Genomic DNA, 288,358 nt, shown 5'->3' with positions numbered 1-288,358 from the left:
TTTGGGAGCAGATCTCCAGGCCTGTCTTCCAAGGTGCCTCTGGGTGGGTTCCTATTGCCAACCTCTAAAATATTCTGCCCTCACTGATGAATCGGTGAAACATTTCATAACATGGAAGAATCTGAAAGGCATTATGCTGAGTGAAATTAGTCAGTTGCAAAAGGACAAATATTGTATGAAACCACTATAATAAGAACTTGAGAAACAGTTTAAACAGAGAAGAAAATAATTTTTGATGGTTACAAGAGTAGGGAGGGAGAGAGGGAGAGGGGTATTCACTAATTAGATGGACAAGAACTTTTAGGTGAAGGGAAAGACAACACACAATACAGGAGAGGTGAGCACAACTGGACGAAACCAAATGCAAAGTTCCTGAATAAACTGAACTCTTTGAAGGCCAGCATAGCAGGGGCAGGGGTTTGGGGATCATAGTTTCAGGGGACATCTAGTTCAATTGGGATAATAAAATCTATTAGGAAAACATTCTGCATCCCACTTTGGAGAGTGCCGTCTGGGGTCTTAAATACTAGCAAGCGGCCATCTAAGACGCATCAATTGGTCTCAACCCACCTGGATCAAAGGAGAATAAAGAACACCATAGACACAAGGTAATTATGAGCCCAGGGACGGAAAGGGCCACATAAAACAGAGACTGCATCAGTCTGAGACCAGAAGAACTGGATGGTACCCGGCTACAACCGATGACTGGCCTGACAGGGTACACAACAGAGAATCCCTGAGGGAGCAGGATTACAGTGGGATGCAGACCCCAAATTCTTGTAAAAAGACCGGACTTAATGGTCTGACTGAGACTAGAAGGACCCCAGAGGTCATGGTCCCCAGGCCTTCTGTTAGCCCAAGACAGGAGCCATTCCCAAAGCCAACTCTTCAGACAGGGATTGAACTGGACTATGGGATAGAAAATGATACTGGTGAGGAGTGAGCTTCTTGGATCAAGTAAACACATGACACTATGTGGGCAGCTCCTGTATGGGGGAGAGATGAGAGGGCAGAGGGGGTCAGAAGCTGGCTGAATGGACATGAAAATAGAGAGTGGAGAGAAGGAGTGTGCTGCCTCATCAGGGGGAGAACTAGGAGTATATAGCGAGGTGTATATAAATTTTTGTATGAGAGACTGACTTGATTTGTAAACTTTCACTTAAAGCGCAATAAAAATAAAATAAATAAAAATTCTGCTCTGCCCCAACCTGTGGAATCTTTGTTTCTCTTTCACAGGCCTCCAAAGTTCAGAGGGCCTCGATCAATTTAACACTAAGAGGGGACTTCGGATATCCTAGAGGATTGGTGCCTAGGGTTACCATCATATCACTAAATTATATATTCAAAAATTGCATGTTTACTGTTTTGAAAACCTATTTATAACATAATTTTGATGGCAAATGCCTTTAAGATTCCAAGCAAGAGATTTAAAAATGAACTTTTGAAACACACTGACTTTTTGAAACACATGCATATTCAGAGAATTAGAGGTAAAAGTACAGTATCTGCCAAAATGAAGATTGAATATCAATGTTCTGTCACATTCACTAGAGATGCCAAAAGATTGGCATTTTCAATGATAGATGTTTCATGCTTATGCAATAGTCATTTATCACAGAAGCTCTAAAATGCAATCTGGAAAGTTTTACCAAATCTCTGCCTCTTCTTGACTTTTTTTTATTATTAAAGGTATAAAATCTATAAATCTATGCTTTCGCTGCATGGAGCACTAGTCAGTAGCATGCCTTGCTTCACATTATCCATGTCAAAACTTGAGTCACGTGAAAGAAGACGGATCCTAGGGCACTTGCGCTGAGAACAGCTAATGTTAAATGCTGAAAGTAGGTACCACTTAGTTTTGCCAGGAGCTGTGTTCTAGGTGCATAGTGGGTAAGTGCTACTGGTGCTAACCAAACCGTCAGCAGTTGGAATCCACCAGGCACTCCTTGGAAACTAGGGTCAGCTCTACTCTGTCCTATAGGATCGCTATGAGTCAGAGTAGACTCAATGGCAATAGGTTTGGTGTTCTAACTGCTTTTCATAAAATATCTTATTTAACCCTCCAAACAACTCTGTATGGTATTTTCAGTTTCACCTAGAAGGAAACTGAAACTTGGAAAGTTCTAGCAATTTACTGGAAGTCAGGACTAGCTGAGCCAGGAATCTTCACCACCACTGAATACTTTGCCCTCGCGCCAAGGAATTACATTTGCTAGTACTTCAAACGACTTTTTTCGGGAAAGAAGGAACATCTAAGGGTGTTTAACTTTTAGCAACTTTTCTGTCCAGGTTAGTTTAGGTCAGTGGTTCTCAAATTTGAGTGTGCAAGAGAATCCATGGGAGGGCTTATTAAAATAAATAGATTGCTGTATGCCATCCCAGATTTTCAGTAGGTCTCGGGTGGAATGAGAATTTGCATTTCTAACAAGTTCTGGGGTGGTACTGATACCGCTGGTTAGGAGACCACACCCTGAGAACTATTGCTTTGGAGGTTGTAACAAATCTACTGGAAAAAGTGTTGGTTGGGGAAGAGCCATAACTCCTTCCGTTTTTTAGAAGCCTGGGCTCGATTTTTCCCCAGCAACTCAGTCCCCAAACTGTGAGTGTGTTCTTCAGTTTTGGAACCTAATTCCCGCCCTCGGGTCAAGGTCCCATTCTGCCGACCCTGGGACGACTGCGCACAGAGAACACTCCCGCTCCTCGGCGATCCATTGCTTTCTCTGTCCCTCTACCTTTCCCCCGCCTCAGGCCGGCAGGCTTTGGTCACGCCCCCAACGGCCAATTCGTTCGCAGGTCACTCTGGGTTCCTCCGCCCACACACTAATTCCATAGGTTGGGCCAGGCTGATGCGCTGCTGCCCGAGCAGTGGATCGAGACGTGGCTCCCAGAGCGGAAGAACCATGTTGGACTTCGCGATCTTCGCCGTTACCTTCTTGCTGGCGTTGGTGGGAGCGGTACTCTATCTCTACCCGGTAACCGCCGCCTATACCCTCACGGGTCCGGCCGCCGTCCCAGCCTCTCTTTTGCCTGCATCCACGATGCCTTCCCTCAGCGGGCACGAAGGGCGGGGAAGCTCCTGCTCGGTGACCCCAGCCGAGTCACGTGACGCCTGGCCGGGCGAGCGAGGGGCAAGCGCTGAGTGGGGCGGTGCTGAGGGAGCGACGACCCCGCTAGCTGCCCGGCGCGGAGGGCGTCCAGTTCCGCGCCGCCCGTACGGGCGCGCAAGAGCCGAGGGAAAGCTCGCGTGATGCCCGGAGTCTCCGTGCCAGTCCTGGGCTTAGCTGAGGATTGGCCCTCGAGTCCGGCCTCACAGCGCCCTGCACCCCCACACCCGTTACATGGCGGGTCTGAAGAGCTTTGGGCGGGTTTCTTGCAGCCAGTCTGTCAAACCTGAATTCGGTTTGCTCGTGTGTCTGGGAGGAAACGCCAGGGTGCCACTCCTTCCTCCCTTTCCGAGGACTTAACAGTGGGGGCTCACATTTAATCCTTACTGGAGGCTGCCATCATTTTTTGTCATCTGTCATTCCATCTGTCCATGGATCTGTTATTACTGGAATTCAAAGCCCTGGAGATCCGGACCCGCTCTTGCTCCTTGCAGGGCCTCAGAGGCAAAATGGAGTGATGGAAAGAGCACTGCTCTGCCAGTTAGTGTGAGCTTGACTTAGCTCTTTAATTTCTGAATCTCATTCTTCCCCCCTTCTTTCTCTGCTTGCTTTTTTCAACCTCAGAGCATGGTTGGAAAAACAAAGGAGCTAATGGATGAAGAGGCGTCTGGAAAATATGCTCTACAGAGCAAGGTGGTGGTTTTACAGTGAAAGCGAAAAGTAGTTAAAGGTAGTTGAACAGGTCCAAGTACATCACTGATAATGGCAATTACATCTTCTTAAGTGTTCTTTTTAAAACTGGTAAAATGGATTAGACTAGACTATTGCAACTACAAAATTTGGAACTTCTGATATATTTTATTTTCTGAGAAACTAAACATTTAGTGGTACCAGGTGTCGAATTTTGATAATCTTTAGATGAGATGATTAGCTAGTAGCAATGATACTGTTTATCTCTCAACTAATGTTTGTTTCTGCTGTGTGACAGGCACGATCCATGAGCTGGGTGGGAATACAGCAGTGAACAAGCCAGATGAAAAAATTTGACTAATACATTCTCTTTGGGGGGAACACAGTAAACAAAATACATAGTATGTTAGATGGTGTCATATATTGAATTATGTCCCCCCCAAAATGGGTGTATCAATTTGACTGGGCCATGATTTCCAGTATTGTGTGGTTGTCCTTAATTTTGTGATTGTAATTCTGTGTTAAAGAGGATTGGGGTGGAATTATAACACCATTACCCAGGTAACATTCCTGATCTAATGTAAAGGGAGTATCCCTGGGGTGTGGTCTGCACTACCTTTTATCTCAGGAGATAAAAAGGAAAGGGAAGCAAGCAGAGAGTGGGGGACCTCATACCACCAAGAAAGCAGTGCCAGGAGCAGAGTGTATCCTTTGTGCTCTGGGTCCCTGTGCAAAGAAACTCTTAATCGGGGGAAGATTGATGAGAAGGCGTACAGAGAGAATGCTTTCCCCTGTAGCTGATACCCTGAATTTGGATTTTTAGCCTACTTTACTGTGAAGAAATAAATTTCTCTTTGTTAAAGGCATCCACTTGTGGTATTTCTGTTATAGCCAGCACTAGATAACCAAGGCAGATGGAGTTAAGTATGATGGAGAAAAAGTTGAGGGGAGGGTAGGATTGGTATTTTAAGTAGGATAGTCAAGAGATGTGAGACTTGAAGGAGGTGAAGAATCAAGCCATTCATTGAGAAAAGAGGTCCCAGGGAAAGAATAGCAGATGCAGACCCTCGGGAAAAATGCCTGATGTGTTCCTGGAAAGCAAAGGACAAGTGTGGCTGGAGTGGAGTAAGTGAGGAAGAGTAGGAAATAGAAAGGTGGGGGTTAGGGCAGATTTTAAGTGGCTTTATAGGCCATTTTAAGGACTTGACTTTTACACTGGATGGTTTCAACAGAGAAGTGACATTTAAAATATAAAAGAATTAAAATTTGCATTTATTAGTTAAATTTTAAAAGAATGTTATGAGTAGATTATGGGCTTGAGGCAAGAATGGAAGCAGGAAGAGAAGAGACTATTGCAATACTTTTTTTTTTTTTTTGGTGAGAAATAGCATTGGCTTGGACCAGAGTAGTAGCAGAGGTGGTGAGGATTGGTTCATTGTGAGGGTAGAGCCAACTGGATTTTCCTGTGTTTTAGATGTGGAATATGAGAGGAAGAGGTATCAAGGAAACTGCCAGGGTTTTTAGTGTGAGTAGCTGGAAGAAGAATGGATTGACTGCAGGGAAGGTCATAGTTTTGTTGTTACTGTTTTTTGTTTTAGTTTGGTGGGAACTAGTGGGGGTTCATAGAAATTAGGAGTTTGATTTTAAATATTCTAGGTTTTAGATGTATGGTAGACATCCAGGTAGAGATGTTGAGTAGGTGATTGGATATGTATGTTTTGAGTAAGGAAAAAGGCCAGGCTGGGGATGTAAATTTGTGAGTTATCACTGTATATATGGTATTTTAAACTTGGAGACCAGCTATGATCACCCAGGGAGTGTAGATACAGGAAGAGAAAAGGTCCGAGGACCAAGCCCTGGAACTCTGTAATGTTTAGAGGTTGAGGAGAAGAAGAGGAGCCGCAAAGGAGACTGAGAAGGAACAGCCAGATAAATATAAGGAAATAAAGTGCTTTAAGCATAAGAAAGTACTGTAATCACCCTTAGTTGATTTAAATGAAATTAGTAACATTAATTTTAAGAAGAGCAGATTCATCATAATGATGGGGGTAAAGACCTAAATTGAGTGGGTTTGGAGATATCAAGTGCAGACAACTTTAGGATTTTGCACTAAAGGAGGTTGGTGACTAGAGAGAGAAGTAAGGTAAAGGAAGTTTTTAAGGTGGGAAAGATTATATTAGTATGCTAATGAGAACTATCAAGTCAAAAGGGGAAAATTGATGACATAAGAAAGAGAAGAGAATTGCTAGAACAATTTTCTACAGTAGGTGAGAGGAGAGGGGATCTAGTACAGGTGTGGAAGATAAGGGGAATATTTCATTTGGAGTATCAACAGTTCATCTATAGAAATAGGGAAGGTGGAGTATAAGGACACAGATATAGATAGGAAGGTAGCAGTGATATGGGAGCATGTGAAAGTATCTACTACTTTCAGTGAAAAAGAAGCAAGATTTTAAGTTTCTAGTGAGTATGAGGAGTCCCTTGGTGGTGTAAATGATTAAAACGGTGCCTCAGAAGAAAGGCCTGGAAAATCATTGAAAACCTTACAGAACACAGTTTTACTCTGACACACATGGGGTACCATGAGCTGGAATCAACTTGACAGCAACTGGTAGTGAGGATAAGGGATTTGAAGAGAAAGAGTGAAATAGTCATCTAGAAGATTTGGAAAATGAATGAACTAGGGAAATTTGTAATTCGCAGCCAGTATACTTGACATTCATGAATTTAAAGTGAGACTAGTCAGCATGGCTGTTTATCTCTGGTTTTGTTTTTTTCCAGCTGTGTTCAGCTCTGAGTACAGGTGCAGAGTTGACAAAGTGTTGGATTTAATCAAGGCTAGAGGTTAGACTCATGGTAATAGAAATAATGAGAGGGAAAGGAAGTGGTTGGAGATTTGGGTGCTTGATATTAATATTCTGGAGGTTTTGTCTTGACATTTGGTGATGTCAAGTTCTAGAGTATGATTATAGGAATGAGTGGCTGAGGTAGAGTAGAGGTTTGGGTAGGGGAGAGATGGGAGATAGGGTCAGGAAAGAGGACAACCTCTTGTAGGAATAAGAGACTGGGAAATTAGGGAGGTCCTGGGGATGGGAGTTCTTGGTTTCTTGTGGTGTCTGAGTAATAAAAAAGATCATAAAAAGATTATTCTGGATGGTCTCGAGGCAGATGGTGCTGATGTAGCTGTGGTTATTGGGGAGATTGAAGTTTTGCAGGGTCTTGCAAGGTATATTCTGAATTTGGGATTTCCTTCATCATTTTAGCTATTTGGGAAATATGGATGCAACAAAAGGCAGGATCAAATTTTACCTGGAATTCTGGGGCTTACCCTTTATTTCTGCTGATGGAAGTGTGGAGGTTGGTATTGGATCCATTTTACCCAGAGTATATAGAGTTCTGAGACTCCCTTTTCATGCCTGCTGATGGAGCTATGAAAGCTGGGCTTAAGGGGGTGAGGAGGGGTTGTAGTGTGTATTTACACAGTGTTAGGGTGTATTTATTCCTGCTTTTATCACTAGTTTTTCCCAAATATTTCAACCGTTCTATCATAAAACCACTTAGTGAAATTGTCCAAATATTCAGACACATCAATTATGTATTTTTTCCCCTAAGACATCCTTTGTGTAGCCCTCCATCATCATCCTTCCAGGGTTTGTACTGGTTACCTTTTGGGTCTGCTGCATGACTGTTGTCCTTTCACTATTATTGTAGGGACTCTCTTCAGTTGTGTTGGATATCCCATTTCCTGAATGCCAAATATTTCTTTGTTTTTTTTTACCCTTCATTTCCTTTATTTGCTGTAGTACATCATTTTCCATGAGCTTTCTAAGGAAGTGTGGAGGGGAAATAAATTTTATGAGACCTTGCTTATCTGAAAAATTTCTCTATTCTGCCGCACATGTGAATATAGTTTGGCTGGGCATAAAATTCTCGGTTGAAAAAAATTTCTCTTAGAAATTATAGAGGCTACCACCGTTTTCTAGCCACCCCTCCACCAGCCTCTTGTTCCATAATCTGCAATCCTGGGATCTCCTTCCAGAGGGAGAAGTAATCATGGGAATGAGGAGGACACCTAAGGGGTCTAAGGGATCAATATACAGACTTTTTACCAGTTGTTGGAATTCTTCTATCTTTACCTTGTGTATGATCCTGCCTTTCTGGCACCTACAGTGCGTATCCGCTTGCTTCTTGTAGGAATTCTCAGCAGGCCTCCAGAGGAGGCCTTTCAACTATGTCAGTTAATCACTTTTCCATCATTTTAACACCTTCTCAAAACTGGTTGAAATGTTCATATACTGGCTTCTCCCCTATTCTCTTTATCCTTACTGTTTTCTCCTTTCTTTTTTCTTTACTTTCATTTTAGTGGGATTTCAGGAGGAAGAGGAAAGTAGATTAATGTTACCAAATCACCATGTTTAAACAGAAATCAGGAAACATGTTTTAGTCATTAATAATTTAAGTTAAAAAAATGAAAGTTACATTTTTTTAATGCTAGTATCTTTTTTTAAATGCGGGGTCGTCCATTTCTTTTCCCCACTATTTATAGTATTAAACTTGAAAAGTTTCCATTATTGATGAGACTGAAAACAAAAACAAACCTGTTGCCATCAAGTGGATTCCCACTCACAGTGACCCTATAGGACAGAATGGTACTGCCCCATAGGGTTTCCAAGGAGCGCCTGGTGGATTCAAACTGCCAGCCTTTTGGTTAGCAGCCATAGCTCTTAACCACTACGCCACCAGGGTTTCCTAATAAGACTACAGGACAAAATTATACATTGTAGGTTTCACTGTCATCAGTTAAATGCAAGTTATGTATACTGTTGCTGAGATAGTAATCTCATACTATTTAGTAGAAACTGTAAAACTCTTCACTTAGTACCATTCAACCAAGTATTTCTCTTTTGGAGTACATACTCCAAGGTTGGGAAAAAACAAGAGGAAAAAAGTAAAGTTGTACAAAGATTTTTATAGCAGTATTTATAATAAATGAAAAAAAGAAATAGCCCAGATGTTTTATAGTAGTACAGTAGGAAAATGATTAAGCAGTTCTGGCAACATGATGGACTACCGTTTAGCCTTTTAAGTGTTCAAATAAATGAGGATTGATTGATTGATACAATGTTAAGTAAAAAAAGGCAGAGTGCCAAATAGATAAACTCTGATTAGTCGTAGTCAGAATATATTGACAACATTCAGAATTGATTCTGGAGTTTAACATTTTAGGTTATTTTTTTCTGTAAGTATTTTTTGTATATTTAGTTTAAGAATTATTTGATAAAAGTTTTATTATAAAAGTAAAATAAAAAATTACACTGACTCCAAAACTCAGCAATCATAAACCCAGTACGAAACTGTAAAAGATTAAAATTTCTTAAAATTTTCCCCAGTTCATTATTTAGGGGTTGTCCCTTTAACAGTTATGCGTTCTTAAATATATTTTTATACCAGGTACCTCACTAACTATATGGCACTGATAATAATGAATTTGCATTAAAGCAAAAGATAGTGACTATCACATTGTTATTTTGGTAAATTCTATGACTAGAAAGAGCAAAACTCTCAGGAATGAAAACTGTTATAAGCATAGGTTTTTATTTTTTAAGCCAAGCCAGGTAGGACCATGTGTAGACTAGAACAAAGAAAAATGTGCTTGACTATATATTACTTGATATAAAGTAGATATAAATTTTTCAAATGCCTTAGTTTGACATAAACGAAGAATATTAAGAGAATCCTTTCCATACCAAGAAGTCATTTTTTATATTTTAAGATAGAAATAATTTCTTAGATTCAGCTGAATTGGAAAGCCACCTTTTTAAGGTCCTGCAGATGTCTTGGGAAAACACATTTGATTTATGGGATGTATGATAATTCATTATACTAAACTATTTTTTTATTTTTCCTTAAGGCTTCTAGACAAGCTGCGGGGATTCCGGGGATTACACCAACTGAAGAAAAGTGAGGAATTGTTTTTTTGGAATCAGCAAAGTCAACCCTTTATTTTAGTATCCAAACTAAGTTATATTTTTAGATTGCTCAGTTTATTTAATTTCTTTATATATTTTAAATTGGGTTATTCTAAATTTACATCTGGGCATACAAACCTAAACTTTATTAAGAACAGAAAGGAAGGCTGTGTAAATCAAAACCGTTAATTGCTTTCATTTTCCCAAGCCAGAGAAAGTAGAAGATAGACAGGATTAAGATAAAAGGTATGAAGAAAAAAATTGCCATACCTGATTTGATGATTTTCATCAACCTGTGATATCCATCGATATCTTAGAATGAGTTGCTGCAGAAGTTGGATAGTTTTCAGTTTCCAAGTCACATGTTCCTTGTGTAACTTTTTTATTTGGTGGCGCAGTAGTTGCTAACTGAAATGTCGGTGGTTCAAATCCACCAGCTGCTCCGTGGGGGAATGATGTGACCATTTGCTTCCATAAAAATTACAGGCTAGGAAACCCTATGGAGCAGTCTACCCAGTCCTTTAGGGTTGCCGTGATTCAGAATTGACTTGACAAGTTTTTTTTGTTTATGATGTCTGTTGATATCTTAGAATGAGGTACTGCAAAAGTTGAATAGTTTTCTAGTTTCTAAGTGAGATGTTCCTTGTGTAGCTTTTTTATTTGGTTTCAAGTGATAATGAATTTTCAAAATGTCAGACAAATCCATATCTAACTATGTAACTATAGAAACATAATGAGAAGTCAAATATAATGGAGTTTTGGATTTTGCAGTAATTTGAATTTCATGTGCCTTTATTCCCATCTATTAACACGGTTAATTCAGAGTCATCTGTTGGTTTTATGATTCTCCCAAAGGAAATTAATTATTTTGTCAAATGATGGTCTTTTCTCAGAGATGGTAATCTTCCAGATATTGTCAGCAGTGGAAGCTTGCACGAGTTCCTGGTTAATTTGCATGAGAGATATGGGCCTGTGGCCTCTTTCTGGTTTGGCAGACACCTTGTGGTTAGTTTGGGCACTGTTGATGTACTGAAGCAGCATATCAACCCCAATAAGACATGTAAGTTTAATTTTCTTTCTAATTAGGTGATCCTTATCTTTTAAGAATAACTGTCTAATAAATGAAGAACTATACATTCTTAAATAGAAATGTTGTTAGCTGCTGTGGAGTTGCCTTTGACTCTTGGCAACCTTGTATACAAAAGAACAAAATGTTACCTGGTTCTGCATCATCCTCGCAGTTGTCTAGCATGTTCAAGTCCATTGTTGAGGCTATTGTGCTAATCCGTCTCACTGAGGGTTTCCCGTTCCCTTATTGGCCCTCCGTGTCATCACACGTGGCACCCTCTAGTGATTGATCCCTGATGTGTCCAAAGCAAATGAGTAAGACAGTGTTCTGTTGATCTATAAGGTTTTCATTGGCTAATATTTGGAAGTAGATCACCAGGCCTTTCTTCCTAATCTGCCTTAGTCTGGAAGGCCTGGTGAAACCTGTTTACCATATATGACTCTGATATTTAAAATACTGGTGACATAGCTTCCAGCATCATAGCAACATGCAAACCACCACTGTACAACAAACCGATAGATGGGTGTAGGAGATAGGAATAGATAACTTATTGAATGATTTATACTATGTGTCAGGGATTGTGCTGAAGTCTTTATATTCATTACCTCATTTAGGACAAACTATTGTAAAATGATTATTTTTTTCTTCAATTTATGGATATATAATGAAATCTCAGTGCAAATTCCAACAGGATTGTTTTTGGAAACTGAAAGAAGTAGTTCCAGGGTTCATCTGGAAGAGTAAATGTACATGAACAGCCACAAAAAGCCTAGAAAAGGAATACTAATGAGGGGAAGGAATACTTATACTATACAGTGAATTTTAAAGCTAGAGTGATTTAAAGACTCTTGTATTGTGGTAGGACTAGACAGATCATGGAATAGAATAGTAGTCCAGGGGACAAATCAAATATTTATGGTAAAGACAGCATTTTACGATAAAGGGGAAAGGTAATAATAAATGGTTTTGGGAAGACTAGTTAGCTATATTGAAAAACAGAAATCTTGATCCCTGCCTTATTCTTCATGTCAAAATAAATCCTAAATGATTAAAGTATAAAGTCATAAAAGTAATAGATACATGGTTAAATATTTTAAATTTAGGAGTAGATAAACCCCTTCGTACCATGACACAAGACCTAGGAGCCATAAAGCACAAGATAAATAAATCGATCTATATAAAAATGAAAATTTTCAGTACAATAAGCACCTTAGCAAAGGACAAGAGATGGGGAAATGTTGGCCCCACAGTGACTGAAGAACAATTGATATCCTTAATATCTAGTAAATAATTATTACATTTCAGTAAAGAATAAGGCACTGTAAAAAGATTTAGAAGAGAAATGGGAAAATATATACCGCATATATATAAACATACACACGAAATCTAATAAGGAAAGAAAAATGAAACACCCTCATAGAAAAATGGGCAAAAAAAACAAGGCAGTTCAAGAAGGAAGAAATACAAATGGCCAATAAACAAATGAAAATATATTTCACCTCACTAAAAATCAATGGGGTGCAAACAAAAATGAGATTTTTAAATCTAAAATGATAACAGTGAGCATCTCTGTTGAAGTTTAGGATGAATTTTGCTTCTTCATGTTTTCGTGTTTAAATTGTGTACAATGAGCATGTACCTTTTTTGTGAAAACACATTATTAAAGAAAGTTTAAAAAGAATGAAGGAAAAAAATTAAATCCAGCTAGATAATTTTAATCATAATAGTGATCACACAAATGTGCCCATTTTGCTTTAAAATCAGTGGAATGGATTATTTTGTTGTTAATCAAAGGTATTGTAGTCATGTAGGTAGAAAATTGATGGAAGTATTAATGACTTACACTGTAATTCTGAGTCAGGATGTTGTATTCTTGCCAATTTCCGTTGCCTCTTGTGCTGTTTCTTTTTAGGAAAGACAGTTAAGGGAATTGTAAAGAAAATCGCCATCCTCTCACCTATGATCACTTACATCCCTTGGTCCTTTTTTCTCTTGCTGGAGAGGTTTTATTGTTTTTGTTTTTTTGTGGGGAGAAGGGAAGTTTTTTGTGATTATTTTGATTGTTCATTTAGAAATACTCAATTTGTCTGTTTCAGCGGACCCTTTTGAAACTATGTTAAAGTCGTTATTGAGGTATCAATCTGATGGTGGGAGTGCAAGTGAAAACCACAAAAGGAAAAAATTATATGAAAATGGTGTGACTAATTCTCTGCAGAGTAATTTTGCTGTCTTGCTAAAGGTAAGGTAGCAAGTAGTTCAGCCTGAGTACATTGCAATACAGATAATAGTATACTTTTTAACTATTGACATATCCTGCCTTTGATACTCTTTTTTTTAATTTTTAAAAATATTTGAGGTTTTAGGTGAAAGTTTACACAGCAAATTGGGTTCCCATTTAACAGGTTTTATACAAATTGTTCCGTGACATTGGTTACAATTTTCATAACATTACAGCATTCTCATTATTTCTGTTCTGTTTGTTCTGTTTCCATTGACCTAGCTTCTCTGCCCCTCCTCTCTTTCTCATCTTTGCTCTTGGGTAAATGTCGACCATTTGATCTGGTATAGTTGATTGTTCAAGGGAGCACATTCCTCAAAGGTGATATTATTTATTTTATAAACCAATCTATTATTTAGCTGAAAGGAAACCTCGGGAAGTAGCTACAATTTCAAGTTCAAAGGGTATCTTAGGACAGTAGTCTCAGGGGTTCCTCTAGTCTCCATCAGTTCAGTAAGTCTGATCTTTTTTAGAAATTTGAGTTTTGTTCTACATTTTTCTCCCATTTTATCTGGCACCTTCTATTGTGTCCTGGTCAGAACAGTCAGTAGTGGTAGCCAGGCACCATCTAGTTCTTCTGGTCTCAGGTTAGAAGAGGCCATGGTTTGTGTGGGCTGTTAGTCCTGTGGACTAGTTTCTTCTTTGAGTCTTTGGTTTCCTTCATTCTCTTTTGCTCCAGACAAATAGAGACCAATGTTGTATCTTAGATTGCCACTTGCAGGCTTTTAAGACCCTGGAACCTACTCACTGATACCTGTCTCTCTAAGCTGACTTTTATTTTCCTGAAATTCTAAAACAAGAAAACAAACAAAAAACTCAGACAGAGAAAAGCAAAACATTCACCCTCCAAAAGAAAAAGCAAAAACCCTAAAACCTAGACTGTTGGAATGATGAGGATGGAAAGAGCATGAAGTTTGCTACATCAGTTGATTTGTCCTTTGTTTTCAGTCAGACTTTAAGCCAGTGGTTCCCACCTGAAATACACCCTATTGTTGAAAATGCAGATTCCTGGGCCCTTACTCAGATTTATTGAAACAGAATCTCTGGGAAGGAGGACCTGACATTTTAAAGACACTCCTCAAATGATAACAGATTTTGAGAACAACAATATTAATCCATACCAGATAGCCTCTTTTCCCTTTTATCCTTAAAGATGCTTAGCTGAACCCTGTGTGCTGTCTGACAGTTCTGTGTCCCAAACGGAGTACTACAAACCTTCACCCTTGCTTTAGTATTGCCAGTCCTATGCTTTGCTTCCATGTACATATGAATTTTTCAGGTTTCCTCCTGTTATCGACTTATACTTTTATTCCATTGTGGTCAGAGAAGATACTTTGTATGATTTCAGTCTTCTTAAATTTATTGAGACTTGTTCTGTGGCCCAAATCTCATGGTCCCTCCTGGAGAATATTCCATATCCACTTGAGAAAAATGTGAATTCTGCTGATGGATATAATGTTCTGTGGTTGTCTGTTAGTACTAGTTGATTTATTCAGTTACTCTGTTCCATATTGATCTCCAGTTTTTCTGTTCATTAGTGAAAGTAGGGTATTGTAATCTCCAACTATTCTTGGGGACCCATTTGTTTCTCCGTTCCATTCTGTCAGTATTTGCTTCATATATTTTGAGGCTCTTGTTGAGTGTGTATATGTTTGTAATTGTTATTTTCTTTCTGATGGATTGAACCCTTTATTGCTATATATAAGGTCCTTCTTTGTCTCTTGTAACAATTTTTGACTTGTCTGTTTTTTCTGATATTAATATAGCCACCCCAGCTCTCTTTTAGTTACTGTTTGCATGGAATGTCTATTTCCATCCTCTTACTTTAAACCCATTTGTGTCTTTGAATCGAAAAGTAAGCCTCTCGTAGGCAGCATGTAGTTGGTTCTTATTTGTTTTTTTTTTTTTTAATCCATTCTGTCTGTCTGTGCCTTTTAATTGGACAGTTTAATCCATTTACATTTAAAGTAATTACTGATAAGCAGGTAAGGACTTCTGCTATTTTCGTATTTGTTTTCTATATGTCTTACACTTTTTTTCGTTCCTCAGATCCTTCATTACTGCTCTTTTTGTGATTTTTTTTTTCTAGTGTATCATTTTGTTTCCCTTTTCTTTTTCTGTATTTTTAAAATTTTTCATAGTGTTACTTTGGCTATTACAATTAACATTTTAACTTTATAACAATCAATTTTGAATTAATACCAACTTAGTTTCAATAACATACCTAAAGTCTGCTCCTTTATAGCTCCATTCCCCCTTTATATTGTTATTGTTACGAGTTATGTCTGTATACATTGTGTGCCCATTAATATAACTTTATAATATTTAAATGTATTTTTCTTTTACATCATACAGAAAAAAGAGAGAGAGAAAAGGAGACTTACAAATCAAATACACAGTACTACTGAACATTTCTTGTAGGGGAGGCCTACTAGTGAGGAGGTCCTCAGTTTTTGTTTATATGGGAATGTCTTAATTTTTCTTTCATTTTCGAGGGATAGTTTTACCATATATGGAATTCTTGGTTGATAAGTTTTTTTTTCTTTCCACTGTTTAAATATATCATCTCACTGCTACTGTGGCCAATATCTATGCCTTTAATTACTTTCAGCAGAAGCCACCTGTAAGTTTCCTATTTCTTTGCATGGAGTTGAGACAGCTGAGAAAGTCGTAAGTCACGTGTTTTTTCTAGAATTGTTTTGAAGGAAAAATTCCATGCTTATTAAGAAAAATAATGTTTTCTGAAGCAAGCAAAATTTGATATTTGGTAACATGAGAGTAATTTTTCAAATATATTGTGTTTTAACCGTTATTTTCCTGTTTTCTTCATACTTCACTCAAATCTCAAAGAATTCTTTTAAAGTATATTGTTCAGTTCATTAATTTTGATACTTGGGAATCATTGAGGCTTCCCTTCCCTTTCTCAAAAAAAAGTTTTATGTTCCATATACTTCAAGTTGGCGTAAACCTATGTAATGCTAACCCTTTTCATTTTGAGTATTTATTTTGCATTTCACAAAATTTAATTCTCTGTACTGTGACAAAAAGTTCACAGAGTTGATATGGGGAATAGTTTAAAATTGAATTCCTGTCATGGGAGGGGCTTTGTATATGTTACCTTACAAGATTCTTACCAGTGTGTGAGGTATGATCATCCATGTCACAGCAGCCAGGCAAGGTAGGAGTTGTCATTTCCATTTAACTGATGAGTCAGTTGAACCTCTGAAAAGTTAATAAGCAAATTGCTCAAAGTCACATTACTTTTAAGTGACAGAGCCAGAAGTAAAACCAAAGTTTTCTGACTTCAAAGCTTGCCCTCTTTTTTGTTTGACACTGCTTTTATTTCACAGGAGATTTAATAAATATTTGGTGAATGAAGAAATGACTAAGAGACTCTGAGAAGTTCCTGTTACTTGCTGAGCTTTTCTGAGATTTAGCCAGAGGAGATAGTAAATCATTGCGGTTCTCTGTTCTCTTTTCAGCTTTCAGAAGAATTGTTAGATAAATGGCTCTCCTTTCCAGAGTCCCAGCATGTTCCCCTCTGCCAGCATATGCTTGGTTTTGCTATGAAGTCTGTTACGCAGATGGTAATGGGTAGTACCTTTGAAGATGACCAGGAAGTCATTCACTTCCAGAAGAATCATGGCACGGTAAATCTAGGGATGAATTTAAAATTATTCTTTCATCAAATTGGGTAGTTGAATGATGCAGACTTTGTCTCTAAAGTGGAAAGTTTAAGATTCTGTGGTACAGGTAGTCCCCAGCTTATGACAGGGGTGTGTCCTGACGACACGGTTATAAGTTGGTTCTGATCTAAGTTGAGTACCTCTTTTTTTTTTTCTTTAATTTTTCATTATTATTGCCTTCTATTATTAGTATCTTTATAAATCCGATCTTTAGTTGTTTTGAGGGGTTGGAAACATTGCATATAAACTTACAGATGTATTTTAATACATATATACCTACATATGTATTACTAATGATAAGATGTACAAAAAAAAAAAACCGGTTGTAAGTGCGGTTCATCGTAACTTGAATACATCATAAATCAGAGACTACTTGTATAGAAATTTCCATGTTTTGTGCTAAAACACAATGCAAGCAAAATTAAGTGTGGCCTTCAAAAAAAATTTAAGCAGTTACTTTTTTAAAACAATTTTTGAAATGTAAAAAATGTATGATGAAAAAATTTTTTTAATACTTCTCAAGTATGTTATAAAATAATACTAAGAATTTTTCAAATATTTATCCATTGATTAATAAGTTTTATTTCTTTCACCATGATTTGATTTTGTTTCAGAAGTTTTGAATTATAATCAATTTAAAATTTTTTCGCCTGCTGCTTATCATCTCTAAACCTTAGACTAATTTTTAACCTTTTTTTGGATCTCAACCAATATTTATCAGCATCTCAGGTGCAATAAAAATTTGGAATTATCTGTGAATTTTTATTTATCCACTGGTACCATTATAATAAAAAATTGATCATACTGCTGTACCCTCCTCCTGTTCCCATTCCTAGTCCCTTTAAATTAAAGTAGCTTTTCATTTTCCAGGTGTAATAATTTGAAGGGTGCCTTGTTTGAAATCATTAAAATATATTTGTAGCCTATTTTGAGAGACTATGATGTAAATGATTGTGTCCAAAAACCAAACCAAACCCTTTGCCTTTGAGTTGATTCTGACTTATAATGACCCTACAGGACGGAGTAGAACTACCTCATAGGGTTTCCAAGGTTGTAAATCTGTACAGAAGCAGACTGTCACATCTTTCTCCCACGGAATGGCTAGTGGGTTTGAACTGACAACCTTTCAGTTAGCAGCTGAGCGCTTAACCCTGTGCCACCAGGGCTCCAGTGATTGTGTAGCCCACTTAAAAAGGAGATATTATCAGATCTGTTGGTGAGAAAGCAATTCCTCAGTTATTAGCTTAGATTACTTTGTATTATTTAGAAAATCTACTTACTAAATATTTTGCTATTTTCAGGTTTGGTCTGAGATTGGAAAAGGCTTTCTAGATGGGTCACTTGATAAAAGTACAACTCGGAAAAAACAATACGAAGATGGTATGTTTGGTCAATCTTAGTTTTTACTAAGGACGAATGTATGTATATCCAATTTTAACAGGGTGGTCTCTGAATGGTGGGATTATAGGATATTTATGTTTTTCCCTCTGTTTTATATGGTGTCTGTTTTTTTTCCTAAGAGAATAAAAAGCAGTAAGTTAGTAAAAGAAACTCTAGCATTCACTGCAGAATGGGGGTGCTGCAGAGCTAGCACAGCCTGTTAGGGCTTATGGAAAGTGTAAGGGTATAATGCTAAGGAAGCAACTGGACAGTACATTTCATTTCTTTTTATTGTGCTTTAAGTGAAAGTTTACAGTTCAAGTTAGTTTCTCATACAAAAATTTATACATACATTGTTATATGACCCTAGTTGCTCTCCCTATAATGTGACAGCACACTCCTCCTTTCCACCCTATATTTCCTGTATCCATTCATCCAGCTCCTGTCCCTTTTTTGCCTTCTCATCTCACCTCTGCACAGGAGCTGTCCATTTAGTCTCATGTATCTACTTGAGCTAAGAAGCACTCTATTCATGAGTATCATTTTATGTCTTACAGTCCAACCTAATCTTTGTCTGAATAATTGACTTCGGGAATGGTTTCATTTCTGGGCTAACAGAGAGTCTGGGGGCCCTCTCTTCCAGGGTCCCTCCAGTCTCAAACAAACCATTAGGTCTGGTCTTTTTACTGGAATTTGAGTTCTGCACCCCACTTTTCTCCTGCTCTGTCAGGGACTTTGTGTAGTGTTCCTTGTCAGGGTGGTCATTGGTGGTAGCTGGGCACCATCTAGTTCTTCTGGTCTCAGGCTGATGGTTTATGTCTCTGGTTTACATGGTCCTTTCTGTCTCTTTTCCTTGTGTCTTTGATGTTCTTTATTCTCCTTTGCTCCAGGTGGGTTGGGACCAATTGATGTATCTCAGGTGGCTACTCACTAGCTTTTAAGACCCCAGATGCCACTCACCAAAATGATGCAGAACATTTTCTTAATAAATTTTGTTATTCCAGTTGACCTAGATGTCCCTGAAACCATGGTCCCCAGACCCCCACCACTGCTACTCTGTCCTTCGAAGTGTTTGGTTGTGTTCAGTAAAATTCTTAGCTTTTGGTTTAGTCCAGCTGTGCTGACTTCCCCTGTATTATGTGTTGGACAGGACATTTTAAGAGCCATAAATAATGGATGAAGTTACTAAAAGAGGAAAGCATTCATGAAAATAGTTTTGTAGTACTCTTTCTGCAAGTGAAGAACCAGAAGGAACTGAAATGTCTAACAATAAAGAATTTGTTGAAAAATGAATGATATTTTTAATGATATAAAATAGATATTTTTAAAAATATATACAAACATAAATAATTCTTGCTATTATAACATCCAGTAAAAGAAAAAAAAAACTCCAAAATTGTTTGACATTGATAACAACTTTATAAAATTTCCACAGAAAAATGGAGTTTTCATTTAAGATAGCCCTCCAAAATTATTCTCCCTTGTTCTTTTTAGAAGTAAAGAAGGTAAATTGTAAATGCATAGACTGCATTGAAATATTGGATTATTTTCATACGTAATAGTATTCCTTCATAGTATTCTTTCTCTTCATTGATTTTTCAACAAATATTATCAAATGTGCCAGGTACTATTGTATTCATAGAAGGCAAAAATCTCTTTGACTTTTTAGCAAACACTTGCAAGACATGGAAATCGGTCATGCAGATTATGTGGATATTCAAATGTCAAGGGAAGACTATTCCAGTTAGAGGAAAAGTAATTACAAAGTCTTTGAGGTGGGATTCTTGCTGGTGTATTTGAGGTACAACAGGGAGGCCAGTATGGTTGGAGTAAAGTGAGTCAAAATATAAATAAAAGGAAAAGAGGTCAGGAGGGTTGGACAGAAGGACACATTTTGTAAGGCTTATAGACCATTGTATGACTAGGCTGTTACTATGAGGTAGGAAGCCACTGGAAGTTCTGGAAAGAGGAATGATATTATCTGAGTCAAACTTTAAAAGGATCACTTTGGCTGCTTTGATAGACTCATAGAAACCAACAGCAGAAGGAGGGAGACTAATAAGGATATTGCAATGAACCAAGCAAGGGAGAGAATGTGGCTTAGGTAAGGTGGCAGGCAGCAGTGAAGGTGATAAAGGTATCTACTGTATTTTTTTTTTTTTTATTGTTAAAAAATGCCTTTTATTCCCAAGCCGGCATTGGAATCTCAGTACTTTCTTCCATCTCCTCTACATCTTCACACTAATCCTTTCTTTTCCTTTTTAACAACTTTACTGAGATAAAATTCACGTATCATACAATTCACCCATTTAAAGTGTACAGTTCAATGGCTTTTAGGTATATTCACAGATATGTGCAACCCTCACCACAGTCAATTTTAGAACTTTTCTTTACCATAAGAAGAAATCCCATATCCTTTAGCTATGGCACCGCTAGTCCCACCCTCTGCAGTCCTCAGCAACCACTAGATTTACTAATTCTGGACTTTCATATAGATGGAATCATACAGTATGTGATCTCTCGTAACTGGCTTCTTTCACGTAGGATACAGTTTTCGGGGTTCACCCGTGTTGTAGAATGTACTTCATCCCTTCTTATGGCTGAATCATATTCTGTTGCATGGATACACCACATTTTGTTTATCCATTTGTCTACTGATGGACATTTGGATTGTTTCTACCTTTTGACTATTAGGAATAATGCTGTCATAAACATTCATTTACAGTTTTCCATGTGGACATATGTTTTCATTTCTTTGGGGTATATAACTAGGAGTGAAATTGCTGGATCATAGTTCTACTCTGCACCCATGGGGTCACCATGAGTGGGAATTGACTTGATGGCGACTAACAGTAATAACAACATGGTATGTTTAATTGTTTGAAGAACTGCTGGAGTTTTCCAAAGTGGCCGGACCATTTTACTTACCCACCAGCAGTGTATGAGGGCTTTGTTTTTTCCACATCCTCCCTCACACTTACCTGACATTTTGATTCTAGTCTCCTACTGGGTGTGAAGTGGTATCTTATTGTGGTTTTTAATGACTGGTATTGCAGAGTATCTTTTTCATGTTTTTATTGGCCATTTGGATGTCTTTTTTGTTTATCCAAGTTCTTTTACCTATTTTCTAAATTAGTCATTTGTCTTTTTATTTTGAGTTGTAAGAATTCTTTATATATCCTGGTTACAAGCCTCTTGTCAGATATATGATTTTTAAATATTTTCTCCCACTCTTTGATTATCTTTTCACTTTCTTGGTGGTGGTCTTCGATGCACAAAAAATTTAAATTTTGATAAATTCCAATTTGTGTACTATATTTTGAAGATAGAACCACCAACATTGGCTGGCAGATTAGATGCAGGGAGAGAGAGACGGAGATGCCACCAAGCATTTGGGCCTGAGTAAATAAGATGGAGAAACTGGAGAAATGTGCAGTTTGAGGGGACAAAGATCAGGAGTTCAGTTTTGGGTATGTTACGTTTAATATGCTTCATATGTTCGAGTGGAGGTGTTGAGTTGGTTATTAGGTATATGAGAGTTCAGGGGAGAGAGGTCCTGATTGGAAATATGAATTTGAGAGTTATTTCTACATCTGTATCTACCCCTAAATGAGTAATACATGATCTGGGAGAGAACGGAGTTAAGAGGACAAAATTTAGAAAGCAGATGCATAATATCAAGGGAGGGGCATATGTATGGGAGGCTTCTTGGATGTAGATGCTGTTCAGCTTCTTGCCCTGGGTGGTGGTCATGTGAGTGTTTGCCTATAATCATTCCATAAACTATACATATATGTTTGCTCTACTTTTTTTTTGTATATATGCTGTATTTAACAAAAAGAAGGAAGAAAAAGTAGGTGAGTTTAAACATAAATTAGTTTTCTTGTTAGTTACTACTCTTTTACCTTTGGAAATTTTATTCTGCATATGGTAAAATTGTATAGAATTATTTTTAAAAATCTCAACCTTCACAAATGCTTATATTCTAAAATCTTTTTTTTTTTTTTACTAAGCCCTTACGCAACTGGAATTGATTTTAAAGAAAATCATAAAAGAACGGAAAGGAACAAACTCTAGTCAACATGTTTTCGTTGACTCCTTAGTACAAGGGAACCTTAATGACCAGCAGGTAATGCAGTTGTTAAATGTTTATCAAATAAAACATTATTAAACTTTAATCCATATGCCCTCCTGAAATTCAATGGGTCTGTTCTTTTTTATTGTGTAAGTAGTACAAGTGGTTAGTGTCCTTCTATTTAGCTCTTTGACACAGCTCTGTATTATTTAATATTTGAATAAACAAATATCGGGCCAAAAGTCTATGATCGTAAAAGAGGAGAAAGACTTATATAAGCCTTTATAGACTAAGCCGCCCTGCCTACATGTCCAGGTATGGTAGGTTGGCTTGTTCACAGGGCATGTCTGTTATCCTAGCACACCACTGCATTTGTGGTGTTGCTAGGCAAAGGACAGAAGTGGAGCCATTGTTGCCACAATTGTTCATTACAGAAATCTTCTGCCCTACCCTGCATATGCTGGTTAACTTTTAGTGCCTTGCAGACAGAGGTGGTTTTGGGTTGTGTGTGTGTGTGTATGCGTGTGCATGCAGAAATGGAATCAGGCTCCTAGGAGACTGGCAGCCTTTTCTCCACTGTCCTTGAGGATTCCCTGCTGCATCAGGTCAAGCTAGAAGGACGCACCGAGCCAGTTGGTTTGCCAAGGTAGACCATGAACAAATAATACTGTCGACAAATACTTATTGCATCAAAAAGCAATGCAATGTCTAGGTTGGTCTTCACATACAGATTTTGTTTTGGTGAAAACATTGTAAAGAAATAAGATATTTTTCTTTCCTTGACCTTAACTTTATACCCTGGGTTATTTTAGTAGGGCCAAATATAGGCCACTTTACATTTCACACCTTCTAAATTTAGTTTCGTTTCCTAGATCCTGGAAGACAGTATGATATTTTCTCTGGCCGGTTGCATAATCACTGCAAATTGTAAGTACAAATTGATTTCTTTTTAGATGGATTATAATATATGTGAAGGTAAAGCTATTCTAAAATGAGGGAAACACTATTCTTAGGACCTTGTATAAAAATTTTCCTTTCCTCTTTTTCTTTTTAAAGGCTTGAATCATACAGTATCTTTTTTTTACTCCAGGCTCCCTATGCCACCTCTGAACATTGCCATAAATTTCTTGACACAGCTTTATGGATTGTGAATTCTAGTTAGTACCTTTTAAATGAACTGCTATTGACACCTTTCCAACTGGAGCAGTGAGCTTTTCAATTTCCTGCTGCTGCTTTTCACTTTGATTCCAATCCAGTCTGCTATTATTAAGGTCTACCAATGGAAATTATAGGCCACAGGGATCATGATTTAAAAGAACACCTCTGTTAGTGGAATTGAAGGTGATTTTAAAGATTCTAAAATATGTGATGTTTCTAAGTTTCCTCATTGGTTTTTAGTATATATAAAAATTTGTATATAGACATAAAAATACACTAATTTAAAATGCTAACAGGAAATATTAAAACATCAGTTTCAAATCTAGACAATTTATATTCACTTGAAGGATTTCATTCCCACATCTTTCTGTTTAAGGAAATTTTCCAGAACATGGTGAGCACAAATGAAAACTTCCCATAAATTTTTCTTCTTTGTAAAATTTTTGACATCTAGAGATCTCTAGATATTATAGATTAAATGGAATTTAGGTAAGCGTGTGTCAAAAGTAATGTATTTAATGAAACTTTTAAAAATGTTTTTAAAATTATTACATTAAAAAAAAGTCCTTAAAAAATCTGAATTGTTTGTGCTTAGACACCACAAAAAGTGACCATTTCCAAGGTTGAGTTAATATTTTAATCTTATTTGCAGTTCTAGGGGGGAATTTTTAGAGTGTTACTATTTCTTTGTATGTGGGTTGGATATTTTTTAAAGGCGTCTCTAAAGTTTTGGAGACGCAAGATAGGCAGGAAACTTACAGCCCCTACTCTGCCACTTACTAGCCTTGGGCAAGATACTTAACTCTGTAATTTCTCCTTTCCTAAAATGAAGGTGCAGCTCTAGATAACCTCCAAAGTATCTTTTAGTTGTGTAATTGTGTCTTGTTCATTATTTTTATTTAAAGAAACTTAAACTGGCTTAAAAATACATTTTTAAGCTAAGACTACTTTTTTTAATAGTTATACAAAAGAACCAATGTTTGAGAATCTTAAGCTTAAATAGTTGTATTAATTTTAAGTGATAATGTAGTCAGCAGGGCATATGAGTGCCTACTGTTTGCAAATCCTTATTCTAAATCCTTCAGTATACTCTATATTGTAAGATTGTACTACATGTACAGAGTATACTCTGTATACAGAGTTTTCACGTCCTTTGTGAAATAGAAATTCTGTAGAATACTCAAAAGACATAATAAAGAAGCATATGCAGACCCACCTGGAGCAAAGGAGAATGAAGAACACCAAAGACACAGGTAATTATGAGCCCAAGAGACAGAAAGGACCACATAAACCAGAAACTCTATCAGCCTGAGAGCAGAAGAACTAGATGGAGCCCAGCTACAACTCATGACTGCCCTGACAGGGAACACAACAGAGAACTCCTGAGGGAACAGGAGAGCAGTAGGACACAGACCCCAAATTCTTGTAAAAACACCGGATTTAATGGTCTGACTGAGACTAGAAGGACCCCGGTGGTCATGGTCCCCAGACCTTCTGTTAGCCCAAGACAGGAACCATTCCCAAAGCTAACTCCTCATACAGGGATTGAACTGGGCAATGGGATGGAAAATGATACTGGTGAAGAATGAGCTTCTTGGATCAAGTAGACACATGAGACTATGTTGGCATCTCCTGTCTGGAGGAGAGATGAGAGGGCAGAGGGGGTCAGAAGCTGGCGGAATGGACACAAAAAGACAGGGTGAAGGGAAGGAGCATGCTGTCTCATTAGGGGGAGAGCAATTAGGAGTATATAGCAAGGCGTATATGAATTTTTGTATGAGATACTGACTTGATTTGTAAACTTTCACTTATAGCACATTAAAAATTAAAAACATGCAGGGTAAAGTTAAGAATGAACAATCACCCATGTGCCTTTTCTAAGCTGTAGGCTGGATAATTATCAAAATAATTGTATGCCACCAGGTAGGTATTGATTTTTTTGATAATAATATTTAGTGTAGAAAGTACATAAAGTGTCTTTTCTAGGCATAGGAATTGGATCATAGGTGAATCAGGTAAACAATAAAAAAAAAATAACTTTGAGACAAACTCAAATCAGCCCTTAGCTTAAGAAAGAGGTTGAAAATACTGTAAGCATATTAAAAGTTACCTGACATAGAAAAAGTAGAGCTGTAGGTAGCGTCAGCTCAAGCAGAGTCTAGGGAAAGGTAATATATTTTCGGATGGTTTCATTCTTTGATTAGATGAAATTATAGTGTATTCCTGAAGGAAATACCACTATTCTATTTCCTGTGTTTTATGTTCATCATGTAATTTTCTTAGCTTTATTTTCATTTCCTCAGTGAATATAAGCCATAAACAGTTTAAGCAAAAATAAGCCATAAACCATGGTTTTCCAGTTTTGGTGCTCATCAAAATAATTGTGGTATTTGTTAAAAATACAGATGCCTAGATTCCACCCCAAACCTAATGATTCAGGATCTGTGGGTGTGGGGCTGTGGCATCACCCAGCTCCCCAGATGATTCTGAGAAACTCTGTCCTAAGCAATAACAAGTCACAGTTCTAGAGCCAGTATATCTACAATTATAAGTAAAAATTTTAAATGTTGATTTATACGTAGGTCTGCAGGTTTGATTTGTGTGAATCATTTAATTAGGGCTTCTGAGTGAACTGATAAATCAGGGTTTAGATTTTACAAGGTTGAGTGAACCAGATAATCCATCACAGTCATTAACATTGAACACTTCCCAGATATTCAGCTTCATTATCATTACTATTTTACCTAAGGTAAAATGTATTACGTAGCTTCAGTTACTTGGCACTTTTAAGAATGAGAGCTTTCAGATTGTAGTATCTTTTTGATAGTTTTCTGTAAACACTCATGTTCTGTTGAATGAAGTACAAATCCTGTAAAGAACTTTGTTTTATTTTTTGGTGGCATGTGTATATCTTCTGCGTCAGGAAAAGAAAAAAAAGTAGTAGTAAAATTTTTTCTGATTCTGCCTCCAAACCATTAGTTAGCTATTTTCGTTTTTATTAATATGATTTTCCATCTAGTATGCACCTGGGCAATCTGTTTTTTAACCACCTCTGAAGAAGTTCAGAAAAAATTATATGAAGAGATAGACGAAGTTTTTGGGAAGAGCTGCATTACTCCAGCGAAAATTGAGCAGCTCAGGTAAGAACACAATAAACCCAAAACCCACTGCTATTGAGTTGATTGCGACTCATAGCGACCCTATAAATAAAATAAAATAAAACAAAAGGAAGAGAAAATTAATAGAAGATAAAGTTGCACTGGTTTAACTGTCTAACTTAAAGTTAATGCTAATATCCAGGAATGCTATATGTTTTTATAAAAATCGTTGCTGTCGAGTCAATTCCGACTCATAGCGACCCTATATATATATACACACATGTTTTTATAGGACTTAAAATATTTACATAAAAATTCTAATAGATAATCTAATTTTGTTTTTTAATTTATAAGGTACAGTACCTTATATGAAACCTTTAAACTAGCTTGTATAAAATAGAATCAGTGATGTAGAGTAATCGTTGGTGAGAATGCAGAATGGTACAGCCACCTTGGAAAACAGTGTGGCAGTAACTTACAGTTAAACATAGACTCACCACGTGATCTAGCAATTCCATTCCTAGGTATTTACCCAAGAGAAATGAAAACATATGTCCACAAAAAGACCCATACGTAAATGTTTATAGCAACATTATTCAGAGTATCCAAAAACTGGAATAAATTCAAATGTTCATCAAATGGTGAATAGATAAACAAATTGTGATATAGCCATACTATGGAATGTTACTAAGTAATAAAAAGGAACACAGCATTAATACAAACAACAGCATGGATAAATCTCCTTATGCTAAGTGAAAGAAGTCAAACCAAAACACTACTTATTGTATGTTTTTATTTATATGAAATTCTAGAAAATATAAAACTATAGTGATGGTAAGCAGATCATGGGTTCCCTGGGGCCAGGAATGGAGATGGGGTGCTTGTGTACGATTACGTATACAGTTACTAAAATTAATCAAACTATATAGGTAAAATAGATGATTTTTTTTTAATATGTAAGTAATTCCTCAATAAAAAAAGATTTTAAAAAACAGCAGCTGTGACTGCTCAGGGATTGGAAGTCTAAGAAACTGAGTAGCAAGTAACCCTACCTTAAAGCATATTTCACCTATAGAAGAAAATACAGGGGTATAGCCATTGGAAAGAACTAGAAGCCATGGGCTTCCCAGGGAGGCTTCTGTTACAGATTGTTTAAAATGTTGGAAGTTTTATTTATGACACTGAGTAGAACTTCCTTTTATTATAAAAGTAATACATACTTTTTAAAGTTTTTATAAAACCAAAATGTTTCCGTAGTCAGATTATTTGTATTTTTCTTTATGGTTTCCGTCATTGTGTCATGCTAAAATTAAAGGATTTTTTTACTCAAAAATAATAAAAATATTGTTCTGAATTTTCTTCTGGTACTTTTACAAGTATTTTTATTTGCTTAAATGTTTATCCACATGGAATTTATATACTATAGAATCACTATGAATTGGATGGAATTGACTTAATAGCAGTGAGGTAATGTATAACATATCTTTAAACAAGCAAGACTTATGGGAATATTTCAAATTAAGCAGGTTATGGAAGTTGTTGAATGGCATTTGTAAATTGTACATACATTGAAACCATCTCTCCCAAAATACACATTTTCAAAGATTTTTGTTTTTTAACAGTTACTGTCGTCAGGTGCTTTGTGAAACTGTTCGAACTGCCAAACTGACACCAATTTCTGCCCGGCTTCAAGATGTTGAAGGGAAAATTGACCAATTTATTATTCCTAGAGAGGTACAAAACATTTGGTATATGTAACTCATTCAGTTATTCTCAGCTCTTTTAGTGTGTATTTTCAAATTGTATTGTTTAAAGCACCCAATAAATGTTACCTATTACTAAAAACCCTGGTGGTGTAGTGGTGAAGAGTTTGGCTGCTAACCAAAAGGTCAGCAGTTCGAATCCACCAGGCACTTCTTGGAAGCCCTATGGGGTAGTTCTACTCTGTCGTGTAGGGTTGCTATGAGTCGGAATCAATTTGACGGGAATGGGTTTGTTTTTTATGGGTTTTTTTTGGGGGGGGGAGGCGTGTTACTAGGTCAAAGATAGTCAGTTTAAATTACAAAATAATGGGTGCTTATTTTAAAGTTAAAACAGCATAAAAGAAAGTCTCTTCTCCCCAGTTTGTTAATGCACATTGTTAACAGTTTAGTGTATATTTTTGTAGACCATTTTCTATGTACGTATATTAGTATATGTGTGTGTGTACGTATATACATATATATATGTATTTTAAAAACTAAAGGTTACTGTTTTTATATTATATATTTTTCTTTTTTTATTCAGTATGTCATGGTTATTTAGTATCACAGTCAGCTGATACAGATCTGACTCGTTAGTTTTACTGGTTGCATAGTATTCCATTGTGTGAATGTACTGTGATTTATTTAAGCAGTCTCGTTGATGGTAGTTTAGATTGTTTTTTTTTTTTTTCCTGTAAATTACATACTTATTCATGTATTGGATACAGTCTTAGAAATGGAGTTTTGGGGTCAAAATGCATGTATACATTAAATTTAAATTGTTTTCCAAAAAGTAACTTATATTTTTGGTAATAATGTATGAGAATACCTTTTCTCTCTAAATCCTCATCTCTGGATTTATGAATCTTTTACGTATCTTGTAAGGCTTGTAGGAAAAATTGCTATCTCATTGTTTTAATTTGCTTTTCCCTGATCTTGGAGAGATCAAACAACTTTTTATACATATATTAACTGTTTATTTTTTTCTTTTGTGAATTATCTAATTGCATCTTTCACTGTTCTTGCTAGTGAGCTTATATGTCTTTTTGTATGTTAGGAGTGTTAGCTACATCAGTCATATGGCAAATATGTTTTCCTTAGCTACTATTTGTCTTTTACTGTTGCTTATGGTATTAGGTTTTTGTTTTTTTACTTGATGTTGGTTTTAAATTTTCATGTAGTTTGTTACTATTCCTTTATGTTTTCCATATTTTGTGGACCTTTCATCATCAAAATGATGCCTAATGTTTTCTTCTATTATTTTATGCTTTTATTTCATACTCATTGTTTTAAAGGAGCATTTAGAATGAGTTGGCTTCCTGGGAATCATTTTGTCTTTGTTAGGCTTTGGCCAACTAGGCTGATTTATGTATTTATTTATTTTGCAGACCCTTGTCCTTTATGCCCTTGGTGTGGTACTCCAGGATCCCAGTACTTGGCCATCACCGCACAAGTATGAAATATCAAACATTGTCTTTGTGATGTTGACTTTTACCTCTTTTTATTTCTTTTCTCAGTTTTGAGGAGAAAATTAAATATGTGACAATTATACAATAAAAGAAAGCTACTGCCTTCCCTTTATATCTTCTGGTCACTACCTTTTCTCTTCTATGAATATGGTGTTACACTTTGCCTCTTCTATTATCACTTCCGTCCTAAGATTTGTTGTTTAATTACCTGATCTCTACAACTGTCGTTTAATTTCAGCGAAATTTTGGGTATTGCTCATGCAATTTCTTTTCCTCCTTCTGTCAGTCTCTATCTTCTACTATTCAGCTATTCAGCAGAATTCAGAAAATAGTCAGGTGTCCCATGAGCCCCTCAGTGATGAAAATTTCAGTAATTAAGTTGGGGAAACATTACATACCGTATCCTCCTCTTGTGTGTTCACAGTGCTTATTAGCATATTGAAGGCTCATGATTACTTTGGTGATTCTCAGATATACTTGACCAGTAGTAACACCTGTTGACAGAACTTTATTCTGTGGATCACATTTTGGTTGGTATTAGATGATGGAGTCCCTGGGTGGCACATATGGTTAAACACTCGGCTACTAGCCAAGAGGATAGTGATTTGAACCCACCCAGAGGCAACTTGAAAGACAGGCCTGGCTATCTGTATGTGAAAGGTTACAGCCTTGAAAACCCTATGGAGAAGCTCTACCCTGCACACATTGGGTGCCATGAGTTGGAATCAAATCAACAGCAACTGACAACCTCAGCAATGTAGACGATGGGTAGTCATTGAATGGTTTTAAGCAGGTGAGAGATAAGGTCAGATATAACTTTCAGAAACATACCTCTGTCTTGGTCATCTAGTGCTGTTGTGACAAATACAAGTGGATGGCTTTAACAAAGAGAACTTTATTCTCTCACAGTCCAGTAGGCTTAGAAGTCTGAATTCAGGGCGCTAGCTCCAGGGGATGGCTTTCTGTTTCTGTCAGGTCTGGAGGAAGGTCCTTGTCATCAGCCTTCAGTTGGTCTGGGAGCATCTCAGCACAGGAACCTCAGGTCCAAAGGACGCGCTGTGCTCCCAGCGCTGGTTTCTTGGTGGTGTGAGATCCCCATGTCTCTGTTTGCTTCTCTCTTTTATATCTCAGAAGACATTGGTTTAAGACACTATCTAACCTTATAGATCTCATCAATATAACTGCCACTAATCCATTTTATTATATCATAGTGATAGGATTTACAACACATAGGGAAATCACATCAGATAACAAAATGGTAGACAATCGTACAATACTGGGACTCATGACCTAGCCAAGTTGACACATATTTTGGGGGCATACAGTTCAATCCATGACAACATCCTTCTTATAGTTTGAGGAATACTTTGAAAGAGGCAAGGATGAAGACAGGATTTTACAAGAAAAGCTGTTTTTGTGTGCTTGTTTTTTAAAATTAATGAATTAAGGCAGGAATATTGGCTCCGAGGCTGGATATTTTTATGTAAAGGATGATGAAAGCCTGCCTTAAGACAGTGATGATAGCTCTGGAAAGCAAGGGGGATGATTTCGGATGAACCAAATTGGATTTGTGTAGAAAGGAGAGGGAGACCATGATGACTTCCAGTTTCTTAACTTCATGGAATAGTTGAGGAAGATCAGCAAGGGGCCCAAAAGTAGTATATTTGGCTAATGTTTTGATCTTGTCCCTTTCTTCTTTTTTGATGTGTGCATCTGTTGCCATAAATTGACCTCTGAGGACTGCCTTTGCCGTGTCCCAAAGGTTTTGGTATGATGCGTTTTCATTCTCATTTGATTCTAGGAATTTTTTGGTTCCGTCTCTGATTTCTTCTGTTACCCATTGGTTTTTAAGCAGGGTGTTATTCAGCTTCCATGTAATTGATTTTTTCTCTTACCCTTCCTGTTGTTAATTTCTACTTTGATGGTATTGTGGTCAGAGAAGATACTTTGTACTATCTCAGTGTTTTGGATTTTGTTGAGAGTTGCTCTGTGGCTTAAAATGTGGTCTATTCTGGAGAATGTTCCATGTGCATTGGAAAAGAATGTGTACTTAGCAGCTTTTGGGTGGAGTGTTCTGTATATGTCTATGAGGTCAAGCTGGCTGGTTGTGCCCTTTAGCCCTTCTGTATCTTTGTTGAGTTTCTTTCTAGATGTTCTGTCCTTTACTGAGAGTGGTGTTTTGAGGTCTACTGTTATTGTGGAACTGTCAATTTCTGTTTTCAGTGCTGTTAGAGTTTGTTTTATGTATTTTGGATTCCTGTCATTGGGTGCGTAGATGTTTATTATGGTTTAGTCTTCATGATGGATCGTCCCTTTAATCATTATATAGTGTCCTTCTTTGTCTTTTATGGTGGATTTTGTTTTAAAGTATTTTGTCTGAGATTAGTATTGCCACTCCTGCACTTTTTTGGTAGTTATTTCCTTGATATATTTTTTTTCATCCTTTGATTTTTAATAAATTTACATCTTTGTTTCTAAGGTGTATCTCTTGTAGACAGCATATTGATGGATTCTGGTTTTTTTTAATCCATTCTGTCGCTCTCTGTCTCTGTATGGGTGCATTTAGACCATTTACATCCAGTTTAATTATTGATAGGTATTTTATGAGTTTATTGCTGTCATTTTGTTGTGGTGCTAACATTTTTTGTGGTGCTAACATTTTCTTTGTTCCTCTTAGTCTTCTGTGCTGAGTTCCTCTTGCTTGTGGATTTCTTTTTTAATTTCTTTTGTTTTTATTGAGACTTTATGTTTTTCTTCTTTATTTTAATAAGTAGGTTTATTAACTTTCTTTGTGGTTAACTTGAAATTTGCCCCGTCTTCCATGATTTGAACCAGTCTGCTATTACTTCATATCGCCTTGCATTTCTCTCCATTAGAATGTTCTGTACCTATACTGCTTTGTCCTTCTTTTATTGTTCTAATGTTGTTGTGATTTACAGATGAACCTCTCCGGTTCCCTGTTGCAATTCTTTTGGTATTGGGTAGTTCTTGAATGTTCATTTCCTATGTTGGTGTCTGGCTGGTACAATCTTGCATCCTAGATTCAGGCTGTGGTCTGATATTCGTTTGTTCTCAGACTGAAGAACTCCGTTTCACAATTCTTTTAAGTTTGGTTTTGTTTTTACATATTCCTTTTATTTATGTTTATCTGGAAATGTCCTAATTCCACTATTATATTTGAACGAGAGTTTTGCAGAATATATTATTATTGATTAGCAATTTTTTTCTTTCAAGATATTATATACGTCACCCCATTGCTTTCTTGCCTGCATTGTTTCTGCTGAATAATCAGAGTTTAGTATCATTGTTTCTCCTCTGTACGTGACCTTTTGTTTTTCTCGAGCTGCTCTCAGGACTTTGTCTTTGGTTTTAGTGACTGCAATTATGATAAGCCTTGGTGTTTTTCTTTTGGGGTCTGTCCTATATGGGGTTCATTGAGCTTCCTGTTGGTCAGCTTTTCATCATTCATATTAGAGTTTTCTGTCAGCAGTTCTTCAATTATCCTCTCTGTGTTTTGTTCTCTCTCCCTGTTCTGGAACTCCGATCACTTGTAAATTTTTGTGTTTGATTGTATCCCACATAATTCTCAGGGTTTCTTCATTTTTCTTCATTCTTTTTTCTGATTTTTCTCAGAGTTGTAGCCATGTGTTTGTCTTCAGTTTCACTGATTCTGTCTTCCATCATTTCACATCTGCTCCTCAGCCCTTCTATAACGCTGTCCATTTCTGAAATCTTGTTGTTTATCTTTTGGATGTCTAATTGTTGTTTTTGTATGATTTCTAGTTGTGAATTTATTTTGGCATTTTGTTCCTGTATTATTTTCCTGAATTCTTCCATTTTATTATCTGTATTATCCATGAATTTGTCTGCCTTTTCCATAAATTTGTCTCTTTTTTCCATCATTTTTGTCTGCTTTTTGCTTCAACTCTTGGGTAGCTCTGAATATTAGAGATTTGAGTTCCCTGTCAGGTATTTCTAGTGCCATTTCTTCTACTGGAAAGTCACCCAGTGTTTTATTTTAGATGCCTACTGGAACCATCCTGTCCTTCTGTGCTTTTTTTAATGTTCTGATATTGTCTGCTGTCTTCGGGACATTCAGTAGTTCTTTTCTTTGTTTCTTGATTGTAGATTGGTTTGTTTCATCCTGCTTTTTGTTTTATTTGGTTATGTCTGAGCAGGCAGGCTGTGCGTTCTTTGTTGTTTGCTGGTCTGTCGTCATGATACTTTTCACCTCCTTGTCCAATGGGCAGGGCCGGTCACTCAGCTATGCTATAGGGCAGGTCCAGCTGAGGGGGACGGGGTGGGATGGGTTGTTTGTGGCACATACTAGGGATGACAGGGTGGGCCAGGAATCAGTGCTGGGCAGGTTCTGGGAGGCTGTGCCTGTGCTGTTTGGGGGTGTGATGTTCAGTGCTTGGTGCAGGTAGGCGGAAAAGAGGGGGGAGGTTGTGATGTGTGTGGAGCTAATAGGGGTATGGGAAAGAGGAGAGAGAAACGAGCCAAAAACGAACAAAGGGAAAATAAATGTGCTAAGGGAGCTTGCCGTTGGAATGGAGAGATCAGAAACTGAGAAATGCAAAAAGGAAAAAGAAAAAAAGACTAGATAAAAATTTGGAAAAGAAAAGCCCCCAGGAGTCCCACCGTTGGGGCCACAAAGACGGGGAAGTGGTTCCCAGGCTGCGCAGTATAGCATGGCTAGAGGGGGTATAGATGTTACACCACACCAGGTATTCAGGAGACAGGAAAAGAAGGTAAGTAGAGAGAGATGAGAACTAAGCAATGAAGAAAGAAAGGGAAAAAGAGAGAGAGAGAGAGAAAAAAAGAAATGCCCTCAGGGGTCCCACTTAAGTGGCTACACAATTTGGGGGAGTGGCTCCTAAGCTGTGCAGTGTACCCTGGCTAGAAAGCGCTCCCAAGCCACAAAAAGAAAAAGAAAACAAAACAGAACAAAGCAAAAAAAGCAAAAGCAAAAAATGCCCCAGGGATCCCACCAGCATGGTGTTGTGGGCTGGGGGAGTGGTTCCCCAGTCGAGTGGTGCGTCACAGCCTTTTAAGAAGTAAAGATGGCACACGGAGCCAGGTGTTCGAGAGAAAGGAGCAGGAGGTGGTGGGAGGCACAGAAGAAACCAAAAGAGATGGAAAGAAGCAATACAAGTTCAGGGGGCCAGCCAGTGTGTGGGGGGCGAATCCAAGCAGCCTGACGCCAGAGCAGTTGCCTTATGGCCAGGAGGCTGCGGCTGGCCGGAAGCAGAGGAGGCCAAGGAGGGGAGAAGAAAGATGGGGGTTAGGAAAGCGTATATCGCCCATTAGCGGGTGCTCTGTCTCCTGCTGAGAGCTTCTTGAAGCTGCGTTCCCATACTCCCTGTCCACTGATCTCTGATGTGGGTGGGGCGAATCCAAGTGGCATAGATGCTGTACTTCCCAGCTGGCAAAGCCATTACAGCCAGGCAGGAAGCTTGGAGGTAGAGCAGCAGAGAGAGGTTGGGAGGTGGGAAAGCGTGTATCGCTGGTTACCAGGTGCCCCGTCTCCTGCTGGGAGCTCGGTGAAGCTGCTTTCCCATGCTTCCCTGTCCGCTGATCACCGACAGAAATCTAAGATGGCAGATCTGTGCTGTGTTAGCTGCAAAGGGGCCCTCCACATGTATCTTTCCTCGCCGTCTGCCCTCTGTCAGTTTCTTACTCCATTCGGTGTTTGGCTGACTTCTTTATCTCTTCATTTGACACTTCAGTTTCCAGGAATGATGTTTATCTCTGTTTTACTTAGTTTTTTGGGTCTTTGCTGTGGAGGACGGTGTGGTGCTTCTGTCTATGGTGCCGTGTTGGCCCGAAGTCAAGAGCAGTAGATTTGGGAGGGAAGATAAAATTTTGCGTGTGTTGAGTCATAAACATTTAGGTGGCGATGTTAGTTCTCTCTTTAGGTTAGAAATGTTAGGTAGGCTGTTAGGTATATGAATCTGGAGTTTGGGGGAAGATTTTGTTGAACAGAATTCTGTTATTAAGGATTTAATTAACTGTGAAATTTAAATTTAATTGAAAGTGAGTTTTTATTAAGTGATTGATGCCTGAGATGGAAATTATTTTGCATTTCTTTAGAATTTATATTCTTGCTAAACCTGCCATTACACACAGTTATTGTTGACAGTAGGAAGTTCCCAGTAAATAAATGGATTGTTTCTTTTAAAATATGTTTACTTTAAAACATATCCTTACTCTGTGAATTTCTAGGATGTCTTTCATTGGTCTTGGAAATATATAATCACATTTTTTTGTGCTAATTTTGCTATTTCAGCCTTCTAGTAGTTAACCTAAGAAACAGTGCTTTGTAAACACTCATTTAGAAAGGACAGATAGAATAAATGATAAGCTTCACATATTACAAGATATTGTGCCCTCCTAATTATTTGAAAAGTTTTAAAGTTACTTTTAAATTCTCCTTTTGAACCTGTGAATTATTAGAGTTGGCTTACTGACAGCAACGTGGCTCTTATACATATTTTCTACCTTTTTTCTGTAATATTCTGTCCATGAAACTTACAGTTTGGAGGTGGTTGTTGTAACTAACAGCATTCCAAAGAAGCATGAGCAAAATTGGGTCAGATTTGATCGGTAATGGTAGCCCTTATTTCCCAATGAGCCATGTTCTTAGGGAATTGGGAAGTCTAGTTTATTGCCCAGTTTACAATTTATGTACCTGTTGAGATGTACTTGATAATTCATAGTAATGAATACAGAACATAAACAAAAGTAACCTCCATTGATTTTCCAAAGAGCAAGGGGGTTCACAAATGTCTTATTTGTCATGTATTCTGAAAGTATTTGTTTGAAAACACTGTAAACATTGCATAATGTTCCTTTTATAAAGGAAACAGAAAACTAGGTAAAGGAGTTTCCTTAGCTACAGACATAGCAGTTACTATAAAACCGGTATTGCCATATTGGTCATTACCTAAGGCATAGCTTTGTGACAAGGTAATTTGTGAAAATGCATAGAAGTTATATAGAACTGTGATTCTATTTATCCATTGTTGCAAAACCAAAGAACTATTCAAGGAAACTATGGTCTTTGCCTTTTGTCTTTTCTAGCCAAATCTGTTAAGATACAGATTCCGTAATGATTGTATTGGCATGTGTATCTAAATTGTCTTTCCAACCATAGGAATTAGTGAGAATCTCTTGGGTAAATCCTTGCTTAATAGTTACTGAACCAAGTACCTTGTCATAAGTTCTTTCTTTCTTTGAACTTTTTATTTTTTTAATAAATTATAGTCTCACAAGAAGTTATAAAAATAGTACAAAGAGCTCTATGTATACCTTTCACTTAGCTTCCTCCAAGGATGAGATCCTAACTGTACTATAATATCAAAACCAAGAAATTGACATTTGTACGTTACAATTAACTAGACTCCAGACCTTACGCAGTTTTCACCATTTTTTCTTAACCTCATACAGTTGTGTCTATGTGGCTATGTAATTTTATTCTATGTATAGATTGGTTATAACCACTACCACAGTCAGGTGCAGACCTGTTTGATTGCCACAAAGAATTCCCTCGTATTACCTCTGTACTCACTTCTACCCCCTGCCCATCATCTCCACACCTCTCCCTCTTTGCTGCCCCCTGGGAACAATGAATCTGTTCTCTTTGTTATTGAGGTTGTCTTTTTTCACTAAACTTAATGCCTTTGAGGCCTGTCTAGGTTGTTGCATGTATCAACAATAGTTCATTCCTTTTTATGTCTGAATAATAATCCATTATATAGATGTACCAGAGTTCAACCATTTTCCCATTGAGGGACATCTGAGTTGTTGCCAGTATTTTGCTGTTGTGAATGGAGCTGTTATGGACATTTGTAGCACAGGTTTTTGTGTGACCATAAGGTTTCATTTCTGTGGCATAAATGCCCAGCAAGAGTGCAGTTGCTGGGTTGTATGGTAAGTGCATGTTTAGTTCTTGTGAGAAACTGCCAGATTGTTTTCCAGGGTGGCTGTACCATTTTCTGTCCCTACCAGCAGTGGGTAAAGAGATTCTTTTTCTCTGCATTCTCAGCAGCATCTGCTATTACCATTAATTTTGATTTTAACAGTTGTAATAGGTATGTAGTGATATCTTATTTTAACTTTAATAAGTTTTCTTTTTGAGTAAATAATTGACATTAACATATTTCTTGCTATTAAAAAAGTCTAGATATGATTTATTTGATTAAAAAATGCATAGAAATGCATTACTGCTGGTACCATATTGGCAGTGTTTCAGAGCAAGGAACCCTGGGTCAAATTCTATGACTTAAATGAGTAATAATGTAAATATGATTCTGTAATGAATGATGAGATATTACTAACTTTAAAAACCTGGCTAAAATACAGTTGTCAATTCTGAAAAGAATGAAGGCATAAACCTCAGTATGTGAGATTAAATTTTTTTTTTAATTGTGATTTAGGTGAAAGTTTATGAAGCAGATTAGTTTCTCATTAAACAGTTAGTACACAAATTGTATTGTGACATTGGTTGCCAACTGCAATGTCTGAACATTCTCCCCTTCTCCACCCCAGGTTCCTTGTTTTCATTCTTCCAGTTTTCCTGTCCCTTCCTGCCTTCTCATCTTTGCTTTTTTTGAGCTGGTGTGCCCGTTTGTCTTATATACATGGTTGAACTATATAAAGCACATCCCTCATGTGTGTTATTGTAAATTCTTTCTTCATTTTTCATTTTGGTTTTATTTTTAATATAATGCTTTATATGAGGTGTTTTAAAAAAATAATTTGAAAAATCAAGTTTGATTCTCTTTTAACGTGAAAATACATAGTTACTGCCAGATAACATTTTGAATATCAATTTTCAAGAATTGCAAAAGGAAAACTGATTAAATTTCATGTAATTTTTATATGTACATTATAAATAGAATATATTCCAAAAGTGAAAGATAATCCATGTTTTATTTTGTTTTTAGAAAACAAAAGAATTCCTTTTTTTAAAAAAATTTACTCATAGAAGAGTTTCTCTCTTTTAAAAACATTTGTTTTTGAGAGGAATTTTTATGTTTCATGGTAGGTAAGTTGTTTTGTTTTTAATATATCCATTCCCCTGTTGACTTTTAATAGAGTGAAATTCTATAGGGTTAAAAAGAAATGTTCCTAGTCTCTCTTTCTTACTTATTAATAAATTTGATTGTACTATAATTGACAAATACAATTTTGAGGCTGGAGCCTCTCCAATTTTAAGAAATAAGTTTTCATTGAAAAGTCTATGTAAAATGCCTCACATATTGATAGATGGTCTCATGCAACAGGTATTGTAAACACTTTTTTTTTTTCATTCAAAGTATTAGTCTGTATTTTTATTTTCTGGAACCAGTTAAAATGGCACCTTCTGAATTAACTTGAGCTGTAAGACAGAGGCTCCCCTGGCATAGCCTTGGGGGCCTTCACAGGCTGCCCCAAGCCTTCCTTTATTTTTTTTTTAATTGAAAAAATATAGCCAACACATTTGTCAATTTAACTTTTGTCACTTGTACAATTTATTGAAGCCATTTATGTCAATTGTGCTATGCAGCCATCACTGATACCCACTGCCATAGGCTCTTAAATTCTCAAATTAAAAAAAAAAAAATTCATTAGGTGATTTTGTATGATTTACCCTTACATCTTAAAATAATATGAATCTGTGTTGCAATCTCATTTCTTGCTGGTTTCAGAGAAATATATTTTGCACCTATTGTTTAGAAATAATGTAATTTGGGGACATAATAGGTGACATTTAAATATAGTGTGATAGCACTTTGTATTTTCAGTAGCTTTTAAGCTTTATTACATACTTGTGTTCTCAGATGTGTCAGTATGTAAAATGCTAGTGGAGCTATGTGGTGACTAGCTCCAAATCTTTTTAGGTTTGATCCAGACCGGTTTGATGATGAATCAGTAATGAAAACGTTCTCCTTGCTTGGATTCTCAGGCACGCAGGAATGCCCAGAATTGAGGTGAGATAATAGAGAAAGCAATGCGAAGAAAAAAAAATGCCAGACTCTATAATTTTGATGATCACTATTTATGAAAAAGTATAATTAAGGTATTAATTCTGTTACTGGCAGAATATCTTTCATAACTAGTTGACTTTCTTCTTGACTAGGTTTGCATATATGGTGACCACAGTACTTCTGAGTGTATTGTTGAGGAGACTGCGTCTACATTCTGTGGAGGGACAGGTTATTGAAACAAAATATGAACTGGTAACAACGTCAAGGGAAGAAGCTTGGATCACCATCTCAAAGAGATACTAAACTCTTAATGCATTTAATTAACCTTGTTAAATGGACTGAGGAAACTAACCATTTAGAAGATCTTATGGTGAATCCTTTTATAAATCAAGTATTTTGCAGTATAAACAACTATTAGTATTTTATTATGTAAATTTGTATTTTTATGTATCCGATTTTCTTAAAGTAGGATGTACATTTATACTTGTTGCACCAATATATTGATAATTTTAATGGGGTGCTGTAGCTTTCTGCTCTTCAATTTTGTTTTTTTCACTTTTTATGCATTAGTTTTGTATTATTTTTCTTAGTTTGATCTTTAAAATTAATACTCTTGAAAAAAATTATTTTATAAATGTTTTGGAATCATGTCTTATGAATATTCATAAAATAGAGACATAGTCTTAAATCCTTTTCATACTTTCAATAAATCAACTTAAAGGGAAAGAAAAAAAGACTTCCCATAATTTTTATTTATTGGGTTAATGCTTTTATTTTCTGGTTATAAATTATTTTGTGTTATAATCATTTATATTCAGCTTGAATACTTTATTGAGAATTTTACCTTGTATATTTGCTTTTTTTTTTGCCTCTCCAGAGAGCAGTGTTTTTTCTTCATTTCATCACTTACACTGTTCATTTTGTATAGTTCTGAATCACTTGGATAATAATGTTTGTTTCTGAATGTTTAGAAGTGCCACTCCTAAGTGACAAGCCAGGATTCATGCTTGTTCTTCCATTTGGCTGGAAGCTTTAGCAGCACTCTATTACTCAACTAATTCTCATTTGTAGGAAAAGGGAATTCCTAAATTTGTTATTTATTCTTATGTCATATGTTAAATATAATTAACCTGTGATTAAGAAATGAAGGAGCACTCACCAAAAACAAAAATCTCAAAAATAAATAAGGAAAAAAAAAAAAACTGAGATAGTTGAAAATATTTGCAAAAATACATGACAGGTGGACACTTGAGACTGTGTTGGCATCTTCTGTCTGGAGGAGGGATGGGAGGATAGAGAGAGTTGGAAGCTGGCAAAATTGTCACGAAAGGAGAGACTGGAAGGGCTGACTCATTAGGGGGAGAGCAAGTGGGAGTAAGGAGTAAGATGTATATTAACTTATATGTGACAGACTGACTTGATTTGTAAACGTTCACTTGAAGCTCAATAAAAGTTAATAATAATAAAAAAAAAAGATATGAAGTGAGATTAGATGTCCCACAGAATGTGATGGGACAAAATAACTCAAATAAAAAAAAAAAAGTGACAGCTAGGAAAAAAATATATATATATATGACAGAGAGGGGTAATTTTGCATAAAGAGTTCGTACAAATTGATAAAACGTGCAGTAGCTACATGGGTAAAGACATGAACAAACAGCTTTTGCAGGAGGAAATAACTAATAAACTTTTAGAAAAATGTTCAGTCTCACTAGTAAGCAAAGAAATATGAGGGCTACTTCAAGAATATTTTAAGTATCTTCAGTACTACTAAAAAGCACTGGTAAATTTTATATTTAATACTTTATTGATATTATTACATTTTGGTCACACTGCTTGTGAAGAATTTTTTTAAATATATTTTTCTTCAAGACAGCAATTGAAGGAAGTATACCAAGAGCAGATAGAAAGGAAAGGAAGTAGAATGATAATTGTTTGCAAGTTAGTTTATTTTTAACAGACCGTTGAATTTCATTTGTAATTGTAGTTTCAAGAATGTACCCCAGTTCTTAATTGAATGACTTTCTGTTGTGTTTATGGCTAAATAGCTAAGACTTTAGACCTAGTTACGACTGGTCAACATAGAATTTGATTAGATGCAGCATTCATTTCTGGAAAAAAAATTAATTTCTGAAATAATTTAAATTCTAAAACTTTAAGTGAAATGTAGTGTTAGTTACTAGCACCATGTTGTTTCTAAAATGGCAAATTCTTCAGCTTATCTTCCTCTCACCTGTCATTTTCTGTGGTTCTCTGTATATAGAACATCTTCCTTTGTTATTCAAGTTCCATGAGTGGGTTGGAAACTGGCAGTGGAAGGTTAGAGTAGGCAACTGATATGTAAAACAGGTGTCAGTAAGATCAGATGAAATGAGAGAAGCGGAATTTGAAAGCGAGACAGAGTTGATGAGCCATAATCAGGGCAAAAATGGGGCAGCTGAGCCAGAGCCCAGGCATTTGCATAATTGCCAGAAAATGAGGCAGTGTATAATTACTAATAAAAAACAGAGTTAAGGAAAATAGGGCATATTTTACCCATAGTTACACTATTAGCTTAAAGCATTTAAAAAAAAACATATCCCAGAGAATTGTGACAAAATAAAACTACTGTTAATCATGAACAAACTAAGTTAGACATTCACTGTTCTATTTATCTAATGACTAAACTTTTAGTAGCTTCCTGCCACTGATGGTTCATAGCATGACTCACATGGCTTTTTAATTGATATTGAAGTGAATAATTTAACTTTTAAAACTTTTTTTAAGTTTATTTTTTCACTGCTTGTGATCTGCATTCTTTTTAATAGTTCAGAAATTTATTGTTAAAAACAGCAGACAGAGCATTCTTTTATGAACTGAAAGGGCTCTTCCACACTTTGTGATAATCAAATTTAAGGCAGAATTAATTCTGTATGAGTTTGGGAAAAGTTCATATGCTGTTTATTTGGCATAGTTCTGTGCCAAATAAACAGTACTTTTTTGAAGTGTACTTTTTTCACATGTGGTTATCAGATTAAAAATTGCCTAAAAAGCCCAGTTCTACTGAGTGTTTGAAGTTGAGGACATGACCAGTAGCATCAAGGAGTAGTTTAGTAGCTGCAAAAAGATAGCCAGGAGAGGAATAGACACCATTTTCAAGGGCAGATTTTTAAAATGTCAACAAATTGATACTAGTGACCTCATTTTTCTTCTTAGCTAGTACTATGCCTGTTTTCTAAGTAACCAAAGACCAGTGATTAAGGTAGAAGGAGAGGAGCTGGGAGGAAGATATGATAACAAAGCAATCACTGTTACTACAAAAGTCAGGAAATCAATACAGCCAAAAAGAGTTCGAACAAGTGGCTTTGAGCTGTTTTCAGTGGCCTGCAGGAATAAAAAAACAGAATGAAACTTGCGGTAATAGTTAAGGTGAAAGTAGAACAAGGGGCTGTTATATGTCTATCTCATTTAGTCCTTAGAGCATAAGAGAAGGCCCAGTAACAAACTGAAATAGTTTTTCATTCCTGCTAGAAGAAATATTGTAAATGAAGATAGGCAAATGCTAGATGGAAACAGTAAGTAAAAGATCTGAACTCTAAATTTTCTTAATGTCTTCAGTGAGGTTTATTGGTGTACTTTGTTCTTTAAGGGAGAATTAAACAATAGTTGCAAATGGTTTACTGATGGGATTGTACAGATTTAAAAAAAAAAAAAAAGAAAGAAACCCAAAGAACAAACAAAAAACCTCTCAATAACAAGAAGAATAGAAAGATTCCCTAAATAGAACCTTAAAAGCAGTAATATCCAGTCTCATTAACTGGCATCAAGGTGTGCTTTCCATAGGGATAATATGCCACAGATAATGAAAAATATTGCACTTTGAGTTCTTTGAAGGTATCTTCCACATCTCTTGTTCCATCTTTGAGTTTTTGAGCTCATTAGTTGATGGCTAAGTCCACACATATTTCTAAGGAGGCCGTACTGTATTTATCTTTTGTTCCAATCTAAAAAAAATTTTTTAAGTACGTCAAAAAGCTTGATACCGTATCAATGATGTTTCATGTTATTCTTCCCTTTGACTGAAACTACCACATGAAATAGTTTAAACCTAAAAATAAATTATTCAGTAATAAAATGACAACCCAATAAAAGAAAAAGACGTGAGCAGACAACTCATTAAGAAATATAGATGAATGGCTAAGAACACATTAAAAAGTAATTGACTGCACAGATCATCAGGGGAATGCAAATACCAACCAGAATGGCTGACGGACTGGCAATATCTCACGTGGATGCGGATATGGAGCCATCGGAACTGTCATGTATCGGTGGGAACGTAAAATGGTGCAACCGCCTTGGAAAAACGTCCGACAGTTTCTTACAAAACTAAACGTATGCATTCCATGCCTAGATACTTATTCAAGAGAAATGAAAATATGTCTGTAGAAAGACTTGTACAGGAATACTCAAAGCAGCTGTGTTCATAATAAAAAATTAGCTAAAAGTAAATTATTTAAAAAGCAGTGTAACAGCAATATGCAAAAGTTTTAAAAAGGAAAAATAATACTCAACCCCACCGTGTTTACAGAACTCTTTTTTTGCTAGTTCCACATGCATGTATGTATTTACTTACTGCAATCCTAACAGTATGGTCTACTTTTCACTTAAGAATTTTAAACATTTTCATTTGTTCATTTCTATAAAAGTCTCCAGAGAAAAGGCTTTTGAATATAAACCAATTTAATGTTTGGTTTGTAGAATTTTATGACATTGAACAGATACTTGTAAAATTTGAGTTGAACATCCAGGCAATAAACCAGGAAATGACATTCCTTCTTACCGTTTCACTCCTCATTTAATCGTTGTTGGACAGTTGGTGGCTATCTTTTTAGAGACTGAGAATGGATCTTATTATAACCAAAAAAAACCAAACCCAGTGCCGTCGAGTCGATTGCATGTGATAAAATGCTGTGAGCAAATTTGCACATATATCCTTTTTGGTAATTTTTAAATACATTTATATATAAAATACTTGCAAATTCTTATTTTAACTTTTAACACGATAGTTGTCTTAGTTAGCCAGTGCTTCTATAACAGAAATACCACAAATGGATGGCTTTAACACACAAATATATTTTCTCACAGTTGAGGAGGCTAGAAGTCTAAACTCAGGGCACCAGCTCTACAGAAAGGCTTTCTCCCTCTGTTGGCTCTGGAGGAAGGTCCTTGTCTCTTTGAGCTTCAGCTACTGGGCAACCTTCAGGTGGCTTGATATGTGTTTTCCTCTATCTCTGCTTCCCAGCTTGCTTGTTCAATCTCTTATATCTCAAAAGAGGTTGACTTGACCTACACCCTACACTAATCCTGCCTTGTTAACAAAAAAAGCCCATTTCCAAGTGAGATTATAACCACAGGCATAGAGATTAGGATTTACAACACATATTTTGGGGGGACACAATTCAATCCATAACAACAGTAGAGAACAAAACTTTGTTACTTCACCCTTGTTTAACTGTATCATACATAAAATAGTAAAGTTTAGCCTGTCCCAAAGAAAACAAAAAAAAATTTTTTTTTAATTTTTATTGTACTTTAAGTGAAAGTTTACAAATCAAGTCAGTATCTCATACAAAAATTCATATACGCCTTGCTATATACTCCTAATTGCTCTCCCCCTAATGAGACAGCGTGCTCCTTCCCTCCACCCTCTCTTTTTGTGTCCATTCCGCCAGCTTCTGACCCCCTCTGCCCTCTTATCTCTCCTCCAGACAGGAGATGCCAACATAGTCTCATGTGTCTACTTGATCCAAGAAGCTCATTCTTCACCAGTATCATTTTCCATCCCATTGCCCAGTCCAATCCCTGTATGAGGAGTTGGCTTTGGGAATGGTTCCTGTCTTGGGCTAACAGAAGGTCTGGGGACCATGACCACCAGGGTCCTTCTAGTCTCAGACCATTAAGTCTGGTCTTTTTATGAGAATTTGGGGCCTGCATCCCACTGCTCTCCTGCTCCCTCAGGGATTCTCTGTTGTATTCCCTGTCCGGGCAGTCATTGGTTGTAGCCAAGCACCATCTAGTTTGTCTGGTCTCAGGCTGATGTAGTCCCTGGAAAAAACCAATATTTTTGAATGAATTAATTAATTCTTTATTTGGGTTTTCTATTTTTTTTTTTTTATACATTTAGAATAAAGTAAAGGAAATTATTGAAGTTACTTAATAGTTGAAAAAGATTTCCAGGTAGCCAAACTACATCCCATGCTAATAACGTCTTTGTGATACGCCTAGTTTTCCATTACTGGAAATGTTCAGGATGTTGTGTGGCCATGTTTCAGAGATTTGTGTGTTAGGTGTGAATATAGATTTATAACAGACTATTGGAGTCCCTAGGTGGTGCAAATGGTTGAGCGCTTGACTACTAGCCAAAGGGTTAATGGTTTAAACCCACCCAGAGATGCCTTGGAAGACAAGTCTGTCAATCTGCTTCCAAAAGATCACAACCTTGGAAATCCTATGGAGTACTTCTATTCTGCACACATGGAGTCACCATGACAGAATGACAACTGGATGGCAACTAATAACAATAACATTTTACCACTAAATAATCACTGAACCAGGAAATATTTAAGGATCTGGATTTTTTATGACATTAACGAGAGCAAACCGTGTACCATGGAACACTAGCCCGTGAAATAATCTGAGAAAAAGATCTAATTATATTCATTCTCAGATCATCCATACTACATTCTTTCTCAAATGTTTATGATACACATTAATACACTGGAAGTTCTGTAAAAAAAAATATATATATATATATATTAAGTTGGTTTAACTCTGAGTGTTCCGAATGTATTTGATGAAAGTATCCCCCCCCCCATCACACCTATCATCCTGTGAAACCTGTATTTCACGGAAGTTGTGTTCCATAGAACCCATTTTGTTTGGCATGATCTACAGTCAAATAGGAGTCTCTAGGCACATCTGGGAAACCCTGGTGGCGTAATGGTTAAGTGCTACAGCTGCTATCCAAAGGGTCAGCAGTTCGAATCCACCAGGCGCTCCTTGGAAACTGTATGGGGCAGTTCTACTCTGTCCTATAGGGTCACTATGAGTCGGAATCAACTCGACGGCACTGGGTTTTGGTTTAGGCACATCTGTTTTAGCTAGTTCCTTAAACTATGCATGGTTCAGAGATTTCTTTAGATTAGGAATGACCATAGTTTTAGAAACAAACCACCTGCACTCCGTATTCTCTCACTTCCTTACCTCTGCCTCTTCTCTGTAAGAGTGCAGCACCCTCTGGTTCTACTGATTTTTTCTTCCCTTGCCCCAACTCTTCCATTCCTACTCAAAGAAATGAGACCCATTTAGTCAGGCAAGTTTATCGAGAGCTTGGCTGCTAACCAAAAGGTCAGCAGTTCGAATCCACCAGCTGCTTCTGGGAAACCCTGTGGGGCAATTCTACTCTGCCCTATAGGGTTGGTATCAACTTGATGGCAACAGGTTTTAACGGGTTTATGGGGCACAAAATAACTTATAAATCATGGTGGGTTGCTATGAGTCGGGATCAACTTCACAGCAATGGGTTTGATTTTCCTTTGGTTAGGTCTTATGCTAGGTCTCATGCTAGGCACTGGGGATATAACTCAAACCAAACCCATCGTTGTCAAGTCCACTGTGACTTATGACAATCCCACGTAGCAGTGAAGAAAACAGACATCATATTATTACTACGTTCTCTCTCTTCTGTGCTGCACTCCCAAGGGGGAACCCCACAGCCTCTTGTCCAAAAACTCTACCAACTTGAACTTCCTAGCATTTAGGTTTGGAAGCAGCTCAAGGACCCTTTGGGTTATTGTCTGAAAGAGACATAAGAAGAACTTGTAGATGCTACCTAGCAAAGAACACAAGAGGGTTCAGTTTTAGGCTGTAGTGGAGAAGGAAGCACAAAGAACTGTTGGGGGTTAAACATTATTTTTGTTTTTTCAGTGTATGAGCAAGAGAAACTAGGTATCTTGTCAAGGAAAACTCAACATCGATGCCGATTAGGAATGCTGGAGAATGTTCAAAGTGAGAAGAAACAAAGCTAAGAATTGGGTGGCTAAGTTAAAGAGCAATCTTTATTACAGTCATTTGTATGAATTGTTTAATTATACTGCAGCACCAGGTGTGATCAGCTTTCATGATGTGTTGTTTATGTTGCAAGGTCCTCAGCTAACAGAAAATTGATTTTTAGAGCTTAAAAGGACCTTCTAGAGATTATGGCATAGCCTGCTCACAATTTAAAATTTTAAAGGGAGAAGTCTAGGTCTGCTGGGAGTAGAAGAGTAACATAATTAAAATTTTCTCATATAAGGCCTGGTAATGTGTGCTTAAGTCTATGCTGCTATTGTCATATGTTTCCAAGGAGGTGCAGATTCAAAAGGAATTGGAAAAAAAATATTCTTGATACAGAACCTTTGAGGGAGATGCAAATGTGTGTTGAATGCTAAATTTACTTAGATTTAAAAATACATATCTTCAAGCAAAGTTGCCATGACAACCTTTCTTAATGTGTACATAAATTTTATGTCTGTCTCTTTGAGAAATGTACCACAGTGCCCAATTCTTGTGACTAGACCCTGGATGGTGCCCTGTAGAAACTATGTAAAATTTTGGAAAATGCAAAGCAAACAATATGGCAGCTCTGCAGCAAGGTGATCCCATCAGGATAAATGTCATCTTCTCGCCATGATCAGAGAGGCATGTGACTTCAAACCCAAGATGAAATTTTGGATTGAAGTACAACCAGGAATCTGTTCTGAGTTTCTGTTTTTTCTTACCTAGAGAATTTATAGGACAGCCCTAGGAAGTTCGGGAAATTCTGGACCAAATCTCTCGATTAGCCCTACAACTGATCTAGCCTCCCTGGGAACTTCCAAATCTAAACCATAACTGATATCATAGGACCACACAGAGCCATTAAAGATTTCTCTACAATGGGCATGCCTGTGCACAGAGCCATCGCAGAAGTTTCTTTTGGCCTGGACTCCAATACTACAATGCTAGAGAGATACCCTTATCACACCTCTTCATTCCTTTTACTCCATTTTACATACCCTTGCCTCTCAAGCTTTATTCTGCATGTCAGGGGCTAAGGAGAAGAATAGCAGGATTTTAGAGACGCAAAGTTTAGGATGAAGGAATTTTCATTCCCAATTCTGGAAATATGAGTTTACTAAGCAGTGAAATAAGGGGATAGTCACTGGTATTGTCTTCTGTCTTGATTGCAAAGATTTTTCTGCCCTAAGACGAAATGGGATTTCTGCCTGAAATACCATCACAGAACCGTATGATATATTCCACTGATATGATGAGTCATTCACTTATTTATATGGGTAGACATTTAGATAATAGCAGTAGTTAACAGAAACCTGTGAAAGATATATTGTTAATTCCTGTGGAGGAGGAAGGAAGAAATCCTACTGATGTATTTTAAATGTAGTTAAATTCAGTGTTCCCAGCCATTTTAAATGTCAAGATTATTCTGTTCTGTTCCTTTCTTTCCAAAAAGCTACATAAAATTACTTTGACAATTAAAATTGTGAATCAGCTGCTTACAGGTAACCTCTTCTATGTTATATTTCCTGAAAATAAGCTATCAGTGCCCAAAAATATCCTTATTCCTAAGCATATTGTAAGGAACCCTGGTTTTACAGTGGTTAAGCAGTCAGCTGCTAACAGAAAGGTTGGCAGTTTGAACCCACCAGCTGCTCCTCAGGAGAAAGTTATAGCAGTCTGATTCAGTAATGATTAAAAAAAAAAAAAAAGCAAACCCGTTGCTGTTGAGTTGATTCCAACTTACAGCAACCCTGTAAGACAGAGTAGAACTGCCTCATAGAGTTTCCAAGGAGCACACCTGGTGGATTCATACTGCTGACCTTTTGGTTAGTAGCTGTATCTCTTAACCTCTATACCACCAGGGTGTCCCTGTAAAGATTATAGCCTTGGAAACCCCATGGGGCAGTTCTACTTTGTCCTATAGGGTCGCTGTGAGTCAGAATTGACTCTACAAGACTGGAGCACTTATACACTGTTGGTGGGAATGTAAAATGGTACAACCACTTTGGAAATCGATTTGGTGCTTCCTTAAAAAAAACAAACAGAACTACCATACGATCCAGCAATCCCAATCCTTGGAATATAGCCTAGAGAAATAAGAGCCTTTACACAAACAGATATATGCACACCCATGTTCATTGCAGCACTGTTTACAATAGCAAAAAGACGGAAGCAACCAAGGCGCCCGTCAACAGATGAATGGATAAATTATGGTATATTCATACAATGGAATATTACACATCGGTAAAGAACAATGATGAATCCATGAAACATTTCATAACATAGAGGAATCTGGAAGGCATTATGCTGAGTGAAATCAGTCAGTGGGAAAAGGACAATATTGTATGAGACCACTATTATAAGAACTCGAGAAATACTTTAAACAGAGAACAAAATATTCTTTGATGGTTACGAGATGGGGAAGGGAGGTAGGAAGGGAGAGGGGTTTTCACTAATAGTAGATAAGAACTACTTTAGATGAAGGGAAAGACAACACATAATGCAGGAGAGGTCAACACAACTGAACTAAACCAAAAGCAAAGAAGTTTCCTGAATAAACTGAATGCTTCGAAGGCCAGCATAGCAGGGGTGGGGGCTTGGGGACCATGGTTTCAGGGGACATCTAAGTCAATTGGCATAATAAAATCCATTAAGAAAGCATTCTGCATCCCACTTCGGAGAGTGACTTCTGGGGTCTTACACACTAGTAAGCGGTCATCTAAGATGCATCAGTTGGTCTCAACCCACCTGGAGCAAAGGAGAATGAAGAACACCAAAGACACAGGGTAATTATGAGCCCAAGAGACAGAGAGAGCTACATAAACCAGAGACTACATCAACCTGAGACCGGAAGAACTACATGGTGCCTGGCTTTAACCGATGACTGCCCTGACAGGGAACACCACAAAGAAGCCCTGAGGGAGCAGGAAAGCAGTGGCATACAGACCTCAAATTCTCATAAAAAGACCAGACTTACTGAGCTGACTGAGACTAGAATGACCCTGGTGGTCATGGCCCCCAGACCTTCTGTTCGCCCAAGAGAGGAACCATTCCTAAAGCTAACTCTTCAGACAGGGATTGGACTGGACTATGAGATAGACAATGATACTGGTGAAGAATGAGCTTCTTGGATCAAGTAGACATATGAGACTGTGTTGGTATGTCCTGTCTGAAGGGGAGATGAGAGGGTAGAGAGGGTCAGAAGCTGGCCGAATGGACACGAAAAGAGAGAGTGGAGGGAAGGAGTGTACTGTCTCATTAGAGGGAGAGCAATCAGGAGTATACAGCAAGGTGTTTATAAATTTTTGTACGAGAGTCCGACTTGATTTGTAAACTTTCACTTAAACCACATAAAAATTAAAAAAACAATTACAGCAATGGGTTTGGAACCACCTTGTACTATACAAATATGACTTATTACCGTACACCATGGTGTTTAGTTAGCAACAGTCAACTGATGAGAAACAGATTGTTATAAAGGAAATTAACAAGCTTTAGAAATCAGTTAATATTTGGCATATAGGTTTAATGGCATTAATGCATAATCTGAAAAAGCTTTACATTTCAAACTCTGCAATTAATGTTATTAAATGAAGGTCAGTATAGCTTTCAGTAATAAAAACTCAGTTAATCCATTCTAAGCCTTGAAGTTTTATAAAATCTTCAGCATAACTTAAAAGTATGAACAAAATTAGCTAATCTTAGATATATAATTTTTGTGAATCGAATGATCTGCTGTAAAGAAACTGTTATCTATTTTATGCTTTAGCTATGAAATTCACTTTTTTTGTATGAAAAGACGATTTTAGTAAGAACGTGTCTGTCAGCTTGTTGTACTGTGGCAACATGTGTGTTGCTGTGATGCTGGAAGCTATGCCACCAGTATTCAAATACCAGCAGGGTCACCCATGGTGGACAGGTTTCAGCTGAGCTTCCAGACTAAGACTAGGAAGAAGGAGCCAGCAGTCTACTTCTGAAAAGATTTAGCCAGTGAAAAGCTTACAAATACCAGTGGAACATTGTTTGATATAGTGCCAGAAGATGAGACCCTCAGGTTGGCAGGCACTCAAAATACAACTAGGGAAGAGCTGCTTCCTCAAAGTAAAGTTTACTTTAATGATGTGGATGGAGTCAAGCTTTCAGGACCTTTATTTGCTGATGTGGCATGACTCATAATGAGAAGAAAGAGCTGCAAACTTCCATTAATAATTGGAACCTGGAATGTACAAAGTATGAATCTAGGAAAACTGGATATTGTCAAAAATGTAATAGAACACATAAAGATCAATATCCTAGGCATAAATGAGCTGGAATGGACTGGCATTGGTCATTTTGAACCATACTATCATATGGTCTACTATGCCGGGAATGACAACTTGAAGAGGATTGGCATTATATTCACTGCCAAAAACAACATTTCAAGATCTATCCTGAAGTACAATGCTGACAGTGACAGGATACTATCCATACGCCTATAAGGAAGACCACTTAATACGACTATTATTCAAATTTACAGACCAACCACTAAGGCCAAAGATGAAGAAACTGAAGATTTTTACCAACTTCTGCATTCTGAAATTGACTGAACATGCAATGAGAATGCACTGATCATTACTGGTGGTTGGAATGTGAAAGTTGGAAACAAAGAAGAAGGATTGGTAGTTGGAAAATATGGCCTTGGTGATAGAAATGATGCCGGAGATCACATGATAGAATTTTGCAAGACCAGTGACTTCTTCGTTGCAAATGAATGGCATAAATGGCAACTATATACGTGGACCTCGCCAGATGGAGTACACAGGAATCAAATGGACTACGTCTGTGGAAAGAGACGATGGAAGAGCTCAATATCATCAGTCAGAACAAGGCCAGGGGCTGACTGTGGCTTAGACCATCAATTACTTATATGCAAGTTCAAGCTGAAACTGAAGAAAATTAGAACAAGTCCATGAGAGCCAAAGTACAACCTCAAGCATATCCCACCTGAATTTAGAGACCATCTCAAGAATAGATTTGACACGTTGAACGCTAACGACCAACGAGCAGATGAGTTGTGAAAGGACATCATACATGAAGAAAGTAAGAGGTCATTAAAAAGACAGAAGAGAAAGAAAACACCTAAATGGATGTCAGAAGGGACTCTGAAACTTGCTCTTGAACATCGAGTAGCTAAAGCAAAAGGAAAAAAATGATGAAGAGCTGAAGAGAAGATTTCAAACGGCAACATGTGCAAAGACTTGGAGTTAGAAAACCAAAAGGGAAGAACACGCTCAGCATTTCTCAGGCTGAAAGAATTGAAGAAAAAATTTAAGCCTCAAGTTGCAATACTGAAGGATTCTATGGGGAAGATATTAAATGATGCAGGAAGCATCAAAATAAGATGGAAGGAATACAGTCACTATGCCAAAAAGAATTGGTTGATGTTCAACCATTTCAGGAGGTAACATATGATCAGGAACCAAGGGTACTGAAGGAAGAGGTCCAAGCTACAATGAAGGCGTTGGCAGAAAACGAGCTCCAGCGATCGACAAAATACCAATTGAGACGTTTCAACAAACAAATGCAGTGCTGGAAATGCTCACTGCTTTATGCTGAGAAATTTGGAAGACAGGTACTTGGCCAACTGACTGGAAGAGTTCGATGTTTATGCCTATTCCTGAGAAAGGTGATCCAACTAAATACGGAAATTATTGAATATCACATGCAAGCAAAATTTTGCTGAAGGTCATTCAAAGTGGCTGCAGCAGTACATTGACAGGGAACTGCCAGAAATTCAAGCCGGATTTAGAAGAGGACATGGAACCAGGGATAGCATTGCTAATGTCAGATGAATCCTGGCTGAAAGCAGAGAATACCAGAAGAATGTTTACTTGTGTTTTGTTAACTATGCTAAGACATTTGACTGTATGGATTCATAATAAATTATGAATAACCTTGCGGAGAATGAGAATTCCGGAACACTTAATTGTGCTCATTAGGAATCTGTACATGGATCAAGAGGCCATCACTGGAACAGAGCAAGGGGGATACTGCATGTCTTAAAGTCAGGAAAAGTGTGTGTCAGCGTTGTATCCTTTCACCATACCTATTCAGTATGTATGCTGAGCAGATAATCCAAGAAGCTGGACTACATGAAGAAGAACGGGGCATCGGGATTAGAGGAAGACTCATTAATGACCTGCATTATGCTGATGACACAACCTTGCTTGCTGAAAGTGAAGAAGGATTGAGGCACTTACTGATGAAGATCGAAGACCACAACCTTCAGTATGGATTACACCTCAACATAAAGAAAACAAAATTCCTCACAACTGGACCAATAAGCAACATCATGATAAATTTAGAAAAGATTGAAGTTGTCAAGGATTTCATTTTACTTGGATCCACAATCAACACCCAGGGAACCAGCAGTCAAGAAATCAAAAGACGCATTGCATTGGGCAACTCTGCTACAAAAGACCTTTTCAAAGTGTAGAAAAGCAAAGATGTCACCTTGAGGACTAAGGTGCACCTGACCCATGCCGTGGTGTTTTCAGTTGTCTCATATGCACACAAAAACTAGATGATGAATAAAGAAGAGTGAAGAAGAATTGATGCCTTTGAATTGTGGTGTTGGAGAATATTGAATATACCATGTACTGCCAAAAGAATGAACAAATCTGTCTTGAAAAAGGTACAACCAGAATGCTCCTTGGAAGCAAGAATGGTGAGACTGCATCTCACATACTTTGGACATGTTATCAGGAGTATCAGTCCTTGGAGAAGAACATCATGCTTGGTAAAGTAGGTCAGTGAAAAAGAGGGAGACCCTCAACCAGCTGGATTGACACAGTGGCTGCAACAATGGGCTCAAGCATAGCAACAATTGTGAGGATCGCGCAGGACCGGGCAGTGTTTCATTCTGTTGTACACAGGGTTACTATGAGTTGGAACCGACTCAACGGCACCTAATAACAACAACGAAGAATTGAAGAATTTTTATTCTTCAAAAACACACCTTTCAACAGAAGTGGATGACAAATGGGTACTATATATGTCCAGTGTTCTATAGTCTTGCTTATCTTGTTGAAATTCGGCTTTTGCCGTATCTATAATTTTCCTTAATATGGCTGTGTTTTATGAGAAAATTTTTGGTATTAGGAAATACATGTATTGCTACTGACTTCCTGAAAAGGAGAGATTTTTTAAAAACAAATTAATTTCAGAAGATGTATATTCTTTCCAGTAATTTTTAAACTATTTCTTAAAATTTGTAATTTATATTTACACAGCTGTAACACATGGGATGCTCTATTGCACACTGAGACTTTTTCAACAATTTGGTACATTTTTAACCATTAAGTATCACTAAAATTGAGACCAAAGCTTATTATCACTAAAATTGAAACCAAAGTTTCCAATGATAAAGCTTACCTAAAAGTGAAAAAGCTCAGATTGCACCTTTTTTTTTTTTTAATCTCACACAGAAACTTTGTTTCAAAAATTTAGTATGCTCAAAATTTCTTCACCGGTGATCTTAAATCTAACTAAGAACCAGAAATGTGTATAACCAAAAAATCCCTTGCCGTAGAGTCTGTTCCGACTTGAGGTGATCCCATGTGTGTCAAGAGCAGAACTGAGCGCCATAGGGCTTTCAATGGCTGTAACGTTATGAAAGTAGATCACCAGGCATTTCTTCTGTGGTGCCACTGGGTGGATTTGAACCATCAACCTTTCAGTTAGTAAAAAAAGCCAAGGGCAAACGATTTGGACCACCCGTGGACCTAGAAATGTGTACAAATAATATGAAAATATCACTGATTATGATTTTTCTTATTTGGGGTAAGAATGGGAACTCAATTAATCATGCAATTGTTTGAATGAAAACTCTGCATTTCTCCTGAGTACTGTGTAATATCTAACAGAGAACTTAATTACATAAAAAGGAATTGTGTTAAATTTCATTGTATTTGTGAGCGTATTACTTTAAAATGTCATGAAAGAGCTCTAAAATAAGATTTGTTTCTGAAACTTCCTTTGTTCCACTCTCCCATTTACTAGCCATGTAGCCTTAGGCAATCACTTAACTTTTCTGAGTTTCATATTTCCTCATTGGTAAAATGTTGGGGTAGGACCTAGATTTTTCTAAGGTACCCTCCAACTTGAACATGCCATAATTCTATAATATACGATGAGGAGCAATTGAAGAAATGGGTTCTGTTAAGCCCTAAAAAGAAAAGAAAAAAAATAATGAATGGCTTCAAGTATCTAAGTATGCCTCATAAAAAAGGAATTAGCTTTTTTTTTTTTAACAAAAAGTTATTTCTTAAGTGTTCAGTAGGCATTATTAGCATCTATGTGCCAAGTGTTGTGTTTGTTGTTGTTGTTAGGTGCTGTTGAGTCAGTTCCGACTCATAGCGACCCTATGTACAACAGAACAAAACACTATCTGGTTCTGCGCCATCCTCACAATTGTTATGCTTGAGCCCATCGTTGCAGCCACCCTGTCAATCCATCTCATTGAGGGTCTTCCTCTTTTTTGCTGATCCTCTACTTTACCAAGCATGATGTCCTTCTCCAGGGATTGATCCCTCCTGATAACATGTCCAATGTATTTGAGACGCAGTCCCACCATCCTTGCTTCTAAGGAACATTCTGGTTGTATTTCTTCCAAAACAGATTTGTTCATTCTTTTGGCAGTCCATGGTATATTCAATATTCTTCACCAACACCACAATTCAAAGGTGTCAATTCTTCTTCAGTCTTCTTTATTCATTGTCCAGCTTTCACATGCATTATAAGGCGACTGAAGACACCATGGCTTGGGTTAGGCGCACCTTAGTTTTCAAGGTGACATCTTTGCTTTCCAAGACTTTAAAGAGGCTTTTGTGACAGATTTGCACAATGCAATGTGTCTTTTGATTTCTTGATTGCTGCTGCTCTGGGTATTGATTGTGGATCCAAGTAAAATGAAATCCTTGACAACTTCAATCTTTTCTAAGTTTATCATGATGTTACTTATTGGCCCAGTTGTAAGGATTTTTGTTTTCTTTATGTCGAGGTGTAATCCATACTGAAGGCTGTGATCTTTGATCTTTACAGTTAAAATAAAGAGAAGTTTGATTTGTCATGTTACAATGCAAAAGAAAAACGTTTTAAATTATCAAACCAGTGTGGAACCGCTAACTCCATGACTTTTAAGCAGGTTTGGTAAATTTCTAACTTCTCTTGTTGTTTTGTGCCCTCAGTCAATTCAGCCCCATAGCAACCCTATAGGACAGTGTAGAACTGCCCCATAGAATTTCCAAAGCTGTAATTTTACGGAAGCAGATTGCCCCATCTTTTTTCCAAGGAGCGGCTGGTGTGTTTGAACTGCTGACCTTTCTGTTAGCAGCCGTGTGCTTAACCACTGCACCACCAGGGCTCCTTTAATCCTCATTTTTTGGGACTGTAAAATGGGGATAATAAAACCTACTTTTTAATATTTAAGAGTTAATTTATGTAAAATGCTGAATTAATCCTGGCACATAGTAGGAATTAAGCAAGTTACCTGCTTTTTTTCTCTTTCTCTACAACTGTTAGTCTTTAGTACTTGAGAGGGCCAAAACGATATACAATTTATGGATTTTGTTTATTAATTAAATAACTTAGCAAGAGTAGTACAATAGCAACACAGAACCTAAAATAGTGTCCTTTTTGCCAGGGTTATTGATGATAATGATTGAAACAGAGAATGAAGGTAAACTGGAAAAAGTTTTTACAGTTTTGTGGAATATCATGTAATTTAAATGTAAATGGAACTACCAACTACTCAGTTGCCCAAGCCAGACACCTGTCTACCAGCATGGATTTATCCTTTAGCTTCCACATGGAATCATTCACTAACCCCTAATGATTTTACCTCAAATATTTCTCTTATTCCACCCACTTCTTTCATCGCCCCTCCCTGAAGATCACCATCATTTCTTACCAGGATTGCCCCTAGAGTCTGCCTTTAGCAATACTTTCCTGGTCCTTTCTCCATAATGCATCCATGCTAAATTTACTTGATGAATGAATAAACGAACATTCTGAGTTTTCCAAGATCAGAGGAAGTCATTCCGTGTATAATGGTTATACTATAATTTGATTTTTGTTTGGCCTGTTTTGAGCCTGAACCTAGCAGTGCTTGTTTTTAAATAGTAGCTTTGTGGTTAGCAAAAAATAGTTACTTAACCAGTTAAATGAGAAAAGATGAGTTCCTGGATGGTGCAAATGGTTAACGAGCTCTGCTGCTAACTGATTATGTGGGAGATTTGATTTCCATTCTTGGTGGAAATTCCCCGCTGCCAGCAACTAGAATCATAGACCTTCAGATGGAGAAGGGCAGTTTCATTGGCATCTCCTGGGTTCATTGGCATCACCTGGGAACTTATACTAGCTGCTGTCAAGCTAATTCTAACTCATGGTGACTGCACGTATGTCAAAGAACTGTGCCCCATGAGGTTTTCAATGGCTGATTTTTTTGAAGTAGATCGTTGGCCTTTCTGGGTGGATATGAACCTCCAACCTCTCACTGAGTAGCTGAGTACTTTAACCATTTGCACCACGCAGGAACTTCCAGTGGACTTGTTAAAAATATAAATTACTGGGCCAGGCCAAATGATCAGAAATTCTGGGGGTGGAGCCCATCAATCTGTGTTTTAACAAGCTTTCTAGGTGATTCTTATGCATGCTCAAATTTGGTAACTACTGACCTGAGTTTGTTTTTTTCAGCTAAGAAAACTAAGGTTCAAAGAAGTCACAAATTAGAAAAAGTATACACCAGCTGCTCCTTGGAAGCCCTATGGGGCAGTTCTACTCTCTCCTTGTAGGGCTGCTGAGTTAGAATCTTAGAGTGGGCTGCCTTGCTCTCCCAGTGATTCCCAGGGTGATGAATCATCCCTCAGGGAAATCTGTTTGTTGGGCTAATTGATAATCAGTTAAAAAAAATTTTTTTTTTTAATTTGAAAGGATGCTAGGTGGGAATAAGTGTAGTAAGGGAAAAGTCTGCCTATAATTTAACCCACCTTGTAGGCTTCTTGGAAACCCTGGTGGCGTAGTGGTTAAGTGCTACAGCTGGTAACCCCAGGATCGTCAGTTCAAATCCGCCAGGTGCTCCTTGGAAACTCTATGGGGCCGTTCTACTCTGCCCCATAGGGTCACTATGAGTCAGAATCCACTCCACGGCACTGGGTTTGGTCTCGATTTTGTGGGCTTCTTACAGTTCAACGAGAAAGAAAAATGACTGTAGGAGGGCCAAGAGATCAAAAGAGCAAGAACAAGAGCTGAAATAATGGATCCTGTTCTAAACTACAAATGCCTAAAATGGTACACCTGGAGTCAACCTTGACTTTCCCCAGTACAAATAAAAGTCACAGACTTAATATCTCAGCAGTTGTCAGGAGTTTCAGTTATTGAAGAATGACATTCTGAAGGCTACTTAGATTTAGGGAAAAAAAGATACATATAAGTTGAATACCTGGAGAAGAAGAACAGAGTGATGTAACAACTCTGCAAAATCAAAATTATCTACAATTTTTGTAGCACTTCGCTTTTCAAGGTGCTTTCACATAAACTTTTATTTTATCCATGTAACAGCCCTGTAAGGAAGAAAATTAGTACCAGCAAAACCGTTTTCAGAATTTGAAGTACTGAATTCTGGAAGAAAAAGACAGCGACGTTCACAGAACCAGGGAGATGACAGAACAGGCTGTCAGTGAGGAAGAGAACCATGGAAGAGGGCAAGCACAAAAAGCTGAGCTCCGTGTGCTGTCACACAGTAGGGAGAGCAACTAGGGTCACACAGCAATGTGCGTATAAGTTTTTGTAGGACAAACTGACTTGAATTGTAAACTTTTACTTAGGGCAAAAAAGAAAAAAAAAAAGCTGAGCCCCAGGGGACGGGCAAAGGAAAACAGCTCTGGTGGTCAAGTAAGTGCAGTAAAACCGAGAGTACAGGAGATCTGGGATGAAGAAGCTGGAATTTACTTATCCGTACCAAAACGGATGAGCTTTAAGATGAAGAGAAAAATGAAAACTGAGGCGGCACTTAAAGCTGCACGGAAGTTTTGTGAGTTTGATCCCAGCCCTGAGAAGATGTGATCTTTCGCGGAGGATGGACTCCTCGCCCTTCAATCAGCAGCAGAGAAAAGCCTCGATCTGCACAGGGATCCGGCCCCCAGGGTGAGAATAACGCCGAAAGTCGTGGAAGACGCCGGCGGGATGACAGCGGAGCAAGATAGCGCCTACTTGACCGGCTAACAAAGGCGTCCGAGCGGACTTCCCCGGCAGCGGAACTAGCGGGGGGCCGAAGGGTTAACCGCGCGCCCGGCTCCCGCGCGTATCCCGGCCCCCACCCCGCCGTCGCTAGGAGACGCCGGAAGTGGGGGAGGGGCAGGCGGTGCGGCCGAGGGTGGGAATCTTTTTCGGGCTCCCGGGGGCGGAGGGAGGGGAGCGCGCGTGCGCGTGCCCGGCCGGCCGTCGCCGCGGTGACCGTTCTCGCGGTCCGTCGGCTCGCGCCCCGCCCCCGTCCACGCCGCCCCCTCCCCTGTCGCGCGCGGGGGGTGTTTTTCGCTCCGGCGGGTTGCCGCTGCCGCCTGTGCTCCTCCGCTGCCAGCCTTGGGTTTCCCTGGCGCTGCCGCCGCGGCCACTTCTGCGGTCTGTATGAGGTGAGAGGAGGATGTGAAGATGGCGGAGCTGCAGATGCTGCTGGAGGAGGAAATCCCGGGGGGCCGCCGGGCCCTCTTCGACAGTTACACGAATCTGGAACGGGTGGCCGATTACTGCGAGAACAACTACATCCAGGTGCGACGCATCCCCCGGGCGGGGCCGTCGGGCCTCGGCGGTGAGGGGCGTGCGGAGGACCCCCTGGGAGGGGGCCGCGTTCCCGGGGTCGTCGGGAGCGGGCGGAGGCCGCCGCGGGAGAGCTGGCCGGGCTGAGCCCCTGACGGGGGGGTGCAGGGTGAAGACTGGGACAGGGGATGGAGAGTGGGTGGGAATCCTCGGCAGGAGGAGATTGTGGCTTTTAAAACATTTTTAAAAACCGTGAATCAGTCCTCGGCGCGGTGCGTGTGTCGTGTCCCCGCCTCCTCGCTTCTCCTGCCCTCATCCGCCCCCGCACTCGGTGCCGGTCTGTGTTCGGGATGGCAGGGGAGGCGGAGAGTGGCATTTTCTATTTGCCAAAATTCTGCTCCCCCACGTAGGGAGGCTGTGGAGGGGAATGATAGGTCACCCCCAACCCTCAAGCACTGAAGGATTTTTAAGGGGCTGTGTTGCTGCAAAGTAAAATACTTCGGTTTTCTATTCATGTGAATGCCTCAGAAGACCATTTTCCCCCTTTAGGTCTAACGGGGATACGGTAGAAGAGCAGTTGTCTCTTGTTGGAAATTATTGCCATTTTTCTCCTTATGGGAAAGGGAAGCTGCGTGATAATGAGCTGCTCTCCCCCCCGCCCCCCCGTCCTGTTAGATTGGTAATTTTCCTGAGAGAAAAAGGATTGTGATTGTTTTTTTAGAGAGAATTAGGAAAATGAACCTCATGGTTTAGTATTCCCGTGATTGTTGGTTTGGCACAGGGACTCATAGTGGTAACGGTGCGTGTGTGGCATGTGTGTGTATGTATGTATGTGTATGGGGGGGGTGGAGGAGAGTGGCTATTGGGTGAGATGAGATCCAGCTGCTCCAGGATAAAGCAGAAGATTCTTGATTTGGGAAAAAAAAAAGTCCTTTAAAAATTATTTGAAAGACTAGCAGGATAAAACGCACAGTTTGCAAATTCAGCATCTTTTGTTTCCTTGATGATTTATTCTGAATTACAGGTTCTGCGTCCATTTTTTTTTTTCCTTCCCGTTTAAATTCTCTTGGGATAAAGGTGGAAATGGAAACTGTTAAATTGTTTCTTCACTCTGACCTTTTTTTCTTGCTTCCACCTCCATCTCTCCAGGCATCTTTCTTAACATCAGCTATACTGGGAAGCATTCTTAAGTCTTAGAGTAAATTAAAAAACAAACCCAAGTGTTAAAATATATAAGTTCATAAGTTTTGTAAGGAGGGTATGGTTAATGGTGGTAGTGTGAGATTTTACTTGATTAGACATATACTGAACTTTGTTTCATGTTGTAGGGAATATTTCTGTTGGAGAATGAACCAGACATAATACAAGCTTTTTCCCTCCAACGAGGCAGTTGAAAATATGTCTAATTGGAAAAGGAAGGCTGTGTCTTGGGTCAAAGATTAATACAAAAAATACAAATGTCTGTATTGGCAGGGTACTTCACTGATACTGAGTGAGGTCAGAGAGATTCAAAAGTTTAGTTTCTCATTTTTTCACTAAATGTATTTGAATGTCTTTGTGCTCAGCACTGTGCCCACGGAGTGCCTAAAAAAGATCCTTTGCCATCTAGTTGGTTCACGCTTACGACGACCTCATGTATTACAGGGTAGAACTGCTGCATAGGGTTTTCTTGGCGATCATCTTTACTGAAGCATATCACCAGGAGTTTTTTTGAAACACCATTGGGTGGGCTCAGACTACCAATGTTTAGGTTAGTAGTGGAGCACAAACAGCTTGTGCTACCGAGGGGTCTTATACTTAGTGCCTACAGAGTTTTATAGTCTAGTTTTTAGGAGAGGCTGATGTGTGAGCAAATTAATACCATATAGGTCTGTGACGGCTGGGGTAGTTCTGTGAACCAATGGGACAGAGTAGAAGTGCCCAGTAGGGTTTCCAAGGAGCGGCTGGTGGATTTGAACTTTGACGTTTTGGTTAGCAGCCATAGCTTTTAACCACTGCACCAGCAGGGCTGCATTTTGATTTGGTGATTTATACTCTGTAATAGACTGCAGGTGGAAAGAAAAACTGGCAGAAGCTATGCTAGTCTCAGAAATTCACAATCTGTAGGAAAGGCAAAACCTAAAGGATTGAAGTGTTAATTGCATTGCCTTGTGCTCCGTATTATGGGAAAGAGTTGTAGTCAAAAGAGAAATTGAGGATGGAAAAGTGATTGGGTGTGGTTATCACCAGTAAGTAATAAAAGAAACAGATTTGTATCTCTTACGATTGCTACATAAAGATAAAAGTAAATGGATTAATAAAGCCAAAAGGGTACAGGCATCAGTGATTGTCTTCTTTTTATATATTTTTTGTAGCTGAAAAAGAGGACCATTACTGCCACCATTATCTGTCTTAGCAATAGGACTCAAAAATTAGTGTGGTGATGTTTTTAAACCCAGTGTATAAATATTGATGTGATAGAAATGGATTTGGGTTTTTAAAATCCCTAATTTCTACAGTTTAGCATTTGAAGTAGACTTTACACTTTTACTTCTTAGATTACCATCTGTTTTAGGATTCAGTAGCTATATTATTGACGCCCTCTCTCACAATGACAGCTCTTACTTGGTTTGTTTGTCGTATAGTTGATAAATAGAACATGTTGCGGTGGATTTGTGCTGATCCAGCAGCACATTTGGCTGGCTTTCCATGTGACCAAAGAACTGACCAGGGAGGGTTTTGATGTTGCCTGTGACCCTGCAATAGATGGAAGTTAATTGGTGGGATCAGAGATCCAGATGGTCAGTTTAGCCTTATTATAGCATCATGCCCTAACCAGTAGCTCAAATTAACTAACCCAGCACTCGTTTTATTTTGCGAAAATGTAATTTTTGCCTGTAAAGCAGAATAAGGAGAAATCTGTTGATCCTTTGTAGTAAATGGTAAAATTTGTTGTTCAGCAAAATCTGTGGTAAATCAAAATATTCTAAATGTGGGTTGTTCAGTGTGAAAAGTGAGCAAAGGAAGGAAAATGATTGCTCTGTCCTTTTGGAAACGGCTGTATGCTGTTTGAATTATTTGTCTTATAAAAAAAAGTACCGTTCAGAAATACCATTTGCTCTGGAAGTGATCAGACATTGCCTATATTAACGTACACTGAATCTGCAGATACAGCAGGGTTGTAAATACTAGTTTTCCAGTTTACTGATGCAGTTAACCTTAGAAATTTAAAAATCATCTTTAATAAAAATTTAGATTATTTTGTTTTATTATTTTAACCCTTGAAAAATGTGTGAGAATTTTTTTCCTAAAATGTGATAAAAAATTATAACCAGGTTGACTTTATTTCCTGCCTGTAAAAACGATTGAGTAATTAAGGACATTTTTTGAATGTGTTAAGACTTGTGTGTCTTTTCTTCATTTATTAATATAAGTATACAATGCCTAATATACTAGGAAGTGTTCAGGAATAAAAAGAATTCTTTTGATTGACTTGGAATCTACACTTTTATGAATAGGAGAATTTTATAATATTGTCCTTTTAGGAGCCCAGATGGCACAGTGGTTAAGTATTTGGCTGCTAGCCAGAAGATTGGCAGTTTGAAACCACCAGCCACTCCTTGGAAGCTTTATGGGGCAGTTCTCCTCTGTCCTGTATAAGTTGCTGAGTCAGAATTGACTCCATGGTGATGAGTTTGTTTTTTTGTGTGTTGTTGTTGTTGTTGTTTGCGGTCCTTTTAATGTTTTGGTAGGAGAAATAAGTTTATATTTGTAACTTTACCTATAGTAAACCTGGAAAGCCAACTTGTTTGTATTTGTTTTTCTGTTAGATAAAAGAAAATTATTACTTTCTGTGACTGATAATTCACATAGATTCATAGTAAAAACTCCATTGTCCATTGTTTGGATTAGGAGTAAAGTCATCCCATAACATGAATTCCCTCAGAAGAACAGAAATTAAAAATTTACTCTAAAATTGTATTTGGCATATTTGTTTTGAATGATAAGAGACAATCCATTAGTAGCTTTCTGTTTTTCCTTTTATTAACAAAGATACTCCCAGAATTCATTAAAAATTGCATGAAAGTCCCACTTTGGAGAGTGGCGTCTGGGGTATTAAATGCTAGCAAGCGACCATTTAAATGCATCAATTGGTCTCAACCCACCTGGAGCAAAGAAGAATGAAGAATACCAAAGACACAAGGTAATTAGGAGCCCAAGAGGTAGAAAGGGCCACATAAAGCAGAGACTGCATTAGCCTGAGACCAGAAGAGCTAGATGGTGCCTGGCTACAACCGATGACTGCCCTGACAGGGAACACAACAGAGAACCCCTTACGGAGCAGGAGAGCAGTGGGATGCAGACCTCAAATTCTCGTAAAAAGACTAGACTTAATGGTCTGAGACTAGAAGGACCACAGAGGCCATGGTCCCCAGACTTTCTGTTAGCCCAAGACAGGAACCATTCCCAAAGCCAACTCTTCAGACAGGGATTGTACTGGATGGACTATGGGATAGAAAATGATACTGGTGAAGAATGAGCTGCTTGGATCAAGTAGACACATGAGACTACTTTGGCATCTCTTGTCTGAAAGGGAGATGAGAGGGCAGAGGGGGTCAGAAGCTGGCAGAATGGACGTGAAAAGAATGGAGGGAAGGAGTGTGCTGTCTCACTAGAGGGGGAGCAATTAGGAGTATATAGCAAGGTGTTTATAAATTTTTGTATGAGAGACTGACTTGATTTGTAAACTTTCACTTAAAGCATAATAAAAATTAGAAAACTGCGTGAAAGGCTTATAAGGGGATCATAGAATAATGGCTTATCAGTCAGTTTCATAAAAAATTATTGTAATATAAAGATTCAAAAATTTTATTTGATGAAACCATTAGAGTACCTGCCATTGTTGAAAAATTATTAAAAAATGCAAATAGGTATTAAGAAATTAAAAATTGCTTAATCTTTTCAGAACTCTATCTCCATTGCCATTTGCTGCCCAGTTGATTCTGACTCATGGCAGCCCTATGTGTTGTGGAGTAGAACTGCTTCTTCCATAGGGTTTTCAAGGCTGTGACCCTTTGGAAGTAGGTTGCTTATATCCCCATTTTAAAAACAAACTAAACCAGTTGCCATGGAGTTGATTCTCACTCATGGTGACTTCATAGGTGTCAGAGTAGAACTGCGCTCCAGAGGGTTTTCATGGCTGTAACCTTTGGAAGCAGATTGTTAAACCTTTCTTCTGAGGTGCCCTTGGATAGGTTTGAACTGCCAATCTTTCTGTTAGTAGCCCAGCACTTAACTCTTTGTTCATCCCAGGAACTCCTTTTATATCCCTATAAACCCACTGCCGTGGTCAGTTCTGACTCAGAGCGAGCCTATAGAACAGAGTAGAACTGCCCTGTAGGCTTTCCAAGGCTGTAAATCTTTACGGAAGCAGACCTCCACGTCTTTCTCCTGCAGAGCGGCTGGTGGGTTCAAACTTCCGATGTTTTGGTTAACAACCAAGCGCTTTAACCACTGCGCCACAAGGGCTCCTTACTATATCCGTATACACAACTATACGACATCATTATTATTTTTTACAAAAATGAATTTATGTTCTATATTACCTTCTATCTCTTGCTTTTAAAAGAAACTTTTAATGATGCTCTGGTGGTGCAGTGGTTAAGTGCTTGGCTGCTAACTGGAAGTGCAAAGAGTCGAGCCCCCGCTCCGTAGGAGGAAGATGTGGGTTTGGTTTGGATTTTTGGTTTAGGCTTAACTTTCTTTTTTATGGATGTCATACAGTATACCAGAAGGAGGATGTTTGTGTTTATGGGTTGAGTTCTGTATGTTCTCACAACTGGAGGAATCTTAAGAGTACCTAGGATGAAGATGGAGGAAGAGGAGGTTATTTGAGAGTAACAATTTGACGACTGATATTTACATTTTTCTCTCTGATTTTTTGTCTTTTCTTTACCTCCACAAAGAGGAGGGAACTGGACACTAGGCTGACTTGGGGAGGCTGAATTCCCCTAGATTGAATGAGGTAGCTCAGCTGATCAGAAGTTGATAAAGGTTTATTATCCTCCAAGAACTAGTCCTGACTTGTCAATAGAGGCATTTGGTGATTGAATTTTCAGTGATAAGTCAGTCACTATCAGAACCTTTTGACAAGATTGTAAAAAACAGGCTAAATTACATTGAGCTCCTCACTCTCTTTAAAATTTTGTCATCTGTCCACTTCCTGCTCCTTCCTCAGGGTGCTTGAAATAAAAACCCGCTTGCCATTGAGTCCATCCCGACTCATAGCGACCCTATAGGACAGAGTAGAACTGCCACATAGGGTTTTGGCTGGTGGATTTGAATTGCCCACCTTTTGGTTAGCAGCCGAAGTCTTAACCATTAAGCCACAAGGGTTATAGCCTCATAATTCCTTTATGGATTCAAGAACTCCAACCCCATGTATTTTGCCCTTCCTTGAAGAGCTTCCTGGTATGAAATTGTCTTTTTCCGAACAAGTTATAAACTTTTTGTTTACTTTGTCTTCTTATGCTGGTATGATTGTGTGACTGTATGATGTTGTCGTTAGCTGCTGTTGAGTCATCCCAACTCATCGCGGCCCTGTGCACAGTGAAAGGAAATGCAGCTTGGTCCTCCGCCATTGTGATGATCAGTTGCAGATCAGACCATTGTGATCCATAGGGTTTTCATTGGTTATTCTTGGAAGTAGACGGCCAGGCTTTCTTCCTAGTCCTTTTTAATTTAGAAGCTCCACTGGAACCTGTTCAGTATCATGGCAGTACACAAGCCGTATAACAGATGGGTGGTGACTGTGCATGAGATGCATTGGCTAGGAATCGAACCCGAATCTCCAGCATTGAAGACGAGAATTTTACCACTGAACCACCACTGTCCCCATGAATGTATGATAGGTTTGGTTACCTCAGGCTCTTTTTCCTTTCAATAATTTTTATTGTACTTTAAGTGAAAGTTTACAAATCAAGTCAGTCTCTCACATAAAAACTTATATACAATTTGCTACATATTCCCAATTACTAACCCCCCTGCTCCATGAGACAGCCCGCTCCCTCCTTCCACTCTCTCTTTTCATGACCATTTTGCCAGCTTCTAAGCCCCTCTACGCTCCCATCTCCCCTCCACGCAGGAGATGCCAACATTGTCTCAAGTGTCCACCCGAACCAAGTAGCTCACGCCTCACCAGCATCCCTCTCCAACGCATTGTCCAGTCCAATCCATGTCTGACGATCTGGCTTCGGGGATGGTTCCTGTAGTGGGCCAACAGAGGGTCTGGGGACCATGATCACTGGGGCCCTTCCAGCCTCAGACCTCTTCTTTCCTTTCCCAGAGAGTAGTTTATAAACCAAATTGATTTACTTATGCATAGAGTATATAGAGTGGATATTTTTGAGCAGGAGGTTCCTTTGGTGTTTTCTTTGCTTTTAAAATGTAGGGAATTTAATAGTATGTGGTAGGATAATCTTTGGGTGGATGGATGGGAATATCTTGAAAATTATATTAGCTTATTTGTAGACATTTTATTTGTTTTTATTGTACTTTAAATGAGGGTTTACAGAGCAAACTAGATTTCCATTAAACAATTAATACACGTACTGTCTTGTGACATTGGTTGCCAACCCCACAGCATGTCATTACTCTCCCCTTCTTGACCTTGCGTTTCCCATTATCAGCTCTCCTCTCCCCTCCTGCCTTCTTGTCCTTTCCCTTGGGCTGGTGCGTTCATTTTGTCTGGTTTTGTTTTATGGGCCTGTCTGATCTTTGGCTGAAGGGTGAACCTCAGGAGTGATTTCAGTCTAGAGTTAAAAGCATGTCCGGGTATTTGTAGACTTTTGATAGTTCATGGTTGAATTTTTATAGGACTGGTTAATAGATTGGCTTCATAAAGTGGCAGATGCGGTTAACACATGCAATGTTGAATTCCCTATTACTTTGTGTATTACTTCCTTCTCTAGATATAAAGATCCTAGAAGCTAGAGTTATATATTAAACTTTTAATATCATCCCATTGGCCATGAGACGTTGTACACATAGTAGGCACTGAGTAAACAGTTGTTGAATGTCATAAATACATACTTGAGTATACTAGAGCTTATGTACTGAATTATTTTATAGACTGAATATAATTACCTGTAAATTTATAAGTTTTTTTCTATTAGATATTTTAAGTGACATTTATACTCTCTGAGCATTACTTGGAATACAGTTATGCAGCCATTAGCTTTCAAGGAAAGTTGTTTCACTTTTTATTTGTCTTTATACAAGTAATATATGTTGATATAGAAATTTCAGACCACAAAGGAATTTTGCCTTGAATCCTTTACAATATGGAATTGTTTCCTCATTTGATTTTTAAGTGAGTTTTATTGAGATGTAATACACATAGAGTACAATGCAACCTTTTTAAGCATACAAGTCTATGCATTCTGACAGACTTGTACAGTTATATGAACACCACAATAAAAAAATATTCCTTGTGCTTTTTGTAGTCAACCTCCTCTCCCCACTCCCAGACTTTTGCAGACACTAATGTTTTTTGTTCTTATAGCTTTTGCCTTTTCCGTAGTGCCAGGATCTATCCTCACACCATACACAAAACAAATTCAAAATGGGTTAAGGACCTAAATGTGCAATCTTATTATTGTTGTTGTTACGTGTCATCAAGTTGGTTCTGACTCAGTGATCCTGTGTTACAACAGAATGAAACACTGGCCAGTCCCGTGCCATCCTTACAATCATTATGCTTAAGCCCATTGTTGCAGCCGCTGTGTCAGTCCACCTCGTTGAGGGTCTTCCTCTTTTTCGCTGACCCTCTACTTTACCAAGCATGGTGTCCTTCTCCAGAGACTGATCCCTTCTGACAACATGTCCAAAGTATGTGAGACGTAGCCTCGCCATGCTTGCTTCTGAGGAGCATTCTGGTTGTAATTCTTCCAAAATAGATTTGTTCATTCTTTTGGCAGTCTGTGATATATTCAATATTCTCCAACACCACAATTCAAAGGCATCAGTTCTTCCTTGGTCTTCTTTATTCATTGTTCAGCTTTCACGTGCAGTAGGAGGTGATCGAAAACACCATGGCTTGGGTCACGCACACCTTAGTCCTCAAGGTGACGTCTTTGCTTTTCAATGCTTTAAAGAGGTCTTTTGCAGCAGATTTGCCCAGTGCAACGTGTCTTTTGATTTCTTGACTGCTGCTTCCGTGGGTATTAATTGTGGATCCCAGTAAAATAAAATCTTTGACAATGTCACTTTTTTCCCCGTTTATCATGATATTGCTTATTGGTCTAGTTGTGACAATTTTTGTTTTCTTTATGTTGAGGTGTAATCCATACTGAAGGCACTGGTCTTTGGTATTCATCAGTAAGTGTTTCAAGTCCTCTTCACTTTCAGCAAGCAGGGTTGTGTCATCTGCGTAACACAGGTTGTTAATGAGTCTTTCACCAATCCTGATGCCTTGTTCTTCTTCATATAGTCCAGCTTCTTGGATTATCTACTTAGCATACAGATTGGATAGGAATGGTGAAAGGATATGACCCTGATGCACGCCTTTTCTGACTTTAAACCATGCAGTATCCCCTTGTACTGTTAGAATGACTGCCTCTTGACCTATGTACAGGCTCCTCATGAGCACAATTAAAAAAAAAAAAAAAAATTTTTTTTTTCCAATTAAGTGTTCTAGAATTCCCATTCTTCAAAATGTTATCCACAATTTGTTATGATCCACACTGTCGAATGCCTTTGCATAGTCAGTAAAACACAGGTAAACATCTTTCTGATATTCTCTGCTTTCAGCCAAGATCCATCTGACATGAGCAGTAATATCCCTGGTTGTGCGTTCTCTTCTGAATCCAGCTGAAATTTCTGGAAGTTCCTTGTTGATACATTGCTGCAGCTGCTTTTGAATGATCTTCAGCAAAATTTTACTTGCATGTGGTATTAATGATATTGTTCGATAATTTCTGTGTTTGGTTGGATCACCTTTCTTGGGAATAGGCATAAATATAGATCTTTTCCAGTTGGTTGGCCAGGTAGCTGTCTTCCAAATTTCTTGGCATCTTCTTTTGATACTTCCTGAGACGTTTAATATTTTCCCTGTAGAATCCTTCAGTATCGCACCTCAAGGCTTGAATTTTTCTTCAGTTCTTTCAGCTTGAGAAATGCAGAGTGTGGTCTTCCCTTTTGATTTTTTATTTCCAGGTCTTCGCACATGTCGTTATAATACTTTGTCTTCTTGAGCCGCCCTTTGAAATCTTCTGCCCAACTTTTTACTTAGTCATTCCCTCCTTTCACTTTAGCTACTCGACATTCAAGAGCAAATTTTAGAGTCTCTTCTGGCATCTACTTCGGTGTTTTCTTCCTTCCTGTCTTTTAATAACGTCTTGCTTTCTTCACGTATAATGTCCTTGGTGTCATTCCCCAACTCTTCTGGTCTTCAGTCATTAATGTGGTCTTTGGTCATTAGTGTTCAATGCATCAGTTCCATTCTTGAGATGGTACGTAAATTCAGGTGGGATATACTCAAGGTTGTACTTTGGCTCTCATTGACTTGTTCTGATTTTCTTCAGTTTCAGCTTGAACTTTCACATGAGCAGTTGATGGTCTGTTCTGCATTCGGCCCCTGGCCCTGTTCTGACTGACGCTATTGGGTTTTTCCATCATCTCTTACCACAGATGTAGTCGAACTGACCCCTCTGTATTCCATCTGGCAAGGTCCATGTGTATAGTTACTGTTTGTGTTGTTGAAAAAAGATATTTGCAATGACGAAGTCGTTCGTCTTGTGAAATTATGTCATGCGATACCCAGCGTCTTTTCTACCTCCAAGGCTATGTGTCCAACTACCGATCTTTCTTTGTTTTCAACTTTCGCATTCCAAATTCCAATAATTATCAGTGCATCCTGATTGTGTGTTAGATCTGTTTCAGACTGCAGAAGTTGGTAAAAATCTTCAATTTTTTCATCTTTGGCCTTGGTGGTTGGTGAGTAAATTTGAATAATAGTCATATTAATGTACAACCTAAAACCTTAAAATTCTTAGAAGAGGATGCAGTGGCAATGCTGTGAGTTCTAGCTTTTAACAGTAGATTAATATAATACAAAAGCACAAACAGTAAAAAACAAGTGGGACCTCATAAAAATTAAAAATTTGTTCATCAAAAGACTTTACCAAAAAAATGAAAAGCTAACAACTGGGAGAATATCTTTGGAAACCCTATATCCAGTTGGAAAAAAAACAAGAACAGAGCCATTGCCATCAATTGGATTCTGACTAAGTGAGCCTGTAGGATAGAGTAGAACTGCCTCATAGGGTTTCCAAGGATCAGCTGGTGGATTTGAACTGCTTACTTTTTGGTTAGCAGCCATAGCACTTAACCACTGTGCCACCAGGGCTCTCTGTATCCAATAAGAATCTAAAAATCAAAATGTATTTAAAACTTCAACAGCTTAACAACAAGAAGACTAATAACCCAGTCATAAAATGGTAAAAAGGACTTGAGTAGACATTTTACAAAGAGGATACGCAAATAACCACCAAACACATGAAAAGATCATTAGGCATCAGAGAGATGCGAATCAAAACTACCATGAGATACCATCTCACTCCCACCAGGATGACTAAGATGAAAAATAAACAAAAAACCAAACCCGTTAAACCAAACTCGTTGCCATTGCATCAGTTCCGAGTCATAGAGATGCTATAGAACAGAATAGAGTTGCCCCATAGAGTTTCCAAGGATTGTCTGTCGGATTTGAACTGCTGACCTTTTGGTTAGCAGCTGTAGCACTTAGCCACTGTTCCATGAGGGTTTCCAACAAAACACAGGAAATACCAAGTGTTGTTGAGGATCCGAGGAAATTGGAACCCTTATCCATTGCTGGTGGGAATGCAAAATGGTACAGCCGTTGTGGAAAAAAGTGTAATAGTTCCTCAAAAAACTAAAAATAAGAGTTACCATTTCATCCAGCAATTTCACTCCTAGGTGTATACCCACAAAACTTGACAGCAGAGACTCAGAGACTTGTATACCAGTATTCATTGCAGCACTATTCACAATAGCCCAAAGATGAAAACAATCTAAATGCCAGTCAGGAGATGAATGGAGAAACAAAAACGTAGCACATACGTACAATGGAATACTACTCAGCCAGTAGGAGAAACAAAGTCTTGATGTTGTTAAGTTGTTAGGTGTCACTGAGTTGATTGCGACTTATAGCGACCCTGTATGCAACAGAACGAAGCCCTGCCTGGTCCTGTACCATGCTTACAATCCTTGCTGTGTTTGAGCCTGTTGTCGCAAACCCCTGTGTCAAGCCATCTGATCAAGGGTTTTCCTCTTTTTCACTGACCCTCTACTTTACCAAGCATTATGTCCTTCTCCAGGGACTGATCCCGCCTGACAACATGTCCAAAGTACGTAAGATAAAATCTCACCATTCTTGCCTCCAAGGAGCACTCTGGCAGTACTTCCGAGACAGATTTGTTCGTTCTTCTGGCAGTCCGTGGTATATTCGATGCTCTTCGCCATCATTATAGTTCAAAGGCATCAATTCTTCTTAGGTCTTCGTTATTAATTGTCCAGCTCTCACATGCATATAAAACAACTGAAAATACCATCACTTGGGTCGGGTGCACCTTAGTCTTCAAGGTGACGTCTTTGCTTTTTAACACTTTAAGGTCTTTTGCAGCAGGTTTGCCCAATGCAGTATGCCATTGATTTCTTGACTGCTGCTTCCGTGGGCATTGATTGTGGATCTAAGTAAAATGAAACCCTTGACAGCTTCCAATCTTTTTTCTATTTATCATGATGTTTCTTAACTGGTCCTGTGTGAGGATTTTCATTTTCTTTATGTTGAGGTGTAATGCATACCAAGGTTGTAGTTTGATCTTCATCAGTAAGTTCTTCATGTCCTCTTCCGTTTCAGCAAGCAAGGTTGTCTCATCTGCATATTGCAGGTTGTTTATGAGTCTTCCTCCAATCCTGATGCCGTGTTCTTCACATAGCCCAGTTTCTCAAATTATTTGCTCAGCGTACAGATTGAATCAGTATGGGGAAATGATACAACCCTGCTGCACACCTTTCCTGATTTTTAAACCACACAGTATGCTCTTGTTCTGTTCACGACGGTCTCTTGGTCCATGTACAGGTTCTGCATGAGCACAATTCATTGTTTCAGAATTCCCATTCTTTGCCATGTTATCTATAATTTGTTAAGATCCATGCAGTTGACTGCCTTTGTGTACTCAAAACACAGGTAAACATCTTTCTGGTATTTTCTGCTTTCAGCCAAGATCCATCTGACATCAGCAGTGATGTCCCTGGTTCCACATCCTCTTCTGAATCTGGCCTGAATTTCTGGCAGTTCCCTGTCGATATACTACCGCAGCTGCTTTTGAATGATCTTCAGCAGAATTTTACTTGCGTGTGATATTAATGATGTTTGATGATCCTTCATTTGGTTGGATCATCTTTCTTGAGAATAAGCATAAATATAGATCTCTTCCAGTCGATTGGCCAGGTAGCTGTCCTCCAAGTTTCTTGACGAGTGAGCGCTTCCAGTGCTGCCCCCGTTTTTTGAAACATCTGAGTTGGTATTCTGTTAATTACTGGAGCCTTGTTTTTTGCCAGTGCTTTCAGTGCAGCTTGGATTTCTTCCTTCAGTAACATCGATTCCTGGTCAGATGTTGCTTCCTGAAGTGGCTGAATGTCGACCAGTTCTTTCTGGCATACTGACTCTGTGTATTCCTTCCATCTGCTTTTGATGCTTTCTGCGTCATTTAATATTTTCCGTGTAGAGTCCTTCAGTATTGCAACTCAAGGTTTGAATGTTTTCTTCAGTTCTTTCAGTTTGAGAAATGCTGAGTGTGTTCTTCCCTTCTCATTTTCTGTCTTCAGGTCCTTGCACATGTCCTAATACTTGTCTTCTTGAGCTGCCCTTTGAAATCTTTTGTATAGCTCTTTTACTTCATCATTTCTTCCTTTTGCTTTAGCTACTCGACATTCAAGAGCAACTTCCAGAGTCTCCTCGAACATCCATTTTGGTCTTTTCTTTCTTTCCTTTCTTTTTAATGACCTCTTGTTTTCTTCATGTATGATGTCCTTGATGTCATTCAACAACTCATCTGGTCTTCCATCATTAGTGTTCAACACGTCAAATCTGTTCTTGAGGTAGTCTCTAAATTCAGGTTGGATATTCTCAAGGTTGTGCTTTTGCTCTTGTGGACTTGTTCTAATTGACTTCAGTTTCAACTTGAATTTACGTGTGAGTAGTTGATGGTCTGTTCAGCAGTTGGCTCTTGACCTTGTTCTGAGTGATGATATTGAGTTTTTCCATCTTTTCTTTCCACAGATGTAGTCCGTTTGATTTCTGTGTATTCCATCTGATGAAGTCCGTGTGTTAAGTGGCAATTTATGTTGTTGACAGAAGGTATTTGCAATGAAGAAGTCATAGATCTTGCAAAATTCTGTGTTCTCTGGCATCGTTTTTGTCACCAAGGCTGTATTTTCCAACTGCCGATGCTTCTCTGTTTCCAGCTTTCACATTCCAATCACCAGTAATTATCAGTGCATCCTGATTGCATATTCGGTCAATTTCAGACTGCAGAAATTGGAAAAAATCTTCATTTTCTTCATCTTTGGCCTTTTTGATTGTTGCATAAATTTGAATAATAGTCATACTAAGTGGTCTTTTCTTGTAGGCATGTGGATATTATCCTGTCGCTGGCAACGTTATACTTCAGAATAGATCTTGAAATGGTTTTGACAGGAATGCGATGTCATTCCCTTTCAAGTTGTCATTCCTGGTATAGTAGACCATATAATTGTCTGATTCAGAATGGCCAATACCAGTCCATTTCAGCTCACTATGCCTAGAATATCTATGTTTATGCATTCCATTTCATTTTTGATGATTTTCTGTTTTCCTAGATTCATACTTTGTACATTTCTTGTTCCAGTTATTAATGGATGTTTGCAGCTGTTTCTTCTCATTTTGAGTCATGCCACATCAGTAAATGAAGTCCTGAAAGTTTGACTCCATTCACATCATTAAGGTCCACTCTCCTTTGAGGAGGCAGCTCCTCCCCAGTCATATTTTGAGTGGCTTCCAACCTGAGGGGCTCATCTTCCGATACTATATCAGTTATTGTTCTGCTGCTATTCATAAGGTTTTCACTGGCTAATTCTTTTCAGAAGTAGACCACTAGGTCGTTCTTCCTAGTTTCTTTTAGTCTGGAAGCTCAGCTGAAACCTGTCCGCCATGGGTGACCTTGGTGGTATTTGAATGCTGGTGGTATAGCTTCCAGCATCATAGTAACACAAGAAACCACAGTATGATGAACTGACAGATGTGTGGAAGTTTATTCTAGAGGTATTGAATTTTTCTGTAGATTTTAGAGATTTGACCTTTGTTGGACATATCATTGCCAACATTTTTTTCCTAGTTTGTAGGTTGTCCTTTTACTCTTAGTGAAGTCTTTAGATGAGCATAAGTGTTTAACTTTTTAAAAATCTCAGTTATATAGCTTATCTTACGGTATTTCTGTATTATTAGTTATGGTTTGTATCCTATCTGTACAGCGTATTAGGGCCCCTTGCGTTAACCTTATTTTTTATTCCTTGATCTTTTACATTTTTGGTTTTATATTTAAGCCTTTGATCCATTTTTGAATTAACTTTTGTGTATTGTGTGAGGTATGGGTCCTGTTTCATTTTTTTTTCACAGATGGACATTGAGTTTTGCCAGCACCATTTGTTAAAAAGATTGCGTTTTCCCCAATTAATGGACTTTAGATGTTTTTTGCTGATCAGGTGGCGATTGGTGGGTGGATTTACATCTGGATTCTTGATTGTGTTCCATTAGTCAGTGTTTCTTTTGTTGTACCAGTACCAGGCTGCGTTGACTACTATAGCTGTAGTTTCTGAGATCTGGCAGTGCAAAATCTGCTACTTTTGTTGTTCGATAATGATTTACTTATCCGAGGCCTTTTTCCTTTCCATATAGTTAATGATTAGTTTTTCCACCTCGTTAAGGAATGCTGTTGATGTTTGGTTTAGCATTGCATTGTATTTCTAGATTGCCTTGGGTAGAATTGACATTTTTACAGTGTTGAGTCTACCTATCCATGAGCATGGTATGTTTTTCCATTTATGTAGTTCCTGTTTGGTTTCTTGCAGTAGTGTTTTGTAGTTTTCTTTGTATAGACCTTTTCCGTCCCTGGTTAGTTTTATTTCTATATATGTTATTTTTTTAGGGGTTATTATAAATGGTTTTGGTTTCCTGATTTCCTTTTTGTAGTTCTCTTTATTGGTGTATAGGAATCCAACTGATTTTTGTATATTTATCTTATATTGTGCTAACCTGCTGAATCTTTTAGTTAGTGTAGTTTTCTTCTGGAGTCCTTTGGCTTCTATACTTATAGTATCGTATCATCCATGAATAGGGTTAGTTTCACTTCTTACCAGTTTGGATGGCCTTTATTTCTTTTTCTGGCCTTACAGCTCTAGCTAGGACTTGCAACACTGTGTTAAATAGGAGTGATGATAAAGGGCTACCTCGTCTTGTTGTTCTCAAGGGGAATGTTTTCAGTCTCTCTCCGTTGAGAGTGATGTTGGCTGTTGATTTTGTATAAAAGTGACCCAAACCGTTGCCATCGAGTTGATTCCAACTCATAGCAACTCTACAGAACAGAGTAGACGTACCCATAGAGTTATAGGTGTCTTTTATCATGTTGAGGAATTTCTCTATTCTTATTATATTTAGAGTTTTTGTCAGGAATGGTTGTTGAAGTTTACAGAATGCCTTTTCTGCGTCTACTGAGATGATTATGTGATTGTTTTCTTTATGAAGTGGATTACGTTGGTTGATTTTCTAATGTTGAACCATCCTTGCATGCTTGGTGTGAATCCTGCTTAGTTGTGGTGTGTTAATTTTTTGATATGATGCTGAATTATATTGGCTACAATTTCTTTAAAAGAATTTTTCCATCTATATTCATTAGAGATATTGGTCTGTAATTCTTTTTTTGTTGTGTCTTTGCTTGGTTTTGGTATCAGGGTTATGGTGGCTTCATAGAATGAAGCTGAAAGTATCTTTCCTTTTTTATTTTCTGAAATAGTTTGAGCAATACTGATGTGAACTGTTCTTTGAATATTTGGTAGAATTCTCTAGTGAAGCCATTTGGACCAGAGCTTTTTTTTGTTGGGAGTTTTTTTGTTTTGTTTTAATTTTTCAGTCTCTTGCTATGGGTCTGTTCAGATTTTCTACCTCTGTTTGTGTTAGTTTAAGTAGGTATTGTGTTTCTAGAAATTTGTCCATTTCCTCTAGGTTTTCAAATTTGTTAGGTTATAGTTTTTCATAGTACTCTCTTATCCTTTTTATTTCAGTTGGGTCTGTTGTAATGTTCCACATTTCATTTCTTATTTCAGCTATTTGTGTCCTTGTTTTTCTTTTGTCAGTTTTGACAGTGGTTTGGTGATTCTTTCCAAGAACCAACTTTTGGTTTTGTTGATTCTTTTCTATTATTTTTTATTCTATATTTCGTTTATTTGTGTTCTTCATTATTTCCTTTTTTGGTGGCTGTGGGCCTCTTTTGCTTTTCTCTGTTCACTTGAGTTGTATAGCTAATGTTTTGATTTTGTCCCATTCTTTTTTGTTGTGTGCATCTGTTGCTATAGATTGACCTCTGATCACTGCCTTTGTTCTATTCCAAATGTTTTGATATGATGTGTGTTTTCATTCTCGTTTGATTCTAGTAATTTTTTGATTGCATCTTTTGTATCTCTTATTTACCCAGTGGTTTTTAAGCAAGGTGTTATTCATTTTCCGTGTATTTCATTTTTTTCCTTTCTCTTCCTGTTATTAATTTCTTCTTCAATGGCGTTGTGGTCAGAGAAAATGCTTTGTATTATCTCGTTGTTTTGGATTTATTGAGGGTTGCTTTGTGGCCTAAGATGTTGTCTCTTCTGGAAAATATCTCATGTGCATTGGAAAAGAATGTGTACTTTGCTGTTGCTGGGTGGAATGTTCTGTATATATGAGGTCAGGTTGGTTGATTATGGCCTTTAGATCTTCCGTATCTGTGTAGTTTCTTTCTAGATGTTCTGTCCTTTAGCAAGAATGGTATGTTAAAGTTTTCTCCTATTATTGTGGAACTGTCAGTTTCTCTTTTTAGTACTGTTAGAGTTGTTTTATGTATTTTGGAGCCCTGTCATTGGGTGCTATCATGAGTTGAACTGTGTCCCCCTAAAATATCTGTCAACTTGGCAAGGTCACGATTCCCTTGCATGATTGTCTACCATTTTATCTTCTGATGCGATTTCCCTAAATGTTGTGAATTCTATCACTGTGGTGTAATAAGATGGATTAACGGCAGTTATATTGACGAGGGAGACCCTGGTGGCATAGTGGTTAAGTGCTACAGCTGCTAACCTAAAGGTCGGCGGTTCAAATCTTCCAGGCGCTCCTTGGAAACTCTACGGGGCAGTTCTACTCTGTTCCGTAGGATCGCTATGAGTTGGAATTGACTCAACGGCAGTGGGTTTGGTTTTTTTTGTATATTGATGAGGTCTACAAAATTAGATTGTGTCTTAAGCCAATCCCTTTTGAGATATAAAAGAGAGAAGTGAACAGAGGGACATGGAAACTTCATGCCACCAAGAGAGCAGCACTGGGAGCAGAGCGTGTCCTTTGTACCTGAGGTTCCTGTGCTGAGAAGCTCCCAGCCCAAGGGAAGATTGATGACAAAGACTTTCTTCCAGAGCCGACACAGAGAGAAAGCCTTCCCCTGGAGCTGACACCCTGAATTTGGACTTGTAGCCTACTGGCCTGTGAGAGAATATACTTCTGTTTGTTAAAGCCATCCACTTATGGTATTTCTTTTATAGCAGCGCTAGATGACTAAGAGAGGTGCGTAGATATTTATTATGGTTATGTCTTCATGGTGCATTGTCCCTTTAATTATTATATGATGTCCTTGTCTTCTATGGTTGATTTTGTTTTGAAGTCCATTTTATTTGAGATTGGTATTGCCAGTCCCACTTGTTTGGTTACTGTTTGAGTGATGTAATCCCTGGTGGTGTAGTGGTTAAGTACTGTGGCTGCTAACCAAGAGGTTGGCAGTTCAAATCCGCTGGGCGCTCCTTGGGAACTCTATGGGGCAGTTCTACTCTGTCCTGTAGGGTCACTATGAGTTGGAATCAACTCGACGGCAGTGGGTTTTTTTTTCGGTTTGGTTTGCTTGATATATTTTTTTCTATCCTTTGATTTTTAAAATATATTTTTATCTTTGTAGGATGTGTAGACAGAATATTGATGAGTCCTGTTTTTTTTAATCCATTCTGTCACTTTCTGTTTATGGGTACATTTAAGCCATTTATGTCCAGTGTGATTATCGGTAGGTGCACATTTATTGCTGTCCTTTTTTAGCGCTCACGTTTTCCTTGTTCCTTTTACTCTCCTGTGCCGAATTCCTTTTGTCTGTGGATTTTCTTATAGTTTGTTTGTTGTAGATTTCGTGTCTACTGAGACTTTGTTTTTCTTCATTTTGATAAGTAGACTTGTTAATTTTCTTTGTGATTACATAGAAATTTACCACTCCCTTTCTAAGGTTGAACCAGTCTTTTATTACTTGATAACGCTTTAACTTCTTCTCCACTTGGAAGTTCTGTCCTTACACTGTTTCTTCCCTCTGTTATTGTTCTCTCATTGTTGTTTACAGATTGACATCTCTGATTCCTTATTGTAAATCTTTTAGTTTTGTTTTATCCTTGAGAGTTCATTACTTAGATTGATACCTGGCTGATGCTGTCCTGTTTGCGAGATTCAGGTTGTTGTCTGATGTTGTATGTTCTGTAACCAAAGGACTCCTTTTAATAATTCTCGTAAGCTTGATTTGGTTTTTATGTATTTCCATAATTTTTGTTTATCTGGAAATGTTCTAATTTCACCATCATATTTGAGCGAGAATTTTGCGGGGTGTATTATTCTTGGTTGGGAGTTTTTTTCTTTCAGGATTTTGTATATGTCATCCCATTGCCTTTTTGCTTGCACGGTATCTGCCAAGTAATCAGAGCTTAGTCTTATTGTTTCCCTTTGTATTTGAATTTTTTTTTGAGCTGCTTTCAGGATTCTTTCTTTGTGCTTGGTTTTGGTGAGTGTGATTATGATATGTCTTGGTGACTTTCTTTTGGGCTCTCTCCTATATGGGGCTTGTTGAGCTTCTTGGATGGTCAGTTTTCCGTCTTTCATGATATTAGAGAAATTTTCTGTCAGCAAATCTTCAATGATCCTCTCTTTGTTTTCTGTTTTTACCCCTTATTCTGGAAGTCCGATCATGCACAGATTTTTGCTCTTGATTGTATTCCACATACTTCTCACGTTTTCTTCATTTTCTGCATTCTTTTCTCTAATTTTTCCTCAAAGTGGTATCCAGGGATTTGTCTTCAATTTTATAGATCATATATTCTGTTTAAGATTTACTCCTTAAACCTTCTATTGTGTTGTCCATTTCTGAAATCGTGTTTATCTTTTGGATTTTTAATTGCTGTTTTTGTATATTTTCTAATTGTTTATTTATTTTGACATTTTGTTCCTGTATTATTTTCCTGAATTCTTCCAGTGCTATGTCTGTGTTTTCTCAGATTTTGTCTGTCTTTTCCAGGATTTTTTCTGTTTTTCCCTCAGTGTCGTCTGTGTTTTCCTACACCTCTTTCCTAATCTCTTGGAGAGTCCTAAATATTACAATTTTGAATTCCCTATGAGGTATTTTTATGAGGTAGTTCCAGTACCTTTTCTCCAATTTTATCTTTTTATTTAGGAGGGTCATGCTTTTGATGTAGCTGTTTGCCTAATCGCAAGTGGCTAACCAATTTTTCACACACCATTTGTGGAAAAGATCCTTTTTCCATTTAATTCTCTTGGCATCTTTCTTGAAAATCAATTGAGCATGTGTGTGAGGGTCTGTGTGGGACTCTGTTATGTTCCTTTGGTCTATGTATCTATCCTTAGTTCATATCACACTGTGGCTTTATAGTAATTTTTTAAATCAGGTAGTATCAGTCTTCTACTTTGTTTTTCATCACAGTTTTAGCTATTCTAGATTGTTTTTATTTTCATATAAATTTTAGAATCAGCTTTCTGGCATTTTGAGTAGAATTGCATTGAATCTGTAGGTCAATTTGGGGCAAGCTGACATCTTGATAGTATTGAGTCTTCCAATCCATGGACTCTTTATATTTTAGTTTTCTTTGATTTCTCTTGTTTAGCATTCACATTGTGCACATACTTTGTCATATTTATCCAAATTATATCATGATTTTTGGTGCTATTATAAATACTATTTTAAAATTTCCAACTTCTAATTGTTCATTAGTAGTATTTAGAAATAGAATTAATTTTGGTATATTGAGTGTATATCCTGTGACCTTTCTAAGCTTACATATTATATCTAGGAGCTTTTTTTTTTTTTTTTGGAAGGTTGGGATTTTTTAAAAGTAGATTATCGTGTCATCAGCAAATGCGGTTATTTTATTCCTTTCTAATCTTTTTCTGTTGTCTTTCTTGCCTTATGGCATGGGCTAGGACCTCCAGTATAATGTTGAATATCGGTGATGACAGCATATGTTTTTCACTTGTTCCTAATCTTAAAGGGAAAATGTTCAGCCTTTCACCATTAATGTATGATATTAATGATAGGATTTTTTTTTTTGCGAATGCCCTTTATCAGGTTGGGATGTTCTCTTATTCCTAGTTTTCTTAGAGGTTTTTTCTCTTCTTTCTTTTTTTTTTTTTGTAAACCATGAATGGATTTTTTTTTGTCATATGCTTGACCTTCATCTGTTGGGATTTTCATTTTTTTAAGACTGTTGATAAGGATAAGGTGAATGACATTGATTGCAGCATAGATTTAAAAAAAATTTATACTTATAATCAGAAGTTTTGTCAGTGAAGTAATATGTATTGTAAATTATAGGATATTTTTACAATAAATAAATTTGTACTAACATCTAGGAATTTTCTATAAGAAGCAAATTTAGACAAGCAGATGTATATTGACTACTATTTATGTACTCTGTTACATGCTGTGTTTGCATATGCAAATGATTGTTTGTAAGGCCAAGAGCATTATTACAAAATCTTAAATGTCTCTCATATTAGTATCATTAAAACAACTTAAAAAGTTGAAAATATGTGGGTTACATTAAAATTAAACCAAAAAAACCCAAACCTGTTGTTGTCAAATTGATTCCAACTCATAGTGCCTGTGTACTGCAGAGTAGAATTGCTCCATAGGGTTTCCAAGTAGTGGCTGGGGGATTCGAACTGCTGACCTTTTGGTTAGGAGCCAAACACTTAACCACTGTACCACCAGGGCCTCATATTAGAATAAGTTTTAATTTATATTGAAGATAACGTAAATTTAATGGCTTTGTGACTAGAAAGTTACTTAACCTCTCTGTGCCCACACTTTTATTGTCGATAAAGTGGTATACTTATAACAGCTACTTTATAGGGTGGTTGTGAAGATTAAATGAGCAAATACAGCTAAGTCACTACATGTTTAATCCAATCCAAGAGTCCATCAGATGTTAAGATACACCATTATTTTATGTGCCACTAAAAAGCAATAAACATTCCCACTTAAACTGACACAATGCTAAGATGCATTTTAATTTCAGTGATGTTAAACTAGGAAAAAATGTCTTAGAATCAGGGATACATGGTATATAAGTGTTTGTCGTTACTGCAGTCATTATTAATGAACATTTGAAAATTTATATATTTTATCCTGTGATCTTTTTATACCACTCTTTTGGGGCATATGTCTTTTCACTGCCCCCCCCACCCCCAAGATTTTGATAGGTCGAGATCTGATTGTATTTGGGTTCAAAGAGTTTGTGTCTGGTGCTAATTTTGCATATTCTGTTGAATCACATAGGGTTGCTATGAGTCGGAATCAACTTGATGGCAGTGGGTTTTGATTGACCTACGTGTTTGTTACGGTTGGATTTTTCTAGTTGAGCTTCTTATCACAACTTTTATGACTAAAATATATTATGTAAAGTAGTTGACATGTACAGGCACACAAATAGTTGCATTGTAATTTTCTTGAAGTAGTGACACACTAGTTATTGATGTCCTGGGCTAAAGGGCTTTACACTGAAACTTAATTCCCTTAGGGTGCTGTTTCTTTCTTTCTTTTTTTAAATTGTGCTTTAAGTGAAGGTTTACAAATCAAGTCAGTCTGTCATACAAAAATTTATATACTCCTTGCTATATACTCCTAGTTGCTTTTCCCCTAATGAGAGCACATTCTCTCCGCCCTGTATTCCCACGTCCATTCAGCCAGCTTCTGTCCCTCTCTGCCTTCTCATCTCCTCTCCAGACAGGAGCTGCTTACATAGTCTCATGTGTCTACTTGAGCTAAGAAGCTTACTCCTTATCAGTATCGTTTTCTATCTTATAGTGCAGTCCAATCCCTGTCTGAAGATTTGGCTTTGGGAATGGTTCCGATCTTGGGCGAACAGAAGGTCTGGGGACCGTGACCTTCAGGATCCTTCTAGTCTCAATCCGACCATAAGTCTGGTCTTTTTATGAGAATTTGAGGTCTGCATTTCACTGCTCTCCTGTTCCATCAGGGTTTCTCTGTTGTGTTCCCTGCCAGGGCAGTCATCGGTTATAGCTGGGCACCATCTAGTTCTTCTGGTCTCAGGCTGATGTAGTTTCTGATTTATGTAGCCCTTTCTGTCTCTTGGGCTCATGATTATTTGTCTTAATTTTTGTATAAAAAAAAAAATTTTTTTTTTTAGTTTACTTTTATTAAGATTTTATTCCTATATTGAATTTCAAGCAAAGTTTTTCTTCTCAAACCACAATTAAGCTATAGTGATTTTCCCAAAAAAATTGATTTGTAGCCAAATCATTGAATTAGTTAATTGTAGAAAGCTTTATTTTGTCTAAATATCCTAAGATCTGAACTTCAGTTTTACCTTTCCTCATAATTAATGTTCTTTTTTTTCCTTCTATCAGAAAATGAGAAAGATGATATTTTGACTCCTGCCTTATTTAAGGTTTGTTTATAGATCGAAGCTACACTGGTTTTCAAGTAATATTTCTTCTTCTGTGTGAAACTCTGGTGGTAAAGGGAATTAAAAACAGCCAATAAAAGTGTGATTCCTGTTCTTAAGACACATCTAATTTTATAATTCTGTAATGGAATTAGTTCCAGTATACAAGTAGCCATACCGTTTAGTAAGTGGCATGTTGAAGTTGGAAACCCTGGTGGCGTAGTGGTTAAGTGCTACAGCTGCTAACCAAGGGGTTGGCAGTTTGAATCTGCCAGGCGCTCCTCGGAAACTCTGGGGCAGTTCTACCCTGTCCTATAGGGTCACTATGAGTTGGAATTGACTTGATGGCACTGGGTTTGGTTTTTTGTGGTATGTTGAAGTTAGCCTCTGAAGTAAAATGTGCAGTGGGAACTCAGAAGAAGGTCTAATTCAGTTGATATTTATTGACTTTCACTATGTGACAGCCTTTCTGGTAAGCTGAGAGAACATAGGAGAACAAGAAAAATAATAGCCTGTGTTTTAGAGAGCTGGAAATAGAAATCGTATAAGGATTGAGATGTCACTTTTGAAATACTTCAGACTTATTCTGAACAGAGAAATTGTGTATTATATAACACCTAATGATTAAGACTCTTAGGTTTCAAAATGGGAAATTATATGTACTTGCTTGTTTAATTGCTGAGTATCGGTAATGAATTTTGGTTTGGGAGTTTGTGTAAGGCCTGGCAGTTGTGCCAGGAAAATTCACATAAAGGATGTATCTTTTTTTTTTTTAAATGTTTTCATGATTTGGTAACTTGTATGTTTTCTTAGATATGTAGAATTTGGTCATCAGCCAGGTGATCACATATTAACATGAAATAGAAGTGATTTGAAAGAGGAAAGATGTAGTCACTGCATCTTATGTAGGAGTAAATGCAGTAAAGGTTCAGTCTAGTACTTTCACTTTTATTCATTCTTGATGAGTGTAAATATACCTCACATTGAACCTGAAAAGTTCTTTGAAACTCAGTCATCATTTTAATTGGTATGAAGCCTGCAGGAGGTAATTAGCTTAAGAAAAGTCATGGTGAAAAACATACATAATTTATATAGAAGTCTTTTATAAGAGGAAGTATCTATGGAAGATTTTTTTTGACATGGTTAATTATAAGTTCTGTGCTGAGGGGATATAATTAAATGCTGTATGTTAGTAGATTTATAAGCCAAAACTTAATATTCAAACCTAAATTTAAAAATGAGCACAAAAATTATTTTTAAGTTCATCAATTTTGTTTTTATTCAACAGTAATTTAAGATCACCCCACCTGGGTAAAGTGAGGAGTTTCTTTTATTTTTAATTAGAAAAAAAGATTTCTTTAGTACAACTTTTTTTTTTCCTGAATCATTCAAGTTGCTGACCTGATATTCCATCACTCCTTACACTTTTGTGTGTTTTTCCTACAAACAAGAACATGTTTCTACTCAAATCACACACACACACACACACAAAATCCAAAACCAAACCCATTGCCGTCGAGTTGATTCCAACTCATAGCGGCCCTATAAGACAGAGTGAAGTGCCCCGTAGGGTTTCTTAGGAGCAGCTGGTAGTTCGAACTGCTGACATTTTGGTTAGCAGCCAAGCTTTTATCTACTGTGCCACTAGGTCTCCACACCACAAAACAACCATGAAAATCAGGAAATTAACTTTGGTTTTCTGAGTTACCTGTCTGTCTCCATTTCATCCCTCAGCTCTCTCCTGCTAAAATATATTAGTAATCTCTCCATTGTCACTGTAAAAGGCCTGAGATTTTGCCCTACCTGCAAGTTCACGGGTTAGCCAACCATTCTTTCATATTGACAGAAGACACAAGACTCTTTGGTCGGAGAGAGGACTTTATTATTCACGGCAATAGTCAGAGCATGAGAATTGTCTTGTGCTGTGCTGATTCCTTGAACCAACCCAGCTCTCACAATGTGATATGAAGAAGGTGTTATGGATTGAATTGTGTCCCCTCCAAGTGTGTGTCAACTTGGCTATGCCATGATTTCCAGTATTATGTGCTTGTCCATCATTTTGTCATCTAATGTGATTTTCCTATATGTTGTAAATTCTACCTCTATGATGTTAAAGAGGTGTGATTAGAGGCAGTTATGTTAATCAGGCAGGACTCAATCTACAAGATTAGGTTGTATCTTTTTTTTTGCCTTCAACAAACACTTTATTTTCTCACAGTCTAGTAGGTTAGAAGTCAGAATTTAGGGCACCAGCTCCAGGGGAAGGCTTCCTCTCTCCGTTGGCTCTGGAGGAAAGTCCTTGTCATCAATCTTCCTCTGGTCAAAGAGCTTCTCAGCACAGGAACTTCTGGTCCAAGGGACACGCACTGCTCCAGGCACGGCTTTCTTGGTGATACTAGGTCTCCCTGTCTCTCTACTTGCTTCTTTCTTTTTTTTTTTTTTTATAATTTTTATTGTGTTTTATTTCTTTGTATCGCTGTATCTTCCTCTCCATATGGAAGGCGTATGATTACATTTCTTAGTCCCTCTTTATTATTCTAATGTTGTCTTCTTTTATATAATAACATGGCTGTTACCCTGTTTTGAGCTTTTTTTTTTTTTTTTTTTAATAACCTTGCCTTGTTTTTTTTTGGATTTCCCTGTCTGGGTTGACTTCTGGTTCCTCTGCCCAGTGTTCTAGTCTTGGATTGATAACCTGATATTATTGATTTTCTAACCAAAGAACTCCCTTTAGTATTTCTTGTAGTTTTGGTTTGGTTTTTATGAAGTCCCTCAACTTGTGCTTATCTGGAAATGTCTTAATTTCACCTTCATATTTAAGAGACAATTTTGCTGGATATATGATTCTTGGCAGGCAATTTTCTTCCTTCAGTTTTTTAAGTATGTCATCCCATTTCCTTCTTGCCTGCATGGTTTCTGTCGAGTAGTCTGAGCTTATTCTTATTGGCTTTTCTTCATAGGTAACTTCTCGTTTATCCCTCGCTGCTCTTAAAATTCTCTCTTTATCTTTGGTTTTGGCAAGTTTGATTATAATATGTCCTGGTGACTTTCTTTTCAGATCTACCTCATGTGGAGTTCGATGAGCATCTTGGATAGATATCTTCTCATCTTTCACGATATCAGGGAAGTTTTCTGCCAACAAATGTTCAACTCTTCTCTCTGTATTTTCTGTTATACCTCCCTGTTCTGGTACTCCAATCACTCGTAGATTATTTCTCTTGATAGAGTCCCACATGATTCTTAAGGTTTCTTCATTTTTTAAAATCCTTTTATCTGATTTTTCTTCGAATATATTAGTGCCAAGTGATTCATCTTCAAGTTCAGAAAGTCTAGCTTCTACTTGCTCAATTCTGCTCCTCTGACTTTCTATTGAGTTGTCTGTTTCTGTAATTTTATTGTTAATCTTCTGAATTTCTGATTGCTGTCTGTGGATTTTTCCAGCTTATTAAACTTTTCATTACGTTCCTGAATAATCTTTCTAACTTCTTCAGTTGCTTTATCTGTGTGTTCCTTGGCTTGTTCTGCGTATTGTCTCATTTCCTTCCTGATGTCTTGAAGGGTTTTGTATATTAAACTTTTGTATTCTGCATCTGGTAATGCCAGGAATGCACTTTCATCTAGAAGATCCCTGAATTCTTTGTTTTGAGAGCCTGTTGAGGTGATCATGGCCTGTTTCTTTATGTGACTTGATATTGACTATTGTCTCCGAGCCATCTGTAAGTTATTGTATTAGTTCATGCTTGCTTACTGTGTCATAGCTGATTGCTTTGTTTTTTTTTCGTATACCCCTCTGGGTTGCTTGAGTGAGCTAGCTTGATTATTTTCACCTTTGGAGCTCTGACGTCTGGTCCCCAGCTGGCTAGAGCTTTTATCAAGTATATCAGTCTAGGAGTCCATTCAGTTTTCTTGTATGAATTCAGCTCAGGTTGCCAGGTAGCTGATCATCAAGTGTGTAGTACAGGCTCTGTCCTACAGTCTTAGAGGGGCAGGGGTGATTGGTGTGTATTCCAGTATCTGATTGCAGCAGGGGGTCACACTCTCAACAAGGCAGGGGCCTGAGAACCGACCCCCGAGTGTCTGTGAGGAAAACACATCCCTGTTCCCTAGAGCGTGCAGGTGGTTGAGTTCTGCAGACGGACCACGGGCACCCAAAGTTTTTGGTTGTAAGGACTGGGAGGTACCAGTTATCTTTGGACCCCTGTCGCAGGCGGCTGGGTGACCTGAGTGGTGCTACCAGTCCTTAGGTCCCTGATGTGGGTAGGTGGGGACTTTAATAGGCAAAGTAATGTCAAACATCAAACACCCTCCTCTCCACCGCACAGCTGAAATGGTTGGAGTCTGCCAACAAGGGCCTATTCTCCCAAAATAGGCCCACACAGGTCCATGCAGAAGGGAAGGGTGCTCAAAGTCCACGGATGGCTTACACTTGGACAGGAGCTGCTTCTGTCCTGAGCTCCCCTGGTCAGTGGAACTAACAAATTATCTTTTCCCCAAATGCAAATTTTTTCCTTCCCCAAGGTCGGGAGGATGGCTCTAGGTGCTCCTCAGGGTCTATCTCAGGCCCAGGGAATTCAGCCGCTAAAGCCGGTTTGCGGGGGTGGGTGGTAGGTTGTGGTAAAATATATGCAAGTACTTAGCTTTTGCCGAGAGCGCCGTTCTCCTCAGGTTCCGGAGGTGTAAGTGGGCTGTGTGGCTGGCTGCTTCTCCCTGAGGAAACTGTGGCTGAGTGCTAGTACCGGGGCTGCCGCCGCCGGCGCTGCTCCGGGAATGGTGCCTGAGGGTTCCCTGCGATTCAGGTCCAGTAACTCCTCTCCGCTTCTGAGCGGTCTCTTCCTCCCCCTGCCCCTCAGTTTGTTTTCTAAGGTTGCCTTTGAAGTTCAGGACTCCCAGCTTGTCACAAATATACTCATTTCACTTGTTTTTTTGAGTCTGTTGTAAAGAGGGCTCGCCGGAAGCGTCTGTCTATTCTGGCTCCGCCTCCTAGGTTGTATCTTGAGTGAATCCTTTTTGAGATATAAAAGAGTGAAGCAAGCAGAGAGACAGGGTGATCTCAAATTACGAGGAAAGTCTCACCAGGAGCAGAGCGTGGCATTTGGACCTGGGGTTCCTGTGCTGAGAAGCTCCTAGACCAGGAGAAGATTGATTACAGGGATCTTCTTTCAGAACCAACAGGGAGAGAAGGCATTCCCCCGGAGCTGGCGCCCTGAATTTGAACTTCTAGCCTCCTAGACTGTGAGAGAATAAATTTCTCTTTGTTACAGCCATATGCCTGTAGTAGTTCTATTATAGCAGAAATGGGCACTAGATGACTTAGAGGACCATGGAAGAATCCTGATTCTTTTATAATGGTCAGTGAATATGCATGTGCTTTACCCTTGAGGGAGACAACTATCTCTGTTCTTTGCTCCGAAGGGAGACACCATCTCTATCTTCCAAGACTTTTTTACATAAACATTCTTGAGAAAATAGTCTGGAACAAAGAAAGTCAGTGCCTCTGCTCACTAGATGTGCAAAAATGTAAGAGAATCATAGAGAATTGTCTCCCATTGTCAGTTTCAGTTATTTTTTCCCCAAGGAGACATATTTCTGGGAGCCCTTTAACATTTGTCTCCAATTTAGATTGTTAGGAAATAGGATGGCGCTAAAAGAATTACAAGTGTTTTATGTTTACAGGTACAGAATATCCTTAACAGTTTGCCTGCCTTTCTTTCTTTGGAGGAGAAAGGCATCTGGAAAGTTTCAAAAGGTAAATGAGGAAAGAAGAGTTTTAAAACTTGGGTCTGTTTTTTACCATACCCAAAGCCATCTCTTCAGACAGTGATTGGACTGGACTATGGGATAGACAGTGATACTGGTGAAGAATGAGCTTCTTGGATCAAGTAGACACATGAGACTGTGTTGGCATCCCCTGTCTGAAGGGGAGATGAGAGCGTAGAGGGGGTCAGAAGCTGGCGGAATGGATGTGAAAAGAGAGAGTGGAGGTAAGGAGTGTGGTGTGTCATTAAGGGGAGAGCAATTAGGAGTATATAGCAAGGTGTGTATAAATTTTTGTATGAGAGTCCGACTTGATTTGTAAACTTTCACTTAAAGCACAACAAAAATTAAAAAAAAACAACAAAAACTTAGGTCTGTTTTTTAAATGCACAATTCACATCATATTTCTTACCAAGCAGTTTTTTTTTTTTAATTAATCTAAATTAAGTATTCCTGTAAAACTTGTGATTTATCACTTTCTAGATAGGCATGCTTAATTAGTCCAGTATAAAGTGACCTACTTCCAAATATGTTCCAGAAAAGAACCATGGTATTTTATAGTTGAAAATAATCTAATAATCCAGACTTTTCAATGTAATGTGTATTTACTAAGTATTAAAAAACAAAACTGACTTTCAAGGACAAGTAAGATAGTACCAGAACTAGGATAAGAACCCAGATGGCCTGATACCCAGCCCTCACGCATCCTTTATATCATCCACTGTTTTCTACAAACATTAGTTTGGCTTTGGTAGTAGGTTTCCCCAAAACAGCCAAACATAGTCTTTGCAAAGAACTAAACGAAAACCAAACCCATTGCTGTCGAGTCAATTCTGACTCATGGCAACCCTATAAGACAGAGTAGAACTGCCGCGTAGGGTTTCCAAGGCTGTAAATCTTTACTGAAGTAGACTCCCAAATCTTCTCCAGTGGAGTGGCAGGTGGGTTTGAGCCGCTGACCTTTTGATTGGCAGCCGTGTACTTTTAACAATTGCGCCATCAGGGCTCCTTCAGCAAATAACTAGGTGGCCTTATTTTCTTAATCTCAAAAAAATGATCTATGATCAGTTGTCTTATTTCCAAAATAACCTCCTTTTTTCTCTGGTTTCTCCTGACACTTTCGCTGTGGAGGTGAATATCAATTTTATCTGCCTTTGTTGTTTCCAGTTTCCCTCAACATAGATTGTCTAGGAAGATAACATAGCAAATTGACTATTTTAAAGATGCCATGTTATTGAAAATTGAAGCCAGTGTAGGTGAATTTATTAGTGTTATGGATTGAATTGTGTCCTCCAAAAATGTGTGTCATCTTGGCTAGGCCATGTTTCTTAGTATTGCGTGATTGTCCACCATTTTGTTATCTAATGTGATTTTCTTATGTGCTGTAAATCTTACCTCTTTGCTGTTAATGGGGCAGGATTAGAGGCAGTTATATTAATGAGGCAAGACTGAAACTGCAATTTTAGGTTGTATCTTCAGTCAGTCTCTTTTGAGATATAAAAGAGAGAAGCAAGCAGAGAGACAGGGGGAGCTCATACCACCAAGAGAGCAGTGCCAGGAGCAGAGCCCATTCTTTGGACCTGGGGTACTTGTGCTGAGAAGCTCCTAGTCCAGGGGAAGATTGATGATAAGGGTCATCCTCCAGAGCCAGCAGAGAGAGAAAGCCTTCCCCTGGAGCTGGCACTCTGAATTTGGACTTCTAGCCAACTAGTCTGTGAGAGAATAAATTTCTCTTTGTTAAAGCCATCCACTTGTGGTATTTCTCTTATAGCAACACTAGATGACTAATACAATTACTTATTAGCTCAACCGTGTGAAGGAACAAGAAGGACTAGAATCAAGGATTTAAACACACTTAGAACTCTACCTCTCATTTCTGCTTTTCTGCGTATTCGCTTTATCCTTTGAGATCTGTGTACTCCATACACTGTGTGACATCCTTACATGCGTTTCAAACCACATATATTATTAGTCCTGTGACCTGAGGAAAAGGAAATTCCTTCTTCTAGAATGAGTTTGAAAACTCCAGGGAAGAATCTGGGTCATGATCCTATGCCTTGAGCAAAATCGCTGTGGCATAAGGTGGGCAAAGGTATTGGAATTTGTCCCGGGTAGGTCAAACCCTAGGGAATGGGGTGAGGAGGAGGTGTTTCTTTTCCCTTTTTAATCAGGATGGAAGGAATACTACCCAGACAAAAATTTGATCCACTGTAAGTTAAATAAAGATTTCCATGAGAAATCACCATCAGTCTTTTTAGGTGTGCAGGTATATTTTCCTCATTTCCATATGAACTTATAACACCTTCTGATTACCCAGTTAATAGATGATTTTTCAGTGATTACATTTTCATTTGACTTCCTCTGAGTGACATTTTAATTTCACCAGTAGAACTGTCTGCAAATCACATTGTAAGATGGAAAACCCTCTTGGAAAAGTTCTCAGAGCTAGCTCATCTCATTTATAATTAAGATTCACAATAACTTAAAAACCATAGGGAGCTTTCTTTTGAATTTGTTTTTTTTTTTTTTTTTAATAACTTTTATTAAGCTTCAAGTGAACGTTTACAAATCCAATCAGTCTGTCACATATAAGTTTACATACATCTTACTCCCTACTCCCACTTGCTCTGCCCCTCTTGAGTCAGCCCTTTCAGTCTCTCCTTTCTTGACAATTTTGCCGGCTTCCCTCTCTCTCTATCCTCCCATCCCCCCTCCAGACAAGAGTTGCCAACACAATCTCGAGTGTCCACCTGATATCATTAGCTCACTCTTCATCAGCGTCTCTCTCCCACCCGCTAACCAGTCCCTTTCATTTCTGATGAGTTGTCTTCGGGGATGGTTCCTGTCCTGTGTCAACTGAAGGTCTGGGGAGCATGGCCGCCGGGATTCCTCCAGTCTCAGTCAGACCATTAAGCTTGATCTTTTTATGAGAATTTGGGGTCTGGGATCTCCTGCTCCCTCAGGGGTCCTCTGCTGTGCTCCCTGTCAGGGCAGTCATCGATTGTGGCCGGGCACCAACTAGTTCTTCTGGTCTCAGAATGATGTAGGTCTCTGGTTCATGTGGCCCTTTCTGTCTCTTGGGCTCTTAGTTGTCGTGTGGCCTTGGTGTTCTTCCTTTTCCTTTGCTCCAGGTGGGTTGAGACCAATTGCTGCATCTTAGATGGTCGCTTGTTAGCATTTAAGACCCCAGACGCCACATTTCAAAGTGGGATGCAGAATGGTTTCATAATAGAATTATTTTGCCAATTGACTTAGAAGTCCCCGCAAACCATGTTCCTCAGACCCCCGCACTTGCTCCGCTGACCTTTGAAGCATTCATTTTATCCCGGAAACTTCTTTGCTTTTGGTCCAGTCCAATTGAGCTGACCTTCCATGTATTGAGTGTTGTCTTTCCCTTCACCTAAAGCAGTTCTTATCTACTGATTAATCAATAAAAAACCCTCTCCCACCCTCCCTCCCTCCCCTCCTCGTAACCACAAAAGTATGTGTTCTTCTCAGGTTTACTATTTCTCAAGATCTTATAATAGTGGTCTTATACAATATTTGTCCTTTTGCCTCTGACTAATTTCGCTCAGCATAATGCCTTCCAGGTTCCTCCATGTTATGAAATGTTTCAGAGATTCGTCGCTGTTCTTTATCGATGCGTAGTATTCCATTGTGTGAATATACCACAATTTATTTACCCATTCATCCGTAGATGGACACCTTGGTTGCTTCCAACTTTTTGCTATTGTAAACAGAGCTGCAATAAACATGGGTGTGCATATATCTGTTTGTATGAAGGCTCTTGTATCTCTAGGGTATATTCCTAGGAGTGGGATTTCTGGGTTGTATGGTAGTTCTATTTCTAACTGTTTAAGATAACGCCAGATGGATTTCCAAAGTGGTTGTACCATTTTACATTCCCACCAGCAGTGTATGAGAGTTCCAATCTCTCCGCATCCTCTCCAACATTTATTATTTTGTGTTTTTGGATTAATGCCAGCCTTGCTGGTGTGAGATGGAATCTCATCGTAGTTTTAATTTGCATTTCTCTAATGGCTAATGATCGAGAGCATTTTCTCATGTATCTGTTGGCTGCCTGAATATCTTCTTTAGTGAAATGTGTGTTCATATCCTTTGCCCACTTCTTGATTGGGTTGTTTGTCTTTTTGTGGTTGAGTTTTGACAGAATCATGTAGATTTTAGAGATCAGGTGCTGGTCGGAGATGTCATAGCTGAAGAAATAATTCACCCTGATCAAGTGGGATTTATACCAGGTATGCAAGGCTGGTTTAATATCAGAAAAACCATTAATGTAATCCATCACATAAATAAAACAAAAGACAAAAACCACATGATCTTATCAATTGATGCAGAAAAGGCATTTGACAAAGTCCAACACCCATTCATGATAAAAACTCTTACCAAAATAGGAATTGAAGGAAAATTCCTCAACATAATAAAGGGCATCTATGCAAAGCCAACAGCCAATATCACTCTAAATGGAGAGAACCTGAAAGCATTTCCCTTGAGAACGGGAACCAGACAAGGATGCCCTTTATCACCGCTCTTATTCAACATCGTGCTAGAAGTCCTAGCCAGGGCAATCAGGCTAGACAAAGAAATAAAAGGTATCCGGATTGGCAAGGAAGAAGTAAAGTTATCACTATTTGCAGATGACATGATTATATACACAGAAAACCCTAAGGAATCCTCCAGAAAACTACCGAAACTAATAGAAGAGTTTGGCAGAGTCTCAGGTTATAAAATAAACATACAAAAATCACTTGGATTCCTCTACATCAACAAAAAGAACACCGAAGAGGAAATAACCAAATCAATACCATTCACAGTAGCCCCCAAGAAGATAAGATACTTAGGAATAAATCTTACTAAGGATGTAAAAGACCTATACAAAGAAAAATACAAAGCTCTACTACAAGAAATTCAAAAGGACATACTTAAGTGGAAAAACATACCCTGCTCATGGATAGGAAGACTTAACATAGTAAAAATGTCTATTCTACCAAAAGCCATCTATACATTTAATGCACTTCCGATCCAAATTCCAATGTCATATTTTAAGGGGATAGAGAAACAAATCACCAATTTCATATGGAAGGGAAAGAAGCCCTGGATAAGCAAAGCACTACTGAAAAAGAAGAAGAAAGTGGGAGGCCTCACCTTACCTGACTTCAGAACCTACTATACAGCCACAGTAGTCAAAACAGCCTGGTATTGGTACAACAACAGACACATAGACCAATGGAACAGAATTGAGAACCCAGACATAGATCCATCCACGTATGAGCAGCTGATATTTGACAAAGGACCAGTGTCAATTAACTGGGGAAAAGATAGCCTTTTTAACAAATGGTGCTGGCATAACTGGATATCCATTTGCAAAAAAATGAAACAGGACCCATACCTCACACGATGCACAAAAACTAACTCCAAGTGGATCAAAGACCTAAACATAAAGACTAAAACGATAAAGATCATGGAAGAAAAAATTGGGACAACCCTAGGAGCCCTAATACAAGGCATAAACAGAATACAAAACATTACCAAAAATGATGAAGAGAAACCCGATAACTGGGAGCTCCTAAAAATCAAACACCTATGCTCATCTAAAGACTTCTCCAAAAGAGTAAGAAGACCACCTACAGACTGGGAAAGAATTTTCAGCTATGAATTTGTTTCTTTTTGTGGCTTTTTGCCTAGTTGTTTTTGTGGCTCCATCTGTTGAGTGGTGGTAAATATATGTGTGCAGAAGGGGTGGGAAACTGTCATCTCCCAAGTTTGGGATTTCTAAACCTCTGTGCACTGAAAAATCTTAGGATATTCAGTATACAGTTTCTCTCACATTCATGGAATCTACAAAGATCCCAAATTTTTCATGCTTTGCTTGATTTGAAAGAATCAAGAGCCTAGATCTGTTGTACTTAGAGCAATATACAGCTTCTATATATTCTAAAGATATAAATATGTTTTGGTAATATCTTTCATGTATATAAAGGTAGATATTTAGAAATTGAAGCAATTTACTTATAAGGCACTTGTAAGTTTGCTCTGCAGTCCCTTTATTTTGTGATAGAATTTAAAACAGTTGATTTGGTTAGTGCAGTGGTTGAGAGCTTGGCTGCCAACCGAAAGTTCGGCAGCTTGACTCCACCAGACGCTCCTTGTAAACCCTATGGGACAGTTCTGTTCTGTCCTGTCCTGTATAGTTGCTGTGAGCTTGAGTTGACTCAGTGGCAGTAGGTTTAGTTGATTTTTAAATGTTTTATTGACATAAAGTTCATGTATGATGAAAGTTCTGAGTAGTATTAGGATAAGGGATATTTTAAACAGAAGGTGAAGTTTAAGGTAGAGAGGAATATTTGACTTTGAGTTTTGAGGGCCTGGAAGGGGGAAAATAGGGTGTCATGAGGGAAAGCAAATATAATGGGTTATAGTAGAACAGTTGGGAAGCTGTAAATGTGAGGTGATAAGAATTAGAAGGTGATGAAGGACAGAAATGGTAAGCATAGAGAGGTGTGAAGAGGCCAAAGGAACAGTTTGACAAGAGGGAGAATTCATCACTGTGAGTGGCGTGATTAAGAGTAGCAAGTGATGATGCCTAGAAATGAGTAGAATTTGGACTCAAGATATGGCCTAGGTTAGAAGCAGTAAGTTGTGAATGAGAAGCCTAACGTGTAAAAAAGAAAGTTTGCTTGGCAAGTGAGAGAGATTGGATGAATATTTAGAGCTATGACTTTCTAAGGTGAGGAAACTCCTGAGTTGAGAATGTTGAATGAACCCAAAGGTTAAGTAAGACCTTTGCCAAGTCTGCTTTGCAATTAATTCTGTTGCTGATATCATTTATGAAGTCAGGAAGGACCAAAATCAAGGTATCTACTTTCAAGGATGGATCTCTATTTTTCAGGAGTAATAACATTACTCAGGAGAAGTGTGGCCTCAGTGTGAGCACCAGATCCAGAGGTGGCAGCTGGTGGCTGTCAGTCAACTGTGTTCCCCTCAGCATATTTTCTTGAAGTGAGATCTGAACGTATGTCACCATGGCTGCCATGGCAACTCTTGGTGAAATATTTTCCAATAAATGTGGTACAAAAGTCTCAGAGAAGAATCTTATTGGCCTGACTTGGTTCAGTGCTCTTCCTTAAATAAATCAATGATCGTGTCCAAGAGGTTGGTGTACTTTTGGTAGTACTCTTCCTTAAATCAATCAATCATCGTGTCCAAGAAGTTGGTGTACTTTTGGTAGGCTCGGGTCATGATTCCATTCCTGTGGCCATGGGTAATTTGGAGGATGAGTGGGAATCATCCTACAAAGGCTGAGTTCCCCATATGAGAGTGGAATTTCTGTTGCCCCAAAAATGATACTGGATGCTGAACAAGAGATAATGTTCTCTGTAGTGCTGCTTTACTGAATTAATTTTTTTTTAAGCAGGAAGCAGTATAGAAGACAGAATGCTAAAACATAAAGAAAAGCAGAATGAAACTAGTGAAGGACACATAGAGGCAGAGCCTGTTGTGTTGCATGGCAATAAAAAATGGAAACGGAATGACCCTATTTTCAAGTAGACAGTTATTACTATTTTTAAAAATGATTGATGTATGCAAATGCAGGAATTTAAAAGGGCCGTTAATATAGACATACCATCTCCCTTCACCAAGACTCAATTCTCAATTGTGTCCTGTGTTTTATACCCAGAATCATTTATGGAATGAGGGGATGCCCTTTTACAAAGCTGTGTCTGTGCTAAATTAGTGGGTATAGAAGTTTTAGGTGATTCCACTATAGTGGTTGAGAAGGCCAGTGAAGAATTACTGCTTCCTTTGTGGTCCTTCATGAAGCCTCAGATGATGTAGCTAAAAATAATTTTGTATTACTTAGAGTAAATATTTCTATTGGGTTTTGTTTCAAATCAGTTTGGAAAGAAAAGAGCTCTGCAGCATGTAATACATTTCTAGTTCATTAGTATGCTAGACCCTGAATGACATAGTTCCTGTGATCTTGATTATGGTGGCAGCAGACCAGCTAGTCCAGTTCCATCGTTGTAGCAAAGACAAGCTCTTTTGTTAAAAACAAGTGAAGCGAAAGTACAAATATTGTGACATCCAGAATGTGCTGTTGTTAGTCTTATTTTCATCTAAATATGAAAGGTGTTTATTGAAAGATTTTTTTTTAAAACATGGGTATATATAACATTAGAAAACCTGGAAAAACATAAATAATAATATTAAAATTATTTGTAAGCCCATTCTTCTCCTGCATTGCCGTTGAGTTGATTCTGACTCATAGTGACACTGTAGGACAAATTAGAACTGCCCCATAGGCTTTTTAAGGCTGTAATCTTTATGAATCACAACTCATCTGTCAGTTTGTTTTACTGTGGTGGGTTGTGTGTTGCTGTGATGTTGGAAGCTGTGCCACTGGTAATTCAAATACCAACAGAATCACCCGTGGTGGACAGGTTTCAGTGGAGCTTTCAGACTGTTACAGACTAGGAAGAAGGACCTGGCGATCTACTTCTATAAAAATTGGCTGGTGAAAACGTTATCAATAGCAGTAGAACACTGTGTGTTATAGTGCAACATTGTGTGAGATAGTGCCAGAAGATGAGCCCCTCAGGTTGGAAGCCACTAAAAATAAAATTGGGGAAGAGCTGCCTCCTCAAGGAAGAGTTAACTGTAATGACGTGGATGGAGTCCAGCTTTCGGAACCTTCATTTGCTGATGTGACATGACTCAAAATGAGAAGAAACAGCTGCAAACATCTATTAATAATCAGAACATAGAGTGTACCAAATATGAATCTAGAAAAATTGGAAGTTGTCAAAAATGAAATGGAATGCATAAAGATTGATATATCTGAGGCATCAGTGAGCTGAAATGGACTGGTATCGGCCATTTTGAATTGGACAATCATATGGTATGTAGTATGCCAGGAATGACAAATTGAAGAAGAACAGCATCGCATTTGTCATCAAAAAAGAACATTTCAAATGCTATCCTGGATTACAGAGCCCTGGTGACGCAGTGGTTACAAACTAGGTTGCTAATCAGAAGGTTGGCAGTTCGAATCCAGTAGTTGCTCCTCTGGAGAAAGTTGTGGCAGTTTGGTTCTGTAAAGATTACAGCCGTGGGAACCCTATGGGGGCAGTTCTGCTCTGTCCTATAGGGTCACTATGAGTTGAAATCAACTCAGCAGCAATGGGTATCCTGAAGTACATTGCTGTCAGTGATAGGGTAATATCCATATGCCTATAGGGAAGACCCATTAGTATGACTATTCAATTGTTCACACTAACCACTATGCCAAAGATGAAGAAATTGAAGATTTTTAGTGACTTCTGCTGTCTGAAATTGATCAGTCATGCACCCAAGTTGGTGATTGGAATTAGAAAGTTAGAAACAAAGAAGGTTCAGTAGTTGGAAAATATGGCCTTGGTGATAGAAACAATGCTAGAGATCGCATGATAAAATTTTGTAATACCATCGATTTGTTCATTGCAAACACACCTTTTCACCAACATAAACGGCCACTATACATGGGGACCTCACCATATGGAATATATAGGAATCAAATTGAGTACATATGTGGAAGGAGACGATGTTGTCATTGTTAGGTGTTATCAAGTATGTTCCTATTCATAGCGACCCTGTGTACAACAGAATGAAACACTGTACAGTCCTACTCCATCCTTACAGTTGAATGAAACACTGTACAGTCCTACACCATCCTTACAGTTGTTCATATGTTTGATCCTGTTGTTGTAGTGACTGTGTCAATCCATCATTGAAGATTTTCCCCTTTTTCTCTGATCTTCTACTTTACCAAGCATAATGTCCTTGTCCAGGAACTGGTCTATCCTGATAAAATGTCCAGCATTTATCATTATGTGAGACCAACTCTCACCATCCTCACTTCTAAGGAGCATTCTGGCTGTACTTAATCCAAGACAGATTTGTTGGTTCTTCGTCGGTCTGTGGTATATTTAATATTCTTTGCCAGCACCGTAATTAAAGTGCATCAGTTCTTTGATTTTCCTTATTCATTGTCCAGCTTTCACATGCATATGAGGCAATTGACAATACCACCGCTTGGGTGCAGTGCACCTTAATCCTCGAAGTGACATCTTTGCTCTTGAGCACTTTAAAGAGGCCTTTTGCAGCAGATGGGCCAATGCAATGCATCTTTTGATTTCTTGACTGCTGCCTCCATGGGCATTGATTGTGGATCCAAGTAAAATGAAATCCTTGACAATTTCAGTCTTTTCCCCATTTATCATAATGTTGCTTATTGGTCCAGTTGTGAGGACTTTTTGTTTTCTTTAATTTGAGGTGTAATCCATACTGATGGCTGTGTTCTTTGATCTTCATCAGTAAGTGCTTCAAGTCCTCTTCACTTTCAGAAACCAAGGTTGTGTCATCTGCATATTGCAAGTTGTTAATGAGTCTTTCTCCAATCCTGATGACCTGTCCTCCTTCATATAGTCCAGGTTCTCGGATTATTTGCTCAACATACATATTGAATAAGTATGGTGAAAAGATAAGCCCTGATGCACTCCTTTCCTGATTTTTAACCACATAATACCCCATTGCGCTGTTGGGACAGCTGACTCTCTATGTACAGGTTCCATGTGAGCACAATTAAGTGTTCTGGAATTCCCATTCTTCACACTGTTACCCATAAAGGCGAGTGCCTTTGCATGGTCAGTAAGACACAGGTAAACATCTTTCTGATATTCTCTGCTTTCAGCCAAGATCCATCTGACATCAGCAATGATATCCCTCATTCCACGTCCTGTTCTGAATCCAGCTTGAATTTCTGGCAGTTTCCTGTTGATGCACTGCTGCAACGGTTTTCGAATTACCTGCAACAAAATTTTATGTGTGTGTGATATTAATGATATTATTTCCACATTCCATTGGATCATCTTTCATTGGAATGGGCACAAATATGGATCTCTTCCAATTGGGTGGCCAGGTAGTTGTCTTCCAAATTTCTTGGCATAGATGAGTGAGCACTTCCAGTGATGCAACCATTTGTTGAAACATCTCAATTGGTATTGCACCAATTCCTGGAGCCTTGTTTTCGCCAGTGTCTTCAATGAAGCTTGGACTTTTTCCTTAAGTACCGTTGGTTATATCCTGCCTCCTAAAATGGTTGAATGTTGACCAGTTCTTTTTGGTACAGTGACTCTGTGTATTCCTCCCATCTTCTTTTTGATGGGAAAACTCGTTATCAGTCAGAGTGAGGCCATCAATTGCTCAATTGCAAGTTCTAGTTGAAGCTGGAGAAAATTTTTAAAAATTTAAAAAAATCCATGAGAGCCAAAGTACCACCTTGAGTATATCCCACCTGAATTTGGAGATCATCTCAAGAACAGATTTTGCGTACTGAACGCTAATGACAGAAGACCAGACAACTTTTGGGATGACGTCAAGGACAATCATATATGAAGAAAACAGAAGGTCATTTAAGAGACAGGAATGAAAGAAAAGGCTAAATGAATGTCAGAAGAGAACCTGAAACTTTCTCTTGAATTTAGAGCAGCTAAAGTGAAACACTTTGCATTGGGCAAATCTGCTGCAAAAGACCTCTTTAAAGTATTAAAAAGCAAAGAAGTCATCTTGAAGACTAAGGTGCACCTGACCCAAGCCATGCTGTTTTCAATCACCTATATGCTTGTGAAAGGTGGACGGTGAATAAGGAAGACCAAAGAAGAGTTGATGCCTTTGAATTATGGTGTTGATAAAGAATATGGAATATACCATGGACTGCCAAAAGAATAAACAAATCTGTATTGGAAGAACTACAGCCAGAATGCTCTTCAGAATTAAAGATGGCAAGACTTTGTCTCACATACTTTGGACATATTATCAGGAGGGATCAGTCCCTGGAGAACAGCATCATGCTTGGTAAAGTAGAGGGTCAGTGAAAAAGAGGAAGACTCTCAATGAGATGGATTGACACGGTGGCTGCGGCAGTGGGCTCAAATGTAACAACAATTGTGAGGATGGCATAGGACCAGGCAGTATGTCATTCTGTTGTACATGGGGTCTCCGTGAGTTAGAAACTACTTGATGGCATCTAACAACAACAACAAAGTGAAAGGAAGTAATGATTAAGTAGAAGAGCTGAACAGAATATTTTAAAGGGCGACAAAGTGAAGTATTATAATGAAATGTGCAAAGACCTGGAGTTACAAAACGTGAGGGCGTTTCTCAAGCTGAAAGAACTGAAGAAAAAAATTCAAGCCTTGAGTACCAGTATTGAAGGATTCTATAGGCAAAATATTGAACGACACAGGAAGCATCAAAAGAAGATGTAAGGTATACTCAGAGTCACTATACCAAAAAGAATTGGTCAATGTTCAACTATTTCAGGAGGTAGCATATGACCAAGAGCTGATATTACTGAAGGAAGAAGTCCAGGCTGCACTGAAGGCGTTGGAGAAAAACAAGACCCCAGGATTTGACAGAATACTAATTGATAGGTTTCAACAAGTGGATGCAACTCTGGAAGCATGCATTCATCTATACCAGGAAATTTGGAAGACAGCTATCTGGCTGCCTGATTGGAAGAGATCCATATTTGCTCCCATTCCAAAGAAATGTAATCTAACAGAATGTGGAAATTATCTAACAATGTAATCAATATTACATGCAAGTAAAATTTTGCTGAAGATAATTCAAAAATGGCTGTAGCAGTACATTGATAGGGAACTGCCAGAAATTCAGAAATTCAAGGTGGATTCAGGAGATGACATGGAATGAAGGATATCATTGCTGATGTCAGATGGATCTTGGCTGAAAGTATAGAATGCCAGAAAGATGTTTACATACCGCTAGTTACATGGATTTCATTTTACTTGGATCCACAATCAATACCCATAGAAGCAGCATTCAAGAAGTCAGACGAAGTATTACATTCACCAGTCTGCTGCAGAAGACCTCAAAATGTTCAAAGCAAAGATGTTACTTTGAGGACTAAGGTGTGCTTGACCTAAGCAGTTTATTTCCTCACAGTAAAGTAGGCTAAAAGTCCAAATTCAGGGTGTCTGCTTCAGGGGAAGGTTTTATCTTTGTGTTGGCCTTCTCATCAATCTTCCCCTTTAATAGGAGCTTCTCCACACAGGGACCCCGGGTCCAAAGGACGTGCTCTGCTCCTGGCACTGCTTTCGTGGTGGTATGAGGTCCCCATGTCTCTCTGCTTGCTTCTCTCTTTTATATCTCAAGAGATTGCCTCAAAACACAACCCAGTCTTGTAGGTAGAGTCTTGCATCAGTAACACAACTGCCGTCCATCCTCCCTCATTAACATCATAGAGGCAGGATTTACAACATATGGGGAAATCATACAATACTGGGATTCATGGCCCAGCCCACTTGATACACACTTTTTTGGGGGACATAATTCAATCCATGACAATAATATTATATGTGTATCATTTTACATAGTGGAGGTATAATAAAATCCCAGCACAATGACATAAAGTTTAAAAAATAAGTCTCATAAAATACAAGCTCATTTATTTGGGGATTCTAGATCTAGTTTTATTATATTCTGATTCATGTTATTAGTGGTGCATTATTTTACGGTCTTTTTATGTTTGAAATAGTTGTGTATTCTTTCATGTTATAATTTGAACACTATTCATAAGCATTTTTTAATATTTTGATATTGTTGCCATTGAGTCGATTCCAACTCTAAGCAACCGTGTAGGACAGAATAGAACTGCCCCACTGGGTTTCCAAGGTACGGTGGTGGATTTAACCTTTTGGATGGCAGCTGTCTTAGTCACCTAGTGCTGCTATAACAGAAGTACCACAAGTCAATGGCTTTCACAAAGAGGGATTTATTCTCTCACAGCCTGGGAGGCTAGAAGTCCAAATTCAGGGCACGCACTTACAGGGAATGCTTTTCTCTCGTTCTGGGGGAAGGTCCTTGTCCTCAATCTTGCCCTGTTCTAGGAGCTCCTTAGCACAGGAACCCTGGGTCCAAAGGATGCACATTGCTCCTGGCGCTACTTTCTTGTTAGTATGCTGTCCCCCTGTCTCTGCTGGCCTCTCCCTTTTGTATCTCAAAAGAGATAAATTTGAGACACAGTCTAATCTTGTAGATTGAGTTCTGCCTCATTGACATAACTGCAGCTAATTCCACCTTCTTAACATCATAACTTTAACCTTTGCTGTAGAGTCGATTTCGACTCATAGCGACCCTATAGGACAGAGTAGAACTGCCCCATAGAGTTTCCAAGGAGCACCTGGTGGATTCGAACTGCAGACCTTTTGGTTAGGAGCCATAGCACTTAACCAATACGCTACCATAGAGGTTAGAATTTACAACACATAGGAAAAGCACATCAGATGACAAAATGGTGGAGCATCACAAAATGCTGGGAATCATGGCATTCCCAGGTTAATACATATTTTTCAGGGACACAACTCAATCCGTAACAGCAGGCAAGCACTTAACCACTGTGTCACCAGGGCTCCAGATATTTTGATATAGTTGAGCCAGATTTATTTAACCCTTTCCTTACTGTTGAACATTTAGATGGTTTCCAATTATTTGTGTAACAAGATGTTAAAAAGCAACTTTTCATGTTGCCTTGGAGTTACAGTTCAGGCTCCAAAGTTAAGAACAACATACAAGAATTATCTCCACGTTTTAATAAATGATGTTAGATCATTCATATAGGACTTGGATGAAACTGCTTCTGTAATCCCTTGTTCACTATATTTTCATGAGTATAATTGTGTGTGTGTGTGTGTGTGTGTGTGTATTTTGCTGAAAGAGGGGACTGACATTTCATCTCCAGCTTAAGGCTTGCTGCTCTGTAGAAATGCTTGAACTCTGAAGTATATAGAGTGAACCTGACCCTGATAGAACTTGACCCTGGTCTTATTTGGGATGGAGTGGGAAAGGGCATGAAAACTGTTGCTTGACTTTTCCTAAGAAAACTTGAAAGAGCGCAGTCAGTTGGAGCTGTATTTCTAGAGTTTGGAGGAGGAAAAATGCTGACGACTCCTCCCGCCCCGCCCCGCCCCGCTGTGCCCTCATGGGCTAAGTAGACACAGCAGTAGGTAGGTAGGATCTGAAAAAACCAGTTGCCATTGAGTCAGTTCTGACTCATGGTGACCCTATGTGTTTTAGAGTAGAACTGCTCACCATAGCATTTTCAATGGATGTGAGCAGATGGGCTGGTGGGAAAAGTTGTTACAGGTGAAGGAAATAGACAAAGGTAGAAAACCACTGTATGTATTTATCCAGAGTGGCTGCTAACCAAAGGGTCGGCAGTTCGAATCCGCCAAGCACTCCTTGGAAACTCTGTGGGGCAGTTCTACTCTGTCCTGTAGGGTCGCTATAAGTCGGAATCCACTCGACGGCACTGGGTTTCTGGGTATACTTTTGAATGTTCCTCTATAAGCCCTGTGATAATTCTTTTCCTTATCTAAATAATTTTCTTTTTTCCTCTGCTTAATTCCATTTAATTAGTAATATTAGCTAATGAGATGGATCGTCATGTCGCCTTTAATGCCTGAACCGTAGCCACGTCACAGTGGATAACCAAATTTGGCTGTATCGGAGGATGAGAGTGCAGTCTCGGTGGTTTACCTACCAGACGGTGCTGCTCTGGAGCTACAACAAACCTGTTACAGTGCTGTTCACTGTTCCTTTGGGTAAAGTTAGATAATGTACCTTCTCTGCCGAAATTAATAAGCTTCTAGGCTAAAAGAGAAGGTGGCGATTTTGATAACAGTTTTATTAGTTTCTACCTGCATTTATTCCAGTTTTTACTGAACACTTAAATAACTTTATAGGAAAAGAAATCTCATTTTTAGAATAGCTGCTCTCCTAATATTATATTCTTAAAAACTTTAATGAATGTGCTTGGATTGACTTATTTGTAGAACAAATAATGTAACAACCTCCGCCTTTTAGAACTTCATTTTGGACTTAGAAATAACAGACTCTTGAGCCCAGAGTAACTTTGAATAAGCATGCAAGTGTAAAATACATTTCAGAAAGACTTAAAAAATTATTTTGGAGCTTTTATGCCTTACAAATATTCCTCTTTGTTTACGAGGACAGAATATTTAATATTCAGTTTCTTTTGTGTTAATGCACGTGGTATAGATTAGAAAATTAATATAGCTTTACTCTTTATTCTTTTTGATTTTATAAGTAATATATGCCCAAGGTAAAAAAAAAAAAGAGAGACCATATTAAAAAAAATCCTTAAAACCCATATCAGTTATACTCTCAACATTTGAGAAAACAACATTTTGGAGCATTTTTTTTTTCCTGTGCTCCTATTTATACACAGGCACCTACAGAATTAGGACGATGGTGTTTCAGATGCTTGGTAACCAGCTCTTTTTCACTTAGATATATTATAGGTATCTTTCTTTAGCAGTAATACATAATAGTACTATTTTTAGTTACTGTATGAATGTACAATATATTGTTTAATCAGTCTCATGTTATTTTCTATCTTTGTTATTAACTGTGTCAATGAACACCCTTATCTGTGCATTTTTCTTATATGATTAATATAAATTTAGAGCTCAAATGTAAGGGGACTCACATAAGTTCAGACCAAAATATTGGAACCCTAAGTGTAGTCAGGAGACTATTTTAAGGTTAGCTTATGCTTCATAAAGCCAGAGAATGGTGTCTTAAACTGTGTCAGACTCAGGTTTATCAGAATACCGTTTTGCTGATCATATGCTGACATGGTTCCGGAATTGTCACAGTGGAGGATTTAAGAGTTATAAATTTGAAAAGTAGAATTTGAACATGTATTTTCTTAACACTTTAATTGAATGAGGAAGGGGCTGGTAGGGAATGATGGAGGAGCTGATGGGAATGGCTTTCCGTCCCATGATACTCTTTGGTAATTGGTTGGGGGGAAAAGTAATGGTTGAGAGAAAATTATTTGCGGATTTCAATATTATAATCTCATGATTTAGAAACCAAGACAGAATAAACTTTTTACAATGTAAAAAAAAAAAGAAACAAAAACTATATGGTCATTTGTATATACAATGTTTTTAGAGAGAGTAAATATTAGTTGTGTCCCCAGTGTGGAACCTGTACTGATTATTGGTACAAAGTAATAATAATGTAGAAATCTCTTGACGTTTTTACCTGAAGGTTAGTGGAGATATAGTTCACTTTTTTTTACATTTGCTTGAGGCTCATCATGAAGTGATTAGCCTAATTAAAAAGCTATATACAACACAAGTCTGTGGAGTTACATTCAGTTTTCTAAATCAGCTGTGTATAATCTATTAAGAACTCAAAATTTATTTTTCTTGGTTAAAATCTAAGCATTTGACGTCATTAACATTGTTCTTAACCTGCCTCTTTTCTCATAGTGACCCTCTTGTTTATCAATTAATCATTCCAGAGGATCCAGATCGTGTTACGTTAATGTGTTAATTTTGTAAATTCTATAAATTACTGTAGAAATAAGAAAATACAAAAATAAATTGTTAGAGCTGCTCATTTCCAAAGAATGTCTATAAACTATAATTTGGGAAATGGTGATCTAGCATTACTCTTAAAACCAATAAAAACCAGTTGCTGTCGAGTTTATTCTGTCTCTTGGGGACTCGATATGTGTTAGAGTAGAACTGATTTTTGTAAGAGGTAGATTGCCAGGACTTTCTTCTGAGATGCCTCTGGGTGGACTAGAACTTTGAACTTTTTACTTAACAGCCAAGCATGTTAGCCATTTTCTTCATCCAGGAACTTCCACAGTTATCCTTAAATAGTTGCCACTTGATACATTAAAATCTTAAAATTCATGGCTTTTGTTGGAATTATCTGCTTAGGCTATCCTAGTGTGAAACATTTTGGCAAATGTCATAGTAGAAGAATTTAGATTATGTGAGTTCAACTATAGGATAAAATCAAAGAAACCAGACCCTTTGCCACTTAGTCATTTTTGACTCACTAGCGACCGTATAGCACAGACTAGAACTGCCCCATAGGGTTTCCAAGAAGCAGCTGGTGGATTTGAACTGCTGACCTTTTGGTTAGCAGCCCACCACTTAACCATTGCATCACCAGGGCATGTTAATTTTTAAAAAATACCATTAATTTTATAGGTATAATTCATAAGTATGATTTTATTTGAATAGTAATTTTAATGGCAGTGTAACTTTTAACATCTTTTGTTTGCATCAGCGGTTATGAAATTTAAAACAGATAGGCCATCTCAATTTGCCGCTATGGAATCAGAATGTGTTTTTTAAAAAAGCATCTTCTAGTAAAATTTCATTTTATCTCTGCTATTCAAGCTTTGATAAAATTCAAATAATAAGGATTAGAATTGTAAAGAAAAAAAAAGACACTGTTAACTCTTTTCAAGTTAAAATGGTATTATTTGATTATTTTGTTAACTGCTTCCTCAAAAGAAATTTACTCCACCCCTGCCCCCATCCTGGGGAAAATTTATATCTAGGCTGTTGATTCTCACCCTTATACCATGTGCTAGAGCCAAGATTGGGACACAGTGGACTTCGAACAGTAAATAACCACTTAAACATGTAAGTCGTTAGGTGCTGTCAAGTTGATCCTGACTCATAGCAACCCTGTGTATGACAAAAGGGAACACTACGCAGTCCTGCGCCATCCTCACCACTGTTGCTATGTTTGAGCCCATTGTTGTAGCCACCGTATCAGTCTATCTCATTGAGGGTCTTCATCTTTTTCGCTGACCCTCTACTTTACCAAGCATGGTGTTCTTCTCCAGGGACTGGTTCTTGCAGATAACATATCCAAAGTATGTGAGACGTAGTCTCACCATCCTTGCTTCTGAGGAGCATTCTGGCTGTACTTCTTCCAGGACAGATTTATTTGTTCTTTTGGCAGTCCATGGTATATTCAATATTTTTCACCAACACCATAATTCAAAGGCATCAATTCTTCTTTGGTATTCCTTATTCAGTGTCCAGCATTCACATGCCTATGAGGTGATTGAAAACACCATGGCTTGGGTCAGGTGCACCTTAGTCCTTACGTGACATCTTTGCTTTTTAACACTTTAAAGAGGTCTTTTGCAGCAGATTCGCCCAATGCAGTGTGTCTTTTGATTTCTTGACTGCTGCTTCCCTGAGGGTATTGTGAATCCAAGTAAAATGAAATACTGGACAATTTCAGTCTTTGTTTATCATGATGTTACTTATTGGTCCAGGTGTGAGGATTTTGTTTTCCTTATCTTGAGGTGTAAGCCTACTGAAGGCTGTGGTCTTGGATCTTCCTCAATAAATGCCTCAAGCCCCCCTCACTTCCAGCAGGCAAGGTTATATCATCTGCATATTGCACGTTGTTAGTGAGTCTTTCTCCAACCCTGATGCCCCACTCTTCTTGATATAGTCCAGTTGTAATTTTAGAAAGTGCTTTTAAAGTCATTGTCTTACCTGATGTTCCAGCAACACAGAATGCTTGATACAGAGGTTTAACTCCTCTGCTTTATCGTTGAGGAAATTGAGAAACTGAGTCTTGTCTAAGTTGACATATGGAGTAAATGGTAGAAATGACCTTAAGAGGTTTTTGGTTCAGAGACTATGTGTCCTTTCTACTCAACCACAGTCTTTCTGCAGATCTAGGGCAAAAAGATGGTACTTGGCAGTTAGCAGCATAGAATTTGTAACTTTACCATTGCTTTGTTGTGTGACATTGGAAATATCACTTACCCTCTTTTTTGCTTTGTAGTCTGTTTCTTCAATAGTATATTGCATAGGGTTATAACGTTTAAAGTGCTTGGGAAGAAAGGACCTTTGCCTTGTTTATCATTATTTTACTTTATTCAGATATTACTTTATAACAGTATTTCACATGTAAGAGTGAAAGGGGTAATTCAGGAAAGTAGAAAAAGTATGCCATAATTTATACATTCATAGTGAATGTTAACGTTTCTAAACAGTGACCTTGAGAAGCCTGTTCACTTGCTGGCATTGTTCAAATTATCCATTGGATCTAATTTTTAAAATAATGGCTTTAGGGTTTTATTTGCATCTGTATAAAGATGTTATCTATTTAACATGAAAATATGTGTGAACTCAGTCATAGTTTAGTTGTTGTGTCTATATGATACTGATAATTTGTTTCAGAACATTTTTGACTGTGTAGATTCAGGGATAGAATACTTTAATGACTGTTCTCGTAGGTGAGATTGCTAGAAATGGATTACCTTTGAATTAGTAATGCATTGTGGTTTTTTTCTTTCCCTAGTCAGCAGATAAGCAGCGAGCCCTAGAAGAAACCAAAGCCTACACCACGCAGTCCTTAGCAAGTGTTGCTTATCTGATAAACACCTTGGCCAACAATGTTCTGCAGATGCTGGATATCCAGGCGTCCCAGCTACGAAGGATGGAATCTTCAATCAATCATATTTCACAAGTGAGACCACACTGTTTTCTTAATTGTTTATGGAAACGTTGGCCATCTATAGTCTAGCAGCCTTTATTATATGAGGTAGCTCACATGTATGATTTGGAACATACAAACTCAATGTTAGACGGTTTTCTGATTCTTTTTATGGGGGTTATCTTCTTTGTGATTTTGATAGTGAGTAAATGTTCATGGGTTTTACTAAAACTCACATTTCGGGTTAAAATAATCAACCCCGAGGTGAAATTTTCTGATTTTTTTTTCTACCTTTTACCAAATTTCATGCTTTTTAACATTTTGAAAAATATAAATGATAGCTTGGTGGTTTGACTGGTTTAATTTTTTTACCTATTGGTAGGATTTATGTTTACTGGGATACAAACGTACCTCAACAATGGACAGCAGACTATAAGTGACTAGCAAACCTTATACAATTATCTTCATATAGAACTTTAAAAAATAAATGTTACAGCTTTTCCATTGTAACAATCATGCTCATGAAAATACAGAAAAAGAATGATAAAATGGAAAGAGAAACTCTTTCTCCACTATTTAGGATTTTCATTATTAATATTTTGGTGTTTCCTTCCAATGCTTTTTTTTCTATAAATAGTTTTTAAAATGTAGCTGTGATTATAACGTGTAGAATTTTGGGTTCTGCCTTTTTAACTTACCACCAAAACAAACATTCACATGATGTTATAAGCCTCTAATAAACATTCTCAATGGCTGCATGATGTTGCATGTATGTGCCATATAGTTTTCATAAACATTCCTGTATTTTGGCACCATTTTAAATAGCACTGCAATGAAGAGCCAATTTAATTGCAAAATGGATTAAAAAATTAAAACGGAAATAGTTTTGATCTGCCTGCCTCTTTTTAAAGAGGTTTTTGGAGCTTGTCTGTATTAGTACTCTTGTCATTAGAGTAATTTGGTAGTATTCAACATTCTTACTAGGCAGTGGGTTTGGTGGTTTGGTATTAGACCTAAGTGACTAGAGCTCTTAGGAAATAAAAAGAATTTTAATAATGTACGTATTATTGTTTTTTAGTACATTTTCAGAGTTTCAGACTCTTCTGAAAGAGTATTCCAACCATTTCTGAGCATCTGAAGTTTAGAAAATTCAGATAATTAAATATAGCCTAGAGAATTAAAATCAGATGTGGGTAGGCTACCTTATATTTCTGTTGTTTGATAATTCATTAGATGATTCAGAGGGATTTCTTGTTACTTAATCTTATTTAACCTCAAATCTGAATTTGTCACTAAGGATTTCTTCACATCTTGTCTAAACTTCTCTAGATAATGTATAATTTATTGCTTCTTGTATTGCTGTGTCTCATGAATTAAAAAAAAAAAGAATTGCTGAGTTTTAATCAGCTAAGGCCTCCTCAAGAAACAGTGACTGACATTTTAAATGATGAGATAGATGAACTTAATTTTCTGTAGTAGGAGGGAGGTTGACAAGTAGCTCATCTGATACAGAAGTTCAAAGTCAGTTCTGAAGGGTTTAAAAACGTCTGCATATTTGAAGTCCAAAAAAAAAAAAAGTGAGGAGGAAAGAGTAAGTGCAGAAGAATAATAAATATATGAGAGTTCCTCAAAAGGCAGGGCAACTTTTTATTAGTTTGTAGGGGGGAAGTAGGAGAGATTATGTGGGTAGAGAATGACAACAAGCAAAAAGCAATGGGCAGTATTTATCATATATATTTTCTTATTGAAATTCTTTAGGTCTTTGGTAGAAAAGGGTAGTAACCTCAAGGCAGAAGGTAAATACTGTAAGGCTACCCTAGATTTAGGTCCCTGGGTAGTGCAAACACTTTGTTCTGGGCTACTAACCGAAAGGTAGGTATTTCAAATCCACCCACTACCACTGGGAAGAAAGGTCTGGTGATCTCTTTCCATAAAGATTGTAGCTAAGAAAACCCTATGAAACTGAGTTCTACTGTGTAACCCATGGAGTCACCGTGAGTTGGAATAGTCTCAACTGCAAAGGATTTTACCCTAGGTTATAAGTAATTCAGTTAATGAGAACATTTTCTTTTAGAGTATCACACAAATTGATATCCAGTTAATGTGGCCTAATTTTTTTTTTTTTTTTAGCTATTTCAGTGGAATAAGTAGAAAATGGGAGAGGTGAATGGATATAGATTAAAAAAAAAAAAATTAGCAGGTCAGAAATAACAAGACTGAGTCAAAGCTGTCAAGAATATGTTGAGGATCACTCCTGAGCTGGAATCGACTCTATTGGAACTAGTATTACTGATTTCCCTTGGGCAACGATAATGTCAGACATGGTGGACATTAATAATTTCTTCCCCTAGCATATTTTCATTTAAATTATATCCATCAACCCTTAAATAAAGCTGTCCACATGTTCCACATTTGGGAGAATATAGTGTCTTTAAGAACGGACAACTCTGTAAGATAGAAAATGCTCACTAGGTCAAAGTCATCCCCAGAAATTGGGAGCGAGGCAGATATCACCCAATTAATATTATTTGAAGGACCGGGTATCTCAGCTGACAGCTGAGCTGCATTTCTATTTTTTTCAAGCATTACTAGAGTAGCTGATTATATTTTTGAAAATAAAGATAACTGTGATATGTTCTACGAGTGGTATTTTAGAATCTGAAGGAAACTCTGCCAGATGCAGTAGATCCAGTCCTGAAACTTCTTATGTGAATAAACTTTTTTGTAAACAAAACAAAAAAACATGTTGAATCTTCTTTATTTAAAGTTGAGTGTCTGGAGGGCAATACCTGGAGGTAAGGGATCTGGGATTCTAAAGCAATTATTAAAACCCATTGCTGTTGAGCACATTCGGACTCATAGCGGCCCTATAGGACAGGGTAGAACTGCCCCATAGGATTTCCAAAGAGTGTCTGGTGGATTTGAACTGCCGACCTTTAGTTTAGCAGCTGTAGCTCTTAACCACTACACCACCAGGGTTTGTACAAAATGTATCTTAGAATGTTTAGTTGAGGGGTTGAGTTGTAGAAATGGGCTGATGGAGAATGTAATGTAAGAAATAAGAGTAAGCAATATTTTTTGTTGTTTAGTATTTGCCTTAAGGATTGAAGTTTTTTCAGTTTAATGTATGGGCAGAATCCTTTGTTTAAAAAGACAGTTGAATATCAAAGTTATTTGATGCTTCTTAAATGGATTATTATTCTGTGTATAGTGTAAGAGGAAGTGTTTTCTGTTTACAGTAATCTATTTACTTACATAGTACTCTAAATTTTAGAGTATTTAATAAATACTGTAAAACAGGTTGGCACATTTTTTCTGTAAAGGACCAGATAGTAAGTATTTTAGGTTTTGTGGGCCACATGTGGTTTTTATCACTAAATTTTTTTGTGTATGTGTTTAACAGTTCTTTAAAAATGTAAAAACCATTCTCGTGGGCTGTATAAAAACAGGCTGTGGGCCAGATTTAGCCTGTGGGCTGTAGTTTGCTAACCACTGCTCTTAAATATTGTGTTTTATAATGTTTGGTTCTTAAAATTTATTATTATGCTTTGTATTATTATTAAAAGTATTGTTTTTAGAGCCAAAGCGCTCTTATCTTGAGACTAGATTTTTGTGCAACTTGACTAGAAATACTAAGATTCTGAGAATTTGTAGAGAGGATTGGGTTAAAGAGGCAAAGAAAATGGAGGTTTAGTCAGATCAAAGAAAAGGTCACATGTGTCTTAGTTATCTAGTGCTGCTATAACAGAAACACCACAAGCAGATGGCTTTAACAAAGAAAAGTTTATTCTCTCACAGTCCAGTAGGCTAGACGTCTGAATTCAGGGTGCTGGCTCCAGGGAAAGGCTTTCTCTCTCTGTTGGCTCTGGAGGAAGGTCCTTGTCATTAGCCTTCCTTGGCCTGGGAGTATCTCAGCCCAGGAACCTCAGGTCCAAAGGAAGCGCTCTGCTCCCAGCACTGCTTTCTTAGTGGTATGAGGTCGCCAACACTCTGCTAGTTTCCCATTCCTTTTATCTCTTGTACGATAAAAGGTGATGCAGGCCACACCCCAGGGAAACTCAATTTACATTGGATCGGGAATGTGACTTTAGTGTTACAACCCCACTCTAATCCTCTTTAACATAAAATTACAATCACAAAATGAAGGACAACCACACAATACTGGGAATCATGACCCAGCCAAACTGATACACACATTTTTGGAGGGACGTAATTCAATCCATGACACATGTTTATTAGAATGGCAGTTCGTATCAAGAGTTGTTGTCAGGGTTGTGTGGTAGAGTTGTTCAAGAGCAGTAGATATTCAGTATTGGAGGTATTTGGTTACTTTTCCCATCAGCATCTTTTTCCTGTCTCCTGGGTAAGAACCTCATCACTTTTCAGTCTCCTACTATGTTAGTCCTTTTCTCCAGTTCGGTGGGAATGAATGAGCACTGGGTAGGATTGGAGGGAGAGAGACAAGGGATTTAGGTTTTGCTCTAACTCTTCTGCTAAGTTGAGTGACATTTGACTTCTTGAAACTTCAGTTTTCTCATCTGTAAGATGATAGGGCTGATTAAATAATTTCTAAATTATTTTGCATCTTGATTTCTTTGTGATCCTCACAAATGAGCTTGATTTGTGTTTTCTTCTTTCTCTTTCTACTGTATTGGCTGTGCACTCCACCACAATCTGTACCCACGGACCTCAACTCTCTCTCTCTGATAACAGCTGAACTATTGTCCAAATTACTCTGAATTTGAATCTAAGGATAGAAATTCCTTTGACTGTACCAGCTATTTACAGGAAGAAATACTCCACCAAAACCAAGTATTAATCCATTCTACTCTCTAAATCAGGTATTTTGAAAAACTATATAGAATTGACTAGGAATATTAAGTATCAGATACCTTTTTGTATTAAAAGGATAATATTGTATTAAGTAGTGTGTGTGCTAACTGGTACCCAACCCACCACGTTAATAAGGCAGTATTGGAATACATTCGCATCAGGGTTTACTTTAGATTTTGTATGGTTGGTAAGTTTTAAAGAAATTCCATCTCTAGCTTTGTTACAATTACTCAGTCAATTCTTTGGAAACATTATTACTTAAAAACGAATTGAAATTTATTATCTTCAAACTGATAGTAAGAGTTAAGTTCACATTAAATATTTTTCAAGAATATGTAGTTGACAGAGCAGACATTTAGTTTTACTGAATACCTGTACAAGCATACATTGCTTCCTTTAAATCAGCATAGAATTATATATAAGGGTGAATATTATTTACCGTGTCTGTGATTTTTGTGTTCATTTCTAGTTAGTTAGTAAAAGGGGGGTGGGGGTGGGGAGAGGGAGTTTAAAGAGCATTATTCAAACTAAAATTCTTTTAAAATCAGAATACATTTTGATTAGTAATTATCAACTCAAGAAAAGCCAAACAACCTGACCTTTCTGATTCTAAGCCAGGCCAGTCTCTTCTCTCAGCTAGTAAAAAGTCACTACTGTCTGTATTCAGTTCATCATGGCTTAGAAATAAGTGGATCAAGAGACGTCAAAAGGCAACATAAAGAACTTAAAAAGTAGTCTTCCTCCCATCCTCTCAAGAGCTGATTAGGACTTACTGGGCCAGATGTTAAAAGTAGTTAAAAACCAAACACCAAACCCAGTGCTGTCGAGTCGATTCCAACTCATAGCGACCCTATAAGACAGAGTAGAACTGCCCCACAGAGTTTCCAAGGAGCGCCTGGTGGATTTGAACTGCCGACCCTTTGGTTAGCAGCCGTAGGACTTAACCACTACGCCACCAGGGTTTCCTAGAAGTAGTTAGCAGGTAGCAATTAACAAAAAAAGGAACCTATTGCCATCAAGTTGCTTACGACTCATGGTGAAAGGAGATACAAAAAGCTCATTGCCTTCGAGTTGATTCCGACTCATAGCGACCCTATAGGACAGAGTAGAACTGCCCCATAGAGTTTCCAAGGAGAGCCTGACAGATTCAAACTGCCAGCCTCTTGGGTTAGCAGCGTAGCTCTTAACTACTACTCCACCAGGGTTTCTGGAGATGACAAAGGAATGTAAAATAACACAAGAATGGAAGTAATTCTTCTCAAGCCTTAAGTACTAAAGGCAATAGAAGGTCTAAAAGAACTGAGGAATCACTATGTAAGGTAATTTTTTCTTTAAAAACTTTATTTACATGGCCTTGTTTAAAAATTTTCACTTTTAAAATAGATACCACAGAAGTCCATCAGTATGTAATTATGCATAGAACATTGAATATATAGTTCCTAATTCATTTCATATGTATAGTTTTTACATTACTTCATAAAAAGTGAGTAACTGAAAATTACCATTCAGTTTGTTAATGAGTAATTTGTTTTATGAGAGATGCATAATATGAAGAATATTTGTTAAACCATTAAATGCTTGCCTAAACATTACCTTACTTTAATAAAATGAGACATTTTAAAAACATCCAGGTTAGCTGAGTTAATCACTCTGTTTGATTGCAGATGTTTTCCCACACTGATGGGCAGCTAACTGAGGTAGTGCTATCCAGTACATTCAACTCTCAATTATCTGTGGTAATGGGAAACAACAATGCATGGATAATCTTAAAACAAAGTACTTTATATAGTACCTTCTTGTTATCTGCTGTGGCCTGAGCATGTGCTTGGGTCCATGAGCGAGATGTGGGAGTGGGGCTCAGGCTTGCAGGGGAGCTGGCAGTTGGTACGGTTATCTCAAGATGATGAGAGGTATCCTAATGGAGCCTGGTTTTGGCACTGCGTGGCTGAAGTGTTCTGGGGGGAGCCTGCAAGCATGCGAGACCAGCTTGGCAATACCAGTGAGGAGGATGGGGAAACTAATTAATAAGGAGCTGTGGGAGAATAGATGTACAAGTCCTGCACAGTTGCAGTGATACTCCCTGATGTAGTTTTTGGTTAACAGACTCCGTGGCAAACGATAATAGTGTTAACGGTAGTGTACTTGGATTAGTTTTGATCTTCCTTGTTTGCTAGCTAAATACATTTTTTACTTGACACAGGTGAGTGATATTATTGAGGTCTGTTGTAAATAAGAGTAAGTTTATTGTCATAGAACTTTGGAAAGTCAGATATAAATTTAAAATACTTTTCTTACTGTTGAAATTTATCCCAAGTAATGTTGTTGAACTTGTGCTTTCAAAAATTTAACTTAATGCATTTTAGCATAGTAATGTCAAAGAATACAATGAAAGCAATGGTGGTTACTGAAAGCTATGAATTTGATTTAGAAAAACATAGTAAAATGTAAAAATACGTTAATAGGAGCTTTACTAAAGTTGTTTTAAAATTGACAGTTGGCTGTGAGTTGATGATTATTGAAGCTGGGTAATAGGTATGTGGGGGTGTTCATTATATTATTCTGTCTAATTTGAATATGTTTATATTTTCCATGGAGCCCTGGTGGCATAGTGGTTAAAGAGCTTGGTTGCTAACTAAAAGGTCGGCAGTTCGAATGATAGAAAGCTTTAAAAAAAAAATAGTAGTAGGTGATTACTGAAAACTTAAGAATCTTCTGGACTAAACTTTCCCTTTTATGTGGAACAGATTCATTGCTCTCCATCAAATTATTCAAACGCCAGATAAAACCACAGCTATTTTCTGAAGGTATGTTTGAATTCGTTCTAGAGGAACTCCTGTAGATCACCTTGGTGCGGTAGTGTGATGGCAAGAATACAGATTATACTCTGATTTTCTTAACCATATGTTATCCTTATTATTGTTGAACATTTTTTTTTTTAGGTTAACGACGCCAGGTATTTCCTTAGGCAGTCACTAGAAGAGTTAATCTTGAGTCAGCTCTTGGGAAAAGTTTGGAAACAATTGATATGTGAGAGTGATAGTGTAAGGGGCAGGCTCATTAGTCATTCTTCTAGGTCATTGGTTCTCAACCAGGGTGATTTTTGCCCTCAAGTGGACATTCGGCAATGTTTGGAGACATTTTTGATAGTTGCAACTTGGGATTGGCGGGTTTGCTACAGGCGTCTACTGGGTAGCAGCCAGTGATGGTTTTCCAGATCCTGCAGTGTTCAGGACACCCCATCACAGGACAGCCCATCACAACAGAATTCTCTGGCCCAGAACGTCAGTAGTGTCATGGTTGGCACTCATTTAGAGTCTTCAACCAGAGACATTATATAGCCAAGCAAAATTACTTTAACTTTCTGTAGACATATGCTCATAAGAATTATGTTTTAAACATATGCCATCACTTATTAGAGATTGATTTAAGAAGCAACAAAGAACATTTTTTTTCTTGTATAATGCCTTCAACAAATTCCTTTTTGAATTTAGTGCTGAGAAAATTGTCACTTTCCTGATGGAGTATATTTCCTTGTAACTTATAATGTTTCAATTTCGCTTTCTCTCCCAGGAAGCTAGAGCCAAATTTTATGCTCTGTTATAGCAGCAATTTTTTATTGGGACTTATAGTTATGTTGTGTTTTCCTTTGTGATATCGGTCTTTTATCGTTACTGTAATGGTCAACGGGTATAAGCTGTGTGTGTACAAGAAGAGAATATATAAGTAATACGTAAATGCCCCTCCCATACCTAGACCAAGTCATACCTCTGTAGGATCAAATGAACAGATTTTTATGTTTTAATGATTTAAAAAAAAAAAATCTCATGTTTTCAAACAATTTTAAAATGCATGCTGTAAAAATGTTACTGTATATTAGTGCAAATAATAAGTGAGAAATTATCCCCCTCCCTTCATTCCCCGGGGATTCATAAATATTTCTAGCATGAAAATTTGAAGTTGGTTTGAAATTCCCGTTGGAATTCTGTTATGGTTGGCCAGGTTTACATTCTTTTCATTTTTGGATAAGTTAAGTACTTTTCTAAAAACTGTGTAGGGTGAAAATAGTGTCACAGGAGAATTTATATTCTCTGATAAACTTCCTTTTGTTGATCTGACAAAAACCAGTTAAATAAAAAATAAGTGCCATATTTTGTTTGTTTTACAGCACACTTGATTGTAAGTATGCAATAATCTTCCTAGCCCATATTTTTAATGATTCAACATGACTCATTAACAGTTATTCAACATGTGATTTTCATTTCTCTGAAATTAAAAATTAAGAAAATTCCAATGTCATCACTGATTTGCAAATTTCTTTTTTCTGATATTCTTCTCCCAAGCAGTTGAAAAGGAAAACAGACCTCATAATTTACCTAATATGCATAGGAAAAACTCAGACTATTTTTGTTTTAACCCTTTCAAAACCTGTGGGACATCCCACCCACTTTTTATGCCTCTGGAGTTCTTTGGAAAGGGGGTAGCTTGATTGTAATACAAGGTGGGAGCCTTTTGAAATGTGTGAAACTCAAGAACCCTGAGTTAGAGCCTCACTTTTGTGTTGATTGAGCATTGAGTTAAGTTATGCCTCCTGGATATATGAATTTTCTAAACTTTTGACAAAAACAAACAAACAAACAAACAAACAAACCAAACCTGTTGCCCTCGAGTCCAACTCATAGCAACTCTATAGGATAGAGTAGGACTGACCCATAGGGTTTCCAAAGAGCTGCTGGTAGATTCAAACTGCTGACCTTTTGGTTAGTAGCTGAGTTCTTAACCACTGCGCCACCTAGGCTCAACCTTTATTTCTGTGAGATAAGGCCCCTCACTATGTTTCCCAGTTACTGTCATCTCTTGAGAATGTACCTACTGCAAGCATAAGCTATTGCCAGTCTTCATTCAGTCATAGAGTGCATTTTCTCCTTGATGCCATTCCTTGTTTCCACGTGCTACTGGCTCCCTGCTTTTCTAGCTTCTGAGCAGTAAATAATGCCTTTGAAATAAGAAATAATGCATTGCAGTGGTACTTTTCAAGAGACTGGAACTTCTGTAAGTTATTCTCACCCTATATTCAGTCTTAGGGCCCAATCATTGCTTACATGTGTAGCAGGGCAACTGCACTGCTGTGAGCAGTTCTGCAGTATTCCGGGGCAGCTGCTGCTGCTTTGTAGCCGTTAACTACTTTTGTTAGAGTGAAGAATACATGGTGGTGGTAGTTTTCCTAAGATTCAAATTCCTTTAGTTTTATTTTTTTGGCCTGTCAGTACTGCTTTTGCAGTAATGAAGAATGAATTGTAGTGGTAACTTTCCTGAGATTAAAAAAAAATCCCTTGGATTTATTGATTTTGCAACAAGGCAGAATGCATTGATTGTACCATGTTTTGAAAAGTTTCATGAAAAATAATAAAAGGCTAAGAAGGATTTTTATTTTTAAGAAGGAGACTAGAATAAAGTGTATTTGAAATCATTGCCATGTACTTTCATGTTTTACAGATTTTCAGCAAATAAAATTTAAAAACGATTTTATCATCGACTTATATTGGTAGAATTTACGACATCCAGTATCCACTTGGACATACATGATCCCAGCTAATAGGTATCAAAATCCATAACTCATAACAAAAATTCTAAATTGGTCCTTTAATCAGCATGCCTTCATTAGTGAAAACAGCACAAATTCAGAGGAGAACATAATTGAATCTTGAAAGCGTTAAGAAAGAAAGAAATTATAAGGTTACTACCTTGCTTAAGTCTTTGATTTGATGATTGTCTTAGATATTTATTAGTTCTGAAACTTTTAAAGGTTCTGTTGCTTTAAAGATCTCTTATTTGTAGAAAAAAGGAGCCCTGGTGGTGCAGTAGTTAAGCGCTTGGCTGTTAACAGAAAAGAAAGTCCAGCTTTTTGCATCATCTGGCTGCTCTGCAGGAAAAAGATGTGGCCATTCTGCTTCCAAAAAGATTTATAAGCCTTTGTAAGCCTCGGAAACCTTATGGCAGTTCTGCTCTGTCCTACAGGGTCACTATGAGTCAAATACACTTGATGGTAACGGGCTTGGTTTTTTGGTTTAGTTGTAGAGAAATAGGAGGATTTGAATTGTTTCAGGTTTCCCTTATAAGTTAGGCAGTTTAGAAGGTTAACTGATTAGTTTTCACATAGTTATCTTTTCTTTCTATTATTATTACCAGGCTCTCCTTTTAGAAGGAGGATGTTGAAGTAGGACTGGGGAGGAATTAGCAAAACGGTGTCTGTTAATTGCTCCTTGAATGGTGGAATGAGATAGTGGTAGTGGTTTTCAAACTTTTTGACTGGAACCCACAGTAAAAAACAAAAACAAATTTTACATTGTACCCAGTACAGAATTCATGTATATATATGTACTACCGTGCACTGCATAACGTTCATTTCGGCAGTGTACCGTGGTATGGTTGTAATAGAGTTCAGAAACCTCGATCGGAGAATGGGACTTGGTGGACGTATCCAACGTCAGTCAAATATTTGTCTTGGTATATAGTATTTAAAGTACCTTTCTATGCATAAAAATATTAAACACTTCCAGATACAATAAAATGTCTTTAACATAATAATACAGTGTTAATAACACTGTTTTAATGCACTAGCAAAGTAGCACCCGTTTGTTATTATGATCCATTGTATGTACCTCAAATTTTCAGTATAATGGGCTTTACGGGTGTTAGTTCATAATTACCAGTTGTGTGTAAGTTGTGTGTTTGTAACCCAAGGGCTGCCTGTATATAATATGTTCGCACAATGTCCAAATCACACAATGCCATATTTCACAGAATGTATCATGGACGTTAAGCAATACATGACTGTATATACATACAACAAACAAATGTTTCAAGAAACAATCTGTACATGCAGTCTGATATTTTTACTCTACTTCATTTTAAGTAATTGCCAGTTACATCCCACTAAGTTGCAACCTGCACTTTCAAAAATACTGTTTTACTGTGTTAACTGTGTTTGTATAGAAATTCACCATGCCGTTGCTGTTAGCAAATAGAAGACTGTGTGAGTAAAAACATTTGTCATTCTCCACTAAATTTTGTGCTGTGTGAGCATTTAGTAGATATAAATAAATTAAAATATTTTACAAGCATGGTTGAAATTGTCTTGCGTTATGATAAAATATAAGCAGTTTTGCTCAAGCCAGTGTAAGTTTTACGTGAAAAAATTATTTCTAACATTGTGTATATTTTAACTCCTTCCTTTTTTTCATAAAAGGGCATTTAAACATGGATAGAACTTGTACTAACAGATTATGTTTAAATGTAACCAGATTAATCACTGGGGCTTTCTTAATTATTATACTGGACTAAATCTTAATGGAGAGGGAAAAATGAGTATGCATTACCCAAGGGTTGGCAAACTTTTTTGTAAAGGGCCAGCAAGTAAATATTTCAGGCTTTGCAGACTATAAGGTCTCAGCTGCAACTACTCATCTCTGCCACTGTAGTATGAAAATAGTCACAGGCAACATGTAAACACATGAATGCGACTGTGTTCTAATCAGACTTTATGGGCACTGGAATTTGAATTTCGTATAATATTCACATTTCATGGCATTTTTTTCTTTTGATTTTTTTTCAACCATTAAAAAATGTAAACATCATTCAGCTTGTGGACTGTAAAAAAACGCAGGTAGACTAGCAATGAACAATTAGAATTTGAAATTAGAAACACAACACTGTTTATATTAACACCCAAAAAAGGAGAAATAATTAGGTTTTTCTTAGGTAAATCTAAGAAAATATGTACAAAATCTGTATAAAGAAAACTACAAAACTAATAAAAGAAATGAAAGAAGATTTAAAAAAAATGGAAAGATACTCCATGTTCATAGTTGTTGTTAGGTGCTATTGAGTTGGTCCTGACTCATAGTGACCCTGTGTACAACAGAACAGAACACTGCCCAGTCCTGTGCCATTCTCAAAATCATCGCTGCGTTTGAGCCCATTGTTGCATTCACTGTGTCAGTCCATCTCATTAAGGGTCTTCCTCCTTTTCAGTGACCCTCTACTTTACCAAGCATGATGTCCTCCAAGGACTGGTCGCTCTTGATAATGTGTCCAAAGTACGTGAAACAAAGTTTCACTATCCTTGCTTCCAAGCAGCATTCTGGCTGTACTTCTGTGTAAATCCATGGTATAGTTAGTTATTCTTCATCAACACCATTACTCGAATGAATCAGTTTTTCTTCAGCCTTCCTTACTTGTTGTCCAGCTTTCACATGCACATGAGAAGATTGAAAATACCATGGCTTGGGTCAGGCGCACCTTAGTCCTCAAAGTGACATCTTTGCTTTCTAACACTTTTAAAAGGTTTTTGCAGCAGAGGAGCCCTCTTGGTGTAGTGGTTAAAGGCTCAGCTGCTAACAAAAAGGTTGGCAGTTCAAATCCACCAGCTGCTCCCTGGAAACTCTATGGGCCAGCTAATTGTACTCTGTCCCATAGGTTCGCTATGAGGACTCAGTGGCAGTGGGTTTGGTGTTTTGGCTTTTGCATCTGATTTACCCAGTGCAATATGTCATTTGATTTCTTGACTGCTGCTTCCATGGGTGTTGATTGTGGATCCAAGTAAAATGAAATCCTTTACACCTTAGTATTTTCTCCATTTATCATGATGTTGCTTATTGGTCCAGTTGTGAGGATTTTTGTTTTCTTTGTGTTGAGGTGTAATCCGTACAGAAGGCTGTAGTCTTTGACCTTTATCAATAAGTACTTCAAGTCTTCTTTGCTTTCAGCAAGCAAGGTTGTGTCATCTGCATATTGCAGGTTTTTAATGAGTCCTTCTCCAATCCTGATGCCGCGTTTTTCATATAGGCCAGCTTCTCAGATTATTTGCTCAGCATACAGATTGACACACAGCTTTCCTGATTTTAAACTTTAATATTAAGTTGTCAGTTCTTCTCAGCTTGATCTATAGATCAATCAAAATCCCAATAAGTTATTTTGTGGATATTGACAAACTGATTCTAACATTTATATGGAAGGGAAAGACCCAGAATAGCCCACACAATACTAAACAAGGCAAGAGTTGGAGGACTGACACTACCTGACTTGGAGATTTACTATAAAGCTACAGTGATCAAGGCAGTATGGTGTTGGTGAAGGAATACACAAAGAGATCAGTGGAACAGAATATAGAGCCCGGAAATAGACCCACACAAATACAGTCAACTGATCTTTGACAAGGGAGCAAAGAAATTTCAATGGAGAGAAGATAGTCTTTTCAACAAATGGTGCTGGCACAACTGGACAAAAAAAAAAGCATCTAGACACAGACCTTACATCATTCACAAAATTTAACTCAAAATGGGCCATAGATCTATATATAAGATGCAAAACTATGCAGCTTCTGGAAGATAACATTGGAGAAAATCTAGGTGACCTTGGATTTGATGATTATTTTTTAGATATGACATCAAAAGCATAATCCATAAAACAAAAAATTGGTAAGTTGGGCTCCATTAAAATTAAAAACTTCTGCTCTAAAGGAACTGTTAAGAGAATAAAAAGAGAAGCTACAGACTGAGAAAAGATTTGCTAAACACATATATGGTAAAAGACTTGTTCCCAAAATACACAAAGAACTTTTAAAACTCTACAGTAAGAAAACACATTACCCAGTTGCAAAATGGGCAAGAGATTTGAACAGAATCTTTATCAGAGAAGATATACAGATAGTAAATAAGCATATGAAAAGATGGTCAGCGTCATATATCATTAGAAAATTGCAGTTGAACAACAGTGAGACCTATTAGATAAAACAAAACAATACCATAGCTCTTAGAATGGCTAAAATCCAAAATATGGAGACCAATAAATGCTGGCAAGGATGTGGAGCATAGGAACTCTCATTCACTGCTGGTGGGAATGCAAAATGGTACAGACACTTTGGAAGGCAGTCTGGCAATTTTGAAAAGCTAAATATAGGACCAATTTTTCTCTAAAACTAAAATTTCTCTAAAAAATAAAGTCCATTTAAAAAGTAGCAGGTATTCGGCCAGATTTGGCCTGTGAGTCATGGTTTGCCAGCTTCTGGTTTAACCTCAAAATGAAGAAATTCAGTAGTCCAAAAAGGAGTAAGTTTAGCAATTATAGGTGATAATCTGGATAGCAATGTTAAATCTCTGGCCATTTGTATTTTAATTTTTCTGGATATTAGAGCTGTACCATTTTTGTGTTGTTTTTATATTATATTTTGCAGACAGTTGACATTCATAAAGAAAAAGTTGCAAGAAGAGAAATTGGTATTTTGACTACCAATAAAAACACTTCAAGGACACATAAGATTATTGCTCCAGCCAACCTTGAACGACCAGTTCGTTACATTAGAAAACCTATTGACTATACAATTCTAGATGATATTGGCCATGGAGTAAAGGTAGGTGTACTTTTTGTCCAGCTTTTAAAAACAGTAACCCATAATGGAGCTAACTCTTTAGAAGATTAAATGTTTACCTTGCCTTTCTTAGCAGACCAAGTCTTGGCCCACTTGTGGCTCTGAGGATTCCTTGCTGCTCTAACGGTGTTATCCCTTTTGCTTTTTCTCAGTGTTGTGTTCTGAAGTTTTAAATCAGTCGTCTTGGAAGGAATTGCATCATTTAATCAGTTATGATAATACCTCGTCTAGGTCTGGTAAATAAGTGTGATGTAATCTTGCTAATCTTTTAATGATTTAATATGACTGATTAAAAAATAATTCAGTATGTTATTAAAATATTTACATTACCTTAAAAATTTATCAGCAGATTTTTGACATTAGTGTTTAGAAACAACATACATAAATAAACATGTACTTTGAATTTTCAAAAAATATTTTCATCTCAAGTCTTTGGGGTAATAATAGTGTAGATAAAACATATGAATTCATATTTCTGCTGCTTTTGAGTATATAGGTCATTATATATTTTGGCTATCTTTTAAAATGTACTTGAGTGCCTAGTATGTATACAAAGTACCATAATCAAAACTGAAAGGCATGTAAATTCATTTAAATTGGTGTTTGCACTTAAACTCTTCAAAGCTTCAGCCAAGTATTGAGTTATTTAAAGATTTACATCTGATCAGTAATTTTGAAGATAATGATTTATCAAATGTGACTTTGAATATAATATATGCCTAGGTGAAATTTAGTGCACAGTACAGTTTATGCAATTGACCTATTTTTGATATAAACATATTATACTATAATTAGAACTTATATAATAAATATATACTACTATTAATAATAATACTAATTGAAGCATTCTACACTATTATGGCTGGAAATTAGTTGAGATCTAAGTTTAATGTAGATCTAGGTAAAATAAAATGTACAGTGTAAATTTACTTTTTAAATCTCTTATTTTTCCTCATAGTTTTGATGTAAGTACTGTTACCTGGAATTTGATATTTAATTTTATAATTGATACCTACATGCGTTTAAATTGCTGTGCTAATTAGATCATGTTAAAATAAGATGTGTAATTCGATGGATAATTAATAACTGAAGTTTATTCTAACTTTGGAAAATCTTTTGAGATTTTTTCGAGGCAGACAGCTGCTAATAGAATATTTTAGGATGCTGCCAGAATCTTATGCCAGAAAAGCACATAGAATATAAAACATATTTGTGCTTGCCTACTTATATAATAAAAAGATGATCCCCCTCCCCCAGTTCTTGTTTAAATCCTCGAAGTAAAATGTTATTCAGTACTTCAGAACTCTGTATCCCCTTCATTTTTGGACTTTCAATGTTTAGGAGTCACAAATTTGAAGAAATCTTTATTAAAATTAAGTTTTTGAATAAAACAGTATCTTAAATAATTCATCAAAAAAAATCTCCTGTTCATGACACATTCTGCTTTAACCACTCTTTCTGTAATCTACTGAAACATTATTTTGTTAATGCTGAATGCTTAACTTGTTTTTTGTTTTCTTCCTTTCTCTTCACATCCTGAAGTTCCAACTAACCTTTCAATGCTTTTTTTCCTTACCCTTTTATTTGCTCCATTTATGCATTAAGTGGTTGCTTAGATTTAAGGTAAGAGATTCCAGGGCTGGATTTCCATTCTTTGTTCTTACGTAGAATATTACATATGGGGAGTGAAGACATATTTGGCACTTGGCCTTTTAAAACCAATAAGTAATCCTTCTTCTTATTTTTGTCATGCAACTTTATGGTGTATCTTCATGTTGTTTGAGGACAGATATTTTTATTTGTTTTGTTCACTGCTCTGTGCTCTGTACCTCGAACAGTGCCTGACACACATTAGGTACTTAGTAAATACATTGAATAAATGGTTATTTTGAAATATTAATATGTTTTGTGAAATTAAAATGCAGGTTACTTTGTCATAAAAATCTTAGTATGAAATAAAATGAATTGGATTTTTGTAAATGTAGAAATTTTGTTATGGATTGGAGGGCCAACTAATGTGCTTCATTTAACCCTCCCCCTGTGTAATAGCCTTTTTATTCTATAAATGGTGTGCTTTGTTATACACCTTGTGGTCAGTGTATCATTATCTCTTGACTCTTGATGAATGTAAAGAAATTGAGAAGCAGAAAATATTTAGCTTTTTGTTAAATTGCAGTATCGTATTTTCCAAAAAAAAATCAGTCCTTTTTTCAAATTGCTGTATAAAATATACATTTTAATATAAACTCTCTTTAAAAGTTTTTAAGCTAAGTATTTTATGCAAAACATCAAAAGTTCATGGTAGTGTTTAACAAAATACAAGTTAAGAATTGGATAATATTTCTTCTTGTGATTAATTCTGATAACATTTTAATGTTTTTATAGGATTAGTGGTAAAAGAAATTCAACTATATTCAAGAAGCCTATCAATAGAATAGTAGTAAATTTATACTCACCACACTTAGCATGTGCTTTTTTCTTAGCCAAATTTTATGATTTTTCTTTTTAAATATATATTCTTTTCCACCTAAAACTTGTTGTTTGCATGTCTGTAGTGTAGGAAGTTATAACCAGAAGATAAAATGACTGGGATCTGAATCCTTTAACTCGTGTCTCTTAGTTTCCTACAGCTTCTGTAACAAAATACCACAAAATAAGTGGCTTATAAAAACAGAAATTTATTCTCACAGTTCTGAAGGCCAGAAGCCCAAATCAGCATATTAGCCGTGTTGATTCCTTCTGAGGACCCTGAGAGAGGAACCGTTCATGCCTTTCCTAGCTTTGTGTAGCTGTCAGCATTCCTTGGCTTGTGGATGCATCCTCACGTGGCATCTCCCCCCCTCTGATTCTGTGTCTCTTCTCCTCTTGCAAGACCACTCAGTTGGGATTAGGGCCCACTCTATCTCAGTATGACCACATGTTAGCTGATAAGCTCTTCAAAGGTCATGTTCACAGGTACCAGGGGTGAGGAGTTCAACATATCTCTTGGGGAGGCAGGGGACACAATTTTATCCATAACAACTAGCTACAACCCATGGCCACAGATAGTTGAGCAGGTTCAAGGGAGAGAGATCTGACGAGATAAGCTAGGCAGATGTACTCATGGTGTTATTAACTAGAGTGTTGGCTCCAAACCCTCAGTCTTGTTGAGTGAGGCTTTACCATGTGGAGCTGTGAGAGGATTTCTTTTGCTTAAAATAGGTAGGTTTCAGTGAGCTAGACCAAAAGTGGGCTATGTGGCTGCCTTGGCTCTTTTCCCCCCAAAGTCAATATTCAAATTTTGGCTAACGACGTGTTACCTGCAAAGTGATAGGAAGTGCACAGAAAGATTAAAGAAAAAACATGGAAATGGATAAAATTCTTTTCCCCGTAAAGTTCAGATCACCCTTCCTAAGCTTCACTACTTTATGTTCATTTTCTCTGAACCCTGCTATGATTCTTGACCTCCTGGGTTTAGAATCTGTTCCCAGTGGGAGATAGACCAAGCTGAGTGGGAAGTGAAAGGCCCTAATAAAGGATGTAATGAGGAGACATCACACTTAGATAAGAGCTTAATATCTTTGCACCAAAAAGCTTCATTCTTGAGTACTGTGGCTCTCTATGGGTGTTTTTGCTATTTAGTGGTGGAGTTGGCAGGTTGAATTTTTAACAGTTGATGTAGCATGCTCTGGTCGTGTTTAATGGTTCTTTTTATCTGAAAGCTAAGCTAATTGTTATTTCTTCAGTCAGCTGAGGAGAACAAGTTAGAGTTTAATTCATAAGACCTTTTTAAGCAGTGTGGTGATATTTTTACAATAAAGGGCAATGGATATAATGCCAGATTGGAGATGTTTTAGTATATTCCTGAGCCTGTATAAAAGTGGGATGTACCTTTGTGAGCTGGGGTACCGTTTTATCGCACTTCGTTTTAGTAATGAGAAGAGTTCAGAAACCCTGTTACTGAGATCAGTATGATGCATTTGATACGAACTTTCCCACTGATGAAAATTTTGCTTGTGATTTTGAAGACCCTGTTAAAAATCGGGGGTCCTAATGGCACAGTGGTTAAGAACTCAGCTGCTAACCAAATGGTTGGCAGTTAAAAATGGGCTAACATATTTACTTGAGTGCTGTCTTTAACAAGTGTTTGTCATTTCCTACAGAAGTATGATAAAATGCCTCTCATGTTCCTGTCTTTCATGAAGAGCTGAGGGTTCGTTTTTAATCATGCCTTTAATACAACACTTGGAGGAAAAAGTGTAATAACAGCAACACTTGAGAGACCCACCTGTTTTTGCCTATCACTTCCAGTCTTGAGCCATCAGTTCTATTTTGGCAAAAGCCAGTTGTCAGAAACTTTACAAAATCAAGCAAAAATCTGTCCATCTTCATTCCTCTTATTTTCTATTACCTTTTCTTTACCTGTTTCCCCTCTTGTACCCAGTTTCTTATCCCTTATTTCTCGCCTGTCAAAAACTACCAGAATTTTTACGCCTGTCCTGAATTCATACTCTAATTCCTGGTTTCAGCTTTGATTTCTCTCAGGATACCTCTTGGTCTTTTTCCTGCTAGCCCTGATAGAGGAAGTATAAAATTGAAGTAGAGATATATATTCTGTGAGGAGTAGGGGTATACTCTGAGGAGAGGGATAGAGACTTCTAGGAGGCCAAAGGATTATGCACTGAAGGGCTAATGAGAAAAAATCTGGAGAGAATGAAGGCCCAAAGGTGCTTGACCACAACATTGCCCCTCGCAGCCACTCTACATACAGACACAATCTATATACACTCCTCCTCGGCTCTTTGTATATTTAAGTCCTACTCATTCTTAACTTATTAACATTCCAGCTCAGGTTTTTCTCTGTGAAACCTTGGCCAGCTGTTTCTTTCTGCATTGATATTCTTTTTTTTGGGGGGGGGGGCGGTAGGATTTCTATAGAATTTCTAGAAATTTCTTTTTATTTTAAAAATGAGTCTTATTTATTCCAAAATATTAAAAATTCTTTAAAAGCAGAAATCCTTTTATAGACCTTTATGTCCCCAGCTCCCCCTCTTTACCTTTCTCCTTATACTAGTAGTCTGGTAGGTGGTTGATAAATGGTGGCTATACCCCAGGTGGAGTTACAGAATACATTTGCCATGGTCACATTGCAGCAAGTCCTGTGAAGTGAGATATTTGTTAGTAGCAGAGGTGATTTCCTCTATGGACTAGAGATACCTGGCTGGTCAGCTTTATAAAAAGTGCCATAGTTCGGAGGGTTCTGGAAAATGCTGAGATTTGTAATGAACATTATATATTAAGGTTCAAGAAGCTATTGAATGTACCAAAAAGAATAGACCCGGAAAGGTGGGAGCACTACAGAAAAAATATTAAGGTGTAATAATTGGCCTGATGGGTGGTGTCGGCTGTAGAGCTCCCCAGAGCCTCAGAGACCAGGTTACTGTTTGGTTATAGAGGAAGTACACCTTCCTCCAGTGTTAATCCACAATCCTCAGTCAAGGACAGTGGAAAAGTATTTGAGCCATGGCCAGATGTAACCTTCATCACCTAATGAAATAGATCTCCTGTTTGGGGGATTTCCTCTGGGTAGGAAAAAAAAAAAAAAAGGAACTTCTCCTGTTGTAGTGCCTAGTATCTAATATCTTCACTTAACTCTCAATGATTACTTTCTCCTTTATGGAACGCCCCCTCACCCCCCCAAAAAAAGCCCACACAATCAAATTATTGTTGCAATCAGCCACCAGAGTTTCATTCCAAGGTCCCAAATAAAACTTTGAAAACTATAAGGAGTGCTGTCACTCATGATTCAGGGCCATTAACCACGCTTATGTGCCAAATGATGATTCTCATGTTTGTAATTTTAAAAAATGTTTCAAGTGCAGTTGGTATTATGAAGTGGCTGCAGTATTGCCTTGTTCACTTTGCCATTTTCTCCTATAGATCTCCCATAAAATAGTCTTTAGGCCCAGACTGGCCCATACTGGCTATTCAGTAATTAAAAAAAAAAAATTATTTTAGATTCAAAATATAGTTTCTTCACTTTAATTACAGTATAGATCCCACCTGTTACCCTATTATAAAGCATAAATTTTCTTAATTATTCCTGTTCGCTTCCCTTTTCTTGAAATTTTAAAATAAAACCAAAAAACAACCCCAATGCTGTTGAGATGATTCTGACTCATGACAACCCGCCCCATGTGTTACAGAGTAGGCTTTTCTTGGCAGTAATCTTTGGAAGCATATTCCCAGGCCTTTGTTCCACAGTGCCACTGGGTGAGTCAAACGGCGAACCTTTAGGTGAGTAGTCCGGTGCAAACCATTTACGCCACCCAATGACATTATCTAAAATCAGACGGAAGTATTTATATCCCTAGGAACTGTGGTGGCACAGGGGCTAAAGCGCTGTGCTGCCAACCAGAAGGTCGGCAGTTTGAACCCACCAGCTGCTCCATTGGAGAAGGATGTAGCAGGCTGCTTCCTTAAAGATTTATAGCTTTGTTTTTTTTTTTTAACCCTACAGGGTTGCTGTGAGTTGGAATCAACTTGATGGCAGTGGGTTTTTTTTTTTTTTTAATTTATATCCTGCATACCTTATTTATTATTTTATTTAGCATAGAAATATTTTTCACAAAGGAAAGCTGCTTTGAAGAATATTGAAAAACTCTTTTGTCATAACATAAAAGGTGGGTAAATAGCTGCTGTCGAGTTGAGTCTGACTCGTGGCAACCTTATGTACAATAGAACGAAATGTTGCCCAGTTTTGCATCATCCTCACAATCGCTAGTTTGGCAATCATGCCACTCCATCTCACCAAGGGTCTCCCTTGCCTTCCCTGGCCCTCTGCTTCACCAAATGTAATGTCCTCCTCCAGCAATTGATTCCTCCTGATGATGGGTCCAAAGCAAGTGAGTTGGACAATGTACTGTTGTGACTCCATAGGTTTTCACTGGCCAATTTTTGGAAGTAGATCACTAGGCCTTCCTCTTCTGTCTTAGTCTGGAAGCTCTGCTGAAATCTGTCTACATGTGTGAGTCTGTTGGTATTTGAGAGACCAGTAAGGTAGCTTCCATTGTCACAGCAACATGCTAGCCACCACAGTATAACATACTGACAGATGGTGGCAATATAAAGGTGGTATGGTATTTATCAGGGATGTTAAGTATTAATAAAAAGAATATAAAGTTATAGTTGGACATTTTACAGAAACTCTGATTTCTTAAGTGATTAAAATTATTTATCCAAATCCCATTAACCAAACAGATACGATCATTTGATGATTCTACAGATCATAAAATGTATCAGGCTTAACTTAAAGAAATGTCCACCAGATTTTAACTTATGTATTGTTTATATTGTTTTTTGGGTAGGTTCAAAAGACTTACAGAAGATACTGCAATTTAAACAAAAACACCTTACATACCAAAACCTAAAATCAGAGTTGGAAAGCTGTTTTCATGTATTTTAGCTATTCCATGTATAGAATAAAATTATCTTTTATTCTTTTTCTATCCCTGTTCCTTTTCCTTCCTGTTTTGAGCAAATTGATGTAGTTTAGTGTTTGGTTTACCTACTTCTACCTTATCACTTAAAGTAACTTTGGGTTTCATGTTGTTTAAGGTTGAGCTTAAAGGACTTGTGGTTACTGCTTTAAAAATCTTCTCGTATCGTAAATTAAAATTTACAGTTTTAAAAGCTATAGTTATTTGTCATAGGAGTCTTAAAATTTTCCCCAAATGTGGATTTTTTTTTAAACATCTGGCATTTTCATTTTAAGATATGATTAGTATACCCTCTGCTTATTGATGAGGGAAAGAGCAAGGATAAGTTTATCTTTATTCTTACTTGTTAATCATTTTGTTTTGTATTCATTGTTTAAAAGCAACAACAAAAGGATTACCGATGAATGCTTTACTTTAAAAAATACTGACATTTCAAAGGTGTCATTTGTCATTAAAGACTGTTTCAACATCACACGCAACTTGTTCACTGGGCTATTCTTTTGGAAGCTGTTTCTTGATGTATTATTTCTTTCCTATCCAGATAACAAGTAGAATTTTAGGATACTTTAAAAGTCCACCTAAGCCAGAGTTATATTGATAGCTTCAATACTTTGTACACTATTATGACTTTATTTCTTAAAATTTGTATTTTGAAATTATGAATTTATTCTAATTTCAATGGTTTAATGTCTTGCAGTTTTATTTTCAAGTATAATTTGAATACTGTAGATATTCTTACTGGAAAAGTTGAGATCTTTTTTTTTTTTTTTTTGAGCACAAAATAGGCTCAAATATGATCCTATATACTAGGGCTTCAAATTGGTTCAGTCATGGCCAATGAAATAAAATCGGAACAGACCCAATTTTTTAAAATTTGGGTGATCTGAAATGATAACCGGAACAGAAAAAATTACAGGTCAGAGCCCTGGAATGGGAGTGAAAAAGGTGCAGTGAGCCCTTTCAGGAGCCTGTTGAGTGAGATTGGATGATTGGCAGGACTGTGGAGAGTGATACACATTCATAGCAACACAGGTGGCCACTGTCTTTGAGCGGGGTACCACTGTTTCCGACTCTGCTCCAAATCTGACGGGCAAGAGATTGGTTGCTGTGCAATGCATATGCTGCCCTTGTTTTCTCAGAGGTAGATTAAGATTCCAGCAGGGCTTCGACTTGTAATTTTTCTCGTCCGGTTATTGTGTCAGTTCACCTAAATTTTGAAAATGCGGGTCTGTTCCAGTTTCTCTTCCTCAGCCGCGACTGAACCGGGAAGAACTGGTTCGAAGCCATGCTATATACCGAACATTAAATCTAACCCATTTTCATTGGTAGTCTCATACAGCTTGAAATTGGATTTCAACTACATTTGTAAATGATTTATCATAGCTTCTTAAGATATACAGATTTCTACGGCTTTCCTTCTTAAATGCTGATAGGTTCGTTTGGGGGCATCCATTGTCCAAATTACCCGTTTTTTTCTACACTTGAATTTTCAGTTGGGGGTAGACTAGTGAGTAGAGCCATGGGTCAGCTCTGACTTAGAACTATGTAATACCTCTTTCATGCCTAAATTAATCTTCATTTTGGGCCTGAGAGGGTCCAACTCCCACTGGAGCTGGGACAATGCCACTGGGCCCTGTGCTGCTCACAGTTGGATGGGATACCTCAGCCCTAACTTTCTGGTTCAGATGTTTAGGAACATGCCTGAGCTTCTAGCAGTTTTCAGGTAGGTGATTTCCTCATAAGAGAACATTAAAGAAGATTTATTTATAATTTAAAAAAACTAGAATTTTTCTCTCTATATTATACAATTTAACTTTATGTCCTCTAGTTACAATGGATTGTATGCATAGTTGCATATTTTGATTTGTGAAACATGTTTTATATGTTATAGTTGCTATTTAAAGAAAGCTATCTCAAAAATATCTATCTCAAAAAATATCTCAGAAAAAAGCTATTGGAATCCACTCGGTGGCACTGGGTTTTTGGGTTTTTTTATCTCAAAAATAAGGAATTGCTTAAATGCATTATTGTTTCTGATTGAATTCTTATTAAAATTAAAGTTTTTATAGTTACTCTACTGAATTTTAATTGAATGTAATATCAAATAGTCTAACCAGTGATCTGTTGGTGTGATGGCCTAATGGCAAATAAAGTCTTTGTACACAAGTTTATAATCATTGGAAAATCTCATGTTAGGAAGAGTCCTTTGAGTACAACTGTAGAATAATTGTAGAGTAGAAATTGCATATGAAATGCATGGCCTCTAATATTTTTCCATTTTAAGCCTTCCCTCCTCCTTTGTTAAATAGCATAACATTGTTTCCCAGAAGTGCCACATCGTTTTACTGCATACAAGTTAAGTTGAGGTTTCCTCAAAATTTTTTAGGTGAGTACCCAGAATATGAAGATGGGTGGGCTGCCGCGTACAACACCTCCAACTCAGAAGCCCCCCAGTCCTCCTATGTCAGGGAAAGGGACACTTGGGTGAGTATGTAACTAAGTAATAATTGAAAACCATTTCATGTAGTGAAAACTAAACACTACATATAGTTCAATTATTTTTGAATATTTGAAGGCAGAACATTTCCTTTCTAGGATTATCTTTTTTGTGTGTAACTTTCCATTTTCCTGAGAGAGCCATTTTATACTTTAAAAGAGTTTGGTTTTAGAAATTGTTTTTCTAGTGAATTTTAAATTTGAGGGAAAATTCTGGCCCAAGTTTGTGGCTTATTATAAATTGCTCTCTAATTTTAATTCTGATTTTTCCAGAAGTTTTTTAGAGTCTTATTACACTTGAATGGAAATTTACTGTTCTTCTGAAGAAGGCTGTGTAGATTATAAAGTTCTGTGTAACCTGTGTTGTTATGCGAATATTGAGCTTTATTTAGTTTGGTGATGCCGAATTTTGGGCTCCTGATTTGACTTTTGGCAAAAATGGTCAATTAATAGAAAAGCTTGCTTTTTAACTTATATAGCATCATGGTAGTTTATAGTGGTTATCACGATTGAGATTTGTGACCCAGTGGGTGGAATACAGCCCAGAAGCCAGATGATTAAAATTCTCATCTAGCTCTGTTGCTCACTCTGTGGTCTCACACAGTCAACCTCTCAGCATTTCAGTTTTTTCATCTGTAAAAGGGGGTAATAGTTGTCCTCTATCAACTTTTCAGGGACACTGTACCACAAATTGGATTTTTAAAAAATGTATCAGACGAAGACAAAATGCTTTGAGAACCATTGGCTTTATGGTTGATATCTTGACTTTGGCCCCCTCACCAAAAAAAAACCTACTCAAGCACTGTGGATCAGAACAGGACAAAGATGAGTTGGAATATAAAGGACGATAATGTTGGAAGAGATAACATTGGAAGAGGGAGGGAGACAAAAGAACAAAAGTGAATTACAGACAGGAATAGAATGGTTTTATTTGGGGTAGACAAAAAATTCTTGGAGAAGAACCTAGTGGATCAAGTGAGATTTGAACTTCAGGGTAGAATGTATAGATGACATGGTAGAGTATAACTGTGCCGGAGTGGGAGTAGAGAGATGAAGAGGAAGTATTTGTTTTATTTTCCTGTGGAACATGTACATTTTTATCATGTATAGTACCTAACAGATTTTGTTTGGTTTTAAATCAAGATTGTAGCAAGGTAACCCACTGTAGTCTGTTGTGAAGTAAAATTTTCTGTTGCTTTCAGATTTTGAGGATTGACTAATGTGCCAGTATTTTTTTCATGTGTATTAGCAAGGGTCTGCAGGATCCTTGGAGACCAGAATTGCTGAGCACCACAGAGCCAGTTGATGGTTACAGCCTGGCTTTCTCACATAGTCTTTGGCTGGCCACCGTGATTTGTTCTCTGCCCCCTAATTGTTTACCGTTTTCTTATCATTGCCTTCACGGTACAGTTCTCAGTTATCAACGAGTTTTTCCTTGGATAAACAGAACATTTTTATTGTCTAGGAAAAATTATCTGGAAATGAGACGTTTGGAAATGAATCAGTTTCCTATTTTATTGTTATATTTATAATTTCAGAGATGCCTAAACTTTTTAGTATTGTAAATCCAAAGTCTTAACATTTCTCTTTCTCTGACCCTATATCACATGCAGTGCGGCCTGTTTATTTTTAATTACTAATGTGTGTATGCATATATTTATGCAAGGAGTCTTTGAAGGTAGTAGAGTAGATGGGGTCATTGAAAGTGAACTCATCCAAAGTGAGTGAGCCATCACTCCAGTGGCCCAAGGGAACAATCTTTAAAGGACTCCTGGGAGTCTTTTGGGAAGTGAATCACTGAGAATACAAAAGTCAAATGAGCAACATCATTTTAGGAAAACTAAACTTTCGTTTTCACACCTTGAGGTGCCAGATTTTTATTGTTTCTCATTGTCAGTTTTATGTCAGTTGAGTATTTATCATTGTTCCAAAGAATTCTGGAAACTTTAAGATAGATGAGAACTAATTTAGTAATCACTATTATTCCAGTATGGATCCTATTTCCTATCATATTTCCTTCCTTACTCTTATCCTCTTCCTTTGAAAGGAAATTTTGAGAAAAAGAGGAAAATATATGTTAATAAAATCCAGTGTGGTTTGTACTTTACAGTTCAAAGTAAATGAAGTAGAAGGTCTTGGGTGGTCTTTATCTTTTTTCCTTTTCAATATTGAACTATGAGGAGGGTAATAGGAAAGAGGAATGAAGATGGAACTGGAGGGAGAAAGTAAGGTTGTGGAATGGAAGGAGATAAGGTTGAATTGTGTATTTCTGTGTTCAGGTATAGTGTAATTTCTATGTATTATATAGAAAGAGCAATGAGCTGTTACAGCTGATATTGATCATCACTGTGGGAGTTGTAGAGCCAAATTCTGGATTTGTTTAGCCTGGCTTTGAATATCTTTGGTTAGGGGAGAGGCATGAGGAGGATAATTGATGTATTTATGCAGTGCAGTTGGGAGACTTTGACATGGTACTAAAATAATTTGAACTTCTAAGAAAAAAGCAGGCCCTGGGAAACATTAAGTGGTGTGTTCTCTGAGAAGGAACGAACAAAATTGCATTAGCATGGGGAAATGAGGTTGGAGACTAAAAAATAACAATGCTCCTTAAAACCATAATGGTGGAGAAGTAATGCTTTAGGAAAGGCTGAAAATTGGTAGCTGGGTTATGTTAAAACACATTTTTCTATCTTTGATTACAAATTGTATTTCACTACTGGCAACTCTTTGAATTTATTGTGCCGAAATTTGCCTAATCACACAATACATACGCTCTTCTTTTTGTAGGCGGCACTCCCCCTATCGCACACTGGAGCCAGTGCGTCCTCCAGTGGTACCAAATGATTACGTACCTAGCCCAACCCGTAATATGGCTCCCTCGCAGCAGAGCCCTGTGAGGACAGCTTCTGTGAATCAAAGAAATCGAACTTACAGGTATTTTCTCTACCTCAGTGCAAACTGTGATGGTCATAGTACCATAATCTGCTCAAATAACTTCAGTTAAATCTCTTTCATTTTCCAAGCACTAAGTTCTTTTTCTCACTCTACTCCCCTAAACCTCATCTGATTTCCACCTCTCTCTCCTCATGTTCCGATGCAACTTTGAGCAGTCAAGAAGTTGAAAAAGGACAGACATATTAAATTGCAAACTTCTCTACAAGGTTTATAGTTTAGTTCACCTGAAAGAAAATTATGGACAAGATGTGGGAAATTTCAAGTTGTTTTTTGGTGGAACTTTACAGATGAAAAACTATACACAATAAAATATTAATATGAAATAATATATCAAGATATTACAGATTAAAATTAATCTGTTTAGGAAAATTATTTTTTCATTATAAAGAAGTATCTTCAGAGAGGCATTAAACTGGAGTATAAGAAGGTAATATTTATTGTGTGTTGAGCCCCAACATTTGTCACTTATATTTATGGGGAAATTTTTCATTTTTCCTCATTTCTTTAATGTGTGTATATTAAAAGATGGTCAAAACCAACTTTATTAAGAAATTCTTATTTGAAGTGAAGGGCTTTTGCATTATCTTTTTTGTAGCTGTGCTCATTTCAGAAAATTTTGGAAATACTCGTGATATCTTCCGATCTATAAATATTCATGTTTGGTGGCTCTTATTTCTTTAGCAGCAGCGGGAGTAGTGGAGGAAGCCACCCAAGTAGTCGGAGCAGCAGTCGGGAGAACAGCGGAAGTGGGAGTGTGGGGGTTCCTATTGCTGTTCCTACCCCATCTCCTCCCAGTGTCTTTCCAGGTAAAACATTAATGGTGCTTCATCTTTGCTTGTCCTTTCTAAATTTGAATTCAGTTTGCAATTTAATTACAGTGGGCTTTCTTCATAATCAGGATTTTTTTCCTTCTAGGCCTCCATAAATGTTGGGAAGTCTTTATACATGTGTTATCTTTAACCAAGTGATTTGTAAGTTTTTGCTCTCTGCATTTCTCTGTTAGTTGGTTTTATGCCTTTGGTTCAGTGGCTCAGTTGGTGCTTGAGGTTCCAGGTCCCACTGTGGTATGAGTACCATGTTTAATTTCTGCTGGTATTATGACAGCGCATGTCTTTGGACATAGTGTGTACTTAGTTTGAGAGTCATCTTGGTACACAAGGATTAGACAAATACAAAGGTGGTGTTAACTGTTACATTTAGTGGACTGTTGAAACTTTATAGTCTCTGACATGGTACCCTCTTTGCTCTGAAGTAGAAAAATGTGCTTATTTGATCTAAGGACACACAAAATTAAAATTTAGTTTTAAAAGCGTGACAAAAGATAGAAGGATAGAATATTACATGCTTGAATTTACTTGAAATGACAAGTTGATAATACCTTTTTAAAAAATGATGAAAAGAGGGAATTTTTTTTAACCTGGTAAGATATTTGTGTCTGAAATACGTATTTATTTTCAGATATTTATAAATCAAAATGGGATACTGTTATTCTCTAGTGTGTTCTATCTAGTTTTGTATACTATTGACAGAGCATTATGCTTAAAATAACAATATAAAAGGAACACTTTCCTTCCAGTGTAGCAGTTTTCAGGTAAAAGGAATGTTTTCATGAATTTTTCCCTGAGCATCTTGAGTTATTTGCTGCATACAAAATAATCCTTTAACGTATGCTTCATTCTTTTTTTCAACATTATCTTCTATTCTTTTGTTGAGTGCTTAGCACTGAATATCTAACACTGAATACTCTGGTACCTTTTCTAATCCTGCCTAATGTTACTGCTTCATTAATGCTGCCTCTTACTCCTCTTTCCCCTCAGCCCCTGCTGGCTCTGCTGGCACACCTCCCCTTCCTGCTACTTCTGCCTCTGCCCCCGCCCCTCTTGTTCCTGCTACTGTCCCTTCCTCCACTGCCCCAGACGCTGCTGCTGGGGGTGCCCAGACCCTTGCTGATGGCTTCACTTCTCCAACTCCCCCTGTTGTTTCTTCCACTCCCCCTACAGGTGAGTATTGGCTTATTCCTTAGCAGGCGAACTGAGTCATCTGGCCATTCTCTTACCTGGAGCTCTGGCTTTCAGATTTAAAATTTTTTATATTTGGTTGTACTTTGTATTAAAAAAATCTGAAAAATATGTATTATAAAATGGCATATGACTGAATATTAGAATTTCCTGTGAAAAGCAGGGTAGTTTCTATACATTTTCCTGTTAGCATAGCACAAATGCACATTTTTATTGCTGAATTCCATTTAGTAGAGATTTGTGAACTTAGCTGTAGCCATCTTCTGTATGGTTTTGAGAAGTTGTCATTAGGAATATTTTTTGTTACTGGTTAGGTCATTAACAAAAAGAAAAGTGGATGTAATAATTCTCAGGTATGTTTTATAGCATATATTTGCTGTAACAGTGTGAAAATCTCTAAGTGTTTTATAACAACCTGTTGCTTATTATAGCAGCATTGGGAAGTCATAGACAATGAACTTTTTTAAAATTTCAGGTTAACTTAAGTTGACTGGTGTTCTAGTGTTTTAAAATTGCAACCTAGAATCAGTTTTGGTAGGGGAGGAGCTAAAGGCACAATTGCTACAAAATATGTTTGCATAGTTAATAGTAAAGCTGGTTAGCAAGTAGGTTCTTATCAATCATAAAAATGTCTGGGTTTGGACACATCTCACCTTAGCGTTTAGATCACCGATCAAGTACTTCATAGGACATTCAGCTCTTCTGCTATAACTAGCTGTTTACATGTTTTTAAAGACATTTTTAGCTAAATTGGATTTTAGATGGTGTTTTATGGGATAGCTTCTAAAATAGCACTTTTTAAAAATTGTAAAAATATACGTAACACCACGTTTGCGAATTTAACATTTGTCCTGTATACACAGTTCAGTGTGATCGGTTACGTTAATCATGTTGTACAACCATCACCAATGTCCTTTGCCAAATTTTCCATCCCCATAAACAAAAACTCAGTGCTTCCTAAATAATAATTTCCCCCATTCTTCCTCCGTCTCGCTCTTGGTAACCACTATTAACTCTGATCTGTATACATTTCTCTATTCTGTGTACTTCATATTAGTGAGATTATACAATATCTGTCCCTTTCTGATTGACTTATTTCACTCAGCATAAGAAACGCTTTCTGTAGTGCATAAGTGTAAGCATGTGCTGTTCTTTGATTTACATATGACCCTTTTAGGCCAGACTAACTAGTTAAATATAGGGATCTTGTTCAGCCTCTGCATCAGTATAGGAAAGAATGCATCTTGTAGTTAGCTGTAGGCCTAGAAAGGACAGATCAACATTTTAGTTATTAAATAATAACATACCTGCTTCATAGTCTGCACTGAATAAACATTTGTTGTATGAATGGATAATTAACTGTAGTTTTTTTTTTAAACAAAAAGGTAAATGCCTAATTGATTTATATTTATATAGTCTCTCTTATACAGTGTCTTTGAATCACCAAGTGCTTTTTTCTGTTTTTTTAGGTATAATTTATGTACAGTAAAAATCACAGTATTCTTTGTGTACAGTTCTATGAGTTTTGACAAACATATAGTTATGTCACTACCACCATAATCAAGATGTTGCACAGGCCTGTCATCCCAAAATATTTCTCTGTGCCCCTTCTGCAGTCAACCCTTCGCCTCTACCCTCAGCCCCTGATAACTCTTTGATCTGATTTTTATCTCTAAAGTTTTGCCTTTGTAAGAATATGATATAAATGGAAGCATACAATAAGGTAGCCTTTTTGATCCGTTTTTTTGGCACCATGCATTTGAGATTTATTCATGTGGTTGCATGTTTCAATACACCATCTTGCCTCAAACTTACTGACATGGTTAGGTTCCAAAGACCAGGTTGTTATGTAAAATCGGCATTATACAAAATGGAGGTAAACCACATCAGATCACAAAATGGAGAATGACTACATTATTACATAACTGCCAAAACACTGAGAATCATGGCCCAGGCGAGCACCTCAGTGTGTGTTACTGCCAGATGTATGTCGTTAATGCGCAAGTTAGTCAGATAGTAGATTTTCTACTATTGTTGTAAATGCAAAATGGCAATAGTCTCACGGGATAAGTGATAGTTGATAAGTGAGGAGAAGGTGTATTTTGTTCCTTTTTATTGCTGAGTAGTGTTTTATTGTATGATTGTACCGCAGTTGTGTTTACCCCTTCCCTAGTTGAGGGACATTGGGATTGTTTCCGGTTTTAGGTGATTGTGAATAACACGGCCATAAATACTTACTTACAGGTTTTTAGGTGAACAAAGGTTTTATTTCATTTGGGTAAACATCTAGGAGATAGGGTTGTGGGGTTATATGGTAAGTGAATGTTTATAAGAAACTGCCAGATTGTTTTCTTAAGTGGCTGCAAAATTTTGTACCCCCACCAGCAATGTATGATATTTCACTATTGTCAGGGTTTTTTTTTTTTTTTTAACTATAGCCATTCTAATAGGTGTTTAGTGGTTTTTGTTTGCATTTCCCTTATAACTAATAATGTTGAGCACCTTTTCATGTGTTTATTTGCCACCTGTATATCGTTCGAATGTTTTGCCCCTCCCGCTCTGCCCCCCTTAAAAGAGTTGTCTTCTTTTCACTGAGTTCTTTTTATATTCTGAGTACAAGTCCTTTATCAGTTACATGATTTGCAAATATTTTCTGCAGCTTGTCTTTTCTTTCACTTAAGGTGTCTTTCAAAGTACAGAGGTCTTCATTTTTATTAAGTTTAAATCATCAATTGTTTTTGCTTTCATGGATTGTGCTTTTGGCATTATATGTAAGAACTCTTTACTTAAGGTCACACAGATTTGTGTTGTGTTTTCTTCTAGAATTTTTTAAATTTTAGGTTTTGTCATTAGGTCTGTGATAATTAAGTGTAGTTTTTTTTTTTTTTTTAATTTTAATCCAAAGCAAAATAAAGGCCTTATTAATAGCTAGCATGAATAGAGTCTCTTTTATATAGTGTTTTTGAATCAACAACGTGTTATAACGTGCAATTTTAGACTGGATCTAAGACTGTAGAGTTCATAATGTGTTAATCATCAGGTGTTTTTAAACCTGATAATCTTAGGCTTGTGCTAGTTATATGTTAATTAATAAAATGCCAATAATGTATTTGTATCTGATGGTTCAAAGGCCTAACCGTGCCTTTTGAAAAATAGTTTTATCAGTTTGTTTACATTTTTATCCTGGTTATATAGAAGTCTTGATTGATAATCAGTTATGTATAAACTTGAATACTCAAGATTTTTATACAACAGAAATGATTTTTAGGTTTCGATATTGTCATATGTAAGAAGATTAAATGGCATAGCAAATGTTGGGTGCTTTTCTAAAATACTTCATATGAATCTATATGAAGCCAAGTTTGATAAAATTATTGAGTTCCTGAAGACCAATTTTAGTCATGTAAGACCCATTTAAAATCATGGATGAGATGAAAAATTGTCAAAAATGTGTTTTTCTTGTCTCTTTTTTTCCCTTCTTCGTTCCTGATCACTTTTTCTCTCTTTCCCCCTCTTTCCTCTTCTCCTTTCTTCCCCTCTCCCCTTCCTCCTCATTTTGTTTTCTCCTTTCTCTTTCCTTCCCTCCTCTTCTTTCCCTCTCCATCCTTCTCCCTTTCCTCCCTTCCCTTCTCTCTTACCTGCTGGAGTGCTCTTGCCTGGGAGCTCCAATCTGTAGAGTGTGGATGCATGTGCACTCTCTCTGTGTCTCTGTTTGTCTGTCTGTAACAAAAGGTGATTGTAAGTAGAGGTGGGGTCAAGAAAATTTAGGTATCAGATTGCATTAGGAGATTGAATGGATAGGAAAGAAGGTCTCCAGCTGGCACTGGCTGTTGAAGAACTCTCAGCAAAATATAGTAAGATAGATGATAAATTTGTACAGATTCATGGGTGACATTAAAATAAGATATATTTTGATTCGCTTTTAGTTTCTTAGCTTTTTCCATAACTGTAAATTTCTAGAGCTCTGATTTTAAAACAAAATAATCTAGCCCTTTAAAGATTGATATTTTTGATTGAATAAAGGTGTTTTTGATGATTGGGAGTTAATTATGTCACTTGACTTTTGCTGCCTTGCTGTATTTTTCCTTTAAACAAATGGCTACTTAAGTTTGTTATTATTTGGAATATGACTGTCTTATTTTGGAGTAAGACTGTTGTGTGACAAAAATTTTTTACTTTCCCAAATGTTACTTTGTTGAGTACTTAGTGGGTGTTTTTTTTTGAAAATCAGAGGCGTAAATTTTAATTAACTGTGATGATTTTGAAATCCCATCAAATTATTGATTTAATAAATTCCTCATTAATAATCTATTTTAGGTGTAGCTTTGCCAAACTTAATCATAATTTTATTCATCTACTTTACTGCTTTTGCACTTTGATATGTCAGCTGAACAATAACTCTATTGCCTTGCATTACAAAGTAGCTTGTGTTTGTCAGTTAGAAATTAAATTAGCTAAGCATTGCTATTTTTAATAATCTTATTAAGATTCAGGCATTCCACCTAAAGTGTTTTATTGTCTGTGATAATTTTCTTTGAATGACAGATTTATATTCTGTCCTTTTTCCAGGTCATCCTGTTCAGTTCTACAGCATGAATAGACCTGCCTCTCGCCATACTCCCCCAACAATTGGTGGCTCGTTGCCCTATAGACGCCCTCCTTCCATAACTTCACAAACAAGCCTCCAGAATCAGATGAACGGAGGACCTTTTTATAGCCAGAATCCAGGTTAGATTTTCTTTTAGATTCTGTAGAATGTATCTAATTAAAAAACTTTGAATTATAAATGCCTAGCATGTGATAGTTGGTCAATACTATTTGTTGAATGAATGGATGAATGAATAAATACAAGATTGCTAGTATTTTCCAATTCTTTATTTTTTAAATCAATCTGTGGCTTCCATGTCAAGTTGTCTAACTTCTTTTTTCTGAACAGAATCCTTTTGATGTGTTAGTGAATTTTTGCTTTTTAAAGTAATACTGTGGTGAGCAGTGTTTCCTTTTTAATGAGATATCCTCGCTCTATGAATAGCAAATAATGAAAGTTGAGCGTACATAAATGGAGTTTAGAGGCGTCAAAGGAAATGAAAAATGACATTTTTTTTTTATTGTGCTTTAAGTAAAGGTTTACAGCTTAAGTTAGTTTCTCATGCAAAAATTTATACACATGTTGTTATGTGACCCTAGTTGCTATCCCTATCATATGCCACCACGCTCCTCCTTTCCACCCCGGATTTTCTGTGTCCGTTCAACCAGCTCCTGTCCCTCTCTGCCTTCTCATCTTGCCTCCAGAGAGGAGCTGCCCATTTAGTCTCATATATATACTTGAGCTAAGAAGCACACTCTTCATGAGTATCATTTTATGTCTTATAGTCCAGTCTAATCTTTGTCTGAAGAGTTGGCTTCAGGAATGGTTTTAGTTCCGGGTTAACAGATAGTCTGGCTGGGGGCCATGTCTTCTGGAGTTCCTCCAGTCTCAGACCATTAAGTCTGGTCTTTTTACTAGAATTTGAGTTTTCACTCTACTTTTCTCCTGCTCCGTCAGGGACTCTGTTGTGTTCCCTGTCACAGTGGTCATTGGTGGTATCCAGGCGCCGTCTAGTTCTTCTGGTCTCAGGCTGATGGAGTCTCTGGTTTATGTGGCCGTTTCTGTCTCTTGGGCTAATATTTTCCTTGTGTCTTTGATGTTCTTCATTCTCCTTTGCACCAGGTGGGTTGATGTATCTTAGATGGCCACTTACTAGCTTTTAAGACTGCAGACATCACACCGAAGTGGGGTGTAGAACAGGAAAATGACATTTTTGAAGATGTGTTGTGCTAGGCAACTATACTACCTTAGTCCATTCTCACATCAAATCTATGATGCAGGTATCATCTCTGTATGTAGATGAGAAAACGGGGACTTGGAGAGATTTGCCAAACTATTAGCTATCCATTCTCTTGCATCATGCATAGACATACATTTCATACTATACATAATCATTATTTTGCTTCTTTCCTAGAGAGGGTAATTGCAAATATCAGACTCTGTTTAAGTGCTGTGCACATGGTATGCCAACTTACTGTGTTTTTCTGGATTTTGCCAAGAAGCAAGCAAGCCTGTGTGTGAACTCCTCCAACGATAAGGGACAGCCCAGTCCATCTTCAGTAAGCCCTGAATTGTATGGAGCTAGATTTGTCTACTGTGGCTACTACCTGTTGATGAAACCATGGTTATATATAAACTTGTAGAAGAAATCCGATCCTCCTTCTACATAAACACAGTTTAAAGAATGCTGTCCTGCTTATCATCTCATTTGATTCTTACACTCATGCGCAAAATAAGATTAATAATCATTTTCATCTATATGTTATGGGTGAGGAAACAGGCTGAGGTGATGGTCAAGTTAGGATTTGAATTTAGGTTTTCTGACTCAAAGTTTGGTAGTCTGTTTATTGTACTACCTTACTTGCCTTCAGATTTCTAAAGATCTTTTCCTTACCCTCCTGAGTCTTCTCTTTTCTGAGGGTAAGGATGCCCCCATTATATTGTAAAGTACATGAGAACCTAGGACTTGTATTACAGCTATGTCCTGGGATGTGTACTCAGTAACTATTTGTTGAACATTGAATGAGTCCCTGTGCCTTTATCCAAATCCCTTCACTGTTCACTGTTCTGGATCTCTCTTATAAATTAAATGTTATATTTCATTTGTAGTCCAACCATTGCAAAGCATAGTGTGAGTATCACCTCCCTTAATTAAAATGCACTTCTTTTACTGCTATCTCTCTGATCATACTTAGTGTTTTTGGGTGTGCCATACTTATAACTTACTTGACAAAACTTGTCTTCTTCATACAGTCTGCTTTTTTTGTGTGTATTAATTGTTTAATGAGAAACCAATTTGCACTGTAAACCATCCAAAGAACAACAACAAAAAAGAAGCTCTCATATTAGGCAGATGCTGCCGATCAGTCATTGATGCTGTAAGTGACAAGGTGTTGACACTTTGGAACCTGATGGCTCTACCTCCTCTGTTTCATTTAACAGCCACATAATTACAATATTAGAACATTAGGATAAAAAAATAAATATTAGCATACAAGATTTTTTGAAAGATAACCATAGTTCTACGTGTACAACTGATAACGGACATTTCCCTTTTACCTTTTTGATATGTAGTTTTTGTTCCAATGCATACAGAAATTTTTACATGGTTGAAACCATGGTATTTGGACAGTTTCATTTTGGGTGCATTTTCATTTTGTGGTGAGTGGTAAATATATGCAGAGAATTGTTCAGTCACTCTTTCTGTCAGCCAGCATATACTAAGACCCTTCTTTATACCATATATACCAGGCCCAGCTGGGGAATCAGAGCTCAAAATACACTCTTCCAAGGAATCTATGGCCTAATGAAGAATGTTGTTGTTGTTGTGTGCTGTCGAGTCAGCTCCCATTCATAGCGACCCTATAGGACAGAGTAGAACTGTCCCATAGTACAGTCTGCTTTTAAACCATGTTCCCAAACTCACATTTGTACAGGTGCTGTTCTGTACCTAAATACATTTATTACTCTTAGATTTTAACTTGTTAGATGCTGCTTGTTTCACAGTTCTGTTCAGGATAGGTTCTCTCCTGATCCTCTTGGAAACCTGGACGGTGATTTTTTATGCTCCTTTGCCATTCCTTATCCTTACATGAAAGAATGATGTCAGTCCAAATTGGGCTGGTTCTGTAATGGAGCTCTGTGATGCTTTACTGTTTATAGCTTAGGACCAACTATGTATGGTATATGGAAAGTATATACAATAATATTTCATGTTGTGTACACATACGCACCAAAATAGACTTAGGAAAACTCTCTGGGTGGAATTTATTTGAAAGATTTTTAAGCACATAAATAGATGTTTCAGTAATTCTTTGATAATTTGATTTTCATGTACTTGAAAGTAATGTTAAAGTAAAAAAAAAATTTAAGTATTTTTCACACTGATAGAAGTAAGAGCAGTGAATCAGGATTGTTAGATCCTTGGTGTAATCTCTGGGACAATTTAGTTGTTTTTTTTTTTTCCCTTGTGCTCATTCTATTTAGTTCTGCTTTCTTGCCAGAGATTTAATAACTATTTAAAGAGGTGGCCACAGCTTTGTTAGTTGGTTAATCAGAGTGATTTTTGTAAGCTTAAAAAAAAAAAAAAGTATATCAAACCATGTGTCTTAGTCATATAGTGCTGCTATAACAAATACTACCGGTGGATGGCTTCAGCAAAGAGAAGTTTATTCTCTCACAGTCCAGTAGGCTAGAAGTCCGAATTCAGGGCACCGGCTCCAGGGGAAGGCTTTCTCTCTCTTTCGGCTCTGAAGGAAGGCCCTTGGAATGCATCAGTCTTCTCTTGGTCTGGGAGCATCTCAGTGCAGGAAACTCAGGTCCAAAGGGCATGCTCTGCTCCTGGCACTGCTTTCTTGGTGGAATGAGGTCCCCATGTCTCTCTGCTAGCTTCTCTCTCCTATATCTCAAAAGAGATTGGCCTAAGACACTACGTGATCTTGTGAACCTCATCAATATAATTGCCGCTAATCCGTCTTTATTATATCATAGTGATAGAATTTATAACATATAGGAAAATCATGCAAAATGGTGGACAGTCACACAATGCTGGGTCTCATGGCTCAGCTAAGCTGACAGATATTTTGGGGGGACACAGTTCAATTCATGACATTCCACCCTTTAGCCCCTCAAAATTTATGTCCTTGCCACATGTAAGACATATTCACCACATCAAATCATAGCAGAAGTCTTAAATCAACTCCCAGTCCAAAACACAAAAATTCCTCATCATCTGTGAAATCTGGAATGCGGGTTATCTGCTTCCAAAGGTGCAATGGCGGGACAAGCACAAGCTAGACATTTATTTCCATTCCAAACAGGAAAAATTGGAGGGAAACAAGGCATAACAGGCACTAAGCAAGTCAGCAGAACACACTACATTAGCCCTCAAGGCTTTGCAGATAATCCTCTGTGCTCTAAGACCATTTACACAATGGCCCTGCCCTCCAGATTCTAGGTATTGGCCATACTCTCCGGATTCTGAGTGGAGGCCCTTTGGCTTTAGCTCTGCCATCCAGGCCCACTGGAATGGCAACTCTGCTGCCTAGGCCTTAGGAGCACCATTCTCCTACTCCATCTGAGTGGTGACTCCACCCTTAGAAATACCAGAAGCCATGGCTCCACCCTTTGAAACCCCAGAGGTCCTGGCCATAGCTTTTGAGACTGAGGCAGTTTAGCTTCTTGTCTCTTCAGCTTCTGCTTCCTGGTTTCTTGGCCCCTCAGCTCCTCAGGCCTCACGCCCACATCTGCCCTGCTGGGGCAAGTGTTCATAGCTCTGTAGCTCCACCCATAAGTGCCTGTAGGCACCCCACTCCGCCAGTAAACTTTGGCTGGAAGGTACTCAGCACTGTTACTCCATGGGTTGGCAAGCCTAGCTCCACTGATAAGTGCCCAGAGGCACCCTATTCCGCCAGGAAGCCTCCTTCACACTGGCACTCAGCTCTCTTGCTCCATGGGTCGGCCCCAGCGCTATCTGGCACTAGTCTCCTGGTTCTGCAGCTGCCAGTTCTCTGCTGCTGTTGCTTCTCTGTTGCTGCCGGTCCTTTGCTGCTGCCAATCCTTTTCACAGTTTCAAAACTGCTTCCACATTTTAGGTATGTTAGAGCAGCACCCCACTCTTGGCACCAAATTCAGTTTTAGTCATCTAGTGCTGCTATAACAGAAATACCACAAGTGGATGGCTTCTACAAAGAGAAGTTTATTCTCTCACAGTCCAGTAGGTTAGAAATCCAAATTCAGGGCGCCAGCTCCAGGGAAGGCTTTCTGTCTTTGCCGTCTCTGAAGGAAGGTCCTTTTGATGCATCAGTCTTCCCTTGGTCTGGGAGCATCTCAGTGCAGGAACCTCAGGACCAAAGGACATACTCTGCTCCTGGTACTGCTTTCTTGGTGGTATGAAGTCCCTGTGTCTCTCTGCTCACTTCTCTCTTTTATATCTCAAAAGAGATTGTCTTAAGACACTATCTAATCTTGTAGGCCTCATCAGTATAATTGATGCTAATCCATCTTATTACATCATAGTGATAGAGTTTACAACATACAGGAAAATCACATAAAATGGTGGGCAATCACACAGTATTGGGACTAATGGCCCAGCTAAGTTGACAGATATTTTTGGGGGACACAATTCAACCATGACACTGTGTGTTTTGAAAAGCTCTTTTATCAGGACTCAGTGCTTTGCAAACCAGTATTCTAAGGCTATTAGATGCATCTTCATTTTATTTGGTTTAGAATATTACAAATATCTCTTGTCTCAACTCTCACTGGTCCCACAGTGGTCCCTATTTTTTCATATTTAAAATATAATTTATTGTGCTTTCTTAAGTAGCTAATTCCCTGATTTAAAAAAATGGTCTCAGGTGTGTTTTATGAGCATATTTTTTGCAGTTGGAGCCTTTCCATGGATGAGTGCATCTGAAGAAGTGAGCTTACAGGCTGGATTCATGTTACTGCAAATGTAACAGGGCTCTGGTGCATGCAAGCCTGGCAGCCCTGTTATCGTATTTGTTAATGTACCATTTGGTTTGATTTTGAAAGGGCAAAATTTGCTTTTGATTTTTATTCCTTTCACATAGGAATTAAAATATGGACTCCCAGTGTCTAGTGTCAAGTCCTAGGAGCACAGTAATTGTTTTGTAATGAGATTATTTCAGAAACAGGTTATCGAAAGGAACACTTTGACCAGGACATAACTGAAATCCATTTGTTTCTCATTGTTTCTTAATCTAATCCAGCCAATGAAGTAGCAATACCAATTTTTCATTCATTTTACCAGCAGCAAGGAGGTGCATTGAAACTCATAGGACTAATCAAGAGTTAAGTTGTTACTTTAAATATAAATGTGAAGCACCTTGTTCGTAAAGAATATGCATACATTTGCATATATGTATATATACATACACATATACATATAAGCCTAGTTTGGTAAGGAATTGAGAAAATGGTGTTTAAGTAGTGAGGCCTTTAGTAGAAGATAGCCTACATTTTACTGCTCATCTTTTCTTAATACAAGGCTTTTTAATAAAACAGCTAATTCATAAAGTGGGAATGTTGGCTCCCAGAAATATGACTGTGTGTAATTATATGAGGTAGAGGAATTTCTGTATGACTCTACAGTTTTACATTGGGAAATTTTTAGGCTTTACTAACCCCTGGGTGGTATTAAAAACAACCGAAAAGAATCAATGAAAAGAAGACATTGGGATGATGACATTGCAGAGGAGAAGCCATATCACATATTCTCTGAATGACTGTTAAGTTACAGCATTACCTTAAATATCCAGAAGGGTGCAGATGTGATGGGGCTTTACAAAGTCTAAATAAGGAGCAGTACTAAGAAGCTCTTTTCAAATCTTTATTTCTGGTAATCTTTAGTATTCATTACAGAAAGTTTACTCTAGGGAGAACAAAAGGGCAAGAAAGAGAAAACAACTAAAAAGTATAAGTATAATCTCAGATGACCCTTTAACATTGATTTATTAAACATAAGTTATTTCTTTAAACTGTCTTAATCTGCCCTGTTTTTTTGGCATAACATCATACAGTGATTTTTTAAGGAACAACAACAAAAAGACCGAATTAATTTTTCTGATACTATTGATGGTTAATGGATAACGATATTTTTTTCCATCAGCAAAGCTCCCCTTACTGATTAGTTAAGGTCACTTTTAAATACCCCTTGTTCTAGTCTGCTGTCCATGTTTAGAAAGACATTTCACTCTTAAATCGCTTAAATTATTCCCTCATTGGAATGTTAAGTATAAGCAACCAAACTTGAATGGGCTATCAAATATCTGTGGCCTCTAAAGGTCATTTCTGTACTGGTTTTAGATATGGTATTTACAGTGTTTATTTTGTCTAATTTTCTGAGTATTTATAAAGCTGTGAAAATAAGATGTAAAAGCTAGTTTTTTTTTTTTCCCCTAAAACTCTTCAGTTGGATGTTTTAAAACACCAAGCCTCAAAGATGGTGCTTCAGAGGACTGAAGGGCGTGATTGGAAAGTCTGTATGTTTCATCAGCACCAATTCCTCCTCTGAGTTTGGTTTGCTTACAGAGCGTTTTACTGTTTATATTTTGTTGTGTGCACATAAGCTATAGTTCTTACCACTGTTCCACGTAAGAGTCTCTGCAGACTCCCGTCACTTGGTGAACCTGTGTTTTCACATTAACTTCATTATTGTGTAAGGCTAAGTGTGAACATATTACTGAATCGAAGTATGGATACTCTGGTCGTTAAAGGGGGAGAGTCTAGTCATATAAGGAATCATCTTAGCTAAGTAGAATAAAAACAGTTGGGAAAATTGTTTCCTGCTCTTGCCTGTCCATGAGATGTGTAGGAATAGGGATGGAATATTGCATGCAATTCTTTGCATCAAAGTTCTGCTTAAATTCTCCAGAATAGTTCAGTTTCAGCTCAACTCTAGGGATGATAAATCTAGTCTAATGTAGGCTGTTATATTCTGGTTCACAGGAGTCCTGGCCAGATGAAATCTTATATTGTTCAAAAAGCAATATTGTGGTTTCTGGAGTAATTTGGACCACGATGTGAAAGGTTTGCCCTGGGCAAAAAAAAAAAAAAATTGGGGGGTGACCTTTTCGATACCCGACAGAGTTGGATCTTTTAACACACTCTGGACTAGCTTTGAAAAAAATCTGTGTGATTCTATTTATGAAAGAGCTGGGATTGTTTTTACCTGGGCTGCTGTTGGTGGACTTCTTAAAACCGCTGTTATTTCAGATTTGCACTGTCAGAACTAGAAAAGAAAGAAAACATATTCATCTTTAAAAAAATAATAAACTGAGCCCACCCACAAAAAGACTGCTATACATTAAGCACCTAATCATTCTTTTTTAGCCAAACACCAAAAGGCAGTTTTTTCATTTGGAAGAGACAGAATGATTGGAGTGGTAAATTTCCTACTTGGTTGTTGCAGGGGAGGTTGGGACGTGTGCTAACAGAAGAGGGTGAGTTTTTCATCTTATTTGATATGAACATGCATCTGATCTCTACTTTTCTAATGTTCTCATGCTGGTTGCTCTCTGCTGCCGTTTCTCAGTTTATTTGGTTTGTTTCTGTTACGTTCTCTATTCCTTGCGTCTTTCTTTCACCCCAAGAATTGGAAACACAGGGTGTTGTGAACTTAGCGGTTGTGCTAAGCCTTGGCACAGAGACACACAGGTAAAGGAGTTACTGCCAGGAAGTATGACTTTAGGGAGAAACCTAACCAAAAGGTATCTTTTAAAGATAAGTACCAACTTCTAGGGTTATACCACCTCTGTCCCTTAAATCTCGATATTCTTCAAGACAGCAACAACTGTTATTTCTCTACTGATTTGTACCTCTTGATTTCATACAAACTCAAACAAAATTTTCCATTTGTCTTCCATATTTATGCATAAAGCATTTTATATATCTCATTTATCATGTTATTACCTCTCTCCAATCTGCCCACTAATCAGCCCATCCTTTCCCCTGTGTTCTGTAGTTACAGAGGATGAAGATCTAAGAGTCCTCTTCAGCTTCTTGCTCTCCTTTATATCGTAGCTAAATCGTTAGTAAAAGGAACCCTGGAGGTGTAATGGTTAAATGCTAGGCTGTGGGGCAGTTCTACTCTGTCCTATAGTGTCACTATGAGTCAGAATTGACTCTACGGCAATGGGTTAAATTGTTAGTTAACCAAGTACTTTTTTCGTCTTTTCTCCACACACTTACTGAGTTCACCCTCCCACCACCCCCCGCCCCCGGCCTTCTATTTTACTGCCTTGATTTTTTATGTGCCAGGCCCTGGGTTAGACTTCCTGCATACATCTTTTTTATCTTTGCAACCACTTTGTGAAGTAGGTTGCCTTACCTCCTTTTCATATAATATTCATGAATTAGGCCCAAAGAACAGCAAACGAATGGTAGGTCATGGGTTTGAGGCTGTGTGATTGTGAAGTTCAGTCTCTTTCCACTAAACACTCTTTCACTGGCACGTATGATCCTTCCCTATTTCATATCCACCCACTCACCTTTCCAGGATTTCTACTTTCTCTCTGGAGTTCTTAAGGTAGCCATATGGAGATGTTTCCAGTATGGTGAACTCATGCTGTTTTATGCCTCCAAGCCTTTGCCTGCACGTGGTTCTCTCTGCGTGATTGTTTTTCTCAACCCTTGTTTGCTAGGGGAGCTCCTCTTTCTTTAATTACTTACTCAGAGGTCATTTCTTTGTAGCCTTACCACAACCAGCACCACCACACTACTACCTCTGAGAAATTGCTACCACTGTTGTTGGGATAAGATTTTTGTTCTGCCATCATTTCACAACTGGAATGGATCTCTTTGAGGTCAAAGACTCTTACTCATCTTTTTAGTTTTATTAATCATAACTAATTTGGAGCTAATAAAGGCATTCTCTCTTTGTAAGGCATACTTTATACCCATTCTGAAGGAAGCTGTAACCTAGAGTTCATCTTGGGAAACTGCATTTAGACATTAAATGTTTGCTGAGGGCTAGTGCTAGGTACTGTGCCAGCTAGTTGAGAGAGAGGGAAGAATACCTTGCACTTAGTAGGAAGTCAGTAAACACTTGTTTAACTAGTGAAAGAAGAATCAGTTAATTTGTTAATGAAATAATGAAAAGTATAAATAGTAATGTTTTCTTTCCTCCTGTACTGATGAACATTTAAACTTGTGACCTTCATGGTAAAATTCAGAAAACCAAATTATTCATATAATCTGAAGAAATTCTCTTTGAGAAGACATGTTATTGATGTGAAAGGTCAGTTGGTATTATTGGCTAGAGCAGATCTGTGTATAATAAATGCCTCCTTATGTAATTTTTAAAACTTCCTAAAAACTCCCCTAATGTTTTGTGTGTTAATGAATTATCCCTCAAAGGGGGATTCTTAAGATAGCTTATAAAATGTTTCTGAATAGTGGTTTCCCTCCTTATATGTTCATTTTATTGTATTATCCTTTCCTTTTAATATAACTTGCCCTTACCCCTTATCCTCCACACCTTTTTTTGTTTTTGCAGTATCTCTTGCTCCTCCTCCTCCCTCCATCCTACAGGTAACTCCTCAGTTACCTTTAATGGGATTTGTGGCCAGAGTCCAAGAAAATAGTAAGTTTATGTCTTCTTTATGCTGTAGACCAGATTATAGGCATAAAATGTCATTTATATGTGATTGGCTGAATAGTCATTCACTTCCTGATCCTTCAAATATTTGAATATTATGATCAAGTCATATGAGTGGCTAGTGGTAACGATAAAATAATTAAGATGACGTTTTCTACTTTCAAATAACTGAAAATCTAGTAGGGAAGAAAAGACAAATATAAGGCATATGGAAGAAAAAAAAGATCACATCCAACTGGGGAAATGTTATTTAATCACCAGATATCCCATCTTTTTCTCAGGTTGCTCAGACAAGTAGTAGTCTAGTTTCCTATCACTGGAATTTTACAGCTATTGTAAATGGTCTCAGAATCTTCTCTAGTCCTGTGAGTCCATGCATAGGTCAGAATGGCCATTCCATGGTAGGTACCAGAAGACCAAGCTGCCCAGTCTGTTTCTCCCACAAAGTTTCATAGGTTGGCAGTGAATTTAGCTTGGCCTGGATTCTGATATTCAGCCATGCAGGACCAGATAACTACTAATTTTATTGAAACATTGAGCCTTCTCCTAGGGCAGCATTAAAGAAGCCCAGGTGACTGATGTCTACAAATCAGGAGGCCTGTATTAATGTTCAGTGAGGAATTATTATCACAGAAACCAGTGAACTTAGACTGTCTGATATAGGAATTCTTGTGAGCAGTCTGCATGAGGAGCCACATAATCATAAGGTTGCCTGATGGGCATGGAATCAGAATGAGGGGAAAATTACATTAATTAAAGATTTAATGTCATCAGACTGAAGTAGCTTAATGTATCTATCTCATAAAGACGGCCTCGACATTTGCTCTCTGTTGCCTAGGGCTCCTGCACCTTTGGAAATGGGCATTGCCAATACTAGAATGTAAGCTCTATGAGAGCAGGGAATTTTGCCTGTTTTGTTCAGTGGCTGTTTCCCTAGCACTTAGATAAGTATTTGACATAAAAGTAGGCACCTTTGATCCCTTCTTTTTTGTGCTTTTATAGCTGACTAAATGCCCCTTTTGAGCAACACATTCTTTATATGTGTTCCTGTTTTAGCTGGTTATTGTAATCCAGCCTTATTGGTCTGAGGGCTTAGTTTTTCTTTCAGGTGACTTTACATTTCTATTTGTTAATTTCTGGAAATAATCTATTTTATTTACTTCTGTTTATTGGGACGTCCCCCATGAACACCTCCAATGTTTACCCACTGTGATTTCTTAAGATGTTTTGTTAAATTTAAGAGCTATTTTCGTGTATAGTCAGGTCGATTTCATAAGCTTTTAAATTATGCTATTGAGACCCACTGTTCTTTTGGTTTGGGTTGACTCACGCAAGCTCAGAGAGAAGTTGGCCTCCTAGGAAGGTTCAACTGTTCGACGTGTGCCCAGTACAACCACGGTCTGACCCTTTGCCAACCTTGTGAAGCCAAAAGTAGCATAGAAGGTCACTGTTCTCTACTCTTTTTTTTAAAATATTCGTCTGCATCTAAACTGGACTATATTGAAAGAGTAGCAAAATGGAAGGAATCTCCAGTGCTTGTTCTATTCTACACACCCATATAAAGTGTTGTATTGAGATGAAATGTCTAAGCATCATTACAGTAAAAGACATTTTCTCCCATCACACACCTAATTTAATCACATTGATTAATGAAGGTAGTCACTTGGATGATACTGCTTTTACTACCATGATGAGCATTCACCTTGGAGAATTTTAACAGTCAGTTGTTACTGCATAATGTCACCTACTCTCAACTAAGTGGTTCTAAGCAGCTTTCAGTGTAAAGGCCAGATCTTAAAATGAACATTGAAGACAAATCCATCAGACAAACAGGAGTGTTTGTATAGTAGCTAAAAGGTTATTATTATTTTGTAAAAAACTAGATTTGAAAGTTGGACAGGATTATGAAGCAGGATGTCAGTTTTTACCAGTCATTCATGAAAGTTGTATAAAGTTTGTAGAAACATCAAAAATGTTTCATCAACAGACCTCAAAAAGTAGTCTTAATTTAATATTATTGAAATGCATGCTTACAAATTTAAGACTTAGAAATGCCTTAAGTAGTTGACTGTAAAATATTACGGCAGCACTACCTACATTTTTAAAGTCAGCCCCGAATTCTGCCAGCCTAGCATGATTGTCTTTTGATATAGTCCTTTCTCATCTCTTTTCGTAGTCATATACATTTCTCACCCAAAACATGTATAAAACAAGAAACTTTTATATGAAGTATGCTGTCACTGATTGTACAGACATGGCAGAATGTATACATTCAAATGAATGTTGTCCTCTTCAAAACATTCACCTTGGAATTGTATATATACTGATCTTTAGAATTACCTTCAGAGCTTTCCAGGTACCTTATTTTGAAGATACTCTGGTAACAAATGTTTACTCTGCATTAAGTTTAATTTCAGAAAGGAGTCTGGAAATTACGGAACCAAGTTGCTGTGAGTTGGAATTGCCAGCACCCAACAACAACAACATAATGAACCAGTTATACTGGGCTAAGTAGTGCAACTATGATCCTATTATTCTCCTCCTTAAAATCCTCCTGTGGCTCCCCATTGCTTTTTAGATAAGAGTCCAAAATGCTACAAGGACCTTCCACCTGATTCTCTCCAGCCTTCTCATGCCTCTTTCTATCTCCAACTCTTCATTCCAGCCACACTGAACACTGCTCAGTACTTTGAAGAGTTCTTGTACTGTTACCTTTGCACTTTTTTTTTTTCTTTACATGGAACATGAAATATCCACCCCTCCTTCACCTGCTGGTCATTAACTCTTCACTTATTCTTTAGGTGTCAGGAAGCCCTCCCTGTATCATGTAAGAGGCTTGGTTCCCTGATGTGCTCCTGTAAGATCCTAAGGCGCTTACTACACTTAATGAGTGTGTGGCTGTCACCACTACTCTATTCTCAGTGCTGAGCATAGTACCCACTCATTGTAGGCTCTCAGCTGTTTGTTGAATAAATAATAATGAAATATGACTTTAAATTTATTAGATTTATCTCATGCCGTAGTGTAGTTTTTAAGATCACAGGCATTGGAGTTCAAATTCCTGCTTTTCCACTTACTTGTAGGACCTCGGATAAATCACTTAATCTTGGAAAGCTAATTTTCATATTCATAAAATGAGTATTAAAAACACCACCTCCCAAGATAGTGAAGATTAAAATGAAGTAATGTATTTTATTATAAAGTGCTAGCTCAGTACTTGGAGCGTTCTAAGTCCTCAAAAATGGTAGTTTATGTTGATGGTATTATTAAATTGGCTCTGAAGCAGTTGTAAGAAAGGTAAAAATGAGCAGTGGCAGCATCTTTGAATAAATTTGTAGTGTAATTTCTCAAGGTGATTGTTTTGAAAGACAAAGTTCCTTTGGATCTGTGTTTTTGTGAAGTTGTTTGAAGTCAATCTCTTTACCTTGCAGATACAAATAGGATTTTTTTTCCTCACATCAACCTTATGTATTTTATTATAAAGTATATACAAAAAAATCACATGTGTATATCTTTTGTTTATTAAAACCACTATGACTAAAGTATATTTTTCAATGGGAAAATACTGAAGTTCATAAAGTAGTTAAGTTACTGCAGAGCAGTGTAGCAGAGGAGAAGAATACTGGGATAGGACCGAGTATGATGTTGGTGTGACTAATTCTCACCATGTATCTATCAGTAGTCTTCTTAAATCCATTTGCTTCAATCAGTAGACTCAGACTTAAAAAATAGAAAACAAATAGGATTTCCCAGAGAATTTCACTGAAACAATACTGGTACCTCATAAATAAGAATTAGTGGTGTTCAGTAAAACTGGGCAGTTGATAAATACAGGTTTATTCAGTTTATTCTGCTGAGCTGTGCTCAAGTATGTACCAAGCATGGTAAAAGCTTTAGTTCTCTGAGTTTGGAGATAATCTTTTGGACATTACTATACGCTTATACCTGGACATTTATCCTGAAGAAATTCTGGATCATGATTTAGTCTGAATTAATTGAAATTCTGTAAAAAAACAAACTTCTTCATAGATGAAATCACCTAAAGTTGTTTGCGATCCCACCCTCATTTTTGCAAAATGCTTTTAAAATAATTCATTGAGAGAAAAGTAGTGGATCATTAAAATTTGACTGTTTCCTGGATTTATATTCTAATTTTTGATAAATCAAATGTGGTTATCAATGTCTAAATTATAAACATGATCAGTCCTCCTTGGGTTTAGTGTGAGTCCATTCTTTGAAAAAAAGGATTATGTATGAACACAGGCAGGTTTGAGAGGCTCAGTTAATAGTAATTACTTTGGCTAAAGTTTATACAGTATCAGTACCAACCCAAGAGGGAAGAAGTCATGCTTGGAGAATTGGAACATTGTAGTTGGTGGGGCGACTTCTCTTGCCCAGTCATTTTCTGTAAGATTATTATTTTCGAGTCAAGGTTTATATTCCATGAATGTAGAAGCTGTATAGGAAGTACTGAACTTTGTATAGAGTTTTGTTGTCAGCTTGATACATTCTTAGTTTCAGATACACCACCTCCACCACCACCTGTGGAAGAACCAGTCTTTGATGAATCCCCCCCTCCACCTCCTCCTCCAGAAGATTATGAAGAAGAGGAAGCGGCCGTGGTTGAGTATAGTGATCCTTATGCTGAAGAGGACCCTCCATGGGCTCCAAGATCTTACCTAGAAAAGGGTAAGTTTCAGAGAGATACCTGGAGGGCTGGGAACAAGCCTGTATGTAGGAATATGCTACATATAAATGTGCATATCATATGCCACATATGCTCGAGAAGGTAAAGGAAAACATGAGCACAAGAGAGACATGAAATATATTTAAAAGAAAAAAAATGAAAAGAAATCCACATGGAATGTCTGAGGTGAAAAATAAAACATCTGAAGTGACATTGCAAAAGAAAAGATTAAAAAAAAAAAAAAACTGGAGAAAATGGCAATTATGTAACATGAGCTGTAGAGGAAAAAACCAAACAAAAAAAAAGGCACCAGGCAGAGCAGGAGAAAAATACAGAACAAAATTCAAATTCACACACACATACAAAAAAAGACCAGACTTAACTGGTCTGATAGAGACTGGAGAAACCTGAGACTATGGCCTATGGCTACCTTGCTAACTCAGAACTGAAGCCACTTCTGAAGCCACAAATTTCAGCCAATAATTAGGCCTATAAAACAAACAGTACTACACATAAAGAACATGCTTCTTAGGTCAGTCAAATATATGACACCAAATGGGCAACTCCTGCTCAAAAGCAAGATGAGGAGGCAGGAAGAGACAGGAAAACTGGATGAATGGACACAGGGCACCTAGGGTAGAAAGGGAGAGAGTGCTGACACATTGTGGGGATGTCACAAAACAATTTGTATATAAGTTTTTGAATGAGAAACTAATTTGTGCTGTAAACTTTCCCCTAAAGCACAATAAAAAAAAAAAAAAAAAAGACTACACAGTTCTCATAAAAACTACGCAATCCAGAAGACATTGAACAGCATCTTTAAAGTAATCAAAGAACGTAATTGTTAACCTGAAGTTTAAGTTTACTTAGCCCAAAAATATTTTTCCAAAATTAAAGACTTTTACAGAAAAAAAGGGGGGCTGAAAATTCATCACTAACAGAGATATGCTAAGAAATATTAAGAGGAACTTTTTCAGGTGGAAGAAAAATGATACCAGATTCAATCTCAGGTCTAAAAAATGAATAGAGTGAAGTAAATGGTAAATACATAGGTAGATATACAGACATTTTTCAGATATCATAATCTCTTTTAAAGATAAGTAACTTTAACAAAATAGTGATAAAATTATCAGTTTCTTGCCTACAGCGAACACAGAAGTGACTTCATTAGCCCAAATGAGAGAGGAAACTCAAGTACGCTGTTAATATAATACGTAAAGTAGTATGTTGATACTTGAAGGTAGGCTGAAACAAAAATGTATAGTAAACCCTAGATAAAGCAACAAAAACAAAACGAAGAGATATGGCTAATGTATAAGTAATAAGAGATAAAATGGAATAATAAAAAAGAATTGAAAAGAAGCCAGGAAAAAAGGGCACAAAAAAAAGGTGAGACAAATAGAATTCAAATAGCAAACTGGTAGATTAAAACCCACCATATCAATTATTGTGTTAAATGTAAGTGATTTAAACAACTTAATTAAAAGGTAGAGATTGTCATATTTGGATAAAAAAGTACGACTCAAACAAATAATTTCATGAGTAAGAATCAGTACAAAGCGGGTTCCTAGGAGGAGGAGAAGTCAAGTATATCTCCACTTTCCAACTCCCCTGTTTTGACACCATTCATTCCCCATGGCTCTTTCTCTCTCTCTCTCTGCTGAGTTCAGTAATTTGCTGCAACACTACAGAGAATTCATAGACTATACTTAATAGTTAACATGGTTTATTAGGGTAAAGGATACAACTCAGAAGTTACAGGACATGAACAGGGAGTAATAATAGGATGCAAATCGAGAGTGACACAGGAGTAACATGAAGAGGTACTCAGGTGAGGTTTGGAAGTGGGGGCATGTCTCTCCCCAGGATTCCGTCCTTCGAGAAGCTTCTCTGAGCCTCGATGTTTGTGTTTTGGGCTTTTATCAGTCAGTCCATGTGCTCATTATTGGTTACCAGGTGGGCTCCCTAAGATGTTTTCCAAATTTTGGTTTATTTCTGTTAAGACTTTGAAAGCATGAAAACCAAATAAGCTCTTCTTTACACTTTCTGGCAAAAAATAAAATGTACACACATACACATTCACACATATATATATATATGTGTTCCAGCTTATGATTGCTTTTTTTGTGTTTACGATGTATATAAATGTTACAGCTATTGCCTAATGACTCATTTTGCTATTTCAGACCCTAAAACATGTTTTGTAACCCTGCCTGCATGTTACAGTCATCTTAGGAGCTAAAGTTCAATATATCTGCACCTCTAAACCTATTAAATTAGAATTTCTGGAAGTGAGATTAGGCATCACAATTTCATAAAGCTCCTCAGATAATTCCAGTGTGCAGGCAAGGTTGAGAACCAGTGCCACAGGAGAAGGTTTATCTTAACCCTTGCTTATTGCTCATTCTAGCCAAGTGAGGATACAGTGTGAGTATCTTTAACTTTAGGAAGAGAACAAATATTTTCATGCATTTATTATGTGCCTAGCATAATGAAGGCTTATTACCTATTAAGGCAGTTAGTCTCTCCATTTTGCAAAGTAGGAAATTAAGGTTCAAAAAATAATGTAGAATGTCATAGAATATAGTAGAAAATGTCACATTGCTACAGAAAAGGAAGTATATCATAATAGTTATTAATGCTAATAAAAGCAGCTTATATATATGTGCTATTTACATGCGTGTATGTGTGTGTATATATATATATACAATTTTTACCATGTACAAGGCCCTGAGCTCTGTATTTTCTTAATACAACAATGCTTTGAGGTATTAGTATTAAAATTCTCATTTTACAGTTGAGTAAAAAGCTTAGAAAAGGTTAGTGTTTTCTGTAAAATAGTAAGTAGTTAGTAGAGCTGGGATTTGAACTAGGTGGTATAACTCCAGAGTCCACACTCTTAACTGCTGTCCTAAGCTTGAGCTCTGGAATCTGGCAGACCTGGGGCTGCATCTCAACTATACCATTTGCTAGCATTAAATTCTTCCCGGAGGCAAACTCCTACTTATTTGTCAGTACCCAGCTACTTATTTGTCAGTACCCAGTTTATATCCCTTCCTTCTATCAAGATGTCTGTTCTTGTGTTTTTCTGGCTCAATGATATAATTTCTAGTGAGAAGTATAAACAATGTATGGTAATTTATTGAATAACATTTCTGGCCTCACTAGACTGTGGCAGTCCTTTACCTTATTCCTCTTTGTATCTAAAAATCAACATGGTTGCTCCATTATTGACTGTCAGACAATGAATAGTGCCATGAGTTCTATCTGGGGATTGCTAGAAAATTTCTCAGAAGATATGACATTTATACTGTGCCTTGAATGATGAGTAGTTTGCCAGGCAGAGAAGACAGAAAGGAAAGGCCTTCTAGGCAGAGGGAATCCCCCAAGTAAAAGGGCATAGCTGTTTGGGTCATGGTGAGTAGTTTTATGTGTAAAAGCACATGGGTGGGTCGTAGGGAGAGAGTGGTGGTGTTGAGTGCGGGACAGGAAGTTAGTTGTAGTTAGGTGGTGGAAGGCCTTGAATAGCATGCTAAGATGTTTGAATTTTTATTTTTTCTCTAGTTTTCATTGTATAGAGGTAATAGAGGGAAACTGTGGAAGATTTTTAAGCAGGCTAATCATAAGATTTCATGTACTTATATATTAACTTGATTTTTTAAAAGATAATACTACAGAGTACCTTAGAAAGGAGGAAAAACAGGAATTGGAAAGATCAGGTTGGATACCTCTCTCAACAAGAGATAAGGACCTCAGCTAAGGCAGTGGTGCTGAAAACCTTGTTCACATAAATAACCCGTTGCCATAGAGTCAATTCCAACTCACAGTGATCCTACAGGACAGAGCAGACCCACCCCATAGGGTTTCAAAGGAGCAGCAGCTGGTAGATTCAAACTGCGGACGTTTTGGTTAGCAGGTGAGCTCTTAACCAGTGCACCACCAGGGCTCCTCACATAAATAAGTAGATGAAAATGGAAGAAATTTTATGTGGCACTGTCATTCAATTCTTTTAACATCTTTGGAGTTATTTGCCAAAAATCAAATAATGTTCTATTTTTGAAAATCATGTATATCAGCTGATAACTCTATAAATTTTGTTAAAAGCAAAGAAATGAGAGCACCTGACTTGCAAAAAGATTAGGTTAATCAGCAAGTGGAGTAAGTTGTTTGCTTTGTAAATATTAACACCAGTATTTTGAATTGTCCCTTTGGAACCCAGAAGTGTTTTATACTTCAGAATAATGCACCACTGTACTTACAGGAGAATGACAAAAAGGAGATGAGAACTTTCATGACTGATGCCTGACTGAAGGTTTCATGTCAAGCAGATCAGTTTTAGGAAGCAGTATTTATAGAAATTAAGAATCCAGAAATGTCTTTATAAAACCGTCTGTCATTCATACTGCTTAGAAAATCTTTAGGTACCCGCAGTAGTACTGTATTCCAGTTAAAGACTGCTGCACTGATCAGGACAGTAATCCATGATGGAGAAAACTAAGATTTGAGAAATTTAGGAGGAGGAATTAACAGGGCTTGGGGATGTGGGGGAAGGTGAAAGGAAGGCAAGGATGGCTTGGGCAGAAATTCAGGGAGTAGTAATGTTTCTCACTGCGCTAGTATAATTTTGTTTAAAAATATGCATTTTTAAAATACAACATGGTGATTAAGCACAAGCTCAACTGAAGAAATAGCCTACTTTCCTGATTCTGGGGTTGTGTATCTCTCTTCAGTGAGGTACTTTCCCATGGGCTGTTAAAAGGTAAGTCTGAATAAATGTGATCTTTACCATTTGTATTCAATTTAGAACGTAACCTCCATGAAAACGTGATTCCATTGTATAGGACTAGGCATTGGGTGGGGTGGGGGGGCCATTTGGTCTGTGTTTAGAAAGTCACTGTCTTTGAGTAAGCAGGCAAAGGATGGATATTCACTTACGTATTGGTTCTGTCATTCTAGGAACATTATTCCTCTCTTTAATATCCTATTTTGTTTTTTCTGCTCTAGTTGTGGCCATTTATGATTATACAAAAGACAAGGAAGATGAGCTGTCCTTTCAGGAAGGAGCCATTATTTATGTCATCAAGAAGAATGATGATGGTTGGTATGAGGGAGTTATGAATGGAGTGACTGGGCTCTTTCCTGGGAATTACGTTGAATCTATCATGCATTATTCTGAGTAAAGCTCAGCAGGGCTGTGCTTCCCTCACAGGAAGTCAGGTCTTCCCAGATTGTCAGAAGGCCCCAGGGATTCCCCTCCAGTGAAATGAATGAAGGATGCAAATGATAAAAACTACTGTGTTCTTTTGGTTTATCCCCTAGTATTAAAAACAAAAAAGGAAGCTGAGTCTGAACAGGTGGATCTTTCTGCCATCATTTGTACTATGCTGAGCTGTCTGGATTGAAATAAAGCGACTGTTTCTGAATATGTCAGAGCTATAACCAGATATAACTATATAGCTAAAACAAATCAGTAAGACTGATTGAGAAAAAAAATCTGGGATCTTTCTCAGGAATACACTGTACATTCTTGGGGTTTCTCCTCCTGCAAAATCGGTGGCATTACATGTTCTTCAATGCCTGTGCTAAGGGGTTTAACCTCATGGCCAAATCTGTCCCTTAGCCCCACACTTTCTTCAACTTGTATGAGGAGGGAACTGGTATTTAAATACCATACTTAACCATTTTTATAATTGTTTTGGATGGCTTATCTCTTCTTTAACACTGTAAATTCTACATTCTTTCAGCACTTGAGTGAACCAAACGAGTTGATGCTGAACTGACTTGCATCCCTTTATGTTTCTTAGTTTTTAGATTTTAGACAGGGCTTCCAACCGGTTCGAAACAGTTCGGTAATTGCTGACATAAACAAGGGCAGCATATATGTTGCATAGCAACCATATCTGTTGCCTGTTGGATTTTGACCCAAGTAGGAAACAACAGTGATGCCCTGCTCAAAGATGACAGCCGACCCGTGCTACTTTGAATGTGTTGCTGTGCACATTCCTACCAATAATTCGGTCTCCTCATGGATCCCAAGTCTCAGGAGCCTGATGTGGGAGATTGGAGTATGGGCAGGACTGTGGAGAGTGACACACATTCAAAGTGGTGTCGCCATCTTTGAGCAGGACACTGCTGTTTGTTTCCTACTCGGGTCAAAATCCCACCATCGACAGATTTGGTTACTGTGTAATGAGTACTCTGCCCTCGTTTACGTCAGCATTTACTGAACTGTTCTACAGCCCTGAATTATGAAGATGAAATTATGAAATGTGAAAGTCCCTAAACATCCTAAGGGTGGTTAACAAGTGTCAGTTTGATTTAATATGCTGCTGCATGAGACTGCATTGCCACTAACGGCCAGTGTACCCAGATGTTTCCAGCGCGGTAGGCTGCTCCACACGAGAGGTAGGCTTGTGGCCTCCTAAGGTTCTGAAGAGATTGAACCATGGAAATGTTCTACTTAAAGGCATCCTGAACCCTTGCCTTAGGTGCTGTTTGAGTGGTAGGGTCTTAGAGAACAGACCAGCTATTTCTTTACTTCATTCATTATTTACAGGAAAAAATCTTCTTTGGAAAATAGCAGTTATTTCAAGTGTTCGACAGTCACAGGGAATGAAAGGCTTGCTACTGTGCTCTCTGAATGTCGTTAACAGCCAGTGTAACCTGGTGCTATCTGAGTTGTTTATTCCCTTAGCTCTAGAGAAGGTAAATATGCCCCTGATTTAGTGTGATTGGACTGTGACGTAACTGTGCCTGGTATGAATTTGTACCTTATAGCTCAGACTAATAGTAAGATTAATAGGCCAAAATGTACCAATCACATAGATAAAAATACAGCTTTGAGAGAAACAAAGTTTTTTTTTTTTTTTAATCTGTACAACAATTAGCTTCAAATTCAGTGCAATTTGTAGGACAGATGACTTTATTCTCCACTTCATTAATCAGTATAAGAGATAATGAAAAAAATCCAGGGAGGCTTGACGCTCATTAGATGAATATTGTGATGAAGGGCCAACTCACAGCCAGCCCAAAGCTGCCAGCGTGGGTTCTTTCCAGTCCCATTGACTTCGCCAGAATAGAGCTTTGCCAGGTAACGTCCCTGTGCTGGGTAAAAGGGGTAAGGCAGCAACTGCATATATTTCAAACGTTGGCCTTGAACATAGTGGATAGTGCAGGTGATAGAGGAACTTGACTGAAAAATGGAAGGTGTTAAGTAGTAGTGTGTGAGGAAATCCAGATGGTGGAGTCAGAAGTTAATATTTCACTCGTAAATCTGTTATCTGAGCACAAAATTTCATCACACATTTAAGTGACACCCAGCTATAGAATTTTTTTAAGTTGCAGCATTTTTTTTTCTTTCACAAGTTGCAACTTAGCATAACTATTTTGCTTTTAGATTTTTCCAACACTTTGGGTTTAGCTTTTCATTAGCTTGCCTTCAGTACACATTCCACTTAACTCTTTTGTTACCATCTCAACATCCCTTATTTACTGAATGATTTCCTTAAAAGTTATGGCCCTGAGTGTCGTCTGAGGCTGTAGGTCCTTTATGGATCTGTCCCTGCAAAGGTTAACCTTGTCTTAGAACTAGGTATATAACTAGAAAAAGATTTTTGAAATGAGATGTTCCCATTATGTATTAAATAACTTTTTGCTGAGAAAGCTTAGTGGACTAATAAGGCAGAGGGTGTTTTGAAATCCATGAAATAGTTCCCACAGCTCACTCCTACAGACGTAGAGAAGACAATTGTGCAAGCAGCAGAGTTGGTGGCGGTCACAAGAAATGGAGCTCGCCTGGGGGACTCCTGCTGGACTGGGGCGTGCAGAGGGCACTGGTGAAACCCTTATACTGCAGCTGCATCGGGGGAGTCAGGGGTCAGGGTTTTTTTTTTCTGTATTATTTAGTACTAATGTGTGTGTGCAATTTTTGTTTTAAAAACAGTACCTGTTAGACTTTGCATATTTTTTTTTTTGTACAGTTTTAAATTTTATAGGTTGTCTGGGAAGGATACTATGTAATGATGGGCCAGGCCTACAGTCATTGGAGACTTTTAATGTATGTAATATTTTATTAGATTGCATGCTATTAATAGTCTGTAAGGGTAGTATTTCCAGTTTTACTGTAAGTTTCCCCCATTTATCTTTTCATAAACTAAAAGATGGTATTAGGAATTCCAAACGAATGCAGAAATCTTACATGCTACGTGTTGTTAATGTTGTGGCAAAGATGATCCAAGTCTAAAATCTGCTGACCAGTAAGCAAGCATTTTATCAACAAAGAGGGAATCTAACGGGAGAGAATTTGTCCCTCGTGGAGTGCTGCTTTTTGACTTGTGTGTCCACTCCTTTTTCCTTAAAAAAAAAAGTGGCTGAATAGTTTTTTTTTCTTGGCGGGGGGAAGGTGGTGGATTATTTGAAATTTCCTGAGGGTATGAATGAAAATACACTTTCTTGTTGTCTTTGACCTTATGAGTATGGCCAAGGCAACAAATCAAACAAAAATATTGCCAGTATATCAAAATCTAGACCTGAGAGATTTGTCTGCCATTTGGAATATGAATCTTTTATGATGTCTTGTTCAATATTTTCCATCTTTTGGCGACTTGATTTCTGTCTCAGAGGCACCTGCTGTTTCCATTTTAGAGTTAGGGTTGGCAAGGGCCAAGTACCTTTGCTGTGTTCCTAAAAGGTATTGGATGAGACACTTTCATCCCCCTCTTCCCTTCTTCCTGCTGCTGTTTATTACCCAGCTAGAGAGACTGTTTTATACATCTTTACAGTGATGTCTGTAACGTAGCTGTGTTCCTTAGCAGTCTTTCGTTGGCTAAGGAAAGGTTAAGATTTTTCTGTCTGGGAGGCATTTATCTGTTTTGTTTTCATTTTCTTTTAGCAGGCGACCTTTCTGTATTAAGAACTGTTCTTTTATCTTTTACTACCTTTTCTTGTGGAGCATGGCATATCCTGAAAGCCACCTTTACCTTTAAAAGGGTTTGATGGAGGAATTGGCAGATGACTCCCTACCAAGTCCTTAAAGAGTGGCAATTTTAATCACTTCTGTGTTTCTCTGCCCAGAAACTCGTTTGGTGTTAAGGTGATAGTTTTCCCCCATGTGATTTATTTAGAATTATAGACTTTAGAGCTAGAAGAGATTTTCGTTCAGTCTCCTTTCATTGGTGAGGGCAGATGTTTTATTTCAGATGAACAGCTATGGTAGAGTTCCTGACTTGATGCCCAGTGTTCTCTCCACTGCACAACTGTCTTAATTGAATGTGCTGTATTTTTCTCTGAAAATTAAAGAGTTCTACTTGTTGTCTTCAGGAAGATACTTGAAAAGATATGCCATGTTTCAATAAATACCATCAGAGTATTCTGTGTCTTTTAAAGGAGTGGACTAAGTACAGAACCCTTCTAAACGACACTCAGTGCAAACAGTCTTCCCCATAAGGTGTATGCAGAAAAGCGTACCATTGCAGCATTCGGCAGGAGCACAGCACTGCCAACAGCCATATTGGAGAGAGCCTTATAAAAGTTATTACACAGAGGCATTGTGCTCCTTACCTTATGTTTACTTTATGCTGATCTTTGTTCCTTTTCTAATTGAGAATCTTGTAATTCTTTAAAAAAAAAATTGACAAATGACAGGGCCTAGCTGTGTATAAATGATCCTTGCTAAATATCTTGAGGTTTTTTTGTAGAACAAAAAGCTTATTTTCACATTAAAATGGAAATGTCTTTTGCAACTTCAGAATTCTGTGGAAAAGCAGTTTTTACCATACACGTGTGTCCATGCACCTTTTTCTTAACAAAATAGTTTACAAAAAGGAATGTAAACAGTTTGTGATCTGGCCACTTGTACTTTGAGCTCCCAGAGGGAGGGTTGGCGTTGTGAGTGGAGTAACACACGTACAGGAAGACGTGAGGGAGCAGCCTGTTGCCAGTCAGGTTTCTTGTGTGCGTGCCATTAAGCCACCTCCAGATGAGTGGGGGAACATTCATTTTTTTAACTGTATCTGGAATTAATTGTTGCTGTGTACTAAGAACTTGACCTAAATAAAATCCCACAAAGTGTATCATCTATGTGTCTTGTGAATGTATTCATGTAAAAGACCTCTTTTCTTTCAAAGGAGGCAGGCACCTAAATGTGCTGGGGAGCAGTCTTGACTTTCCTGCTGCTTCAAACCTGGAAGCTGCTTTTTATTACTGTATTCTCAGACTTCAAGTATATTTAAAATACAGAGCCTTAAGTTTCATCTCTATTTTTTCTCTTAAGACAGCTGCTCTAAATACTTATGAACTGTTTTCTATCCATATTTTTGCTAAGTGAACCTGGGCCTTTCCAGTCACTTTTCTTTACTACATCTGTTAATATACCCACAAAGAGTGCTGCAGTAGTTTCCCACCTTCCCAGTCCATCGTGTTTCTTTTGGATGTCATCAGCTAATGTGGAATGGAAAACTGAGGAATATCCAGCTAACACATACATATTTTAGGGCATTTTAAAAAAGGGGGGCTCTTATTTATGAATAGGAGGCCTCTTAGGCATCACAGCAGTCATCTCACAGATGTTCAATGTCTGATCTTTAATTATCCTATTACTTTGTTAATTGATCCCTTATGGGTTACTCTGGAATTCTACATTTCATTAAAATGCTTTATGGATTTGTGTGGGGGGTGGGTGCGAGGGGAGTAACTATTTGTTCCATGGTCCTAGAAGCCTGTGTTTATTCCTATGAAACCAAAATGGTGAATGAACGAGTAGGACTTCCAGTGTTTTTGTCCTACTTGGCAAAATGATAGTGATTTGTAAACACATTAGAATATACATTTATGCATACCCTGATTGTGGCAGCCCAACATACATAATTGTGACTCCAAAGCTTTGTAACAAAAAGCAGTCCTTTCTCCTAGGTTACAGTTGTGCTTTGTTTAAAGAAAAAAATCTTAATGGAAAGCTATTAACACCTCCTAATGTATTTAATTGCCAGAGCTCCCCAGTCTGTTGTTATAAACTATACTTGACAGGTTAACAGATTGAACACATCAAATTATAGTTTATTCACCTCCACACTTGATTTGTTCTTACTGCACAGCCTATTTTTCAGGATCCCTAACACGAGTCAGAACTGACTTGACGGCAACGGGTTTGACATAGAAAGCAAAACCAGGTTCTTAATGGTGCCGATCCACAAACACTCAAGTAAAATCCTCACGTTTAAATGAAATCTATGTTTTTGTTTTTATTAAGGATTGGGTAAGCTGACATAGTGAAAACATGTAACTGAAAAACAAATTTACACTGAGTGTATTACTACTGTCCTAAGCCATTACAATAGTTTAGTTTACTGACAGTAACTGGCAAGAATAACTTGGAAAATAACTTAATCCAGCGATAGAACACAAACATGTCAGTAGTACTGAATATTCTCTCTCATATATATATATCTCTGTATCTCTCTATATAGTTTTGCACAATCAGGGAGCAAGGCACATAATGAAATGAGAGCATACATTTATGCAGAAGAAAATAATAGCCACAAAGCTGAAAAATTGTAACTTCATCTTTACCAAGCTGTGCATAATCCTTTGAGTAACGTCCTCCACCAGGCATTTTTTTAACGCAATTCCTCTTGTCCTCTTTTTTTTCATGCTTTAAAAAAGTATATTTCTACATTGTGTCCATTTATTTTCGGCAAAGCTCCCACAATCTAGAAGTCAGTGTGAGCCTTGTTATTTATTTTTAGAAGAAACTGGGACGGAAGGGAGCAATCCCAGTTAGATATAATGTGCAATTTTTCTTTAAAACAGTAAACAATGTTTTTACATTTAGCACAGGCTAATGACACTTTATTTTAAACGTACATCTCTCTAAAAGGATTTCACTAGTAGCTGATAAGAAAATTAAGCAAAATCATTTGAAACATTTCATTTAATGCTCATTTTCAAAGGAGAATTATTTACAAGTAGAGAAAAAATTTAGGAGATGGGGGATCGTGGAAAATGGCAGTTTTTGGTATTAGGTTACAATAAATTTAACGAACTGGATAGTTTTCCAAAATGTAAGTCCCTCCCCACCCCCCAAGCCCCCAAGTGCTGTCAACACATCTGCTACCTAAGAAGAGGTCACGGCTTCAGCACTCATGAGCTTGCTACAAGCGCCATCCGTGATTAATAGTCACCTCTGAACTTAGCCATCTTGTCAGCGCGCAGTAGTCACCGTCTAACGTCTTTGGTAGAAAGCAGCCAGACCCCATCTAGGCGGATGAAGCTCTCTCCTGTGAGACAGTCACTTGTTCTCTTTCTCCCAAAACTAGAAATACTCACCTGCCTTCTCCTTCATTAGCACCTCAGAGTCTGTTTTTCTTTTTTATCCTGTTCCTCCAAAAGAGTTCAAGGCACTGGGGATTATAACAAATATTCTTTTCTAAATGGTTTATTGGTTCAACAAGCAAAGAGCAAACCAACTGCAGATTATTTTTTCCTTCAAGTGTTGTATCAAGTTATGTTGATTTGCTAATTTTATACAGCAAGTTTATTTTACAGCTAACCTTCAGATTATTTTACATATAGACTTTCCAAGGGCACAAGAAGAACTGAGCATTTGTTTGAGGGATAGGCTAGTAACAGTGTAGAAATGTCATGAATTTTAAAAGGAAAATAAATTTGAAAAGATATTTAATTCTGTTCTATTTGCATCTCTTTGGGCCAAATCTCAAACTTTGTGAGAGGTGACATATTCCTCCAGGATTAGGGATAACCCTGATTTATACAATAATGTAATGTGTATAAAATACAAAGTACCAAAGGTACCTGCAACATAAAGGGATTTTTAGAAATAGACACCCTCTCACCAAGTGCATAAATCTAATTATACCTATTTTATTTTAAACAAGGCATTATACCTGTAATCACACACAGGGTCATACAGATTTAACTGGGCTAAATTTGAAAAAAATCTGAGGTTAGATTGCATTAGTTATATAGTCTGTTCTGACAGTAAATGACAAATTTAGTAATAACCTATGACAATAGGCTTTTTACTTGCTTAAAAATCACTTTGTGTTTGAAACTGCATGAAATTGCTTTTAGCTTAGGGACAAAGGTGAGAAAGGGTTCTACTGGTGGCTTAATAAACGAATCAGACCAAGACATACCATTATCTGAAGATTTTCTCAGGCTAATTTATAACCTCACTCCCTGACACCAGCAGCTTGTGCTCCCGGAATGGCAGCATTTGAAACTTGAATGGGATGCACAGCTCCTATTAACCTTGATCTAGAGCTCCTATTAACCTTGGTCTCAGTGTTGTCATTACTATATTATTCATAATCCCCCAGTATTGTTTAGATGAACTTTCTTGATAAACTCTGCATTATTTCCAGTGACAAACTCACACGGAGAGGAAACTTCCAGGATAGTTCACAACCCTTAGAATATGTCATTCGTGGGCAGGAGCGCCTTAATTTTAGAGGATTAAAAAGCCATTTCTATATTACTTTGTTTGAAATTTTCTGATGAAATAATCTGTAACTTAAGAGTCAACAATCTTTTTCATTTTAAAAAGTCCCAACAATTAAAAAAAAAATCTGACTTACAGTTAAAGGTATGGTTAAGTGGGTATCTGTAAAAGCCTTAATGGTTACTTTTCCCAAGTGAGAATTATAGCAGCTAAGGAAAAGTATATTTACTTGTTTACTTTGCCTCTGAGTAAACGCCAAGCAGGTAAAATTTCAATACGGAATACCTGGTGCCTTTGAGTCAATTCTGACTCGTAGCAACCCTACAGGACAGACCAGAACTGCCCCAAAGGGTTTCCAAGGCTGTGAATCTTCATGGAAGCAGATTGCCACATCTTTCTCCAGCGCAGCGGCTGGTGGGTTTGAACCACCCACCTTTCAGTTAGCAGCTAAGTACTTAAATTAACCACTGTGCCGCCAAGGCTCCTCAATACAGAATAGTCATATATTACTACCTATGAATAGGTAATATTCTGCAGCCCTTCAGAGTTGGTGGCAAAACTTTGAAGCATAGGGTGATCCAATTTTGAAATTATTTATGGTAAAAATTAAGGGTGCTAAGCAAGTCACTAACTCCGATAGGTACCTGTTTACATTGCCCTCAACAGCAGTAAGACTGCAACCATGCTGTTCATTTCAGTAGAGCCAAGTCACCTGTCCAGTTTTCCTCATCTGACCTGAAGAAACCAGGCCGGGCTAGAGCTGCTGAGCAGAAGGTGGTGAAAGGCGACACAGTACTAGTGTCATCGGGCAGAGAGGGAAAAAGGAACAGCTACAAAAATACAGCATTGTCTCAAACAAGAAAACCCACAGCCTAACAAAAACCTGAATTAAAAACACAACATGGGTAAAACACTAGAACTATAATTGAAAGCATCATTTCAGTTTCTTGATTCAGTTGTTTCACACACAACAAAGTTCAAAACAAACTGATTAATAGTTATTTCCATCCTGAAAGACAAGCCACAGGATTGGGGGTAAAAATGAACACTCCCTCATCTGGCCCTGGAGAGAGAGCTCTCCTTGGCGTCCGCCAGAAGCATCGGTTCAGGATGTTATCTCAGAAGATCCCACACTGAATGAAAGACTAGGGGCCTCAAATCAGGGGTGAGAAAAAAATGGAGGGTGCATTTTTTTTTCCTCGAGGAAAGTTGAAGCTATCCAGTTTCATATTTTAAAAAGAGACCACACCCCAAATTTAAAAACACCTAGTGGTGAATGTTTAGAAAATTGGATCCCTATTCTTAATAACTCTTTAAACCCCAAAATAAGGGTGATCCTAAGAACATAAAGCTGCAGGCAGAAGACTGTGGCCAATTACTTCACTCATGAGTCACACTGGAGTTTGGCAATCTGTGCTCAAATGCTACCAGCTTTGCTGTGCATGCTGACATGAGCAATGCAGATACATTCAGGGTCACTTCCTAAGCACAAGAATATCAGACACATGAAACTTTGTGAACAATTTAAAAGATACCAAAAAGTGTCTTTAAAGAAGCAGGACTTTAAAATGCACAATGGCATACTTATTGCTCCATAACCACATGAATATATTGAACAATGTCCAGGAGACACTGGAGATATGACAACGGAGAGGTGCCACTTTATGATACAATACTTTCTGGGAGGGTGGGTTATGGTGGCATCCTGTGTACACAGTACAACTTCCACTTAACTGCAAATTATCTCTCATTCCTGCCCTACTTCGTTGGCATCACTTTTTCCTTATTAGTCTAAAGACTTCTGCAGTTTGCACTGGTAATCGTTGTTCACAACAGGCATATATACTTTTGTTACAAGATACGCTCATTTATGTTTGCTGGAATGGCCAGTTTGTATCCTCTTATTTAAAAGCAGCTCTGAGACTGCATTTTATTCCTTACGGTCAATTTATGTCATAAATTGATGAGACAGTACACATTTCTCTTATGCACCAAAGAAAATTCACAGGAAAAACAAAACAAAACAAAACAAAAGTACAATGAGTTCTGTCAGCAGAGCAACAACTGCATGTTATACCCGATCACACATACGCGATATTGAAGTTGGACCTCACTACCCCCTCAGAACACCTTGTGACCTGGCTACAACCAGCAAGGATCCTAGTGTGCTCCAGTAGTTGTGGATGAAACTATCAAATCTCGTTTATTTGCTTTCCCTCTGTCGTCTTTGATAATTCTGAATTTAAATGGATTCTTTGTATGTTTAAAACTCATCTGACTTGATTGAAGACACCTACAGGGCCAGTCTGATTCTTTTCTAATCACCCATCCTTCTGGAGAGCAAAACACAAAAAAGGCATTTCAGAAAGTGACTTTGTTTTCTGTAATAAGCACCGTATCAGGCCGATGTGTCTACCTGATATACCAATTGTCTACAGATATCTAATATAAACATCTACCCAAAGCACACACTGTTAAGATAACTGGTGACCTGAAGACATACCGGAACATAGCATACAGGGGTATTGTGCTGGACATTCTCTTACAATAAATCAAGGCAAGGATCGTCAAGCCAAAGTTGATTAATAAGCTTCATAAAACTCATGAAAAGGATTCAAATGATACTAAGAACGAACTGTGCAGGATTATAGCACTAAATTATCCATGTATGGTAGGCAAAGAGCATACTTGTGACAGAACAAAATTTATTCCACATCCTACATGTGGGTGGGATCACTGCAGCAGTACTGCAACTAGAATGGTTTAGGTACACCATGAATGTGTTCTATGCACAACCACTTACAGCTACAGTCTGTGAACATTTCCCCACACTGCACAAATGACCTGTTCTATGAAGCTAAGAGATTCTCCCAATTTAAAGTGCCCCCTTATACACAGTAATGAAGTGTCAGTCAAGTAGTTCTAATTTCAGTCAACTGGGAAAAGAACAAAAGCCCCATAGATACCTGACCAGACATTCTGGCTGTCTTCTCAAAACTGAGAAACAGCACATTATACACCTATTCATTAATATATAATATACAACATGCACAAACAGGCCACACATGGACAGCCCCTAATGAAATACCTTCTAAATAAGTAATTAGAAGTTTTTGGTCCAATCCATATGATAGATAAATCATAAGGGACAGGACACACAGCCCCTTCCATACCTCTTCCACCCCAAATACACAAAACCATTTTCAGATTATGACAAAGGGAATAAATAGAATTACCCTCAGCTTTCATATATACACACATACACTCACACACACACACGCTATATATATATATATATTTTTTTTTTATATGTATAGCTATGTGTGCACACACACATATATAGCTGGATACCACCTGAATGGCGACATCACACCAGGAGGCTCTGAACATCTGAATTCATAGATCAGGTGAGCTGACTGTAGAACTGATTACAGAGATCATGAAAATAAACTATGGCTACCAGTCTCTCGAGAGCTTGGTGTTTTGGTCTCTCTTGGGGGGAGCAGGAGGGGGTCCTCTCCGCAGCGTTGCATAGCCTGATATATGACTGCCTCCATAACCAGCCTTCTGTTGTTCAGAAAGCAGTTCAGGGGGAGGCGGGGGCAGTGCCATATCATCCATGGTGGCCGTGGGTTCTGCTCTGGACATACGGGAGGAAGAGAGTGAGCCATGTCGGGTGATGGACTTCCGTTGCAGTGTCCTGTTGAGGTCAGCCAGGAATCCAGGCTGGACACTAAGGCTGGATTTGGGTGAGGTGGGCACTTGTGGCACAACTGTGGCCATTGCTGGCTGCTCTGAGATTTCCGCTTGAGTGAGGCGGGTACTGTCGTTCCGTTTGGGTCGCGTGGGTGGAGGGGCCTTCTTCACTGACGTTTTGGGCCATGGCTGTGGTTGAGGGTTAACCACTGCCACCTTTGGAGAGGTGCTGCTGCCCGAGAATACTGCTGGGATCTCTATGGGTGGCAGAGGAAGCTCTATCTCAGGCGGAGGGGGTGGAAAGTCAGAATCTGACGGAGGAGAAGGGAATTCTACCACGGGGTCCTTTCCAGGCCCACTCAGAGCAGATGCTTTTGCTGACACACGCCCTTGTTGGAGAACTCCAGGAAGGGTTATACCAGAAAGATTGAGTTTTCCAGGTTTGGGAGGTGCTGCAGGAGGTGGTGGTGTCTCCTTGCTGGGAGACCCAGAGGGCTCCGCTGGTGATGCAAACTTGCTGACCAGACTGTCTACCGAGGGTCTCTTAGGCTCGGGGTGCTCCGCACAACTGCTGGATTTCATGCTTGAGTTTCGCTGCGGGGTTGGGGGTGGCTTCTTTCCCCCAGGGCTGGACGTCTTACTGGTCTTTTTGCCTGGAGATCCACTTTTGTCAGGGGTGGGAGAAGCTGTGGGGATAGCAGGTGGTGGCGGTGGGGCCGGTGCAGGGGCCGGAGGTGGTGGTGGCGGTGGAGGAGGAAACACTAGGCTGCTTTCAGGAGGAGGAGGAGGGAAATCTGGAGAAGGGACGGGGATGGAGCTGGGCTGCCATTTGGGTTTTGCTTTCACAGCAGGAGGAGACTGGGGGGCTACATTTGCTGGGATGGGCTTTAAGGGCTGTGATTCCACAGGAGGAGGGGTGGGAGGGAGAGGAAACTGGCTGGCTATCTGCTTCACAACAGAGGGCACCGGAGACAGCGGAGAGGCAGGTGGTTTCACACAGAAGCTCTGCTGTTTAGGTAGTGTCGGAGGGGGGACTGGACCAGGAGGAGCAGGTGGGGAGGGAGGAACGTGAGAAACAGGAAAAGGTGGCTGCTTTTTTGCTGGAGGGATTGGAGGAGCAGATGTAGGTGGTGCAGCTTGTGTCACAACGGGTGACCCAGACTTGGTGCTGGTTGGTGGGGGCACAGTCACTAGGGGTTTGGGGGGGGCTTGGGGAGGCAGGGGTACAGGAGTGGGAGGAGGTGGGGGTGTGGGAGAAGCTGCTTGAGTAACATGCTGAATTTGATGAATTTTCAGTGGAGGGGGTGGGGGGCTGAACTGTGGAATGGATGGGCCACATGGTGCTGGTTTTAGCTGGGCCATAGCCGAGCCAGGGGTTGGAGGTGGGGGAGGAGGAGGGGGTGGGGGGACAATTCCACTGGGGGGCACCAGGATCTGAGTCTTTACTGACTGTGAGACCAAGGGCTGAGGCTGCATTATTGAGGCTGGTGGAGGCTTAAATAGGGACCCTGAATGCTGAGACGCATTCTGCAGCCTTGTGATTGTGCTGTACTTGACAAACATTGTGGCTGCTGAGCCAGAAGAAGGTGCAGATTGGCTGGGGAGAGGAGGAGGTGGTGGGGGGGGAGGTGGCGGAGGAGGCGGAGGTGGCGGGGGAGGGGGAGGCAGGGGTGGGGAAGGCTGTGAAGCAGTGTAGGGGGTGACTATTTTAGGTTGTGGGGATAAAGGAGGCATAAGTGATGTGTAGGGTCGGCTCATAGACTCCATTCTGGCCTAAAAGGAGTATAAAAAGGGGGATGGGAGAGAGAAAAACACAACAAACAAAACAGTTACAGAGGTAAGCTTTGACTGTGGGACACTAAAAAGCAAGGATCTGGGGCATGCATGAAAAGGATGCAGCAGGTGGTGATCATAATGACGGACAATGTCGGGAAGGCAAACATCTAGTAAATCTGACTCCCTGGGCAACAAGGACACAGAAAATTTGTTTACACAGTATGTTCAGGTAGCTGGACTGGCTAACAATCTAGGAAAAACTTCCTGTTGCAAAAGCAAGTTTGAATGGTGATGGGATGTGTGACTCCTGACCTCTGGCTGAGTAACCTCCACACAGCCTGTCCTGAGGATCGGGTGGACTCTGGCAGTGGGAAGTGTGATGGCTCAGGTTGACCACTCAGTCCATGAGACCGCATCCACAGCAAGCAGATGCCGTGACTGGGCTTAGCAGTGCTGGTGGAGGGCCTCTTGATGAACAAGGATGGATTTTGATGCTAGTAAGCTGACACATGAGTGTAAAAGTGTTCAGCAGGCGTGCACAGTCACACAGGAATGAATGAACTTGACACACACTCGTGTTCGTGTGAGACACTTGCATCCAACATGCACAGAAGTCCAGCAATGCAGGTAATGGGGGGGGCATTCTTTACATTTGCTTTACTGGAAAATACATAAAGAAATGCTTCATAAACATTATAGCAGCAAAAGAACATAAAAATGTCATACAGAAAAAGCTGGAAGAAAATGAGAGGAAACTTTGGAAGGCTAGAATAAAGGACATGATCAAAAAATGCGAGCTACAGTCTGTCAGCAACGTGCTGGCTGGCCCGCCTGGGCACCTCTTGGCATTGTAGAAATGACCACATCTGGTCATTTATTTCATGGAGCTAATCATGCATGAATATGGTTTAGGGACTTCTGAAAAGGCAGGAAAGATGCTTGGTTTTTCCTTACTCCATTTAATGACTTTGGGTACATCCTTTAGGCTCTCTGAACAAATTGTGAGGATCCAGAATAAACCATTTGCATTAAATTATGAATGACATCTAATTAGCACTGACGATGCTTAGGTTAGTAGACTCTAGAGGGCTCATTATCAGGCTGAGTTCTAATGCCCCACCAGGACACTCACATGTTTTTTAAAAATTACACATCAGAGTAAAAGCATTAGTCTGTACGATCTGTTACAGGAGTCACCCAGGTTAATGTGTTTCCAAAGAACAGCCCCTGACCTTAACTTGACCCTGTCTTGGCTGCTTCAGGGGTGTAGACCTTAGCTGGGCTGGCCTTCACATTTGGCACCTGAGACTGAGGTAACAGGAGAAGAAACACACAGAGGGGTCAAGACTCAAACAGTCATTGGTGCACAGCAGGGTTCACATTCTTCCTCAAACTCTGCAGTGACAGACTGCACTTCCTAACCACTGAGTGTTTGGGCCTTTGTCCTCGCTGGCCTTACCTGGACAAATTAGGTAGTTCTGTAATTTAAGATGCACATGGAACACATCATTAATAATTTGGTAAGGAACAGGATTTTTCTTTAGACATCTGAATTACGTAAACCGGCTTCTCTGGTACATATTCAGAGCATTAGCAATGAATGGCACTGCTCCATCCACACTGATTAAGCGAGGAAAGGGAGAGAGAAATGATTTCTTGAAAGTCTGAGGCTCTGATAAGGGTTTTGAGAATGTAGGTCATTACAGCCAATTCTCAAATGCTCATTTTTGAGGAAATGTGCTCCACTCCCACACTGGGCTAGCAATTTGGCCACCTTCCCAGGGCCAGGTAATCAGCCACGTGTGCAAATTAAGGAATAAATTGAGGGAAAATATCCACTTAATTCTCACTGGTGAACATACTTGTTTGTGTAAGTGATTCAGACCAAAAGAACAACAACAACAACAGAACACCCTGAAATGACTACTGAGTAAATACAAAATGGCCAAGGTGGTACTTGCATGGCTCCTCATAGATGGACCTTTCGCATACCGAAAAGGTGCACACATGCCTATGGAACTACAGAGGCAATTTGCTAAAGGACTATGGTGCCTTTCAACTTGAGCTAAATAACCGCTCCATTTTTCTAAATAACCTCACAGTAATTATACTTGTCCTTCAGTACAATTATTCATACAATCTATCATGCAATGCTTAAACCAAACACCAAACCAAACCCAGTGCCAACGAGTTGATTCCGACTCATAGTGACCCTATAGGACAGAGTAGAACTGCCCCATAGAGTTTCCAAGGAGCGCCTGGCGGATTCGAACTGCTGACCCTTTGGTTCGCAGCCGTAGCACTTAACCATTATGCCACCAGGGTTTCCATGCAATGCTTAGGAACCCAAAATTTTAGGGGGATTGATTTAAGTCTTCCACATAATCTACAATTAGAGAAAATTCATCAGTATGCAGAGAAATGACAAAGTACAGAAAACAAAAGACATGAGTCTGAATAATTTAAACTAAAAATAAAGAAATAACCATAAACAACTTGTCTAGAACATAATTAGGGCATTAGCACCAAATGGTGTTGCTCCATCCAAATTGATTAGAGGGGGTAAGGGGGCAATTATTTTCTTAACATTTTGAGCCACTGACAAAGGAGTTAAACGGCCAGTTTTTCTGAGATTTTAAAGTCATCAGTCAATTTGCATATAATTCATTTCTGAGGGGAATTCAAATCAACAGGTCTCTCTGAAACCTTTTTACGAATTACAATCAGGAAGACTCAAGATCCAAAAAAGAAGATTGAAATAGGGCAGGAAAGAATTCCTAATAAAGGAATACAAGAGCATTAAGTCAAACCCATGGAATATTACAGACATTTCTATGTAAGTTAAAACAAGTCTGTTACCTTGCTGGACTCTTCTAACTGAGTGCCTCGTTTCCAGGCTTCGGAGAAGATGGAGCTTACGATGCTCTGGGAGCGGACGTGTCCTGCGGGCTGGGTATCAGAAACTCCACTGTCAGACTGATTAGAGTGATTTGACTGAGACTCTGTTGAAAACAGATTTTATAAGATAGGATTGAAAAGGTCAGTGTTTTATACAGATCTTTTTACACAAGGCCAAATGCTATACAGAACAGCAACAAATTAATTTTACTCAACCCATTTCACATAAACACAGCTAGTGCTAGGAGATCTCCCTTATCAGGATAGATAGGAAAGCTTAGATCCTTTTTAAATACTTCATCACGACACTAGTAATTACAATAAAAGGTTCATATAACATTACTGGCATCCTGACAACCTATCTTGCAAAAAATCAACTCTCAACAAATAAGAGAATAAGCTATCCATATTGAATTTTTTTTTTTCAATCATGTCTTCATTATATTGAGTATCAGTATCTTTAAAGCCCCTGCTCCACGCCATCTCAGAGTTCTAATTTTTAAATTCAGATCTATATACGATGAGTACTTCCTTCTTCCCAGCAACAAACAATCCTTAGAACTTGACCCCCAAGTGAGGCATAAGTGTGCTTTCCAGGGACTCAGGTATTGGTACCATAGGGCAGCCAGGCCTCATGGCAAGACACAGAGAGGTTTTCAAGAGACCTGAGGCCCAATGAGAATGGCTATGAGGATACAGTGATCTTCAACTGACATCCAGGGTGAAAGAAGTCGGAAGGTTATTTCACGGGCCTCCAGATGGAAGCACCTAACTCAAGGTCTAGCATCTAGTGGACACTAAGATGTTAAAGCTACTCCCATCCAATCACTCTGTGAGAGGTAGATAACTATTAGATGCAGAATTAAGTATGTCCAGCAAAGTTAGTTAAAGTAGAGCAAAGATAATAACCACAAAGAAATTCTAAATCCTAAACTCAAACTCCTTTAGATATAATTAACACAATATCCTTTTGAGTACCACTGATTTCCTGTAAAAACTTTAAAGTTTGGTAGCTTAAACAGTTTCCTTTACTGTGATACTGGACTAATTCTAGCTATTTTCACTATGAACTGAAATGTCAGGAAACCTGTGGGGAGGAGGGCAGTTTCATCATGGATCCTGAGGACGGAGATTCTTTCCAAATAATTTTCTTCCTCAATTTATGCACCAACAGTTGTTTCTGAGCAGCATGTGAGAGTTTAGAATAACCTGGGTTTAGGAGTCTATATACTGTTTTTCTATTTCAAATATATTTGTCAACTACCCATGACAGTTTCCCCACCTAAGAATTAAAAAAGCACTTATTGATTATAATTCAGAAATTAGGTATGGCTCTAGTTTTTAAGAATCAAACTGAAATAACCAGGTCTACTGTCAGGTCTCTCAGAGACCTTCATATTGCTAGTAAAATAGTGCTTTGAGGTATCTGAACTACCTGGGATGCTGGAAGAACTAGATCCTGATTTAATGCTGGAGCTGGATAAGGAAGTCCAATCGTAAGTTGACTCTGTTCTCTTCATGGCTTCTTGGTAGTTCATGTAGAGCTGCTTCCCATACTAAATAAAAAGGCAGTAAATGATGACATCTGAACTTTACTGGGTACGGGATAGAAAGATGAGGTGGGCAAGTGGGACATATATCTGTTTACTGATTCATGATTTGTATGAAAATTAACACAAAAATTCTTTTAATACGAGTTAATTATTATCTACTCATTTTTTTTCCACTCCAAATTCTTCATACAGGGCCAGCTTCTCAGGACTATTCAGGATTCTGCCCCAAATCTGGTTGGTAAATGTTCCTTACTTAAAGCAATTTAATTTTTTTTCCCAGTTATTTTGCTTACAGTAAATTCTTCTGTATAAGAACCACATAATGCATTCTGCAAAGCCAAAATAAATCACTTTCATGCTATATAAGCTTTTACCAACACTCTTATTCCCTGGATACTGTTAAATGCTTATCAAATCACCAAGGGAAAGAGACATTTGAAGTGTGAAATGCAGGCCTGAGAAAACTAGATACTGGTAAAATCATGAACATAAAACAATCAGAATAATTTTGACATAAACTGAATTTCAGACATATTAAACAAAATGGCTAATCTCATGACAATCAAAACCATATCATTAAATATCTTATTAGTCAGCCTGTCATCAAACCAAAAGAAAGCCTACCTTTGCGATGCGGATACCATTGACCCATTGATGCAAGGTCCTCACATCATCACAACAAAGATATTTGATGTACTGAGACTTCTTCTGGATCTGTGGGTGCTACAAGATTAAAGGCAGAATTCCAAGTAAGTCCCCTGAAGAACTGAAGGAAAATAAACTCTGTCAAAGCTTAAACATATACACACACAGTTACAAGCCATCAGAGTAGTGGCCAAATATTTTATAGTTCTTAGAAATATGGCCGTAAAGCCAAATAAAATGGACTTCAAGTATTTTTACAGAAGAGGTAAAAAAGAAACCTGTGTTAAATAAGATCAAGATACCCAAGTTAAAATAAACCTTCACATCATGGGAAATTCTCAAATCTCTCTTCTACATTTCAAAGAAATAAAGTCCATCAAGGTTAACAAAGTCACTAGAATTCTCAAGCCTACAGGACTATGAAAAGGGAAGAGGATGTTTAATTTCACTTTGAAAGCACTGAAATTATGAGCTTAGAGGACTCTCAACAAGGGAGGGCCTTTAGTCTGAAGAGTAAAGCTTCCAGTGCTTCCCTGGAGGTGAATAACTGGCTAAGTATACGAAGGGCACAGCACCCAAGACACTCATCGTGGTAGTTCCTGGTATGGAGATGACCACTGCTCTTTAGGCCCCTCTACTAAGCTGCAGGACTGCAGCATGTGCCTCCCAGGGAACAAGCAGCTTCTCAATTGTATCACTGACTTTTCACAGACCACTGTACTTTTTAGTTAAAGCCTGGATGGGAGGTGACTACCTTGACCTTGGCTATGAAATAAAAGAGTTAGAATCGATTTAGCTCCAATGGGCCACAACCACTAGCTCCCAGAAAAACCCTAAATCATACTTGGCTCTGGTATTGAATGTTATATCGTAGAAGCCAAGCTCTGTAAAGCAATGAACAGAGGTCAAATCAGAAACACAATAAATGAATTTACATATTTTTCTCTCATAGTGAACTACAGTGACTGATCCTTCACAATACAGATTCACAACTTTGGTTCGTGGCCATCTATTCCTGCTACATTGATAACTTTTTATTCAAATTGCTTGTTTTACTGATCTCATGGGTTTCAGAACAAAAAAAAATGTGTTTAGGGGGTTTCTGAAAAAACAATCCTTTTAAAGCCTCTTCCTTTCTTATAACTGAACATAAATTTAGATATTTTTATTACCTTTTTAAAAAGTAGTTACAAAACAATTTATTACTTTCTCTCAGTGTGTTTATATTTCTTCTAACCTGCAATTCACTGGAGGGACTCAGACTCAATACAGCCCAAAGCTGAAAACAGGCAGCAGACCCTAAAAGTAATCATTTCTGCATTTGTACAGAAACCATGCTGCAGCATTTTTTGGTTTCATTTGCTGGAATCATACACTAAAGAATAAAAATCTTTATGAAGGCAATATCTACTACAGGCTTCAGAGGAAAAAAGACATGGCTTTAAATCCTAACAGCTGTCTGGCCTTGGATAAATTAATCCCTCTAAACTTCAGTTTCCATACCTGCAAAACGGGAGTTCCAAAAAAGACTCATGAAGTTGATGTATATAGCACTTCTAGTGTGGCACCTGGAGCCCTGGTGGCACAGTGTTAAGAGTTTGGCTGCTAACCAAAAGGTCGGCAGTTTAAATCCACCGGTTGTCCCCTGAAACTATCGGGCAGTTCTACTCTGTCCTGTAGGGTCGGTGTGAGTCAGAACTGACTCGACGGCAATGGGTTTTTAGTTTGGAGCGTGGCACCTGTCACTTTACGGTTCTTCAATAAATGGTGGCCACTACTTTTACTATAATTTGCTCTGAGTGGTATTATGTTTTTCTATTTCTTCACATTAAATATTTCTATATATAAGTAGGCAATATAAATGTATGAATTTAGCTTACTAAATTCACTAAAACCAAAGTACACAAATCGTAAAAACAAAACACAATTTAGAACAAAATATTCCTAAATCTAAAAATTCTGGAGTTGTAAAAGGGATCCAAATAATAGCCACTGGTCATAATTAATTTTGGTTGGAGACACTGTTGGTTGCCTTCCCCACAGCTATCTCCTCCTCTACTTTTTTCCTGGAAGAACCCCAATTTTGTTTGTGTGTCCCCCCTCACCTATGCCCCTCAGGGTGTGAATTCTGACTAGTCGAAGCCAACCACAGTGGCATTCTTCCCTCTGCCAGTGTTTGGTTTGGTAGTAGGCATCTATTCCTGCTAATGATCCCAAGGTGAGGGAGGCTGGGAAGCTGTTGGGTAGCTCCTGGGAATATTTCTTTCCTCTTAAAAAATGACAGAAACAGGGAGAAATAGTCCCTCTTCTGCTGCTGGATTTTGCTGGGTCTGCATGTGATGCCTAGAACTGTAGCAACCATTTTATAACTGCGAGGCAAGCCACCCAGAGAATAATTGATATGCAGATGATGGAGCAGGAAATGATGGAAAGAACTTAGGTTCTTTCAGCCTTGATGCAATGAAATAATCAACTCTCATTGTCTTCATGTTATGTGAAATATTAAATTCTCCTTATTGCTGAGCCATTAGTTTTCACACTCTTTGGTATCAGGGCCTCTTCACAGTCTTCAAAATTATGAGAAGACCAAATAACTTCCAACTATGTGAGTTATGTCTATTGATACTTACCTTATTAGAAATTAAACGTGAGGAAAACCAAACAAACAAAACAATACACAAACACACGCTCCACAAGTGAAGAGAATAAAGTCACTACGTTATGCAACCTCCCAGAAAACAACAGTATGTATCTGTGAGAGAATGAGAGTGCAAAAGGGAAATAACATCTTAACATCATTAGAACAGTAATTTTGGCTTCATGGGCCCACTGAAAGGGTCTTGGGAACTCTTAGGGGTCCTTGGGCCTCATTTTGAAAACTGCTAAATTAAGTTATTTTGTATATATATGTATTTTAATTATTATACCCTGCTGAAAGTAACCTAAGTGATACAGTGGTATTCTCCAAGAAAGGATTTAATAGGGCATTTGCATTACATCTAATTTTATCACAGCACTCAAAATCCCATCTAAAAACCCTAAACCAATACCACCACGCCCTCAAACCTAACAGTTATGAGAGAAAAGTAAAAGATGATATAAACATGTAGACCACCTAAGGAGTTACCAAAAGATTACTAAGATGGGGCCAATGAGAAAAAATTATAATTAATCTCCATAATTATCTTCTGAATTTTTTATATGTGTTAGCTTTATTAATGTTTCAATAAATCACTGAGAATTCACTAAAAATGTCAGCTCTCAAAAGAAGACACAATTAGTATAAGATAAAAGAAAAAAAACACTAAAAACAGCTCTGACAGTTCAGGGAAAGAGAGACACAAAAAATTGATTTCTGGACCGGAAGAGAACCAGTCCAGTTCAAACTTGGGTACAATGCCCTCTGATGGTACTGGTGAGTACAGGAAAAGACCTAAATGACACACAAAGCCCCACATATGCCTCGGATTAAGTTTTCTGAAAATAATCCTGTTATGAAGCAAAAGTCTCAGGTTTATAATCTGATCTATTTTATACATTACAATTCAAAGTCTGAAGTCCAGTATCCATTCCTTATTAACATCAATTGCATCAGTGCTAATTACCTAAGGGTCAGCTATGGTATAACATATGATTCTTTTCTCTATAATCCTTCATCATTCCTTTTAAAGCCTATAGAATGAAACAAAAATAGTATGTTTAATGGCGATTCAAACTATCCTAAAATGTCCAATAACCTGCTCTATGCCTAATATCAATTAAAATTCCTAAAAAGAGGTAGATGTTTACCTTCAGCACCAGACAGTAGTCTGTAGGTGCCTTGTATTTGTTTCGATAATCCTGTCCATAATAAACATTGACGTGGTCCAGCTGGAGAAAGCACACAAGATCCCGGGAGACCTAAGATAAAAACACCCAGAAGACTGAATTAACAATAATGTATAAAGACAAACAAATATCACACACCTAGTAACAGTTTCTAGTTGAGAATCAAAACTGCACTAAGTAGAAATTGATGCTACTTTACAGAAATCAACACAATGCGATTCTCTATATATGTTTCTATAATCCACACTGCAACAAAGATGAACGCTGACTTGTTTGGAAAGGCTGGCATTGTAAAGATACTTTAAAAATTGGGTAGTATATTAAATACAACGTAGTATAATAGAGCTCTCTGGGAAGAGCAAAAAAAAGATTATATATTCAGTGCCTATAATGCATTTCTCAAATACAATGGTTTCCTCCCGTTAAGTCCGGGCAACAACACATACCTCACAGGACTGTTGCGAAGATTAGATGAGGTGATACTGTAAAGAGCTTAAAACAGTGCTAGCCACAGTAAGCACGTAAGTGCTAGCTACTAATTCTATGGCTGACCTCACCAAGACTGAAATGCCTACAATCCCAGAAAGCTATTCTACCAACACAAAAACAAAACAAATAAATTCTGCTGCTGAAAGTCAGAATAATCAAAATAATAAATAAAAAAAAATTTTTTTTAATCAAAATAATAGAAATATGATTACAAATTTGGTCAGAGAACTGAGGTGGTGGTCCAACTAAAATGACCAGTGAAAACTTTCAGGCTTCCTCTTCTTTACAACAGATCAATGAATAAATCAGTATTCTGTGTCCTAGAAGTTGAGACAGGTCAGAGCCTGAAATTCACCTTGCCAATATATTCACTAAAAATTAACAACAATTAGCATAACAAGGCAACTACAAAGTCAACAGAAGGGACACACCTTTGCTTTTCCTTTAGGGACATAATAGATGCCAGATGCTCGCAACAGAAAATAACGCTTTTTCCAGGACTTCTTGCCATCATCTTTCAACCAAAGGACTCCTTCAATTTCTGGCACAGTTACAGAACTTCCACCAAAACATTCCTAAAATAAGATGATTTGGAGAGACTTAGATTCTGGAATCTCAAAACAAAGTTGTGTTTACATCTGTGAAAGGCATGACATTGTAATTAAACCAAAAGACAAATCTTGTATTGAACCATGCTGCTAATTGACTTCAATTACTGTGCAATTACTGATAAACCTCTTAGAAGGTGTAATAAGTAGAAATGTCAGTCATAAATGGAATAATGAGTTTTCACCTACAAACCTAATGCTGTTTTGAAGAAAAACTAACTTAAAATGTCAACAGAGTTACATATAATAATACTTAAACACATTTGTAAATAGTTATACCTAAAATTAACAGAAGTGTCAGAGCTAACATAAGCACTATCCTTTGTTGTTCTACAAATTAATAAGACATTTAAATTAGCTGTCAAGCTAAACGAATATATTTTAAAAGAAAGCAACATGCTAAATGGGTGATTAAACTTTAACAATTTAAAAACTATCAATTTATATGATGCCAAGAAAAAGAACATTTATTTTTAAAATACTAAAGCTGAAAGGAATATAAGCAAAACTCAAAATTTTTTAAATTCTTCTATCCATGCTTAGATAAAAATCTAATATAAGAAAATCAATCACATATTTGGTCAAAAGAAAAAAAGAAATCCTCATTAAGCATTAACATGGAACATTTTGAACCTAAAATTAATTTCCCTTTCTCTAAAGAAAACTTAGGAATTACAAAGCACTGAATTGTGGCTGATAGCTTTATGAAAGGGTGAGTGCTGATCTTAACTGCTGTCTTGTTAAGTTCATTCAGGTTTTCAAACATACTAACTTCTTTAATTTTAGTTTTTTGAAATCAGCAAAAGCCAAAAATTCAATTATTTAAATTTGTTTTATTATTCTTCAAAATAAGGATATGTATTTTTTAAAGAAAGATCATTATAACTGAAAAAATTATTTAAGTTTAAGGTGTGACGTATTTTGTGAACAGCAAATGACAACCAGATTTAATTTTTCTCTAGGTAAGCAGATAAAACACCAGAATCACATCCTTCATCTTCCCACGCAGCAGTCCCTGAACACTCTTTACTCATGTTAGTCCACTAGACTATCGCTCGGGAAATAAGAGTTTTTAAAAGGCTCTTTGGTGGTCGAACACATTCACACAGTTGAACTCTGTCCCTCGTGCTATCAAAGACTATAGGCTTCTCCAGGTACAACTACAAACACCGTGCACACACAAGGAGGTGTGTAATATTTTAATTTTTTAATATGCAGGACAAAGTGGGGAGGGGAAGGAGAGGAAAGACTCATACCTCCAGCAGCACTTCTTTGTTTCTGTCTGCCATCTCAGCTGTTTCCTTTTTCCCCAGGAGGTAATTCTGGAAAAAAGAGTAAGTGATATTTGCAGGATAAACCCACTTTATTACTCCCTTGGCACAGGTGTGTATATGATTTCTTCCAGAAACACAGCAACTGTGTCAGTTTCTGCCTGTGTACAGTGTGGGGAGCACTCGTCGGAAAAGCCCCGAGTGTCAGCATCATCGCTAAAAGGCTGGACACGGCCTCCTTAGCTATTCATTTGTCACCAATTATTTCAGCAACTGCTCTCCCTCAAATCCTGAGGTGACATTACATCCAACAGCTGGCTAATATGTTTTGGGACATGAAAGCTACACTTAAAAAGGACCTGAAAGATTTACAAATTATTAAGCACAACGATTAAAGCAAATTCCCTAAAAATATGCTGGGCTTAACTGATCCAGATGCAGAAAATTTAATTTATGGTCTGCCTTTTTAGAAGAAATTCCAAATCCTCTGAGATCATCATAATCTCATTTGCTTGACTCAACTAGAAATCCGAATTCAAATTATTGCCTTGTAATTTTCTCACAATTAGCAATAAAAAGATCTGCTGATATTCCCAAACATGTACTCTTGTGAAAGTATCCATAAAAGATGTGTCACGATTGAGCTGTCTGAAGGATAACTACTCAATTCCCTTAACACTGCTGCTATTTTTCCTCATGACTACTTTTTATTGTGGAGTTCTTGTTTTTTCCTACCTGATTTTTATAAAATGTCTACATATTGGGAAGTATTAGCCCATACATTATTTTAGAATAAGAAAAGGATGCCAAGTAAATCAAGGTGACATATATTAGAATGTGGAGCCATTTATAACAAGGTTACTGGGATTTTTTAAAAAAATAATTTGAAAAAAGAAAAAGTGTCAGTTGGATAAAAGGCTGATGTAGAGAAACTTAAATATGGTAAGTACTTTTCTTTCACGGATGAGTCACTCCCCAGCAGCTTATCTGGTTTCCAAACATCTCTAGGTTAGACAGGAGGAACCTGGAGGCTTCCTGGAGCTACTTCTGCTTCTACTGGGGGATCATCACCCCATCTGGCTCTGAGGCTGCTAACCTTCTTAAGTCCCGACACCTGGACTCCAGCAGGCTTTCTGCATCGGCAGTAGTGAATGCTCCCATGGGGTTCCCTGTCTTTTAACTCTATTTTAAAGTTAGCAGTAATGGAATAAATTAAGAGCCACTTTGAAAGATTCTGACCTCTATAAGTTGTTCAGTCTTACCTGTGGGTTTTTGAAAAGTGCATATTTTTCTATACGCTCCATAAATATAAGTTTGTTTTGGCTATCTCTTGTCCAGTTGAGAAGATTTTCAACCAAGTTTTCATGGTCTTCAAAGATTCTCTCTGTTCCAAAATAAAATATCAGTATTTTGTTAGTGTTCATCAAAACTGCATCATTTTACTTCAGATTTTAGGAGGCAGAAAACTAAACCAAAGGAAAGATTATGACAAGCATCAAGGACAGAAAGCCCTGTGAAGTGATTCACATCAGAACCTTTGGCCCTTAAACATTATTCTGGTCTTCCCTTATTTTTCAAAATAAGGAAACATGTCCTCCTGACGCAAGGGACTTGACCAAGGTCATACCGTTGATAAATGGATGGATTAGGGCTAGGATCTAGGTCCTTTGATTCACAGTACATCATTCCTCAGCCTTTAGCCTCTTCCCATCCCAACCTTTAAGAAAAACAAAAAACACTTCCGTTGTATTTCATACATTTTGGTATCAAGTTATTTCCATTAGTATTGAGTTTCTGGCATTTAAAAAATTTCCAAGATGACTTTTTCTTTGCCCCATGAGTTTTGTTTAATTTCAAACACAGATGTGTTTTCTAATTTGCAAATGATTTGTTTCCTCTCCCATTCCTCCTCTGTCAGTTTGGCCAATGGTCTGTCAATTCTGTTGATCTTTTCGAAGAACAAGCTTCTGGTCTTGTCAACTCTTTCAATTGTTTTTCTATTCTCTATTTCATTTATTTTTTAAAATTTTTATTACTTGCCTTCTTCTGGTACCCTAGCCCCGCTTCCCCTACCCTCCCACCCCCGCTGCTGTCTATTTGTTCGAGTGGTAGGGTCAATGCTCTGATCCTGGCCCCTCCTCCTCTCGTGATACGCGTACCCACTCGTGCCCACTGTTACAAATGGACCTCTGAATGTGGCTCTCACTGTGTCTCAAAGGCTCTGGCAGGATTCTCTAATTACCAAATTAGAAATCAAAGAATATGTCCTCTATATTAAACATATGTTCAAAGAACATGTTTTGACACTGATTCTTCGAAATTTGTTGAGTTGCTTTATAGCCTCACACTTGAATCAGTTTTTTCAAAGATTCCATTTCTGCTTGGAAAGAATGTATGTTCTCCTGTTGTTAAGACATAAGACATAGTGTCCTAAAATATCTGTCAGATCCAGCTTTGAAATTATTTTTCAAAACTCCTATATCCTTTTTAGTCTGCTTGATATATTGGTTACTGAAATATATCATCCTACTATGAGAGTTGATTGTGAATTTTTCCTGGCAGTTCTGTCCATTTTTATTTTACATGTTTTAGTACTATTACTAGATAAAATTAGAATGATTGTCTTCTGGTACACTGGATTTTCTAATCATTATAACGTAGACCTTTAGTAATGTAGCTTACTTAAAGGCTGTTTGTCTGATATTAATATTCATACTATCTTTCTTTTGGTTAGTGTCTTTTTCCATTCCTTTTACGTTCAGCCTTTCTGTGTCTTTAGGTTTTAGGTGTCTTCTAAATGGCTAACAAATGCATTTTTAAATTTATTCTTTCAATAATCCTTGTGTTTTAATTTAATAATATATACTTAGCACAATTCTATCACTTTATTTTCGGTTCTTAGCTGTCCTTTGTTTTCTTTTAACTATTTTTTTCCCTCCTTAAATGTCTTCTTTTTTGAGGGAAAGACAACATACAATATAGGAGAGGTCAGCACAATTGGACTAAACCAAAAGCAAAGAAGTTTCCTGAATAAACTGAATACTTTGAAGGCCAGCATAGCAGGGGAAGGGGTTTGGAGACCATGGTTTCAGGGGACATCTAGGTCAATTGGCATAATAAAATCTATTAAGAAAACATTCTGCATCCCACTTTGGAGAGTGGCGTCTGGGATCTTAAACCCTAGTAAGCGGCCATCTAAGATGCATCAATTGGTCTCAACCCACCTGGAGCAAAGCAGAATGAAGAACACCAAAGACACAAGGTAGTTATGAGCCCAGGAGACGGAAAGGGCCACATAAATCAGAGACTACAACAGCCGGAGACCAGAAGAACTAGATGGTGCCTGGCTATAACCGATAACTGCCCTGACAGGGAACACAACAGAGAACCCCTGAGGGAGCAGTGGGATGCAGACCTCAAATTCTCATAAAAAGACCAGACTTAACGGTCTGGCTGAGAATAGAAGGACCCCAGAGGTCATGGTCCCCAGACCTTCTGTTAGCCCAAGACTGGAATCATTCCCAAAGCCAACTCTTCAGACAGGGATTGGACTGGACTACGGGATAGAAAATGATGCTGGTGAAGAGTGAGCTTCTTGGCTCAAGTTGACACATGAGGCTATGTGGGTAGCTCCTGTCTGGAGGGGAGATGAGAGGGCAGAGGGGGTCAGAAGCTGGCTGAATGGACACGGAAACAGTTAGTGGAGAGAAGGAGTGTGCTGTCTCATTAAGGGGAGAGCAACTCGGAGTATATAGCAAGGTGTATATAAATTTTTGTATGAGAGACTGACTTGATTTGTAAACTTTCACTTAAAGCACAATAAAAATTTTTAAAAAAGTCTTCTTTTTTGGATTGAGTTTATTTTCCCTTTCATTTTGTACTAGTTTGGAAGTTATACACTCTAAGTAACTATGCATTTAAATTTTCTAGGGTAGCCACTAAAAGAAGAGAGCCCAAAGTTGATCAACTCCTTTTACTTTCCTCCCAGATTATACAAGGACTTTAGCTTTAACCTTGATCATCCCTGACTCTAGAATTATGTATGCTACTGTGATCCAATATCTTAGTCCTTCTCAAAACCCTCAACAAATCAGACATTATTACTGGTGTCATCATCAGCTCCCCTGTCTCCCCCTGTCCACCACCTTTCTCACACCTTTACTCTGGCATCTGTCTCTTCTTCCTAAGTACGCCTTGTAGAAGTTCTTTTAGTCCAGGCCTCATGGTCCTACATTTTTTATTAGTCTCAAAATGTCTTATTTTGTCCTGGTTCTTAAAAAAATAGTTTTTTCAGATACAGAATTCCTTCAATACCCTGAAAATATTATTCCACTGTCTTCTAGGTTCTATTATTGTTGATGAGAAGACAGTTATCAGTTTAATTAGCACTCCTTTGTAGGTACATGTCTTCTTTATAGCTCCTTTGGTGTTTTCCAGCTTCATTACAACATGTCTGAGAACGGATGCTTCCTGTTTGGGATCTATGTGCTTCTTGAATCTGAGGACTCTTGAATCTTTTGATCAGTTTTAGAAAATTCTCAAAGCAATTACTTCTTTGAATTTTACCTCTATTTTTTGCTACTTTATGGATCTGTTCTTCTTCACTCTTATCCGGACCTTTTTCCTTCTTCTTTATCCTGCCCAATTTTGATTCCTTTCCCAGCAGTTTGTGTGTGTGTTTAAGTATGGGGGCTCTATCTTGGAAGGGAGTCATTTTTAAGTCTGAAAGGGCCAACTCATTCCAGCTCTTTTAGGCCTTACAATGCACCCCCCGTACTCACCTGATTTTGGAGTGAGCAAAAGCCCTCCTTTATTAGCCATTGTTCTTAAGTTCGCTTTGTATACCTTAGGGAATACTTGCTGGCTATTTTCGGTACTTCTTTTCTCAAGTCTATAAGATACTCTGTTGCTTTCCTGTTTTCTCCACACAGATGCCAACTGGGTTTATAATCACAGTACTGTCCAAGAACCCTTCCAGGTTCCATTCTAAGATATGATTCTTTCACAAGACTACTTATTCTACAGAGCAGTGTAAGATACTGATGAAGAAAATTGATTCTATAGTCACACTATCTGAACTTGAATCTTGTTTTTTCACAACTCACTGCAATTGAGAAAATTACAATCCAAGAGGTGTGAGTGAAAAATAAGAGCAACATAACTTACTTAACATAATTTACACCCTACTTTTATTTATTCAACAAGTACTAAATGACTAGCCATATATGGAGCTTATAGTCTGCGTATTTGATTTCATTAATCAACAGTTACTTAAAACACTATAGTTAACTATATAAAAGGTAAAAGAAAAATATTACATAAATGTTTTTATGCTACTGCCATGGAAATATTCCAAAAATCAGCTCCCATTTTCTGTGCATCTCATGCTGTATCTATAAACTCAAACCCTGAAATTCTCTATAAAGGTTACAGATGAGTGTTATTAGAACATATTTTTATACATGTTAAGAAACTTCTAATACCCTGCGGTTTCATTTTTGGAGTTGTGTATATGTATTCTGGAAGAAAAGGAGTAATAGTTAAATTTTTATTTCTCTGAATAGTGTGATAAGCTGTTGAAAGATATAATAATAAAAGCAATTCAAAAACATTTTTAAGATAAAATAGCAAGTGAAAGTTGATGACTGATTTAATAAAGCTTAATAATTATTTCAAGATTTCCGCAATCACAAAATTAATATTACAAAAAAGAAAACACTTTTTTAAAGGACTAAAATCCAATAATGGTATAAAAAAAAAAAAAGACACCATATCCCACAGCCATCAAGTTGATTCCGGCTCATAGCAACCCCAGAGGTTTCCAAGGCTGTAAATCTCTATGGAAGCAGACTGTCACAGCTTTCTCCCACAGAGCCACTGGTGGTTTTGAACCCCCGAGCTTTCAGTTAACAGTTGAGTGCTTTAATCACTGTGCTACCAGGGCTCCTTAGAAAACACCATACCAAACAATAAATTCTAGGAAACTAAGACTGAGTACACCTAGCTAATAATACGTGCTTTCAATGTTTCCCTTGAAAGTCAAAAGTTTTTTGTACATATGCAAATAAATATCACAGTCTCTCGTAAATATGTTGATATGTGCAGTTCTTATTTGGAGGGAAAAAAAGTATTTTGCTATCTTTAAAATAAACTGTTTTGGCCACAAGAAAGTCTAAATTGAACTGGAAATGGTCTTATAGTCAAAGAATTTCAAAATACTTTAGAAAAAAGGTAGATAATGGCAAAAAGTCAAATTATAATAGGTAATGTTACAGAAAATATATGAAGATGCCTCAAAATGCTTTTATGAACCTGAAAACTGTTGGAAATTACAGAGGAATTTAAAAGCAATTAAAGCAAATGACATTATTACTAACCCATTTGTAACTCAGAGATGGTTTCTACTAGCGACCAGTCTGAACTATAACCACAGTGGGACTTGTCCATCAGGTTATCCAGCACTTGTCTCACTGTCTGCCTCTCATCCACCATCATTGTTTTAGAGCTGTCGTCAGACATGTGGACTCTAATCACGAGCTGTAACAGGTCAAAGAGAAAAGTGAGGCAAACAAAAAAACAGGCATTCTGGAAAAGAATTTCTCCCAATACCAAATAAAGTTCTGATTAACGCCCTTAGTTCACAATAAGTTAAAACCCGAACAATGACTTTATTAAGCAAGAAAGATAGGCTAAAGATTTAGATATCCAATTAAAAAAAAAAACAAACCAAACCCGTTGCTATCAAGTCGGTTCCAGCTCATAGTGACCCATAGGACAGAGCAGAACTGCCCCATAGAGTCTCCAAGGAGTGCCTGGTGGATTGGAACTGCCAACCTTTTGGTTAGCAGCCGTAGCACTTTCCCACTATGCCACCAGGGTTTCCAGATATAATCTACCTAAAAAAATTGAAAGCTTTATATATTTTAAAATTATAGTAACAGGTAAGATTACAATGGTAAGACTTTGTTTTTTTTTTTAACTCTTTTAGGAGAATTCAGAAATAACCAGAAAGTAAATTTTTTTGTATAATGTAGTTTATCTACAAAAAAAAAAATACTACACTTGAAAAATATATTAGGAAGGAATACCCCTCTACTTCTCCACATTTTAGAGGTACATTACATACGTAAACAAAACAACTCTTTAAAACTGATAAAAATCTAAACCAGGAAAAGCCCACATATCACCTTTTTCACTTGTGCCTCTTTAATTTTCTCTAGGGCAACTCTGATCTTCTCAGCTTTCAGTTTTGCTGCCTGTTCTTCCTGTGAACACAAAGCACTTCAGGTAAACTAATGCTAAGGTGATGGGAGTATCTGAGAAGTCTCTAATCCTTAAGGATGTTTCCAGCATTGAATTTCATTAAGAATATAACTTCACACACATATATACAGCACATTTAAAAAATAACACTATTCACAAATTGAGACCAAACATTTTGTAAAGAGGGACATTTTTATAGACGCAGACACGAAGATCTCTTCTAAGAAGACTAGATTCTGTATTCTAGGAAAAAAATCTGTGATATGATAAATAATGAATTTGATTCTGCTAATCTAAAGCCGATGAATTTCAGGTGCTGAGCAGGGGAGACATGAACACCTAACAATCACCTGTGGATCCACCAATTTGTTATACCTGCATGAACTCCCAACTCTGAATTTATACCCTGTCAAGGTATGCACAGTCTTTTGCATACTAACGTTTTGTTCTGTTACACTGAAAATGTATCACCATAAAAATATCTACAGCAAAAAACAATATTTACAATCATATAAATACCCTTAATAAAAAATGTAGGTATATTTTTACTAGTATACCCATACAAATAGAGGAGGCTACGTCTATAGCCCAAGTATTATTCTGCTTTGGAAATTTATAATAAGATCAATGTCTCATGTTAATAAACTCAAATTTGTTCTTACTAATTAACTGAATTTTTAAAATGCTAAATATAATTTTCCAAATAATTTAATTTCTAGAAAACTTAAATAATGAAAATTATCAAGAACTAGAATATACTAAAACCATTTGTCTGTTTTCTTCCTAAAATAATAGATAGTACTCTTAATATGGATACTTACTTGTAATCTCCAGCAATAGGCCATAATACACTGTAGCATTAATCTCCAATTGAAAAACAAAAACTCATGTAAGTAAACCCTTTGCTTATAAAGTATTATTTGCTATTTTTAAGCTCTTGATTACTCTGGAAAATAAGAAAAATATGAACTGCTATCTTATATATTTCTGTATTTAGTATAAGACTTAAAACACAAAAGAAAAGCCTGATTATATCAGCCAAAATTTATCCTCTCTGGGTTGTGATTAAAAAACACAATCCATGTGTTATTCTTCAGTAAAAAAGCGAAAGCTTCTGAGGCAAAAAACAAAAACATGATTCATTTAGTAGATTTATTCAGTCTTCTGTTCCAAATTCTGTTGGCTTTCTTGTTTATGAACTGCTTCTCTTTCCATTTCATACTCTAGGCTGTCTCCCCTCATTCTAAGCTTAGTGTTTACTACTCTGTTGAACAGCAAAGAAAACGGTGCTTAGGGAAGGTAGTGAGTGGTCTTGTTTGCCAGAAATCTGATCCTTTTCAATGAAAGGAGCCAGTGAATTAACATAATGACCAAGGTCCTGAAATACAATCTGTAAAACCAATTAGACAGAGAACAAAGTACTTTATTTTAACTGTCATTAAATCTCTCAGTTTCTGAGTCTTAGAGAAAGAAAATCATTAGTTAAATTACTAACCCCTTTTTTTTAATCTATATATGCTTTCGATGAGTACAGCACCACGCTGCAAAGGAATTTTAAATACTAGAATTTTCCAGTTTTTTTTTTTTTTTTTTAATGAAATCAGTTACTTGACAATTTTTTTGGAGAAGAGGGAAGCAGAAGTTTTATGAATGTTTTCTCAATGGGATACATGATCTTATGTTCCTCATGCCTCATTTGCTACATCTTTACACTGGCATGAATGGCAATTACAGAGGAAAAAAGTTTACCAAAGCATATTTTCAAGCTTCATTTCATGTCCCTGAAAAGTAAATTTAAACCTCAAAGTCTAATGAGGAAAAACTGGTATATAGGATCAACGCTTTGTGTATTTGGAATACAAACATAAGCTTCTAAAAGACCAATTTTTTATGATATAATTAATCTGCAGAAGTTTAAAAAAAAGTTTTGGAGATGTCCTCAATGCCAAAAATATATTTAAGGAAAAAGAAATATAAGAATTTATACATCACATTCTAATCCTGATTATAAAAAACAGTATTTTCCTACTCCCATTTTGTTTCAATATTATTTGCCAAGTACAACAGAAAACTACCTGTGCTATCTTTAGAAGCAACTGACATAAAAAGTCACTCAATTATAGGATTAATTTAAACTCACAGATCAATTTCTGCTCCACAGGCTAAGAGAAAAAAAGCTAACACACTGGAAGGAAGGATTAAACAAACAAGAGACATGTGCAATCAACTAACATGCATTAAACCAATTAGATTTCCTGTCAGTAAGAAAGAATTTTTACGTACAGCAGCTAGGTGGGGCTATCTCAACAAATCCAAATTTAGCTATTCTTCCATTTGATCAAAACGCTACTCTTCAGTAACTATATAAATTGCTCTGTGTTTAAACTGTATCAAATTCAAATTAAGAGATACTTGTTTCATCTCAACCTAGGCAAATGTTTATATAGAGTATTCTCCATTTATTACAAGGGTAACCTTTGCTAGAAGCATTCTGCAGAAACGGAAGTGACTGAGATACCTCTAATATTCATAGTCTGAATATCATCACTGGAACAAAACTGGAAATGAAAATATTTATATCAAGTTGCAGATTCATAGTATTTTATGCTGGGGCACAGTGGTTAAGAGCTTGGCTGCTAATCAAAAGGTTGAGTCCACCAGCCGCTCCTTGGAAACCCTATGGGTCAGTTCTACTCTGTCCTACAAGTCAGAGTCAACTTGATGGCAATGGGTTTGGTTTTTCTTGGTTTGAGGAAAGGAAACTCTCTTCCTCTGAAAGTTATATTTTATCTTCTACATTCAAGTCATAGCCATGTCTATTATCCATAAAAACCTAGGGAAGGAAAAAAAATGTTTTAAGCTCATAGTGTGTGCAGGGAGATCAATTAATCTCTGCTGATGCATTTAGATTATATACTAAGAAGATCTCCAACAGTTTCTTTATAAATGTAAATCTATGCTCAAAGTCTGCAGCCCAAATTTAGTACAAAGGACAAAGCTTCATTTAATCTCATATTCTCTGTTTTTGTTTAAAGCTTGACAACTCATGATCTTAAATCTTCTGCCCCTGATCTTTTGATTATTCCATTTTTCATGTTGTTTGTCCCACAACCATCCTCAACAAAAGCAAAAGATCCTTCACACGTATAAAAACTTTCTCTTCTACCCCTTCTCTTACAAAGACAAAGAGACAATCCATTTTCTACCTGAAGTACCTCTATGTAGCTATCAATATGTAGCTATCAATGACCATCAAATGCCAAGCCTCCTCGAATTTACATGAAGGACAAAAACTGGGTGAAGATCTTATGATTAAACGAAAGCCAATACTGTGGTTACAAAGGGTTAGAACATTCTCTTTGGTATAAAAATTAGAATACTTAGATAAAAGAGTTACCGTTGCCCAGAGGTCGCTAATGAATTCCTTCAACTCATTACTAAGGGTTTGTAGGTTCAGAACACATCTGATTGAAATTAAGGAGCTAAACAGTAGTTAGCAGTTTCTTCAGAATCTAGTTTATTTCACAGATTAAATGCAAAGTTATGTAAATTAAAATGATTCAAATAGAAATTGGAGTGATATAATTGAGTGCCCATTAAATGCACTATTTTGTAAAAACTGCTGAGAACCAAAATAATAGCTACTTCATTTTACTTCCCCTGATCACCAAAAAACCAAACCCAGTGCAGTCAAGTCGATTCCGACTCATAGCAACCTTACAGGACAGAGTAGAACTGCCCCGTAGAGTTTCCAAGGAGTGCCTGGCAGATTCGAACTGCCGACTCTTTGGTTAGCAGCCATAGCACTTAACTACTACGCCACCAGGGTTTCCATTTCCCCTGAAGTTATTATGAAATTATAGATTCTCACTGAAAAGAGAACATAAACTGAACACCTAAAACTTTCCACAAACTAATAGGCATGTTTCACATGGTATCTCACTTAATCCTCAACAACAATTCAAGGGTAATATTATTTTATCCATTGTACAGATTAACTCAGGCTTAGAAAAACTCTTTCCAAGATTACAGAGGTATACCATATAACTGCTCTTTCTACCATAGTGTTACACTCCCTTTTGTTCTTAGGGGTTATTATAGCTTAAACTTTGGATACTAGTAAATAAAAACTGCTTGTCAAAAATAAAAGGTTTTCAGTAATATAACAGCAGTTTTATAACTTCTCTGAGCAAAGAAAATGGCAGCTAACATTACAGCAGCTCTCTAAACTTTGATGATCACTAAAGGCCCCTGCTTTTATTTGACAGATGTTTATTCAGACTATGTGCTAGTCTTGGTTTTGGGTTCAGAAAATACAGAGTTCCGCTCTCATGGAGTTTGTATGTAATGAGAGAGGAAGACAATTAATAAATAGATATGTAATATAATGTCAGTTAGTTGTAAGTTCTGTAGGCAGAAAAATAAAGCAGGGTAAAGGAGTAAAGAGTGACAAAGACTACTGTATTGTATCAGACTGGGAGGTCAGGGAAGCCCATCAGAATGGCACCCAGAGTTTAAAGGGCATCAGATTAGCAATGTGTCCTTTGCCCACTGCTTCCATTTATGGCATCTGCTGGCACTGCTGCCACTCCTAGAAGAGACTGGCAGGCTCCCTGGGTTAGAATTGGATGTTATTCCATTAACAGTGGTATGGTGACAACTGGATCAGTGATGAAAAAAAAATTCCTTTTGCTATTTGGGCTAAGCACAGTGCAACTGTGTTCATCCTATGAGTGTTATATCTTCCTAGTTTGGAAGAGTACAGACTCTACTGTTTTCATCAGACATATAGGAGAGGGGTCAATAACTAGGGCACCATGCTCTTTGAGTAAAGGGAGCCACACAGCAGCAAAGATGGCACCTAAGAAGCGTATACTGCTCACTTAGAGCTTCGAAACAGCCAGGTGCTCTGGTACAGGGGGCACCGACATCAGTACAAGAACTAAGGCTCATCTGAGAGGTCCCTGTGGTTTAAGTTTTCTAGGAATATCTGCTACCTCCCTCCTTCACTCCACCCCCACCCCAATCTACTTTTTAGGTTCTATGCTACTGAATCATATTCCTGCTCAAATTTCTCATTGCATGTAAGCAGAGGAGTACATACTGGGTAGCCAGAGCCAGATGTTGGCAACATACACCAATACCACCATCATGGACTGAATTGTATCCTCCAAAAATGTCTGTCAACTTGGCTAAAATTGCTTGTCAAAAGTTTTTTGACTAGGTCATAATTCTCTTGTATGGCTGTATGACTGTCTACCATTTTATCATCTGATGTGATTTTCCTATAGGTTGTAAATCCTATCACTATAATCTAAAAAGATGGATTAGTGGCAGTTATATCGATGAAGTCTACAAGATTAGGTAGTGTCTTAAGCCAACCTCTCTTGAGATATAAAAGAGAAATGCACGTAGAGAGACATGGGGACCTCATACCACCAAGAAAGCAGTCCCAGGAGCAGAGTGCGTCCACTGAACCTGAGGTTCCCGCACTGAGATACTCCCAGACTAAGGGAAGACTGATAACAAGGACCTTCCTCCAGAGCTGACAGAGAGAGGAAGCCTACCCCTGGAGCTAGCATCCTGAATTTGGACTTATAGCTACTGGACAGTGAGAGAATAAACTTCTCTTTGTTACAGCCATCCAATTGTGATATTTCTGTTATAACGGCACTAGATGACAAAGACAGCCACCACTTAGATAACGGGAGAAGAAAAGACAGGGCAGGAATGGCACTGATATTGCTGTGGGCATCAACTCTTGGGCAGAAGGAGATGAGAAGTTACTAACTGCATTTATCTAAACCTTGCAAAGAACAATTTTCCCTATGGTATAAGAACTTTGTTTTGTTCATTGCCGTATTTCCAGTGCTATAAACACTGTCTGACATGTAGTAGTTACTCAGTAAATATTTGTTGAATGAATGAAGTTATTCTCTTCATAGTTTCCAACTGTGTTTGGAGAAAAACAGAAGTTCCTTAGCATGGCTTGAATGGCCTGGCTCCTACCTACCTCTCTAAACCCAGATCAAGACACTGGTACCTTCACTCAACTATGGAAGCTCCACAACATGGTCTTTTTTCAGTTTCTCAAACATGCCAAGCTCTTTATTCCTTTGGCTTATCCCTTGGAACGCTCCTCATCTACCTCTAGGCTGGCTTCTTTTCATGCTTCAGGCTTTAGCCTACATGTCACCTCCTCAAGAGGGCCTTCTGTGATCTCACCATCTAAATTAAATTACCCCTAGTTTTCTCCCCAGTTTTTATTCTCTAGTGCTCTACCTTGTTTTTCATAGCACATAATGATTTAGACTTTTTTTTTTAATTTACATGTTTGCTTGTTAATGTTTATTATCTATCTTCATAAGTAGGCTATGAGTTCATCAGGGTGAGGAATATGTCCGTCTTACACAATACTGTATCCCAGCATCTAGCACTATACAGGGCTCAATAAATATCTGTTGGATAAATACAACAAAAAGTGTAAAATGTTAAAACAGTTTGAGAGGAGTTACAAAGTAGACCAGAGAAAGGACAGGCAAGAATAGAGAGGCAACTCTAACACAGGTAAGAGCCTGTGTTAGAGCGGTGCAACCAAAATGAAATGAGTGAAAGCACTAAATAAGGCAGATTATGGCAAGCTTCATTAGATGTTTGAGATAGTAAGTTTGAGGAAGAATGGCACCAAGGGCTTAAACCTGGGCACCTGGGAGAATGGCAGCATCCTGACAAAAACAGAAATATCAAAGAATACGATGGAGATACACTATGGGATTCTAGGGAGAGTGTGGGTAAGTAAACGAGAGGCCTGTGGGATCTGAGGTGATGACAGTATTACAGGAAATGCTTACTGTCTGGAAATGGGGTGCTCTCAGGGAAATATATCTGATCTAGAGCAGAGATCCTAAGTGAAGCTATGAGTGTGAACTCCAGGAAGAGAGCTGAGAAAAAGCAAGAATAACTTTGTTCTGGTTATGAAGTACATAGCTACAACCTGCTTAGACATCTACACTTCCCTGACCTTTAAGCATCCCCATTCCTAGATCTACCTTAAATAGAGAAACTCAGGCAAGAAAAAGAGTCTGATTGCTGACTTTTGTCAAAGGTCTTCTCTTTGAACTGCTACTCAGAGCAGATTTCAAATACAACCTTTATCTTCTTTCACAAGTTTTCAAGGTTAGAAGAAACAGATTAAACAAACAAAACACCTCAAATACAATAGTAACAACTTAGACATTACCCATAATTACTATTATATTCTTCAGAAACTATCCATAAACAAGTCTTACATTCTTAAATTTAACACTATTTAAACAAAATAATGAAGACAAGACATGACTTGAAACAAGTCTATTCAGCTTTCCTATTCTATAATTCCTTCATTAATGACAACAACGGCTAAAAGATTTTAAATAGATAAAAATACCAGCAAAAGAAAATCCAGCTGGACTCACTCAAACCATTCTAAGGGTAGAGAACCAAGAAATTAAAATTGTAGCTTTTTCTTCCAATTTGATTAAGCTAATCTAAATTAAGATTTTGTAAATAAGTAAAAGTTTTAATTAAACAAGGTGATGATAATACAAACAAGGATTAGAAAGCAAAGCTTGCTAAAGAAACTCATAGTATGGACAACCATTAGTAGTTAAAGTTAAAATTAATGTTTTTTAAGACCTTAAAGTGCAATACAACATGAAACTAAAAAAAAATGCAACATACTTGGGAAGACTCAGTATTTACAAAAGTTAAAGACTAGTGAAAACTACTGAAAATATTTTTTACTTTCAATATTTTTCTAATAGTATGATTAGTAAATAATTACGTTCACTAAGAAACAAAGTACCTCTATTAAGAACAAAGACGGTGAAATAAGAAACCAATACTCTGAGAGCACAATCAAAAACAAAAATTTATATTCTACCTACAAGGCAATAAATAGTTACATGCAGGTAGACAGAAGAAGTATCACCTTGGTCAGCAAATGAGAAGGTTTTCCTGCAATGTTTCGCAGAAGAAGGGAGGTTTCCCTGTCCAGATAGGAGTGCTTGTGCAGAAAAAGAGAGAGAAAAACAAAAACAAAAAAGGCAACAGAAGTCAGTGGAGGTTTTATGTGTTTAAAATATAGACAAAGCAAGAATGATTCTTTATAATTAATCTCAAATCTTTTTCCTACACTAGTGAAATATGTCCACAAAGAAAAAAAAACAAAAAACTAAAGGTGGTAAGGAGGGAGGCAAAGACACCATCTATGCCAGTAGGTGTATCCTAGCAGACTCCTGCTGGTTCCTCACTTTTGGGAACAAGGATAATACACTGCAAGGATTAGGGCCAATTTGCTTTCTAGGGCAGTGTTTGTGAGTGCTATGTATACAGCACAAATAAATGTGTTGAAGAAGACCAAAAACTGAACATATTCCTTCTTGTTAAAGTCTACATAAGACCTATATAGCTTTAAATACTATTTTCTGGGTGAGAATTGAGTAAGACTATGTAATTTGTAAAACTGGTGCAAGTATTTTCCACCAATTCAATGAAAGCCACATCAAGGGGAAAATTCTATAAACGTTTTTCCTAATGGAGGTCGCTATGAGTCAGAATTGACTTGACAGCAATGGATTTGGTTTTTGGTTGTTTTTTAATGAAGATCACCCATTTTCAGTAAAATTTTCTTAATTCACTCAATATATATGAATTATTGGTATACTAATAGGACTGCTGCAAGTGAAGGACTTCCAAAGCAAATTAATATAGACAAAATACTAAGTGTTGTTCCCTTAAATTGGTTAAATTGACTTGAGCAATTAATACATTTTCATAAAAAATGAATTGTAACTGTCCCTGACTACCCTTTTTCCCCTTAAAAATTTTCAGTACCACCTTGTAAGGCAAGTTTACATAACTGTATTTGTCCCTGTATAGAATGGATGCAGCTGTTTTAACATATATCTAATTCAGACTTGCCTGTCTAAGTAATTCTGAACTAGCATTTATTTTAATGCTATGCAGTTACTAATCACCATTAAAAAACAAGGTATGACACAGGTGAGTAGAGTTATAAAAAACATTCTATAGTGCTATATTTTGTAAACTTAACTGTATATCAAACAAATCCTTTGGAAAGAAACTTACTAAATATCAGAGCAGCACCCACTCTCAGAAGGTACACTGTCACAGATAAACACACTTCAAGATTAGACATGTTGTTATAGAAAATACCACTGACTTCATCTTTGCTCGTACCTACACTATGTTGTATTTGGGTTTGCTACATGGTATTTCATTGCCTATGTATCTATCTGCAGAGCTTTGTTCTATTTCAAGATGAGCCTTACTTACAAGCACACCTACCCCCACCCCCACCTGAGCAAATAAACCAACCAACAAAAACCTGAGGTTACAAAAAAAAGACATATCCATCAAGATTAGAACTATCAAGATCAAACAATAACAACAACAGAAAATTATCCTAGGTCCTCATTTACCTAAATGGTACAGTCCTTCTAAGGGTAAAGATTAGTTGGCTCATCCAGAAAGATACTAGGTAAGCAGAAATTTCCGAAAATTCAATTTGAGGTTTTTTTTTTTTTTATCAGTTAAGTATTAGGGAGAAAACTGGGAAGAACAAAGAACGAAAAGGACAATTAAAAAGAGTAAAACTTTCACTGTTCTTATTCCCATTCATTTTTTGCTATTCATACCTAATGGGGAAAAATGTACTCATATACGAGTATGTAAAACACAGAAAATAATTTCTTGAAAAGCTACTCTTAAACTTACTTTTGTCTTACTCACAAAGGTTACTTTCTCAGAAGAAGGTTCCTCAACAAAAAAAAATAATAAATTTGTTTCAGGCCAACAAAACAAACTATGATTTGGTAAACTTAATTCCGGACATTATATTCAAGTTTAAGCTTCAAATAAATAAATAACCTTCTAAGATTTAATCGATCTTCAAAACTGAAGTCACCCTGAGACTTCAGGACACTAGAAAATCTTTTTAAGATCAGTAAGAGGCAATGATATTTAACTGTATTTGTTTAAAGGCTCAGAAGTAGAAAGTTAACCATTTAAAAATATTAAAAGGTTTAAGTACCTTAATATAAAAAGGGGGGGTAATCATTATGGATGGTGACCCAAAACTATGCCACATCTAAAAAATGGGACTACAAATAGGTAAACATTATCATAAATTATTTTGCAATCATTTGTGCTTACAACAGTCACGTAGCTATTACTGCTTATTCACTAGCAGGGAAGGTGTCCGGTGTCCAGGTCTCCTCCTTCCTTATATCTAAACTACACGTATCCGTCGCAGAAAGTAAGAATGTCTAGAAACCAGAAGCAGGAAACTCCTTCTTTCAATAAATGCCTTACTTTATCTATTTCCCCCCACTGACGCCAGTCACACAATTGCTCTTAGAGTTCCTAGCTCCTCAGAAAGAAGGGGGAGAGGTGGGGGGAAACTGGTTACTGGAGAAGGATTCAAGTAAGATGGGAAGAGAGGTATACAGTCAGAGGATTGAGAAGAGTAAAAGACAAAAATAGTGTTGGGGCACACTGTCCAATCAGCCTTCAGTCTTAGATGTGTTGCTGGTAACAAAAATGCACATAGCTTTATGTGAATACGGTTTTCTTATATTTTCTTCCACTCACTGTGATGAACACAAAGTTAATGGCTGATTTTTTCATCTATTTTACTTCCTTCTTCATTTTTTCCCTTCCTTTCATTTATTCAACTACACACTAGGTTCCACCTTTGGGCCTAGAACCATGCTAAGCACTGGAGATACAAAGGTGACCCAGATACGCATTCTTTGCCCTCACAGAGTTTAGAATCCAAGAAGAAGATATGGACAAGTGAAATAGGCAATTACAGTACAGTGTGTTAGGTGGTGTGGGAAGTAGGAGGTGAGAGCCAAACCCAAGATTAGGGGCTCAGTAAAGTATCTCTGAAAAAGCTTAAAGGAGGATGAATAAGAGGCAGCTGGGGGAGGTAGCACAAACCCTGGTGGCGCAGTGGTTAAAAACTACGGCTGCTAACCAAAAGGTCAGCAGTTTGAATCCACCAGGCGCTCCTTGGAAAACACTCCTTGGAAACAGTATGGAGCAGTTCTACCCTGTCCTATAGGGTTGCTATGAGTAGGAATTGATTTGACAGCAACGGGTTTTGCTTGGTTTTTGAGGGAGGGAGTAGAGACAGGGAGCAAATAAAGAGATATTGGAGACCAGTGGTTCTCAAAGTGGGAGGTACTGCCCTTAAACAGGCATTTAAGAAAACGTAGGGGACATTTTGGGTTGTTACAATGATGGGCGGGGTGTGTGTATAACTGATATTTATTGAGAAGGAAACCAGAAAGGTCCTACATCCCACGTGATTTTTCAATGACCCTATATGGAAATGAAACCCTGGTGGCGTAGTGGTTAAGTGCTATGGCTGCTAACCAAAGGGTTGGCAGTTAGAATCCGCCAGGCACTCCTTGGGAACTCTATGGGGCAGTTCTACTCCGTTCTATAGGGTCGCTATGAGTCGGAATCAACTCAACGGCACTGGGTTTGTTTTTTTCCGTTTTATATGGAAAATCATATAGGTGGGAAGATGTGTTTGTAATTATCTGAGCTTAAAGCCTAACTAACTTCATTTTACATTTAAACACGAAGTATTTTGTATAATTTTAACATTCAATGAATTTTCCAGGACTATTACTGCTATGGAAACACTGGTGGCATAGTGGTTAAGTGCCAAAGGGTCAGCAGTTCAAATCTGCCAGGTGCTCCTTGGAAACTCTATGGGGCAGTTCTACTCTGTCCTGTAGAGCTGCCATGAGTCGGAATTGACTTGACGGCACTGGGTTTGTTTTTTTTTTTATTACTGCCATGTAACATAAGTCAAGGGAAAGTCTGCGCTTTCTTTTGTTCAGAACTTCACCAAGAGTTGTTCATAATGCTGGAAAATCATTGCACCTTGCCTGAAGTAAGAATTACCTCTGTTGCATGCAGGTAAATGACAGGAGAATTTAGAATTCCTTTTAACAGAATTAAGAACACTATTAATAAAAACATGAAATGAAGGCATTTCAGAATTTCATTAAAGATTGATTTAAAGGTTGTTTAAAAACATTCGTATTATTGTTGTCTTACTTAAAATAACTATAGCACAATGAAAAATCTATATTGCAAAAAATCAAATACAAAATTATTTTATCACTACAATTATAAAAAGGCTCATCTCATTTGCAAGAATTCTGTGCTTCCCCATTTTCTCTACTTCGACAGCCTGTCATTTGCCTTAGCACATTATTGCTACTTTAGTTAAGGCTACATCCTCTTTTCTCTTGCCACATACAGGTACACATTGTCTGTTATTATTTATCGTAATATGTTTAATTCTGGGGTCCACTCATATTTCTGCTCTCTTTCCTGTACTTCTTGTACAAAATGACTTCTGATCCTCTCTTTTCTCTTAAGTCAAAAGGGTTACATTGTAAGTAGGTGCAGGGTTTGACTATTTCATTACATCTTTTAATACAGTGGTGGCCAAGGATAGATATTTTATTATAAATTACTTTTACTTCTTCATATTAAGAGTTAGGGCATTAAATTCATTTAGAAATCATATATGTAGGTAGGTGATATTATTACCTACGGATTTCACTTAGGATAGTAAAGGTGGTATAAGTTATTTGCTATAAAAAGGGGGGCGTTCGATGTGAAAGGATTGAGAACCACTATTTGGGCAGAAGAAAAAAAAAGATGACAGGACAAGGGTTACATAAGTGTGGCTGACACTTAAGGGTGTTGGGGGAGGGGTTAGAGATGAGAGAAGGGAAGTGTTTTTCACGCTGTAAGATATAACCCACTAGTGGGCTGTGAAATTAATTCACTGGGTTACTATCAACATTTTATAAGGACAGGAAAAAGGAAAGGAGGAGGAAACAAGGATGGAAAGCAAAATGGAAAGAAGGTCAGGGGGAGAAAATCTGATTCAGCTGGTCTGGGATGAGGGTCAGGAATTTTATGTTTTTAAATATGCTTCATAGATGACTCTGAAGCAACACTGCCCAATGGAAATACAATACAAACTACAAATGTAATTTAAAATTCCCTAGTAGCAATATTAAAAAAACTAGAGAAGTTTTTGAAAGGTGAAATAAATACCTTTTATTTAAATGAAAATATTATTTCAACAAATAATCAATACAAAAAGTATTAATGAGGTAGTTTACCTTCTCTTTTTTTTTTTTTTTTGAAACCAAGCCTTTGAAAACCCACCATGCATTTTATCCTTACAGCACATCTCAATTCAGATTAGCCACATTTCAAGAGCCTGACAGCCACATGTGACTCGTGGCTACCATACAGGACAGTGCAGCCCTGAAACATCCAGATTTGTCAACCACTCACCAGAAGATACATTTTTAAAGAAGGAAATTAGGTTTTCAGTAAAGCATCAGTACAGAAGAGTCACTCTACTTGATACCCCCATCCTGAAGAACAGTTAATCTTTTAATATCTTACAAAAATTTACAAAAGCCCTTAATTCCAGAATTAAAAAAAAAAGCATGTGATTCCATGTTCCACTACAAACTTCTCTACTTCAGATATGCTATCACCTATATAGTCTTACCATGAGTATTAATATTTAACGGTACCATATCATAAAGTTACTCATTTATTTTTAAGTTTGGCAAAATTTTTATTTTTAAAACTGAGGTATATGAAAAGGGGTTTCATTATCAGTAGTTCTAACGAATGCATTCCTCTTCATGATATTTAAGTAGTCCCATGGGCATGTTTGTGTAACTTACAGGTGTCAGCTCAGCCTGTTCTTCTGTGAAGTCAATATGACGCTTGGCCTGCTTGCTGGGACATCTCAGAGAAATAGCATGCTGTGAAAATGCAGGAAGGAAGAAAATGATAGGTAAAGGAGGTGGAAAAGGCAGCGCTCGTTATCATGCAGGAAGAGGAGAAAAAGATCACTGAAATGAATCGTTAAAACAAAATAGTAATGAAAAGTTCCATGCAATTAAATTTCATTCTTTTATGCAAAAATAAAAAAAGGTAAGAACCAGGTGATTCTAACGCTTGATAATTTAAGGATCTCACTCTACTTTTCTACAATAGAGCACCACATAGAACTATACTGCTAAACCTCAACTGGGCCTTGACCACTGCTTGGCAGCTCTCATAATCTTTCCCCCTCATTCCCTAAGCCATCTTCTCAAAGCCTGCTTCAAGTAGTCTCCACTTTCTTCAAGCTTTTAACTTCAACCTTCCCCCTCTTCACATAACTTCATCTCCTTCCATCCATCCATCTACATCCATCTATCAAGAGGGTCTTCATCACTAAAATGTATCCTGTAACTATACCCATACTCTTTATCCTTCCCTCTAGTTCTACATGAATAAATTTAAGTTTTTTCCTCCAAAGTAAACATGTTCTAGATCCCAACTATTCCCTCTCTAATCTGTCTCAGATACTCTACTAGTCTCTTAGGGAAAGTGGGGAAGAATAGAAAAATATTCAACTATTTTGGGTACCCTCCTCTTGTTAAATTATTTTCTCCTTTCCGCTGCTAAATTTACTGAATTTGTGCAAAAGTGGCCCTCTTCCACTTCCTAGCCACTCACTTATCCCTTAATTCCTTGCAATCTAGCGTTTGTCTTTCTCCTCGGCCTTTATTCTTTGAGGTGTAATGCATTCCCAAAGTCATCAATGATCTTCAACTAGGAGGGTTTTCTGCCCTTGCTATCACAGTACCACAATGTACTGAAATTGCTTGTCTGGTTGCCTGTACCTATACTTCCAAACGCACTAAATTATAACCTCATAAGGACATTTGTGTATTGTATTCACAGTTTTATCCCTTACAACCCAGCTCAGTGCCTAGGCACTGAAATATTTATGGGATATATGAATAACTGACTATTTCTTCTTGGCCTTCATGCTCAGCCAGATCATAACTGTCTTTTTCTTTTCCCTATCTGCATTTGCTCCTTAAACAGATTCCATAGCACTGCTTTAGCTATTCTGTCAATGGGAAACCTACAAATCTGTATCTCTAAGATCCATATCTCAGGAAATAAAGACTTAAGAATTAATGGCTACCAGGGCATAATAAACACAACTCCCAGATGGTTCAGAAAAAAAAATGTGTGTATATATAGATAGAGAAATGATAAGGTAAATGTGGCAAAATGTTATAAATTGGTGAATCTGGGCAATGAGTTTCAGGAGTTTTTTGTATCATTCATTCAACTTTTTCTAAGCTTGAGACATTATTTCAAAACAAAAAGTTAAAAAAAAATCTATTTCCACTAGATTCAATCTCATACAAGCTTCCATCATATATTTCCAAATGCTTATCAGTTAAATAAAATTTAAAAATCTAAAGTGTTCAACAAGAGATGACTGCCTATGTGCCATATAAAGCAGTATAAGGAAACGCTATATAAGTGGTACAAACTCAACACCACCTTACCAAAATCAACATATGTATGTGAAGTGACAAAAACAATACAAACAGTACATATGTAAACAAAGATTAAAGTTAATTTATGTTGTTACATTAATAAGGGATATGGAATAATAGTTTATTTAGTGTTAATTAGGTTCCTTTTCCATAGGGTACTTAAGTATCTTCCTACCAAAAGAATGTCATCCCAAAATTTAATCTTTACTTGCTCCTCATCACCACTTTCAAAAACCTAAAAGCTATACTTAAAACACCTAAGAAAAATGAATTTGACGGTCAATTCTCCACATAAATTTTACTCTAAACTTTCTCAGGCCCACATAACTTTCACTTGTGCTATAAAGTTATCAAATTCTCCACAACTCTTTACAAATCTCTGCGAAGTACATTATGGATCACTACTTTCTTGAACGGAATTAATAACATGTTAAAATAAAGTACCATTTACAAGCCAGAGTCTTGTCACCAGAGTTGGGTAATGGCGAAGATTGGGTGGAGTGTGTTGAAAAGCACTGAGCCGAGCCATATTCAAGAAATGACCTTGTACCAAAGTTGTTGTTATGTGCCGTCCAGTTGGTTCTGACTCATAGCAACCCTACAGAACAGAGTAGAATTGCCTCCACAGGGTTTCCAAGGAGTGGCTGGTGGATTTGAACCACCAGCCTTTTGGTTAGCAGCCAAGCTCTAAAGCATTACGCCACCAGGACTCCTGCACCAAAGTAGTGAGTACAAAATGGAACACTTCCTTTTCATAGTTAACACTTGAGATCACAATAAAACAAGCTGGAAAAAAGAAGCGGATGTTTGTGATCACACATAAGGGTCTCAGTAAAGCAGATTTACATTCATCTTTTACTGACACGATTATGTACTTTTCACAAACATTACGTGTGAAAAATTCTCTGCATAATTAAGTATAGCATTATGGTTAAGAATGCAGTTCTGGGGATGGAGTGCTTGGCTTCAAGCTCCTGCTCAGCCATTTACTGGCAATGTGACTCTGAGCTTATTGTTCAACCTGTTTCTTCAGGTATAAAATGGAGATAATAACAGCAATCATCTCTACAGATAAGAAACAAAATTAAATAAGTGATAATAATATTAATACTATTGTAATACTGGGAAACCACAAGAGCCCTCATCTGAATTTTTTTTTTTTTGAACAATTCATTTAGTTTAGAGATACTAACTTTTAACTTAAAATTTTCAAGAATATACTAAAACACCACAAGATGGGGATGTTACTGCATAAAGCTCTGCCTTTTTTTCTCCTGCCCCAGTTAGTTCTGTCTCTAGGTCTGGATCTGAAAGCAATGGCCTTTGTCTTGCTTCTCCTTTGATTCTGAGGCAGCAGCACAGAATTATGATATGTGCTCTGCAACCAGACTGCCAGGGTTCAAGTTATTAAGCATTAAATATTAAATAAATATAAATTTATTAACTGATTCTCTGCCCCAGTCCCATCTATTGTAAAATAGGGATAACAGTACCAATTCCAAGGAGCCCTGGTGGTGCAGTAGTTAATTGCTCAGCTGCTAACCAAAAGGTCTGTGGTTCAAACCCACCAGCCACTCCTTGGGAGAAAAGACCTGGGGATCTGCTCCCATAAAGATTACAGCCTAGGAAACCCTATGGGGCAGTTCTACTCTGTTACATGGGATCGCTATGAGTTGGAACCAAACACCAAACAACACAACAATAGTACCCGTTCCACAAGGTACAAGGCAAAACCAGAGTGAAACATAAAAATCATAATAATTACCACAGAATAACTAGTCAATGTAATCGTTTCTATTATTTTCTATTTCCCTACTCTTGTCTTTATTCTTCTCCTTTTATATAGCCAGCAAATGTTTGAATGCCTTTAAAACTTTTTTATTTTACTATCCCTATTAATTTTAAAACAGATAAGTGTTATTTCTATTTTTATTCAAAAAAAGATCCTTTACCAGCCCTACAACAAGTCCATAACAAAATCAAAAAGAAAAACAAGAGAGACCTAAAGCCAAATAGAGGATGCAAAGAAAAATCTCATGTTTCTAAGAAATATACACAACAAGAATCAGGGCATGTATGCCAGAGTTGTTGGAGGAGTGTGTTTAAAAAATAATATGAACAGCCTTTTCCCTTGGCTTTCACCACATCTTTAGCCTCTTCTTTGATCTATCTACTCCTTCTGCTTTTAACATCAGCATCACCAGGCCAGAGAAATCTGGAATTAAACACCAAGTTGGTACATGTGAATAAATTTCAGTGACAGGCAGTAACCCAGTCATTAGAATTTTAAGAGAAATGTAAAAAACCACACACACACACACACACACACACACAAACAAACCTACTGCTGTCCAGTTGATTCCGACTCATAGCGACCCCATGGGGCTTCCAAGGCTGTAAATCTCTAGGGAAGCAGAAGCAGGCTGGCACATCTTTCTCCCGCAGAGCTCGTGGTGGTTTTGAATCACCAACCTTTCGGTTAGGAGTCAAGCACTTTAACCACTGTGCCACCAGGGCTCAGTAGCTTGGAGCAGCAAAAATGAGAAGTAAATTAATAACGCCAATATTTCAGATATGTAGGCCTCACAGTTACTAGAAGGTCCTGTGTGCCTACCCAGTTAATTCTTCAGAGAAATAAAAGGTTATGCTTGATAATAATTTGGGGCTTAAATGCCAGTAGGGTTTTTCCCCGATAGTATAATAAATACAATTGCTGTTTCCTGCCCAATGCCTCAAAATTTCCACACACAGTAACCTTTGAAATAGTTTTAGAAAGTGAAGGAAGCAGGGGAATTGTAGTGAAACTATGGTATGTTTGCGTTGCATATCACAAGTTATAACAGTGTATTCCTTAAAAGTTTGGCCAAAAACACTCATCAAATATGAAGAATACAATGGTAAATTTTGGTAGCTCAGATACCAGGCAATTTTTTTTTCCTATTATAATACAATCATATTAAGTTTTCTTAAGATTCAGCAAAACTTTTTGAATCTGCCATAAACTATAGAAATACCTTTAAAAAGTAATTTCATTTTAAAAGTACATTTTTGTATATAAAATTCCAAATTTAATGCAATCATTAGTTTAAATACCATCATAAAATACATTTTAACACTAATCTTTTATCAGTAAACCCTATTTTATATAACATTTATAATATGCATTTAAGTATTAAATGCATATTAAAATAACATGCATTTAAATCTGCAACTGCTGTCTTACTGAAAAGTTGTTTTATCAGTTAATGTGAATGAAAGCATCACAATGATGCCAGTAAATCAGCTGCTATACATATTTCCCATTGGTCAGGAAATAGCTTTTTTTTTAGAATTTATTTCAGTGACAATGAATTGTAATTCTAAAAAACTCTAGCAAATGATCATTACTGCTGAGGGGCTTCATAAGATTATTAACTGAAATTATTCTACACATCCATGGAAAACATTTTCATACTAAAGTATCTGTGTTGTTGTGTGCCAGTGATTCGATTCCAACTCACAGTGACCCTATAGGACAGAGTAGAAATGCCCCGTAGGGCTTCCTAGGCTGTAATCTTTATGGGAGCAGATCGCCAGGTCTTTTCTCCTGAGGAATCGCTACCAGGTTCGAACTACCGACCTCTTAGTTAGCAGCTGAATGCTTAACCATTGCACCAGGGCTCCTTACCATCTTCAACATTGAACAATTTTTGGCAATCAAGTACACTTTATTTTTAAGATTCTGATAAAAAAAAATCAGGAAGCTAATGTGGTTTTGGAATTGAGATATAGACTTCTCAGTTATCTGACCTACTTTCAGTCTTGGCTTCTACGGAATAATGTACCTACCAAAGGGATAGTATGAAGCTTAAATAAGATAACACATGTGAAGTACCTGGAAACACAGTATTCTGAAAAACACCAAGAAAGAGAAAAGCAGGGAAAAGACAAACTCTTCTTAGTGAGTACTGTTAAGTCTATCCCTGTTGGCTGTCAGAGACCAAGGAGGCAGAAAGATGAGCCACAATATTACTTTTAGATTGGCAGTTTGTCTACCTATGTCCCCAAGATGAAACAGTACCAACCTCAGTTTGGTTTTTCTAACTAGTAGTTGTATCACTAAACTGGGTTTCTTTTAAAACAAGTGTAATTATTGCCTATAGAGAAACTAGCTGTTAAAAATAAAGTTTCAATATCAAAGAGTTTCACATGTTGCTTCACTTTGTACTCCATCCACCATCTTGAAAAAAAAAAAAAAACAACTGCTAATAAATTCAGAATGCAGATTTCTAGATAAACACAGTGGATTAAATGAAATATCTGAGTGTTTCTTATGTGCTCGGGTCTAAGGATATATCAAGAATCAAGGAAACAAAAAAAAAAATTTCTCTCCTCACACAGCTAATATTCTAGTGGTGAACAAGCCATGAACAAAATAAAAAAGTAAAACTTACAGTATGTTTAATAGTGACAGTGTAAGGAGATAAAATGTTTAATAGTGACAGTGTAAGGAGATAAAGGGAGATAAAAAGTCATCACAGGACAGAGAAGGAAGTCTGATTTTTAAAATAGGGTTACCAAAGGCCTCAGAGAGAAAGTGGTATTTTGAACAAATCCCTGAAGGTGGTAGGGAATATATCATGCAGATAACTGGGGGAGGGCACAGGCAGGGAAACAAGTGCAAAGGCTCTGACCAGGCTGTGACTGCTGTCAAAAAACAACAAAGAGGCAGTATGGCTGTGAGAAAGGGAAGGAAGGAAAATAAGGTCAGAGGTAATGCGAAAGCAGATCAAGTAAAGCCTTACACAGGCCACTGTAGGGACTTGGAATTTACTAAGAGTAGGACAGGGCCCTGGTGGCACAGTGGTTAAGAGCTCAGCTGCTAACCAAAAGGTCAGCAGTTCGAATCTACCAGCCACTCCGTGGAAACCCTATGGGGCAGTTCTATTCTGTCCTATAGGGTCACTGAGTCAGAATCGACTCAATGGGTTTGGTTTGGGTTTATGAGGAGGACACAAAGCCTCTGGGCCTGAACAGAAGAGTGGCACAATTTGACTTACCTTTAAACAGGATTACTCAGGCTGCAGTGTGGACAATAAACTGTAAAGGGGAAGGTATTCACAGAAAGACTAGTTGGGAGGCCATTACAAAAACCTATATCCACAATGATGCTGCATGCTAGCAGTAAAGGCAGTGAGAAGTGATGAAATTCTTAATCTATTCTGAAGGTAAAGTAAGCAGAATTTGCTACAGTACTGGATGAGGAGTGGAAAGAAAAAGAAGCAGATAAAGACTTCAAGGGTTCTGCTTGATGAAATGGAAGGATGAAGTAGCCAATAACTTAGAGAAGACTGTGGGAGAAGTTGGGGAAAAAAGATCAGGGGTTCAGTTTTGGATCAGTTAAATTTGAGCTGCTTATTAGACACCCAAATATGCATGTGAAAGCTAGACGATGAATAAGGAAGGCTGAAGGAGAACTGACGCCTTTGAATTGTGGTGTTGGTGGAGAATACGGAATGTTATCATGGGCTGCCAGAAGAACAAACAAATCTGTCTTGGAAGAAGCACAGCCAGAATGCTCCTTAGAAACAAGGACAGTGAGACTGTCTCACGTACTTTGGACATCAGGAGGGACCAGTCCCTGGAGAAGGACATCCTGCTTGGTAAATCAGAAGGTCAGTGAAAAAGAGGAAGACTCTCAACAAGATAGACTGACACAGTGGCTGCAACAATGGGCTCAAGCGTAACAACAATTGTGAGGATGGCTCAGGACCGGGCAATGTTTTGTTCTGTTGTACACAGGCTCGCTGTGAGTTGGAACAGACTCAACGGCACCTAACAACAACAACAAAGATACTGATTAGGCAGGTGGATATATGAGCCTCAAGTTCAGGAGTGAGATGGTGGCTAAAGATACCTGTATTTCCTTGAGTCTAAGATGATTTGATGCTGGCACTTCTTGCTCTTTATAAGAAACTGTCAACAGAAGGCTTCATGCAACATAACTGCCATCCTGCTGACAGTGACTGACAGATACCACTTGATTTTAGAGCAGTGTTTCTCAACTGTGGCACTACTGACGCTTTGAGACAGATAGTTCTTTGCTATGGAGGGCTGTCCTGTGCACTGAAGGACGTTAAGCAGCACCCCTGGCCTTTACCCACTAGATGCCAGTAGTACCATTCCATCAGTGACAACCAAAAAATGTCTCTAGACACTGCCGAATGCCCTGGGCAATATAATCCCCAGTTGAAAACTATTATTTGAGGGATTAAAATGTGTGTGTATGGGAGTCTGTCTTAAAGAAATGAAATAGGGTATTACAATTTGGGAGTTGTCAGTACATTTATAATTTAAAGCTCTAGATGAGGTCACAAAAGGAGGTGGGGTATAGGCACAGAGGTAGTCTAAGGAGTGCATCAAGGGACACTGCAAGATCAAGAAGTTGTAGACATGACACCCACAAAGGAACCAATGAGGTGGGTAGCTCCACTCCCTCCTCAAATCCCACCAGAACAAAAATGAAGGGCTGTTTTTTAAAAAGACAAACTCACAAGAAGACAATGACAAAATTTTGGAAGGTAGAAAGCACATGGCTAAGTGGTAACCAAATTAGCAGCTCCAAAAAAAGAGCTGAGAGCTAAGCCAGCATTGGAGGAAAGAAGAGAAGCAACCCCATCTTAAAACCTCGAAAGGCTCCAAAAGCCGCAGAAGAAGTGACGGTGGGACTGAAAGCAGGAGGACTGGTTATGTATTTAAGAAAGCAGTTAACCCCCAGATGCGCTCTTTTACTCATCCACCAGAAGTGGTCTCAGTCTCAGATTGATATTCACACCCACAGGACTCAATGGGCCACACAGTGGCACCAGGTTCACTTAGTTGTGTAGAAAGACAAAGACCACAGGCCAGCATCAGACACACCAACCTTCAGCAGGAGTTCATAGCGTCCTCCAGGAGCCTTTTTTGATCCCACAAGACAGCTCAATGTAAGGGAAAGAGACCAACTGAATGAAATCACCCTGGCTCAGGGAAGCTTCCTGCTCCACAGGAACCAGTAGGACCGTGTAACAGCCAATGAACATAGTCTCCAGGACACCTAAAGTGGCATGATCATGCTCACTTATAAGAGTTACACTGCACACCAGAAAGTTAAGGTCCATGTCTTTTCTTCCTGGCCCATACGTACTTACCAATCACAGGACAATATTACGATAAACAATATTACCTGGTTGTTGTTGTTGTTAGGTGCCGTGGAACCGGCTCTGATTCATAGAAACCTCATGTTGCCCAATCCTGTGCCAGTTCTCACCTTACCTGGTAACATTCTTTATTTACCCTGATCCAGTATGTTTTAACGAAAAGAATACCAGGAGAAGGAATACCCAAGTTCATTTTCCATGAAAAGAGGGCTCTTACCTGCTGTTAACTCTACCCAGAGCAGTCAGATTCTCACAGTGGGGTGATTGTGCCCGACAAGGCCCACGCAGCAATGTCTGGGGACGTTTTTGTTGTCACAACTCAGGGGAGGAGGGATATGCTACTGGAATCTAGCTTACAAAGGTCAGGAATGCTGCTAAACATCCGACAGTGCACAGATACCAATGACAAAGAATTATCGGGCCCAAAATGTTCACAGTGCCAATGGCTGAGAAACCCTGACCTACAAGGATTAAATGTAAGTTTGCATATTGAACATTGAGGACCCTTCTTTCCCAAACGGGCTGCTAAAACACTAGCAGCCAGGCAATATGTCCCACCATGCAGGGGATTGCAAGAATTTTCTCTGGAGAAGATCATCAGTGTGAGAGAAAAGACCTAAGATATGATCCTAAAATGAAGACTAAAAAAGGCAGAGAAGAATATTTCAAGATGAAATAGAACACTTCATCTATTTGAATCATGATTTAATCAACTGGGGGAAAGTTTAGAGTTGAAATATTGATAAATATATAGAAAACAGTATTTTTTTTTAATCTACAAGACAATAATTCTAGGAAAAAGTAAAATGTTATTGAACAGCAGAAATGTAATAAAAGTATACAGAGTTTAGCTGTAAATTGTAAGCATATAATCATCATAATATGAACAAGAATATATTAGAGAAGGGTGGGTAAACAGGAGTGAGTGGTAGGGGAAACTGTTTAAAGAGAGCTGTGTGGTCATCTGTCAGAGTAAGAAGTCAGTACATACAACTGAAAAATCAAAAAGTGGAGATACAAGTGTGCATTTAATGACATGGCGGTAAATACCATAGATGTCTGTGTGTGTGTACTGTTTTTTGTAACAAGTCTCACAGAACTCTTTAAACCCTATGCACGCAAAACTAACTAAATTACTTTTAAAATTTGAATTTAAGGGCAATTTGATACGTGGATTTGGAATCTAGTAAGCTTGCTTCTTTTTTTTTTTTTTTTTAATTTGAATCAGAACAGATTACATCCAGAAAAACACATATTAAACTAAGTTCCAGGTTTTGATAGACCACTTTCTACCCCCTTCTGAGCAAGGCAAGAAGAGAATAGGCTAGATAAACAAGACTTTAACTCCTTTCTCTACTTTACTTCTGGTTTGCTCACCAAAACTTATAGGCAGTGAAACTCTGACCCTACAGTCTTATATTACACACCACTGCATACTGGTATCCTTGCCCATGAATACCAATATTTTAAGTGTGTTTGCTTGGAGAAGGAGGACTCTTCTGGGGAGAACTTGCTCCCAGGAGGAGCTGCCATCTTCTCTCCTGGGGTCTTCCTGCCTCCTGTTTGAACGCTGAGCCATTGACACTGGGCCCCTTTCGAGAGAAGGCCTTTTCACCTTATATGCTCTTGTATTGTTTGAACTTTCTTGAGTATATTTTACAGATGGAAAAATACACACACACATATATTAAAAGATTCTTAATGATTAGTTCACAACCTGTCCTCATGCTCTTGATCCAACTCAAAATTAATCTGATTGGAAAGAAGAAGTATCAACATACAAAACACAGAATGATGAAAAGAGCGCATCCTTGATAAAAAATATAGCTCATACTCCAAAAGGTAAACCTCAAAGTCATAAAATGGCACATACCAAGAAGTCAATGCTAAATATAATCCTGAGGTGGCACAAGGTTTTCAGGTTCTTTACAGAACACACACCTCTTCACTAAGTTTAATTTTAAACACAAAATGAGTTTATTCTTTAGATTGATGTAATTTGGTAACTGTCTTTACAAACAATAAAACTCAAGTTTATTCTCTAAACCACCACGGTTTATAATTTGTTTTGTGCTCCATAAACCCATAAAACCCACTGCCACACAGCTGATTCTGACTTACAGCAACCTTACAGGACAGAGTAGAACTATCCCACACAATTTCCAAGGAGCAGCTGGTGGATTCAAACTGCTGACCTTTTGGTTAGCGGCTGAGCTCTTAATCACTGTGCCATCAGGGCTTCTTGTGCTCCACAGTACCTGGAGAAAAGCTATGCACATGGCTAGGTACCAAGAGTTACTGACTGACAGAATTTTAATCTGAAGAACTAAATCAATAGGGAAAAAAATGATTACGTCAAATAACAGGTATAAATTTTAAATTTCTCACAATCCCTTAAACAGTGTTTTGCAATATTTTTCTTCAGTGTTGATTATTCATAAACAGAATTCTTTTACCCTGTATTAGAGAACACTATAAACAAGCTGCTTGGAAAACCTGGCTTTATTTTGCCCCCATTGATTTTCTTCTTTCTTGCTCCTACTCTATGACTGAATTGCCATCTCCTTGAGGAAAACAAACCAATAAATTATTCGCCTTCACCAAACTCAGCTTTTTTTGTTAAACTTACTGCATCACAAATCCATTCCCTACCCTCACCCCACTACACCCAGAAAAACGTCATCTTTTTAAGATCTATTCGCACATCGTATCATATTCTCTGAACCACCCCATGAGGAAGGTAGACCAAGTACTATTAGCTCCATTTTACTTATGAGAAGCTAATGTTCAGAGAGGTAGCATGACTCGTTTAAGGTCCAGAGGTAGTGAATGGCTTTAATCCTTTCCCTGCTCTATTCCTGGTTTGGTCACCAAACCTTACAAGCAACTGAACTCCTATCCTACAGTCTTGTATTACACCACTGAATACTGGCATCCTTGCCCATGAATGCTATTAGATACCATTTAAAGTGTTTCTGCTGGGAGAGGGAAGACTTGGAACCAAGTTTTCTAGTTTCAAAGCCAGTTGTTCCTTCCACTACACCATTTTGACTCTTTGACAATAAAATGGAATAAGCTCAGATTATTACAACCTACTGAAAACTAGGATCTTGGAGAGCTACAATGGGGAAATGAGTGTTTTTCTTCTTAAGATGTTATTCTAAAATAAACATACATTAAAAAGCAATTATCAACGTAGTAACTATGATGACTTTGCCAAATGTCATCAATTATAAACCACATTTAAGATTTTTTAATCATGTGAGATGACTGACATTAATTAAAAAACTTCCAAATACAAGAATAAAAAAGAAGAAACTAAATCTCAATGGTCTTTGTGACACTGCCGCGTCTGGCAATATATTCTTTCTGTAGGGTAATTTTAAAACTTAGCTCATGAGTAGGTTTCAGAAATTTTAAGCGTAGAATAAGAAAGTAATGAAAACTACACTTTTAAAATATTACTTCCCCCATACAAAGCGTCATAAATGCTAAAATATTTGGGAAAAAATGCCATCTATTTACCTCAGTAATTGGTTGCCCCTGATGTGTCAAATCCAGTTCTTGAGGGCGCGCTACTTTATCAATATCCAAAGAGTCCATGCTGGAGGCTGCGGAAGTGATGCTGGAACGGGAGGAGTTGCTAATAGAACGTACTTCAGCATCACTCACTGTGCCTGCTGATGCTGTTCTTCTGTGCTGATTAGTGACTAAAGGCTTAGTATCTTCTAGTGCTGATTGCTGGGCAGCCTCATCCATGCTCAAGGAGGCCTGTTCTAACTGTGCAGTGATGTCATCCAGAGAGTAGTTGGCATGTGAAGGTTTACTAATCCTATTAGATGAAGAAGACAATCCTTTCAAGGTGCCATGTTTTGATGTATGTCGGCTAGCAGGTAATTTCTGAGAAGCCTTTGTTTCTGTGATTTGACGCTTACTATTTCCTGAACCAATACTGCTGAGCTCCTGCTCTATGGAGCAAAGATCGGCCATCAGAGCATCCAGGTCCACAGTCTCTCCCTGATTGAGAGCTTCTGCAGTGGAAACACACACAATTTCTCTAGAACACATTCAATCAGAATTTATACATTTTATTATAAATCAGTTAACAAATGCAAGGGAAGAGGCAAAAGATTTCATCCCATTGGGCATACCAAATACATTGCCGATGAGTTGACTGTGACTCATAGTGACCCTATACGACAGAGTAGAATTGCCCCATATGGTTTCCAAGGAGTGCCTCGCAGATTCAAATTACCCACCTTTTGCTTAGCAGCTTTTAACTGCTAACGCCACCAGGGTTTCCCACTGGGTATAAAGTCAACCAAATAAAGTATTTGTAACAGCTTTTTTGTTTGTTTTAAATTCCAAGAGAAATTTTTAGAAATAAATAGTTCATCTTTTTAAGATTTGTAGTAATCGAAGGAGAATAAAATTGTGAATTGGAAGACAAAAATAATGCAAAAATCTTATACCGTTCCTTGGTTTTCACCACATTCCCCATTCAACTTTTGACCCAAACTTCTAATAAGTGGTGAACATGATCAGTGTCCTAGTAGAAATGCTAGTACTGAACAAAGTGAAGGCATGAAAACACAGAAGTGTAAGGCCAAGAAAAATTAGATTAGAATGTCAACTCTAAATACCATAAAGTTGACTACACAGAGTACATGAAATAAAGGTCAAAAGGGCTGATTTTAAAACTACCCACAAGTAATTTCACTGGACTTTAAACCCAATGAAAAAATAACAATGCAATTACATTTGTTTGGTGTTCTACCTGAATATGTACTTTGTTAATTATTATAAATCAAGTAGAAAAATATTTCAGTTCTGTTAATTTATTTTTTCTGTAATAATTTGAGTTAGTAATATAATGAATGTATAAATCAAGAAATGTAAGAATTCAGTAAAAAATATGCACATAGTTTTTATCTTGAGCTACTGGGAATTACAGCTACATTGCTTCTATATAACTTAGTATACTACTTTAAATTTTATTTCCAATTACATCTTACCATTCAAGTTGTATATGGAGAAGCGATAAGAAAAATTGGCCATGTTTGTTTCCTGGCGAAGAGGAGATCTTTTTACTGGTTCCACGGGCTTGTCAGAATCCAAACTCTTTAAAAAAGAACGTTTAGTAAGTGATATATTAAATTCAGGCTTCCATTACATCAACAAGTAAGTAAAGTTTGTTTTGTGATTAAGTGAATTACCACATAATAGTTAACAAAACCAATGTTCTTCGAAGTAATAGCATTAAGGAAAAGTGTAATTGGTTTTCACATTATAATTTTGATTATAGTTATTTCAATTTGTGGATACATGCTTAAGCACATAAACACTTGAGACTGTCATAGTTCAGACTAAATATCTTTCCAAATACATAGTGCATAGTGGCTGACTTCACTATACATATATTCACTAAAAATAAGCTAGGTATATGAATATGGTATGATTAAGAGACAGAAAAGAACCCTGTAGAGAGTTCTGTTATCTTTCTTCAAAGGGATTTGTTTTTGGTCAGCACAATCTCATTCTTGGCATGAAGTACCCTTAAGATAAGGGAGAGTTCTGGGCTCAAAATTAGTGAAACCCAAGAACTTAACAGAGAGTAGCTACAACTTCAAACAATGATGGAATAGCCTTGTTCTTTTTAAGCCCTATCAAGATAGGGACAAACAGTAACGCAGCTAAACTGCCAACCCTGTCTGTAACAAGGCTACAATTATACTGCACTTCAGGAAAAGGGTGCCTTGTAAGTTATCTCACTGCCTTTTTAATGACACTTTTTCTCCCTAACCTTTCTGTAATAAAGAAAGTAAGATGTTTACAATAAAGAAATTCAGGGAAAGGGTCAGTAGCTATTTAGCATCTATTCATTTAAATACATTTGCAAAATAGGATTGATCTTTTAAAGTTTAATTTCTATTTATAATTAAGTGGAAACCCTGGTGACACAGTGGTTAAGTGCTACAGCTGCTCACCAAAAGGCTGGCAGTTCGAATCCACCAGCTGCTCCCTGGCAACTCTATGGGGTAGGTCTACTCTGTCCTATAGGATCACTGTAAGTCAGAATCGACTCGATGGGAATGGGTTTGTTTCCTTTTTTTTTTAAATAATTAAATATATTTAAATTTGATTATATATAAATATATAATATATATAAATCTGAAATCTAATACTACATAGTATTAAAAAATATAGTATTAAATAGGTTTCAAATTTTTTAAAAAGTGCTAGATATTGTATTTATAGAATCATAGAATTAGATCAGAATGCTATCTTCTTTATTCACTTACATCAAGATAGTATTAAAATGAACCCATACAGATAGTGTCTATCCTATTTTTAAAAATATCAAATGAAGGAGATCCACGGCCTCTTCAGTGCCTTATTTCAAAATTCACAAAACAACCAGGAAAGTCTTCTCTAATCTCAAACCTAATCCTCCTTCTGCAATTTAGGCCCTAATCCTACTCTCAGCAGACACAGAGAATAACAGATAGCTAATATTTTTTGTATAACAACTTGAATATATTTGAGGATATATTAAAAGCCAATCTACTTATGAGTTCAAATAAACTAATATTATAATTACCTGCTATGTACACGGTGATGGGCAACAAAGGCAATAGTAAAGAATACTTCTTAATGACAAAAAATTGGTTTTTAACTTTTTGGAGTCATTGTGAATTTGATAAAAACTATGAACCCTCTCCCAGAAAAATGCACAAACACATGAATTTTTACAAATTATTTTAGAAGATTTACCAGCCACTTAAAACTGAACTTGCTTTAATATAAAGTTTAAAATCTCATTAACAGTGATGTAGGTTACACAGATGACACTTTCCAAGTGAACCAGAGTAATGAAATAAGCAAGAAACTTGAGGTTTAACCACTAACTTAGTAAGTAAAGCATTTTTTTAATTTCCAAAGCATTAAAAGGTAGCTTGTTAGCAGCAAGCCATACTATGCCAACAGTTTTAATCTGTTTTGTCTCTAAAGACATATTTACATAATATTGAGAAGCGCTACAGTTTAGAAGCCAACTTTTTAGTGAGTGATTCTTCATATCTATATGTCAGAAAATTAAAAAATTTTTAATTTAAACATGTTAACAATTTCTATCCAAACTTTAACACTATACTTTGAATTTAAATTTAGTTTTCTTTTTTAAGTCCAGTATTCCAAGGAAGCAAAACTTTGACAGTTCCAAAACAGTAGGGAGGCTGTCTACAGTGGGGGGCCGTGGACTTCTGACTCAACCTAGAGCACTGGCCTAATACCCACCTGTCTTCTCTCTTTTGGGCCTCTCCCCAAGTTTAGAAAAAAAAGCCACATATTCCAGGACACTCCAAGAAATCAGCTGGTCCTTGTATACTTTCTTTTACATGCTATCATCTTCTGTTTCCTCTACTTCGTTTCTGCTTTTTTCCCAGCATAGAATTGCACAGTCTAGTAATCCCTCTATGTCAAAATCGTATTTATTTTTTTAATTAAGTACTAAACTGAAAGGATTTGGTAACTATGGACATAAGAAAAGACCTTTCTTACAATAGATAATTTTACTCCTCCTAATCAGAGATGAAGGAAACGATCCCCATGAAATCCCAGTAGAACTGAAAATATTATTCCAAAATTTAGTATTAACAGATTATGGTCACAGAAACATTTGCCTTTCAAAATGACCTAGCAAGAATTATATAAGAGTTTATAGGTTTCAATTCCAGACTGCTACAGAAATAGTTAAAGAGACAAAATTGGTACTTGAAGTTTCCCCTTACTTTCTCATTAGTCAAAGAATCTTGTATCAGTTTTATATGAAATTTCTTCCCACAGCCATTATTTAAGGATCAAGGAAACTAAGTTTTATTCTAATGCTCTCTCTGTCATGAAGTTAAATTTATTTTAATGAACATAAGCACCTTCATATACTGATTATAGTGTATTAGCTAGGGCAGTAATACCGTATATTCTTTTATTCTAAAAAGCGTCCTGGCTTAGATGATAAGGTCATTCTTTTTTTAAAAAATCCAATGTCCAATAAAATAAAAAGGCTTTGCCACTGGTTAAAAATGCAGCCTGAAATAAAATTTTGTCAGTATTCTGAAACCCTGTAAGAGAAAACACCTGCATGAGAGGAAATTATTTGTTATAAAATATATTCAAATTTACTTAGGGGATTGGATCTGCTAAAATTTAGACTTTAAAATTTTTTTTAGCTAGCAATCACAAATGTATGACAAGATGAACAGGATCTCTGTCACAAGTATTTTTTTTTTTTTAAACTTAAAATAACCACAGAAGAATAAGATCTGTGTCTAGAGTTACCATTCATTTACTTGTTAATGTTCTGAACATTTTTTCTTCCTTGCAGTATCTTTAAATTTATGTCCATATCCTTACGTCTAAACATTAAAAGTTCAGCACACAGTGATGTCTTTGAATCCTCAACCAGTTTTTTAAGTACTAACTTCTAACCTGAGTAAGTTTGTCTAGTTCCCCAAGCCAGGCTCCAAACATTTTGTCCAGGTCCTGATCTTCCTTGTCACTGTCTTCTTCAGCACCATGGTCAATTTCTTCATCTGACAGTTGCTCCATCTGAAATAGAGAAGTGTGTGTAGAATGAATGGTTACAGGTCACATACCTAGAGGGTGGAAAAAAAAAATGCATGCCATATAGCCAGAGTGCCTTATTTATTACCAATGTCTTTTTGTCCCTTCAAACTGCCCACCTTTTGGTTAGCAGCCGAGCCCTTAACCACAGTGCCACCAGGGCTCCGCCTAAGATCTACTGAATATCAATTTCAAGAGAATGAGACATTTTGAACAAGTCTCCCCAGCTACTGCTTAGGTCCACTAATGTTTGACAACCACTGCTGTGTTGTGTTGTAATTATTTGGAGGACTTGCTAGGTAAAGTACTTTTGCCTAACCACAATTTAGTTAAAGGCAGAACACCTAGAAAGCTGATGTTGTATGCCCTCGAGTCAATTCTGACTCATAGCGATCCTATATGACAGAGTAGAACTGTCCCCATAGGATTTCCCAGGCAGAAATCTTTTATGGGAACAGATCGTCAGATCTTTTCTCCTATGGATCTGCTGGTGGGTTCGAGCTGTCAACCTTTCAGTTAGCAGCTGAGCGACTAACCATTATACCAGGGCTCCTAACCTAGAAAGAGTACTCCCTAAATCTGTAGAGAAATTAGGAAATATTAGGATCCCCGGACATCATCCATGAAGAAAGCAAGAGGTCAGTGAAAAGGCAGGAAAGAAAGAAAAGACCAAGATGGATGTCAGAGGAGACTCTGAAAGTTGCTATTGAGCATTGAGCAGCTAAAGCAAAAGGAAGAATTGATGAAGTAAAAGAACTGAACAGAAGATTTCAAAGGGCCTCTCGAGAAGACAAAGTAAAGTATTATAATGACATGTGCAAAGAGCTGGAGATGGAAAACCAAAAGAGAAGAACACACTTGGCGTTTCTCGAGCCGAAAGAACTGAAGAAAAAATTCAAGCCTTGAGTTGCAATAGTGAAGGATTCTATGGGGAAAATATTAAATGACGCAGGAAGCATCAAAAGAAGATGGAAAGAATACACAGAGTCATTATACCAAAAAGAATTACTCATTATTCAACCATTTCAAGAGGTGGCATATGATCAGGAACCAATGGTACTGAAGGAAGAAGTCCAAGCTGCTCTGAAGGCACTGGCGAAAAATAAGGCTCCAGGAATTGATGGAATATCAATTGAGGTGTTTCAACAAATAGATGCAGCGCTGAAGGTGCTCACTCATCTATGCCAAGAAATATGGAAGACAGCTTCCTGCCCAACTGACTGGAAGAGATCCATATTTATGCCTATTCCCAAGAAAGGTGAGCCAACCGAACGTGGAAATTATAGAACAATATCATTAATATCAAATGCAAGCAAAATTTTGCTGAAGATCATTCAAAAACAGCTGCAGCAGTGTATCGACAGGGAACTGCCAGAAATGGAGGCTGGTTTCAGAAGAGGACATGTGTGGAACCAGGGATACCACTGCTGATGTCAGATGAATCCTGGCTGAAAGCAGAGAATACCAGAAGGATGTTTACCTGTGTTTTATTGACTATGCAGAGGCATTCAACTGTGTGGATCATAACAAACTATGGATAACACTGCGAAGAATGGGAATTCCAGAACGCTTAATTGTGCTCATGAGGAACCTTTACATAGATGAAGAGGCAGCTGTTCGGACAGAACAAGGGGATACTGATTGGTTTAAAGTCAGGAAAGGTGTGCATCAGGGTTGTATTCTGTCACCATACCTATTTAATCTGTATGCTGAACAAATAATACAAGAAGCTGGACTATATGAAGAAGAACGGGGCATCAGGAACGGAGGAAGACTCATTAACAACCTGCATTATGCAGATGACACAACCTTGCTTGCTGAAAGTGAAGAGGACTTGAAGCACTTACTAATGAAGATCAAAGACCACAGCCTTCAGTATGGATTGCACCTCAACATAAAGAAAACAAAAATCCTCACAACTGGACCAATGAGCAACATCATGATAAATGGAGAAACGATTGAAGTTGTCAAGGATTTCATTTTACTTGGATCCACAATCAACAGCCATGGAAGCAGCAGTCAAGAAATCAAAAGACGCATTGCATTGGGCAAATCTGCTGCAAAGGACCTCTTCAAAGTGTTGAAGAGCAAAGATGTCACCCTGAAGACTAAGGTGTGCCTGACCCAAGCCATGGTATTTTCCTTCCCATTCATTATATGCTTGTGAAAGCTGAACAATGAATAAGGAAGACCAAAGAAGAACTGACGCCTTTCAATTGCAGTGTTGGCGAAGAATATTGAATATACCATGGACTGCCAAAAGAACGAACAAATCTGTCTTGGGAGAAGTGCGCCCAGAATGCTCCTTAGAGGCAAGGATGGCAAGACTGCGTCTTATATACTTTGAACATGTTTTCAGGAGGGATCAGTCCCTGGAGAAGGACATCATGCTTGGCAGAGTACAGGGTCAGCGGAAAAGAGGAAGACCCTCAACGAGGTGGATTGACCCAGTGGGTGCAACAACGAGCTCAAGCATAACAACAATTTTAAGGATGGCGCAGGACCAGGCAGTGTTTCGTTCTGTTGTGCATAGGGTTGCTATGAGTCGGAACCGACTCAACGGGACCTAACAACAACAACAGGATCTACGGATTAACATACCCAATTATATTCCTCTTCTTTTACCACAGCTCCATGCTTCTTTTCAGTTATTCATTTAGAAACTGCAGTTCTTTATTTCCAGTTAGGTAGCTCTCTCACAAAAATGGTTTTTAAAAAACACCTCCTACTCTGATAAATAATTCTAAAGAAAAACAAGCACTAGAGGAGGGGGGAGGAGAGCAGACTTCCAGGTTCAAGGAGTACCCCCAACGGTGCAAGATACAACTGTTGCAAAATAAAAGCAAGAGGAAGGAAATCTGTATCAGACAAAAGAAACAGTAAGAAAAAAACTGTTAAATTTAGTTAGGGCACAAAAAGAGGAAGAGGGACCATAAAAACCAGGAGGGAGGAAGCTGGAGCACAGAAGAAACTGGAGAGAAGTAGGACACAGCATACTGTAAAGTGAAGTGAGACCAGCAAGAGACGCAGGGCCATTAACTCCTCCTCTGAAGGGGGCACGGGACAGTATATTGATTCCTATAACTACATTATTTACTACAGGACCTTTAGTTCTGCTCTGAACGAAATAGCATCATTTGTAAACTGCCAAAATGGAAAAAAAAAAATAATAAGTCAACAGCCTTAAAAGGTTTAAAAAGGAATTTGTATGAGTTCTTTACAGAATCAAGATATTAACCATATGCATGTGTATAGCAACACTTTCCTCAGGTTTTGTCTTTTAACTTTGTTGGACGTACTTTTAAAAAAAATTTTTTTTAAGGTACTGCAACAAGTTTTACTTTAAGTTATCAAATGTATAAATTCTTTTCCTGGTGAATTTTCTACTGCTTTATATTTCTGCATCCAGAAATCAGGTAAGTGTTTATGTAAATTGTTAGCTTATTTTATTTATTCTTTTACGTAGTTACTACATTTTACATAGGTAGCTTAGTTTGGCATATAATGTGAGGGTGAGGATATAAATTTCTTTCTCCCCAAATTCTGAATTTTCCATCCCTCACAATGTTTCCATCATTTATATGTTTATGTTCTATATATACACCAGATTCTCTTTCTGAGGACTCTTTTCTACTGTATGCCTATTCTTAAATAAAAATCATTTTGTAGTTTCTGTTCTTAATTTATAAAGCAGATGAGTTAAAGGAAAATAAAAAATAAAGGCTGCATGAAGAGCGAGCTAATTATATCAGGCGGACACTTGAGACTGTGTTGGCATCTCCTGTCTGGAGGGGAGATGGGAGGATAGAGAGAGTTGGAAGCTGGCAAAAATGTCACGAAAGGAGAGGCTGGAAGGGCTGACTCATCAGGGGTAGAGCAAGCGGGTGTATGGAGTAAGATGTATATAAACTTATATGTGACAGTCTGACTTGATTTGTAAACGTTCACTGGAAGCTCAATAAAAGTTAATAAAAATATATATATATATATAAAATAAATAAAGGTTGCTTTTTGTGTATCCATCACTGAAGTTCTCTCCATAGGTTGCTAGTTCTCAAAGAAAAGGTCCCAAGTTAAACTTGGAGGCAAACACTTCAAAACACTTTCTTACAAACAGCATTATGCTATGTACTGTGTGAAATAACAAGGATAGCTTCCATCATGTCAAAGAACATTAAACCTGTGGAAGAGATAGTAAACATAGAAGTATCTTCATAAACAAATTCTCTACAAACAGTTCCTTTCGGAGGCCTGGGCATGAAGCAAATCTAAAAGATGTCACTTTGAGGACTAAGGGGCACCGGACCCAAGCCATGCTATTTTCAATCACCTCACATGCATGCGAAAGCTGGACAATGAATGAGGACAACAGAAACAGAATTGATGCCTTTGAATTATGGTGTTGGCAAAGAACACTGAATATATCACAGACTGCCAGAAGAACAAACAAATCTGTTTTGGAAGAAGTACAGCCAGAATGCTCCTTAGAAGCAAAGATGGCGAGATTTTTGTCTCACATACTTTGCACATGTTCTCAGGAGGGACCAGTCCCTGGAGAAGGACATTATGCTTGGTAAGGCAGAGGTCAGCAAAAGAAAGGAAGACCCTCAATGAGATGGACTGACACACTGGCTGCAACAATGGGGTCAAACATAGCAATGATTGTGAGGATGGTCCCAGATGGGGCAGTGTTTTGTTCTGTTGTACAAAGGGTCACTATGAGTCGAAACAGGCTCAATGGCAACTAACAGTAACAACACAGCCTCCTCAGGAGTTCTTGTGTGGCGTAAAAGGTTAAGTGTTCAACTACTAGCCGAAAGGCTGGCAGTTCAAACTCACCCAGAGGTACCTAGGAAGACAGGCCTGGTGATCTGCTTCCAAAAGGTCACAGCCTTGAAAACTGCATGGAACAGTTCTACTTTGCACACGTGGGGTTACCATGAATCGACTCTATCGTAGCTAACAACTGCGGTTATGTAAGAGAATGTCTTTGTTCTTAGGAATTACACACTAAAGAATTTGTATGTAAAGGGGCAAAATGTCTGCAACTTATTGCCAATGGCTCAGAAAATAAAGTGTGCATTTATGAATGCGTGTGTCTGTGGGTGTATAGGGAGGAAGAATGAAATCTGGCAAAGTATAAATCATAGGTGAATCTGAGTAAAGGATATATGGGAGTTCTTTGTGTATACTTCTTACAACTTTTCTATAAGTTTGAAATCACTGTATATCAAAATAAGTTGAGGAAAAAAGAAAGGGAGGGAGATAAAAGAAAAAACATCCTATGCCCTCAGGAAGCTTGTAGTTTAGAAAAACAGAGTATGTCAACAAATAGATCATTTAAAATTCAGAAATAAAACTAAGAAAAAAAAAGTATCTTACTTAGGCTTCAAATACAGGCTTCAAACATTTTCTTATCAAATATAGTATTATTTTAATCTAAGGACTTTGGAAAACAATTATGTATTTCTTCAGTATATAGTTTTATTTTGTGTGTGTGTGTGTGTTACCCTTTCTAAATTTGCCTGGCTTACTAAATTAACTTTTTAGCTTATTTTGGTCATAATAAAGTTGGTTTTACTTAAGGCAAAGAGAAGTTTAACATTCTGAAAAACAACTATTCATCAGATAATTGTTTCACAGAGGTAAAAGATAATTATTTCTAATCTTCAGATGAAGAAATCAAGTAACTTTTTTTTTTTTAAGCTGGTTAATGTCACAAATAGATTAGGATGAAATCAGAATTCAGTTATAAATCAAAGGCAGTATGTAATCAAATAGAAAGTCTTAAACTAAATACAACCTTCAACTGTTTTTTTTTTTTAAGATACTTTGGTTTTTAAAATGTTGTAACTAAACGTGAGAAAGGGAATAAAACAGTAAAACATTTGTACCCTGCATTATTCATTAACATAGTCCTTGACCTCTTGCCAACATCCAGAGGCACTACATATTGGAGTTGATCAAATATTCCCCACCCAACAAAGCTTCCATATAATGTCTGCTTTCTGTTTCCTTTATCTCATAAAATTCCTAGGAAAGATATTTTAAAACTCATTATTGGTAGAAGATATATTCAGTATTGCCCTCCATACAATCAACTACTCTATGAAAGTAAAATTCACGTTACTAATTGTAATTATCACATAGCAATTCATCAACGTCAGTGCCAGTAGGCTCAACTATTTTTCTGACTCCATGCCGTTTTTTATTTCTATGACCACTATCTTGGTTCAGATCCACATTTCATCTTCCTCAGGTTATTCCAGCAACTTCCTAACTGACCTCTCTTCTTCAATCCATCACTGTCAAACTAATTTTCCTTAAAGACTCTTCTCATGTCATGCTTCTGCTGAAAAACACACATCAGCTCCCCATGACATTCTGCATTAAGTACAAACTGCTCATCAAATAATTTCAGATCCTCTCTGACATGGCCTCAACCTAAGTTTTTTCAACCTTATTTTCTACCTTTCGATCAACCTAAACTAGATTCTCTAAAAACAAGCCATGATTTCCTAACTTGGTCTTTGTTCATGTTTTTCAACCTGACTGCAATATTTCAACTTGCAGAGTTATGGCATACATGTCTCTCTCTCTCCCAAAAATACTACTGAAATAATAGTAAACAATTAGAAAACGGGATAAACTCATAAAGGCATTGTGACTAGGTGATGGGAAAGGAATGAACAAAGAACAGATTTTGGCAAATTCCTGGAAGACAGAAAACAGGCAGGTGAACCACAGCATCTGGGGTCACAGCTCAGAGCATTTTTTTTTTTTTATTCAACAATATTTATCAAGCACGTACTATGTGCCATTTACTACTGTAGAAGCTCAAGCTATAGTTATAAAAATAAAAACAAAGTGAGAGACCTGCTCTGGCTGTGCTTACATTATAGTCAGGGAGAGAGATATTAAACAACCACAAAATAACAACAAAAAATTAGTGACAGATGTGGTGCACATAATTAAATTAGGGTTGTGGGCAGTGTGTCCAGGTAGCCAGCTGCTTTGGATTTGGTGAACAGAGAAAGCCTCTCTGAGCACTGATACTTAACAGAAATATGAGTGACATGAAGAATCAGACATGCAAAGACCAAAGAGAAGAGTATCTGAAGTAGAGGGGACAAGTTTGGGGTGCCATGGAACAGAAAGAAAAGTCAGTCTGATGGGATAAGAGGAAGAGTGGCTGAATTAGAGAGGTAAGCTGGGGCAATTTCGTGCTAGGATTTGTAGCCAAGAAGAGGAGCTTGGATTTTATTTTAAGGAAGACCATGGGAGGGCGATGAGAGGTCGTTCCTCACAAAAGGCTACAGCAGAGTGGTGGGGATATTTTTAAAGGAGTCAGAGCGTAGAGTGGGAAAAAGGATACGTATGGGAAAAAGATCATCTGTGGAACAACAATCCCCACTCCCCATGCCAACACTCCCAGGGCAATTTAGGCATTTGTTTCCAGGTTGAATGAAGTTAAGGAGCCCTGGTGGCACAGTGGTTAAAATGCTTAGCTGCTAACCAAAACGTTGGATGTTTGAACCCACCAGCCACTCTGTGAGAGAAAGATACAGTAGTCTGCTTCCATAAAGATTTACAGCCCTATCCACCTTAAAAAAAAAAAAAAAAACCTGTTGCCCTTGAGTTGATTCCTACAGGACAGAGTAGAACCACCCCATAAGGTTTCCAAGGAGTACCTGGTGGATTTAAACCGCCAACCTCTGGTTAGCAGCCGAACTCTTAACCACTACGCCACCAGGGTTTCCATCCATCTACAGGCAACTCATATTTGACAAAGGGCCAAAGCCCACTAAATGGGGAAAAGACAGTCTCTTTAACAAATGGTGCTGGCATAACTGGATATCGATGTGTAAAAATATGAAACAGGACCCAGACCTCACACAATACAGAAAAACTACCTCAAAATGGATCAAAGACCTAAATGTAAAACCTAAAATGATAAAGATTGTGGGAGAAAAAATAGGGACAATGCTAGGGGCCCTAATACATGGCATAAATAAACTAATAAGCCACAACTAACAATGCACAAACACCAGAAGATAAACTTGATAACTGGGAGCGCCTAAAAATTAAACAAACTCATCAAAAGAGTACAAAGAAAACCTACAGACTGGGAAAAAAAATTTGGCTACGACATATCCAACAAGGGTGTAATCTCTAAAATCTACAAAAATACTTCAACACCTCAACAACAAAAAGACAAATAATCCAATTTAAAAAATGGGCAACAGAAAACACTTCACCAAAGAACACATTCAGGCAGGTAGCAGACATATGATGAAATGCCTGCAATCATTAGCCATTACAGAAATGCAAATTAAAACTACAATGAGATACCATCTCACACTGACAATACTGGCACTAACCAAAAAAAACCCCAGAAAATGACAAATGTCAGAGAGGTTGCTGGGAGACTGGAACTATCTTATGCACTCCTGGTGGGAATGTAAAATGGTACAACCACTATGTAAAACGATATGGCGCCTCCTTAAAAAACTAGAAATAGAAATATCATACAATCCAGCAATCTCACTCCTATGAACATATCCTAGAGAAATAAGAGCTGTCACACGAACAGACATATGCACACCCATGTTCACTGCAGCACTATTCACAATAGCAAAAAGATGGAAACAACGCACGTGCCTATCAACAGATGAATGGACAAACTATGGTATATACACACACTGGAATACTATGCAATGATAAAAATCATGAATTTGTGAAACATCTTGTAACATGGATCAATCTGGAGGGTATTATGCTGAGCAAAATAAGTCAATCACAAAATGACAAATACTGTATGAGACCACTATTACAAGAACTCAAGAAAAGATTTACACGCAGAAAACAGTCTTTGATGGTTATGAGAGAGAGGTGAGACGAAGAGAGGAAATCACTAACTACGACAGCAGGTAAGTGTCAACTTTAGTGAAGGGAAAGACAACACACAATATAGGGGAAATCAGCACAAGTGAAGCTTCCTAGGCACATCCAAACACCTCCAGGAAGCGAGTTACTGGGACTGAGGGCTGGGGACCATAGTCTCGGAGGACATCTAGATCAAATGGCATAAAATAGTTCATAAGGAAAATGTTCTACATCCTACTTTGGTGAGTGGCGTCTGGGGTCTTAAAAGCCTGCGAGAAGCCATCCAAGACACATCTATTGGTCTCATCCAGTCCAGGGCAAAGGAGAAGGAAGAAAACCAAAGACAAGGAAAATATTAGCCCCAAGGAGTAAAGGGCCACATGAACCACAGCCTCTACCAGCCTCAGCCCAGAGGAGCTAGATGGTGCTCAGCTACCACTACCAACCACTCAGACAGGGATCACAACAGAGTCCCAGACAGAGCAGGAGAAAAATGCAAAACAAAACTCAAATTTACAAAAAAAGACCAGATTTACTAGTCTGACAGAGGCTAAAGGCACCCCCAAGATTACGGCCCCTGCACACCCTGCTAACTCAGAACAAATGCCACTCCCGAAGCCCATTTTCAGCCAAATATTAGACAAGCCTATAAAACAAACACCACCACATGTGAGGAATGTGCTTCTTAGTTCAATCAAATATACGAGACCAAATGGGCAACTCCTGCCTAAAAGCAAGATGAGAAGGCAGGAAGGGACATGAGAACTGGATGAATGGACACACGGAACCTGGGGTGGGAAGGGGGACAGTGCTGTCACATTGCTGGGATTGCAATCAATGTCACAAAACAGTGTATAAATTTTTGAATGAGAAACGAACTTGCACTGTAAACTCTGACCTAAAACACAATAAAATTATTAAAAAAAAAAGATTTATAGCCTTGGAAACCCTATTAAGAGAGTTCTGCTCTGTCCTATAGGGTCACTATGAGTAGAAAATGACTCGATGACAGCGAGTTTGAATGAAGTTGGAAAAAACAACCTCCTCAAGCTTGGGCTGCAAATTTAAATATCTGCAGGAATCAGGTGGTGAACATAAATACCAGGAGTAGCCAGATGCCAGCCAAAAGAGAGTAGTGGAGCTGAAGAACTGGGTGGCACACTTTGGCTCAACACAAATTAAAAAAAAAAAAGTTTATTCTGGAATTAAGTAGTGGTGGTGGTAGCATAACCTTGTGAATATACTAAAACCACTGAATTATACATTTTTTAAAGGGTTACAACAAACAACAGCAACAACAACAACAAAAAGCTAAGAAGTTTTAAGTGCTGTGTCAGTTAAGCAAAAGAAGAGTTAGATACCACTTCCTCTGAGAGGCCCACGAACTTTGTACTCTTTATGGCATTTGTAGCCAATCAGCCTTATGTCATATGGTGGTTATTTGTGCTCTTGACTTATTACCCTCCACACCCAACTACATTGCAAGCTTCTGGAAAGGGAGAGACCATATGGTTTGCATTTTCACCCCAGAGCAACTAGCATAGGCCATATTCTTTCTTGATCTGAATTTCAACTTTTTTTTCTGCCATACATTTCTAATTTAAGATGACTCAAAGCAAAAGACTACCAAAATAAAGATGCGTTTCTTTTTTTTTTTTTTAAGGCCAATTTATCTGATTCTCAATAAATACTAATTTAAAGAAACCCAACATATTTAAAATCAATTTCATTATCAACAGAGAAAAGGCTTAGAAAAATCAGGAAAATTCTACAATGTATTTTAGCTTCAGCGGAATACTTTTATGTATATAAGGCTTTCTATCGATTTCTAGAGATGTGGTTAATTCAATAGCTGTGCAATAATATGGCCCACTTACAAAAATTAACAAGTATTAGTAAGAGTTCCTTTAAATGACAGAAATGCAAAACTCAAACCAGTTTTAAGCAAAGAATCTTCAAATTTAAAGCATCAACAAGTTCATGAATACATTTATCAGTGTCTTTCTTCTCAATTTCCTTCATCTCCCCTAATCTCCTTCCCAAGGGTTCATCCCAAAATCCTCTACTCTTGCTCTGTAACTTGCTTTACATCTCTATCTCTGTGGATCCTCCCTCCTCATCAGTATGTCCCATCAATTCTCTAAGCATCCCTCAACGGAGCTACTCCCAATTCCTACATACCAAAAATCAAAATCCACTCAGCTGCCAAGAAGATATTTAGAATTAACAAGAATTCTGGATAAAAACTCAAGGTTGGGGAGAAATCGCTCTACTAGTAGTAATTCTCTCTCCTTCAGTGCATGTCTTACTATTTCATTCTAGCAGGAGTTCAGAAATCTAACCAGGGATGGATCATTATTCCCAACATTAACCAGACACAAACTGAAATAAGTATGATTTACTGGTCACCTGTGACTACAACCACAAGAGACAGTCTCAGTAAGAACCATCTAAGCCAGATCAACTCCCAAGAACCATTGTTATAAGTTGTTGTTAGGTGCCTTCAAGTTGGTTCCTACTCATAGTTACCCTACATACAACAGAACAAAACACTGCCCAATCATGCACCACCCTCAAAATCATTATGCTTGAGCCCGCTGTTGCAGCCACTACATCAATCCATCTTGTTGAAAGTCTTTCTCCTTTTTTATGACTCTCTACCAAGTATGATGTCCTTCTCCAGGAACAGGATCCTCCTGATAACATGTCCAAAGTACGTGAGACAACGTCTCACCATCCTTGCTTGTAAGGAACATTCTGGATGTACTTCTTCCAAGACAGATTTGTTCGTTCTCCCGGCAGTCCACGTTATATTCAATATTTTTGCCAACACCATAATTCAAAAGCATCAAGTCTTCGGTCTTCCTCATTCATTGTGAAGCTTTTGCCTGCACGTGAGGCGAATGAAAACACCATGGCTTGGGTCAGGCACCCCCTTAAAGGAAATCTTTGCTTTCTGACACTTAAAAATCTTTCACAGTAGGTTTGCCCAATGCACTGAGTTCTTTGATTTCTTGACTGCTGCTTCCATGGACACATCTTGTGGATCGAAGTAAAACGAAATCCCTAACAATTTCAATCTTTTCTCTGTTTATCATGATGTTGCTTATTGGTCCAGTTGTGAGGATTTTTGTTTTCTTTATGTTGAGGTGTAATCCATACTCAGTTTCTTCAACTCTGGCCTCTGTGGTTGGTGCGTAAATCTGAATAATAGTCATATTAACTGGTCTTCCTTGTAGGCATATGGATATTGTCCTATCACTGACAGTGCTGTACTTAGGATAGATCTTACAATGTTCTTTTTGACGATGAATGTGATGACATTTCAATTTGTCATTCCTGGCACAGTAGACCATGTGACTGTCTGATTCAAAATGGGCAATACCAGTCCATTTCAGCTTACTAATACCTAGGATATGTTTATGCATTCCTTTTCATTTTTGATGACTTCTAATTTTCCTAGATCCATACTTTGTATATTTTGCATTCCGATTAATAAAGGATGATTGCAACTGTTTCTTTTCATTTTGAGTCATTACACATTAGCAAATGAATGTCCCCAAAGCCTGACTCCATCCACATCATTAGAGTCAACTCTACTTTGAGGAGGTAGCTCTTCCCCAGTAGTATTTAGAGTGCCTTCCAATCTGACGGGCTCATCTTCTGGCACTCTATCAGACAATGCTCAGCTGCTATTCGTAAGGTTTTCACTGGCTAATTCTTTTCAGAAGTAGACCGCCAGGTCCTTCTTCCTAGTCTGTCTTAGTCTGGAAGTTCAGCTGAAACCTGTCCACCAAGAGTGACCCTGCTGGTATTTGAAATACCGGTAGCAAAACTTCCAGTATCACAGCAACACGCAAGCCACCACAGCAGGACAAACTGGCAGACATGTGGTGGCCAAAGCCATTAGAGACGGTATTAAATGACTGATGCTATTTTCAGCCACTAAGTTTTGGGTGATTCAATACACAGCAACACAGAATGCAACATAGTGCTGCTCCTTGTGAAAAATATTCAGAGTGGGGACTTGAATAAATTTCTGAGAAAACTCTATAGGACAAAAAGGATAGCATGTCCAAAGCACTGGCTAGGGAAAACAGCCAAAGATAAGGTACAGAAGCTTGTAAAAGGCTGAGTCGATTCCAATTCACAGTGAACTACAGGACAGAGCACAGAACTGCCCCATAGGTTTTCCAAGGCTGTAATCTTTCCAGAAGCATATTGCTGCATCTTGCTCCTGTGAAGCAGCTGGTGAATTCCAATTGCCAACCTTTTGGTTAGCAGTTGAGAGTTTAACCACTGTGCCACCAGGCTCCTTAAATAAAAGGCTATATATACAGCATGTAATTTCTCCTTTGTAAAATCCCCCAAGCCATTAATAATGTCACTAAATTTGAGACTCTTGGCTCAGGAAAGGAAGGAAAGAGGTTTGTGCCCACAAGGTCTAGAGGCAAAGACACACAGGAACAGACAGAGATGAGACCATAGAAAGTAAAATCAGAAGTCATGGAGTGGAACTTGACGTCCACAGGCTACATGCACCTAAGTCACAAGGGTTATGAAATTAGCTTTCCTTTTTTTTTAGTTAAAAACAGACTCAGGGTTGGGCTTTTTGTTTGTTTGTTTTGTTGTTTTTACCATTCTTTATTACTCTATTTTAGAAGATAGGACAAATTTCGACAAGTGCGAACTGACACATTCTCTACAAGAAAAAAATACTACTGTAGGATTGTAGCACACTTGCTTCTCTCTCAGAAGGCCAGAAAGACCAAAGCTTAAATACTGTTATGGCACAGAATCCTACATTCAGGCAGGATTAGCTCTGTATGTATTTGTACTGGAAAAAATACAGCTTATTTTTCGCTTAAGTGTTACCATTTTTTATTAAGATACAATATTTTCACTCAACAAATACTTATTGAAAAACTACTATGAATCGGGCACTGTGCTAATAACAAGCACAGGGAATACACATTTTAAGAGTAGACATAGTCCCTGGTCTCATGCAGTCAAAATATTTTCTAAAACTCTATGATAAGAACAGAACTTCTATACTCTTTGCATTTAAAACTAATGCATTTACATGTTACATATTTTAAATCTGAAATGTTTTTCATAATACACACACATAGAGTGAGGGAGGGTAAGTAAGGGGAGAGGATTTTTTTTTAAGAAAACAAATTATGTAACAATGATACATTCACTTCTCAGAGTAAATAATTCCCACTCTTAAACAACATAAGCAGTCATCAAACAGCTGTTGAAATTAGAAAAAAAAAAAAAAGCCTAGATATTATATTTTTACTTAACTATACATGGTTTATATAAGTCGGAACTGACTCGATGGCAACGGGTTTGGTTTTTTTTTATACATGGTTATCAAAAATTAAGTATGTTCTCAAAAAGGCTCACAGGAAGTAAAGCGGTTCTGTTAGCCAAACAATCATCTAATTTATCTACAAAGATGTCACAACATAGGAGTTAATATATTTTGGGCAATTCTCCAGTATCAAACAGTCTTACAGCCAGGACAGCTAACACTTCTTTGGAGAAAACACTTGTATCCAACTGTGACTAAGCATAAACAACAATAATTTTACTCAAAATTCTTAAAAACAAAACTTTAATCTGTGATTGGAAAACATTTCTTAATGGATATTTGCATGAATACAATTTCCATGAATAAAGTTTCGCTCCACACCTCACACTCCTTACCCTAAGGACTATACTTGAAACATACTAAAGAAAAAAATTCATTTTTATATCCATCAAGTTGGCAAAAATTAGTAAATCTGATAAAACCAGAGATTGGGAAGGATGTGGAACAACTGGAACATTGCCGGTGGGAACATTTACTCCTTATCACGCTGGAGAGTCATCTGTTACACATCTAGAAAATCTGGATATTATACGTGGTGCGGCATAGTGGTTAAGTGCTACTGCTGCTAACCAAGAGGTCGGCAGTTCGAATCTACCAGGCACTCTTTGGAAAATCTATGGGGCAGTTCTACTCTGTCCTATAGGGTTGCTATGAGTCAGAATCAACTCGACGGCAGTGGGTTTAGGGTTTCGGTTATGTGGTGTCAACAGTTAATGCGCTCAGCTTCTAATCCAAAGGTTCAAGTCCACCCAGAGGCACCTTGGAAGAAAGGCCCAGTGATCTATTTCCAAAAAACTGGCCACTGGAAACCCTGTGGAGCACTGTTATACTCTGAGACACATGGGGTCAACCATGAGTCAGAAGTGACTCAATGGCAACTCCTCCCCCCCCATGTTTTATATCTTAGTTTAAAATGTTTCAAAATTAAAAATGGAAATTTATTTTTAAAAGATAGTTGTGTACAAGTATGCTCATCAAAACTAAGCACTGGGGGAAAAAAACTGGGGAGTAGAGTGGGGGGGAGAAGGCGCATCCTGGATTATATAATGCAGGTGTTGTGAATTGTCCATAAATCATTTAATGTCATGGGAAAATGCTAACGATGTAAGTTAAAATAAAAGAACTAAATTGCACATATAATAATGGGCTATATAAATATAAATACACATATACATGAGAATATATGCCAAAAATTTACCTGTAATCATTCCTCGGTGGTAGAATTACATTTTATTTTCTTCCTTATACATTTCTATTTTTGCATATTTGTAATAATCTTAAAAGTGAAAGGGGGAATAAACAAGCTACAAAATGCAAAAATGAAAATTCTTTAGTAAAAAAATTATGGCCCAAATAAACCATTAAGGATTTATTCTTTGTACTTCTGATTCTAAAAATATCAGGCTATGTTGATAAAGATAAGCCTCTTTAAAAATTAATATCTACCACCACACAAGTCAAAAGAATTGCGTTAATAACTATACAGCTGTAACTTCTGCTGTTATGTTTCTAAAGGTATGTTTTAGTCCCCTCTATCTATCTCTCTAGGAAACCCTGGTGGCATAGTGGTTAAGTGGTACGGCTGCTAACCAAAGCGTCGGCAGTTTGAATTCGCCAGGCGCTCCTTGGAAATTCCATGGGGCAGTTCTACTCCGTCCTATAGGCTCGCTATGAGTCGGAATCGACTCGACGGCACTGGGTTTGGTTTTTTGTTTTTAATCTATCTCCAGCACTGTCACATATGTACTGATGGTCCCTTTACAGATGTGTTAGATAATGGTATCATATGGAAAATCTCCATACTAAATCTAATGTATCATTAAATTAGCATGTGTAAATGACAATGTGGCTGTAAGAAATGATACAAACAAGATAGCATGCAGTGTTTATATAATTCCAAAGCATTTCCTCATAAAACAATATGATTTATTCATTACAAAATAAAATGACAGCCTAAGGTTAGATAATAACCCAGAACATAATAGAATACGTAAAATTAAAGAGAAATAACCCTGAAGTTCCTGTAACTCCCAATGACTACTATATCTCTATGATGAAAACACTCTATTAAAATATGCATAAAACACCAGAATGGTAATACCAAGAATCTGTATTTTTATGTCTGTCCATTTGTCCATCCATCCGTCCATCGAGCCAGCCAGCCAGCCAGCCAGCCAGCTCTGTTTTGCTGCTTCACACAAAGTGGGAGAGACTGAAAAGGGGGTACCACAGGGAGATCTTGAGGTGGTATTTCTGTATCTTGATTGTGACAGTGGTTACCCAAATTTACACGTGATAAAATGGCACAGAACTCTATATGCACATTGTACCAATGTTAATTTCCTGGTATTGGTATTATACTATAGTTGTGTAAGATGTGGAGCCCTGGTAGCACAGTGGTTAAGAGCTACCAGCTCCGGCTGCTAACCAAACGGTTAGCAATTCAAATCCACCAGTTGCTCCTTAGAAACACTATGGGGCAATTCTACTCTGTCCTATATAGGGTCGCTATGAGTTGGAATCGACTCCATGAAAACAGGTTTTTATTTGGTTTATGTAAGATATACCCAATGGGAGAAACTGGGTAACGGGTACACCAATCTCCAGGTACTATTTTTGCAACTTCCTGTGACTCCAAAATTTCTAAACAAAAAACTCAAAGAAAGTCTTTAATGAAAGAAAGAGAGAAAAAAAAAAAACCCTAAGATTTTCAATAATAACTAGATTTTATAAGTATCCACATAAATGGATAAAATATTTGGAATTTTTGAAACGTAATTAACATTCACAAAAGATAAGTTCTGATTTTGACTAAATTTTTCTATTTTCATAAATAAAGGACAACATGAAATAAAAACCACCAGAGAAAAATCATTCAAGCAAGTAACAGGTTAATAAAAAATACCAAGACTGTCATTAAACTATCATTAAACTATCATACATTTGTTAAAGAACTGGTGTTATATAAACGTTATATCCCAAGTTTTAGTTATATGTATATATACTGTTCCTTATATTTCAATTAAACAACTATTTTTCAGCCAGGCGCCAAGAGAGTTTACTAACAATTGGGAAGAAAGAAGAGCCAGCTTCACTGAATTTTCACAATGCAAATTAACTTTATAAAAATAGAGTAAATTTTCTATAAACTCAAAAGTTATATCCAGATTCATTCATATAACACTAGAAACTGTAATCAGGTATTTGATCCCAAATATTATCAGAGTAATTTTGTTTCTGCATTTGTTTTTATGAGCAACGTATTTTTCCTGTGTCAAAAGACCCAAACAAATATAATGTTAACTGCAAGTAATTTTCATTAGGAAATCAGGTATCTTTTCTGAAAGGAAAATCAGTGAGATGGATAACCTCACCAAATCAACACCATTTGACTCCATTCTTTTCCTTAATTTCACTCGCTCCCTTTACTTCCTTTATTCCCCATCTTACTTTCAATTATTACGTATTCCTTGAACACTAGTTGTGCGCCTGGTGCTATGCAAGATTGTTGTTTTTGTCAGGTTGTCACTGAGTCGATTCTGACTCATAGCGATCCCAATGTGAACTGTTCCCCCATTCGTTTTTCTAGGCTGTAATCTTTACAGGAGCAGATAGCCAGGTCTTTTCTCCCACAGAGTCTCTAGGTAAATTTGAACTGCCAACCTTTCAGTTAGCAGCCAAGTGCTTAACCATTGTGCCGCACTGGGTTGTGTGTAGGATTAGTATTATTAAATAAGAAAGCAAATGTGAGGATACAGAAAGAATACCTAAGTGCTAAATGAATTCAGTATATAGAGGGAAAAAGATCATTAAGGGATGAAGCCCTGGGCTAAGGAACTGAAACGTGTTTTTGGGACATTGTGCCAATAAGCTCAATTCTCTTTGCAAGCTATGGCTTGGTCTTTGCTAGCAATAGGTCAAAAACTGTGATAGCAAACAGACAATTTTTACAAAGGTACAAAAATATAGTCCTTAAAAATTACATAACTACCCATTCATTCAACAGAGCAGATTGAAAACATATACTTACTATTGAAATCACACCATAATGATGTTAATAAACTAAGGGATTTTAAAAAGATATCTTTACAAGTACTACAGAAAAGAGGAAGTCACAATGCTGACCAAATATGGGAAGCTGGACCAAATATGGGAAGCTGGAAAAGAATAGCAAGTGAGTTAGCCCACCAGAGAAAGCTGAAACTTCAGTCAATAGTGTGCAAAACTTAGAAGCAAGTTGATTCAAGTCTCAGGACCCTATCAAAGGCTCAAGGATTGGCAAGACCAAGTACTTTCCAAATAGGGAAGAAAGTACTGTCACTATAATTATAAACATGCAGGTGACATTGTTACATTGGTTAATAAACTAAGATCTCGAAAAATATCAGTAGATAGGAGTGATATTTTTAAAAGGTCAACTGCTTGCTCCCCTGTGCCTTAAAACACACAGCAGAAAAATTAAGAGACACCATACAGGCACTCTGGGCCTTCAATAATCACGACGCAGGGTCCATCTGTGGCTAGAGGACGAGCAGAAGAGCTGGGGGAAATTCTCCTGAGGCACGAGAACACAGGGACTGTCAAATACTGCTGTTGATTATATAAAATGATACAACTACTTTGGAAAAATATGCCAGTTTTGTAAAAAGTTAAAAATATACCTATTGTATAATCCAATATGTCCACTCATAGACATTTATCCAAAAGAAATGAAAACACATGTCCACAAAGGGGCTTATACACACATAACAGCTTTATTTGTAAAAACTAAAAATGAAAACAACCCAAATATCTTTCAAAAGACTAATAGATAAACAAAATGTATATCCACATAATAGAATAAAACAAGAATTAATCCAAACTACAACACAGATGAATCTAAAATTCATTTTTCTGCATGAAAATAAGCCAGACCAGAGAGGGAGAGAGAATACACCGTATGATTCCATTTACACAAATCCTAGAAAATACAAAAGAATCTATACTGATGGGTTGCCTGGTGAAGGGGTGGAGGGAGGAACGAATTGCAAAGGGTATGATGAAACTTTGGGGCATGATGGAAATGTTTGCTATCTTGATTACAGTGACGGGTTCATGGGTCTACAAGTACATCAAAACTCATCAAATTTTATACTTTAAATATGTTCAGTTTGCTATATGGAAATTATACTTCAATAAATTAGTAAAAAGCAATTTTTGAAAAAGAAACAAACCAAAAAACTTTTGGCAGAGTTAGAATTAGAAGTCAAGGTAGTGTTTACCCATGAGGGGACAAGGTGTACAGAAGTAGGTGTGGGGAGACTGCAGCAGGATGGTAATTTTCTATTTTTTTATCTGAGTACTAGTTATACAGGAGTATTCAGGTTATAAACATGCATACTTACGATATGTGCACTTTTCTGAATACATATTCTTCAACAGAAAGTTTTTAAAAATGGGAACATCTACTCCTATGACCTAGCAAACCCACAGATGACAAAATCATCTGTCCACAAAAAGGCTGGTACAAAATTTTTCACAGCAGTTTTCTTCATAATAGTCCCAAACTGGGAAACAGTCTAGGTGTTCATAAACAGGAAACTGGATAAAGAATCTATAGTATATTCACACATTTGAATACTACTCAGTAATAAAAAGTAACAAACTACTAACATATGCAGTAACATGGATCAACCTCATTGAAAGAAGCCATGGACAAAAAAGTGTGTATGTATAACTCAATTAGTATGAAGTTGCAGAACTGGCAAAACTTAACACGTGGTGAAGCAATGATGGCTGTAGTTGCTTCTGGGACTGGCAGGGTATAGGGAACACGGCAGGGGATGTCAATAAAGCGTAGGTAATGAAAAATTTTACAAATCTTGCTAACCCGTTGCCGTTGAGTTGATTCCGACTCATAGCGACCCTACAGAACAGACCAGAACTGCCTCATGGGGTTTCCAAGGAGTGGTTGGTGGATTCAAACTTTCTTGCCAGGGGTGTTGAAAAATGCTCAATATAGACATGAGACAGTTAACAAGAAAAGCTGGAAAAATAGTTGTCTATCTACATTTTTTTTTTTAATTACTGAATTACTAAATTGTCTAATGGGTATTTTAAATTCACCTCGGATAATTCCTGAAAGCATAAAATAAAACCCAAATTTAGGTTTCTGAAAATAAGCTTATAATTTGTTATAATGAAGACTAAATTTTATAAAGCTCTCACTTTGTTGAAATATATCTATTTTTCTGGGGTTAAATGGCTTGATACAAATGCGTTCTACTTTCCTTCCACAAACATCACTCTCCAATTTGTACAAGAACCAGAGTGTCTTGTCCCAAGTGCTTGCTTTTTTAATTTTATGGCAGTAAAATATACATAACATCAGATTTGCCATTTTAACCATTATTAAGTGAACAATTCAGTGACACAGATTACATTCACAATGTTGTGCAACCATCGCCATTACCTATTTCCAAAACTTCTTCATCACCCCAAACAGGAACTTTATATCCATCTCATGAAGCAATAATTCCCCATTCTTCTCTCCTCCCAGCCCCTCCCTGATAACCTCTATCTACCTTCTGTCTCCATAAATTTGCCTATTCTAGATATTTCACTTAAGTGGAATCATACAGTATTTGTTTTTGTGTCTGGCTTATTTCACTTAGCATAATGTTTTCAAATTTCATTCATCTATAAAGACTTCATTCCTTTTTATGTGTAAAAAATAATTCACTGTATGTACATACCATTTTACTTTTTTAATCCATTCATCACTGATAGACACTAGGGTTGTCTCTACTTTTGGCTACTGCGAATAATGTTGCTATGAACACCGGTATAAAGTATCTGTTTAAGTCCCTGATTTCACTTCTTTTGAGTATATACCTAGGAGTGGAATTGCTGGGTCATAAGATAATCCTATGTTTAACTTTTTGAGGAACCGCCCAATTGGTCACCACAGCAGCTGCACCATTTCACATTTCCACCAGAAATGGATGAGGGTTCCAATTTCTCTACATCCTTGCCAACAATTCTTATTTTCCGGCGGGTGTGAAGTAGTATCTCATTTGAGTTTAGATTTGCATTTTCCTAATGAGTAATGAAAGAGATTAGGTGGCACAGTGGTTAAACGCTAAGCTGCTGAAGACAGGTTGGCAGTTCGAACTCATTAGCCACTCCATGGGAGAAAGATGTTACCGTTTGCTTCCTTAAAAATTACAGTCTCAGAAATCCTATGGCGCCCTATAGGGTTACTATGAGTCAGAATCAACTTGATGGGAACAGGTTTTGTTCTGTTTTTAGTAGGGTCTCTATGAGTTGGAATTGACTCAATGGCAGCGAGTTCCGGGTTTATAATAACTAATGATGTTGAACATTTTTTCATGTGCTTATTGGCCATTTGTATAATTTCTTTGGAGAAATATGTATTCAAATTCTTTGCCCATGTTTAAATTGTATTGTCTTTTTGCTGTTTGGGTGTGGGAGTTCTTTCTTATTCTGGATAATAAACTGTTAACAGATATACGCTTTGCAAATATTCCCTCTCATCTATAGACCCTCTTTTCACTTTCTTGATAATGTCCTTTGATGCACAAGTTTATTCTGATAAAGTCCAATTTATCTACTTTTTCCTTTGTTGCTTGTGCTTTCTGTATCCTATCTCAGAATCCACTGCTAAATCCAAGGTCATGAAGATTCACTTCTATTTTTGTCTTCCAAGAGTTTTATCTCACATTTATGTCACTGATCCATTTTGAGTTCATTTTTATATATGGTTTGAGCAGGGGTCCAACGTCAATCTTCTGCACATTGCTATCCAGTTGCCCCAACACCATTTCTTGAAGAGACTATTCTTCCTCCACTGAATGCTTTTGGCATCCTTGTCTGAAATTGATTTGGTTATAGATGTATGCATTTATTCTTAACTCTCAATTCTAATTCACTGGTCTGTATGTCTATTCTTCAACCAATACCACACTATTTTGATTACTGTAGCTTTATAGTAAGTTTTAAAGTTGGTGAGTATGAGTTCTCCTACTTTGTTCTTTTTCAAGATTGTTTTGGCTATTTGGGGCTCTCTGCAAATCCATGGAGCCCTGGTGGCACAGTGGTTAAGAATTCAGGTGCTATGCAAAAGGTCAGCAATTTGAATCCATCAGCAGCTTCTTGGAAACCCTATGGGACAGTTCCACTCTGTCCTAGAGGGCTGCTATGATTTGGAACAGGCTTGATGGCAACAGGTTTAGTTTTTTTTTTTTTTTTTTGCAAATTCATATGAATTTCAGGGTTGACTTTTCCATTTCATCAAAAAGGCTGTTGGAATTTTGATAGGGATTGCATCAAATCTACAGATCACTTTCGGTAGTCCTGACATCTTAACAATATTAAATCTTCTAATCCATTAACACGGGATATCTTTCCATTAACACAGGATGTCTTTTCATTTATTTAGGTCTTCTTTAATTTCTTTCAGCCATGTTTTATAGTTTTCAATGTACAAGTCTTTCACCTCCTTGGTTAAATCTATTCCTAGGTATTTTATTCTTTTAAATGCTACTGTAAATTGAATTGTTTCCTTCATTTCCTTTGAGATTGTTCATTCCTGGTATATAGAAACAACTGATTTCTGTGTGTTGATTTTGTGTAACTTGAAATTTTGTGAAATTAATTAATTAACTCTTGTAACTTTCTTGTGGATTCTTTGAGATTTTCTATACATAGAATAATGTCAGATGTGAAGTTTTACTTCCTCCTTTCTGATTTGGATGCCTTTTATTTCTATTTCTCGCCTAACTTCTTCCAGTAAAATGTTGAGTAACACTGGTGAAAGTGGGCATCCTTATCTTGTTCCTGATCTTAGGAAGAAAGCTTTCAGTCTTTTACCACTGAATATGATGTTAGCTATGAGTTTTTCATAAATGTCCGTTATTATGTTAAGGAAGTTCCCTTCTATTTCTAGTTTTCCAATTGTTTTTATTAAGAAAGGGTGTAAGATTTTGTCTAATGGCTTTGAGCATCAATTGAGATGACTTTTTTTTTTTTTTTTAACCTTCGTTCTATTTATGTTGCGTATTACATTGATTTTCTTATGTTGAACCACCCTTGCATTCTTGGGATAAATCTCACTTGGTTATGGTGCATAATCCCTTTAATATGCTGTTGGATTCAGTTTGCTAGTATTTTGTTGAGAAGTTTTATATCTATAGTCTTAAGGGATATGAGTCTGTAATTTTCTTTTATCATGATGTCTTTATCTGGCTTTTGTATTAGGTTAATGCTGGCCTCACAGAATGTGCCAAGTGCTTTATTTTTAAGATAAGTTCCCATAAGAATACTACATGCTTTGAAATGGAATTCAATGTGAAACGTTCATCATTAACAATAGTGATTCAATAAGATTGTATCATGGGTTCCAAAATGGAAGTGAAAGTACCCCAGAAGGTATAAGTGTTATCCTACTGGGGTATAAGAACATATTAGAACATCTACTTATATTTATGCTTCATGTTAATACATTTGTTTTAAAAAATAAAATGCAATGCAATACAATATACTATATATGTATCTTTAATACAGAGAATGACTTCATTACTGCCACCTATCAAACAGTCATACATCATATAAAGTTATCTAAGCATTCTGGTACTAAGTAGTTCTAAGGATTCTGAGGGAAGGGTGATAGTATTTGCTAGATTCTTTTGCAATAATGAAATAAAGAAACTATCTTTTTATAACCGCTACAAGAGACAGATGTTTCAGAGAAGACAAATCCTCAACAGTAAATCATTTCCTTAATGGAAACAATGTTTTATCAAGAACTGTATTAGTATAATCTCTCATGAAGCACCTGCTTTCACCTCAACAAAAGGAAGTTTACAGGGGAGAGTGCAAGTTTTCATTTCAAAAGCAGCTACTGCAGCAAAAGTTCAAGCAAGAAGTGCGCCAAGTGTTAAAGGGTATCACTGATGTGGTTGGAGAGTGACCGTAAGTATTTTGTACCAAACGGAGGTTTATTAGTGGTCGCAGGGTAAAGTACTTATAAAAAAGCAATTTAAAGATAAATTCTGCATTTTTCTTTTACAAAAAGATAAGAGTTTTAATTCGCTGACCTTCTCTGATGACAAATGGCTATTAGCAGTAGGCTCCCGAACAGTTGTTTTTAAAAAACAAAAACATCATCAATCTATCTGCACCTTTAAGGTAAATGAGACATTTTAAAACCTAGCAAGAAAATAACTGTATTCCACAAAAACACAACATGTACTATCTTAAAAGGCTCATATCTGCACACTTGAAAAACTGAGAAACTATTCTCTAACACTAATGTCCTCCAAACATAGAGTTTCACTGGATTTTGAAGCCATTTACTGAAAGTACATTAAATACAACATTTTCACACTGGTTTGCAAGAATAGCTGACTGAAACACAGAAGAGCAAACTTTACTACCAAATTTGCGTAACTGAGTCTCATGACTCAGAAACTATAGCCAAAGATGCACTTATTCTGATTTTATGGCCCTCTCTAAGGTATCCTTTCAGCTAAGACAACTATTAAAACCAAGCACCAAAATGAAACGATTTAAGATCCAGACTGAAATTTCTGTATCACCAAGTGCTAAAACTGAGATTTTTCCAACATGCCGCATATTCATTGCTCCTGCTTTAGTACATATGTATTAATTAAAATTTTAGGGCAGACAAAAAGGCTTTTGAACCATTACTAAAATTTGTAAAGTACCTATTCACACTTAAGGAGGAATCACTGATTCCTTTACAGAGTCTCTAATATCATTTGTTACAATACAAAGTAAACTGAATAAGCCAAGGAAGGCTTATTCTTTATAAATAGAATAAACGTTATTGGACTTTTGTGAATCCTTCCAGGAGATGTAATACCAAAAGTAACTAACTTGTCAAATAATCGCTTTCTTTCAAATATTTTTTATTGAATTTCTATTATATTTATGGGACTAAGAGGCATTTTAGATAAGCAAAATCAGGTTCAAATCTCCAGAGCTCAGGGGACATACAACACCACATAATTATTTACAACATAAAGCAAATCAAGTAGGATCTATGGAAATGAAGAAAGTAAGTAATTCTGCTTGGTGGCCAATGGGTTCACAAAGGAGGTGCATGGCAAAGAAGGCAGGTGTAAAGGATAAACAGTCAGATTTGGACTAAGAAAGTTAGGGAGAACCAACCAGGCTGGGGGACCGTAAGCAAAGACACTGAGGCATGTACAATTTGGGGTACATAAAGAATATTATATACTTTTTCAAATTACATTATTAGTTGTTTTGCTGTACTGACTTAGCTAACACTTTATATAACAAACTCAGTAAAATCCTTCTAAAGGAGATTTCCAAAAAAGCCTCCAAGTTTAAGCACTATTACAAAATTGATTTACTACAATTCTACAGTATCTGAGCCTATTTCATATAGCTAGTTCTAATTTTCTCCATTCTTGACCAGAATGCTTAAATTTCAACAGTCTTAACACACTGATAAGACATCATTTATGAACCTACTAATCTTGATTTTCTTCTCATCAAAGGGATGTCTTGTCACTTCTTTTCCAAACATAATCTCTTCACCCATTCTTCAAATCCCAGTTCCTTCTGCTTCTTTTTGAATGCTGCTACCTCAATTATATTCTCTACTGATTCCTTATGTCCTGCACTTGAACTGGTCCTCTATTTTGAAGGGAAGAATACCTCTCACTTGATACTGCTGCCCCCTCCAGCTGTTTATATTTCTCTTCCCTCTCCTTTCACTATTAAACTTGTGGGGGGGGGGGGGAGAAAAAAAAAACCTCCCTCACCATTTAATCTCTTTACCACGACTTCTACAATCTCACCTGAACTCTCTTAGATGATCTCCTAGCTGGCAAATTTAAAAGAATTTTCTCAGACAGTATTAAGAACCAGTTGCCACAATGGTGACTCCATGTGTCAGGACAGAACTGCGCTCCACAGGGTTTTCAATGGCTGATTTTTCTGAAGTGGATCACCAGGCCTTTCTTCGGAGGAGCCTCTGGGTAAACTTGAACCTCCAATACTTGAGGTAACAGCCAAGCACATTAAGACAGTTAAGTGTGCACCACCCAGACCATATTAACCATATCAGAACTTTTTGGGCCAGTCAACGGCTACAGAATTATCTGGATTCCTTAGTTTTGCATTCCAGATTCATTACAATGGGATACCAATGTACCATTCTAGGCTTATTTCCCACTCTGCCCAGATTTGAAACCTCTGTTCCCCGAAACTGGACTACTTTCCTACCTGTGCCCTTAATCTTCATAGGATCTCTTGCAATGTCCTCATTTCCCCTTTTCACTTCTTCAAATCCCTACTCATTTTCAAGACTCTCATACCCCACTTCTTCCCTGAAGATAAACCAATCTTCCCTCTCCAACTAGAATGTAAACTATATTTTTTAACTTTTTGATTTTCCCATTATGCCCAGCTCTGTGTCAGCCGAGAAACAATATGTATTTTACTAACGGCAAAAAAATACTCTTTTTAAAAAGTGGATTTAGAAATCGTGAGTGATTTATTGCAAAACAACTGCCTCAAATTATAGTAAATATTTTACCTTAAAATAGCAGTTGTAAGAGTATGAAATGAAGCTTTAGAGATCATACAACCTGGAAGTTTTCTAATATTTAGCAAAAAAACTTTTCTAGATGAAATCTTACATGACATCCCCAATATGTTAAACTGGCAAAAGTGTTGCTAATACTTTTTTATCTTTTCAAATATAGCACATCAATTTATGACAAAACCAAATAAAAAGACTGAAATTGAGGGTTAGGGATGTTAGTTACAGTCTTATGACCACCTCAGCAACTTATTTATTTCTGTACAATTTTGTTTTGATTTCACCCAATTAAGGAGGTGCGAGGAGGTAGTAGTTTTCTTTTGTGGTTTTTTGTTTGTAATTGGGGGGCAGCGGCTTTTAAGGGTTCACTTTGTAGTCTCAGGATAAACTGATCCAAAAGTTTAAAAAAAACAGGATAATTTTTTTCTTTCAAAGTTGACTCTGTAACAATACATAACAACTGCTTACAAGGCCAAAAAAAAACCAAACCCGCTGCCTTCCAGTCGATTCTGACTCATAGCAACCCTATAGGGCAGAGTAGAACTGCCCCATAGAGTTTCCATGGACAGACAAGGAAAACCCAAATCTTGCAAAGAGCTATAAAAACATCTATAATATTAGAACTTCAGTTACATGTTCATTTGTTACTAGATAAATGACTTCACATGGGATGAGTATGCCCCAAGGAAAGGTGCCTGTCTTGCCTGTCATTCAGCTGAGCACAGTGTATATGCCATAGTAGTATTATTGCTCAGACAATTTTATATGAACAGCTATGCACGAGACTGAATTTTTAAAAATCTACTGCAAATTACAACTTTCCTTATAAATAATCTATTTAAAATTCACAAATAAGCACAGAGACGGTAAGAGAAGCTTTACTTTGAGGACTGCCTGTCCCCCAAAATAAATTAGCCTCGCAGCACTATGATCTTCACGGTGCTAAAATCTGATATACAGTAAGTGCCTATGTGTTGTTTATTTTATTATGGTGGCATTATAGGAAATTGGCTAGAAGTACGAGCTGAAGAATTAGTCTGCCTGGTTTCAAATCCAACTCTGCCACTTTATAGTTTTATAACCTTTGGGCAAGTAATTTGCTGGCTGTGTTTATTTCCTCAGATAATAGGAAAAACAATTTCACGGGGCTATGATTTTTTTTTTATGATGTGAGTCAATACATGTAAAGAGTTCAGAACACTGCACGTCGTATGGTAATGACTTTTTATTTTTATTGGTTTCAGATACATTTTACATGAGATTTAAATCAAACATCTGCAGAACCTCTGAAGCACCTCCTCAAAATTCTAGAGTTTAAAACAGCTTGAAAACCAGTGATCAAACCCAAACCACTGATTTTACAGGTGAAGGAACTGAGATACCAAGATAAGTGACTTGTCACATATCTTGTTTTACTAATATTAATTTTCTTAAAAATAAGAGTTTCAAATTAACATTACTAATGTTAACATTCAACTACATTCAAACCAAGGCAAAACCATGAGATTCTATCACGTGTCCAAAAACTGTGGACAGTGTAATGGCCATGTACAACGTTATCTAATAAATAATTACGCAGTTAGAAAACAAATGGGGTAAAAACCAAAAGGTAGTGAAACTAAATGAAAAGTCATCATAATTCTCAAAAGGGCAATGGTTAAAAACAGCTCTTCAGAAAAAAAGTTAAAATATCTATAAAAACAAGAGTTTGAGGCACACCTAATTGATGCCTACTCCTCCATTCCTTACTATATAACCTTAGTGAGACCTTTGAGTCTGAAAAATTAGCTGCTGCTTCTACCAAACAGAGCTAATATTCATCACAAGGCAACATCTACAAATTATTCTTTATTAAATTCAAACAGGAGAGCAACAGTCCAAATAACACAAAATGTCTAATCCAAAAAACCATGTCTTAAGCTTTGTAGGCATTTTTTGTACTTACCTGAATAGGGCTAGATCTGGTTTTCTGGGAAATTCACAACACAAAAAGCAAAATCAGAGACAGTCTTTGAAGGTCAACTCAACAAGAGAGAGCTAAAAGGCTTCTGAGGTCTCTATTTTGCCCTTCCCCCGATGGTCTCCCTCCTCAATCCAGTTATCAAAGAATAGCACCACCTCTGCTTGGAATGTCCTCCCCCTTGTCATCTCCATCTGCTGAAATCCTACCCATGCTTAAAGCTTCCACTTAAATAACACCGCTTCCATGAATTTTTCCTTAACGCCCTCAATCTAAAATTAATCTCACTCCTCTATACCCCCCTATTCTGAACCTCCACATCAACATTTATTATATAATGCATTAGATTACAATTTGCTACGTTCACTTCTCCCCCTCCACCCTCCCTCAAGAAAATCCCCAGAGAGCCATAAGGGAGTTAAGAAAAGGAATTAACATTTGTTAAACACCTCAGTGCCAGGCAAGGTGCTAGGCATTTTACATACATTATCTCACAAAATCTGTTTGACAGACATCCGGGGAGGTAAGTAGGTGGTGTTACTCCCATTTTACTGATGAGACGACGTACTGTTTCGAGCCCAATAGCTTATCCAATGTCAAACTGCTCCTCAATTCCAGGGCTTATGGAACGTTGGCTTCCCTGGCTCCAAAGAGCTCCAGGGAAACCACCTTGCTGCAGGTCTTGTTCACACACCCTGCCTAACAGACAGCAGGTATTCCATAAATATGTGTTGAATTAAATAGCCTCACAGACTCAGTACCACCTTTTTTAATAATCCGATCACGCACGCCTCACCTCTAGCCGGTTACCGTTACGGATCCTTTTTAGCAGACTTTACATCCACCGGCAGCTCTCCCCACATGGTGAGAAATGCTGCAGACATCAACCCTTACTGGGCGGTTCAGTTAAGAACCTTTCAATTCCCCCAGCTTTCCCTAATTGCTCTTTCCATAATATAAGAAATGCACACACAAGGCATATTCGATGTAACACTTAACACCCTTCCCAAAAGCTCTTATTTCATACTAAGTCACGTCTTCGTGCTTATTAGTAATAAGGCTTATGCAGTTTCCAACTCACACTGTGGGGACACCCTAAAATGCCATCTGAATAAGAAAACCACATCTGCTTTCAAGCCATCTTAAAACGATGGCATTCTGACACTATTTCACTGCCTCCCCCCATGAACTGCAGCTTGGATTTCCGGCGGGAATGTACACAGACAGAGAAAAATGAGATAAGACTAAAAAGCAACGGAGCAATTTACTTACAGTCTGCTTAATTATAAAGACACGGGAGGAGCCCCGCCTTTCTAAATCTCTGCACTGAACTCATCTCTGAAGGACGGGGGGCAGGGGCACCTCAGACACCGAATCGCTGCTTTCTGCGGCTGGTTTTGGAGGCTAGCCGAGGGAGGTTCCTCTCCTACCCGCGGTCCCGGGCCACCAGCCCCCGGTGCCGGGTCGGAGAAGCCTAACCGCACCCTCCCCAGGCGACCCCAGGTCTCATTGTCTCCCTCCGGCGCGGTCCCCAGGAGCGCCGGGTGCCGCTCGGGCCCCACCGGCTTCCACCCACCGCCCGGCCACCTCGCCGGGCGCGGTCCGGCGGGCCGGGTCCGTGCTGGGCAGCGACCCCGCCCCAGGCTGCGGCCGCCCGCACCGCGCCGGGATGGCGGAGCTGGACGCCGGGAAAATGGAGGCGGGAGCGGCGGCAGCGCTTTACCGCCCCGCGCCCGGCCGGCTCCTTCCCCCGGCCCCAAGGGGCGAGAGCGAGCACTCACCGCGGCAGCTGCTCGGCTCTCCGGCGGCCCCGACTACCGTAGCGGCCCCGGGCTGGGCAGCCTCCGCTCGCGCTCCTGCTCCTCCTCCCCAGGCGCGGCGCTCCTTCCCGGGAGACGCCGCGAGCGCCGGCAGCTCCCGCGCCGCGCGCTCCGTGACTGACTGACTGACTGACTGACGGGGCGGCGGCGGCGGGGCGGGAGCGCGAGGCCGCCAGCGGGGCGGGGCGGCCGCAGCGCCCAGCGGCGGCGGTGCAGAGTGCGGCCGTGTCCGGCGGAGGCGCGGAGGGCGGGGCTGAGAGCCGGCCGGCCGACGAGCGGACCGACTCGCGCCCGGCCGCCCGCTCCCCCGCCCGCCGCCAGCCACTCACTTCCGGCGCAGGCCGCCGCGCCCGCCCCTCCCGAGCGCCTTCCCGCAGCCTGCGCCCCCCCCGACTCGCGCCCCTTGCCCGCCCTTCCCTCAGGCGCCGGACCGCACCCAGCCGGGCTGGCTTCAGTGCCCCGCCTTTCCTCCGCACGTCCCTGTGAACCGCCTCCAGGAACGAGTGAATCAGAGAATGAATGAGTGAGGAAGGAAAATCCCGGTGCTGGCGCACTCCCAGCTCGCCCTTCCTGTCCTCGTCCGTCCCAGGGCCCTGGGAGACACTGGAGCACTGAGCAGACCTCTCAAGGAGCTATGTGCGTGTGCCTTTATGCCATCCGTTTTATTCAGGGACTCCAGAAACGCATCAGAGGTTGTCTTAAGCACTTACAGGACCATTGTCTTTGAAATCTGTGAGGCCCTTTTTTTTTAGGAATTCCCATTTTGACTGACAACTCTCTCTGCAGTTTCATACATTGTATTGTGAAGCTTTTAGAAATTGGACCTTTCAAATATCTTTACATTTTCACGTTGAGATTTCCTTATCATGTATACTTAAGTAATTCCTGTCAGCTCTTACTGAAATTGTTTAGGAGAAGGGTGTTGGCAGAAGTTATTTAATAGTTTCTCCATTTTTCCTTATCACTGAGCTCTAAGTTACTCAGTGGTGATTTTGATACAGGCTTGACTTAGCTGGACTTTTAGATTTTAATTTATATCCTTACTTTGACCTTCACCTAAAATTGATCAAAGGAAGAGAAGAATATGGAATTAAATCATTTTTGGTTTGCTACATGCAAAGCATATTTGTTGACAGCATGAAAACAATTGACAAGACAAGTGTGTGACCTGGAATTAGTTGCCATGAACATTCCTTTTTCATGTCTTCCCATCTGCTTCCTAAGAGTTTCTGTATCTTGATTTTTATTTTCACAGATAAATAATTGACTATACATTTCTGAGATCCTGGCTGCCTTTCTAAGAACCAGAGTGTTCCTTTCTCTGTCCTGGGGCCAAATCCTGGTTTGGTTAATTGCATTCCTTCTTCCTGATATTCTTGAGGACTTTCAAGTGGTTTTGATCTTTTTTGCACAATCTGTTCCAAACTGGTACGCAATCTGTGTTCAAACTGGTAGTTAGAACCACAGAATACAGTTGCCAGCTGGATTTCACACTTGAGATATCTGTACTTTAGAAACTTAAATGCACTTCTGTATTTTAAGTTCAGTAGGTACTTTAATATTCTTGTGTAGAGTAATTTTATCTTTTATAAATGAAGGTGGTGTTCTGACCAATTCCTGTAGCCCTCTGTACCTTGTGGAATTCATCACTCATTACCTCTAATTATAGTTAGTAAGTTATTACCTCCCCTAAAAGAGGGTAATACAATAACTGGTTTATTCATCCTTATAGCTTCCACAATATCTAGCACAGTACCTTGCACAATAAATATTTTTAAACTAATAAATGCTTTAACATTTTTGATAAAAGTGATAATTTTATACAAATCTGTCTATAGGCTCTCACTCCATTTCCCTTGTGACCAGGTTTGCTGAGATTAGACACACCTGAGTGCCAAACCTAATACGTTCTTATTGTTATCTAATGTTATTACCAGGCTGTATGATCTATACAAGGAAGATACTGCCTTCATCAAAACCTCCTTTAAGAAAAAACAGGACATTGCTGTGCTTAGGTTGGTCAAGGCTAATTAGAAAAGACAACAAAGTCACTTTCAGCCACTAAGAAAAGTAAGTAGGTTTTCTTTGGTCCTTTAAACCATGGAATCCTTCATTTATTCAACGAGAGTTTATTGAGCTCCAGCTAAGGCCCAGGAATTCAGAGACAAGAAAGGCATGGTGGTTCCTGCCCTCAAAATGTACACGGTCTAGTGGATAAAGGAGATGAGGAAGTTGTTAGTAGAATAGGAAGTCCACAGTCGGGAGTCAGGAAGCCTTCCCAGAAGAGGGGATTCTTGAGCTGACTATTCAAAGACAGTGAGGAGCTAACCAGATGTAGACCAGGGAACAGGTATTCTAGACAAAACCAACAGTAACCATGTGAACATGGAGGCAATCAAATAGCCTGATGCCTTGCAGGCCCCACAAGTATTTCCATTTTTTCAGGACAGGCACAGAAAAGGGTTAATGAAGTGAAGGGGTGAATAGAAAGGGCCTCATTAATGAATCCATGTGCTGAACTAAGGACTTTGAACTTCCATTCTCTGGGGAATATAATCAATAATAAAATCCTTAAAGTATCCGAAACCCCAGAACAACTGGGTTTGTGTTTTGGAAAATCACTCTGTCAGCAAAGTAGGTTGGAGAAGGCCAGACTGGAGCAGGAGATAACTAGGAGGTGATGGCAACAACCCAGATGAGATGTAACACAGATCTCAATAAAAGAAGAGGCAGTGAAACGGAGAGGAGAGCCTGGAAGGGAGAAATATTAAGGAGGTGGAATCTACAGGAAAAATGAATACTTGATGTGAGAGAAGGAATAAGAGGAAGACGTCTAGGACGACCCTCAGGTTTCTGTTTTGGGAGACTGACTGGATGGTGATGGCCTTCCCTGAAGTACAGACCCCAGAACCAGAAGCAGGTTTCAGGGGACTGACTGAACACCTGTGATAGAAAGAGTAATACATACCATAAATCCAGGTAGCAGAAAGGATCTTAGCCCATCATTTTCCAAAGTGTGCTCCTTGGGACCCTTCTTCCATAGGATTTTAGTAGATATGATGCCAAAAATCAAATTCTTTTAATCAAATAAGTGAGAAATGCTAGGTTAAACAAAGTTCAATGGGTTTCTAAACCAGAGGATTTTTTCAGTGGTTTTAATATGTTAATATGTACTATGAATTTCTAAGAAATAGGTATTATATACAGCATTTCCCAGATGTATTTGACCATGAAACCCTTTTTTCCAATGCAACATCTCATAAGACATGTGTTCCACCAAACTCATTTTGGGAAATGCTGGCCTAAGCCAGATTTTTGGCTTATAGTAGAGAAAACTATAGCCCTAAGAGATGGGGTGACTTGTCTAAAGTTAAATAGCTATTCCTGGCAGATGTTAGACTAGAATCCGTTATCTTCTGATCCCACTCTGATGCTCTTTTCACTGCATATCGGTTTATGAGCTACAAACTCATTCCAGCATCTTCAGCAACTCATGGGGAGAAAGAAAAATTAAGTTATAGATTTATTAAATGAGGTTTCAAGTCAGTAATTTTTAAAGGTATGTTAATTTTTAATGATTACTACTTCACGAAGGTGAAAAGATTTGGAAATGGGCAAAGTGGAACCAATTATTACCTTAGTATGATCTTTCCGATAATTGAGCAAGCAGCAGCCTTATAAAATGAAGCCACCTAACTAAATAGGGCATTCATCTAGTCACTCTAACGCTGAGGTAGCTTTAAATAAAATAAACGTCCAGGAATGGATAGAAACATTAAAACTCTCACCAGAAATTTTAGTGTTGATTTTTTTCCCCTTCATCATTAAGGAGAGGATAAGTTCTAAAATATCTGGGACTTTGAGGATCCCCACCAAGTTTTAGCTTCTTCTCTGGCACGACTCCTCTGATTCTAAAGACTCTAAATGCTAATGGACAGAAGGTTTTTCATATCCTAAATTCATAGTCCTAATCCCCAGAAGAAAAGTTACTATTGTTAGAAAAATAAGACAAATTGCTTATTCCCAAAAGACTAATGGGATAACTATAGGATGACTTTCATTTTAAGAGTAGCTTCGACACACATTTATTTTGAAACTAGTTATCACTATTTTAATTAATGCTTCAGTAATTCATAAAATACTTGTTTTATTTCTAAATGCTGTATTCATTTTTAGTAGCCAGACCAAGGACCATCACCTGTAGTAGACGTATGTTGAGTGAATGAATGAATGAATAATTACTTAAAACATTCAGTAGTCATAAGTAGTGGAGAAACACAATTAATAATCAACTTATCAAAACTATTTAGTGTTCACTGCTTCTCTAGCTCTGTCTAACCACTTGAAGGAATACTAGAGAAACACAGGAAATAGTCTCTGATTTTTAAAAATGATGCTACCCATTGTTGGAAAGGATGGAAGGAAATTGGCATCTTGTACTCCATGGGTGGGAAAGTGAAATGTTACAGCCGTATTCTGGAAGGCAGTTTGGCAATGGGCAATGAAACACCTTAAAATGTGCATCTCTGTGATCAAGCAATTTCTCTTTGAATTTATTCCAAGGGATAAGTAAAATATTAGCTAGATTATTGTGGATTATAGTAAATAACTAGCAATCAGCTAAATGTCCAGCACTGAGGGAGTGGATAAGAAAAAGATTTGTCCTAAATTCCTAAGAATATCCATTTAGATGTGTTAGAAACGCCATGAGAAATAGGGAAATCTAGCCATTATTAGTATACACTATCTTCACATCATAAGAAACATGGCTTCTAAGCCACATGCTTAGAGTGAAGGCAGTTATTTCAAGATTGCATTGCACAATAGTAAAGTTAGCATTCCTGGAAAATTCAGGGAAAGGGCACTTAGCTAGATTTGAGCATAGAGGTCACAGGGAAATTAGTAAATGAAGATTTAGAGTTTCATTCTTCAGTTATGTAGCGAAGCCAGACTGTGTGTGGATAGATTTTTGTGACAATAAAAAAAAGAAAAGAAAATGATTATTTTTGGAAAAATATTTATTGATATGAAATGAAAAACTTCATTATATATGAATCATTTTTTTAAAGCCTCAAATGCACAGTTTGAGCCCACAGAAAAACACATTACATGAAAAGATCTAGAAGGAAATACAAGGAGACAAGAGTGGTTATCCTAGAGGGGTATGATTACGGTAGTTTCTCTCTTTCTTTTAATGGTGAATTTGTATTCTTTAACTCAAAATTGAAATGAATGATCTAAATCAATATTTACCAAGGTAAACAAAGCTCTAAAACAAAACGTTGAGGAAAAAACACAGAAAACATATATCCTGTAATCCCCATTGCTGTCCAGTCGATTCCAACTTGTGGCGACCCTACAGGACAGAGGAGAGCTGCCACATGGGGTTTCCAAGGAGCAGCAACGGGTTTATGTAATATAAATATGTAGTAAATGGGGGCATTGGAGTTCGTTGATGTAATATAAATACGTAGTAAATGGGGGCATTGGAGTTCGTTGATGTAATATAAATATGTAGTAAATGGGGGCATTGGAGTTCTTGGGCCAAACAAACAGTTAACACTCAGCTACTAACCAAAAGTTTGGCTGCTGGAGTCCACCCACAGCTCCTCAGAAGAAAGGCCTGGTGACCTACTTCCAGAAAACCTGTCACTGAAACTCTATGGAGCTCAGTTTTACTGGGATGCGCATGCGGTTGCTATGAGACAGAACTGACTGAGGGCAATTGGTTGAACAGAGTATTACATATCCTTTGTAATACACACACACACACACACACACACACGTTGTTATCAGGTGCCGTGGAGTCAGTTCTGACTCATAGGGACACTATAGGACAGAGTAGAACTTCCCCCAGAGGGTTTCCAAGGAACAGCTCGTGGATTTGAACTGCTGACCTTTTGGTTAGCAGCCCAGCTCCTAACTACTTTGCCATCAGGGCTCTCTCTCTCTGTACATATATATATACACACACATGAATATGCATATATGTATATGCAACTAAAATAGCTTTTATTTATTTTTTTAATTTTTATTGTGCTTTAAGTAAAAGTTTACAAATCAAATCAGTCTCTCATACAAAAATTTATACACACCTTGCTATACACTCCTAATTGCTCTCCCCCTAATGAGACAGTATACTCCTTCCCTCCACTCTCTCTTTTCATGTCCATTCCACCAGCTTCTGACCCCCTCTGCCCTCCCATCTCCCCTCCAGACAGGAGATGCCAACATAGCCTCATGTGTCTACTTGATCCAAGAAGCTCACTCTTCACCAGTATCATTTTCTATCCCATTGTCCAGTCCAATTCCTGTCTGAAGAGTTGGCTCTGGGAATGGTTCCTGTCTTGGGCTAACAGAAGGTCTGAGGACCATGACCACCGGGGTCTTTCTAGTCTCAGTCAGACGATTAAGTCTGGTCTTTTTTACAAGAGGTAGGGGCTTGCATCCCACTGCTCTCCTGCTCCATCAGGAGTTCTCTGTTGTGTTCCCTGTAAGGGCAGTCATCAGTTGTAGCCAGGCACCATCTAGTTCTTCTGGTCTCAGGCTGATGTAGTCTCTGGTTTATGTGGCCGCTTCTGTCTCTTGGGTTAACAATTAGCTTGTGTCTTTGTTCTTCATTCTCCTTTGCTCCAGGTGGGTTGAGACCAATTAATGCAACTTAGATGGCCGCTTACTAACATTTCAGACCCCAGAAGCCACTTTCCAAAGTGAGATGCAGAATGCTATCTTAACAGATTTTATTATGCCAGTTGACTTAGATGTCCCCGAAACATGGATATTTGTATGTATTATACCAAAACCAAACCAAACCCACTGCTGTTGAGTCAATTCCGACTCGTAGTGACCCTAGAGGACAGAGTAGAACTGCCCCACAGAGTTTCCAAGGAGCACTTGGTGGATTTGAACTGCTGACCTTTGGTTAGCAGCGGTAGCACTTAACCACTATGCCACCAGGGTTTCCACATGTATTATAAGTATATATATAAATATATGGAAACCCTGGTGATGTAGTGGTTAAGTGCTACGGCTGCTAACCAAAGGGTCGGCAGTTTGAATCTGCCAGGCGCTCCTTGGAAACTCTATGGGGCAGTTCTACTCTGTCCTATAGGGTAGCTACGAGTTGGAATCGACTCGATGGCACTGGATTTGGTTTTGGTTTTTATATAAGTATATATAAATTTAAAAGTTATTTTCACTGTTTTTTTAGGGGTAGGCCTGTTTTGGGAGCATTTTATCTGCAAAATCTGCAGAATTGGACATTTTCAGATGTTTTCTTAGAACAAATACAAACTATTATGCAAGAGCAATCATCACAACCTTTACCCTTGTGAATGTTCTGACTTATATTCCAATCAGAGAAAAAGCAAACTCAAAGAATAGGAACGCAGCAATTCTGGGATTTCCCCGCACATGTTAACCCTTTGCAGTGGACTTGATTCCAACTCACAGCAACCCTATACAGTAGTGTAGAACTGCCCCACAGGGTTTCCAAGGCTGTAATCTATCAGGGTCTCTATGAGTTGGAATGGCATTCACGGCAGTGGGTTAATCCCTACAGAAGCAAACTGCCACATCTTTCTCCCTCTGAATGGATGATGGGTTGAGTTAGCAGCTGAGTGATTAACCACTGTGCCATTGGTGCCATCAGGCACATGTTACAAAGTGCTATTTTAAGCTAGCTTTGAAACTTCATAACTAAACTGTTAGTAGTAGAATTAGCTACATAGGTGAACTAAAAGAGTGAATTACTAATGTCTAGTGCCTAATATGCTGTAGTGGTTAAGAGCTACAGCTGCTAGCCAAAACGTCGGTAGTTCAAATCCACCAGGCACTCTTTGGAAACGTATGGGGCAGTTCTCTGTCTTATAGGGTTGCTATGAGTCAGAATCGACTGGACAGCAATGGATTTAGTTAAGTTTTTTTTTTTTTTTAAGTCTCTAATAGGAGCCCTGGTGGTACAGTGGTTAAGAGCTCGGCTGCAAACCAAAAGGTTGGCAGCTCAAATCCTTGGAAACCCTATGGGGCAGTTCTACTCTGTCTTACAGGGTCGTTATGAGTCGGAATCGACTTGACAGGAAAGAACAGAGCAAAACATGAACTTGCATCAACTATTCCTTTAGTTGGGGGTATTGCTGGGTCAAGGAGACCTGGTAGCACAATGGTTAGGTGCTGGGCTGCTAAAAGAAAGGTCGTGGTTCAAACCCACCATCTGCTCTGTAGGAGAAAAGACCTGGCCAACTGCTCCCATAGAGATTACAGCCTAGGAAACTCTACGGAGCTGTTTCACTCTGTCCTACGGGGTCACTGTGAATTGGCTCATCGGCACCTAACAAAAACAACAAATTATAGGTCTAGTGTTACTACTGTAAGAGAAAAACATTCCAGATTGGGCAGGGGGCGGGGGATGATGGCGGAAAGTAGTTTGTAATTTTCAATAAACAATGAGAAAAAGGAATTTACTAGAGCTGAAGAGATCTGTTGAAGAATAGTGAGATACAAGAATGTTAGGTAGATTATGAAGACCCTTAGAGACCAAGCAGAAGGCTTGAGAAGCAATGAAATACGGTAAATAATCAAGTTCATTTTTTAATATGCCAGCCATGTTCCCCAACTCTGGACCTTTGCAATTATCATTCCCTTTGCTTAGAATGTCCTTTCCTTTCTCTGTCTGGACTATTCTATTCATTACGGTTCAACGGTCCCCTTCTTTATTCCCAATTCCTCTAGGTAGTGTTATTTGCTGCATTTTCCATGCTCTCAAATAACTTTGCACATTGGTATTAGAGCTTTTTTGTGCAAACGTCTGACTCCTCCAAAAGATCATGAATTTCTCAAAGTGCAGAGACCATGCACTATTCACATGTGTATTTTCTCCAGCACATGCCGTGGTGTCTTGTACATAGTTCAGCAATATTTGTCAATGAAAGGATACAGAGACATGAGTAAGGAAAGTCTGGCAACATTATGAAGAAAAGGTTGGAGTAAGCAAAATAATCGGAAGGCTGGTTGTATTAATCCAGGTATGCAGTGACAAAGAATAAGAAAGGAGGAAAATTGAAGTATACTGGAAAAACCGACAGGAGTAGGTGACAGATTGGATTAAGAGTGTGAAGGGGAGAAAGAGTGCAAGATGACTCCAGAGTTTCTAGGCTGGAAGGATGTGGAAGGGGGAAGACTGATATCATCACTAAATCAACAGATAAGTACTGAGTGCCTGTCAAGCTCAAGGCACAGTGCTGAGTGACAAGTAGGCCATAGGGATGAGTCAGAGCCCTTCTTTACCCTAGAAAATAAAGCTTGTTCTCTGCAAGGTAAGCTGAGGGGCATGAGCTCAGTTTTGGACATGTTGCATTTGAGGTAACGGTGGGACAGTCAAGTGGAGCTGTTCTTTAGGTTTCGGGGAACAAAGAACTGGGTTTTCTTTGAGACTAGGAACTGTGCCTTTTTTATTGTTGAATATCCAGTCTCTATTACAGTGTCTAAGACATAGTAGGTTGTCCAATAAATTGAAAAGACTGCAATAAGGTGAAAATTCAAGGCTGAGTAGGTAATACACACACACACACACACACACACACACAGGGTCCATAAGGACAGGAAATGAATACACACACATATATTTTTACGTGTGTGTGTATATAGTAACTGGTTACTAGATATATATGTGTGTATTATACATATCTATATATTCTTCACTATATATATATACATCATTCATTCATTTTCATTTGTTGCTGTCCAGTTGATTCCAATTCATAGTGATCCTATATGTACATAGTATCTGGTTTACTGATATTACAATGCATGGTGTGTTCAGTGACATCACATGACATGTTTAATGTGTTGTTCCATATTAGCAATGTATAATTCAATGTACTGTGCAATATTGCAATAATGTGGTGCATTAATGTAGTTTTTCCATCAACCGCTGCACATACATCATGGTTTCAGATGAATTGCGTCTCAGATTTTCCCTGAACAAACTCGTATCTTTAGCTTGCTCCAGAAGAATAATCAAGGGGGTTCAATTAGTAAAAAAAAAAGAAAACATTATGATTCCATCATGCATATCAATCTTGACTCATAGTGACCCTGTAGAACAGAGTAGAACTGCCCCATAGCGTTTCCAAAGAGTGGCTGGTGGATTTGAACTGCTGACCTTTTGGTTAGCCGCTGTAGGTCACCATAGCTCTTAACCACTGTGGCACCAGGGCTCCATGTAAAGCATAGGGAGGTAAAATAATTCTTTTGGGGGAGCAATTAGAAGTCTTAAAGCCTTGTTATTTTACTCAAAGCAATTTTAGATTTTCCTCCTTTTGCATGTTTTCCTTTATAATTCATCTAAAGGAGTGATGAGTGAGCTGAAAAGTTATCCTCCTCCTTTGCTGCCTCATGGTCACATGTGTACGATTCTTTGAACTGCTTGGGAAAAGTCATTTGAAAAATACATCATGGGAAAACAAACAAAACAGATGACTTGCTCGTCACTAGAACTTTTGTTCAGTTATGTGCTTTGATGTAGGGCCATGTCAAAGAATGTGAGATCACCTAAACTGTCACTGAGTCCTGTCACTGAGTCCTGTCTGGGCATTTCAAAGACCCTTAGGTTATCCTCTCTTTACTGTTCTTTCTGCTACCTCCCTCTTGAGATCTTCATGATCTCAAACCCAGGGTTCTTCAAAAGCGTGTGGGCTTGTCTCCCACAAGCCTCTCTCTTCTCTCTTTGAAATACCCTACGGAATGCTCCTAACCAGACCAATCTCTGGCACTACCAGCACCACTTTCGCTGTGTCATTTTTCTGTTAAAAACAGACCAAAAAAAACGTACTTATTTTGAAAAAAAAAAAAAAAAGCACGTCACAAAACATCATGTACAGTATGATCCTAACATCGTTGAAAATAAAAAACCCAATCCACCCAATTTTATATATATATATATATACACACACACATACATGTGTTGTTAGTTGTTGAGTAGACTTAATGGCAACTCCATGTGTACAGAGTAGAATTGCTCCATAGGGTTTTCAAGGTTATAATCTTTTGGGAGCAGATTGCTAGTCCTGTCTTCTGAAGCACCTCTGGATGTTTGAACTGCAAACATTTTAATTAGTAAAAGAGGGCTTAACCATTTGCACCACCCAGGGTTGACACAAATATGCATAGTTGCTCTTGTTGTTAGGAGCCATCAAATCAGTTCCAATTCATAGCAACCCTATGTACAACTGAAGGAAATGAAACACTTTCCGGTCTATATATACATATATGCACGTACGTATATTGTTATGGATTGAATGGTGTCCCCCAAAAATGTGTGTCAACTTGGGTAGGTCATGATTCCCAGTATTGTGTGATTGTCCACCATTTTGTCATCTGATGTGATTTTCCTATGTTTTGTAAATCCTGCCTCTATGATGTTAATAAGACAGCATTAGAGGCAGTTATGTTAATGAGATAGGACTCTATCTACAAGATTAGGTTGTATTTTGAGTCATCTCTTTGGAGGTATAAAAAAGAGAAGTAAGCAGAAAGATGGGGGACCCCATACCACCAAAAAGGTAGTGCCAAGAGCACAGCATGTCCTTTGGGCCTGGGGTTCCTGCGCTGAGAAGCTCCTAGGCTAACAGAAGATTGATGACAAGGAACTTCCCCCAGAGCCAACAGATGGAGAAAGCCGTCCCTTGGAGCTGGCACTCTGAATTCGAACTTCTAGCCTTCTAGGCTGTGAGAGAATAAGTTTCTGTTTGTTAAAACCATCCACTTGTGGTATTTCTATTACAGCAACACTAGATAACTAAGACATACATACATATTTTATGTATATACAAAAAAACCAAACCTGTTGCTGTCGAGTTGATTGTGACTCATAGTGATCCTATAGGACAGAGCAGAACTGCCCCATTCAATTTCCAAGGAGTGGCTGGTCATTCAAACTGCTGACCTTTTGGTTAGCAGCCAAATGCTTAACTACTGTGCCACCAGGGCTCCATGTCTACGTATCTATACATAGATGTATAGATATATATATAGATATCGTTGTTAATTTTTGTTAGGTGCTGTCAAGTTGATTTAAACTCATGGTGACCCATGTGACAGAGTAAGCACCATAGAGTTTTCTAGGCTGTAATCTTTACAGAAGCAGATCACCGGGTCTTTCTCCCATGGAGCTATTGGGTGGGCTTGAACCGCCAACCTTTCAGTCAGTAGCCAAGGGCTTAACTGTTGCACCACCAGAGCTCCAATAGATATGTGTGTGTGTAATTCATTTCCTATTGAGGCTGTTAAAAATTGCCACAAACTCAGTTGCTTAAGACAGCACAAATTTACTGTCTTACTGTTCTATATGTCAGAACTCCAAAATCAGTCTCATTGGGCTAAAATCAAGGTGTCAGCAAGGTTGCATTTCTTCCGGAGGCTATAGGGAAGAATCTGTTTTTTCACTGCATTCCTTACCTCATGGCCCCATCATTTATCTTCAAAGCCAGCAGCATACCATCTTCCAGTCTTTGACTCTGACCTTCCTGCTTTCCCTTTATAAGGACCCTTTTGATTATTTGGGGCACACCTGGATAATTCAGGCTAATCTCCCCATCTCAAGATATTGTCTTAATCATACCAGCAAAGTCCCTTTTGTTGTGTAAAGTAAAATATTCACAGGTTCTGGGAATTAAGATATAAACATTTTGGGGGGAGGCATCATTATTCAACACCCATGCATAGACACACAACCATGAAAAATTGAAAGGAAATATATGAAGATATTAACAGATTATCTCTAGGATCAGAATGTCAGGCTTTTTTTTTTTTTTTTTTAACTTCTTCATGTTTGATTAGTATTCCAAGCTGTCAAAATGATCTTGAGTTACTTTTATATTCATAGAGAAGTGACAACAACAAAAACAATTCAGGAACTATTACTCTAGGGGCACTCTGCCCTCTTCCCTTCCTCTGGAGACAACATGTTTCTTCCGAAACTCCTCCTTCTCACTCAGCCTCCAACTCAGCTCACCCAGCTGCCAACCATGGAATCGTTTACCTGGTCACAGGTGAAAGCCATGCTATCCACACTGGAATAATTGAGCCATTCCTAGAGTTGTTGCTGTTGCTTTGTTTTGTTTTTCTTCTTCTTTTAAGTGGATTTAGTAGAAAAATTCAATTATTTTCTGATGGGGCACCCAGAAAGAAACATGAACGAGAAAATGCTAGTGACCAGTGGCGTCACTGCAGGGGTCCAGGCAGTGCAGACTGCATCAGGTGATACTGTCAGAGGGGGTGACACCAAAATGACTGTCTATAAAATTTTTGTGCAGTATTTCAGCACAAATTTATTATTTATTTATTTCTTTTACAATATGTCTGTAATTAGTTATAGCAACCAAAAAAATTGTTGTAAGCTCAGCTTACATGTATCAATATACCTACAAGGCTAAAACTCTATGCTAATTGAAGAATGGAAAGTAAGACCTAATATGAAAAGATGAAGCCAGAGTCATTTAACTGTGAGAAGAAAAAGAAAAGAAAGATAATTTAAAAACGATCTTAATATTTATGCAAATTTGCTTTACAGAAGATTGGATTCTTCTCTAAGAATCAAGATTGGAGCGGGGAATAAGCATAATAAAATTTAAGTGTGTCTAAATCTATTTTTCATGATAAGGGGATGTTAAACAATGAAATGAGTTCTGAACTTTGGATGGTGTGTTTCTATGGTAGGTCTCAAAAAATTTTTTCTTTAATGGTTCTCAGGTGATTTTGCCTAAAGGCAAGGAGTTGAATATGATGAGCACACAAAAAAAAATTCTTAACTGTAAGGTTCTAGTTCATAAAGCTTTAATCTCGTACCAAAAACACCAATGCTATCGAATCTATTCTGACTCATAACGACCCTATAGGACAGGGTAGAACTCCCCCCTAGAGTTTCCAAAGAGCGCCTGGCAGATTCAAACTGCCGACCCTTTGGTTAGCAGCCGTAGCACTTAACCACTATGCCACCAGGGTTTCCTTAATCTTGTAGAGAGGAAAGAAAATTTTATAATGGCATTTAGATATTTAAGGTTTGTATGCAGGTGCTTTGATCGTTTTTCCATGAAAAGGAGATCTCTATTCCAAATATGTATAAGTTAAAAAAACAAACAAAAACATTTTCATGATCTAATCATCTGCTTTCTTCCAAGAAAAATTTAACTATGTTCAGATATAACCCTATTTCTGTCTTTGAAATGATATTTGCCTTTTTGCATTAAATGTAAGCATAAATTTTAAGACAAAATCAAAAAACTCTCAATAATATTTCCTGCCTGGACAATGAAACACTTTTCCCAAAAATTCTAACGTGAGCACAAAGCAGTCCAATTCAGCACAATACTGTCCACCTGGGCCAGTAAAGCATCAACAGTAAGCACACCCCCGGGCTAAAAAGTCATCCCAAACACCTGAATTAGTCCTTGATTAAGGAATAGGAAGTAAGCACAAGATAGCTGTATTGTTATCTTTTGTTAAGAATATTGCATATAACCAATTTCTATCTGTTATGAATAGTTTCCTCAATTTTTCAAACATCCAAGAAAATCTTGTTGCTTCATTTTCAGTAATCAGAGTCCCACTGAAAATAAATTAAACTTGAAACCATGAACATTTTTTGTGGGTTTGCTTACTCACTATGAACGAATATTGGGGAGAATACCAAATTGTCTTTCATAAGTAACTGAAAGTGCTTGTGGCAAACTTTCCGCCTCCCTTTTCTACCTCTGAGCAATAACTCGGGGTCCATTTTGACCTTAATTTGGGAGGAAAGGCCATGCGGATATCAATGGATAAACATGCACTGTTTCCAGTATTACACTGTATTTTCTATGTCAGAACCTGAAAAAATAACGGAGGTATCAACCCTCCAGAAAGAATAATTCATTCTATGGCCCCTTCTCTTACAGACCTTACCGCTTCATGCAGAAGCAGAACACCGAGTATTATTAAAGGGAAGTAAAAGAGTACTATGGGAGCACATAACAGAGAATATGCTCTGAAAATGAGTGTCATTTGTGTGCTCAGGGTAGGAGTGAATGGAGGAAATGAAATGATTGTTGAAATGAATGGGAGATTTGAGGAATGATATGTGTTCTTCTTCTTGTGTGCTGTCACGTCGATTCCAACTCATAGTGACCCTAGAGGAGAGAGTAGAACTGCCCCACAGGGTTTTCTAGGCTGTAATCTTTATGGAAGCAGATCGCCAGGTCTTTTTTATCCTTCGATCAGCTGGTAGGTTCCAAGCAGCTGAGTGCTTAATCACTGCGCTACCAGGGCTCCTAAGGAATGATATAGGACTGTATATTAAATGTATACTGGTACACAGAATGCTTCATGTGTATATCGAGTCACTGGTATTATAGGTAGTTCACCACAGTAAATAAAACTAGATTTTTCTAATGAATCTCAGTTATTGGTGACAGGGAGCAGCTACCCATTTTTTGCAGGGGAGGGAAGAGTGTTTTTCTTGTCCATGTTTTTGAGCATCTATATTCGATTGTTCTGGCTATGAATCTCAATCTTTAGACTAATGTGCAAAAAAATCACATTTCTCTGTTTTCTTGAGTAAACTTAATTTTGACTCTAAGTCTCTGCTTCCAGAAGGCAGGCCAGAAATTCAGCCTCTGTCATTCCCCTTCCCTGTTGTATATAACTTTCTGCCAAAGAAGTACAGAGGTCTTACATCAAAGCATTGGGAAGCTCACTTCCATCATCAGCCCACACCCTGTGGAGTTTTAGTCCCTCTTTTAATACTCAGAGGAGTCTTTGGCAAGCTAGAGATGTTTGGCCATCACTTGTTTTCCTCAAGACACATTCTTCCCTTCAAAAGCAAACCCAGCTCTCTTCTCTCTCTGGTAAATCCAGCATAAACTTCTCCGGAGAGTTCTTGTTAGTTGCTGTAGAGTCAGCTCCTACTCATGGCAACCCCATGTACAACAGAACAAATGTTGCCAGGTCTTGTGCCATTTTTCCTGATAGTTGGTACGCTCGAGTCACTGTTACAGCCACTGTACATTTTAAGTACCTTCCAACCAACGGGACTCATCTAAACTGGCAATATTCTGTTGTGATCCATACGGTTTTCACTGACTAATTTTTAATTTTTGGTAGTAGATCACCAGGCCTGTCCTCCTTGTCTGTCTTAGTCTGGAAGCCCTGCTGAAACTGTCTACCATGGGTGACCCTGCTGATACTTGAAATACCTACGGCATAGCTTCCAGTATCATAGCAACGTGTAAGCTACCATGGTATGACAAACTGACAGACGGGTGGTGGTCTGTGGGGTTAAGTTAGACACTTGGAAATAAAAACTGAGAAGGGAAGTATCTTGTAGGCAACTTCTGCTTTCCTCCTGTGACAGCTTTTGAGGCAAAAAGGCACAAGGCCTACCACCTTCCTGAATGTGGGTCAAGAAAGGGGAAAATACATGGAGGAAGTCATAAATACATATCTCAAAAGAATCATCCTCCCACACAGATTGCCCAAGTTTGACTTGCTGAGTTAGCAGTGAGGCTCTTTCACTTTGAAGCCTTAATGCAAAAGGCTCAGTTATCAGTGAGCCACTTGATACCTACTCTCCTGCACAAATTCAGTCAGAATTTATGACTGGAAAGAAAAAGTCAAAGATCAAAGACATGAGGAAAATAGTGTGTGAAATTATTTCCATAGTTCACATTTATTTTAACACAAGATTAATTCTAGTGGGTAAAACATTTAGAAGTATGAGCACCAATAATCTGGGTCAATTGATAAAGTTAGAAAATTTCAGAACTCACTTCGACCTTTGAGAGTTGACTCTTCCTTTAAAAATGTTGATAAGAATGTAATTTACTATAATTATATCACAAAAAGAATCACTAGATGATTTATAGTAAATCACCTTCACATGTTTTTATGTTTAACGCAGATTTACTGATTTATTTTTTTTCTAAAATAATTTATTATGTTGTTTGTCGTTAGGTGCCACTGAGTCGGTTCCAACTCATAGCGACCCTATGCACAACAGAACAAAACATTGCCTGGTCCTGCGCCATCCTTACAATCGTTATTATGCTTGAGCTCATTGTTGAGTAAAAAACTGTCAATCCACCTCGTTGAGGGTCTTCTTCCTCTTTTCCGCTGATGCTCTACTCTGCCAAGCGTGATGTCCTTCTCCAGGGACTGATCCCTCCTGACAACAAGTCCAAAGTATGTAAGACACAGCCTTGCCATCCTTGCCTCTAAGGAGCATTCTGGTTGTACTTCTTCCAAGACCGATTTGTTCGTTCTTTTGGCAGTCCATGGTATATTCAATATTCTTCGCCAATACCTCAATTGAAAGGCGTCAGTTCTTCTTTGGTCTTCCTTATTCACTGTCCAGCTTTCACATGCATATGATGGGATTGAAAATACCATGGCTTGGGTCAGGCACACCTTAGTCTTCAGGGTGACATCTTTGCTTTTCAACACTTTGAAGAGGTCCTTTGCAACAGATTTGCCCAATGCAATGTGTCTTTTGATTTCTTGACTGCTACTTCCTTGGCTGTTGATTGTGGATCCAAGTAAAATGAAATCCTTGACAACTTCAATCGTTTCTCCGTTTATCATGATGTTGCTCATTGGTCCAGTTGTGAGGATTTTTGTTTTCTTTATGTTGAGGTGTAATCCATACTGAAGGCTGTGGCCTTTGATCTTCATTAGTAAGTGCTTCAAGTCCTCTTCACTTTCAGCAAGCAAGGTTGTGTCACCTGCATAACGCAGGTTGTTAATGAGTCTTCCCCCAACCCTGATGCCAGTTCTTCATATAGTCCAGCTTCTCGTATTATTTGTTCAGCATACAGATTAAATAGGTATGGTGAAAGAATACAATCCTGATGCACACCTTACAAATAATTAATTTGTTATACAGCCAGGCAAATCATTATGAGTATGTTCTTCAGTGATATATTTGTAACCTCTCTAATAATCTTAACTTTATAATTACTGTTCTTCTTTTCCTAGAAGTGCTTGAGCTGACAATGGGAAGTATAAGAGTTTCCATTTTGTCTGGAGACTTGGTGTTCTCTGTTCTTGTGCTCCACTTTTGGATACATTCATGCATGTGATAGGAATGCTAAGTAAAAGCTATAATTAGAATATCATGGTAATGTAGGATGAGTAATATATATACACAACAGAGCGTCTTTGCTGTTACCACAACAAATAATGGGAAACCCCAGAGGCTTCTTATGCATTTTTCTTTTTGAAAGACCAGCCATATATTATATTTGTCAAAACTCTACTTTGTACTAAATAAAATACTTTTTTCCTAAATATTTGTGCCATCTTTTCTATTTATATTTTATGCTTATATTTGCGTAACAGAAAAACTTTGTTTTCTTTAAGTATTATCCAAAAGGACCATAACTTCTACATAAATATCAGTGCTTGTTTAAACTGTTCCTTAGTTAGATCACATTTCCCTAAGCTTATTCTAGAGGAGAAGATATGGACATCTGTCATTCATCATCCATGTCTTTATATCATGGTTCATAGAATCAGGGACATTAAAATTACACACATGGGAGGCCGACAAAAAAGTCATTAGCTCTCAGTGTAATGTGAAGTTGTGTGCCTGATTCTTCGCTTAAGGCTCCAAGAAGAGGGAGAAAAATCTTTTCCTCCAGCGTTCTCTAAGCAGCATAGCAACTGAAGAACAAATCATCTACATGTTTGTTTGTAATCACATAGAAACGTGTACTTCTAGAGTGTCACATAGAGCAATGAGTTATGATGTTTTCTTCTGGATTTTTAGCTTTGCCTAACCTTCCTGCATACTCTACCATGTCCTTCAGGTAGACCCGGACATCCATTCATTCAGAAAAACTTTTGTTGAGGGCCTACCTATGTCTGGTATGCTCCTAGAAACCAAGAGCAAAGGCAGTCCAGGGCTGAGATACTGAATTATGTCTGAAGCTTGGTATGGGAGTTCACCCCTACTGACTTTATTGGGGGTGAGGGGTGGTCAGAGTTTCAGACCAAGTACCTGACGCAGGGTGGGTACTTTGAGGATAAAGCCAGTGTCTTAGATATCCAGTGCTGCTGTAACAGAAATATCACAAGTGGATGGCTTTAACGAAGATAGTTTTATTCTCTCACAGTCTTGAAGTCTAGAAGCCCATATTCAGGGCACCAGCTCTAAGGGAAGGCTTTCTTTCTCTGTCAGCTCTGGGGGAAGATCCTTGCCATCAATCTTCCCCTGGTCTAGAAGCTTCTCAGCACAGGGACCCAGGATCCAAAGGACATGCTCTGCTCCCAGCTCTTCATTCTTGGTGGTAGGAAGTCCCCATCTCTCTGCTCACTTCTTTCTCCTTTCATCTCTTATAAGATAAAAGGTGATGCAGGCCACACCCCAGGAAAACACCCCTTACATTGGATCAGGGCTGTGACCCGAGTTAGGATGTTACATCCCATGCTAATCCTCTTTAATATAAGTTAAGCCTTTGAATTGTGGTGTTGGTGAAGAATATTGAATATACCATGGACTGCCAAAAGAATGAACAAATCTGTCTTGGAAGAAGTACAACCAGAATACTCCTGAGAAGCAAGGATGGCGAGACTATGTCTCACACACTTTGGATGTTATCAGGAGGGATCAGTCCCTGAAGAAGGACATCATGCTTGGTAAAGTAGAGGTCATAGAAAAAGAGGAAGACTCTCCACAAGGTGGGTTGACACAGTGGTTGCAACAATGGGCTCAAGCATAGCAACTATTGTGAGGATGGTGCAGGACTGGGCAGTGTTTTGTTCTGTTGTACATGGGGTCTATATAAGTTGGAACCAACTGAATGGTACCTAACAACAACAACAACAATCTTGCCTCATTAATAACAGAAAGAGATTAAAATTTACGAAAAATATAGGAAAATTACATCAAATCACAAAACGGCGGACAACCACATAATACTGGGAATCATGGCCTAGCCAAGTTGAGACACATTTTTGGGGGACATAATTCAGTCTATAACAACAATTATAGGCAAGGAGAAGCTACCCAGCCAGAGAGCCTCCTGAGAGTAACATGCATGTTATATCACAGCATGCACCAGACCCCAGGTAGGTGGTCAACATTAGGGAGACCTGGACACAGGTACTACTGCCTCAGTTATGGGTCTGGAGTTTGAGGTGGTATCCCAGTTCCCTGGAGGACAAGAGTAAGGTAGGTCCCAGGTTTAGAGGAACTAGAGTGGAGACTATGAAAGATACTCTTGTTTGCCACCCCAGAGCATCCCTAGCCTCCTTCCCCCGCAGCCAGAGGGGCCTGATTCAATTCTAATCCAAGAGGTATTAAGGAAAGTCTGTTGAGCAGACATTTAGGAAATCTTTTGCTTTCCTGGTAAATAGGAATAAACATAACTGGCAAGAACATTTTCTCTTCCTTTTATCTTCCTGCCTTGAATACAAGCATGATGCCTGACATTGCATCAATAGGAAGTGATCAAAGACAACACTGTAAGGGTGATGGAGCAGGGAGAAGGAAGGAACCTGGGCCTTTCACATTGTAGAGCCCCTGCCTCCAGACTTCTTGTAATACAAAAAAAAAAAAAATTATGTTTGGTTTAGCCATTGTTGGGATTTCTGTTGCTTACAGTCAAACACATTCCTACCTGAGGTAGAAATTGAGGCAGAAACTCCATGGAAAGTAAGGGGGAAAGGGAGGATTCAGCTCCTGAAGTGGGAGTAAGAGATGAGAGGTTGCTTAAGGGAATCTCTAGGTAGAGATGAGATAGAAACTCCGTGACTGGAACCAAAGAATGTATCCATAGACAGCATAACTGGCAGAAGGCTAATTTTTCAGGCTTATTAAATCCCCCACAGCCAGAAACAGGATTGGACCCAGACCTGGGAGAGGGCTAAGGGGTCTAGCTTAGCACTTGGAGAATTTTGAGGGCAGAAAACACAGAGAAGAATCGAAGTCTATGTCTTTTATTGTCAAATTCCTTTTAAGATTTCATTCCATGGTTTAAAAGATCCATGATAATGTCTTCTAACACATAACTATTTTCTCGATTCTTCTTGGAAAATCACAAAGTTTATTCCCCACTGATAAGTTGATTAATATGTCTATTAAAGGAATTGATCTAAATTACAAAAATGAAAGTCAAGAAGTCTTACAGAACTAACATCTCTTAAGCCCTGTTATTCAACCCACCCAAGTACAACAGTAATATAAATGTAATACTATATTAACAGAGAAAAGGAATCACATTTAAAGATGCTCCAAACCTTTATTATTAAAAAGTAGAAATAATATAGAAGTCATAAGATGTAGGAAAACAATGGCTGCCATCTGGGTGCATAATCAAATTCTAACAAGAATTAAAGAAAACGTTTTGGGAATCCATAATCTATATCTGGGAGTCTTAGGCAGAAGAAGGGAAGGGGCAGGGTTAAGCTTGAGGGATGAGGATATAGCCTGTGTTGCAGGGAGAAGGGAGAAGGTCTGGGGATAGACAAGTCTCCATCCTGGACATTAGTGCTGAAAATGAGATTCCTGCTCCTCTGATCCTATCTCCTGGGAATAGATCTCCAGAAGGCAGAGCCTAGCATCCTTCCCCAGGAGAGCAGAAAGCCATTTAAGGGCGAAGAAAACAGACTTTGCTGATGTCTCTCTACTCTCTGGCTGGCGAGGGAATAAATAACGGCAGGTATCAGGCACAGCTCTGCAGGTAGGAACAGAGTACCCAGTAAACCAACCCAGTGCCGTCGAGTCAATTCCAACTCATAGCGACCCTATAGGAACAGAGTAGTAGCATTTAAAGCAAGGCCAAGTGTAGGGTGAGGCAGCAGAAGGCATAAAGGTTACATGAAGTCAGGCCAGGCATGGGTTGGACATGTGGTGGTGTTAGAGTTTAATTGTGGTTTGGGGAAGATGACCTCTCCCCTGACTTTGGATATTCCTGGTACTAAAATTCCAGGCCCACCCAAGGGAGAGCTGTGGTCTTCTGGGTTACACAGAGCTTCATCCAGAAAGAGTTCAATCCACTGGTTACAGCCCGGAGCGTGAATTATCTTTAACAACGTCTGAGGTCATACTGAGGTCTGATTCCTAGAAAGCCTGGCCCAGTTGGTTGACTTTGCAGCCATGCAGATACCTTTTGCTGTTAAAAAAGACTTTATCTTTCTATGTTGGACTTGGTTCCTCAGATTGCGGTTCTCCCAACAACTTTCAGCCAACGTTCAGCATTGACCAAATAGTTGACTCCCCTCAGAAATCTGGTCAGGGGCATGAATAAAGAGGGAGGACACATTTCTGACCTCAGAGAAATCGAGTAAGTTGGTTGACGGGGCCTATCTTCCATCTATCAGAGGAATCTTTATCAGTCTAAAATTCTTTTTTCTCCAAGGCCAGGAGCCAGGATTCAGCTCGACAGGGATCCTGACAAACTTATCATATAGGAAAAATAGTTAATTCTTCACTTGGAGTGGGTACAGGTGATTCCAGAGTCTCGCTGCCCCCACAAAGATCTCTTTACCAGCTTGATGATGCCTGAAATTCCTCTCCATGACAGCTCTTTTCATTGACAGAGATAAAAGACAGATGCCTGGTTGTAGGGATACATTGACTGAAATGAATTCACACCAGGGTAATTGGCCAATTAATCAGCAAGCCTAAGTGACTAATTTGGGAGAGGCTACTGGGTGCTTGAGGAGCCCTGGTGGCACAGTGATTAGGTGATGTGACTGCTAACCAAATGGTCAGCAGTTCAAATCCACCAGCTGCTCCTTGGGAACCCTATGGAGCAGTTCTACCCTGTCTTCTAGGGTCACTGTGGGTTGGAATTGACTCCACAGCAATGGGTTTGGTTTCTTTGGGTTTACTGGGTGTTTAAAGGGACTAATGAGTCGGAAAGAGGCCTGAGTGGGGAAAGACTGTTTTTTCCATTCAGGAATATTTTTTTTGAGTTGCACACTGCACACTTTGCATTATGTAGAAGGATGTATGTATGAGTGCGTACGTGTGGGTGCGTGCATGCGCTTGTGTATATGTGTGTGTGATTTATCCATTTCATTCTAGGTCCAGGTTTATTAAACCAAAACCAAACCCACTGCCATCAAGTTGATTCTGACTCATTGTGACTCTGTAGGATGGAGTAGAACTGTCCTATAGGGTTTCCAAGGCTGTAATCTTTAGGAAACCAGACTGCCACATCTTTCTCCCATGGAGTGGCTGGCATTGTTAATCACTATTTCTTATAATGAATGTAATTAGTGAAGGAAATGCATGTGTACATGTAACCACATACTACTTATGACAGAAGTACTCAAAATTTTTGAATTCAGGTGATTCACCCAAACCATTGCCTGTTAGTTCTCTTTGTCAAGTAAGAGGAAGTTGAAATCCTATTATCCATCCCCCAGTCTCCATTTAATTTAACTTCTTGGGAACTCATCTCAAACACTGACTTAAAAGCTCTAATTTTCCATTTTAATTCATGAATAAATTCTCTTTTTAATATTGTTTAAAATATATCTCTTCTCAACAAATTATTGCATTATGAATCTGGATGATGGATTCAATATGAAAGCTGAACGCGGAAGTTTGAATAAGTGAGTGTTCCATCTGAATTAAATTGAAATTTGGCTGACATTTTTCCTGTGGTACATTCAACATGTGCTGTGGGCATGGTATAAAATAATATGTTTTTATAGCTAGAAAAAGAATGTTGGAGACCATTTTTGTCAACACTGAATGTTCCTTATTTTTCTAGAGTCTAGAAAAGAATTTTGTGATTCTTAAATAATTTAAAATCACATTTAAAAGTACGATATGCGGAAATAAAGAACATAAGAAAAGGAAAAAGGAAAAACATTATGAGAAGAGAGTATCCTAAAAATAGTTTTGTAGGATTTTTGAGTTAAAGTACACTTAGAATACTGAAGGGAATGGCAATTTGATTCTGTGAAAGCCTGAAATTCAGATTAATTAAACATGCTTTTAAATATTGTTTCAAGGACTCTGGCAGAGATAACCAACTGCCCACCAAAATCCATTCTCCCTTCTATGGTTAGAGCTATTGCTGGGATATGGCTTCTGAGACAGATGCTAGGTTTCCAGGTCTCCCCTACATCTAGGTATGGACATATAATTGTTCTTGCCAATGGAATGTAAGCAGGAGTGACTTTTGTCACTTCTGGACTAAGACTTTCAAGTAGTAGGTGTGCCTTTTTACCTAAACTCTGCTCCTCCACTGACTGGAAGGAGATGATAATGGGGCCCTAGGGGAGGTGGAGCCACAGATGAATTGAGCCTTGGTCCCTGAATCACCATCTAGAGAGAGCTGCCTGCCCAGAGAAATAGGCCTCCTAAACGTATAGTAGTGCTAAGACAATAGAAGTTTATTTGTTACAGCAGCTAGTGATATTGCAATAATGCAGGTACCCTTATTACTGTCAGTTACTGGAAATTTCCAATTAAAGACAGTCTGCTGGACTTGATGAGGCTTACTTGTAATTAATAGTACCATTTGGACACAGATTTTAATAACATTTTCTGTTCTCAAGGAGGTAAAATATTTTTTTGAAGTCTTAAATTCAGTATAAGAATGGCATAGTATTTAATGTTTGTGTAGCTCTTACTGTGTGCCAGGCACTGCTTTTTATGTTTTATACCCATTGAACAAACAAACAAAAAATGTGGTAAACTTCCATAAGGAAAAAAAAAAAAAACTCTATTGGGAGGTAAAACTCCTTTTTATATATCAAACCTAGGCATGCTTGTCACATATACAAATGAATGGATCTGAAATTATGAGGTTTAATATAAAGATGTTCAGCATAACTACAAAATAATTCATAAATATATATTTTTACTGAAATAGATATGCAAATATGACATCATTCTTATATTTCTAATATTTTACAGCTTGCAATGATAACAGCACTGATTTCTCTGGGATGCTTTCTTAGCCTGTGCTACCACAGTGCATTAATGTTTCTACCCTATACTTACGGATCCTCTTAAAAGAGTGATGAACGGAGTGATTATAACCTAAGATCAGTCTTCATCCAGAAAGCATACCGAAGGATTGCTAACGGACCTTCAGCTAGAATAGGTGTTTTTTTGGCTGCCAGGATGAGTCTAGCACTACTTTCTAGAGTGGCAAGTAAACACAGAAAAATACCAGGCCTGTTCCTACCTACAAGAAGTGAATAATTACAGATTACCAGAGCACACTCCAAATCATGCTAAAATGTTTACTCTAAATGCACCATGACTGCTGTCTGACTTTTCCAGGTCAGTCATGTGGGATATGAACCTTAAACTCCCTACTTTAAATTTAGATCCAGATCCCATATCAAATTCCCACTCCCACCCCTTTTTATTTTAACCTCCTAGAATAATGCTGTCTTTAATCCTTTGCTCTCCTTCCTGCTTATTTATTTATTTTTTTCACATATCCAACTCTACTTTATAAGATCTGTTCAGGCTCTTATGTCAAAGATAATGCTTTAGTGTTCTTTGGCTGTCAGCAAACTCTTCTCTTTAGTCCCAGCCAAACCAAAAAAACCAAGTCCATTCCAACTCATAGCGACCCTATAGGACAGAGTAGAGCTGCCCCATAGAGTTTCCGAGGATCCCCTGGTGGATTTGAACTGCTGACCTCCTGGTTTACAGCCATAGCACTTAACCACTATGCCACCAAGGTTTCCTCAGTCCCAACAGGGATCCTGAATTCCTCACTTGGGGGCTCAGTCTTACACTTGTATTTGGCAACAACTCTCTGTTAAGTCTTAGAGAACTTGAGTATTTGGCTGCTAACCAAATGGTCAGTGGTTTGAACTCACCAGCAACTCCTTGGGATAAAAGACTTGGAGATCTGCTCTGTTAAGATTATATTATAGCCTAGGAAATTTTATGGGGCAGTGCTACTCTGTCCTATAGGGTCTCTATGAGTCAGAAGAAACTTGACAGAATACAAAAACAAGCCAGTGTCTGGACAGCTCAGCCTCTAGTCAGCCTGTCTGCTGATGCCATTTGAACTTCCTCCTTGTACTTAACAATTCCTACATTCATCTACTACCATGTGTGAGGTGCTGTGTGAACCACTGGAGTCACGCCAAAGACCAAGATGCAGTCCCTGCATCTTGAGGGTCTTTCAGTTTAGGATAGGCAGAGGAGTTAACTGGCAGTCACAGTGAAATGGTAAGTGATGTGACAAGGACATGCACAGCGTGCGACGGGAGCATGTAGGAGAGGTGCCAACGTTGGGGATGTGGTGCAGAGGTCAGAAAGCCTTTCCAGAAGAGCTGATTTCTGTGCAAAGATCTGAAGGATGGGTGGGAGTTAGCTAAGCAAACTCGAGTACACTGGAACTGGGCAGCATATGCAAAGGCCAGAGGACACACAGAGCATAGCATGTTCCAGGAACTCTAAGTAGCTCTTTTTGGCATTGTAACATAGCAGTGAAGGTCATGAACTTAGAACCAGAGTAGTTACCTAATTGATTGTGTTTTTCATGGGAAGGGCATTCACACATTGCCCTGGGAAGGCAGTATTCTTACCAAATGCATTGTTCACAGTTTCTTAAACAGCAGGAGATCTACCCTGTGACAATGCTCTGTTGGAATAATCAATACATTTCAACACAAGGAAAGCTGTAATAAAAAAACAGTTTAAAAAGACCTGGGAAGGTTCTCAGCTATTCTGTCTTCTGAGATAAATGGCTTGTTATAAGCAAAAATATCTCATTCTGTTTCTTACGTTACAAATTAAACCATCTGGGTTTTCATTTAAATCCAGTGACTTTATTAACATGGCAAGGCATAAAAGAATTGCCCAAGGTAAAATTCCTATCACCACTGATTCATTTCAATTAGCTAATTTAATGAACTCTTTTTTTCCACAGAAGGATGAGAAGCTCCCTAGAAGCAGGAGAGGACCTTAGAGATCATCTTTTTGGAGATGAAGAATCTCAGGTAATTTTTGCTAATTTAGAATGATGAAGATTGCATATGTATAACACCTTACTCTGAGGCATTATTCCTTATGGTACAGATAGAGAATTGCTTTAGGTATACTTTTGTCTAACTTATCTAGACATTTCTTGTGCATATGGTTCATTATATTTCCAGGAAATAACAATATTAATATTTAGTCATTTTTCCCCATTTGCACGTAAGAGAATTCTTAATTCTTTATTTGAAAAAAAAAAAATGGCTATTTTCCTGTTCTGCTTAAAATACTAGTAGCCAATGCCCGTTTTCTTTTCTTTTCTGAAGTTGCTTACTAAAACATTTTCCTAAACATCTGAATTTAAAATTATGCCTTTGGGGACGAAAATACTTCTTTTATTTACTTCCCAAATAATGAAACTGACTCAGAGATTAGGGCAGGCACTAGTTGGAAACACCACTAGTTACAAAGTCATACGTAATTTGTACAACCTTGAAGTTTGGAGCTACTTACCGAAGCTTGTGCCATCAAACCCTCCAACTCAATTAAGTTCTAGATTGTTAACATTAGTGCTGGCTGTGTAACCTCAGTGTAGGCAGGCAAAGAAATGGGAGGACGTGCTGGTAATAGACAGCAGAGCTTCCTGTAATTCCCATCATTTGAGATTTAATCCTTTGAAGCAAAACGTTGTATTGAGTGGTAAATGAAAATGCAAATGTTTCTGGATGAAACCCAACATTGGATCATTATCTGCTATCAGCATCTTGGGGAAAGGCAATTCATTCATTTTGGGAAACGTTAGGAGACCTAAGAACAGGAGGCCAATGATAAAGTAGAAAGGACATTATCCAGGGATCTAAGGAGACAACTAGCTGTGTGACTTTGAACAAATCGCTCCCCCACCCAGCCTTTCTCTACACTTTGGTAGAATGAAAGAATCTTTCCCTCCAGTTCCAAGTTTCTACAAGTCTACTAAGGAAGAGAAGGCAGCATGAGGTAGAACTGGAAGGATGTAACTGAGTCCTATTGTCCCTGACGTTTCTGTCTTTGGAAAGAAAGAGAACCTGAAGGCAAAGTTGCAAAGTAGCTTTCTAATTCTTGCTCGGCTCTGTGCTGATAACTCGAGTAGCTCTCTCAGGTGGGTGGTGGTTCCTGATTAGGGACCAAAGTC

General features: G+C 38.0%; 3 protein-coding genes across 15 annotated transcripts; 2 read left to right on the top strand and 1 right to left on the bottom strand.

Annotated features, from left to right (window-relative positions):
* Positions 1–2,840: 2,840 nt before the first annotated feature.
* Positions 2,841–40,919, top strand: LOC100656942 (cytochrome P450 20A1). Of its 3 annotated transcripts, none has more exons than XR_002784420.2 (13): positions 2,841–2,972; positions 9,706–9,755; positions 10,657–10,823; positions 12,929–13,071; positions 16,593–16,760; positions 18,098–18,176; positions 22,190–22,305; positions 23,124–23,178; positions 26,429–26,549; positions 28,130–28,241; positions 29,638–29,702; positions 38,667–38,763; positions 39,603–39,692. XR_002784420.2 is itself a non-coding variant. In XM_003406125.4 (13 exons), exons 1-13 carry the CDS (start codon positions 2,847–2,849, stop codon positions 39,990–39,992), a joined length of 1,443 nt encoding a protein of 480 aa, XP_003406173.2. In that variant the 5' UTR covers positions 2,841–2,846; the 3' UTR covers positions 39,993–40,919. The 3 variants fall into 3 exon arrangements, 1 of the variants encoding a protein (XP_003406173.2); XR_002784419.2 differs by having other exon boundaries at positions 38,667–38,767; XM_003406125.4 differs by lacking the exon at positions 38,667–38,763 and adding an exon at positions 39,842–40,919.
* Positions 40,920–60,309: 19,390 nt separating this feature from the next.
* On the top strand, positions 60,310–170,922 carry ABI2 (abl interactor 2). Of its 8 annotated transcripts, XM_064286780.1 has the most exons (12): positions 60,316–60,569; positions 110,616–110,783; positions 125,815–125,991; positions 135,874–135,971; positions 138,771–138,917; positions 139,620–139,744; positions 140,756–140,938; positions 145,526–145,684; positions 156,064–156,150; positions 160,681–160,854; positions 165,857–165,949; positions 166,172–170,922. In XM_064286780.1, the coding sequence occupies exons 1-12, from the start codon at positions 60,453–60,455 to the stop codon at positions 166,252–166,254; spliced, it is 1,611 nt and encodes a 536-aa protein (XP_064142850.1). In that variant the 5' UTR covers positions 60,316–60,452; the 3' UTR covers positions 166,255–170,922. The 8 variants fall into 8 exon arrangements, with proteins under 8 accessions (XP_010600698.1, XP_064142849.1, XP_003406171.1 ...); XM_064286781.1 differs by lacking the exon at positions 140,756–140,938 and having other exon boundaries at positions 60,323–60,569; XM_003406123.3 differs by lacking the exons at positions 140,756–140,938; positions 166,172–170,922 and having other exon boundaries at positions 60,311–60,569; positions 165,857–166,142.
* RAPH1 (Ras association (RalGDS/AF-6) and pleckstrin homology domains 1) lies at positions 167,690–260,336 on the bottom strand. 4 transcript variants are annotated; one of them, XM_064286776.1, is made up of 16 exons: positions 260,208–260,336; positions 229,471–229,590; positions 225,999–226,104; positions 224,509–225,014; positions 212,141–212,221; positions 206,305–206,379; positions 198,260–198,337; positions 197,450–197,609; positions 192,335–192,456; positions 191,058–191,123; positions 189,625–189,768; positions 188,666–188,776; positions 184,856–184,954; positions 184,114–184,234; positions 182,640–182,782; positions 167,690–176,641 (listed from the first exon to the last, which is right to left on the bottom strand). In XM_064286776.1, the coding sequence occupies exons 2-16, from the start codon at positions 229,588–229,590 to the stop codon at positions 176,630–176,632; spliced, it is 1,944 nt and encodes a 647-aa protein (XP_064142846.1). In that variant the 5' UTR covers positions 260,208–260,336; the 3' UTR covers positions 167,690–176,629. The 4 variants fall into 4 exon arrangements, with proteins under 4 accessions (XP_064142846.1, XP_064142845.1, XP_064142843.1 ...); XM_064286775.1 differs by having other exon boundaries at positions 167,690–173,247; XM_064286777.1 differs by lacking the exon at positions 167,690–176,641 and adding an exon at positions 179,787–180,440.
* Between the last annotated feature and the right edge of the window lie 28,022 nt (positions 260,337–288,358).

The sequence above is a fragment of the Loxodonta africana genome, chromosome 6 (genome assembly GCF_030014295.1).
Source record: "Loxodonta africana isolate mLoxAfr1 chromosome 6, mLoxAfr1.hap2, whole genome shotgun sequence".
NCBI classification, from domain to species: Eukaryota; Metazoa; Chordata; class Mammalia; order Proboscidea; family Elephantidae; genus Loxodonta; species Loxodonta africana.
This window is presented reverse-complemented; position numbering and strand designations above follow the sequence as displayed.

Coding starts and splice junctions, on each gene's coding strand:
- LOC100656942 (XM_003406125.4), top strand. CDS start 2,847: ATGCGCTGCTGCCCGAGCAGTGGATCGAGACGTGGCTCCCAGAGCGGA. Junction 26,550..28,129: donor GCGAAAATTGAGCAGCTCAG/GTAAGAACACAA, acceptor GTTTTTTAACAG/TTACTGTCGTCAGGTGCTTT. Junction 28,242..29,637: donor AATTTATTATTCCTAGAGAG/GTACAAAACATT, acceptor TTTATTTTGCAG/ACCCTTGTCCTTTATGCCCT.
- ABI2 (XM_064286780.1), top strand. CDS start 60,453: ATGGCGGAGCTGCAGATGCTGCTGGAGGAGGAAATCCCGGGGGGCCGC. Junction 135,972..138,770: donor TCAGGGAAAGGGACACTTGG/GTGAGTATGTAA, acceptor TTCTTTTTGTAG/GCGGCACTCCCCCTATCGCA. Junction 140,939..145,525: donor TTCTTCCACTCCCCCTACAG/GTGAGTATTGGC, acceptor TCCTTTTTCCAG/GTCATCCTGTTCAGTTCTAC.
- RAPH1 (XM_064286773.1), bottom strand. CDS start 229,590: ATGGAGCAACTGTCAGATGAAGAAATTGACCATGGTGCTGAAGAAGAC. Junction 198,338..224,508: donor AGGGGCAACCAATTACTGAG/GTAAATAGATGG, acceptor TTGTGTTCACAG/GAAGAACAGGCAGCAAAACT. Junction 188,777..189,624: donor TCCCTAAAGGAAAAGCAAAG/GTGTGTCCCTTC, acceptor TTTTTATCTTAG/GTCTCCCGGGATCTTGTGTG.